The sequence below is a fragment of the Erithacus rubecula genome (assembly GCF_903797595.1).
Source record: "Erithacus rubecula genome assembly, chromosome: 1".
Lineage (NCBI taxonomy): Eukaryota > Metazoa > Chordata > Aves > Passeriformes > Muscicapidae > Erithacus > Erithacus rubecula.
This window is the reverse complement of record NC_136658.1, coordinates 77,450,886-77,714,709: the sequence shown is the minus strand read 5'-3', so window position 1 is coordinate 77,714,709 and position 263,824 is coordinate 77,450,886. Positions and strand designations below refer to the sequence as shown.

Here is a 263,824-nt window from a genome sequence, read left to right as displayed (position 1 = left end):
TCTGGCACTAAGTCTCTACATCTTCTCATGACCACCATACTTTTACTCCTGACATTCAGTTTGCAATCAGAATATTCACTCCTGAGAATCAGTTACTGATAATATAACAACGTTAAGAATTTATATCTGGTAAAGTATTCAGCCCATGTGCTGAAAATGGTACCATAGTTCTTTTGCTTTAATAAATATTCAGTATTAACATCCCTAAAGGTGTTATTGAAAACATTGTCACTCTAAGGCATTTCTAACTTGTTTGCATTTGAACAAATTCTACCTCTCCACATCATTTCAAATTTAGTAAGTTCTAATACCACCAGTAAAATTTTCACTTCTGACATTTTTCTACATTCTCCTTTCCTAATGTTATACTGAAGCAGTTCCCTCCTGTCACTTGTGGTCTTTATTTCTTAGTATCAAGATTTCCTTCTGTTTAATCCTGTCTGCCTCAACAGCCAAACTATGCAAATATTGCTGACATCCCTGCTTATTTCTGTTATTCTGTGCTGTTAAATTATCAGTTCAGCATTGCCTACAAGCCAGAGGTTACAGAACTTTTCACATGCCACTAATGCTGTATTTCCCAAACACTGCATTTCGTACAACACAATGTTGTTACCTCAACACCAAGTAATTGGCCTGATATTCCTCTTTTATCTCCATTCTTTGTGGGAACCAATCATCCAGTTAATTGCAATTTCAATCTTGTCATGAATTTTCACTCTTTTTTCCCTGGAGGATGTACCTGTTGTACAGAGAAGTTCGAGTTCTGTCATATCAGAAAAGAAACAACAAACCTACAAAAAAAAAAAAAAAAATCCTGATAATTTAATTTATTCACTAGCAAACACACCTTGTCTGGTGAATGACTAAGTTAATGATATAGCAGTATTTGCATTGTTAAAAATTTCCCAGTGTCTTAGGTCACAATAACTTCTGATGTGAGCAACTCATCAACTCCCTCCAGGAAAGTCATGAGGAAAGAGTGGGGATAATAGACCCAGAGATTTTTCATCACAATCAAAAAGACCAATAAACCATGCAATAAACCAGAAGTCCTTGGGTGGGGTAGGAGATTCCCATACTAATTTCATAAGCTAATTTTCTTGACAGATGACAGCACCTGGATCCCTCACTTATCAGCTTATCAGAAAAAACTGCAGGGAGGCCATGTGTCACCTTCACTTCTCAGAGGCAAGGCTTTTTCTTTCTCTACCCTCTCTTATAATCTTGAGTTTATACTTCAGATTTGGCCTTAATATCCATGTTTACCCAATGCTATACTAAAAATAAAGCTTAATTGGGATAATTAATTTACTCAGTACCTGCTCATTTTTCTTGCCTAAAAAATAAACCAGCCACTCACCAAGTCCAAGTCTACCCAGCTGCTCAAAATTACTTCTTATCAGAGGAGGACCTTCCCATTAAGCAGTACAGCCATATGTTCAATGAGCATTAGTCCTTATTTGCCTGGTCAAGTCCAACAGGGTAAGCTCCAGAGGAGCCTGCTGCCCTAGGCACAGTGCCCAGCCCAGCCAGCCTGCTGCTGAGTGCTCAGCCAGCCCTGCCAGCTCATGGAAAGTCTACCTGTGCAATTGTGCTGCCCCTGGCAGCCCCCTGTTCTCTCCCCAAGGGGAGTGCTTGCTCCCAGATCAAACATAAATTAGCACTTTTGTGAAAGTCTCTGGGTGAAAAAAAAAAAATGCATCTTCTCAGGGCTCATTAACTATTTTGAAAATGGAAAATACAACAAAAAAAGGACCAGCAAGCAATCACTGTATAACCTGTTTGTCCCAATAAATGTTTCCAGATAAAATTATATCCTATCAGATTCTCAAATGTCAATGCAGATGGGCACCAACATTAATTATATGACAGGCTGTGGAAAGGATTAGTCCTACAAAACATATCATGCTGGGAAACCAAAGGAACACAAAGAACAGTAATTTTTATCTAACCACAGAAATGTATGTGAACTAATGAGCCCTGTTTCAAAAAGACAAAACAAATCAATAGACACAACAACTGTGAAAATTAACTTTTATGTGAAGTTATAGAGGGACTTTCTGCACAGTCCACAGTATTTTTAATTAGTTTTTGTTTTCCTTCTGTTACATAAACTGGTTTCATCATCCTGATGTTACCATTTAAAGTACATTTCTTATTCATTTAAAGTACTTTCAGTGCTACAATTCTCAGTAGTTAGTGCTACTTATCAGACTTCTGTGTCTGACATAATTAGATGCTGTTGTCCTACAAATTATTTCTAGATATGTTCCAAGAGCTCCAATTATACTCAGTGCACTGAATTACAAGGAAAACCATTGTCACTTTAATGTCCAGGGTGCTGTCCTTGGATAAAATCACCTGCATTGAGGGTGTTTAACTGCAGATTCAAGAAAGTGACTGCACAACAAACTTTTCTAAGCTGAAACAGAGAAAATGAACTTTTTTTTTTTTTAATGTGTTATTACTGTTTTACAAGATAAAGAATTCAAATAAATAAGTGGCAATTATTTAACTGGTGGCTAAATTACTCTGGCCATTTTCTGATGCATGTCGTGTTCCAGACATTTTCAAGAGAAATGCCAAATTAGACCACTGCTCCATAGAAGTTTATTAAGGTGGTGTCACATCTCTCTGCCTCTCCTTTATTTGCACTGGAAAGGAAAAATACAATTTTAATATCAAACTGCTGAAAAATTGGTTGTGCATTTCCCATCATTGGAAGTGTTCAGGGTTGGGTTGCATAGGCATTTGAGCAACCTGTTCTAGTTAAAGATGCCCCTGCCTGTATGAATCTTTATGATCTTGTCCAGATGATCACAGAATTGCAGAGTGGTTTGGGCTGGAAGGGGCCTTGAAGATCATCTTGTTCAAACCCCCCTGCCATGAGCAGGGGCACCTCCCACCAGAACAGTTTGCTCAGCGCTTCATCCAACCTGGCCTTGAGCATTCTAGGGATGAAATAACCACAGCTCTGGGCTATCTATGTCAGTACCTCACTGCCATCACAGTAAAGAATTTCTTCCCAATATCTGATCTAAACCTGCATTCTTTCAGTTTGATGCCATTCCCCTTTGTTCTGTCACTACACATTCTCTCTGTAAATAGTCCCACTTCACCTTTCTTGTGGGCTCTCTCCAGATACCAGAAAGATCCAACCCCTAATCCATTCTATGTATCACATTCATGCCTCACTATTTTTTCCTATTAGTTACAATTTTGCTCATAAATCAGTATCTCAGCTCATATGTCTCCCAAACTTCTCTGACTATTCTACTAGTGAACAGTTACATTTTTATCCCATTTCTCTTACTGGTTGTCATGAATGGACAATAACAAAATTTCAGATACTTCAGGTGTCCTCACTTAGTGAGTGACAAAGTACTTGGCACCAGCTATTTTAATTCTTTTTACTCTCTCTATGGGGGGATTCTCATTTCTGTGTCCAAAGACTAGCAGTCTGGATTGAAACTAATCATGCTTTTTATAGCCAAACTAAAGAAAGAGGTACTTTCAGGGTAGTCTTTATCTTCTGCATCTAATCAAGTTCTTACTGCCACCAGTGACCTTGTTTTACTAATGCTTCTAACATTTATCTCCAAAGTAACAAGACTAGAAGTCCTGGAACAGATTGTTCAAATTTGGTCAAAGTAAATCTATGCAAAAGATCTTCAAAACCAGACCTGGGTCTATCAGGTTGAGCTTTCAATCCTGTGAGGTTTTGAAAATTTTATCTCTAACAAAATAGAACAAAAAGTTGAAATGTTGACATTTTACCTGACTCAACTATATTAAAAGAACAGTAAAGCTCAGCTGCAAAAAAGTCAGTCTTAATATACCTGAAAAATTCTTTCTTGCTTTCCCTCTACTTAAAAAAAACCCCTTCAAATCTTCAGGAAAGAATTGTATAAAATTTGGAAATGTATTGAAATTTTCATTTTAAAAGTTAAAAGGGCTTTCAATCATGTCAGTGTGGCATCAGAAGATTTCAAAGCCCATCCCGCTCTCCTACTGAGTTTTGCTTTTGACAGATAATTATTTTCTGACCTCAGAGCCTCACCTGAAAATTCGTGATGGATTGCAGGTTAAAAAAAATTAAATTAAAAGAAAAGTCTTAACATAGATCAAGGTAGTTAAGATCCACATTTCATATTAGTACTAACATGTCTGTATTTATTTCATACTCATTTTCACTTACTGTGGTACTGAGTAACCCATCTTGGTTAGAGTTACCACAGATGCTTTCAGATTGAGGTGTTATGAGCTTGGTTCAAAGCCAAAACTCTCTTCAAAGGCATGCTGGAGTAAAGCCATCTGTCTTTCTAAGGCCAGCACCTGTTCCAGGCAGCTTTCTAAACTTCACAAGATTGCCTAGATAAACATGCCCCTCAGAGACCCTAATGGCACAGGAACACTGTGCAGGACAAACTCTGCCTTTGGGTCTGCTGCTGGCTGGACACCCACAGACATCCCACATCTTGGAGGTGTCACAGTGTGTCTAGAAAGAGCCTACAACCCACATAGCAGATAACATGGTCTTGTGGCTGCAGTACCCAGCAGCGTTGGGATCTAATCTGATTTTATTCTGTCTAAAATGAGTTTAGAAATATAAAATTAGTTACTTCTGATTTCAGTCTGGAAAGAGTTAAATTTTTATTAATTTCAGCAGGACTCACCTGTCACCTGTATCTTCCTCAGCTTTCATTCTGGAGAAAAGGCTGGCCCTGAGCACAGACCCTGCTAAATCTAATTAATTCAAAGGATTGAAATGAGGGACTAGCAGGCCAACTTCTTCTGTTATTCCAGAAATTACAGCTCTTAAATTACTATGGAAGACTTCCCTATCAGAAAGTTAGTTCACCTGCTTCCCAGCATATCAGCATTTTCTTCACTGCTTTCAAAAGCAGGAGTATATATTTAGTGGTTCAAAAAAACCCATGTGGCCAACTTGGGTAAATACCTTTGTTCAGTCTGTGTTATAACTTTTCATTGTTGAATTAATTTCCTGATCCCATCAACTGCAGGGTGGCCAAATGTCTTTCTTTCAGTGCCAGCATTTCAAATTGAAAATTCCTTCCTGAATCAAAGCATCTTTAGGCTGAAGTTTCCCGTGTTTTTACTTGGCTCAAATAGCAGCTTTGAAATACCAATAAATTCCATTTGACTCCTTGAGATAGAAAAGTTAAAAAAAAATTCTCAAGTTTTCAGAACTTTCAGATGCTATACTTATACATGGTTACTTGCAAGTTAGCATTTTTACAAGCACAATTCTCTTTAACCATGAACTTCATCTTATTACTTTTGATTACAGTCCTTTATAAAAAGGAAGAATAAAAACCATAAGTGCCAAAATTCTATAGGCTTTGGTGTACGTATGCAACCACAAGTCTAAAAATAGTATTTGCTAACTGGGTTTTTTCTGTTCTTGATGCTGCAGTAGAAGCAGTTATTGCCTTCTTGTACTGATACTGGCATTCAAGATAAACAACTCTATCATTTCTGCAGTACGACAATGTTCACCTGAGAACTCCTTGCTGGCACTTAGATCAAGGCAAAGCCATAACTGCTGGTAGAAGCTGGGAGCTGCCTGCTGGATGTTCTGCCATGGTAAACTGGAGGAATTCCTCTCCCAGCCCAGGGATTTTTCAGCACAGAGCTGAAAGCTGTGGGCATGCTCAGGCTTACTGATTTGTGCACCTCAAACTGCTCCATGTGTGACAGTCCTCTGGTCAGGGTCACTACAGCAGGGCAAGACAAAGCCTTGCTTCATCACTTACCTGCTGTTTCTGCAGATATTTCTGTGCTCCAAAGGCCAGAGAAACGACAGAAGAAATTCACAGTCTTTTAAGATAATACATAACACAGTTGGGATGAATCACACCTAGGAGATATCTCCTGCAAACAGGACTGAGACAACCAGCTTATATTAAACACCCCGTGTCTAGACAGAGAGATAGACTTGATAAATGCCATGTCACGTGTCAAACACTTCAACCAAAATTACAGTAAAGCTGTGGAGAAACCTGTAGAAGTTTGGATCTAATGATGGCATGCCAGTGCTGCAATAATGGTGTTTGCTCTTCCCAAAACCTTACAGGTTTTGAGTGACTGTCAAACTCTACCAATTGCATACTAACTGTGACTTTATACATCCTTACAGCACTTTAAACAGGTCTCTATGTGTTAAAACAGAGAAAAGATAGGCTAAAAAGAAAGTACCAGCATGACCTCCAGTATGAGAAGAGAGAAAGAAAGAGGACAAAGCACCCAGCACAACTTGGAGGTACTTTGTCCCTAACACCATAGGTAGGAAATTTACCTGTTCTATAATGCAAAAGAAATAGTTCACATATCCAGGTGCAATGGCTAGGAAGTTATAACTTGTCTATATTCATGCATTTAGAGTTCATTCAGATCTTTACCTTTTTTTTTTTTTTTTTTTTTTTTTTTTTTTTTTTTTTTTTTAAGAGGCTGCAGAATAGGCAGGGACTGGAACAAAGTGAGAAATTGGTATTCTAATATTACAGTTAAGCCATATTCATGCATACTCCATATGTACATACACACAAAAATCCCCAAACCCTTTGCCAGTAAGGGCTAATCTATTAAACATCCAAAGGCTTTCCAGGCTTTTTGATAAATTGAATGTATCTCCTTCTTTTAAAGGAATGGCTTTTAATTAGCAATATTAAAGGGAAAAAAACACTGGAAACACTAAAATATCCTTACTTAAATTATTTCACTGTTTTTCAAGGGATGTGGAAAAGACTTTTAGTGGCTATTTATTGTTGAGAAAAAAAAAGAAACACTTGTCAAATGTATTTTTTTAACAGCAATATGTTTAAGAAAAAGATATAATTGGTCTTCTATTAATAGGGACATTTTTCAGTTATTAGCAACAATAAAGTACACTTCAAATTAAAAAGAAAGTCTAATATTAGATGTTTCTTTGAATTATTGGAATACCCTGGAAAAATCATGTCTGTGAAAGACTTCACTTTTGAATGATTTTATTATAAAAAAATAGGAAAAAAATATAGGGAGTGAAGCACTTAACATTTTTATTTTCATAGTTGGATCAATTGCTCCTACTAGAGGACTAAGAATGTTTTATTTATTCATGCTATACATTTATTCCATACAAACTTCTGAATTTGTTAATGATGTGGTAAAGATCCTGTTATTTTTGTGCTTGGATCACATTGCAGTGGAAGTCATATCACATGTTTAAGAAGCTCAAATCTTCTCCAGGATTGAGATTCACTTGCAAAAACTAGAGGACATTTCTTTCAAATAAATCATAAGAAGAAGAAGAAGAGAAAGAAGAGATCTTCTGAAGGATGTCATAAAACAGGCTTTGACAGTCAGCTGATAAACAGACCTGAAGAAAAGTGAAAACTAGGACAAAAGATAAAATGTATAAGGGCTTCAGAGGAATACTGATGCAAAATAGTGGATTGAGAAGTCACTAATACTGGAAGGAAACAGCATATGATGACAGAAACCATTAGAAAAGCCCTCAGGCATACAAAACATTTTCTGAAAAAGGAAATTAAATTTGCAAGTTATTGATGTTAAAGTCTAAAAGGACTCAGGAGCTGTCTTTGATTTTATATACTAAACCAACTGCTAAGGGTTATTTACAATATCTAACAGGGTACATTCTACTTTTTGTAACTTTTATGAAGAAAATTCTATATATCATTCCTCTAAGAAATGAGAAGATAATTCTAGAAATAGAAAACTTGCTAAAGCAATATGAAATTTGGAAAGGAGTAACACAAATGGAGATCTCTTGAGTAAGACTAAGTATTCCTGTAGCCCAGTTTCTTGTCCCTGGCAGTGACTAATGGTGAATTCTTAAGAAAGAGAAAAAAAAGAGGACAAGCAAGCAGTGATACATCCTGTATATATTCTTCTCACATCCAAAAATAATGGATTAGAGGTTTCCTGAGCCAAAGGTTTGACGCATTTTATTGCTGTTTTTATTTAATAGTCCTGTGCAATTTTTTCTTTACTCAGTGCAAGCCTCTGCAAGTTTTCTTGCACCAGAGGAGTTTCACAGCTTCACCATTGCTGTGTGAAAAAAACCCTTTTCTCTTGCAATAATGACCTTCTGATTTCACTTCAATTTTCTTCAAAATTGCAGCAAATGTTTTTATCTGTTTTTCTCATCTTTGCCATTCATAATTTGAAAGAACCTAATTGTATTTTAACTTGGCCAAACTTTTTCCAAGGGATAGAGTATTTTTCAGTGTTGTTCCCTCTGTGGAAGCTTCTCTGTAACTTTGATCATCCTTGTTTCCTCCCCTATGCTTTCACTAACAATAATTATTAACTTGAATCAAAGATGTCTTCACTATTGCTGAGCAGTGGGCTAACCAAGGAAACCTCAAGGGAGGATTTGATACAAACCCTGGCAAAATTCCAGAAACCTGTTTTTTTTTCCAAGTACATTTTTAGATATTTTAAGTAAAATTTAGTCCATAAGTGGGTTTAAGAGTATTACAATGGCCAAAACCAATTATTATGAGAATCTACAATTTTGGACCCCTCAAGCTACTGGGAAAAGTCTTTTAATTAATCTCTCTATTCAAAGACAAGGTGATATAATTTGGGGTAGGGGATTTTAGTGTGATCAATCATACCAAGTATACCAAACTATGTCATCTGGTCCTACTGTTGTTTGATTGCAAATGGTTCATGTAAAACAATTGGTTAGTCTGGAATTTCTCTCACCTGATTTAAAACATATTCTCAGAGTGTAGAAACCATGAATGAATCAAAATCATGAGAACCAGAAAAGATGAGATCATATTGAATAGTATTAGAAACTCGCAGAATGACAGACAACAGAAATAATATTTTGTTTAATAAATGAACAAGAAATTTTTTAAAAAAGGGTTTTGTCAAGGACATTTTCTACATTTACAGTCTCTTCACATTGTTCCAGATAAAGCAAAGGATGCCATTGGGCTGCTTAGAGGAGGACTGACACTGACTGAATAGAGAAACGGATTTAAATACTATCTGACATTATCAAATCAACCACTTTAAAGCAATAGTGAATTGAAAGTACTTTAATCCATCTCTTAAATTTACAAGAAGAGAAAGGTTATGTAAAACTTGTAATATGAATTTTATTTTTAAAAAATGGATTCTTCAAATGTGTCAACACATTATTAGACAAATGTTATCTTTTCAATGTCAGAAAGGAATAGAGAGAAGAGGTATTATTCCAAGTGGTTTACAACAAGCTATAATCCCAGTATTTTAAAATGAGAACAGGCCATTGAATAGCATGATTTTCTGAGCAGTGCCAGGAAGAATATTGGGAGCAAAACAATTAATTCTCCTGTGGTAGAGACTAGTCATTTTGCTATTGTTAGACATTTTTTGATGTTCCCTGTCCTTGTCTGAGTTTCTGAGGTCTGTCTCAGTAGTTAAACTTCTCTTGGCATGGCCAAAATAAGAAAAGAGAGAATAATCTCCCCTTGACTGATGCAGGACACCCAGGCATTCCCCTTCATCCTCACCCTGTATGATTAGGCAATTTTGCAATTAATGTAGCTGTACCTGGTAGAACTGAGTCTGTTCTGCTCTTGATGGCCTGTCCCACACCAAGGTCATCATTTCACCCTGTGTGCTTGGTCCTTCAGAGCCTCTTTCAACTAGTTCAGCAGGAAAAGAAACAAGTCATAGGAATAATGCAGGTGTTTCTCAGCTCACTATCCACCTGTTATGGGGCAAAATAATACAGCCTATTCATGTGATTGAATCACTGCTGTTTTTGAGGTTGAGGTCAATAATTTGCTGGGGCAGATAAGCACAACAACAATGAAAGAAGATGCACCTATCTGTGTCAGCAACAAATTTTGCTCACAATCTAGGGAGACAAAAGTGGATCCAGTAAATAAATGTTAAGAAATGAAGAGAAAAAGCTATTACCAGAACAACCAAGAAATTAGTATAGAGGAGTTGCATTACACTGCACCCTCTATTCAGCCTGATCCTTTATTATGCTGAGGTTCTCAATTATTATTCACTTCAATAAGAATCTTGTAGCACATTCACAGCTCACAAAATCAGGATTGTGGTACTGTGACTGGTATGCAAATTGGTAATATGTGAGTATATTAAATATAAATTTAACTTTAGGGGGTTTAATCTTTGATTTGGAAGTACAATGAGTGGGAGAAGTTATTAATAGAGGTATAATTCTTATCAGATACATACATGTATGCAAATATCTTTTTTTTCCTTGCCTTGAGCCAATATAAGATTATAAGATTCTATTAACCATTTCATTTTCCCAGAAGAGAGCTGGAGGAACAGATCTGTAACAGTTTTATCAAGTTTCCAGAGTGTTTCAGTAGGATGACATGCAGGACAATGGGCAATGCTTGTCTTGTAAGGAGTGGTGCTGCTGTTTCCCACATTCCTTGTGATGCTGTAATTCCCAGCCTTTTCAGTCAATGCTATTGCAACATTTCCAGACAAGAAGAAAATCTATGAATAATATTTTGGAATTAAGATAGATTTCAGAAAGGTTTTTTAAGGTTCACATGATTCAGAACATAAAGCGTTCATAAAATTCAAGTTGCTCTATTGCTCTTATGAGCTTCAGTGGACCTGTCATTTCAAGTTCTGAGATGAAGAAGAACTTTCTTGCTAGTTTTCAGTTTATTGAGCATAATGTGCTTTATTCCCTGGTATAACCATGTTGGTAGACACCCAAATGGGCTTGTTAGTTCAAATTCTGATGGGATGGAGATAACATTCATACAAATTCCAGTGAGATCAGACTTAAAGTGTTACAGCTAATTCAATTCAGATCCAGTTGACCACCTAAGGGTGTTCTTCTTCTTGTTCTTAAGGATTAGCAGCATGGACATAGGTGATTTTTCTGGTTATGAGAGTGCCCTGGATTCAGAATTCCCTAAGAAAACCCTGGAGAATGACTTGTCTCAAGGCCAGATCATCTTTCTATTCTTTCTTAGCCACCTGATGGCATTTACATATTACATACATACATACATACATAAGTACATACTTACTGATGCAAGTATCAGTACTGTACTCAGACCACATCACTTAATGGGACCTCCATATTTAACTGCAGTCACCCTCAGTTTTACATCTTTCTGCAGCACAAAACCCAAAAATTTTGGCTGTTCATTTATCTTGGTGCAAATGCGAACTTTATGGAAATAAATACACGCATCACTCAGAGCCTTACATTTTCTAGACCTTCAGTTACCAGCCAGCAAGGCTGTTCCTTAAGTTTACAATGAAAATATAGAGTAATACCAGCCTGTTCTACTAAGAGAGGGAAATACTGGAACAGCCATTTCTTTGAGTAGTCTTAGCTGTGTTACTGGTTTGCCATAAACATATTCAGTATTTAACTTCTACTGTATATTACATCAGTGTTTATACTATAAAGCAATGCTTTGAGGAATGGTGCTTATATTACCTCTGTACCCATATGTACAAGAAGAATAATCTTGACTTAAAGTTCCTCCAGAATTCTGACAGGCAAAAAGCAGAGTTACAAGCACTACAAGATTATTTACAAGGTATTACCTATTTTTTTTCTGTTGCCTTTTGAAAGTCACTAACAACCAAATACCCTCGTTTAGTGTTGAGAGAAAAATAGCCAGGCCTTAGATGAAGAAAGCAGCAGCAGCAGCAGGTGTGCTTCTCTCTCTCCTTACTGCCTGTCCTTTGGCTTTTGCAGACACCATGCCTGAGTCACCTCCTCTGCCTTTCCAGCACTGGAAATGACTCCAAGCCAGGTCTGCCTACAGCCCCTGGCATCAGAGCCCAGGGGTCATCTGACCTCCTTTTGTACTCAAGGCACTACCCTGTGCACTCACAGACTTCCACAGTACCTCCCATCACTGAGCACACACAGCTGCACAGAAATCAGGCACAGATGTGGCACTAGGGAAAAAATTCACCAAAACACTCCCCCTGTAAAGAAAAAGCATATACCTGAAGTCCTGGTAATGTGTCTGTGCTGAAATAAGAGATAAAAGTCAAATGCAAGAGAAAATCAGCTTAATGTGATGTCCCAAATATAGCACCTGTGTCCTCTGAAGTGACACAAAAAACCCCAGAGGTGTTCTCAGAGGAACCTGTTTCACCAACCTAAGAATGATTTTTCAGTATTAAGAAGAGATGGAGACATAGAAATCAAGAGAGAAAATACAGAAATATGCTGTAAATAATTTCAAAAGAAAGAAAAAGCGTTACGAATTGGTTTAGCTTTATCTCAAAGAAATGTGGAGGTTGTAAATATGTTGACTGGAAAAAATACCCTGAATACATCAATTTTTCCTGCTATTCTGGCTTGCTGAGAGTTACAGATTGCTTGACATAGCCTTCATTCAATTTCATACACCTTGAAGAACCTAATAAAATCTTTTAAGCAGAGGAGATGCTTTGAAACCTTTTCTGCAATTATAGGGGAGGATGCCCCTATTATGCTAAGAGATGAGCTGACCAAGTTTAATTTCCGTTTATGATTAAGAAGAGTACATGGATATGTTGCTGCACTGAGAGACTTAAAGTCAACTGTATATCACAATGGCATATTTATGAGCAACACAATTTGATGCTCTTGTTCTCACAAAGAGAATGACATACACAAGCCAGCAGCAATCCCAAAACTCAGTGGAATCACACGCTACTTCAGCTTCCAGTTTAGTGAAAATAAATTATTTTAATCTGCAACAAGTGCTGCAAAAATTTAAATAAGTCAACAATAAATACATAATAATAGGAATAACTATTCTTTTTCTCTGCCAATTCTTAGTTATGATAGAACTTGTATACTAAATACTTACTACCAAAAATTTCCTTGAAAAAATTAAAAAATAAAGAGGATTAAAGTCCATAGTGAAAATAAATGGGCTAGATACTTTCTTCTTTTCCAGCCCTTTATACAGTCTTGTCAGTGTATAATACCTGCCACCTGTGGAGGTGGGAGTCCTTGTTCCCACATGAATCAATTTTCTCTAAAGGTTTCCTCAACACTCCTTTCCTTAAACACCTCCAATCCCTGAGCTGTACATCCCATGCTCTCATTCTCATGAGAAGTAGCAGAGAATTTAATTCAACATTTCTCTCCTCCCTGACTCCTGATGAGAATAGGATTGATGACACAATCAGGACTTTGCCCACTTTCCCCCTACTGCCAACAATTCCATAAGTTACCCTCTGAACAAAGGTCAGAATTGGCAGAGATCCCACCCTAAGCTCAGCCCAGCCAGGTCTTGACTGTCTGGCCTGGTGGGAATTGCTGATGTGCAGCTCTTTAGGCTCTGTCACCCTGTGTTCCTGTCCTCAGACAAGTACAGCCCATACCTTGGGTAGTGTTAGTGTGGTTTCAGCTCACATACCACAATTTAAATTGTATAACATACATACAATACATAAATTTAAATGTATAACATACATTCTCAAAGTAATAGATTTTACAATGGAAATGTCACTTGTGTCCTAACAGAATGCTCTATTCTTGCTGTGATTGCTTTGAAGGACACCATTGGGTATGGGAAAGGGAAAGAAATACAGCCCTCAAAAAAGTTGTGAATTTCTGAAATCTTTTACATTCTCCTTAGAAATAAGTTTCTTTGGAAAACTTGTCAAGGCCACTGCTTTTTAAAACTCTTTTTCCATTTCTGTATCCTTGAAACACTTTAAAAATGTTTACTTGATTAAAAACTGACCACTCAACCTTGTCAAATGCTTTTCCTGCATGTAAAGACAAAGGAATGCATTGAGCTAGTAAATTATAATAATCCCATAATCCTAAGAGCATGTTTACAGAGTTTTCATATTGCTAATTGCCAAGGGAGTTGGCATTTAATTACTTTCTACAATCTTCACACAATATTTCTCTTTTGTCCTAGCTTTTTAGAATATGCTGTTACTTTTTTTCTCAAATTACCTGAAAGACCCTAAATAGCAAACAAATTTGTTTGTCCAGTGTGATGAAAGATTTTATTTATCTGTCATATCTGAAATTTAAATACAGTTTTAATTTATTTTACGTGTTGAGATTTCATATTATTTCACTCTTTGATAATCTTGGTATTTATTTTGTATTTATTTTGCATTTATTTTGCTTTCTTTCAAATTTATGCAAGATTAATAAATATATCTCTCACAGTATTGGCAGCTTTCCAGACAATTTTATTAATTTCTATTCTTACACTCCATAATTGCAGAAAGCTCACCTTTCCTTTCATCCTCCTTGGACCCTTGCCCAAATTCATATTCAAACCAAACCCACATTAAAGCTAAGAAAGAATTGCTGGAATAAGATTTTAAAGATTAGGTCAAACTCTTCAAGGGCATAAATAAGCTGCCTGCACCAATATTGCTTCTCTGTTTACACATTTATTTCAAAATTTATGGTATGAAATATCTTTTCACATAAAATATAAGAAATATGAGAAACTTTAAATGGCTGAAAGGGAAAATGAAGCCACAACACTATATGAAAAGGTGTTCCCTGCACCATTTTGGAATATTTTATTCAGAAAAGCTGGAATTTAAAAATAAGCAAAGTAACTTTGATGATGAAAAAGGATAGCATTTTATTTTTCAAATTAATGCCTGTGATATTTAATGAAACCCACCCCCACCCTCCCCCCCAAACCCACCATAACAAACAAACAAAAAAACCACAAAAAAACCCCAAACCACCTTTCAGTGAAGGATCATACCAAGGAAACAAATCTGCTTTGGAACTAATTCCTTAGAATCCTGTGCTTTGTGTAAAGATTTTATGATTTTACAAAATGCTCAACAGATCTCAGCAAAACATTTGTTTTAAGTACACAACTAATAATTATGTACAATTATACAAAGTGTAACCAAAGCTGCTCATGCTACAAATCGTATTTGTTTAATATTTTCAGATTTAAAAAAAAAAAAGAAGCATAGATTCTTTGCAAAGCTATTTTGTTTTGTATAATGTTTCTAATTTTGAATTCAGTCTAAGAAATTCTATAAAGACAGTAATTTCAGACTAAAGAATTTTTCTTCAATTCATAACACAAAATATTTTTTTATTATTGTTGTTGTCTGTTTGTTCATTTGTTTTTTTCTTTGGAGGGTTTTTTTTCTTTTGTGGCTTTTTGTTTTTTTGTTTGGTCACAGAGCAAATTCTATTGTCTGCAAAGCTCAACTGGCCCCATGTTGCCTAAACCAGTAGGGAAGCTTCAAGGAAAGCCAGCAGTACCTCAAATTCAAAATATTTTGGTTTGATCTGTAATGAATAAGGCACATTTTTGATAAAAAACCTGCATGCAGCAGGTTTTGAAGTTTTTTACTCTCTTTCCAGAAAGCCTTCAAAAACTGTCGAAGTTAAAATGAAATATTAAATTTTTATTCCACAACTTAATTCTCAATTAATTTCAATAAACCTTAGTGCATTCATGGTTTGGGAGTGAATGTTAAGAGTTAGTTATTAATCTAATTGTGAGGTTTGCATGTACAAACAGTTAACCCAGAATTTTAAATAGATCTTCTTTAAAATATTTTTTCCAAATGACTGGACAAAACTGGTAATCAAAATAATATCGCTTCTGTCTATTATATCATTTGGAAAAAAACCATTTATGCAACTGCCTCATCACTGAACACCGCAATGAACAATTCTCAGGCAAATTTGAATTAAAATTCCTTTTAAACTTTCCCCCCTTTCTTTAGTAAGAGCCTTCTCAGCACGCTGAGCTCCAGCTGGCCAGTTCCTCACTCCCCTGCAGCTCCTACCACCTTTACCCTGGAGCAAAGCACAATCATCGTGTGGGATGGCAGCACCTGTGGCACTGGGGTGACTCTTGTCTGCAGACATGAGGGATGAGGGCCCCTTCATGAGATAATGATTTTTGAGTGAGACATAACATTTTCATCAAGAGGAGATGAGGGCTTGAGGCTTCTTCTCCTGTGCATTTCTGCAGGGGTGGGATGCTGCTGGGGCAGTCCCTGCGTTCACTGCATCTCTCTTCACTGCAGGGATGGAAGAGAGGTGAAGCCATCATCTTCCAGTATTTCCTTAGAAGTTTGATTTATTGATCTCAGGAACACAGAGCTGGCAGCAATAACAGCTGTTGTTGTACCAGATCACCAGAGATTTAGGGAGTCCCTTATTTCCAAGGAGTACTGCTGCAGTGTGGAGGTCACGGTCCTGACAGAGAACGGGTGCACAATGTTATACGACTTTCACTGCTGTGAAACTCCAAATCCAAACAAATAAATGTGTCCAGTGCAATATACCTCTCTTTTATGTCCTAGGCAAGTCTGCAGTTCCCATGGTTACCAAGGGGCAGCCTAGTAGAGAAACAATCCACATTTTCTTTCAACTGATTTTTTGGGACGTTACTTTTGAAAAGTTGTACAGAATAAATCAGTTGTAGCACATATTCTTGTCTCTTGAATTTACTGATTATTTAGAAATTTATGCAAAAATCAATTGCACAATTTAAAATATATTAGACATATTAGAAACTTTGAATATTCCTCTTTCAAAACAAGCACGTCTTATAATGTGCATAGTCTTTATTTACATGGTTTACTGTGTTGTTCCTTCTAGAACTTTAAAAAAATTGGTGCTTGTTATTTCATATAATTTTAAAATTACTTAAATAAATCTATTAAAAAACTATACTTTTAGAAATATTTCTTTCCACTGGAATCTATCTTTCTCTGGAACACAAATGAAATTACAAGTGCCCCCCACTGATTTTTTTCTTAGTTTTTATTACTGGGCAAATGCATATGTTATGTAATATAGCTAAGTATTTTGAGTTCTAAGACTGGACTTTGGGCTCATATCCCATGACTGTTTAACAATCATGTTGAATCAGAATCTTACTATACCAATGCCAACAATAATGGTAACACTGATGATGCAGGATGTTCATTTTGCAAACACCAGGTATTGACATTATATGTTGATATCAAAGATTATCAACAGCATTCGAAAATATGATTTCAGAATGGCAACACTTTCACTGCTGCATCTGATCTCTCCAGATTGTTTGGAAATCTCAGACTGGGTTTTAGTCACATGGATATCCCAGTTTTGACTTCCCAATGGCCACATTCAGCTGTCCAGCTTGGGGAAACTACTGGCCGTGTCAGGTGCATGGAACTGGGAAAGGAATTAACACTGTGCAAGAACCCAAAGGTGTATTTTCCATATGCAGGTGTCTGTAACCCTTAAAAAGCCACATGCCCAGGTTCATGTCTTACAGAGACCACAGGTGGCTTTACTCTGCTGAGCCATGACATAACACAGCTCTGCAGACCCTGCCTCAGTAACCACTGGCCAGAAACAGCAGTGAGGTCTTTCAGCAGCTCCTGGTGTAACAGTCTTTCCTCACAGCTGTTTCTGAATTCTTTTTAACTTTTTTTACTTTATTCATTCAAAGAAAGCCTCTAAAATAAAGGCAGAGCTGCTCTGACAGAGCTGTGTAGCATGAGACCATCACCAGCTTACTGCAGGCTTAATGCAGCTGCACAGACAGTCTGCATCTATTTTCTTGCTGTATCATGTTACCAATTAACATATCATTTGATGTCCTCTATTTCCTCTGCTTTTCATGTTTCTCTCATATTGACTATCACAGACAATTTCCAAGCAGATCTGTCAGCTTGCTTCTCTCTAGTAAGAATTCTAAATTTTCATTTACTGAATATATTAATATTTCTGTATTCTCATGTCATTTTTGCTTTCTTCTCTAAAAGTAAGAAAAGCTCTGAGATTGGTATCATCTTCACATTTAATTAATGAGATTTCTATTCCCTGAATAAACTTCCCTGGCATATCTGCAATTGATTCTAGCAATATTCACATTGAGTAGACATTATCATTAATGTACTAAGTGACCATACACTATTTTAATAATAGTATTAATAATTATTACACTTGTTGCTGCCTGTACAAAAATATGTACACAGAAGAATGTATTCAATGTTCCTAAATACTTAATACTAACCAAAACATGTCTTCATCTTTGCTTCTCAGAATTATTAGCTTTGGCTGTTTTACCCCCATTATAATTGTCACTTTCAGCTCAACCAACATTTTTACTCAACACCTTTACTCAAATGCTCTGATAGCTACTTTTGGTCTGTGAATCCAATTAGGTGGAGAATATGAAGTTTGATTTTAAAGAAATCAAACTACTATTAAGCATTTGGTTGGGAGGACTTTATTGCTACTGTTTCACTTCATGGAAGTAAAACATTGATTTTTAAAATAATAATGGACATCTAGTAATGCAGTAAAAAATAAAATCAACCAATATGCTCATAGATTTAAATTCCAAAATTTCTATTACCTCATTTTGAGAGCTCAGGTATGTGAAACTGCTCTAAACCTTTTTCAGCCAGGTTGAAATATCACCATTCCCTTCTTCCTGCCAAGAAAGCAGCTGAATAACCTGCCAGGTAAACTCTCCAGCCAAAGGGTATTTCCAGCACGTCTGGCAGCATAACACATACTGCCTCATATTTCATCAGGATATTCACTTCTTTTTCTTTCTTGTGAAAACGCAGAATGCACACAGAATGTACACTGAGATCTGCAGAATATCAATTGCTTTCTGATCACTGGAGAAGGCTACTATACTTTCTTTTTTCCCCTGGAGTTTGTTGATTTTCAAATCAAGATTCATCTTAAGAGATAATGAACTACTTCTTATTAAAAGGGCCCCAAAAGGGCATCTTCTGTTGGTGTCCAAGGCACCTCCAAAATTATATAAGGGTTCAGGGATTTTGTGTCACATTTTTTTGGACATGATCACCATGCAACATTTTGAAGTAGAGGACACTTGACTGCACTTTGAGCCAGGTGCTAGGGGAATCCTAGGGATACAGGACCCTCTGGAGATGGCTGTGTGCTTGTGGACAGCCTCCCTCATTTCAGCTCTCCCATGAACCAGGAGCTGGCTTGGCTCAGGGCTCCACTGGGGAAATGGCCCCAGGGATGCAAGACACCTGCAAGGCTTGAAATGAGCTACATGTGTCACTTTCCAAGCAGTCATTTGAGGACAGAAATGTTAGAGTTTAGACATGGTACAACTCCCAATCTGTGATCCACAAAACAAACACACGTAAATTGCACCTTCAAATTATACAGGACAGCATCTATTTTCTCCTTCTAATGATTAATATTTAATATTGTTGGCAGAAATCTATTTAAAGACCAAGCTATGGCCTCTCTGGTATATTAGTTTATAAGTTCATTTATGTACAGCCGTATGTACTTAGATCTGTGTAAGGATTTCAAGGTAAAATGTTTCTCTGCTGACAGACACAGCACTAAAAAGAGACACTCTTTGGGATCCTCCCTTCAGCAAATAAAATCAACTCTTTTAAAGTTAACTATGTTCACAGCTTTTCATTAGCAATTTACTACAACTAAAGAGCTAAGAGCAGTCTCTCAAAGATTTCTCAAAATACACTGCAAAATCTGAGATGGGACAAACTGGCAATTCCAGTTGTAGCAAATATCTAGAACAGTGGGAGCACAATTTTCAAGCATTTTAACTCTGAAAATTTTGTGATATTTACCCAACATCCTCCTGAATTATAAAAATAATATTTTATTTCACTGAATTTAAGAGGAAACCTAGAGAAAAGAAGGCTAGGGGTGATCTAATCAATGTGTACTGATACCTGTTGGGAGGGAATTAAGATAACAGAGCTGGAATCTGCTCAGTATTGCCCAGTGCCATCTCCCTATGTGGAGATGCTCAAAACCCAATGAGGCACAGTCCTGGGCTGCCTAATCTAGCTGCCTCTGCTTGAGCAGGTGTGGATGGACTAGACAATCTCAGGGGGTCCCTTTCAATCTCTACCACTTTGTGATTTTTTTGAAACCAAACTTTGGAATAAGCATCTTCTCCTAAGTGAGTTCTCCTTATTTTCTGTTCTAAACACTGTTTTGAAGCAAACCCTAAAATCATGAAAGAAAACTGTGAGAGATTTAAGTAATTTAGTGAATTTTTTAATCAGTTTTTTAAACTTCTATTTTGGCAGACTATGATAACATCTTTATATCTGAGATATTCTGTATTAGAGAAAACACTTTATTAGCCCAATACCAATTTCAATATTTGCATTTGATTATCAAATATCTTTGCCTTAAGGCTTCTTTGATTCATGTCTTTTAATGGTGAGTTTATTTGATCTGCCAGCTCACATTTCATTATACTTACAATGAAAGTGTGAATTATAATTTTTTAAGATGATTTCTCTGTTTTGCAGGAAGATGGATTCCACAACCCTTTCTCATTTTATGACTAGGAGCTACTTACTCAATGAGATTTTTTTTTGTAGCTTCTAGCCATTAACATACAATGCATTTACTTTTCTTTAAACTAGGGAAGTTTCATTTTTTAATCTGTAATTCTATAAAGGAGAAAGTTTTTTTAACCTTAAGCCTTAAAAGGTTTGTATAACTGTTTATTTCCCAGTTGTCTTGTTTACTTGTCCATCTGATGCTGATGAATGTGCTATCCCTGGTCAGGTTGTTTCTGTTGCAATGATCTCTCTCTGTCTTTTGTACTGACAGTTGTAAAGTACTTCCAAATTATAACTTACTATACTGCTAACACAATTACTAATGTAACTTTAATGTTCCAAGATTTTGATTTATGGCTGCACATCACATTATCCTTGCCTCTCCTCATGACTGACATCTTTTGATCCTAAGATAACAGATGTTCACAGAGAAATTTATTTCTTTATTTGATTGCTTTAGTAAACATCATTTTGCCAGAATATGGGATGGTAATAGATACACATGTACCAGAACTGGCCTTAGCCTGGCTGAACTGTTATTAATCAGGTCCACATAAAATAACTGTTTTTAAAGACCAGTGATCTGAAGCTACTTATAGCCTTGAGTCAGTCCTTGAAGGAGAAAAGTTCTTGAATTGTTGCTCCTTGGAGTCATGTATTTGTGATGCTGATTTGATCTTTTTAAACTCAGGTCCCAAGTGTCATCTATCTGTACAGGAAACTGTTATTTGTGGGTTCATGAATACCTTTAAATGACTTTGATCTTTTCCTCTCAGTATTTCAGAACTTTTGAGATTAGCTTAAAATTAATCTGGTAGCTCTAATGTCACAAAAATACAGACACTCAGTTTATCTCAGAAGAGCAATGTTTGGGTGCAGTGGCAGATAGCACTTGTTTTGAAGAGCCTTGCCCTGAGGCTGCTCTGTATTCTGAGTGCTAAGAGGATGTGTCTAAATGGAATCAATCTTTGACACTTGAACTTGGGTCTTGTGCTCTGCTATAGCAGGAGTGCTCTGCAGCACTCAGATCTCCCTCTTTCTCTCTAACTTTGCAGCACATTGCTCACTGCACATCCCTGCAGCCCAGTGGGAGAATCTTATCCACCCACAGGAGGAGCCTGGGCAGCACATCCCACTGTGGAGCAGCAGGAGGCTGAGTACCCCAGCAGTGATCACACTTTGCCTGCAAAGAACACTCTGTCCTCATTAGTACCAAGGCTTTCAAGTGTTTCCAAATGTTTCTGTGATTTGAGATAGAGATATCCTAACACCTGATGATCTTTTCCAGATTTCAATGCTGCTTGCTGATGCCACATAAGAAAAAAATTGGTCAGTGCTTCTTTTAATAAATCAGGTAGATCAAATTCTTAATGTACTCATCTAGTGGAAGATGTCCAGAATTTGTTTATAGCTGGTTACTGCGCTGGATAAAAATAGACATAGAAAGAAACCCTGCTGGTGAACTTGATAAAATTTGCATTAAGTTTTGAATTAATTATTTTCCAGGAATACCTACAAGCAAACTAGCAGTTTGTCTGTAGTTGATTCATTGATGGATTAATTTATAACAACAGCATGAATGCTAATAGTCCAATGGCAGTTGCAGATTGTATTTTTTCATTATTTAGAAACATTTTGTGCATATTCACATTTCTTAATTTTAAAATAGAAGAAGGTGTAGTAGAAATTTATTGTGGTAGTGGAAAGGGGAATTAAACTGTTAACACTGGAGTTTTAAAAGCCCACAAAACCACACACCCTCCCCCTTCATTTGGCTTTGGCTGTGATTAGAAGCAAAATTTAGATGCAGTTCTGTGATACTTGCTCCATGCAAGCACAGAGCCTGAAATAACAACCTAGAGATATGTCCACGTGGGCAGAGACTAAGACTTCAGCTGAACTCAACTCAATTCTCAAGGCAGTGTGAACACTTGGATGTAAATGAGTTGTGTTGACTTCAATGGACAGGCACACAGCTAAAGCACCGTCCTGTACTTTGTAACCATGAAGTTTCAAATTGCTTTATCTTTCACTGCACAATTGTATCATTTTTCATTATATTTCTGTGCATTCCTTTCATGAGAATTATTACATTATCAAGCAGAGCAGAAAAATGAGACATAGGAGTTACAGTTTCCTGCAAAAGAAGTGCCAGATATAATAGTTTTCTCTTTATCTCATTCCCTTTCTCAGGCAGCCTGCCAGCTATTGTCTTTGAATGAACAAAGCTCTAGAAAGGCTTCAGAACCTGAATGTGTCTTTTTCAAGCAACTTTGTTCACTTAAACTCTTTCTGAAAATTATCTATTGCATTAACAATAATGGACTTTCAGATCTTCTGAGCATCCCATTAGGCTGTACCTAATAACGAGGTGCTTGGTAAATGATCTAATTTTCCCCATATTCATAAGTCTACTGATCCTTTAAGCATGATGCAAGACCTATATCACAGCTCTCCAGTAAAAAAAGTAACTTAAAACAGACCCCTTCTCATTGGCTGTTTCAATCTGCTTGGTTAGGGGAAATTATTACATCCACACACAACAGGCTACTTTTGCTCCACAGAAATATTTTTAGGAGGTGAGGTTCTCATTGCTAGCTCTCTGCATGGACTTTTTTTTTTTTATTATTAGATGTAGTAATGAATAAATTATCTGTACTTCCTTAATAGAATCATTTTTCATTTATTTATTTAATGGGAGGAAACGGGGCTCTAGTAACACAGTACAGCATCCTGTTAGACATTTAGATATCTGGTTCAGCAAAGCACACAGTGCACTAGGCAGGATGTTTTTTGGATTGATCAGACTGCAGATGACTACCAAAATATTCCCAAACACCTAAAATCCTTGGCCTCCCCACTTTTTGCTTTTCTGAGAGACATCTGGGTCTGCTCTTTGTCCACACAAAGCAGTTCTGAATACAGCAAGACATTTGTTATTAGTTGAAAACATCCCAGACCTTCAGCAGCTGAAGCCCTGGTGTGAATGACAAGGGGAATGCATGGCTCTCCACAGCAGGTGCAAAGATTTCCTGGAAAAGCAGCTGTATCGATCCTTCCCTTGATTGTGGAGCTAGAGAGATCTCTGCAGTTCCTGTGCTCATAGGCAGCCCAAGAGGGAGAGGATTGTGAGGGAAAAGAAGATCTATTTTTATGTATTTTTCCAGATGATTAACTAGCTTTAGCTGAATCTGATAAAGCTGCATACATTCACAGCTGTTTAGGAACACTTTACTGTGGAGTCTGAAAGACTCCTTAGATGAGGCTGGTCTGAAACTCACATAGGTTTTCCAGCCTACATTGTCAGATTCTTCTAAATTTTGGTTGGTCTATAGAGAGTCGTGTCACTTCCAAAGTGTGTTTTGAATTGTGAAAATTTTCCTATGCAGAAGAATTCTCCCTAAGAATATGTAAAGAAAAATTCAGCAATGATCGAAAAGAAGTCTTTACATAATAGCTTACATTGATTCATCTGCTTCAAAGATGCAGTGTATTTTATTTTACAGCAATTGCTAGGGATCATTTGGAGTAACAAGAAAATACTTAGTTCTTCTTTTGGAGCATGAGAGATATTATTTAAAATGCTTCTTCTGAGAAAATACTTCTTGGTGAGTAGAATTTAAAACAAGAACACTGAGAAAAGAAACGCTTGGTATTAGTATGGAATTACTTATCAGGTAGATGTTCAGAATCAGTCAGGCACAACCTGTTCCTCTATGAATGTTTTTCATGTGTCTACTAGGTTTGCATGGCAAGGTTTTGGTAGTGGGTGGTTACAGGGGTAGTTTCTGTGAGAAGTTGCCAGAAGCTTCTCCCATATCCTGCAGAGCCAATGCCAGCTGGCTCTGAGACAGAACCACCACAGCCCAAAAAAGCCCTCAGTGATCAGCACCTCTGAGATAGCAGGCTTGAGCAACAGGGGAGAAGGAGCAGCAGAAGCTGGAGAGAGAATATGTGAGAGAAACAGCCCTGCAGACATCCAGATCATGAATAAAGAGGGGCAGGAGGTGCTCCAGGCACTGGAGCTGAGGTTCCCCTGCAGCCCCTGGTGCAGCCTATGGTGAGACAACTGAGCCCCTGCAGCCCAGGGAGGACCATGGTGGGGCAGAAATCCACCTGCAGTCCATGAAGGATCCCATGCTGGAGCAAGGGGATGTCTGAAGGAATCTATGTCCCCATGGAAAGCCCACAGTGGAGCAGGCTCCTGGCACAATTTGTTAGCCTGTGGAAGAACCCACACTGGAGCAGCCTGTTCCTGGAGAACAGAAGAGGTGATGGAAAGATAGTGTAAGATTGGGTTTTATTTGTCATTATCCTACTCTGCCTTGATTGGTAATAAATCAAATTGATTTTTCCTCAGTTCTGTCCATCATGGTAATTGGTGAGTGATCTCTTCCTGCCCTTATCTCAACCCATGAGATTTTTATTTTATTTTCTCCCTCCTGTCCATCTGTGGAGGGGGGTGAGAGTGGCTTTTGGTCAGCACCAGGCGTCCTGTCAGGGTGAATCCACCAGAGTGTGACTTCACAGTGCAGCGATTTGAGTATCAGGCAAATGGATGTTTTATAGCCAGCATTGTGAAAGATCTTAACAGAATTTGTAGACCTAACACCATATTTTGGTAATTTCAGAGTTATATTGGCTCCTTGCATGTTTACATTTAAAAGCATTGTTTTTAATTAGTCATGGAAATAAAAATTAGATCATGTAGGTAAAAGTAATATTTCCACCCTTTAAGTGGACACTTTATCTTATACTTGAACCAAGTTTTTTAATAAGGAGAAAGCTTACATTAAAATAAATATTGGCAGAAAAAGCTATTTCATTATTATAAACCTTTTAAAGTTCTTTTTATTTTCATGTTGCTCTACTTTTGAGAGGTAATTTTATTTTCTCTACATCATCCCTGAGTTTGGAACCTTAGGCTGATACTTACCTTCAAAGCATGCTTACACTGCCACTGAGTGACATGATCAAGCATTTCATAATTATTTTCTCTTAACATGTTTATATACTTCACTACCCCCTTTTTTAATCCTTTCAGTTGATCATTCTTAGGACAAAGAACACTCAAGTGTTATGAAATATTTCCAGAAATTCAGGCTAAAAACACTTCAGTTATTCTGGTCTGAATAACAAAAAGTGTCATTTTCTTCACATATTGACTTCATATGGAGCAAAACAACATACCTGGACAGCAGGAGATGAGGCATCATTGGGAAATAAGTTCACTACAAGAAGCACAGATAAAATAAAATTGATTTTCTAAACATTATAATGTACACAGGGCAACTTTAACATTCATCTTGACCAAGGTAGGTCAGTATTAAGAAGAGCACAGGACTGTATTTTTAATGCTAAATATTTATTAGTATTTTTAAAGAATATTTTAGAATGCATCCTAAAAGTGCATTGGACATGTTCAAATGGCCAGCAGAACAATGTGCCTGTGATCACTGCAGAAGCAAACACTACCCAGTAATCTATCTGAAAGAATTGTTTCTGTCTTTGTGTAGTATTCACCTGAAAACTAGATCCATTAATGTGGAGGTTATTGTTGTCACACTTTTCCTCAGTGATTGGTAGTTACATGGCCATTTCTAGCAATTTCTAACAGGTAGAGGCTGCCTCTCTTAAGCAGGACTGCTAGTCAGCAAGATGCTGGGCTGCAGCCTCAGGAAAAGCAATGTCTCAATATGTGACCTTGGCAGGTTACTCAATTGCCACCCACTCAGCATCAATCAGACACCCTGGAAAATTGATTGAATAACAGTCTCATGGAAAATCACATTTTGTGAGTGCTGAATTTTCATGGATAAAATTACAGTATTTTTAGGAAGTAGAAAAAGACTTCATTTCAATTTTGCTGATAGAGTCCCTGTTCTTACAATCAGTATTTTATTTTTGTGTGTGTATAAATATATATAAGTGATGACTCCTCTAGGAAGAGAGGAATTTAGCTCTGAGACCCAGGATATGTCTATGCAAGTGCCTAATTTTGGATTAAAGGGGTGGATTAGTAGAACAAAAGAGGTAGTGCTGAGCCCCCTAATCCCACACAACCCATGGCTCATGAATGTTATCTGGTTAGATATAGTCTGGTCTCTGGATTGAACATGGTTATGAAACATGCAGCTTGAACCTGTTTGAAGAGTTTGAAACTTCTTGGTTTCATGTGCCTGTGTGCATTTGTGATTGCAGTGCATGGGATGTACCCTGGATGGGAGATTCCCACTGAGTTTCCACCAAAAGACATCCAGTTTCCACCCCCAGAACTGCTTTGTAAGTTCTGATATGTGGGAAATGAGGATCTATTCCTCACCCATGGCTTAAAACATGAGAGACAATATAAGATTATTCCTTTTGGACTGAGACTGAAAGGTTTTTTTAAAAGGAATCAATTATTTCCTTCTTTTTAAGATCTATTTTAAGGATTATATTAATGTTTACCATTGTTGCAGCTCCCACATAAGACTGCCAGGACAGTCATTATAACAAACAATGTGATATAATCTTAATGAAAATAGAGTTGTCAAAGGAAAAGGAGATTGGAACTGAAGGTTCAGGGGAAGTTTTCCTCATGTGTTTACAGAGCAGGATTGACTGCATACCTTATTCTCCCCCCAAGTCTACAATGCTCAAGGAAAATTACATATCTTTCCATTGTATATTACTATTCAGTGAGGTGAGACACTACAGCATTTTCCAGTGCTTCATATATTAGTTTTTCAGAGCAAAATACCAGAAGGAATGAAATGTTTATTCCATTGCTGCTTTTCTCTCTTTTCATGGTTATTTCATTAAAAAAAAAAAAAAAAAAAAAAAAAAAAAAAAAAAAAAAAAAAAAGTGATAGCCACATTCTTAAAGAGGAAAAAATGAGTAGGAAGGGTTTTTTATCCTTAAAAATGTTTGAATTAATTTGAATGAATAGCATAATAACATGAGGATATTGGAGGATGCTTCTATGGTACAACCAAGACAATAACATTTATTTACTTGTACATGTCTATGATTTTAGATCACGAAATAAAGAATAAGATGAAGTTATGCTGGTACCAAACTTCTTGTTCCTATGCAGACACAGGAAAGAGAGAGACACTACTTGAATTTAATTGTGTTTGTGAGGCTACTTGTAGATATCAGAATGTAAATTTTCAACCAGGATAAATCATCAGATCTTACTGACTTCACAGGCATTAGATTTGTCTCAGATTTGTCACTCTGAGTGTTTGAGTATCACATTCTTTACAGAGACTTCTCTTGCTCTTAAAAATCTAGATATTCATTACCATTAAGTACTGTTTTGTTGGCAAAAGGAGATTGGTTACCTCTGAGGAGATTTTGTTCCCCACTGGACTTGGACCATCTTTCTGTAGTGTCAGTAGCCAAATGTGATTCAGTGACAGGATAGTAATACTTGCTCAGATTTGTTGAGCATCCCAGCTATAAAACCTCTGAAACACAAGACATCACACTCCACGTGCCTAAGGCAAAAGATCAGGCCACCAGAAATAACTTTCCATTTAAAGCTGCTTTGCTATCAAGTTTTCCTGTCAGGGTATGTTGTGTCATTTGGAATTGCTGAGTCAAGAATTGTTCTTATTTGTGCAGATGACAAGTTAGCAGACTTAGCCTGTCTGTCAGCTATTGGTGGCTTGGCATGTCTGAGCATTTGAAGGTCAGATGAGCCACCCAGAGCTGACCTCTCCAATGCAGGAGATAGATACATGGGTCAGTGTTGCATTTTTCTTGTCATTCCCATTTCTCTGTAATAGTTGCTACAGACTGCTACATTCAGCATAACACTACAATTAGTTTTAAGAGAGAGTTTTGGGTTTGTACTTTGGCTGTATTTGAGTCGATGAGGGTTTTCCTCATCCTAATCTGAGTAAGTGAATCAATGGGAGTGGCTGTGCAGTGCAGGACCACAGTGACCTTGGCAAAGGAAATGGGACCTCAGAAGTTGTGCTGTACTGGTGCTGCTGGGCAATTGCTGAATATTTGCTGAATGTGCATCTGGGAATGTGGCCTCCTTAGAGTGAAGAGGATAGATTTTAATAAAAGGATGTGTCCTGTTGCCCTATACCTACAGAACAGCCCCTTGCAGCCCCCTGCCAAAGCTTCATCTGTGTGTGGGTAAAATGGAGTAGGACCACAGCCATGGCCTTGACTGACATCTGGGATTTTGGGGAGGATGAAGAGGAGCACACAGGTGGGACCCCCACACTTTACTTTTGAGAGCAGGATGAGGCCCCTGGCTCCAGGCTTGGGGCAGAAGCAAAAGCTGGGAGATGCAAAAGCTCCAAACAAGCCTGGTCCAAGCAAAGCCAGGCCCAGCCTTTGGGTGCAGCTGAGGCAGAAGGACATCAGAGAGGGGTGAGGGACTGGCTCACTGAGCCATCATGCAGCATGCCAGTGCCACCACAGAGTGTGATGCAGACCTCTCAGGGTCTGTTAAAAGCAGCCAGAGTTGTCATGACACAAGAACCACAGGACAGGCAGAGACACCCACTCCTGTCATGTCACACAAGCAGCTGTAGCTTCACCAAGCAGACTGAGGGTGTCAGCAGCGTAGACACACAGAGAACACATCCAATGGCCTGTGAGTGGTGGGACACCCCAAAGGCAGCATAGGGCAGTTTTCCCATATGTCATATTCACATAATGCCAGAAAACCCCCATAACTGCATATGAAACTTATACCTCTCCTTGTGCATAAATTATCAGTTTTTCATAAAATAACCATTTCAGTCCTGAGTTTGAGTCCCAGACAAGGTGGAAATTGTTGAATTAATGTCTTCTCTTCTGTGTCACTCTTATTCCAAGCCAGTGGATAGATGATCAGTAACCCAAACTGCAGAGGTTTGTTCCTGCCTTAAGGGTGTTAATTTAGTATCTTCTACATGTCTGCTGATCCTGGCAGAATAGTTAGCTGTGCTCTTCATCCCAACATATGCAGAGACAATAAGTCTTCCCTTTATGTACACAGTTTTGGTAGTTAATCACTTTGTCTTTATATAACCTTGAAAGTATGTCAGATTCTCACTTTCTAATTTTTATACAGTTATTGCATTTTAGCAAAAGTCTATTTGGTGTTTATCCAGCTGTCAGAACCATCAAGGTATATATGCTCTATGAGGAAAAACCCAGAAACTTCTTCTTAAAAAGCATTTTAAGTATTCAGTTTACTGCCAGTGTTTATATATGAAACAAACAGAAGTAAAAAATTTTGCCAGTATTAAAAGTGACAGGACATTTGCATCTGGTTCCCCAGAAATAATTCAAAATGTAGAATCATGAAGTAGTATCTTATTTTACTAGATGTCTCAAACTAGTTTGATGGACTAGTCTTATCATTGTTAGTGCAAACCCCCAACAATTTAATAGACAGCTCTGATCTTTCCATTTCTTGAGCCTAAAATATGATGATTTTTACTAAATTGTAATTTTAAAAATTAACTAATTTTACATAAACCAGCAAGTGAAAATGTTACAAGATGTTACACTGTAATTTTTGTATTAACACAAAAGTATAAAATTATAAATAAGGAACACGTGCAGTGAACTTATACCAATCATAAGTACATATGGAAAACTGCTTCTGAAAAAAAATTGACTTTTTTACTCTTGAAAATGCAGAAGATATAAATTAGTAGTTCTTCATTGTATACAAAATGAGCCAACTACAAAAGATTTGTGTTATGTGACTGACACTTTTTATAGCCTTGAAAAGAATTTCAAAAATATCTAAAGGACTTACATGAAGTCACTGGTAATTAACCTTCATCATTTCTTACATGCTTTTGAAAATACTTAAGGATTCAGGCTAGAATTTTTATGAGCTTAGAACTCATTCCTGGAGCTAGATTTTCTGAAGAGGTTAACATTCAACTCCCACTGAAATGCTGGAATAAACAACCATATATCAGGAGTTCAAGAGGACAGCAAGTCAAGCTCTGCTAAAGCTTTCAAAGGTTATTTGAAACAGTGGAAAATATTTCTCAAACCTTTTAATTAAAATGAAGCAAGGAAAAAGAAATTTGTTGGGAAGGTCAAGATTAAAGATAATCTTGAAAGGTCCTCAAAACTAAATGAACACTTGCTTCACTTGTCAATAAAATTAATGATATTGAATTTGGGAGCAAAGCAGAACCATAATGGGAATGGAAATAAGTGGAAACAAAACTCTAAGATACTAGTGAATTTTGACCAAAGCTTTATTAGAGCTGCCATATGAGCTTGCAGATTCTGCAGGCAGGTTTTTCTAACATTGCATTGCTCAGCTTGTTTAACAAATGTTTACTATGTTTGAAAAAAACCAAAAACAGGATATTGATACTTTCCTCTGACTTGTTTTGTTGCACTTGAAAAACACAAACTTTTTGCCTTTTAGGAGATCTTAACATTGTTATGCAGAATCATTCTGAGGAAGGGTGGTACAGATGGCATGGTCACATGTGGAGCAACTGTTCTTCATGTCCTTCTGAAATAAACATCTCCTGTGCTGCTAACCAAAATTAGAAATACTACTAGTGTTAACCATGTAGCCCAGTGTTTCATATCCATTGTTGGGAGAGTGATGTCCCAGATGTCTGGAGGGTAGTAAAGGTAACACTCAATTTTAAGAAGACAGACATATGTGACCTGGGTCACCACAGGATAAACGGGTGGAGGATATGAAGAGGATAGGTTAAGAAGAGGTAGCAGTAGCCAGCTGTTGAAAGTAAGTATAAAAACAGAATGCAGACATTGCTGTGGATTCAATCTCAGCCTTTTCATTTTTGTTTCTAAGAATCAAACTGAGTTGAACAAGACCAAGTGCTAGGTCCTACACTTTAGCCACAACAACCCCATGCAGCACTCCTGGTGGAAGGCAGAGTGGCTGGAAAGTGACCCAGCAGAAAAGGACCTGGGGATGCAATAGCTGCTGAACATGACCCAGAGTGTGCCCAGGTGGCCAAGAAGGCCTATGGCATCTTGGCCTGGATCAGCAGTGGTGTGGCCAGCAGCACTATAGAAGTGATTTTTCCCTTGTACTGGACACAGCTGAGGCCACACCTCAAGCATCTTGTTCAGTTCTGGGACCCTCAATGTAGGAAGGACATTGAGGAGCTGGAGCAGATCCAGAGAAGAGAAATGAAGTCTGGAGCACTAGCCTGATGAGGAGTGGATGAGAGAGCTTCTCCAGATTGTTTAGCCTGGAGAAAAGGAGGCTCAGGGGGGACCTCCTCACTCTACAGCTGCCTGAGAGTGTAGCCAGGTGGGGCTCAGCCTCTTCTCCCAGGCAACAAGTGACAGGATGAGAGGACACAGCCTTGAACTGCATCAGGGCAAGTTTAGGCTGGACATCAGGCAGAATTTCTTCACAGAAAGGGTAATTAGACATTGGAATGGATTGCCCAGGGAGGCAATGGAGTCATCATCCCTGGAGGTGTTTAAGACTGGATGTGGCACTCAGTGCTACAGGTTAGACTTGATGACCTCAGAGATCTTTTCCTACCTGACTGATTCTGTGATACTCTTAAAAGGATCACAGGAATGAACTAAGTGCAATGTACACAGATCTGTATTATCACCCTTAGCACACTTCAGTTAATTAGGAAGTCTTATTGCCCAGAAACCAATAAAAGGAGACAGAAAGGGGCTGTTTAGAGAGCAATTCTTTTCTGAACCATTGCTGGAACCACTTACTTATGTTGATGGATTACACAAGGAGCACACTGCCCTAAGAAAACTCTTTGAAGAGAGGTAAGAGGAACTTATGCTGTGAGTTAGAAGGTAATGAATGAAAATTATCATGAGGGGAGGTAACAATAGTTCATTTTTGTTTGTGAAACAGCAAAATATAACATTAGGAAGCATTAGCTGTACAGGTTGTGAAGCAGCATTCCTCTTGTAGAGAGTGCTCATGACACTTTAATAAAACACGAAACTTGTCACCAATGCTCAAGAAGAGTGACTTTGACTTGAAAAGAGTAAAGAATAGCATCATCCAGAGCATGAAAGGCTTTGCTCGCCTGGTTTGACAAAGTACAGGCTAATGAAATATATGGCTGCTGATAAATACATGTTGGGTTAAACACTAAGAGGAAATAAAACTGTATATGCTAAAGAATAACACTTGAACAAGAACAACTGGGGTAATAAACTGAACACAAGTATCCTTTAACTCTGACCCTACTGAAATAAACCTACACACTGACCTGTCTGGAAAAACTTTCCAGAAAGGATAACATGAGCAAAATTTTTTTTTCATGTTTAGAATTGAATTAAAGCACTTCATGAAGGGAATTTGTGTATCTTGTTTGCCTGCAAGAGCAGAGAACAGTCTACAATGACTAAGGAGATCATACCTTCAGTGCTAAGCTCTTCTGAATGTCAATGAACACGGAAATTAGGGTTTCTGGTTGCTGAAATATCTAGAAAATCTATTCCAGCTGAGCTGTTGAGCTGATTTTAAAAAGCAGCCTGCAATTTAAAAATGAAAGGCTGTATGTACTTTGGTACTGAAATAAGATCAGACAAAAATGACAGTAAAAATTATAAAACCTCCTGTGTATGAAGCTCAGGATTCCTGTCTGGATTTGCCATTCTAAGGGCTGCCTCTCATTCAAACTTGGCAACAGGAGCAGTTTGTCATGCCAGTGCTGAAATGTCACTATCAGGTGGCTAGACTGTGATCTGCTTGTGCAGAAGTGCATAGCAGGAGAAAACTTCAGATTCTTAGGTCTCTGGGAAATTAATCATACAATCTAGGGAAAACAAAAAAACATCAGGAGCAGCCTCTCTCTGCTTCCCATACCTATTGCCTCTCAAAAAATCCGTGTCCTTCATGGCATATGGCCACCATGTGAAGAAATTAGATTCATTAGAATTATTAGATAATAAAATATTTTCCATGTTCAGAAACAAAATTCATGTCATGGTCTCTCTCTGATGGCATTTTTTGGTTTTGCTTTTTTTATTCAAAAGCCAGGGCAATGTAAGGAAGATGGGAGTTAAGGGAATTGGAAAGCTGGGGATACATCTTGGAGAATAAGTCTGTGCTAGAAGTAGATGAGAGGTGCAGTCAAAATATTTAGGATACATAAAAATCCAGGAAAAACTGAGAATCTACAGAAGATACCATCATTGAAGACATGAACCATAGTGTTAATCACACAGAAACCTGTGTGCTTTGATCCTCTTTGTAGTGTTCTGCCTTTTAGACTATAAACTGTTCAGGGCAGGACTTTGTCTTTCTGGTGCTGCAGTCAAATTTTTTCAATCAGTGTAATTGAGTGTATACAAAATGGTGGGAAATAGCAGGAAAACTCTCATACTTGCCAAATAAATAGCATAGACAGCAATTCTTTATGATGTCATGATGTATGAGATCTCTCAATACTACTAAGGGACATACACTAATGACGTTTCTTTTAATATAACATTTAGTTTGACAACAAATTTTATTCCAATATTGATTCCATCTAGTAACCGGAGAGCATAAGACAATGGAGAGCCTTTGTTGCAGGAGTGAACAATTTAAAAAGACTAAATGAAATATTCTCCTGAAGTTTATTTTAAATAAAAGAATATAAATATCTATAATCCGTAAATTTGATAAATGTATTGCTGAAGTTTTGGCATTGAAGACTTTGGATCTATATCATGTTGTTATTTCATATTAGCAATCAAAACAAAAGCTCCCGTACTTATCTGGCCTTATGAGAAAACTTTGTGCTCTGCATGTTGATGTTTTTTCTGTATGAAACCCTGCCTAGGTCTGGTAGCTGAAGTGCTAAGCTAATCTCCCTTTTTCTGCAGAGATAATAACACGCTAATAGAAACTCCTGACAAGTGACTTGTATTATTTAGCAATTAGCAACTGCCACTGTAATAGAATTGAAACATCAACAAGGACAAAATGTGAAAAATGGTGCTTTTTTTCTCCCTGGGACCATTGTTCTGTTGGAGTGTTGTGCTCCTGTGAAGTAAAACCTTTGCAGGGTTGATTTAATGAAGACATTTTGAATAACACAAATGCATCCATTTTATTAATTTTTTTATGCATTTCCTTATCAGTAGCTTCAGATAGTCCAGGAACATGACTGAATTTCTCCAAATTCTTTGTTGTTTAAGAAATACAACAAAGACCATAAATATAACTTTGTGGCATAGAAAGCTCTATTTAATTGCAAACTGTCTTTGTTTTGCTCGGCATGAAAATTCAGCAGCTTTTTCCCTTTTGCAGGTGTGTTATTTTAAATTAACCAGTACAAATGAAAGGATGCACGAGCACAGCTCAAGAACACATTTCAAATAATGCATTTCCCTCACAAATTCATCTCATTTCCCAGAGCATTTTGTTTGTGCTGAAAGAAACAGGACACACCAGCAAGGACTTGACAAGAACAAAGGCATCACAGAGAAATCTTCTGCTTCAGCCAGTCACCAGAGTGGAGAAGCTGCTGCCTCCCATCAGCTTTGTGCTGTTTTGGGACTGGGTGTGAAGCACCAGATGCAAATGGCACCCAGCAGAACCACTGCACCAGAGTGCCCCAAGCCCAGCAGGACCACCAGGTCAGCCCAACATAATGTGATAACAGTCTTTCATCTCTTCTTTTAAAATTGTCCAGTCAAATAAATAATATGCCTTTTCTCAAATAACAATGCAGAATTTGGTCTCTATTGCTCAAGTCAGCAGATGGTTCAGGACAAATGGGATCTTTCTCCCTGTGACTGCTTAACAACAGTTAACAGTAAACAACAGTTCAACACCTCCCTTCAAAAGGATTTAACATTCTAATCATGAAAAGAAAAAAAATCCTATTACACTCTCAATGTGTTTTTATCCTGACCCATCTGATTTACACATTTTTGCAAACTCTGCCACTATTTATGCATCTTAACCTTACTTTAAATATTTAATAGCACAGTCAGACTAGACTTTCGGTGTCCAGTGTGTTTTAAACTGGTTGCAGACTTTTGCAAGTCAAAAAACATCTTGCTTTCTCCTACTTTTAAGCAGCTCCATGTATAAAACACACAAAATCACCTCCTTGTTCTCCAGCAAATCCTTCCTTTAGTGCAATGTTTACACACTGAAAGTGCCAGACATGAGTTAGACTGTCAATGCACTTTGAGCCCTGCTAAGGTCTACGATGAAGCAAGGGAGCCTCAATACTTCTGTACTTTGTGGGCAATCCTTTTGATTGCACTCATCTGCTGCCTTTCCTTCTATTCTCATGGAAATCTGGGGGAGGAGAGGATTTGGGTTTTTATAATCTGTATTTGTGGAGAGCTTAGTATGTACAGGTGTCTGCTTATGGATACAGATACTAAGTACTATAGAAAGAAAAGTAACATATAGGATTAAAAAAACACTTGATATGAAACCATTTTTTATCATTAATGGACAATTTTTCTCCTGAATTGCCAGTTTCACAAGCTAAAAAGGGAGTTCTATTGTGAGGAAGGTTGATCCTCTGTTCTCTCAATTCATAAACTAAAAGTATTATGTTCAGAGGCATAGGTTTTCAGATGCTTTCTGCACTGCTCTGGCTGAGAGAAAACACAGAGTAATTGCTAAAATGAAGCACATTTCCACATGTGAAATGTGAAATCATTGAATCACAGCCTCTCGAAGGATAGATTTTATATATATATACATATAAATAACCCAAATAAGAGGTATTTTATCAGGTTTCACTAACATCAGTTGGAACAAGCCTCTCCAAATAAAGCTTGTAAAAAGGAAAGGGGGTGACAAGACCTATGTGAACTGAGACATCACTGCTGCTTATGGGAGTACTTATAAAGAAAACTTCCAAACAGATGGACACCAGGGAAAACAAACTAAAACTCTTCTTAATTTCTTATCCAAGCAGGGACATTAAAAAAAAAAAAGAACCCCTGTGCTCTAATTTATGAGAAAGATATTCCTAGTTAGCAATAATTGCCAGAGTAATGGCAAAAATGGAGATAAACTACATGATATAAACTGATATGATATTAAAAACAGTGGATTACAAGTAGGCCAAAGAATATAGGACTAAAGAGATCTTAAAACAACTGGCTGTAATAGTTTGTAAACAGATATAAAAGAGAAACAAATTTAACAGGTTTATTATGTTGGCTCTTTTATTTTAAAACCAGTAAAAGTTCTGCAATAATTATAGCATATTTTTCTGTCACTCCCTAACAATTTTAATATTACTAATTGTTCCCAGTGGTTGAAACTGTATGATGGTAGGGACACTAAAAATTTTCTTTACTAATAAGATATAAAAAGATAATTGGAAAGGCAACAAGAAAGGAAAATAAGTTATGTGCAATGGTATATTTGGAATTTAAATTGGTCAGAATTAACTATCCATAGACTACTCACTTATAAATTGAAAATACATTTGCTGAGAAATATGAAACTTCTTCTGGCTTGTGGATAACCAAGGGGGAAATCTCAATATTTTCTTGAAATATTTCATATCTATATGATTTTTTTATTTAGAAAACTCTCAAATTTAAAATGGAGCTGCATATAGAGGATTTTTAGAAGTGACCAAGAAGGAGACAAAATTGTATTGCATACAGAAGTTCTTGGAGAAAAAAGATGGAGAATCTATTAATTAGAAAATGCCTCATCTATCTCAATGAACATAAATAGTTTTGATGACTAAGTTGTTTCAAAGGAGAAGGCTGTTAACTCCCATATGACAACTATAAAAACTGAAGGGTTTTGAGGGACTGTGCTGTCACAGCAATAGCCATCTGCTCAGAAAGTCTCAGATGCCCAGTTTTGTGGTGAGCAGACTGGAATTAAATGTAGGTGGGACAGAATGAGTGACATTCACATTGCTCAACTTTAAATTACTAAAACAAAAACATTTACTTTTGAACTACTTGTTTTCAGACCATTTAAAGTCATGAGGAAGAACTAAGGACATTTAAATCACCCCAGATCAGCCAAGTCCATGTTTCTTCTTTGACAGTGAAGAAGGACCTCTGTGGCCAGCTCTGCTAGAGCCATCTGCATTTCATCACAGGAATCTGTCTTGCTCTGTGCCACTTTTACTTCATTTTAAATCCATTTAAAAATCTGAGAGACACCTAAAGTTCAAGTCACATCCTTTGGCAAGTAAGTTTTTTCTCAGTTTTCAGAATTCAGTGCAGTGCTCCATAGCTCCTGGTAGGAAACCCATGGAGATGCTGATGTTAAGACTTTTAGGGCTACAACCAAGAAGACAAGACCAAAGTTTTTGCCTGGTCCGATGGTTTTCTGGATTTCTGTATCAACTGAAAGGGGTCTGCCCGGGGGCTGGAAAGGATCTGGAAAGGCAACTTCCCGTTAGGAGAAAAGCTCTGTTCACTTATGCAGCAGGAGAGATGGCACAGATGTCTCCTGGTGTATGAGTTTCCTTGCTAACAAAATTTCTGCCTTCCTCCTAGATGCCCAGTGAGCAGAGCAGAGCCACTGGGATGAATTAACAGTTTAGCTGCTGGTAGAGAGAGTGACTGCAGAACTTTCAAGCAGAGAAGTGAAAACAAGCACCAGACTGTGACATGAAGTCAGAATTCCTTACTTAGGAGTCTCAGGCTGGCCTCCATACAGTAAGGTTAAAACCAGCCATTTGTCTCATTTTAATATTTCATTATTGTATTTGTATTTGCTTTTTTTGTTGTATACATTAGAGTCTTATGAGTAGCATGACACATTGTTATCTTTTGAAAAGTTTCTTATAGATTTCAGTTGGGGTTTTTTGGGTTGTTTTTTTTTTGGACAGAAATACTGAAGTAGTGCAAAACACTTAACAATGCAGTGAAATAAAGGAGTTGATTTGTCACTGATCCCATTTCCAGGAGCAGGCAGCAGCCTGCTCACAGCTCTTGAGCAACCAGACTAATAATCAAAGCAAATGAATGCAGAGATAACTCCATAAACCATTTCCTCACCCTATACTGTCCACGAAAATCTTAGTATCGGGGGAAAAAAACACAATGAATCATCCTTTAGAAGCATCATCTTGTTTAGCAAATAGATCACAATACATAAAACTATCCTCTGCCACAGATGAGACAGCAAGTCTGGCAGAATTTCTCTGCTCCTGACTGTAATGTGACTGGGCGTTCACAGCTGCAGAGGCATTTTCACAGAGTAGATGGGGGAATTAACATATTGTCTAGGGCTACTCACGTTTAACACCTCACTGCCTTATTTCTCTACTATAAATAAAGGATGGCAAACACACACTGCAGCAGGTTATCATGTAAAAATACTGTCATATGTTTATAAAGTTTTTTGCCTGTAGAAAGATCCTAATTATCTGTTTCAAATTCCAGTCAGTGTCACAGAAAGAGCACCAAGTCACAAGGCAGAGGACTCTGACATCCAGGTTGCTTTCCTCCACTCAAGAAAATTTACACTGGCACAGGTTCCTCATTCCAGTAAGCCCAGAAAGAAACCAAGAAATACAGGAGCAGTAGGGGAAAATCTCCCTTTGTAGAGGTAGAAATATATTTTTTAAAAATCTTTTCCACATTAGTGCGATAATATTATTTAGCAGAGATTTGAATATAAACAGTCCAACTTTTCCAGGTGGTTTTTCTTTCTTGGTCAAGTACTCTGATTCGTTTTAGCCCCTCTATACTTATCTTTGACATTTGCCTTGATACTTTCTCCTTTCATTTTCCATTAAAAAAAAAAGAATTCCGCTTCCCTTTTGGATATTGTTGTGAGAATACAGAAGATGTGAGACACTTTGTGATACAGTAATAAAATAGGATGTTGCTCATTCACTTCAACATCAGAGTCTTTGAAAATAGCAATGATATCAAAGCAACATAGTGTAGAATTATAATTGGGATCAATTGATGACAATTCCAAACCTTCTTTTCTCTTCCTAAAGGAAGGAGATTTATATTGAGGCATTGATACCTTAAAATAGTTCATTGTACAAAATTTCATTCATATAAGAAGGACTGTGACAATAAGATAGATAAAGTATCTGGTTTTTGCCATTAAAACCTCTATGCAGTTTTTAATTTTATTTCTGATACCTGAAAATTTTTCTTTACTTGCCAGTTTGTCTACTTGTAATGCAAAATAATTTTCAGGTCTTCAGCTTTTCTTAATCTCTACATGAAAGAAGGGGTTTTATGATTGAGATTTTGTGGTGGTTGCTGTTGCCAGTTAAACTGCCTGATAAACTAATTCAGAGACCCATCCTGCAATTAATAATGTGTGGACAGACTGGTGCATCCTTACAGAGCTCCACAGATGTCTGCAGGACTTCTTGATGCTTTATCAATCTACAGCATGCTGTTAGATCAAGACCTTGAAAGGTTAAACTGGAGCCCAACCCACGTTACTTTGATAATGTGGACTACTTTAAAAACTGTGTTGAGAACCTGAAAAATGCTGAGTTTGGGTCAGTTGCTGTATTTAATTGTCCTTTGGAAGGGATTGTGTATCAGTTTTGATTTCTTGGGGTTTTGGTTTGGTTTGCGGGGTACTCTTGTTTTGTTTTGGTTTTTTTACTTTAAACATCGGAAGGAAGAAAAACATAATATGAATAACACCTTGAATATGAAAAGGACTAAACTAGGAATATAGAATGCTACATGTTTATATATTCACGGAAATCTTCCAAAAAATGGAAAATCTGCTACCAGGGCATTACAGTATTGCAGGAGTTAAGATTAAGAGATCCTTAAAAGTTACCAAGACTCCCTGGGTTTTGAAGTCGTGGGAAAAGCTATAGTGTATGAAAAAGAAACAGATTTTATTGTTTCACTGAAGTTATTAGTCATCACTGTATTTTAAATCAGCAGTAAACTATCTTTTTGCTAGCAAAATTGGCATATCTTTGATTTGTCTCTATGCTACAGATCTGGAAACTTTCTTGATTCATGTAAAGAACTGTTAAAACTTTCAGTTTTCATATGTTTAATTAAAGCAGTAAGTTTGGACTCATATCTGTTGCAAAAGTTGGAAGAGAAGATGACAAATTTTCTTTAGCAAAGGAAGAAAATTTAAAATCTATGACTAAAGAGATGTGAAGAAAAGGAAGATGACGTTAGCATTTTGTATATCTTTTATAATTAGTTAGTTCTAATTTGTTTACAAATATTTGGTATTTCTGGCAGTATTTTCCTTGTCCAAGTGGCATTCCTCTCTTTATTACTGAGCAAACTACCAGCTCTTTAAAAAAACCTCTTTCTCTCTTCATGAAACTGTCATTTGCTAACTGTAAATATAAATTCACATTATATGTAGCTATGTTATTACAAGCTGGCAATATTCTCTGGAGATCATTTTCCCATATCTTGAACTTTGGAACACATATCAAATATCTGTAATTTTACAGAAAGTAGAAATTACCAGAAGTGCAGAAAAAGTATAATTTTGACTTGCTTTGGATTTTTTTCGTCACACATGACCAAAGCCTGAAATACTGACTGCAGACTTGGTTCCTCTGTTATCAAACCTGAAGATAATTAACAAGTCTGAAGAGGTCTTCTTATTGGTGGTTCTGTTACTTGGAGATTGAGGCTGGTGATCTCTCTGGAAGGGATCTGCTTCCAGTGAGAAGTTATCAGTTTGAAGCAGAACTTGAGGTATAGCTTCAGAACTAAATGATGTGGGTTGGGCAATCAGATCAGTGGAAAATGTTTTCTCATTTGCCATTAGAATCTTTGGGCAAAAACCCAAACTTTATTTTAAAAAATCAAGACTTGTATACTATCTGCTTAGTTTACTAAATCAGACAATTTAAAGTATTTGAAAATTCCCTATAAAAGTTTTTTTAACTATTTGTACATCTCAATAATATTTAAGTTGCTCTACTTTCAGCATATGGTATTATCAATATCAGAATGTGTCATCTGAGTTACAAGCTTAGCCACATTCTGCTTTGTTTTGCAATGCTCTGTGGAAGTCAGTTCTGACTCAGGTTATTTCATATGACATCAAGAAATTTAAGTCACAACTTCCTGCAGAAAGAATTATCTCTTTCTCCTTGAGAACAAGGGCATGCGATGCTTGATTTCTCCTGTTTTTATTCACGCTCTATCTCTTGAGGAGCAGCAAAAACTATTTATTCTTCCAGCCCCTATGCAAGCAGCATGATGACTCAAGTGTGGCATCAGCTCAAGAAAAACAGGGAGAAAGAGAGGTGACAGGCCAGGTTTGAGGAAATATTCTCTTCTCTTGTATTTGTATTCTACTGATCCATCAACAGACAACAACACTACATTTCTTTGTGTGGGCTTGAGACAGTACAGCTGGCACCAATAAATGTTGTACTTCTAGCAGCAAATAGAGCAGGAGATATGTAAAGGTGAGAAAATATGTTTCATCTGCAGAAGCAGAACCAGAGACCCTTGGGAGAGGCTAAGCCAAACACTATTTAAATTGTGAGGGATCCAAATAACTTCATGTAACTTTCTCATGCTAAACATGCACTTTCTGTTCTTTTCTATTCTGAGCAAGATTCCTGGGTTTGCTCTTGGTCAATATAAAGGGCAGTACAAGGGCCAGTCCTTATATTCCAGCAACGACAGCTGCCTAAAACATGTAGAGGGGATTCCCATTGCAGCCTTCCTACTCTACAGAAGGAGGCAGGACAGCTATTTTAGGGAAGAATTGCAGGGTTAAAGAACTGGTCTCAGAACTACCTGCTCCTAAGCATAGCTACATCTCAGAATGTTACTCCCTAGCCATGATTAATATAAATCTCACAGATGAAATTATAAAGAATCAGTAGAAACTGCAGTGAGAATAACTAAGCTATTTGAAAGCTTTGAAAGAGTTTCACTTCATCTTTGAAGTCTAAGGAAGCAAGACTGTGTGAAGTCCTGCTTTTTAATTTAATTTTCTTTTTCTTCAATGAGTCATCTTTTCATAAGCCTTTACCATCATCCTGTGGCAAAAAATAACGTATCAGACATCAATGGATGAGGTCAAATATGAGCTTTGATGACATTTGAAGTTTTAAAGCAGTCTTCAGTAATTACAGTTTCCATTTGGATTAGCAGTTTATTATATAATGATTCACATTTCAGAAAAAAATACACTTGATTATTATTTAATTTGTTATATTTAGTGACAGCATTTCAGAGAACTTTTAGCAAATTTTTCAAGCACGTTTGTAGCTTTCAAGTTTAAATCTCACAGATCAATAATAGTTTTAATGTACTAAATTAGAGATAATTAGTTTGAATTCCTCATGCTTATTCCAATAGAAACTGAAAAACACAACTGGTTTTAGGTGACCAAAGATTCATTCATATATAGGGTATTTTGGTAATTTATGTTTATATAAGATACCCTTTCTACATACAAAGGTCCTTTCTGTTGAAGGCCAGCTAAGGCCTATGCACCTTGTCGAAAAACTCAAATTAGGATTGCTTTGGTAAAAGTATGACTTTCACCCAGAAATATTTTAGCATTTATTAGTTAGGATTTAGTATTAATAGAAGCAGCATACAAAAATGTAGTAGGTCTAATCAAAAAGGAAAAAAATCCCAATTATAACCTATTATTTTCCTACAGTCACATACATCAGGCAATGTACAGACATACAGCATGAAAGCAAAAGGCCAGTTCTGTCAGAAATGTGTTGGTAATTTGATAAATCAGGCCACAAATGGGAGTAAAAGCAACTTCCCTGGGACTATGATAGAGGTAGTTTTGGTGAGGGATGAATGTTTCATAAGCTAAAACAAAAATCAACACTCGAGTTTCTAAACAGAAGTAAATTTCCTTAGTAGACCTGTCAAGGATGACTGTCTGGAATAAGAGTGGACTGGCCCCAGTTTAGTGGGTTTCTCCCACCTCCTAACTCAGCAATGTACTAGCAATGATTCTTGCAGTTTTTCAACCAGGTTCTCAGACCATCCCTACTGGCAATACAGTCTCCCACTGTAGTTTATTGTGATGATACTGTGAAATACTACTCCTCTATTGCTTGAGACTACAGCTCAGGATCTCAAACCACCTTTTTTTACATGCTCAAAAGAAAACCTACTATTTTTACAGCTGTTTAGTTACACAATAATATCACAATTACCTTTTCTCCATTTTCAGTCCCCTAGACCATCATACCTAAAGCCTCCAAGCAACAGACCTATTGATTCAAAATGGAACCAAAACTCCATAATTAAGCTAATTTTCCCTTCAGAGAGTATTTTCAGACAAAGGCATTCTTTTTCATTTTAAATTATACAGACTACAGTGAAGTCATTATGTAAAATTTCAGTACACTGCACTAAGAAAAAGAATAATTTTCAGGAGAAAAGCCATGACATTGTTCTGATGATTTTGAATACTTCAGAGAAAGCCTTTGTACAAACTTACAGTCAGATAGTCAGAAAATTATTGAAAAAAATATTAATAAAACAAAAAACCAAATTGGAGTATTTTAAGAAATAACTGATTAACAGGTTTACAGGATTATCTTGTTATCTGGAAATATTTAGGGCCTGAAGAACCTGACCAGCACAGGTAGACAAGGTCAACAAGCAAGAAGCAGTAATTTTTCTCATTCAGTTCTTTGTACAGAGTTGGGAACTGTTCCACTGAGGCTGAAGAGATCTGGGTGACCATCCTATCTGACCTCCTGGTAGCAGAACGATGACTCTGACAGATATCATCAACAAAGTCAGAAATCTTCCCCTGATTTCCCACCATACTTCTGCCCCCATGATACTCAGAAACTAGAACAGCCTCTATTTATTTCTATGTGTTTCTTTTCGATTGCCAAATTAGCACTTTGTACTCAAATATTTACATAATATTAAGATCAGGCAGAATACTTTCTGAAGTAAAACAGCGGTTTTTTTTTTGGTTGCCAACTTTTCTGTTTTGGACTCTATCCCTATAAAATCTTATTATAAACAAAAAAGCTGTGACTGCTTTCCTTGTGGAATGTTGACCATTTAATGGAAGTGAAACAATTTTTAGATGAGATCCACTTTACCCTTTTCATCTGTTAGATAAAAGGGTCATATTTAAAGTCAGAGAGTGAGATTCAGTGCTTCCTTACAACTGATGAGGCAGCTGTATTGAGTTTGCACGGCCAAACTTTGGTAGTGGGGAGCTACAGGAGTGGGTTCTGTGAGAAGCTGCCAGGAGCTTCCCCCATGTCCAGTGGAGCCAATGCCGGGCAGATCCAAGTGCTGCTGATTCAGGCTGGACCTATTAGAAAGGGTGGTAACACCTCTGAGATAACGTGTTTAAGAACAATGTTTTAAGAGTTACTGCACAAGTCCAATTGGCCAGAGAAGGGCAGGATGAGAACACGTGAGAGGGACAGCCCTGTAAATCCCAAGGACAGTGCAGAAGCAGGGCCTGGAAGTGCTCCAGGCATTGGAGCTGAGATTCCCCTGCAGCCCTGGTGCAGACTGTGGTGGAGCAGCTGTGTCCCTGCAGCCCATGGAGATCCACAGGGACACAGAGATCCACCTGGAGCCCGTGGAGGAGCCCAGGCTGGAGCAGGTGGATGCTGAGGCAGCTGTGACCCCGTGGGAGGCTCAGGGAGAAGAGCCTGTCCTTGTGGGACTGCACTCCAGGGAAGAGTGACCCATGCCCAGCAGTGTGACGGGGACTGCTGCTCATGAGATGGACTCACAGTGCAGAAGTTCATGGAGAACTGTCTGCCATGGGAGGGACCCCACGGTGCAGCAGGGGAACAACTCCTCTCCCTGAGCAGTGGCACACACCACAGGTGATGAACTGACAATAACCCTGTGCACTGAGCCACTGGGGAGGATGAGCTGGGAAGGAGGGAGCAGTGGGGGAAAGATGTTTTAAAGGTTTATTTTACATCTCATTATACTGCCCTGATTTTGTTAGCAATAATTTAAATTAATATCTCTAATTCAAGTCTGTTTTGCCCATGACAGAATTAGGTGAGTGAACACTCCTGATCCTTAATTAATGAACCCTTTGTTATATTTTCTCCACCCTGTCCAGCTGTGGACAGAAGAGTTAGAAAGGCTTTGGGGGGTGCCTGGCATCCAGCCAGGGTCAAGCCACTACAGCAGTTTATAATTTCCTGCTACATACACCTAGGACACTTAATAAATTGCTTGTGTTTGGAGTTCTTCCAAAGTTCAGAAGTCTGGACATTCTCGATGTCATTTAAGTTCTCACTCTATTTGTCTCTTCCCAGAACCACATCTTTTGTTTCCTTTCAAAATAAAGGTGAAGTAACCTAGATCCTGTAAAAAGTCTTGCAGGTTTTCCAAGGATACCAGTAAGAGAATTCTTAGCAATAAGATCAAATTGGAATTATCCAAGAAACTTCTGTATTACAATAATTAAATAACCTATTTAGTCCTACTTAGATGCACATTAATGAAATAAAAATTTATTTGCAAATAGTTTTCCTGAAAAAATAGAAAGTATTTTATAAATGTGCCTATATACATACATATATTACTCAAAAAGCCATGAACTTTTGAAAGTTTTTTTCCTGAACTCTCTGAGTTTTAAACGGAAAACTGTACACTCTGTAACCATGTATTTTGAAGCGTGAGGCACTTTCTTTGCTTCCTGCTAAAAACATTCAAATTTGAAGCATTGGTTAAAAAAAAAAAATCAAAAGAACAATATTTTAAATAGTCAATGTATAATGCAAAGTTTAGGAAGACACTATAATCTAGTTTTTATATTTCTATTCTGTTTAGATCTGAACTCTTTCAAGAAGAGTATGAAATTTCATTTTTCACCCAGGTGTGGTCTTCCATGTCTGAACTAAGCAGAAGGTTGAAGACCTGGTCATCACACTGATTTCTAATGCTTTGATTTCAGACAAAAGGGCACTCTCTACTGGGCCTTTAATATCGTCCCATTTGGAAACAGAAGTTTTCTATGACAGATACAAACAAGAGATTATTATAATTTATGATTAAAAAAAAAAAAAGAAAAATACGAAAATAATTTATTTTCTCTTCCTTATACTGCACCATTGATCTCATCCAGAATTGTGTTTCTTAGCCCTCCTGTGAGGTACCTGTAGGGTGGATGGGAGGACAATTGGACAATGCACTCCAGCTCTGGTGTGGGCAAAACTGACCATGTAGGCAAGCAAGGAGTATTATATATTCAGAAATTTGCTGCTTTTTGTATTTGCTTTGTATTTATGACTCTTCAACAGTAGTCAAGCCCCATCACCAGGTTGTAAATTACTTTATTACAATATTAACAAAGGCACTAGCTTGTGGCAAATCCAGAGGTTTGTTTTCATTGCATGCTGTAATCAAATGAGAACTTTGAACAAAGCAGACAAGAAAATTCTGAGACCTTGAACAACTATGTTAGGTGAGTTTTATAATGCAGGTAGCCAACAATTTAAAACTCTTTGACTACAGTATGGATTTAGGGATAGCTATTATTTCATTGTCTCAAATTGTAAAGATTTAACCTCTTATTCTAGAGCAAGATAATAGGAGTGAAAACATTGAAAGACAAAAAGCTATTTTTATCAATTACTTCTTTTCCTCTGAGTATGTAATCCTCATTTGAAAGAAACTCATAAGTGGAAAATAAATCCTTCAAAACAATTTTCATAGCTACTCTCACTAGAATAATTTAGACTAAATACCTCATTATATTAATGCAAATGAGTTTTTATTATACAATGGATACCTTTAAATAAATGCTTGTCATTTAAATAAATTCAGGAACTATCAGAACACTTCAGGAATGTATGAGTACCCTACATACAGGAAAGGAAAAATTAACTTCATAAATTGTTGGAACTGAACAAAAATACATGCATAAGTGTAATCTACATTTTGAATGTGGGTTGTATGTAGATATCAGTGCAGGGAAATGGCTATGGAGCTTCCAAGATTTTCCTCAGCTCATGCTGTAACATGGATGTTTAATATTAATTACCAGCAGAATTTTAAGTTTCTGTTTGATCATTAAAATATTCAAGGTCTGCTGTCAGCTTAAATATATGTACAGTCCTGTTCTGAAGAGCTTACTACAGAAGAGGTCTAGTTTGTTGTACATGCATTTTACCCCTAAATGAAATGCATTTGAAATGTTGATTTTTGTTCCAAGGGATTCTCATTTGTCTTCTATTAAGGACTGATATCCGTAAGAAACAAATTAACCTTCTCTGTCTTCCTTGAACTCCCCAGGAATTTTCTTCTTGTAATGCACATGGGGATAACATGAATAGCTTAAAGACATTGCAATTATAATGTTTAATCCCAACACCATATCTATTCCCATTGTTTATTTTTAATTCAGTATTCCTGTTATACGATTTAATCTCAAGACATTTATTACTTACCCAAACTACAATATAAGTACTAACTATATTGTATTGTCTGTCTTCAAGAATAAACATCTTTTAATACAGTTAACATTCTTCCAATACTTTACAAATAATTACAAGCATAGTTGAACTTGAGGAGCCATATAACACAATTCTTTAAAAAGATACAAACCAGCAAAGGAATTTTTTTATTGTTGCTTTAATTGAAGGCTTTTTGCCTCCTGAAGAGGAAAATAGACAATTAAAAGGACCACAGTCCTGGACTTCAGAAAAGCAGATTTTAATCTGTTCAGGGGTTTTCTTGGAAGGATCCTATGTGAGGCCATCCTGGAAAGTTGAGGGGTCCTGAATTGCTGATTGAGTTTCAAGGATCACCTCTTCCATGCTCAGACATGGTCCATACATGCACAAAATCTCACACAACTGTGGCAGGAGCAACCTGATTTCTTTGAAGATGTCCCTGCTCACTGAAAGAACATTGTGCTAAGTGGTTCCTTCCAATGCAAACTGGTTGGTTCTATGATTCCATGGTTCTGTGCAAAGCCAATCATGATCTTAGAGGAGGCTCATGATACCTGTAAGAAAGGAAAAGTCATCCCTGTCTTTGAAAAAGCCCTCAAATCCCTAGAAAAGTGATAGAATCAAATACTCCTGGAAGCCAGTTCCTGACATGTGAAAAGCAAGATCACGACTGGGAGTAGTCAGCATGAATTTATGAAGGAAAAACCTGGTTAACCAATATGAGACCATTCTAACATAAAACATATTGCATACTTTTTGCCTTGGCTTTACAAGCATTTTGTTGCTGCATCTTACAACATCCTCATGGATAATGAAGTGCAGGATAAGTAAGTAGACAATGAGCTGGACTGAAAACTTGCTCAACTGACACTCTACAAAGCTTGTGATCAGTGACAGAAAATCCATCTGGATGCCAGCCACTTACAGAGTACCCCAGGGTCAGTGCTGAGCTAATGTTGTTTAACAATTTCATTAATGAGCTGGACTACAGGACAGAGTGCACTCTCAGGTATAAAACTGGGAGAAAATGTCGAGACACTAGATGGTTGTGCTGCTATTCAGAGGGACCTCAACAGGCAGGAAAAAAGGGCCACTGGTGCTTCCTTTCATCTGAGAAGATGAGAAGCATCCTTGCTGTCATTAGGGAGAATGCTGCCAGCAAGCTGACCACTGGTGAGGCCACCTCTGGAGTGCTGTATCCACCTCTGGGGTCTCCAAGGAAGACATGGCCATACTGGAGTGAGTCCATTGACTGACCATGAAGACAGTTAAAGGGATTTTCAGAGACTGAAGCATCTAACATACAAGTGACTGAGAAAGGATGCTTAATTTCTGGAAGAGGATGTTCATTGGCAATCTTATCCACGTTTATAAGGACTTGATGGAGAACAGTAAAAAAGGCAGAGCCAGATTCTGATCCAGTGACAGGACAAAAACCAATGGGCATAAATTAAATTTAGTAAAGTCTACTTTCACTTATGAAGAACCTTTTAAATTATGAAAGTGATCAAGTACTGGCACAGGTTGTCTGGAAAGATTTTGGAGTTCACATCCTTAGAGAAACTAAAAATCTGACTGGAGATGGCCCTGCCCTTGCTGACCCCTTTTGGACTAGATGTTCTCCAGAGGTCCCTTGCAACCTCAGCTGTTCTGTGACTCAGTAACCTTTACACACACTGAGCCTCCTTTCAAAAGCAATCACAAGTGTGAAAGAAAGCCAAACTACATGGTCTATCTGAATATTTCATGCACTAAAACAAAGGGGTATGATTATTCTCCTTTGTGAAAAGGAATGAAGTTCATCTAAAGTAAACTTGCAGACAAAACTTCACAGAGACTATTTGTTCTATTCTTCTCAGTCTTGTTCTACCATTAAAAGGCAACAAAGCTGACTGCTCAGATTTCAAATGTGATGTTCCTTTTGCTATTCAAGAGCAACGCCTGGCAAAGACAGTTTAGGGCTCAGTGAACATCAGGCAATATATATCACAGCTGTGAACCCTGGAAGACTATTGATCCAGTAGCCTCTTCGAGTTGTTAGTGGAGGTATGGTTATCCTAACTGACATGACACTAAAAGGCTAATGGCACTAATGGCTCCACGCACCTGCAGAAACCTCACAGATTTCCACTTTAACTGTAGACTCAGAAATTTTATCACAAGCAGGGGAGAAAATCAAATCTGCGATAAAAGTACTTAAAAACAGAAAGTGGCACTTGATTAACATACATATTATTATTTGTGGGACTTGCAGGTGCCTTTGAGAACCTAGAGAGTGCTCTTCTTCGATAACACTTTACATTTTTCCATAATACTTTACAATCATAGACAATGGGGATATTTCTGGATTAAAGAAAAATCAATTAGAAACACAGTCCTTGGTTGTCCAGATTTTCCCCCAAGGTCTTCATGCTACAATGGTTACTATGAGGATTAAAGATCAAGATTTCAAACTAATTTGGTTTGGGGGTTTTTTGATAGATGATTGATGAAAAACACTAAAATCTGGAGAGTTAATATATTGAGTCAACATTGTAAAGTACCTAAGTTAATTGGAATACTAAGCCATGACTTTCTCAAAAGCGATTTAAGGCCAGATTTGCAAAGACATTTAGATAAAAACAGAGGCAGCCATAAGTGATTCAAATACATCAAATAACACAAATAGTATTAAATCCTCATTTATCATCTGTAAATATTTTAGGAAATTATACAACTATTAAAATATGCTCTCCAGACATTTTGAAATAGAGATTTGGATATGATATCCAGACACATGTAAGGGATTCAAGAGCCTTAACTCCAGCAGCAGTCTCCAGGACTATGATTTTAAATCACTAAGTCACGTTGTAAAAATGGGACAGGCTTCAAAGTTACTTACATGTTTTGAAAAGGCCACCCTTTTAGAAAATGAGTTAACATTTACCCAGCCTGGTCACAGTAGCTTGAAGAACATTAGATTTCAGAACCACAAGGATAGTAGGATCTTATCTTAAAAATATATTTAGATATAAAAATTAATTATTATATATAGGGCTCAATCTGAACTCAATCATACAATTTAAAAGCAATGCTAAAAAATTAAAACATTTAGTCTACAAAATTAACTATGCAGAGATTAGAAAATGTTAGATTTAATATTTTCCTGTGTAATTTTACATTTGCTTTCATGTGCTCAGTTGCCTTATTTAACTGTATGGTCATAAAATATTTTTCTCTGAGGATCTACTTCATTGAGGGAATCACAGTACCCACAAAACTAATCAAACTTCTGTACTTAATGAATCTATAGCATGATAGCATGCAAATTTATATGCAAATGGCAAGTTGTGCATCTAAGTGGCTACTTGTATATGTCATTATCTGATTTGCATGTATAATCACTGTAATTAGACACAGATTTAAAATGCGAGATCATAGTGTTTGCTGCTGAAAAATATTACTTAATTCATGTATTAGTCATGCCTATTAATCAATCATTTCCTTACAATATGTTTGCATTAATCAGCTGCTCTTTGCATAACTTACATTGCCTCCATTCCTACAAGATTTATCCTGTTCCTTTTACCTAATCACCCTGTCTGTTATTCAGGAGGCAGACACTACAGGCACCTCTGCCAAATAGCAACCTCCCTCTTTTACAGCTGCAATCTGGCATCTATGGTCTCTGTACCTCATACAAACTGAGAACAATCTTAAACTAGGACAGATCTGTGCATCAGAATTAGGTAATATCCCCCTTTCCAAGTAGCATGGGGTTCTGTTCCTCCCACTGACATTTAAGGAAATTTTTAAAAACTCTGTATCAGTTCTGAGTTTTTGCCCCTAATTTGCTCTTCCCCAGTGCAATTCAAGATTGAAACCATAAATTCCATAGGCCAGAGGCAGAAGAGTGCAAGGCAAGCATGAAGACATGCTACCCTTTATCAAGCAAACACGTTGCATTCAATTTGCACAACCCACTAACCTCATATTTTCCATTCCCTACATTCTAAATTCACCATATAGGCTGATCTATCTTCACTTCTATGTGAAGTATTAATGGGAGGACCAGATGACCTCTATATTCTGCAGGGAACAGGCCACTACTCTTTTGTGATCCATATGGCAGCCTGTTCTGCTATATAATGCACCATTATCTGTATAAACACCTATGGATAAAGGAGAAGATATCAGCAAAGCATTCCATGCACGTGATGTTCCTTAAGTCTAGGGAAGCAAATAAAGTCTGTTACATGGAGATCTTCACCATAATATAATTATTAATCTGAGAAAAACTGAAATGGAATAAAGATGTCAGCAGCAGTTGGCAGTATTTCAAGATCTCTGAAGGCAGAAGAGTGTTCAGTGTTCCTTAAGGAGTCTTACAAAAGAAGAGCTGTGCATTAAAAGGGTTCCCTGAGGCCATGAAGCTCAGTAATCAATAATAAGTACTAGTAAGGTACTAGTTTTCATAATAACTTAATTTTAAAATTAATCTGTCTCATATCAATAGCCAGGTGACAGCATGCCTCTTTGAGGACCTTTGGTGAGACAAATCAGTGATAGCACCAGACTGAAACACTAAGAGAAAGACAAGGTGGTCTGAGAGCACAGGAGGCAGCTGCACCAAGCACCACTGCTCCACAGCTCTCATAATTAAACTGAGCCAACTCCAAAAAAGAGACTGTAGAGAGGAGAGAGTTGCTATGTGACCATTTGACTGTCACTATGCTTTCAGTGCATGTGTTTAATTAGATTGTTACAATTAATGGCATGCAGCATCTGTCGGAATAATCCTCAAGATAAACCTTCTTCAGGATAACTGTATGAAGCTGAAACAGAGTATTCTCCCTGTTCTTTTCAACCATTACTCAGAATGCCCAAACTACCTGACAATGCATATGTGGAAAAAATTCATCTGACTGAGAGCTTTCCTATTTGACCATGGGAAAATAAAACTAGTGGGGTTGCAACATGTCTCTTGAGCCATATGGTAACATACATGCAAACTTCATCCAGCATAAAAAGATCTTGCTTTTTCAAATATTACAAATATTAATCTATCCTTATTCAAGACCTTCATATAATCCAAGCCCTCTCTCTAATCAATGGAGAGAGATATTAATTTACAATTCTGCCAGTTTAAGAAAAATGAACTATTGTGTATGATTACACTTGGGCTAAATAACAGCAAAATTTCAAACTAAAACCATAGCAAAAACCTGTAATTTCTGAATGATGACTATTTCCTTCTCACCCTGAAATGACTAACTACATTACACATCTACAAATTCTCCTGTATGATGTTTTCTACCCCTTTTATTTTTATTTCCTTTCATCTGAGTCATAAAGGAAATACAAACATTATCTTTCTTCCCTTCTCAAATTAATTTCCATTTCCATTATTCTATCAGAAACCTGCTAAAAACACTCATTTAACTTGTGAAAAAGCAGAAAGAAATAATAAATATTTTTGAAATTTAAAGACAAACTGAAATATGCACATGGCAACTTCCAGGATTGATTCATAAGGAAGTGATCGAGGGAATGCCTAGCTCCTAATATCTATTACTTGAAACTAATTTTTTTTTTCATTTTTTTACAAAGATATTCACTTATCCTGCAATGCAGAGAAACATCATGAATATACGTGAGCTGGGAGGCAGGTAGATCAAGAAATGCTTTCTGTGTGTGTGGTACAGCACTGCTGCTACCTTTAAAAGGAGATGGAAAACAGGGTGTAAGCATTGAAAGCAAGGTGTCTTTGCTTGTCTCAACTATAAGAAGTGTGTTCTCTAACCACTTGTTCTGTAACCATCTATACTTGGATAAAAGCTTTTTTAAATGTTTGCTAAACGCTTCTTGAAAACAAGCATTTCTTTCCTCTCCCAAAGGTTAGAAGTTTCCCAATGGATTTTGAGAACAAAATTCTAAAATACTACAGAATCCTTCTAACAAGTCTAATACATCTTGCAAACACAGCCTCCCCAAAAATCATTAATAAATCTAGCTGGTTTATTTTGCATATATGTTTGATTAAATTTATTATGTTTTCTATAGATGTTTTTTATCTTGTAAACAACTTGAGGTACCACTTGTATGTTTTACTTCTCCACTAAACCAGGCATCCTGGACAGACCCTTCTTACAAGAAAGTTTACATCTTCAATTTGATTATGCTCCTAAAATATTGATCATAAAGCAAAATTAAAGGACCTTTTTCACTCTTAGAATAAATATGGTTTGATTTGTGAATACCACAGTGTTACTGAAGACATCACTGGCTGAATGTTTTGCACTGAATGTTTTATAATTGTATGAATGTTTCCTCATGACAGTAAGAACTGTATTCATAATTATGCAGACTGAGGTGTGGCAGATTCCATTCTTTGCTGAAATGAAGTAACAAACCTGTGAATGCTATCCACAGGCAATCAAGTTACAGTCAATCAACTAATGAATACTTTTCCTGTGAGCCTATTAAGTGCATCCCTGCATGAATGAGTATGAATAATGTCATTTACTGTATCTGAAGCAGATGACAGTTGAAGCAAAGGGAAAAAGTGAAGGCAATTTCCAAAAAAAAAAAATATTTTCAGCTTCACAGTATGTGCTTTTAAAAATAAACCAAGGGTGGCTGACAAACCTTGGTGAATTAAAACGCAAGGTTCTCTACTGTTCCACAAATCATGCAACAATGATAAGAATTTTACTTGGAGACCTTAAGGTGTGTTATGTCAGCTGAAGGTTTTTATTTAAATTAAGTATCCCTGAAGTGCTTGGTGGCCATACATGAAAGGAAAGGTTTTCCTTCCTGATTTAAAGTTCTATGTGTAAAGTTTATGGCTCACATTCTGAGCAGCACCACCTACAATAAGAGGAAAGGATCCATCACAGTTTATACCATGTGATGATCTACTTCCTTCTCCCAAAATGGTATTGGGTATATGATATTTAGAAACATCCACTCCATTCTTCTCCAAATAGATGTATTGCACAACAATAATGGTTTTAAATATCTCAATGTACATATATAAAAGAAATTGGTGGAGGTCACACAAGGAATGTATTAGACTGCGTCCCTTTATCTCATTGAAATACTATAGATTTATCTATTACTGTAGTGCCTAAAGATTCAGCTTACCTTCCTTTAATAGTTAATATAAGTAACCATATTCTAGAACTTTATGTTCATTTGCTAAAATTAATTTGTTCTGTCAGCAGGCTTTGGGACTGTCAGAAGGTAATTTTTCACTACATTCACAGTGGTTCACATCATTCTTGAAGGTTTGCCTCACATGCAGACCCTGATGAGAGGCACATAAAACCTTAATGCTCAATTAGTAAGTTGTTGCTAGTTGTAAACCAAAATCTCAGATCAGGGAAGGGTAAAGAAGAGAGGCCTGCTTGGAGGACAAGCAAGAGACAAACTAAGGCAGCACAAACTACAAGTATGTAAGGGAATCCAAGCTCAGCCTTTCAGAAAGAATGGGGTGCCTGTAATTTGGTTGAAGGAAACTGGATGGGAAACAGCTTCAGACCAACTCCTCTCTGATTTAAGTCACATATTTTATCCTCATTCTACCTCTAAAGAAATCACTTTATCCACAGTTAAATTACAGGTTAGGATCAAGAGCCATCAGTTCACAGACTAAAAATGTCAGAATCTTTATTATTTCCTGCCATATGAGATACAGAACTTTTCAATAACACTGTGTTGATCACAGCCACAGAAAACACAAAAAATTTTAGCTAGCCTTGGGAAATTGAAAACAGGAAGGTTCAACCAAAAATGAAATCCCCATAATGAGCTTAATACACGATCCCAACCTAGGGAGTTTGCTGCAGACAGTACTTGTTTTACTTGTATTCCTATTCTGTGATTATTCTCTTGCAAATTATTACATTTTGTGTGAAACCTTACATGTTAATTAGTGCAGAAGCTGACAGGGAATACTGCCAAACTCCAGGCAGTTGTGTGCATGCTGGAAGCACACTGTGTACAGACGTCAGCTGGAGTTTTCTCTGCAAACTCAGAAAGTGGTAGAGGAAAAAGAATTCTCTTAACACCAGTTTTCCCTACATGTTTAAAGACAGCCCTAAGGGCCTTCCTATATTTGTAGCTTTTGCCTTTGTGGTTTTCAAAGTGGAATGCAGATTCAGTAATGGCTTCATTCTCTTGCTCATCATGGTTGCTCTTTTTATCATATCACAGAAGGTTGGGTGTGGAGCACTTGAAGTAAGCTTAATGTCCCTTCTGCCAACATTTTTAAAAATTCTCTATATCATGGTTATTATACATTACATACAAATATGCATTGCTGCAAGCAAGTAGTTAGTTTTCATTTTCTGTTACTATGTTTTTATTATTCATAATTGTCTTGCTAATTCATGATGCTGTCTAATTGTTATTGTATAACTGGAATGATAATGTAAAATCCAACATGCATGAAATTTCAATGTTATAAAAATCTCACATAAAAAAAGCAAAACCCAGATGTTAATTCAAAAATGGACGTAGATTTCAGATATTTGGCATTTGCATTGTTTTTATTCCCTGAGCATATGGCTGAAACTTATTTTAATATACTCTGTTTCCCATACAAATTTTAGAAACTTAAAAACAGCTATGATTAATAAAAGCAATTTTGAGTGAAATTATGATGCCTGCTGAATGTCTTCTTGGGCATGCAGGCAATGACAAATCAATTTCTAGTATGCTTTGTGACAGCTGAAAGTAGCTGTGCAACCCTTAAGCTGAAGCAGTTTAATTAAACCTTGGCATTTTAACAGAATAAAAGAAAATTAACTATCCTATTTCATTTCCCTATAGTGTAAACAGAGTGTATGACAGGCATCTGTGTGATATATAATTAATCCCACCAGTCAAAAAATTCTTTCAAGAACTGTTATGAAGAGTTCAGCTCATGTATACAATAAAGTTTATATCCCAAAGTTGCTCATTATGTATTCCTCAAATTACTTAATGAGATGATTTATTGTTTTACACACTGTGAAAGAGAAAATATGGTTATATACAAAAGTAGATGCATTATGCATTCATATTTGTAACTGCATTTGTAGCTAAAGAAAGATAACTAGAAGCAACTGCACCTAACAGAACTAGAGAAAAAGGTCTGCAAAGTACATTTCATGTGGTACAAAAACTGTAAGGAAGAAGTACTTTTCCCTAAATTTAAAAAATATATTTAATAAAATATTTATTCATTAGTTTGAAATAAGCATCAATGAAAAAAGCATAGCATCTTTACTAATAACATTGAATGACATCAAAGTATATTATTGAACAGTAATTTATGTTTGAATTGATTTTAATAAGCATGCAATTCATAATCAAGTCAATTTTCAATTAAGTGATAATTGAACAGTGACAGCAGGCTGACATACTGCTGCACAGTGGAGCAGAAGGAGAAGAAAGGTAAAAAAGTTTCCACACATATCCTGAAGGGAAGAAAGAAATAAGCATATAACAAGTTCTCAGCTAGACAGGAAAGGTTTACTGCAATTTCAGGTTCTATAGCATGTTTTAACTGGCTTCCAGTGGCTGCCCCACAAGGACAGTGTCTCCCACAAACCCCATCTCACAGTGCTTTGATCCCATGGCTGTCTTGGATATCCTAGAGCACACTTTGCCCCCTTGGTTGTGTAAGCAGGTCAGTCAAAGCCCAGGTCCCCACTGATAATGATGACAATAACTAAACCCTTAGTTTACAGTTCAATATAGAAGTGCAGTTGCATGAAGGTTTCTAAATCTCAAACTGAATCTCATCCTTAGAGCAGGAGCAAAAAAGCACAGAATGGGATAAGCATATATCCACATACAAGTGTCTAATGTCATTTGAGTTGTCTTACCTTGTCCAAGAAACCATTATGGGACAAAAGACAAGGAGGGAAGGTGCACACTGCAGAGTGCCAAGAAGGATAACTCTAGGGCATATCAAAGAGCACTAGACCCTACAGATGGCCAATTGACATGAGTTTTATAGCATTTACATGGCTGGAAGACAACTCTGGCTCAGTGGTGCACCTAATTTACAGGGTTCCTGATGTGATGGAAAGCCCTCTGTTAACAAGCAATCCTGAAGCTACACATACAACAATTTGGCTTCCACACCTCAGTGCCATGATCCCACCTGATCTGAAGTGAGACAGATCAAACAGCTCAAAGGACTCAATATGCAAGCTCTGCACAGAGAACTACAAATGCTTCTATTAGAGACACACAGCAAAAGTGGTGGCTTTCTTTCTCCCAGTAGCCTGTAGAAATAAATGGACTTCTGTCTCCCTCATCACTTAGGAATATATCCACTAATGTGTTTATGCAAGTCAAGTTGAATTGACCAGCAGGTACTGCAAACAGGGGGACATGCTCTTCTTGGAGGTGAACTGGGGTGGGAGGAGAGGAAACAGACACAGATGGGAACACAGAGAATTCTGAGCAGATATTAAGAGGCTAAAATTACCTTGAGGATTATCCAAATTATGAACAGCGAGGTTGTCTATGGACTCTGAGATGTTTAAGGCTCAGTTGACATGGCCCAGAGCAACCTGACCTAATTACACTTGCTTTGAGAAAGCAATGAATGAAGATGACCTCCAGTGCTCCTGTTAGAACAGAACTACCCTATGAAGTAATAATTAATTAATTTAATTACTTAATTAAAAAATAATGAAGTAATTACTCTGTGAAGGCAATTTTAAGCATATGGCTTCAGATATGCACATAGTACATTGACACTAGACTGCATCAGATTTCTGTTAATCTTCATAGCTAATGGAGACTCTACTCCTTGGTCTGAAATACAGGAACATACTTCAGGTTCCATAAGGCAAACACAATGTGCAATCAAAGATAGGATTGTCATAATGAAAACCAAAATAACACAGAGGTTAAGCAGAGAGCTAAGAAACACTGCCCACAAAAGGATATTTAGCCTTTCATTCCTACACTCTTCAGAACTTCTAAAGAATTAAACCAACGTGCTCACAAACTCAGCAGTGGAAATACTGATCCTAGATATAACAAGTTATTCAGGAATTACATTTATACCTATAATAACACTGAGGGTTGAAAAGTTGAACCAGAATTGGGAGTAGTGGGAGGTTATAGGAGATTTTAACACATTTCTCCTAGATTATGTCTGTATAAGCAACTCTCACCTCTATTACATTTATCCTAAATGAATTTACATTTTGCAAAGAAAATTTATATCCTGCACTAGTTACACAGAAGCAGGATCTGTTTGGTCATCCTTTTCAAAGCCATAACTGTATTTCGCTTAAGAAAAAATATATGTTTAATATAAAATAAAGCCTGAGATACTTTTTTTTTTCTTTTTTAACTGAGAAAATAAGCTAAAGAACTATGTGATTTAATACTGCATTTCTTCTTGGCTATTTCATTTCAATTACTGTTCCTGAAAATTCTTGTATTTTCATGGAACTGGGCTTCAATTTTGCAAAGGTAGCCACAACTCTGAAGTAGCTATTTTATTCTGGCTGCCATTTGCTATAATTCCCTTCTTTTCAGTGGGAAATTATGTGTCTCTTCATGTTTCAGAATGGCAGAAACACAGGACTGAGGGCTCTCAGAAGATCCTGTATTCTTTTAGAAGTCTTAGGTGATTTTCCACACTGGAATCTAACTTCAGAATCTTTCTGAACTTCTGAAAGAACATAGAGTAGAAATTCTTCTAAAAGCAGATAGGGGACAATTTGGGGTGCACCCTGCCACTAATGTTTCATAGATGAATTCAGTTTCAAATATAGCCTCAAGACTGAAGGATGGAAGTTGCTTTAATTAGAAATAAGCAATTCTGAAAGACTCTAAACTGGGGATTTCATAACAGTCCAAATGTTTCTTTTTTGAGTCGGGACAGAATCAATGGCACAGCAAACAGGGCACATCATTATTCCATGTGTGAGACTGTGGGATAAGACCTGAGCACTGATTCCCATGGATAATTCTAAATGGTTTTATCTATGGATACTACTAAAGGACTTCTCTATGCATTACAGTACATAAAGTAAGGGCCCATGTTATAAATATTCAGCCACATATATGATTGAATATACCCAGTACAACAGCTGAAGTGAGTAGTATACATTCCTAACAGCCTACAAATAGGATAGAATTCCTGGCCTGTTCATGATTGTACTACTATGTATTAATTAGTCTCTATATGGATGGTTGTAATCCACAATATTTTATATCTTTATTGCTATTTACTTTCCTTATGCTTCTCATTGGGACATGCGTTATCCATATTCTTAAAAGGAGCAAGTGAAACAAAGATATACATACTAATATAAACTAAACTTAAAATTTTATGATAGATATAAGATGCAATGGCTGAGGTAATTCCAGCATAGCTATTGCACACTAAAAGAATGATGTGAAATAACATTTCAGTGTAGTAACATAGCTGAAGCACCATATTTATTATTACTATTACTTAGTACATTTAAAAGATGTACAGTGAGCATGAATTCATCCAGCTGACACAAGAACTAGTGGCTCAACAAAATTATTCTTCTTCAGGGCTGTAAGACATTCTTGCTAAACTGAATAACAGCACAAAAGAAACTTCTAAAGTACTGATTACTATTACAAAGCCTCCAAGGAATTCACATTTCCACAGATAGTGTCATGAAAAGACATTATTCAGCTGACAGTAAAGATTTGAAAATAAAATTGTTATGCCACATGCATGTTGATAGCAATTTGGCAAGAGACACAGTATAATTTAGATAGAAAAAGTAAAACCAGAACCAAAGCAAAGCAGAAAAACCCTGTTAACAATAGTCTAAACCTTTTTTTTTTTTTTTCAGAAGAACATTAAAGGGTTTGTTTATAACCACTGCTAGAATACCAACAACAGAGATCCATCTTTGTACGACTTCAGAAAGAGATCCTAATAATTTTAGGAATTAATTCAATTTTTTGAAAAAAAGAAAAAGACAAGTCTCACTTGCCATATTTGACCAGGTTAAATATAATATGCTATTTTACCATTTATCATTGTGAGACAATAACTTTTCAAGCAATTGCCTCCTTACTACAAATACTTTACAATAAGTTTCATGCTTATGAACCACCTTTATCAAGACACTACCAAAACACTTATCCAACTACATTGTATCAATGACTGATTTGGTTTAAGCAGGTAGAACTAAAAAAGAAATTTTATAAATTTTGTTAACAATTTTATATAGGGACAACACATGACCTACAAGAAATTTTGTGACAAAATAGATCATAATAAAAGGTTATTTTTAATGAGTAATACTTTATTTAGAACTGCAATATGGCATTTAAAATCTAATTAGTTCATCCCTTTCCCAACAGACAGAGGGGGGAAGAAAGAGGTAAACTAGCAACTGAGAAGAAAACAATACAATATAAATTGGTACAGAACTGGTAGAAATGAGAACTGTGTTCATTCTGCTAACAGTGCACTCATATCAGTCAGATCTAAAGGGTACAAAAGACAAGCAAAATGTGTAGTCTGAATTAATTACAGCAAAATTGCATTGCAGCAAGAAATCTTTCAAACTGTGCATTGAAATTAAGAGGAAAGAAACTTAAGAGGGGTGAATGAAAAAAAAAGGAGGCAAGGAAGGTATACAAAAAGCTGCCTGCCAGTAACAACCAGGGAAACTATCTGGTCTGTGTTTCCTCTTGGTTGGATGTAGCAGGAATTGCACTGAAAGGAGCCTTGGACTCAACCAATATCTACACTCTGGGCCCCCTCAATAGAAAAGGTGCCAGAAAAGGCTGCAGACCTCAGTTTACAAATAAATCCTGATATTATTGCCTAAGTGGCTGTGGCATTAATAGGAGTAACCAGAAATCTTCAAAACCTGTCTCCAAAATGCTCAGGATGCACTTAGCTTTTTGTTGGCTACATAAAGAGCATAAATGACTTTGAGGCACAATCATGGATTCCAGATGTAGTATGAGGAATTAAACAGGCACAGAAAAGCTGAAGAGGAACGTGTATGAGCATTGCAAGAGCTCAGGGTTATATGAAGCACAGTGTACTTCCCAATGGAAGGTTGCCCTTGGGCTCCAGTCCTCTGGAACTTACACCTAGTCTGGGGTCTTATCATGGACACTGAGTCTGAATGTGAAGAAACACCTTGTCATTCTATCCTTGGATTTCAAGAGGGAAGCTATTACCAGTACCTACCATGGAACCCAGATGAAGCCCTGCCTTTCTTGAAGGGGCAAATATGCTGTCAAGGGCTTGCTTTATGTTTTGTATAGGTGGTCACAGAAAAAGCAGGCCATATGACACATAGCCACAGAAAAGCTGTTGGATCCTTTAGCCCTGAGATAGACCACCTTGTGTTTTTCAGACTTCAATTTACACAGTTGGATGGTGCCCAGGGAGATGGCCTCATAAAACAACCTAAGAATTTTTTCTCAGAAGGAAGCTGACCACTCAGGCATAATCCCTGAAAATATTAAGAACTCTGGGGTTGTTTTTTTGTTTTGTTATAAAGTTTTTTGATCGGGTTTTTTTTTTTTTTGGGGGGGGGGGGGGGCAACGGGTGTCATTGCTCTTTTTTTTTAAGTGCTCAAACAACAGTATCACATTTGTAGCATGAACCACAGAAATTTCCCAGAGACAACCTGGCTATTTCACAGTCCAGTATACAATTTTTGAAGGGTAGGGCTACGCTGGCAGATTAACGTTTACATGGCACATGACAGCACTGTGAGAAGCCATAGTGTAACCCAAAGATTGTGTCTTTGGAGAGCTGAGCCAGCTGAGTACAGATGGATCCATGCCGTCACTATGAGCTGTTCCCAACTTGGACCTTGAGCTTCTTTATTGGGAAAGCTATTTAACTTCTGTCACAGCTGAGTAGGAATCTAAAAAAAGACATAAGCAACATAGCCAGTGAGGAGTGGATGGGTGGTGGGGACAGGTGAGGCAGCAGAAGGTGAACTGAAATGTTCACATGGATATGGATACCACAAACCTGAACTGATTAACACGTTAGCCAGTTCATTACAAACCCAAACATTTTTATTTCACTCACTGCTTACTCCTCTGTACAAGAAATCTGTCTTCAAAAGGAAAACAGAGAGTCAATCAAAGTAAATGTGTTTTCTTCATGGAGTTTATAGCTGGTATCCATAATACAATATTTAATTTTCTATGGAACAGATTCTTACACACAAGTTATTAATACTATTGAATCTAAGTGACCAACATATTGAATTCTAATGCTGTCCCAGTGATTAAAGCATACTGCTAGAATTTTACCCAACCAATAATTTTTAAACTATACTTTGGATTTACAAATCCATGTGCATTATGGATGATATTAACAAGTATAGAATTTGTTAACAAGTACATATTTTTAAGAAAATGACTGAATTTTCCACTGATTTTTATTAAACTCACTAGTGTATCCAGGACAATAATATGCAGTACATTATCTCAAAATCAGACACATAACAGTTAAAGGAATTAGAAGAGCTTTGTTACACACAATACAAACTAGTAACAAACAGCACCTCTGAGAGCAGCCTTTCACAAAAAGTTTCCTGATTAGCTACAGATCTTCAAGAAGACCACCTAAGAAAAAACTGAAAGCTCAGAAATAACTTGAAAACGCTGATCTCACCTTGTTTCATACATACAAGATTTTCACCAGTCCTGAGCAGCAGCTCCCCAGGTAACTGTCAGAGAACTTTCGACTCCTATGAACAACCAGCTAAACATTTATTTCAAAACATCATTATTTTCTCCAATACTACAACAGCACCTGGAAGTCCAGACTGGCACACCATTTTTATGCAAGAGATGGCTACTGAAGTATCATTCGCTAGATCTCTGGTAATAACTCTCATAAAAATTTCTATATACATAAAATATGCAAAATTAGTTTTAGACATTAGCACAGTGATAGGATTGATGAGACACAAGAAGAAGGAAGATTCTGCACAATAAAGGGCAGGAAGAAAAATGAAGAGAGAAAACCAACGGGAAAGATACAGATTACATAGTCTTACCTCAAAGCAGGCCAGGAGAACCTTTTCTTAAATCCAAGCTATACCCTGGCTAGCCTGTGCCTACAATATTCTGCTTATTGTAAATCACTCATACAAGACAAGCCTTGTGCAGGACATAAATTTACTATAGTTCACTATAGTTCCTCTCATTTCTGCAGTAAATACTTCAAAGACACATTTCAGTGTACACACAGTAATTTCTACTCCAGTTTCATGTATCCAGTTTGTATCCCATCGTATCTCAAGTTATTTCCGACAAAGGACAACAGACATTCCTGGGTAGTTCAGTTCAGCAGCATGAACTTCCAATCAGTAAATACTAAAAGCAATTAATCTGCATGCACATACATTCTTAGATTGGATTGGCTAAAAGCTAAAGCTCAATTCAGTTCTCCAAGGACTAGAATGATATCAAGTCTGTAGGGAATATTGCTTTTACTGCTACTCCTACTGCTACTCCTGCTACTCAGGGTACACTTTGCTACACAGGTTGTAAAGGTGAGTTCAGTTTGGAGAGCTTGAATCCAACTTTCCACTACCCATGCAGTGTGCTCTTCTGGCACAGTTTGACAGAAAATAGTAAGATATACTGCACAATTCTTACAGAAGTAGTTTCTGGACAGGGTGATTTCTATCTCATATTGAAGCAACACTCCCACTCCTTCCAACCAAGAGCCTAGTGTGTTCTGCTCAGATGCACTAGCTCTTTCAGCCTGGAAATTGTTCTTTTAATATCAGAGTTCCTTCTTGCCCAGCAATTCCTGTAGTGCTTATTTCCTACTTTTCCAATGCTTCCACTAGGGCATATTTCCTCTAATTAAAATCCCTTCTTAGTTAAAATCACTTCCTCAGTGACTCATTTTTCTAACCTCTAGGATAAGGTCGCTTAACTTCTCCATACCCCTCATCTAAGTTTCACATGTATTTCCTGCCAAGCCCAGTAAAGTTTTGGATTCTCCAGAATCCTTATCTCCTTAGTCTCGTCACCTTCCCAAAACCTGCCTTTGCTGACAGACAGGACACATTTTTCCCTTTGCTGCCCAACAATCCTTTCTGCTCTTCAGTTATCCCATCAGTATTCACTCCTCCCTGCCTTTCTGAACAACCTTCCTGCAAAAATTATCAGGAAAAAATGTATTTATCATTCCTCATCCTAATCTGGACGTCACCCTTCTCTGTCTCGGTCAGTTTCCTTCTTTTCCTCCCTAATTCCTTTTTCTTCTCCTGAACCGTGCAAACCTTCTCACAATCTCCTCCGGCATCCACCCCCAGCTCCTTTCGAGCTCTCCACCACATCTGTCCTGTCCCGCTCCCACCACACATCCCGAACCTTCCCTGCCCGTCAGTCCCACCCTGAGGCCGGCCCAGAACTCCATCTCTGGCAGCGAGCGAGGCGCTGCGGAGCCTGTCCTGTCCTCTCCAGCCCAGCCCTGCCCTGCCCTGTCCAGCCCTGCCCAACCCTGCCGGGCCGCTCCGAGGAAGCGCGGAGCTTTGGGATCGGGGCGCCCTCCAGAGGCACCGCCGAGCCCAGCCCAGCCCTGCCCAGCCCAGCCCAGCCCAGCCCAGCCCTGCCAGCCGGAGCCGGGGACATCGGGCACGGACCCGGTGCAGCCGAGGCCGGGGCAGCCCTGGCGCTGCCCGCGCCCTGGGAGCGCGGCCCGTCCGCCGCCGCTCTGTGTCCGCTCAGCGGCTGGGGCGGAGACAGGGAGGGCGCAGCTCCCTCCCGCCTCCTGCTCGCCTTCTCCTCCTCCCTCCCTTCCTTCTCCTCCTGGCGCCCGCCCCGGTTCCTCCTTCCCTCCCTGCCGCGCCGGCGAGACCGCGAGAGCGGCGCCCGCCCCGCCAGGGCGAGGGAAGGCGGCGCAGCCCGCGGGCAGGAAGGTGGATGAGGACGCGTGTGCGGGCGAGGCAGCCCCTCGGGCATGAAGGGGACCGCGGGGACGCTGCTCTGCCCTGCAGCCGAGCGGGGACCTCAGGTAAGCGCCCCGCAGCCTGCCCGGCCCCAGCCGACCCACACGCTTCCAGAGCTGCGAGAGGGCAAGCGTCCCCTGGAAAGTTGTCCCGCCGCCGGCCGGGGACAGCCCGCGGGGTGGGGCGGCGCGTCGGTGTGTCGGCTGGAGCCGCTCGGTGCCCCGGGCTGTGCCTCCCGGCTGTGCCTCCCGGCGGGAGCAATGGGAGCGCGGCCCCGACATCCCGCGGCTCGACTCTGCTGCCAGCGGAAAGTTTCCAGCGGGGTAAGGGGCGGAGGGAAGCGGCAGGGGATCAGCCGGGACGGGAGCATGGCCAGGGAGAAGCAGCCTGTCTGTGTTGTAGTGGGTGCTGAGCTTCCCCCCGGGTGGCAGCAGCGGTGCTGCCAGCAGTTCGCTCAACTTGTCTCGTTGTGTTCACTCTGGTTTGTTAGAGGAGTAGGATCAAGTATCCCTGCAAGTGTAATGTCGGCATCTTTAATGGCCACATCCTGCTCTTGTGTGAAATTGACCTACCTGCTTGTGTCAGTTTAGGTATGTTTAGGGAAAACAAACTGCGAAGTCTTGCGAGAAAGAGACGCGCAGCAGTACGCCCGAGAGTTCGGTAGGTTTGTTGTGTTGTGTGACGTAACAGCAAATGCAAACGCTGTTCTTTTTGATTCACATTTCGCTGGGGCTTTGTAACTGAACATTTGTGGATTAAGCAGAAACTGTTAGTAAAATGTGTGAATCATCATAACTCTGCTGGACATCAAATCCCAGTTGAAATGTTTTGCAATTATTTTCTTCCCCCTTTGCTCCTAAGTTATATAAAGAACAGACTCAAGTAGTTTGCTTAGTTCTTCTGAAGTAGCTTAAGGAATCAAAAGTGAGCAGAGTTCCACACAGAGGTTCTAGGCACCTTGGCTGGAAAGCAAAAAACCAGCATTGAACCACTTTAAAGAAAAATAACTCATCAAACAATCTGTACCTTAGGAAGCCTCCTTCCCTCCCAGACTGAGCTAAGATGTGAACATTGCAAATTGCACTGAGAGTGGAAAGATTCAAGCCATTTCAAATGAGGCAGTTTCCCCTTACAGAGAATGTTCTGTGGTAACTCAGTTAATCAGAGATAGTCTACCTTAACTATCAGCTGTGGTTCTGTTTTACTTACAGACTTTCAAATACCAAGGCAATTCCACAATATTTGTTGCAAAATCTGAAGGAAAAACTTAAGTGCAACGAACCTAATTTCATTTGATCAAACAAGTATGAGTAGCTTTTTGGGTTTGGGGGTTTATTTGCTTGGTTTTTAAAAGAACAAATTTGAAACCAGATTTAGGGGAGCATTCAAAAAGAGAATGGATTTTGCAATATACATCTGTTGCTGCAGGTAATGCCTGATTGTTATATATTGATAAGGCACTATACTTAAGGTGATTTTCAGTTTGGGACTTTTCTTACTATGCATATGGATATATCCCTTGAGAAGGTCTACCACAGTTAATGACCCAATGCTGCTCAAAGACTTCTTTACGTGTGCTCAAGTTTTTATTAATGGACTTTTATATTACATTAAGCTGAGAGAGAGCTGAGGAAATAGAAGAATAAACACATGTAAAATTTAAAATGTTTCCCACTTTTCTGCATTTTGTTCCCTGGTTGGTTTTTTTTATTTTTTTCTTTTTCATTGTCAGCTTCAAATACAACATCTTTCTAGGCTTTCATACAAGCAGCAGGTTTTATTAAACATATGATTCAATTTTCTATTGTAAAATGTTCTGTAGTTCTTCCTTGCAGAGATAAGATATGACTAGGGAATTATCATTTTTCTTGACAGTGTGACAGTTAAAACTTGGTTCGCATAGGAGTGAGCATCTGTAGTGTATTAAAAGGAGATGTCATTCTGAACTGTCTGACAAACTTTTCAATGTGTTGTTTGTTTTTTTTTTATGGAGGTGAATATTTGGCTTGTAAAATCATTTCTAGGATGCAACTAAGATGTAAGGATGAATTGAAGTAGGGTCTAATTTAGGATTTTTAATATAGTTTTAATATTTAGAAGCCTGTGGATTTAGTGCTCAGTTCTGTAACCAGATATCTGAATTAATTCTATTCATATCAGCGTCTTAGTCGAATTCACAAAAGTGCTGGTACTTAAGCTATGCAGAGGTACAATATGGGTAGAATATACTGAGGCAAAATGCTTTGTTTGCTAATAAGATATCTGTTCTGATAACATATCCAAATTGTATATAGGAATTGCTGTCAAAAGCTGAGCTCATGTTGGAAGTCAGGAGCTTAAACGTGGCTGGGTGTCCAGCAAATGTTTTTACAGTGGGTGAAATCTTAAGCAATGAAAAAGGCCAGGTGAAGAAAGGGGGGCATGTAAAATGACATTAAGGTATAGAAGTGTGGGAAGTTAAGTAAAGGGGGAAAAAGGAGGAGGAATTTAGGAACTGAGGGTTTGGGATTTTATTTGCTATGATGTTTTTTGTTTGAGGGGGAGCTTGTTTGGTTGGTTTTTTAACATGAACATTTGCTCTAAAAATAAAGTTTCTGCTTTTGAAGGTAATGTGCAGCTTGAGGATTTTGGGTCAAGGTGTTCCTGAAGAAACAGGTGAAGTATTTGCTTTTACCTGAAAACTGTGGTTGCATATACAGCTTTTTTTTTTTAATAGTTCTATTTGCAGACCTTGTACTGCTGTGTTTAAAGACATCTCTTGAACCACAATATAAAACTTTTTACTTCATTGTTAAAACCATCTGGTGTGGTTGGAGTAGATAAAATCGTTGTGAAACCAGTTCCCTGTGTTTAATGGTTTTACAGATGCAAGGAACTGATAAAAAGTAGAATATACTGGCTAAAGAAAATTACATTTTAGTTACAAGTTCAGTTCCCAGGCACTGAGAAGTACATATGATAATCTGTAAAAAGACAGGGCTAGATTTAGGGAAAGGATTCCTTTTGGTCACCACAAACAAGTAATATTCCTGCAGAATGACCTTTCTCTTTGCATGCACATTCTAGGTGTTGGTTTCCTCTCAACTGAAAGACTCCTGATTATTTAATTTTTGCTTTCTTTGTCACCTTTTTTAGACCTCTGGTAGTTAATATTTTCTGCTGAATTCCTCTAATTTCTCCCTTTATTCCATAGGTAGAGAGTGTTCTGTAAGGAAATTACAGCTGTAGACTTACCAACAAATAATCTGTAAAGATTAGCTTCAGTTCAAGGTAGTGTGTTGTCTTTTATGCAAGAATATAGTATTGCTGATCATTTTTGCTCATGGTAACTCTAACCACCAGAATACCAGAGAAGCTACACACTGGGTGTCTTCATCCAGTATTTTCTCAGTTGAGTTTTTTTACTTAAACTATTTACATTCTTTAATTGCATCTTAATTTTCTCCTAGATCATGTTTTCAGTTTAACGTCATTATTCTGAATTTTAGTCCTGTATTCCAAGATTTCTAGTCCTGGCTTCTAGATCTCCTTAGCCTAATGTCATGCTTATATGTAAAAACTATACTCTGTCACTTCTCTTAATAATAAAGAGATTAATATCTATCAGGAAAGACTTGGGGAGCCTTCTCTTAATATGGTAATGCAACCTGTTTTCTTGATTAACCAGTCTAATGGGTTTCAGTCTATAGGTGTTATAAGAGTGTATAAATGTGTATATTATTGTCTTTTAGAAACTATTATGAAGTCCAAGTCAGGAGTAGTATGTATGTGTTTAAGAAAGGTCTTGTTGCAAAACATCATTGCTTTAAAGGAAAGAAAGTGCCTTTTAATTTAGAAATTATTTTTAATATAATAGTTTTACTGAGCAACCAAATACCTTTTCTTGAATGTGTGTGAGGTCAAAATACTCCTGGGCAGTGTCCCTTGCAATTGTATCATGTGTACTATTTGTAATTAAAATGCTGTACACAAACCTCATGAAAATTAATAAGGTAATAGAAGTGCTAGTTTTACTTTTCAGTTTCTGACAATTATTTGTAGTAACTTTAGTCACCAAGTAATGAGGAATAATATGTGAAATTACTGAGCTGTTTGAGCTACTATGCTTTAGATAATTTCTAAAGGTCACTAAAGTTTCACTTTTGTACACATTTATGGAAACATTAGAGGAAAAACTAAAATAGTGTTTGAAAAATGATTTTCTGTTAGGTGTGTGTGGCACTGAAAACATTAACAGTCTTTTATGAAATTGCCATAATATAAAATTTGATGCTATATTTACCTGCTTTCTACAAATATGTAGAGTCTTAGGTTTAACAGAATGATTCTGAACATCTAATTACTTTTTTTCCACTTCACTGAATTGATTCACTGTGATGTTCCAAATTAATATATTTGTCAATATTGCTGTCAAGTCACTTTACATATATCAGCCTCTGAAATTGAAGAATTACTTTTGGAAACTTGGATATATATGAGTCATACAAAAGGACCTAAATAAATTCCTTGCTTGTGGTTGTGCATTAAGCATTCTGTACTTCTGAAGATGTATTTATTATAAATAATTCTGAAAACTTCATAATATCATGTTTGTATAACCTGGAGAGATAGATTCTATTTGTTTTCTAAGAATTGAACTATGGAATTTGAATTTTATATATTGAACATAGTTGCTGTTATCAAGGATACTGTAAAAACATGGTTTTCTATGATGCAGAAAAGTAGATTGCTTTTTGAATAGGAACTTCGAGGGAAAAGTTCCAAAATTCAAGAAATTGCATAATGTACACTGAAAACCCTGTTCATTAATCTAAAAATGACATAATAGCATATATAAGTTGATTCTAAACAAGCAATTTATTTGATTTCAGAAACAAGAAATTTTTGTCCATAACTACCTGTCAGTTTTCCCAGCTTATTTATTTGCTAATGAGGAATTGTAAACTAATATGCAACATTGAGAAAAATTTTGTATGTGAAAAATCATAGCATGATACTGGTTCCCTCACTTGATTTTCTTGGATGCAGCACTTTCCCAGGCTATGAAGACTTTTGCTCAGAGATTTGAAGACAGCAATATTTTTTACATATAGAGGTACATATGCACGTAAATAAAAAGGACTCAGACGTCTCCTGGTGCTGACTTCAAAACTTGTAAGTAGTTAAACAACCAAGGAGAGAGAAACAAAATGGAAAGATCTGGCTGATTAAATAAATTTCACTGGAACCTCTCAATCCATTCTCAAAACCAAACTTTCCCGGATAATTTGAGAAAAAAGTCCTAAAAAGACTGCAATAGCAGCCATTGTGGAAGTCCAGAGACATCCTGCCTCCTCCTTGTTGTTGGAACCATCACTGGATTCTGAAGCCTTTTATTATTTAGAAGGAAGGTTCAGTTTTTAATAAACCATTTACTGTGTCTTGGCAGTGGTCAGAGTTGCTTTTTTGTCTGATGTGCAAGGTCATATTATTTCTCTCAGGACATTTCGTTGCTGGATGAGCTGTGTTCTTCATGGATGTAGAAGGAAGTCAAGGGTGTTCTCAGGATCTTTTAAGGAATGTGATGAGCTTACCAAACTTCTAGGCAATGTGATCTTCTGGATGGGATGGGATGGGATGGGATGGGATGGGATGGGATGGGATGGGATGGGATGGGATGGGATGGGATGGGATGGGATGGGATGGGATGGGATGGGATGGGATGGTGATCTGGCTCAAACATATCTCACCCCATTGATCGCCAGGGTTAAATTTTAATTTTTTTTTTTTTTTTGTGGTGCTTGGTGCCTTGGTCTAGTTGAAGTGTTAGGACATGGGTTGGATTTGATGATCTCGGAGGTCTCTTCTGACCTAGTTATTCTGTGATTCTGTGATTCTTCCCTTAGTCACTGACTAGCTAATGCAAGGTGCTCCCAGAAGACATAGAATTGTAGAATGGCTTGAGTTGGAATGGACCTCAAAGATCATCCCATTCCAAACCCCCTGCCATGGGCAGGAACCCCTTTTACTGCACCAGGCTGTACAAAGCCCAATCCAAGTGGGCACTAGAATGCCCCAAAAGAGTAAGGGATTGCACAGAAGTCTCTATACTATTGGAGGTAATAATACTCATAATTAGGGATTGTAATCTGTGTAGAGGAATGCACAGGAATATAGACAGGAATCTGAGTTCCAGCAATAATGTGGAAATGGCTGTGACTGTGCTGCCAATATGATTGTTAGATGCAGCAAGCACAGTGCTGTGGGAAGATGTGTGCACTGTCTTTACTTATTGTTGCTTACATAGTTTTAGTGAGTGACACCAGGACAGGTAGCCTTCAGAGAGCCTTCTACTGTAGTCTAATTAAATGATCTTGTCAGTTATGGTGTTTTAATTCCAGAACATTTAATGCTTTCTTCTTGTTCAGTCTGTGTAGAGAAAGTTACCCTATAAAATTTAGATGGCCTGAATCACTTATTACACCTTTGAATTTAATAGTCACGTTAAATTCTGATACTACTTGGCTTAAATACCACTTTAAAAGGAAAAAAAAGGTTGTGCTTTGGGGGATAAGTACACTTGTTCATCATGGCTTTTTCTAGGGTGGAATTATCATGAAATTTCTGTGAAGTTTTGCCACAATTGACCCGAGGTATCACTAAGGGCTTTCTCTGTTCCAAAAGATTATTTCAGGTTAAACATTGCAGATGTGCTGCAGTTCTTGATGCAAGTGAACATAGCTTTGAAAGCTACAGCAATATTAGTGCTGCACAGGTCTTTATTCATTCTAATGAAAGGAACTACATTAAGAAATTGAAAATCCAACTAAAAATATTGCATTTTGAGGAGTACAGTTGGTTTCATGCTACATTTGAGCATTGCATGTTTAGGATACACTAGACTTGAGGCGACTGAAATTTTGAATTCTAACATCTCTATGGAAAAGCAGTCAACTTTACTAAGATTGGTAGTGAAAATTTGTGCCTGTCCTCCAACCAAATTAACAGAGAAAACCATATGCATTTATAGGAAAAAAAAAAATCTTCTTTAATAATACTCTTTTGTTAGCATATGCTGTCTTCTTAACAGCACATTTCACTGATGGCTTAGAGCAATATAAGAGTCTCATCAGGCCTTCCTTTTTAGGGGAAGTCATTATGGTACTTCTGAAATGTCTGCAGTAACCCATCGACATGGGTTATTGGGTTCTTAATACTGTATAATTAGGATATGTGTATGATTCTGCTCTTTGTCCAGCTTGTATCTTCTCTTCCTAATTCCTATTTAGACATTTTCCAAGAATAGGTATTGCTTATATATTTTTAAACACTAGCATTTGAGAATAAAGAAAGTAAGGATGATTGTAAGGAAATTTTCACTGTCGTTGCTTTCTTATTCCCATAAGTGAAGGTCTGTCTTAAATCTGAGACAAATGAAATACCTATGCTAAAAGGAAGCATCCCTCCCTATTAAGTATGGGGCTATGTATCTCTCTTATCTACTAGTTAAACCCTAATGATTGCCAAACTGTTCTCAGGTTTGGGAGTGTTTTGTGGTAATCTCTCTAAGTCATGTCTTAAAATTTCTTGGGATTTTTACTGTCGTACAATGTCTCATACACTACATGTACTGAATCCCTGAGAATATTTTGAAATTATGTGTTAATTATGACTTTTTTTTTTCAGGAGCTGTATTCAGATATTTTTGGGTTGTTTTATTTTGTTTGGTGTTTAAATGGTGGGCTAACTTGCAGCCAGTTGAATCAGTAACCCAAACTAAGCATCCATTGTTATTATTTGCTCAGCTGAGTCCAAAAACATGCTGATAACAAATCCATTCAGTCCTCCATTCCAACAAAAAATGCAAGTGTGCCTAAGCATGCCAGTGAATTCTTGTCTCAGGTTGCTTGTATAGTTGGCACCTATGTCTGCACATATGTCTTTGAGCATGCCAGACCTTTATCTGCAATGAATGCAACACTGACTGAAGACATTTCACTGGCAGATAATAATTTTTGGACATGCATGCTAATTCATGTGTTTTTTTTAGTCCTATCATCAGTCTGGTGAGCAAGTACAGAAATTTTTGCCATTTTTCCAGCTCACATTTCCAGCAGATATTTGCTGCATCCACTCTTGGCTGACAGGCTTACTTCAAGGTCCATGCCTATCAAGAAATCAGCACCTCATGCAAATATCCAGGAGTTGAGGCCATCTGTGAAATCTGCTTCTCATCTATCTATCATTAGGGTTTATTGATTGTCCTGTCATTTTTAGGTATAATCTCTGATCGGGGTCAGTCTCTTTCCCATGAGTACTGCAGCTTTCAGCCCACTATGTAAGTGATGAGCATGGACTCAAGGAGTCTTTTTGCAGAGTGTGCAGAAAATTATAATTAACAGCAGAAGTGACTAGACTAAAATAATTTTTATGGCTGCATGTGAAATCCTGTTTTTATTTTAATTGAAGCTCCATGAGGGGTTGGAAAATTTAGTTGAGCTATGGGAATACACTTTTGGTTGAGTTCACTTCACACATACTTTACAGCTATGTCACAATTCACTTATTTTTTAGGCAATTTTTTCTTATTCATGTGACAAAATATTCTAAAAAAGTTAATATAGATTTACTAGTTAGCACAAGATTTCTTGGTGCTTGAATTTGCCGTGGCAGGCTGAACTACTATGTGATTTTTCCATCTTTTTCTAATGAGCTGTGGCAGTATTCTGCAAATACAATACCTTCATGGAAGTAGTAAGTTAACTAAAACTATAGCAATCATACTTTTTTTACTTCATTGGCAATTGGGAAAAAATGAGAAAATGCATGCCTGACAATAAATAGCTTGACTGAAGTTGGTTGTAGTAACAAGCTGTCTCTGCAATTAAGCAGAGACATTCAATCAGCTCTGCAAGCTGCAACAGACATCACCTAGAAGTAAAATGATGCAAATCTCCTGATAGTTGACTTTTCTAAAGTCTTGAAAATGAATTTGTTCTTTCTGTTCATCCTTTTGAATAGCTTATTATTGCAGATATAAAAGGATATAAAGGAGATGCTGGCATGTCTTTTCTTCCTGTTAGTTTTAGATGTAAACTCAATTGGTATTAAATACAGGAGTTATGGTTTTTCACAATCTAGGTCTTTGGTGGGGAAAAAAACCATGAGATAAAATAGACATGCTCCAGGCCTTTGTCCCAAAAAACCAGTTGGTACTGCATGAGGAACAGGAACAACTGGTGAGGTCTTCAATAGTCACAATAGATTGTGGAAACGGTGATTTGAGTGGAAAGAAAATATTTTCTCTTTTTTTTCCTGTAAAAAGCGTTACACTAGATCATTATTCTTTAGATTCAAGTCACAGGAACACATGAGAGTCTTTAACTGAAATGATACATCAATGATAGCATGAAAACAAATGTAAAGATCTCTCAAAGGTACTCAAAGCAGTTTCATTTGTGTCCTTTAATGGGTATTAGAATCATAGTAATTTTCTGGTAACAGTTCTAGAAAATGGTGTACTCTTGCAGTATGTGAAGTAAGTCTCCTGCAACAAGGGAGGAGGTGTTTATATCATAAAAGAGAATCATAAAATTGTTTGTGTTGGAAGGAATCATAAAGAGCATCCAGTTCCAACCCCTGCCACAGGCAGGGACACCAGCCACTACAGGATGTTTCTCAAAGCCCCATCCAGCCTGGCTTTGGGCACCAGCACATCCCAAAAGAGTTGGATCATACAGTAGCCAAATGGAGATAATCATATTGGTAGTTAGGGGCTGCTGTCTGTGTAGGGGAATTTGCAGATACATTCAGGAATCTGAGTTTCTGCAACTAATGTGGAAATGGCTGTGATATACTGGCAATGTAACTGTTGGATGCAGGAAGCACAGTGCTGTTGGAAGATAGCTGTAAGATTGTTACCTACATAGTTTTACCAGTGACATCACTAATATACATTACTTTATTTGAAGAGAAATCTTCAAAGAGTTTATGGAGTCATAAGAACTAATTAGACAACTGATACAAAATTCTCTATTTGTGAGCATATGTATTTTTCAATATAGTTTAAAATTTCATCTGATATGTTCTGTATTCTGATAAGAACCTCCTTGGGCTGAGAAATGCTTGCTTTACTGTGAAAAGTTTAATAAGAGTTTCTAAAACTGGATTTTGAATTCTTAGTAGAGCAGCTAAAAATGGAAGAGTTTAACTTTCTTTTTCCTGCATTGTTTAGTATTTCATTATAAGTAATGTTTAAAATAATCTATGAGAATCAAATGTTTGAGTTATTATGATTCTGTATGAAAATAACATTTATGATACTTACGAACATTGCAAAGTTCTGAGATCCTAATCCAACAGAAAATGTTAAAGTAGAAGTTGTTGAAATGCTCTTATCTCTAGGGAATAGCAGGATTCCATTTCCTGTAGGTAGACACAAGTTAGATTACTGCTACAAAGTTAGCAAAAATAATAACTTTTTTTTCACAGTATTTGAGTCTTACAATATACACTGTTCACTTGAGAAAAAAGTTTGGTGGTACTTCAGGCTAGTACTTAAGTGCTAACTCACTTGTTATAAGCAAGACAATTTTCATTACTTTCATTACATTAGATTTCAAGTAGTACTATTGAATTTTGCTAAGCAGTGTTGAAATTTCAGTATTTTTTGTCTACTCATTATAAAATTGTGTAAATAAACTAGCTTCTGTTCCAGAAGCTAGCTTCTCTTCAGTTCTTAAGGAAAATGGAAATTTCTCTAAGCTTACAACAATTGGTAGTAGCAAGTACTTTCCATCTGTCCTGTGAAATATGAGACATCAGGCTATTTTTTGATGGCACACTGCTGTTGCTCTTTGTTCTGTGGTTTACTGCTGCAGATTGTTTTTGTTGTCTCCACCCTTTCTCAGTCCCTTTTATTTTGTTTGCTTTTCTCATCGTATTTCTTGGTTTCTTTTTTGCATGTTGGTCCTATGCCTTCAAGTCTTTTACCTCCTACACAGCAATCTTATCACTTCTCTTTAGTGTAGATGACTCTTCCTTTCTTCCTGAACATAAACCAGCTGAATTTTGGAAGTCTAGTGAAAAGCTGTCTGACCTCATTGCATAGCAAAATTCAATAGTGAGCTCTGGGAACTGAAAGGAAAGAAAAAAAAAAAAGTTTTGATTAATCTAGTGAAAGATTTGTCTGTAAGCAGTTCCAGGAGATCATGACATTAGTTTTAAGTAAAATACAGGGGAAACATTATTGATAGGAGTTTTCTTGAGCTTCAGCTTCCTGAGGAGTCATTGGTGTTGTTACTCTACACTGTCTTTCTCATCCCATTTGTCAGAAGAAACCATGAGGTTTGTTTTAATGAGTTTGATAGTTCTAATTTTTGTGCAAATGTTCTCCATCATAGTAATTGAATGGTTGTCTGTCCCATTAAGAGATCTTTGGATTTTTACCATTACAGAAGTGTCTGAAGAAAGAGAACATTTTACTCACTTGTGCTTCTTCACAGAATTAAACAAATATAATTAAAGCTGTGGTACTGGTGATTTACTGTTCTCGAATGGCTCAGTTTTGACTCTGGAAGTAACAACGTTTTGTGCCATTAGGAGTGCCTCAGGATATTTGCCTTACATTTTAATAGCAAATTTAATACATACTTTATGTAGCTAGAGTACTGTGTTAGTGACTTGTGATACTCCTCTTATTTGTCTAATTTTATAATAAAATAATAATGTTACAGCTTCTGTAAATAACAGACTAAATAGGACCCAATTTTTCCAAGTGAATAGATCTCATAGCTTATTTAGTTGCAGGTGACACATCCAATGCCAGGTAACCTTTTGTGGCAGAAGGTATAGACTTACTTAGAGGTGTCAGACTATACTGAAATCATGTAAGAATCCAATTATCTTTTTTTAACTATTCCTACTTTTTTCTTTTTTAATGACCATCCATGCTGAAATTTTAATGAGAATTCTCTGGCTTACCTCAGCAGATAGATGGCAGAATGAACATTTTTATAACTGGAATAAAAGCTGTTATGTTTTATCACCAGTCCTTCCTATTGTCTTGTTTCACTTTTTTAAGATAAGTTTCTTCTGAGGTAATGTTTACTTCAAGGAACACCCCTAATTTTGTTATGTGTATACATAACAATCCATACACATACAGGGGTTTTTTTTTGTATTTTATCTGCATATTTACTTCTCAGACTTGCTGATACATTTTGATAATGTAATATTTCCTGGCTACACAAATCACTTTTTCACTTTTTCATTAAGCCTGAGTTCACAGTAACATTGAGGTCATCATGTTTTTGTAACACAACCATGGGAGCACCTTATCAAAACTCCTTGTTGCTAAAGCAGCTTGACCTTGCATTTAATTTACTAATCAAAAGCAATCCTAGCAGGCAGTTCAAACAAAAATACCATAACTTTGTTTTCCTTTGCAAGTAGCAGACAAGGTCACAGTGACTGGACAAGGGGAGAGCATTTACCAAACTGCTTGGGCCTAAATTTCCCCCTTTCATTGCTGAAAATAAAATCTTGAAAGTAATTTTTTAAAAACACTTTTTTCACCAAGCTAGAAATATTAGGCTTACTCTGTGTTCCCTGTAGACTTTGTGTGCTACTCCAAGTAGTTTGGAGTGAGCTACTGCTCTCAAAAACAAGTGATTAGCCCTATTCCTGAACTCTTCCTAAAGAGACCCTATTGTGGGCCAATAGGGAAAGGCTGTGGATCATTCTGTTGTGGCTATCCAGTGCCAGTCACTGGGTTTTTTTTTCCTGAAGATTTATGGATTCTGCTTTGGCATGAGATTGCATTTGCCACTGTGACAGGAAGTAGGCTGTTTGGTTCTTTGGAAGTCAGCTCACTGGAAATGTGCCACCATCAGAAAAGCTTCTCCAGTATAGCCCTTGCTCCTTGGTTTTTGTTCCAAGGATCCTGAAAAATAAAGTACCAGAAGTGGATTGACCTGCTATTGCTGTTAAAGTTAGTTAATCCAATAGCCTGGCACTGAAAATTCTCTGTAAAAGGGGGTAGCTGAGAGAAGGGTAAATCTGAAGTGAATTGTTGTCATGTGCTGCCAGTGGACTCTGCAAGAAATTGTAAAAGCAGATATGTAACACATGTTGCATAGGCAAAAAGGTAAATTCTGTTTTGGAGCTCATTGAAAGTCAATCTTATTACAAATCCTATGGATTTGTAGATACTGGATGTTTGGAATGTTGCTATTCTTAAAGTGTATCCCACCTGTTTAAAGTATTATCAGTACAGGATACATACATAGGTAATAATGGAGATCATAAATATTAGCAGATGTCAAGGACAGGTGAAATGCTAAATCCTAAGAGGGGAATTTGTGATCTTTGAAAATACCTCACATGCCCAAGCTGTCATCCTGAAAAATTATAGGTCACAACCAAATGAATCTACATTTCTTCATAGTGATGTGTTTTGACAGATTGCATTCAGGATTTTATGTTAAGAATTTACATTGTTTATATAGGCTGTGTTTCTTCAAGTTCTTGAAAGATTTAAAAAGAATTGTAATTTACCTGCTGCATGCTGAGTAAAAACAATTCTTAATTCTTCTTAGATTATAAAAAAGAAACACTGTAACATTGAACTTTTTGTATACAAACTTATAAAATGCATAAGACCCAATACAGTCTCATATGGAGGGCTTTCATTTTCACAACTAGTAAAGTATTCCTTTTCTAAAGGATTCTTCTTATTGAGAATATTTTGGGAAGCATTTACCTGTATTGAATATGATCTACTATGCAATAGGTCTTTAAAATAATTTATGACTTGGTGTATAGTGCACATACAGTTAATGTAAAATAGTGAAGTGACTATAAATTTTACAAGTCCAAAATTCTGTCTCCAGAGCAAAAGCAAAGGAGTGGCTTTACACAGGAGAGTCCTGAATTTAATTTAATGTAACTTGGAAAAAGCTATAGATGACCTAGCCACATCTTTGATTACAGACTAAAAAAGAGACAGGGAAGTAGGAAACCAAATTCAGAAAGTTATTAGCTATGGAAGCATAATACTTCACCTTACAAGAGAATGCCTTAACAGCCAGACTGTAGATTAGTATTAGATTCAGTCTCAAGCCAGTCTGTTTCATGTTGGATCATTGTGCAGCAAAAAATAATAGATTTAGATATAAGAGTGAATAATAACAGGGATTGTAGTATAATCAGAAAAATACTTCAGAGGAAATATGTCCACTGCCTACATCTGCTCCTTGAGATGATCAGTGGATACTGGCTCATGTCTGTTCTTCCCAAGCCTGAGACTCTTCAGAATGTTAAGTAGCATCTCTGCTTCATGTAAGCAGGAGTGTAAATGGTGTAAGCAGCTACTTCAGAAGATTTGGGCTTTTTACAGCATAGACTTCCTTGTTCTTGAGCTGCTTTATCTCTATAATATTTTGTGCTATTTATACAAACTATTAGTTTGTGGTAATTGCCCAGATTTGATATTGCTGTAACTTCACCATTGGTGAAGCTGTGATCCCAGAGTGCTCCTGTAGGGTTATCCTGGTTTATGGAATACAACTTCATGAGCTAACATGAAAAGTAACTTGGCATACGTGATCCTATTAAACAAAGAAGTTTGAAAGAAACCACTGTGTTATGAAGGATTCTTTGTGTGTTTGCTTTCATCAAGTGTTAGTCCTCACTACACAGAATGTTGGTTGAGAAAATTGTACTCAGTTGTCCTATTGAGCTGAGATCAGGATTGGGTCTGGAATTTTTCTGTCTAGAGCCCAGGATATCCGACACCTGCTCTTCTGTTTTCTGGGCTCTTGTCCTTACTGAGTAGGAGAAAGATACTTTTCTTTAAAGTGTGCCAATCCCCAGTTCATACCTGAGGAATGACTTCAGCCTAAAATCTAGAAAATATAACTTCATATTGTAATGTAGAAAATGTAAATGTAGAAAATATAACTTCAAATCATCCATATTGAGAACAAACGAGTTTATAGGAGATACATTCAAGTGGAGTTCCCATTTGTCTTGGGGTAGTAGATGGGGTCTGTTCATGTGATTTTCTCTACATAATGTTTATAACTGGTAATTGCAGCACGTAGATGTCTACAGAGATTTGTGGGCAGCCAGGAAAGATTTCTGGATGCCTTGACTGGTTCTGACAGGTAAATGTGTACTGTGTAGGTCAGACTTGTTCTAATGATGTGTATAACATTCTTTACCTCTCTTGAGCTGCCATCTGTATCAATCTCAGTGTTAGTCCACATTGTGATGGTACCACCGAAAGAAACCCTGCTCCTCACTGCAAGGGACAACTATTCTTTAATAACAGAAGCCAGTACAGAGACAACAGCTCAGTCTTGAACTCTTGCAGGTAGAAATTAATTATACTTTTTCTCCCCTTAACATAAAAAAAGAAGACTTCAGAGCTGTTTGAGGTGCTGTTATCTCCAGTACTGAATTTGAGATAAATTTTTGGAAATATCTCTGCTCCATCTTGCCCGAAAGTCTGTCTTTGACAGTAGCTCACAACAAATGCCTAGGAAAGAATATAAGGACAGGAAACATCATCTTTTAGTCATATTTCCCAAAATATTCTCCTACTCTCTTTGAGCATTTCAAGACTTAGCAGAGCCTGTTGTCATGCCTTCGTATATGAGTTTTAGACAGATTTCCAGGAATATGTCTACCTTTCCTTTTCAATCTGGCTAAATTCTTAGCATGTGGGCTGTCTAGAGGCATCATTGCATTTGTTCTGTTTACTCTTTGCCCTGAAATAATTCTGTACTGTGACATGTTTTCAGTAGTTTCATATTCTAGGAAGTCCCTATGAAAATGAAAGGAAGTCAGGCCCAGTCCTTTTCTTCCTCCTTGCTCTGGACCTGGAGTTTAGTCAAAGAATCCTTCTTAGGCCTGGTACATTTCCACCATCCCCTGGAAGTCAAACTGTAATTCAGTGTGAAGTCATTGGCCAAGTATCTTCCCATTAGATGGACAAGCATGTGGACAGCCATGGTCTGAAATGTGATCAGAGTTGGTGAAGGCAATAATATCAAACATTTTGTTTCCCAGGCTTGAAGCACACATAGTGAAATAAAAATTGCAGTTTTATATGAGGATATTTAGGCTGGAGTCATTCCATCTCAGATCACATATATAAATAAGATAGCCTGCATACCAGCTAGTGGTAAATGACAGTCTGTATTCCCAGTGTTGATGGCAGGAGCTATATTTTGGTGGTTAGGAGGAGAAGGTTTGGGATTGGGTTTTTGTTTTCATTAGGTTTTTTTTGTTGTTTTTTTTCTGAAACTGTGTATGAATGAGGAAAAGAGAAGGAAAGAACTGGTTTTGGTCTTCTGCCTAAGAGGTACTGGTCTAGCAGCTGTCTGTGTTTTTTGTAGTTTACCCTGAGTAAATCAAAAAGTTGTATTGGTGTAGATGGTGGATGTAGAAGGTGCCTAAAAGAAAGAAATGGAAAGATCTCCTCTATATGCATGTATTCACTTGTCTTTTCTTTACCTCTCCTAAATAATTTATTCTTAAGAAGACATTGGTTTAGAAGGAATTGAGAATATGATGAAAATCACTGCCCCCTTTTTTTTTTTTCATCATTTTTTTATTGTGCTTTGATCACCAAGCATAGGTTGCCAAAAGAGATTTCAGAATTCTTTGCATTGGTTCATTAAATAGATAAATTATCCTTACCTGATTTAAGTAGCATGTTCCTTTGCATTAATAATTCTAATTATATGATTTTTCAATTCTATGAAATTTTGTTTGGTATGACAGCCTCTTCTGCCTTTCTGTAACCTGCAAGCTGCTTTTTCTTAAAAACTTTTCTCTTTGTATTCTAGTGTGCATCTATCCCTTGTAAACCTGAACATTTAAGCTGTTAATGTGCTCTTATTTGACTTAGAAACATCTGACTAGTTTCTAACACTTTAAAAGTAATCTTTCTATCAAAAGTTGACAGTTTTCAACCTTCATTTTAATGCTGCTACCCCTTTGGTAGTTGTACTTTAATTTTCAGGAAATTGGATCCTAACTAAAAGCTTCTTTGCATTCTGTCAGTCTTTAACATTATTGCTTGTAATTTTGCTTCTTTGATGCTTCTGAAAGTTTTAGATGCAGCTTTTTGACATTCATTTTGTTGTTCTTGTATCATGAGAAGTTAAAAATTAGATGAATTTTTAAGCTTCTGAAGTATGTGTCATGAAGGCAAAGCAGCTATGAAAAGAACCAGGTGAAGCAAATTATTTTGATGTGGCTAGATATTTTTTGCTTTCAAATTTTTGATTAGCCTGTTGAGAAATTCCAGTCTTAAATTTCATTCTAGCTGTATGACATCATGTGTCCCTGCACATAGAAAATAACATCAGTAAAAATTCTCTTGTTTATTCCTCAGATTTCCTCAGGAAGCTTTCAGATATTCCCTAACCAGAAATTTAAGAAGCTAACCAGCTGTGGCACAATAGTAGGGTTACGAAAGGATAAGCAGATGGCTAAAACTTGGAAAACAGAGAGTAAAAATATGTGCTAAATTTTTGCAGCAGAGAAACATTGCCTTTGTAGGTATGCAGCAGTTTATGCTGAGACCTGTCTACATAACACAGATTTTGCACAATGCACATCACATTTCTTTTCTATGACAGTACTTATCCAAAGGGCTGTGTTGGGGTTTGGAGCTCTGATGTTTGAAAAGAAGTTAGAAATAGGATCAATTGAAAAGCTTCAGAAGGACCTTCTGATTCTGGGTGATGAGACAGTAGAATGGCAAATCCAGGTGATGGAAATGTAAGGTATGCTAGAATAGACTAGAACAGAATCCTTCTGTCAGAAGGGACCTTCTATGGGTCATGTAGTCCAGCTGCCACTTTATTCTTTTGAAACATGGCAAATCCCTCAGTATGTTTCCTTGCTTTCCTTACTGCATCAAAATACCATTGAAGTTGATTTAGGGAGAGTCACCTTTGGTGTTCTTTGTTGGCCTTAAGCTTCTGAAGCTAGCTCTGTATTGTTATGTGATCAACATAAAAAAGGATGTTCTTTCTTTAGTTTTGCATGTGTAAACCTTACAGAAAACATCCCAAACTCTTCAGTCTCACAGGGGGAAGTGGGTTCTGTTGATTCAGCATAGCAATTTGTCCTCACATGTGTTGTTGTGTTTAGAACCAGTTCTGATACCAGTATATGTTACCAGCCCATGGTGGAATCTACATGATTTTTACGGTCCTTTCCAAACCAGACCAACCCATTGTTGGGTTTTACTGATACTTAGTGACCACAGTACCTGTGTTCTTTAACATCTCACATCAGACATCTTGCTGGAAAGCCACTTATCAAGCACATCACCATTTTCAAAGTCTACAGCTGTGTTTTCAAGTCAGCATTGTTTAATTGGAGGTTGGCTGTTGTTAGAGTACAAGTGTGAGGTCATCAAAGAAAGTGGGGTAGAAAAAGCTGCATATTTTCTATATATTTCTGTATATTTTCTGTGTATTCTCTACATCTAAGGCACTGATTGAAGGTATCAGTGGTACAAAAATGACAGTGAGTATGTTCTGTCTTGTGCAGTGTTAGTGGGCCAGGGCTTAGAGAATTCCTCCCATGGACACTGCAAGGGAAAACTTCATTATTTTGTGATTAGGATAAATTCACCCTTTGTTAAAATGCACTTGGGAATTACCCAAGGAAGGAACACCATTACTGATCAGGATAATTTCCTCCCTTGGTTTTGAAAGCTACATTCATGAGAAGGGACTTCAAAATGCAGCTAAGCAAGAATATCAGGATAAAAGGGGGTTTGGAGATTTAACAGCCCTTTCAGTTGGGAAGCTGTGGAAGATGTTGGATGGTGTTAACAAAACCATCAGAGATAAGCTTTGTTTCTCTTCTTAGCTGCAATGTGTGGTGTTTATGAATGCTGATAGGAGAATTCCCATATGTAATGCTGAATTAGAGTTTCACAGACAGGAGCTTGATGAAAAGAGAGTTTATTTTTGTGGCTTGAATTAAGTTTTGTGGCAAACAGCCGTGCAGTCATCCACTTTAGTGACAGGTGCAGAGTAGATAGTGAGTATTTTGGTTTTATGCTACACTTTTTCCATTTTTTTGTAAATTAGTTGAAGCAACTGGAAAGTAGGTACGATATAAGAAAATTTTATCTCAAATGGAGTTCAATAGCTACTCATCAAATCAAATTCTAACATGGAAAGTGAAATATTTATAGATAGTGGAAGACAATTTCTTATTACAATCTGGGAAATTTCAATGAACTCACTTCTTAAAGAAAGCTTTCCTAGGAAGTTAAATCCTTTTCTAAAGGGATTTTTTGTTTTCTGGTTATTAAAAAAAAATTAAGATAATGTCATATTGTAACTATGTATAGGCCTGCTGTTTCTTTAATTGCTCTGGTATTGGGACTTAGATTCTAATCCCATGCTGAGTAGCTAATAAGACAGTAAGAGAACTCTGGCAGGGGTGTTGATGTGGTACACCAGGATGTCATTTATTTCCCCTCAGTTTTTCTGGACCTTCTGTAGATACCTTCTTTTACTTTATAGGTTAACTTCAGTTCCTTTGTCCAGGCACATACACAATTTTCTCTGTTGGGCCCTCTTGAAGTCTGTTGGAGTGAGATTCTATGATTGTCTCACATCTTCTTCTTTCACATTGTTTTCATATTGCTATCGAGAAAATGGGAAATGCAGCAAAACTTCTATAGCTGCAGAATTCCCTGCATTGCTGTAGTTTGAGTCATTTATGAAAAATCTTCATTTCCAAAAATGTTTCAAAGCATCTAATTTGTAAAACTTCCTTTTGGAGATTATTTTAGTGTACATTTTCAGTGCCTCCATAAATGCCCCTCTTTATAAAATCAATATCCTCCTTTTAAATATTATGTAATTTAGTAAGTGAGAAATTGAGATTTGCATGGAGTTTATTCAAAAAAGGCTATTGTTTTTGATCATTAGCCCAGATTAACACAAATGTATAGGCAGACCTTTGTTAATTTCCCTCTCAAAATTAAACTTTACATTTTCATTATTAAAGCTGTTCTTGGTAAGAATTATCTCAACAGTTCTGTAGAAGTCAGGATTTTCTAATGACTGCAAGCACTGTCATCCTCCTAGGACTGAATCTTTGTTTCACAGTGCCTAAAAAGAGGCAAGATGACAAAAGCATCCATCTTTAAGAAAAGTTACAGATATCTCCAAAGGCACATCACTGGGTCTAGCTGAAGTGGACTCAACTCCCCAAAAATGTTAAACTATTCATAATCAGAAAAGCATTAATTTGTGGAATTCTATGTTCTCTCATAAGGATGCTATTTATGGATCCTTCTTAAAGCAGATGAAAACAAGGACTGTAATGAATTGAATGGGATTGGCTTAGGCATGAGGAGTGAGAATTGTTAGTACTCGACATTGTTAGAGATGCTGCATTGCAATCTACAGAAAATTGGGAAGCATCCTTCAGAGATAGCCAGTTATCAGCAGTGCTGCTTCTGCACCAAGCACATTACATATGTATCTCAAAGTTTGAAATTGTTGGTAATTCTGAGAAAGTAAAACAGAACCTTCTCTGAATTGCTGATTATAATTACTCTTTCAGTACGGGGAAAAAAAAAAAAAAAAACAAACCCCAAAGCTCATTTGTGCTTAGTTATCTTCTGGGAACGCAAAGTAAGTATAAGGTCACTTTAGTTCATAAGAACTTAACACACTATTAGTTACCATGTTTCCATCTGTTAGTCTTGCTATTTTGTACCTCATCTTGCTAATCAGGACCTTTGCCCTCCTCTGGATCTGTTCCCTGGGTCTACACAGAACAAGTAGTTGATTTTATGTGGAATTTACAGTAAAAACTTTTGAAAAAAAATATTTTAAGGTAGTTATGCTTTTCATAGAGGAATATAAGTAAGCATGTAAATTTTACTGTTTATTAAGTGCAGAAGTAGGACTATGAATCTGTCTTTTCTTGTCATATTTAATTTTGTAGTTTCTGAACATGCCATTTAAAAAGTTCTATACAGCCCAAAATATTTTCTGTTATTTATGTTGTTGGGTTTTTTAATTATAAATGAGTGCGTAAAATTCATATAAATATGAATTAGGTTGATTTTTTTTCTCAATTTTTTAACCATATAGTCATTAACAAATGCAAATACCTGGTTATCTGTATTGCTATAAGAAGAAATTTTAAACTGGGGCTATTTGACAGTGTATTTGTACACGTACAAATTGTGTTTCAAATGCTGATTGCTTGAAAAGAAAGCAAGCTACATTAGTTTAAGCTTATTATAAGAGTATGCTGCATGTAGAAATAATGGTCTAAAACAAAGCCCAGTTTCTTTTGCAGTGAAAGACAAGTGAAGACTTCTCTTGCAGTGAAGATCCTTGCAATACATGAGGATGTAAAATGCTACTTGTGCCAAGAGATACAATTTAATGTCTAAGAATCTCTTGGTCTTTTGTCCCAGTTTGTAGAAGTTACACTGTCTGATTCAAAGGGTATTCTAATTTCCTGTATCATCTTGGGGAAATTGCTGCTGGAAGGTGTTCTTTTGCTCACAGAGATAGTCTTTTACTTCATAAGGGCCATTCTCCTCAACCTGTGACTTGGACATTAAGCATCAAGAGCAGAAGTGGTATTTTTTTCTGTTGCAGATTAGGTACTGAGCCAACAGCCTCAAAATGCTCCTTCTTTGTTAGGGTCTGTCTTCTGTGGGATTTCCTCCATTAGTTTCTCTCAGAGTAAGGTCAGACTTTCCTGCAGTATTTTAGCAGCTGCTCATCTGGGTCTCTCAATGCATGGCCTTTGTATGAAGCATTATTACTATCTGCTCCAAGGATTTAACAACTTCTCTAGCAACAGTGCAAGCACATTTTCATTCAACTCCTTCCAGTTTTCAATGTGTAACCTGAAGGTGAGTCATTGTCTTCAGTTTTTCACAGTCACTTGGGTATCCATATCACTGCAGGATATGAAGGGTATTCCTGTGTGCTGTTGCATGCTAAATATCACAAATGCAACACTCAGTGTCTGTCTTCTCTGACTTTCCAGTCTTCAGCTAACAACATACCCAGGAAAACTGTCATGAAAATCAGTATGGCTGGAGGCAACTTCTCTTCTAGCCTCAGGTGTCAGAGTGCCAATCCCTTCTTGATTCAGTCTTAAAAATGTAAGGAGAAAACAAATATCCAAAAATATTTCTTCCCTTCCTGTGCCATTTTCAGAAATAAATCTAAATATAGTCTTGACCAGACCCTTTCTCCCCAGAATATTTCAGTAGCAAACAAAACTTCCATCCTTTCCATTTGTCAGTCCTGTGGCAAGCAGTAGAGAATTGTGGGGAAATTTTGAGAGATACCTGCAAGTATTTTCACATGCACCTATGAATGTGTTAGGCTATATATCCGGTTTTAAAATGAATCTTCAATAATTTCTTTCTTCTTTTGGGGATATTATATAGAAGACAGACATGGAGCACTAAATTGTATTAGAAATAAGAACTGCTAGCTATTGATAGTAAAGCAAGATGCCCTTAAGATAAAGCTTAAAATCTAAGCACATCAAGCAAAGTTAATGAGGAAAGAGACGTACATCAAGTGTCTACTAGAACTTGCTTGAGAATATAAAAAATAAAGTGCTCTGATATTGATGGTTTTGCCAAGCCCAGAATCAGATTCTAAGGTTCCTATGAGGCAAGTAAAATAAGTTAATTATAAAGTCTAGCAATGAAAATTAAGGAGAAAGAGCCCCAAAGATATGTGCACATTCTGAAAATATGAAAGGCTTGGCACTGAATACTTCTTTGTTGGTGGTTACCCTTTAAGACATCTTTCTATCAATATTCTAGGAAATATCAAGGATACTTCCTTAGAAAGTGCTAAAAAAAGTAGAGATGGCTCTAAGTCATGGTTAAACTGGATATACAGCTAGTTATATTGTGCATAAAAGGATTCATTCAATTTTGTACCAGAACTGACTAGAACAATGCACTTTTAGACTGGTTTTGGTGCTTATCTGCTGGATTAATACACCATAACAGAGTGGGTGTGACAACCCACCCTTAAGGGGAAGTGTGGAACATCACAGTAGGTTGAGATGGTCAGACACCTCTATCTTAGGAAATGGGCAGTAAATTTCTGGAAGTTGTTTTCTGCTGGAGGGGCTGATCTGTGCCTTGTCTTTTTGTTTAGCCTTGCAACCATTTTCTGCCAGTCAATGGGCAGGGTATTTGACTGCAGAGCTGAAAATGAAGCAGCCTGTTTGTGTGGTTATCCAGACAGTAAATGACATGATCATACCAACTAGGATGCAGCTGTTCTCACTTCAGCTGATGCAAAGCCAATGAAGTGTGAGAAGTAAAAATGTGACATTAAACGTTTTGAGTAAATAACAGGAAAAAAGACCTTTAATCATATATTCTGATTATGGTTAAAATGAATGTATCCCCTACTAGTCAGTACTTTGACTAGTATGGTGAAACTATGAGGAATCACAAGTTCACAAGAGGAGAAACTTGGGCATTTGGTGATAATGTTTCTTATTAAAATCAAGCAAATTGTCTTCGGTTTTGCACAACTAGAGCAGCCTAGCAGAACCTACTTCATTTTGTTGTCCATTTCCATACTACTTTTCTCTATTGTTTATTATTTTTCAAAAGAGCCTGTTAGAATGGGATGCCAAATTATAATAAACATTGTTCCAGATAGCACTACTGTTTCTTGTGTAAACTGATACAACACTTTTTATTTTGCAAGTATATTCAAACTCTGCTCAGTATGTTGGGATGTCATATTCTTAAAGACTGCCAAAATTTATCAGTTTACATCTGTCAATTTTAAGTCAACATTTCCACTATGGTTACTCTGCTTGCTGTGCTTGCCTACAGCTCAGCCTCAAGGATAACCCTTCAAAATCCTAGATAATTATACTATTCCCATAGTTAATTTAAGCATTTCAATCAAGCAGGAAATAGCTTATAGTCTATTCCCTGGTTGATTATAGTTTCTTCTATATTAAAAGGGCGCCACTTAACATTTGCTTGCTTATGCCAGATGGCAAGTTCCTAATTAAATTCACTTCTCATGTGCCTTATTTTTCTCCTTGCATTTTGGCAAAGCTAAAATCTCAGTAGGGCAAACAGATAGTTGGCGTATACTAACAACATTATTATTGTTATTTTTACAGTCTTTCTTATGAATGGTAGCTCAAAAAGTGAATCAAGAGCTGTGACTTAACCTTTGGTACTAAGGCTCTGCTTCAGTACAAGTTCATAATGTCAAACCAGATTTTTAAAAATTATTTTCTCAACACTTCAACTGTTGCTCTTTAAGGGCTGTTTGGTTCTTGGTTTTTTTGTGGGTTTTTTTTTTTTTTCACAGCAGGAGCATAAATTGCTATTTTATTATAGTGGTTGATAAGAAGAATTGCTTGTCCATTTTCTACTTCCTTTGCATTGGCCTTCTTTTTTTCTTCTTAAAAATATTAGAAGAGATAAAAACTCCTGAGCTAAGTGCTGAGCTTCCTTTGTCTGCCTGATGAGGACAATCATCTTGATCCAGAAAAGTGGCTCTGAATTAAGTACTTCAGTCTTGCATTTTTAAATATGGTTCAGTAGATTCTTCATGGAGGGATCTTGGGAAATCATCAATTAAATTATACTTTTAAGTGTGTAGTGGGTGCTGGATCCCCAGCACCCACCAAAGCTGCTCTATCTCTCCCCAGCTGGATAGGGGGAGAGAAAATATAATGAAGGTTTCATGGGTTGAGATAAGAAGCAGGAAAGATCACTCACCAAATACAGTCATGGAGAAAACAGACTTTATTTGGGGGTATTACTGAATTTATTACTAACAAAATCAGAGCAGGATAATGAGAAGTTAAAACAAATGTTCAAAACACCTTCTCCTACCTTTCCCTCCTCTTATCTCTATCTCCCTCCTCCTTCCCAGCAGTGCAGGAAGGCAGGGAATGGGGGTTACAGTCAGTTCATCCCATGTTGTTGTTGCCATTTCTTAGAGAGAAGAGTCGTGTTAGTTATTTCTTGGGAATTTAGAAGCGAGGGACTGCGTTTCACAGTCAAAAATAGAAATGCTATAAAATACTGTATGCTTCTTAGTTTCCAGAAAAATAGCTAATATATCTGTGGTTTAGGCTGTTTTACTCTGTAGCATGACAAATGCCTTTTATTGTGCTTTTACTCACCCTCCACCCCATTTTTGGCATTTTAAAATACTAGGGCTTTTTTTTCCCTGGCATTCTTTTAGTGAGTCACAGGGTGTAGTATGATTTTGATTGCAAAATTAATAGTAATCTACTTCAGAACAGCTTTACAATGGGAGCTTGTAAAAGGAAATATCATTAATCATTCTGTGTTTTATAGCATAGTTTTAAAAGAAAAGTAAAATGCTTTGGGAACATTGCTTTTTCTTGGCTACCAAAAAAACGACAGGAATAATCAGTATTGGATAAAAGCTTTTCTACACTGACTGCAAGACATGAATTCATTCAGTGGCAGTGAAAATATGTCTGATTTCAGAGAGCACATCATTAGGTTATATTATGGTGTATGTATACTGTGCAGATTATTGAAGAACAGTGTGTTCTTTTGTCCATTAGCAAATTCATTCTACAACACAGGGAGGCATGACCTAACCTGGGGACTCTTGTTTTCTTCTTACTTGATGTGTTCTATTTATAAGACTGACTGTATCAGTTAAGACTTCAGAAGGAATTAGAGAAGATTGTCATTCCTTAGGGGCATACTCTAAAAAAGACATTTTCAGAAATCACAAGTTTATCAAGGAGTAAAAAAGCAGGAGGAAGCACAGTAGGAGTCTAAGAACCTGCAGCTCCAGAGGAACAGTTAGGAGGAGAAATTGCTGCAGAGCGATCAGAGCTGCAAGTCAAATTTCACAGGTGATAAAATGGAAGCCTCCTTGATACTGGGGGGAACTTCAGTTTTTTGCAGTAAAATTACTGATGGGACAGACATCAGGTCTGAAAGGAAGGGTTCTGTGAGCAAAGAAAAATTACTTGTTTATAAGCTTTCTTCTGTTTACATTCTGTCTTATCTGGCTGCTTCCAGGTTCTCTATTTAAAAAATTCTAAAAAAAAATAGTATAATCTTGAGACTTATTTTGAGGAGCTCACCATAAAGGAAACTTTGAAACAGATCCACTTTAAACTTTTGCTTTATATGTGTACATATAAACACAAATTGTCTAGAAATAGCTTGTGTAAACTCATGTAACTTTATTATACAGCTGAAGCCTTCATTACTCCCAATTCCCTTTTACACCAAATATTTACCAGAATGCATGAACAGAAGCAGTCATGTAAAATGAAAAACAATTATTACTTCTTTGTCTACATTAGTGCTAAATAAAATTTAGAATATCGATTCTTTATATTCTTGTTTTGCTCATTGACTGATTTATACTAACACCCTCATTTTACTTGTATCAAGATATAACTGGGTAAATGACTGCATTTTACATATTAGATAAAGCATACCTTTAGATTAACTCCCTTTTCAATTCTATGTATTTTCTTCTGTTAGCTTTTAAATGTTAATTTTATGTTTTGGTTTATTTTTTTTGCAAGTGCTTTTGGTACTTTGTAATCTGAACCTGTGCAACAGAAGAATTTAAGGAAGTTCTCTTTAGGTCTCATAACAAATCATTAAAAATGTGTTCATTTGTTTATACTTAACAGCCAGTCTGACTTATTCTCTTTCTTTGAACATACATGCTGGTCTGTAGTATGACCATCCTAAAATAACATTTCCTTCTTGATTAACAAGGAAGAAGCACAGTTTTAATATTAAAATATTAAGCAGTTTTTCATTTTTTTATCACTTTTACTGAAGACTGAAATTTTAAGGAAATTAAACTAATGGAGATTCCTTCCATAATTTACTAGTCAGTTGCTCCAAATATAGAAATAGAATCCACTAAATTCTGAGCATGAGTCTGTGGCAAGGGCATGAGTTCTGGAACAATGGTTTCTGTTGTAGGGTTCTGGCCAGAACACTGTAATTTCCATGGTTTCACTTCTCTTCTTCTAAATCTTTTGAAACTGGAGACATTTTTCTTCTGTGCCTTAACTTTCTTTTTTTTCTTTCTGGGAAGATGCATGGTGGTACTGAATGAGAAAACTGTTTTAGCTGAAGAAGTAGACACTGAATAACTGGATTTATGTGTTTTATATGCTTATGTTTCAAATTCAAATCAGTTAAAAGCTTTCTTTCTCAGGATTAAATATATACTGTGTTACTGAAATATAACATTTAATAATAAAATGGCAGACTTTTTTATCTCTTGATCACCAGTACTTCTGCTCTGTCAGTGAGTAGGGAAAGAAGCAAGAAAAAATAAAAAAGATAAAAGAAATAGGAAGAAAGTAAAAGAAAATCATATTCTTCAGTGTTTATGTCTGTGCAAGCCATTATGCAATATGAAAATATGGGTACAGAGGCAGTGCTTCCAAGACCTGAAAAATCTGTTTTACCATGGAGGAATATTCATTCCATTTCCTGTTTCATATGGCCACGGGTGCTGGGTGACAGCCATGTGTTCCACTTCCATGCCTCAGAATTCAGATATCCCAAGGCAGACTACACCATCCTGCTCTGGACATTCAGTGCATTTCAGACTTTGTTTTTGTTTTTAGTAAGGGCCAGGTGAAGTAAGAGGAAATGTTATGACCAGAGAACATGAAATGTGGTTCTCTGTTGCTTTTCAGTGCTGTTGACATCTGTTGTAGAAGTGATTTGACATACTGTACGAAATAGAATTGTAAATACACTATTCTGCCTGTCACAGAGTGCTTGCTGATGGAGCTGTGAGTAGGTGCACAATGAATCATGTCCTAAAATAACAATCCCAATGCACAAAATAGCACACCTATTAAAAAGTGCTTTGCTCCACCCTCCTGTCCAGAGAGTTTCATATATACCAGAGTATACAGAAATATATATATATTTCTGTATACTTTGGTAACTATACCAAAGAAAGAAACATTTCTGATTTGGTTCCCAAGAAAAAGCTTATCAGTTACCTTCCTCAGGCTAACAGTATTTGCACTTCATGGTTAGGAGAATTGCTTGAATTATGCCAACAATGCGACAGGACAAAATCATTACAAATCTTCTTGGACATTTACTGTTTGGTGGGTTTTTTCCTCCTTGACACTTAGTTAGGCAACTTTTTCTGCTTTGAAGGTAGTGCCTCTATTCCCTCTATTGTGTCTCCCAGTCTGCATAAGCTGCAGACTCCAAACTAATCTTTTTAGCTGAACTTTTTGGAAGGGTCTACAAACATGGGCTTTCTTGTTTGGTCTTAGAAGATAAATTTATCCTGATTTATCTATACTCCAAGGCAGCTGTCAGGCTCATCTTTGCACAGAGTACAGTGGTGAGCACAGAGTACACATGCAGCTTTTCACTTGTTGCTTCACTACTTAATCTCTTTAATAGTTCATGCAGAATTATACTCACAGAAATGAGTATGTCTTTTAAAATCAGATTGTGAAGATGCAATCCAAACAGAAGATACCATTTAATACATCCATCCCACTCTCCCCCCCAAAAAAAACTTAACTAGCCCTCTGTGACAGTTTGAAACAGTTCTATATAAATTAATTTGTGTCTCTGTGAATTTGAGAAGAGATTGAGTAGAGCTGGTGAACAATAAGTGAAAAAGATTCTTCTTCTGGACCCACTGAGTGTATTTGGGAGGAAGGGTGACAGAATGCAGCAAAAAGTGGCATAGAGAAAAGGGGTGTGGCAGCAAGGAGCCACAGCCTAACAGCTGAAGCAGTAACACGGTGAGGGTTATCAGGCCATACACCCATAGCCAGCTTTTCCTGCTCACAGATGAAAAATGTTCCCGTAAACCAGACCTGCCATGCCCTGACGTACAGAGCATTTGGATACTTACAAGTTCTTAATTTTCATATTGTCTTGCATAGTACTTTTCAGTTTTCTTTTGGAGTTTATTTTTGTTCATTCTCTAACAAAACAGAGATATTCCAAGTTTCAAAGCTGTTTTGAATGTCCTGATAGATATATGTAATGGAAAGGTCTAAGATCTCCCTTAAAGCCTTATATTTGTGGGTCATACATTTATATTTTAAAAGATTCCTATTGGAGTATTTTCCACTTTACAACACTTTAAAACAATTGCATTTTTATAGATTTAATTGCTCTAAGAGTAACTTTTGAATGTTTCTCTCTGTTTATATGGGAAAGATATAAGGCTCTTTTGGCTCACTCTTTTGGTCAGGTTTAGAAGATTACATCCCATTTTAAATATTCACCATATCCCTTACCTTAGGAGGAGGCAAGGTCTCAATATATCAATAAATGACCAGCTGTCCTATCTCTTAAAAATTTAAAAAGAACATTAAAAATAGCCAATTCAAAATGTTCTGGAGGGAAACACTAGAAAAATTCTTTCCAACACTTCCTGCTTGATACCACAGTGGAGCCTCTTAATATAGTGGGAAATCAGAACTAGAAAACATCAATTTTGAAAAGGTGATTTTCATGTGGCATTATTATTCAAACTTATGAGTAAATAAAATGCCCAAGAACAAGAACAGAGGATACTTGGACATTTCCCCTCTGTTACTGGCAGTCCAGAGGTGTCTGGTAAATAATTACTTTTTATATATTCTGGCCATTATTAACATTATCCCACACTTCTGGAATTTTTTTAGAATTCTAAAAAAGAATTGTTTAGGATTGTTTTAGCATTTGGTCAATATTTGGTTCTGCATTCATGCTTTTTTCCCCAAGGCTTCTGCCATTTTATCTTTAAATTTGCTTTAGCTACAGTACTTGACCTTTCTCAACCTTTACCAAAGTATCTTTACATATTTCATATGTCAAAACTTGTGTTTCATAGATTCTTTTAGATTGAAAAAGATCTCTGCTGTCATAAATAGTACAACCTAATTTTAGTAATTTTTAATATTTTCATCATAATCACAGTATTTCAGATAAATTCAGTTTCCTATACAGGCTAGAATATTCTTGTTTCCTAAATACCCTTTGCTTACCAAACCCTTATCACAGTCTTTATAAATCTCACAGACTTGAAAAATATCTGACAGGACCAAATATCCTCTATGTGCTTTTTTGTTAGATAAATTACTTACACTGATACCTGATAGTGTCTTCTCCACCACTGTGTTGTTTTGTTCTTTGAGGAATAAGCAGATGTTCTTTAAGTCTTACAGGCATACACTGAACTTTTGTTAAAATGAAAAGAAAAAAAGAGGGGAAAAAACATAGAATCAGTTAAAACAGCAGAATATTGAAACCATAATATCTGTTGGGGTTTTTTCCCTTAGGTAAGTTTGGAAGTGCTTCTAGTTAGTCAGGTGCTGATATGGGTGGACTCTGACAATGTGGACAATTACTATGTCTGCTTAGTTACCTTTCCAGGACTAAGTCACCAGCCATTGACTTTCACAATCCAATTGAAAAGGGGGTTGGCAGTTTTGGGGTGAGGAATAGGATACCTGCATTCTTGAACTATGCCAAAAATTACTTGAGGGAGAGAAATATTTAGATTTTGTACAAAGGTAGTGTAACCCCGTAACTGAAGTTATTGTTCGTTATACTAATGGATTCCAATCTTACAGTTGCAACAGGAATATTTTTATTATTTTGTATAGATTCTTGATTAATGTTTATTTCTCATTTATTGTAAACTCTTCAGTTATGAGTGTTTGCAGTCCAAACAGCTGATGGGTGTCCAGTGTTTCATTTGTTTATGTCACAGTTTTAAGCTGAGGGAAGTTTGGCCTATCACTTGTAAAATAATGTCAGTTAAAGTAGAGAGGAGGGCAGTTAATGAATATATCTTATTTTTTCTTCATACTCAAGCAAAATTTTGCTTTCTCTTTCCTTTCTTTGCATTTAAATAGGAAGACAGCTGCCTTCAGATGGTACAGAACTCACTGACAGTTGCTCTTGCTTCAGTCCTACTTCATGAGAACTTCAGAAGTTACTAACTGAGGTATTTATTTGTTCTTTTCATTTTTTCAAGTTTTAACTTTGCAGAAATTAGTTGCGTGGAAGAGCAAGATAAAGGAGATATCTAGACCAATGAAGAGAAATCATATATGGAAAATAGCACGAAGTTCTGTCCTAAAGAGAACTAATAGGATCTAATCTTTCAATATCTTGGCACTATGTTAGTCCATCTTTTTTATATGTTGAGAAATCAAATAATTACAAATATGTCAAAAGAAAACAAGCTAAAATGCAGTTATGAACATTGGGATTTTGATAGTCATGCATCCAGTCTTATCTGATCCTCTGATTTCCTCCAAGAATGGGCAGAAGATTTTGCAGAAAATCCCTAGATATAAATGCTCCATTACCTAAATAATGACTAAATAATGAACCTTTCAAAACTGTCCATCATTTATTGGTCTCTTCCTGTAATACTTAAAAGAAATTTCAGTTAAAGAAAAGCTTTGGTATTAACACAACATACAAATGCTTTCCTCACACTTTATCTTTCATACCACCCTGAGATTAAATATAAAACCTGTTTTAAAAATATTGATATATATTTTTATTGCAAATATTTGTCATTTTTGGCAGATACTGGTGAATTAATTTCTTTACAGAGAAAAGAACACCGTTTGTATATGTAAATAGAGTCTAATAAAGGATTTATGGCCACAGAATTCATGAAGGGAAAGAAGTATCTTATAAGCCTGTGATCAGCTGGATTTGTGTCAGTCCTAAATTTATGATCTGCAGCTGTTAAATGTGTGATAGGAGCTTCATCTTCCAAAGCATGATGACAGTGTGAGCACAAGGCTGAGAAAAGGAAACACAGTGCTTTGGGAAATGAAATTGTCCAAACGTGGGTGATGATTGCAATGCTTCACATAGCATAAACCTTTTGTTCTGTAAATCTTACAAATGCAGGTTTTAATGCTTTTTAAATTGTGGAAAGCTGGTGGCACAGATTCTAACATGTCTGAGGTTGAACAAGAAGTCTGCTGGACAATGTTTCTGTAGGCAGTCTAATGTAAGCAGTGCCAGATGCCAGACTGGAATTCTTTTTCTGCATTTGAGAGCTCCAAGCTTTAATGGTACTGAAAAAAGTAAGGAAAAAAAGAAAAAAGGACATCTTATAACTTCTATAATGTCTGAAATCTGAAAGTATGTAATATATGCAACTTTATACAGCTCCTAGTACTTATGTATGTCTGTGCATATATATGCATCTGTGTTTTTGTGTTTTAGATACCAAGACAGGCTTAACTTCTTGGAAAGATTGGTAATTGTTAGTATGGATCTCATATAAAATTTATATATATTATAGGTATATTACAATATCTGTATTTCCTTTTTTTAAAGAGACTTTTTATATGCCAGCCAGTGTATATTATAGCTAAAATAATGTTAGCATTAAAATGAAAAGTTTTCAGAAAATGAACTCTTAAAATTCAGTTTAGGTGTTCCATACAGATTCAGAAAAGAAAGCAGAAGTCTTTTTTGTTTTTAATTTCACATTGTATGCTGCTAGCAGCCAGCTCTGCTAATGGTTTTTGTGTGCAGGTTCTGTGGAGTGCTCACATTTTCAGATTTTAATAAAGAAGTTGGTGTTATGTGACAGGCTGAATAATTCCAGGGGATGTTATGGATTGGTTGTGTCTTGCAGCAGGGCAGTTCATTTCTGGAGCCAGTACACAACTGTTTTAGCAGTAGAATTAACCGCTTATGTCACAGATTATAATTAGCTGTGTCTGTGGGCCAGAGCAACAGGATGGAATGCAAAACACAGCCAAACATGTCAACGAATTTTCTTCCAGTGATATTTGGCCAGACCTAAAATATCTTCCAATACAGATCTGAAAGTACTGGAAAAGTTAAATTCTCTCTTGGAAAGGGATCGGTTGTAGTTTATTCACAAGTTCACATTGTTTCAAATCTCCAAGGTAAGGAACAATTTTTACAATTTATTTTTATATCTGTGTTAAAACATCAGCATGTTAACAAATTAGTTCTTTTTATTTGTTCTTTACTTGCTACATGGTTATGTTGAGCTTCTCCCCTGTCTAAGTTTCTGTGCAACATTTCAGACTGATTCTGTCCTTACTGAAGGATAATTTTGATCCTTGATCTAAATTGTGTTCATTTTTAACTACAATTATTATTTTAGATTCAGTTTATTTATACTTGTTTTTACAATTTAATGTAGTGTTAACTTACACAGTTTAAACCTACACTTCTGTAATATTAAGAAGCTAAATTATAAATTAAGTTTAGCTTTTTTTAAATCTTTTACAGTATCATGTTACTGTACTTATATAAATATCTGATTTGCAGTAGTAAACCTCTGACGCTTGTAGCTATAGGTTTCTCTCAGTTTATTTATCACATACCAGAAGTTAAATTTAGTCAAGAACAGATCCATGTTTCCACTTCTTTTTGGCTTGATTGCGTGATAAAAAACTTCCACCTGTAGAATTGTTACCAAAATTGTTTCTAACTTCCATGAAGAATATTTGAATTATTATAGGGCATATAATTGTGTGTGCACAGAACTCCTTTTGCAAGTTTGGAATCTCCTTGAATTCAGATACATTTTCTCTTGGATAATTTAACTGCCTGAAAGAAAATTCCCAACTAGGTATCAGTGGATTACTGACTCATTATCAAATGATCTATTGGATGATACTTGGTGTCTTGCCACCAACAGGTGCTTGCACTGCATACTTAATCATGAATCTGAATGAGATTAAAAAAACCCAGGATATTGCCAAAGTGTAGGAATGTGATTTTAGTGCATCAGCACCAGTCAACTAGGCTCCTTTTACTGAGGTGTTTTGGCTGTATCTGTCTTAAATCTCTTCCTACTTAAGGAGGAGGTGAGTCATGTCCTAGAAGTGTCTGTCTGTCTCCATTTTCTGTGGAGGGGGCCTAGGTAAGTGTGGCTGATATTGTCTGTGTTTGGAGAGTTGAATTTTGGCCTGCACAGTCGCTTCCAAGTGAGTAATGCATTTGAGTGAACTATAGGAGCTTTGTACCATAAAGTTCTGGAAGTTTGCTGTTAATTAGGATTTTGGAAGTTTTGCTTGTGATACAGTCACAAATTATGCCACTTTGGCTGAGATGGATTTCTGTTTATCTTCCAAACAAATGTTCTATTAGATACACCCCTCCTTTTTATTATGTAATGAAGAAAAAATGGTCCTAGAATACCACCAAAGAATAAGAACAACTGCATTGGGTTAAATTAAAAATAAAAGGGTCTAAATTAAGCCCAGCATTAGAAGGAACCACTTAAAATTTCTTTTCTAAAGCTTTACACTTTTGCTAACAGCATACAGCTCTTTCCTGGTTGATAAATCAGTGGTTTAAAGCTTGTTATATTTTGAGTTTTATTCATAATGATAAGGTACATGAAGTTATGTGTACAAAGACCCTCTTGCCTGAGTATCCTCATGGGATTTTTTTCCTTCCTGTGGAAAGTAATGCCTTCTACATGAAATAGAAATCCCTGGTCCTAACCTCTTACTGTTTTTAATCATTTTCATGACTTGGAATTAAGTAAGCTGGATTTCTTGTGGACTTATTTCTCAGAGCTGATTGTCTTACACATTTAACAAGCAGTGACTGAAGGTTTTTTGGAACAGAGACACTTACAAGGTCTTCTTCTCACGTCAATTTTCTGATATTTTATAAGGTTTTCATGCCCATTATGATCCCTCAGTAAAGACATAAACAAGGGTTCTTATTTTCTCTGTTATCTCATTTTCAGAAAGGTTGCAGGAATGTAGTATTTGAGGCATCTGCTTGTTGAATTTTGTTGAAATTGGCCAAGAAACTCAAAAGTTATTGAAGGAGGTAGGGAAAATAATGGGAGACAGATGATTTAGAAACTGACATAAGGATTGGTTGCTTTTTTACTTTATAAACCAGGCTAAAAGCATCATGGCAGTTTGGATAACAGGTTAATTCAATATCCTGATCAAATTTTCAGCTCGGGTAATAGTATTCTCACTATTTAATTCATCTTAGCTTTGGCTACCTGGGCCATCTTCTCATTAAACCTTTCTGTATATCTGCCAAAAGCTGTTAAACAGCTGCTGCATTTCATGCCATGGTTGGTTATATTTCTGTGGTGGATGAACTCTGTGTGAGACCATGAAGAGAAAAATAAACTAGAATACATCAATATTTTTTTAATGGAGTCTGGTATGTACTGAAGTGTTGGATAATGCTGGTGGCAATCAGAAAACACATGCTTTTCAGTAAGGTGTATGTTTGTTTATGTTTGTGGATACGGGTATCCTGAGTGTTGCCTGTAAAAATCACATATATATGTATTTTCAATAAAGGGATGTAGAGATGAAATCATCTTGTAGTAATGACTGTTAAAACTCTTCAGTTCCTCCTTTTTTATTTGCTGTGCTGTCAGTGCCCTGAGGAACAGAAGCTTTAGTACCTTTGCTTCACCTTAACTTTTTGCATTGCACCAAGTGCCATATACTAAGTTTTATACAGACTTTTTGCATCCTTGCCTTGTTAGTTGTGGATACTAGTGGCTTTCAGAAAAGGCTGTGTCAAGTACAACAGCCTGTTTCATGTTAAAGTTTCACGTAGGTCCTACCTTGAATTTCCAAGCTGTTAGACCTTTCTGTGAGAAGCATGCAGGCTCCTGATGGAAGTAGACAAAGTCTGCAAAGTTCCACTGCACCCGATTTCCTCAGTTTTGAGGGAAAGGATTTTAAGTGAGAGGCAGTAATAATTAAATAAAAACCATGTTCTGGTGACTCCAGACTGCTGAAAACAGAATAAAATGAAGAGTTTCTTTGAAAATAAATGCTCTGGAATGGTGTTGAATCAGTAGAGCACAGCTGTGTAATGAACCCTAACCACAGACCAGACTACATTAGCAATGCTGGAGATACCAAGCTCCTTCCAAAGGCCTCATCCAATCTGGCTTTAAACTGGAATAGGTGATCTCCAGAGATCCATTACAGCCCAATTTTTTCTAGGGTTCTCAGAATTTGTTCAGATTTTCCTGCCTATTCACTTTATTGCTAATATTAATTACCTCCTGGTTTTGTTTAGTCACCTGTCTTACTAGCTGGTCCAATCTTCAATGTTTCAGAGTTCGTGGAAGGGGGCATCACAATTTAATAAATGTGAGATTGGTAGCTATCAGTATTCTCAAGCCACACAGAGTTGCTGTAAATTAATGAGAATTAACTATAATATTTGACTTGGAAATACAAGAAAGGAAGGACTTAAAGCTTAAAAACTGACAGTATAACTTTAATATCAGCATTCCCTATGAGCTGGAAAGCCACGGGAAGGTATTTGTACACCTGGCAGAAAAGGTTGTTGTTATTGATTGCCTGAGTGAAAGTTTTCACAGTAGGGATAATAAAATGATAAGCCAGATTTCAGTGTGTGAAGGAAGAAGAGGTTGATCTGAGTTTGGCCTGAGTGCCAGACAGGAAAGTGAGTGTGGTGAGCAATCCCAAGAGCCAGCATGGCTGAGGCAGAGAAGGCAGTGTGGGGTTTGCTCCCTCCTCATTCCCGTGGCAGTGTCCTGACATACACCTTCACAGGACACCCCTGGACTTCTAGCATGCATTCTGGTGCTGTGAAAAGTCTTATTTCAGGGCTGAAGTGCTCAGAGTTTACCCAAAGGGTGCCCAGAGCCATGTTTTATGTAGTATTAGATGGGTGTGGCATAGGATTTTACAGAGGTTGAGCCAAACCTTTTGTGGGGTGGGCAGCAAGACCAAGATAAAACCTGGTAGTCCTATATTGCCCATGCTACTTTTCAGGCTACTTTTCTAATCTCAAATTCTCAAACAGACCTGATACACCAAAAAACTTGCTTAATTTTCAGCCCCGCTCTTTGGTGTAAGAAAAGTTGTTGGTTTTTTTTTTTATTCTACTTCTAGTTTCATTCTGCTATGGTAAGTATTTCCCATTAATGAAAATACTGATGACATCTGCTGAAAACTGTTGTCTTGCTTCAACATTGAACTTCATTGCAAAATATTTTATATCATTTTCAATTATTTCAATAGTCATTTAATAATTCTGTTTGGTATGTGTGTGAAGATAATGCTTCCAAAAATAGAAATACAGTTCTTATATTGACAAGGTTGTATAAGACTATTAATGTATTGTCATAACAGAGAAAAAAGCATTTCTAAGCTATATTTGGCAAAACCACTGTATTTATTTGGGTACCCTCCATTCTTTCTGATTTGAGTATTTTGTTGAAACTGTTAGTAACATCTTTCACAATCCATGAAATATATATATATATATATAAATATATATATATATACACAAAATATATATTCTTATTTTAATAATTTTGCTTTTAGCTAAACATCTGTTGGACAGATAGTATTGTAATTCACACTTAGTGATAGTTTTAACTGATTTTAGTCACATTTATGGAAGAAAAAACTGCATCCCTTTAGTCATATAGAAAATAGCCTTCAAAAAATTATGTAGAAATAAGCTTTGACTTAGGATTATTTACTAATCAAAGCATATAAATGCCTAGAATGTAAAATAAGGAAATGAAAGGCAGCAGAAAGAAAAATGATTCTATATTCCTTTACATTATCAAAAAATTCCATCTTTTGGTACCTTTTCCTTTTGTTTTCTTTTTTTTTAACTTTCTTCAGCATCCTTAAGTACTTCATCTTTCTCCCCATATTTTACTATCTCCACTTACAAATCTCATGTTAGTTTCCTGAGTGTACTCACTACTTAACCTTTTTCTCTTATCCTCAAGTGTCTACTCACAGTGTTTATTTTACTGTAATTAAAATGTGGAGACTTTTTTACATATCTGATCTCATATTTTGTAAATTCATGGCTAAAAACAAAAAAAAAAATCATTTTTAAGACAATTTTCCCCTACCAAAAGAGATCTCCACCTTGTGGTAGATGATTTTAAATTTCAGTTGCATTTATCCAGCATTTTCTTTAAACTGAAATAATAGATTCTAAAGCTTTGGGGGCACTCTCCTTATGCAAACCAGAGGCTCTCAGTTGTCCTTATGTTGAACTAAAGCTTTTCTGAAAATTTATTACCTTCCAGAAATGTGTGTGACATTGTTCTTCCACTGCCAAGTAGGAAATCAATTCTAGGAAGAGTTTAGGACAATTTAGTTGCCCAGTTGGTAGAGAACAGTCCAAATCACTGCAAATCTGGACTTGGTGAACCTGCAGACACTAAGATATAGTGTCATTTATCTTTATTTTGCCATTAGAAACTTGCATATTTTTCCAGAATTTGTTTTTAGAAAAATCTGATTTGCAGCTCTTGGTTCTCTGATAATGTCTCCAGCTACAAAAACTGATGAATGGGTCAAGCACTGCTGTCCAAATCTGAAAAATAAACAACATCTGACTGAAGTTTAAAAAGACAGGTTATACTTGTGATCTGTGAATGTCTTTTTTCTATGTATGCCTAAAGAATAACTTTAGGAACTTTAGACATACTTTCTAGAGAAGGTAATGTCCCTGTTATTTGATCCAAATAGAAATTGTTTTCCAATTACTCAAATTAGAATCATTAAAATGAAGAAATCATTAAAATGAAGAAAAATAAATCCTACATTTCAGATTATACTATTTGATTTACATCAGAAAATCAACTTTCTACTGAAGGGTTTTAGTAATACTTGCTGATTTCCATTTTGGATTGAATACTTTGTATGGAAAATTCCACTTTGAAATATGGGGAGTATATGTTATGTCTAATAAGAGATTTTCCTTTTCATTTATTTTGGAATGCCTACATACGTAACAGGTTATTTAGGTTTTGTTGGTGCTTCATTTGTTTTTACAGCTAACTGAAAGATCAGCTAGGTCTTTCTTAAAGGTTTTAATTCAATAACTGGTATACTGATTAAAGCCAGTATTTATACACTTTCCCATGTTCTTCATTTTCTGTGTTTCTTGCATTGTACTATTGCTTTGTCACAGCTGCTTAGAAAAAAAACTTGGAGATGGTTGCTGCCTAAACAGTTGGAGTCAACATCACCAAAAAAGGCTTCTGCAGTACAAGTCTTTTGATGATGTCCTTATGTGTCTAATACACGTTTAAAATAATTGGGTTTTCCCCTGTGTGAGTAAAAATGAGTAATAAAGTTGTTATGACCAGGACTGCAAAGCAACAGGAACATATCATTTTGTAGTCATTGACATTTAAAATTCATCAGAAAAGGGCAGAGGTTTAAAGGATGTAATGAGACACAGTATACATAGGAAAGTATTTTGCTTCCCCTGCTACTGAAAAGTGAATTTTGAATCTTTAGTTTAGCTACATGTGACTTGTCAAAAAAGGTACAGTTGTTACTTAACAGATGCAAGGTCAAATTATTCTATCGTGTTTTTTTAAGTATGTAGGTGATGAATCACTTGAATTAGGGAGGAAAGACTTTAGCATTAATTTTTATCTCTAGCTTCTACATCTAGTTCTATTCCTTCTTTGGTGTATTTTTATATAAAAAAACAAAAATAAAAACTTCACAGAATAGCAGTATAATTCCATTTTCTATATTAAATCATTTATCAAGGCGAAATAAGCTGCTTTTCAAGGTCCACAACCAACAGAGGAAAGCACCACAAAAGGGAGTTATTTCAAAATTGTGCTAAAGTCTACTAAATGAACTGGAAGTGTACTTCTCAAGAGTTAACAGCATTCTACCTGGAAGTAGCACTTTCATAAAAGCAGCAGCAAGACAAGGAAAAAGAGGGAAAAGTTATGCCAGTGTGTATGTCTTTATGTACTTAAATAGGGCTATTTGTTTTCACTCTCACTCTTCCCAGCTCTGACAATATGAAATACTTTTCCTGCAAACATTGAGAATAGTGTTAAAGGGCTTTGGCTAAAAGCCCTCTAAAAACAGGACCTGCTTTAGGAACACTATTTCTGTAAGATACATTTTGGCCTTGCTGCTGGTAATCACTGTGGTATGATAGACACACATAGAAAATGAAAAAATATTTTTAAAGTACTTTTAAAGACATACACAATTGCTTTTAAAAAAAGTAACTAAATTTATTTCTGTCTGATAAACATACATACAAGATTATGACAGCAGAGATTCTTTCATCATTTGCCTCCATCAGAGGGATTGCTTCCATTTTCTTCACATTTATTTGGAATTTCAGGTCTTTTGATGTGTTTTCAATGACCCCAACAAAGATTATTTTCCCATTCCCTCCCACATTAGCTTTGCAATTTTGGCCATTGTGTCACGCTTCTAAGTGCTACAGATTACCAGAAAAAGCATGACAAATGACAGCAAAATATTTTTTTAAATGTATGCCTACAAGTGGTCTGAGATTTCTGGTGTTGTCTCCAGTGAAAGAAAATGGAGGGCCACAAAACAATTCTTATTTACATTTAATGGTGCTTAAGAAATGAAATTTTGTACACAGATTTTCCTGATTTTTGCTGCAGTTCAAACTGACTAGCTACCACATCCTGTCTGCAAAGTTTAACTTCAGTGAATGTAAAGTATAACTTAATGATTTTTTCTTTTTTCCTTTTTCTTCTTCTTTTTTCTTTTGATACTGTACGCTGATGATAAAAGAATTAAAAGTGTCTGAGAGCATCCAAGTTGTACAGTAACAGTATAGAACAAAGAAACCTAATTTAGAACAATTTAAATGGCAATACAAAGAGCATGGGATGTATCCATTTTGTCAGATACTCCAATAAACTTCTTCTCTTAATGTCCACGACACCCACACACATGAAAAACACTCTGAGATAGTTAGAATTCTGTTTAATCACTAAGGTTAAGAGTAGTGCTGCTGACCTGATATAATAAAAGTTTGAATGTGATGACTTAAGGGGAGTTCTTAGATGTTATTTACAAATAAGTAGTATGCTAAATTAGTGTACTCCAATTTATCAGTTTTTTTCTCACTTGCAAGAAAAAAAATATTTTAAAATTTAATTTGTTTATGGAAGCTATGTAAATTATTACTCTACAAATTGTTGCTCTCTATTGATATTTCATTCTGGTTTAATTTTCTTCTTCTTTTTTTTTTTTCCTAGTTAAACTCACAGAATTCAGCTTACTATTCACCTCAAAGTTTCCCACCCCAGTCCCCCCACTATCCTTTTTGACTTTTCAGTCAAATTTGAGTATGATAAAATAATGGCATAGTGGTTTTCAAGGTAATTAAGTTTTTTCAAGTCTAATGAAAGTGTCTTGTGAGATAATGCCCTCATCATAGAAAAACTCTGTCGTGGTACATTCTCTTGGCATGTGAATAATATCTACTGGATCAGAATACACCCATGAAGCTAGCTAGTACTGGTGTGTGATAGATTTGGCTCATGAAATTTTTATAAAGCACATGGATAGAGCAAAAGTAACAAGATTACTGCATTGATGTGAGTACTTGACCAGACATTCAGATCTGTACAGAACTAGGCCTTATCACTGCTTCTGGTTATAGTACAAATTGTTAATTAAGCTACTACTCTTTCTTTGCTGCTTTTAAAGGATTTTTAGACACAATGGAAAACAACAGCAAACATACATGGGTCCTGTACCCTAGTCTCTTTTTATTCCCTCTGTACTTTGCTACTAACTTTAGTTTTATAGATTTATATTTTGAGTGCCTGAACAGAGATGTCAAAAAGAAAATTCTAAAGGAGTTAATGTCACTGTTCCCCACTAAGGAGGTCTGGGAAATTTCTGTATATGCCCTTCATTCTGGAGGATAGCTCTGAAGAAATGTCACAAATGAGAAAAAATCGTTAGAAAATATTTTTGGACAAATCAATAAAATTTATAATAGTAATTTTTCTGTCATCAGGACCAGATGTTACTTATTTATGTTCAAAAGGTATAAAGTTCTTCATGTGCCTTTCTGGTAAAAGAAGCAAGATAGCACCAGTCATGGCTTCATCTTAATTTTCAGCCCCAAGAACTTCTGATATATTTAGGTATTGCTAACTGCACGATTTTAGCTTTACTACCACAATATATCTCCACTGTCCATTCTTCTGAGAGCTTGAGTACAGAGCAGAATTGTGATGAGAAACACAAATAAATCTTCAAATATTATGCAATTCCTATTAATTTTTATAAGCAAACAGGAAGAATTTTACCATTATCAGAGAATACCCCCAGGCAGATTATCCATATCTTCATATTTTGAATAAACAAAGGAGCACAATAATGTCAGTTTAAGCCAAAATGTAACTTCTGTTGTGTTTAGAAATGGTTTTCAAGGGATTGTGAAGGAAAAGTCACTTATAAATAAGTAAAATGTAGAATAAGCAAACAGAGACTATCAGATGTTTGCAAGCAATTTGGAAAGACTGTTTTAAGTTACAGCCATTGAACAGAATTATTTCCAATAAGCTTAGAACTTCCAAAAGTATTGTGGACATCTCCATAATCCATTGCAATGCAATGTGAAAAACAGTTTTTCTCGAAGAACAAAGGCAATGTCCTAAAAACATGTATTTTCTGTAGCTGTCTCTCAAGTGCTGTAATTTTCTGGACTTGCCAATGATATTGTAAATCTAAGTGAAAGAGTTTCTCTCTGGAGGACAGTGGGGAGTTTAATGTACAATTGAGAATACAGGAATACTTCTGTAGAGCAGTCCTGGAAATAACAGCAGACTCAGATGTCATTTTCTGTCCAGCACTTTCTAGCAGGTCTGGATATATTGTTTTGGCAGGCACTGCAGCTTGTGGTGTAAAAATATGGTTTATGCATCCTCATTTACCAGTCTTCAAATTTCTAAAACAAAGCAGAAATCTCTAAAGAGCGCAGTATATTTTATCTTTGCACAAAATTTCAAATAATTTACCATTTGAAGTTGTTAATGAAAAGGCTATAGCAGGGATTAAGAAAAATTAATCTGTAAATATCAGAGCACATTCCAAATTTTTTTCCTTTATAATGATGTCTTTTGTGCCCTAGATGCAAATATAAGTAAAAACATACATTTTAGTTATATAGCTCTATAGAGCTACTATGTGATGCAAAACAGTTCACTTCCTCTGTACAAGCTGATAAAACATTTTTCAAATGAGGAAGTATCCCCTTTTATAAAACCAGTAAATTTTCTCTAAGATTTGAAATTACATAACACATAGCATTCTTGTTCTCCACAGAGGGATTTTATAATCTTAGAATTTCCTCAAGTATTATTGACTTCCTTGGGTAGGTAGATACACAGCAAAATTTTGCTGAGTATTGATCTGATTAAATATATGTTTTTAATTGTGATGTTTAACTTCTGATTGCAACTGACTTCTGTCTTGCCTGACTTAAATATTTTAAGTAATAATAAAAAATTGGATTGTCTGGGATAAATCACATAAAATAATACATACAATTTATGTACTGTCGTCTGTAGTCATCATATCCTTGTTTGGCATTAGATTTATTTTATATTAAATTTTACAAAATTCTATATTTTGATGTTTTATTCAGAATTTTGGTCACCAAGTTACTTGCTAATGACCTTCAGAATTTGATGCCAGGCTTTTGCAGTAATTAAAACTGTAAGAGGGACTGAATGGAAAGGCTTTATCTGCATACAGTGTAATGTGCACATCTCTTCTGAATAAGGAAATCATTTAGCTGTCACAGAATGAAAGAACTAAAATTCTAGTGAACAAAAACTACCTGTGGTAGAATATAGTGAAAGTTCCATACATTTGACAGCCACCTTCTCTTCATTTCTCTCCTTGAAGTGTCAGATTATGCATAAATTGCTTTGTAAACCTTTATTACTTGCAAGGAATGACAATCCCAAGGGAAACCTTCCACTTTCACCTGAAGAACAGCCCTTTGACACCTGGAAGGATCAAATGAACAGAATAAGAGAGTGTTAAGTAATTTTATAATTCTAAATTTATAATTATTTCAAACTATTATTTTATAAATTGGAATTGGAAAATTTCTTAAATCCTCAGGACATCCCTGTGTGTTTCATTTTATTTTGTCCTTCTTAGTGAGAAAGCCCTTTATACAGGAGACTAAATGCACACCATTCTTGTTTTTCATAAAGACAGGATTTTTATTAAACTGTGAGACAAAGAAGGGTGATTCTCCTAGTCTTTCCATAAGGCTCTCAGCATTCCTTACACATTAGCATTTTCCTTTCTTCTACCCCTCTCAAGGCAAGCGATACAGATCTCATGCTAGTTGTTTTTAAAAAACATACAAACCCAAGCATTTAAATTTCATACCTCACTTAGTTTTAAACACTTTCTTAAATGCACAATTAAAGAAAAAGAGGAATCTAGGGGCATGAATCTACTCTGGCTTGTGCTTTGGAGAGAGAAATCTCACAGCCAGAAGACTACAATGATTTCTGTTCTGATATTCATGGCAGTACATGATGTATCTGGTGTACTTGCAGTTCTTCAAGGAAAAAATGAATCATGTTGAGGAGCAGCTACTATGGGGGGAAAGTGTATTGAACTTTAGAGAGCAAAATTTATTTCACAATCAGGTTCATTAAAGCAAATTGTTCATATTGCATTTTTATCCTCTACTCAAGGCCGTGAGATAGATATCTTCTTCTCAAAGGGGTTGGAGAATAAAAACTGTAATAGTAAGAAGAGATTTAGTTACCTGTTGTAGGTTTGATTTTAAAATGTCTTTGTGTAGTAAACACCGTTGAAAAGCACTGAATGACATTCAAAAGGACAAGACAGTGTTTTGCACACTGAAACTCTGAAAGTTCATTATAGAAAGAACAGTAAATAAGGAAACACTTAAATGATCTGAACACCATTAATGGGCCTCAGTCTTTAATTTTTGATGAAAACAATGGCTGTGCAGACAACTCTTTTCTCTCTTCTTAAAGGATTATTTCTAAAACCTGTAATAGTAATGAGAGCTCCCCAGAGTTTGAACAGTAGCCTCACCTGCATCATCCTTCAATCATTTCTGCATCAGTTATTCTAAGTTCTTTGTGGTTTTGTTTGTCTACCAAGACATATATGTTGGCATATATGTCTTGGTCGTAACATATATGTTAAAAAACCCAGAAAAGTAATTTAAAAAATTGTGAGATTTTAATTTTCCTTTCATGTTATGATAATAAATGTAACTGAGCTTTAATAGTAGCTGAATTTCAGAGGGACAAGGTTCGCTTTTTTTTTTTTTTTTTTTTTTAATTAAAACAGTTTCCGGCATTTTACATAAAAGACGGGAAATTTCTCATCCCACAAATTAGCTACTTCTTCAAATGCTCATAAAGTACATAAAAAATTAAAATAATTTACAAAAAGTCTAATATTTTTGTGTGGTCTTTTAATTCTGGGGGAAGTAGCATGACTTTTTTTTCTTATCTGATCCATGTTTTTGGAATTTTGAAAGAAGGAAAACAAATCATGTTGAGAAATAGAAAACAAAGTTTTAAAATAATTTACTGTCAATGAGATTCAGGACTAGACATTAGACAAAGAATATTTTATATAGCATATTGTATTAATACTATTAATATGTTCTAATTGCAGTTTGGCATATATTTGTGTAATATTAATGCTTATGTAATTCATATTTGTATAATATTGTGCTGTCAGACTGCCTTTCAGGTCTACTTAAAATGTGCAAAGCTGTTAATTGTGACCATGTCATAGTTGTTATGCCAATGTGCCCTGCAGGGTATGCAAACAGTTAACAAGACCATATAAATGTCTTCTGCTGATTTCCACAAATCACACTGCAGGGGTCCAGCTCTTTTCAGCTGATGGCACTAGTTTGCATTTCAAACTGTAGCATGCTATATAATACAAAAATTTCCATAAAGCAAGGTTGGCTAAGATTAAATACAATATGGTGGAAAGGCTCAAAGTAATTATAACATTTTCACCTAATCATGAGAGTCTGATTTTTCCCTGCCTTTCTGCTTGCTTTTCTGAAAGCTTTTCCATATGGATTCCAAAGGTTTCTCATCATTTTCTCTGAACAGCAGGATTGCCTCAACTGTCTTTCATCTTTCAGGAAAACACTCCTATGTCACCTCTTTCCTGTTGGTTAATCATTGGAATGCTTCTGTGTTCACAAAGACAAAAGTGTGTGTGCCTGAATGCACTTAAGTGTGAATTATTGGTGTGCTTCTGATGTTCCTACTATAATACCCATCTAGCCCAATACAACATACATAAAAAATGAACATAATATTCCATGAAGACACTGAATGCAGATCATAAACGTAGTTCTCACTTGCCTCGGTTTTCAGGTTGTTTAATTTCAATTTACAGTTTGTATACAATGGAGCAAGAATTTAATTTGAAAGGTTAAAATGGTCTTTTCACTGTACTGGTTTGATTTAGCACTGTCACCTCTTTCATGCTCACACATATTGTGAATTTTCCTGCATGTGAATGAATATAGTTCTTGTAAAGAGATGTTGTGATTTAGGGCTGGTGTTCTCCAGTTCAGTATTCCTATTAAAACCATGCTGCCACTTGCTTCCCCTCCCCTCCAATTGGAAGCACAAAAGGCAAGGATCATGGGTTGAGATAAGAACAGTTTGCTGAAAGCAGCAGTGAGATAAGGAAACAGTAACAGCAACAATATTAACAAGAGAAGGTATAGCACAAAGAAATGACTTGCACAGAAGGCCTGTGACAATAAAAAAATACCAATCAGTTCTTCCCAAACAAGTTTTCTTCCACTGAAAGGAATGCCCTTTTCCTCAGAAGCCAGTCCCTTCTCCCTCACCTCTGACAATAGCCTGCTGGGCTATAGAAAAACATCAGGACACACTCCTGCAGCATCTCCTTGCAGCTGCTGCAAAAAATCAACTTTGTCCTGGCCAAAACCAGAACAAGAGGGAAGAATAGATGCACTGATGTCTGTTTATGAGAGAGAACATGCATAATATGAGCACCAGTGGTACAAATTTCATTGTGAAACCCCACCAGTTCTTCTGAACTCTGATTTGAAAAGGTTTTATTGAATGCTAAGCTTTTTGTCTCTTTGTTGAAAATATAAAATGCTGATAATTGCATAATTATTATTGAAATTACAGCTGGTTATTAGTATTAACCAACTAAGTAGTTCTGTACTTAAATTATGTTTCTAATTGTATGTTATTATCAGTTGCTTTATGACAGCATGACAAAATACTTGAGTAGCAGTTCTTAACTGTGTAAAAAGGGGAATTTTATTTACGTGAAAATAGTAGCCTTTTATTAACAAAAATAGTGAAAACATATTTTTACAGTTGAAATACACTGAGATTACTTATTTTAATTGAATTAGTATTCCGTCTTCAGTATTTCCTAGAGATAAGTCATTCCTGAAAATAGTAAGAATAACATGCTTTTACTCAGGTTTGCTTTCCAAAGCAGACTAAAGGATAAGTTTTCAAATTGCTTTTAAAAAATATAGCTGTCTTAAGTGAATATTTCAGAGGTGTCAGAATAACTTTTTGAACTTGATGCCCAAACTAACCTCAGTCAAATAGTAACATTAGTGGTAGACAGTTTTTCAATGTCTTTCATTAATCAATATTAATATAAAAATCTCCTGGACCTCCGTCACTCAAATGACAGAGACCAGTTTCTAAGTCTTACATGGAAAAAGGTGCACTAGAGGTAGGGGAATGTTCTGTCATGGTTGTGTATTTTTAGAGGACAATTGTAAGTGTGAAGAACATGCAGGTCTTTCATGAGCAGCTCATGTGTGTTAATACAGGCATGAATTTTGTGCCTTACATGCAACACATACAGTGTCTGAACACATGGGAAATCTCACAAGGTCAAAAATCTGCAGTGTTACTGGTTGTTCATGAGTTCGATCTGTCATTTAAAATCTGTGAGAAATCTTTTGGCAGTTAATTAGCACTCAGTATCTGGTTTAAACCAGCAAAGAGGCAAGAAGTAATTTGATTTAAATGGACTCCAGTAAAATAGATTATGGCAATTAGAAAATACTTCTAAATAAAAAACTATCATGATAGATATCAATCCCATGAATTACGGCTAAATCTACAAAATTCCATAAGGAATGTACTGATTGTGTTGGCCCTTGAATAGGAACACCAAGAAATTTCACTTCCAATTAAGTAGTTTATTTGTAGTAGCTTGTTTATTATGGTACTGCTGACCTGATGCAAATAAGACATTTTCATGGCCCATTTAAAAGATGTAAGAATTTTCATTCTGAAACTCAATTCCCATTTTATCTGCGCTGTAGGTTGCCAGTATTTCTTACTGTTAGTCACTGTCTGCTGCTTCCTTGTAGAATAATACAAAGATAACATTTACTGAAGTCATTGTGCATTGCAAGTTTTTTCTTCTTCTAATACAACTAACTTGTGTACATCCAAGTTAGTGTACATTCCTTCTTAGAGTGCTCCTACACAACCAGTTTCATGGTCATTCCACTGACAAACCACAGTTCTCATCATAGTACTAAATACTTCTTGTTCTTCTTCTGTGAGTTTATCTTGAATCTTGGCAGTCTTCACAACATTTCACAACTATGAGGTCTGCCTATCTAAGGCTTTCCTTTCAGCCCACCTTCCTAAAACATCCCAGACTTATAAAAAGATTTCTCTCTGACTTCTCCAGATAAGTCTGAGATTATTTTTCTATGTGATTTCAGCTTGAGAACATAAAAATAAGTCATATGGAAAGTTGATTCTCCCAAAAGAAACAGTCCAACAGTATCAGTTCTGAAAGGATTTCTGCTGTAATAGTGGGACACTAATTCTCTTAAAAATCATGAAATATTATGTTAGGGAGAAAAACTTAATCCTTATCAAATCATTCAGTTGTCTAGGCCAGCACTGCCTATTTACTATGACCAAAGCAATTTTTGGCAGTATTAATAATGCTCAGAAACAACAGAACTGTTTTCTGTCAGGAAAAAATAATTCATGCAGGGAACAATGCTGTGCTGGGAGATGTCCCCTGTGGAATTTCTGCAGGGCTGAAAACAATCACAAAACTCATAGGCTTTTTGCTGAAATGCATAATGGATTTTGACCTCACCTCATTAAACAGCAGTACATAATACATTATGTATAAAACCCTCAACTCACAAAATAAACATTTTACAAGGGAAAAATGGAACAGAGAAGAACAGGAATCAGAAAAATCCTGTCTTGTTGTTAAATTACATGCTTTTGGAAGTCATTCTAATTGAAATGTCTACAACATATAGGCATACACATATGAGAAAGTCATCCCAGGCTCTCTTTCTTTCTCTTTTGATGGAGATAAAGTAAGCAGTTCATTGGATGTCTAAAGTTCACATCTAACATAAGTCAGATAAATAATTGCCAGCAGGGAGACCTATCTCCATTAACCATAAAGGGACTCAGATATTGGCTCAGATATTCAGGGCTTGACTGGCTCAGATATTCAGGGCTAAATTGTTCGTATCTAACGTTGTGAGATGAGTTCCAACCTCAGAGAGCACTGTAATGAGGCTGCATATGAACATGAAGATGTGACAATTAATTAACTGTGTGGCAAATGGTCTCTACTGCAGCATTTACCTTGCAGGTGTAGGAACAGTAACACAAGCAGAGGCAAAGCAGTCTGCCTGGTGAAGGGGGTGTGGAATAGGTGCAGGCAAATTCTCGTGTGAGTGCTCAGCACACAGAAGCCAGCAGCACCCCGACTGCTCACCTGTGTCCAGCAGGAACAGAAGGGATCCCCTCTCCCCCACCATCCCCTGCACCCCCTGAGGTTGTAGGATAACCTCAGAGTCCTGTCCATGCCCCTTCTGGCTACTGCAAATATTAACCATGTCCTGACCAGGGCCAGGACATAGCTGTAGTACTCATGGGCAAGAATGGCACAGCTTATTTCTCAAAGTTTGTCTCTGGTTGTTACCAGATAAGAGTTACTGCATCCTGTTCTGTAAGTTATGTCTGGAGAAGAAATCTGTGTGGAAGGGTAAAGGTTTGTCTAAGCATCTTATGGAACCTGTTGTATGTATAAATGTCCAAATATCTCATGGCAGCACACAGTAACAGAGGTTTTAGATAACGGGGAACCTCTATGGTTTACTATAAAATAATTAGGTAGAAAACAGAAAAAAATAGTATCAACTTGTATTTAAACAGCGTTCTGTAATCAGTACTATGTGCTTGAGTCATACACAGAACTAAAATACATAATCTGATATTTTTAAACAAGCACAGTTCATGTGGTGAATATTAAGTAACTTCTTGTAAATATATTTAATAATTTTCACTAGTAATAAGCCAAGTTATTTCAGAGTCTGTTAATTCCTCAGTAATAAATTGTTATACTATTCTCAGCAATGAAAATATTTATATACGTAGTGTAAGAGCAAATAAGACTGATAGTTGAAAAAAAGTTATAATGTTATACCATAATGTCTGTAAGCAAAGTTACATTATGAACTGACAATTATTTGGTCTAATTTTTGAATATAAATAAACAAGTTGTTTTTTTTTTTGTTTTGTGGAAGTGTAGAAATGAGTACTGCATATATACAAGGATATGGGCTTCTGTTCATGTGTAAACGATATGGCTTTCTCTGTCCTGCTAGGAAGCCACAGGAACAAAAGATGACATCTTTCTAAAGATGAGGGTTAGAACTGAGAGCCACAAGCATGTTATAGACACAGGATGGCTCTGCAGGAAACTTGAACAGAGGCAAGGATGTCATTTGATCATGTTTTGAAAGCTGTGTGAGCAGGGCATGGTGATAGGAAATTCAGAATTGAGAGTAGACCTTGTGTGAAACCTTTCTGAGGGCACTCTCATTTGGGAGCATTATATTATAGGAAAGTGGATACATTTTTAGATATAAGATGCCTATGGACATACCTGGCTCATGGTTTGAATTTACAATAACTATTTTGTTTCTCACACCCATGATTGGGGTTTTTTTGCTTTATCTCAGTGTTTATGAGACAGATATTGCTCACTGTTGTTCTTGATAAGCAGCTTCAGCTACTGAGTTTTTATTCTTTTAGCCAAAATTGCAAGCTTTAATGAATAGTTTGAATTGTTGGTGATTTCTGTGCTGTAAAAATGGAAGTTAGTGAATATTCTCATGCTTTAAGGAGGTGCAACCTTGTAAGATTCCTTTAAATTCAATCAATGCTTCTTTAAGAACTTAGTATAAACTGAAGTTGTTTAAACCCAGTAGGCGATGTTTTTAATGTTGATATATCTTTAAATATGAATATCTGATGTATTGTGAATTCATTATTTCCTGTACATCATAAAGAATACTTTCATTTATTTGCATACTTATTCTGAAGCCTAATATATATATTGTCATTCCAATAGATACACACTTGTGAGCTGTAGATTATGATATGGTCCCATGAAATATTTTATGATGGGTGAATTAGAATATTATGGCAAATGGGAGGAAAGTTTTGCCACTCTTTATAGGCTGAAATAAATTTAAGCTCCCTGAAAACAGCAGTTAATGCACTTCATATATTAAAAGGTCATGTTGCATGTATCAAAAACTAAGATGTAAGTTGAACAGGGCATGATGAAAATGCTTTCCAGGTAAAACTTTATAATAGTTTCTGGTTCCTAGCTATTGTAATTATATCTTCATATTTTCTTTGGAATTTTATATAAATATTGTCACTTAAATTAGGCAGCTAAGCAGTTCCCTTTCTTTTTTTCCTCTACATAGCAGATGGTACGTGAACAATACACGACAACGACACCAGGCACAAGCCTAGAAAGGCCGAAGAATGAATATGTCTACAAAATTGGAATTTATGGCTGGAGAAAGCGATGTCTCTACCTGTTTGTTCTCCTCCTGCTTATCATCCTGGTTGTGAATTTTTCTTTGACGATTTGGATTCTTAAAGTGATGTGGTTTTCCCCAGTAAGTGTCCTTTTTATTTTTCCATTCTTGTCTTCCCTGCTGCAGCAGTTCACTTATTTTTTATGTACACCAGCTTCTCTGTAGGTAGTGCATGGTTCTTTTTTCTTTCTTCTCAATTTGTACTTTGGCTGAAAGTATGTTAGAAAAATCTCTTTGAATGTACTTCCTCATATGTAATTTCTGTATTAGTAATAGTTTTTGAAATACTGAGGTTGTTGATGCTTTAAATTGCAGTGAATTCTAACCATTCTATGAGAACGTATTTTACCGTTGTCTCATAATCTCTACTTAGTTGATATTTTATAGATGTGTTTGTTGTAGTTTTATCTCATACAGAATTCCTTAGTTAAAATATTGCTGACATTTACTGTGGGTTTTTAGCTTCTTTCTCCTATTTGTCAGCATCTAGAATTTAACAATTTATTTGCCCAATTAATTACAGCTCAGGGGTAATTATCACTACTTCATGCTTGAGGCTAAGCAGCTATATAATTCAGAAGTAAATTTAATAACTTTCCACTGCCATATATATTTTAATATTTATAATGTAATTTTGCATGTAGTAGATTAAAGGGTAAATTTCAGAAGTCTGCAAGATACGACTTTAGTCAAAATGCAATCAAATGCATCAGTGAATATTGAAGCTAAGCTAATTTGCTCCTAACATGCAGTTGTGATACACAGATGATTTGAATAGTCTTGTTGCAAGGAAAACGATAATAATAAATTTCTAAAACTCTTCCCTGACTACTGAAGAAAGTTTCTGTTATCTATTGTTATTATGCCTCTATCACTAAGTGAAGAACTCTGTATCTTAATATAAATATTTCTATACTCACTAAAAAGATGGTGTGTTAATTTTATGTCCTACTTGCTTATACAGACTTTTGTGCTTGAATTCCTGTGAAGTCTTCCCCTACATGAATTCTTTGCAGCACTGTTACTGTCATACAGATTACAGTGCAAAACATCTTAGCTCACATATAATTTTTCTCTTATGCAGCTCACATGGAAGATAGTGCCTGCATGTCATAAATTACAGAGAATGTGAAAAATGTATAATTGTTTTCTGTGTGGCTCAGGGTTCTATTTTAAGGAGTTTTAAAAAGTATTTTATGTTGATTTGATTTCTACATATGAGCCTGGTATTTCTTGTCTGGTAGCAGTGAGGACTAAAAAAGTAACACTAGAAAGTCTACTTATAGGAATGCCTATCTCCTTGTAGTTCCTGTGTGGAAGACACCAAGTGCCTTGATCTGCTGAGGGACAGTGTCCTCCTGCTTTTGCAACAAAAGCAGTGGAGGAACTGCTCTAGCAGTGCAGGTTTACATCCTTTCACAGAGTGGGCTGTGAATTCCTAATTCTGTGTTAAAGAATCTGTGTGCCTGACACACTCAATTGGATAGTGATTTACTTGTAATATTTTCATTGATTTGGGATAATTTTAGGGAAATACTGAAATTCAAAAAATAGCAGCTGTAAATACATTTGTGCAGAGTGCACATGGATGTCACAATCCTCAGCAAAAGGACATGTGATGTCATTAAGAACAGAGAACTTTTTTACTGGGTGTTGTTTTAATAGACTGCAGCTCTCAAGAAGTAACTCTGAGGAATACCAGAAATACCCAGAGATTCACAGAGAAGGTCTGTTAGCCACTGAGTATAAGAAAGATGTTTAGTGTATGTTCAAATCTAAAAGTATAGTTGAGGCATCACAGTGCTTTCCTGTGTCTAAGGAAACACCAACTGTGAAGCACTAACACTCATAAGAAATTATTCATATTATCATAAAACATAAAGCATTTATGACTCCAAGTATTTTGTTGCTATTTGAAAAGAGAGGTATCAATATAGTGTCAGAATTAGATTTTTATGATTCATGAGTTCCAAGGCTGATAAGTGTTTGTTGTTTAGGAAATGAGTTACTTCATGTATATCACACTTACCAGTTAAGCATTCCCGTGACTGGGATGAGTTTAAAAGTAATTGTGACATATTATCCTATGCAATCATCAGTTATTTAGCAAATATTAATATGTCAACTATGATAACACTTATATTTATTAATTGTATTCTAGGTCTATTGTGTAGAGATTATAGTCACAATAGATATTGTATTTTTAGATAATACTTAAAAAACATTTTAAAAGACATTTAAAAACTAAATAAATTAATTAAGATTATTCTTAAAAACACCACTCAACAATATTGAAATATTGATAGCTAATAAGATATTAACAGGCTTTTTTCTCTGTAAAATAATACAGGAAACAAGTTGTATTCTCACTAAGGTTGCTAAACATATTTAGAAAAAAATGTTACAAATATTTTAAAATTTATTTTTATGGTAGAAGAGAGACTACAGTATATAATTTCTTAGGAAAACAGTTTTTCAGTAGTAGGGACATTGGTGTTTTAGTGACTGATTGATTGATATGGTTCTGTAGCACAGCCCTTTCATAAGCCCACTCAGAGCTGACAAACTGGTTATTTAGACATCAAAGTTTCTTTTGTTGCATAAAAAGCATCCTCTTTTTCTATAAAGCATCCTTGACTCTTTCATTAAGTAATAACTTGCAGAATACAAAAATTACGTGCTGCCTCTATTCAGAGATCCAGATTAAAATAATAATTAAATTAGGAACAGAGCTTGAAGAAGCTCTGGCATTGAATTAATCCATGCACACGTGTCCTGCCTTAACCCCCATAAAACCAGACAGTGTGATAAGTGCTAGCAAAGAAGCTAAGCTGATAAAGGAGAACATGAGCCAGATGTAGATATGCTGCAAGATTAATGGATTTTGATCTCCTTGTAAGAATTTGGAATGGTGAAAGACAGAAACTTTTCTAAGCTCTATTGTTTGAGAGGCCTTCGGCATCAAATATAGATTACTAAATTGAACAGAATTTCATTATTTCATTTCATTTCAGCTATACTGAAAGAGAACAAACTGAAAAGAGAATATATATCCCTTTTCTCATGCTGCCCCAATTAAAAAACACATGGGCATCTCCAAATTGTGCACATTAATTCAAAGGTATCAGCTGTGCCTCATTCTTTTTTATTTCCTTTCTCTCTTGGAGTTCAGAGGGACAGGGTCTCAAGTATTTTTGTGGGAATGAGTAAAGAAACCTATGAATTCATTATATTCAGCTGTTTCAGAGAAGGCATTCAAATAATCATGTCTTTAGCTTGGTGAACAAGGTGAAATAGAGTAATTTAAAAACTAGCATTATTTTTGCACGAAAATTAGTTTGGTTGGATTTTTTTCCCTGGACGACATACCACATTTGGCATATAATGCAAATTTCATGTTCTCTTTTTAACATAATGAGGCTTTCTGAGCACTAAAGAGGACTGCTAGTTTTAAGAGTTTCGAAAACTAAGAGCCTTAAGGGTTTTAGGGCTGCAAGGATGTCAGAAGTCCTTTGGGCAATTCTGAAAGGTCCAGTAGGTCTGAAAGAGGGACAATTTGATGCCTCTGGTATGTGCTGGAAGACAACTGTGGCAGGGTGGAAGCAGTGAAGATTTCTAGAAGGTGTCAGCAACAGCTTCTGGAAGGGACAATTAAAGTGGCACACAGCTGGATTTGCTACTCACAGGATCCCATGGGAGCCAGATCTGAAGGGTGAAGTTGCCCAGAAAAGCTTGATCAAGTTTAAGGACTGATCCTCCAAATGTAGGAATGATCAGTCCTGATACTCAGGAAGATAAATATCCTGGTTTAGCTGGGTAGGGTACTTGTGATGGAGCTTCAATGAAAAAGCAATATAGAAGAGTTGGAAGCAGATAAAGGCTACAAAGAAGAAATTTTGAAATCTCTGGGCCCAATCTCTGGCCCAATCTCTGGGCCAGGAAATGTGTCAGGAACGTCAAAGCTCAGCTTGAGTTAGGAATTACAGAGAGCAAATGGCAAAAAGATGGTGTGCATGCATTGGTGCAGAGAGAATTGATTCTCTTGCAGAGTCACCCTCTGCAATGTTTGAAAGGCTTTAGAGACTGGGGGCATCCTTGGTAACTGGGGAAATGCAAGTGTTGCACTTGTCTTTAAAAAAGGGGGGCCATGGGTTTATTTACCAAGGGTGAATGATGCCTGACAAGTCTTATTGCCATTTTATGATAAAATGTCTGGAATTATAGATGATGGGAGGACACAAAATGTCATTTATCTTGACTTCAGCAAGGCTTCTGACCCTCTCCCACAATAATCCTGTACCTGTAAATTATATTGGATATTACAGCCTGGATATTACAGCCAGTATTACAGGAGTGGGCAAGCAGGGAAGTATAAAAAGTAAACTGCCTGGGTAGTCAGGCTCAGAAGGTAGATGCTAATGTGTTGTGGTCTGCATGGAGGGCAGAAATAAGCATTGCAGTTGACTTGTCCTGGTCTTGTCCTTTTCAAAAACTAAATCAATGGCTTGGAGGAGGTGACAGAATCCTTGCTTACTAAATTAGCAGATGATACCAGTTGGAGGGTACCATTCAATACTTCCAAGACCCTGGCTGGAGGTCACACTACCTCTAGTCCAGAACTGTCATGCTAAAACTGAGGTGTGAAAAATGTACCTGATCAGGTGATTGCCATTCCTGATTTAGAGAATAATTTTCAGAAACTCCTCATTAATTCAGTTGTTGTATTATTTCGTTTCTGCCACATTGCCATAACACTAGGAACAGTTGTATGCCAAAGATAATTTCTAATTTTTTTTAGCTTCTGATGGAGAAATCCATGTTTTCCATGGATTTTAGTGGATTCCCCAGCTATTATGGTCTCCTGGAATAAGAAGAGAAATTGCACTGTATTTCATTTTGGTAAGGACAGATAGTAATGCAGCTACAGTGTTCACCAGGATAACTAGTTCCCTCTCTTCATTGTGGAGTTTCCTCTGACAAAAATTTTAAGCACAGTGTAAGAAAAGTAGACTGGTCTTTATGGTTTTAGATGTACTGTTAGTCAAACATAATTCATATCTGCACTCAATCTCAAGATCTCCTTCCATCCATATCAAACCTTACTTGGGTTTGAGTCTAACAAGAGGAAAGTCAAGTCCTAATAGTAAGCCTTGGAAAAACCTGCAGGTCACCTGATCATGACAGGGAATAACTTGGTCTGTGGAGGGAGTGTCCAATGTCCAGTCCAACAATGCATATCCTAAACGTGGTTCTTCCCAAGAACAGGACAAATGTTTAGCCTCCTCTTGTCCCTGCACATGTCAGCTGGACATGGAGACAAAGGCCATGAGAACCAGGAGGATTTCTGCACATTTAGGATAGATTGTGGGCTTTTACTTTCTCTGTTATTCACATAAATTTCTGGCAGTGAGATAAACAGGGAAATTGCCGCAGTTGTACAAAAACATACAAAGTTTTCTAGATGTCATTGACGGGTGTTTTCTTCTTTTGGCCTACTTTTAATAAGGGTGTACTCTTCCCATGTAGCCATTCCTGGAAACTTTTAGCACAGATATAGGTCCCTTCTAAACTTCTGGGGTTCTTATTAAAAAGTAATACAAACTTATTATTTAAAGTTTTCTGTAAGGCAATAGTAATTTCTTGGTAGTTCATTTAATAAGATATGTTGGAAAGCAAATTATATATAATTGTGCTATATATACATATTAGCTGGCTAATAATGGTTCTGCTCTAAATCTATAAATACAATATGTATTTTGAAATTTAAAAACTGATTTTGTAATAAAATAGTTGTGTAAACAGCTATTTAAGCACTTGATAAACTCAGGCACTGAAGATGGAGGGACTTACTTAAGGAAATATAGAGATATGAAACTTGGAATGTAATGAATTAAGAAAGGAAAATTTTAACAGAAAATCAGTTAACACTTTCTGACAGTGAGGCTTAATAGACTGTGTAATAGCATGCTTTATTAAATTGGAGATGCTCAGTCATTTGAAACAGCTAAAACCAGAGCAGACAGCGATGAAAATGTACAGAAAAGAGCACTTACAGCAAGTTCTCCTTCACTAAAGACATCCATTAATGAAGTTGTGCAGGCTTTCCATGCATTTTGTGATTAACAGTGGGTGCTCCATGAAATTAGTTGCCATTTTGAGAATATCGCATTGCCTTAATACTCAAATTTAATAAATTATTGAATTTTCAAATTCTCATCCAAGTTTTCATGTCAGAACATAAACATTCCATAGTTTATATTGTGAATAATCCAAAATAGCAGTATTTTGCAACTTTGCTATTAGGTTAAATACAATTTGCCTCCAATCAGGCTACAGTCATTCCCATTGTCTCTATCAGGCAAATATTTAAATATTTTATGCAGAGTAATAATTGAATAGAAAGATATTGAAATACTTACTGCAGAAAGCTGTTGCCAAAGAAGGACTTTTCAGTAGTGATACATATTTTCATTTAAATATTTTTTTTAAGCATTTGATTATTCTGAATTATTCTGAATATATTATTAATTAAATCATGTGTATGTAAAATGGTGTGGAGGAACATTTGTTTTAAGTGGACTGTTGTAATAATCTATAATATTAATAATATTATTAATATTATTAATCTATAATATTAATAAAGAATTACAAAAAATCAGAGTACAGTGAGATTAGAGTGCACATGCGAATTTAAGAATTGGATTTAAGAAAACCCTTTTGACAACCTTTACAAATCAAAAGAAAATAATTAATTCCATTTCTTTAGCTAAATTGCAAATGACAATTAATTATGTTAATATAACAAAATTAAAAACCCTACTTAGAAAAACCTAGTTCCTGAAGAAGTACATGTAGCAGTGGGAGTAGCAGTCTATTTCTTCCCAGTCTGTTTTTTCTAACACAGGAGTTACAATGCCAGATATAATGGCATTTTTTAATATCTGTGCAGTACAGAACCAGACAGAACTTGGTCCTGGCTGAACAAGGAAATGAAGCTAAAACTGAATCTCTTTTGAGAAGATATTCTTTTCTCCTGAGTAACACCTGTTTTAATTAATTATTTAAGTAAAGAAGTTTCTTACTCTGTATATCAGGACAAAGAAAAGAGAAACTGAAAATATCTTGAAAGTATGCATCTTAAATATGAAACCTGTTTTATGAAAGAAATGTCATAAAAATAATCAGGGGTTTGATAATTTGTGTAATTCATAGCTGTTTTCTTACAAATCTGTTGAAGTCAAAGTGGCCATCTACTTTTCTAAATCTCAAAATAATATCTACCCAATTTTCAGTCTTATGTGCAAATGGTGTTTTGGTTTATATCCAGCCCTAAGCCAGGTGTGACTAACTTCTATACCAGGAGTGCTTGCTGTTGCCAAAGGCTCTGATTTGACCAATGTCTTTGGCTGAGATGACTCCACTGTCATCTAGCAGATGAGTCAGATACCCTCTGCCTGAGCCCAGCAAACAGAGTCCTTGCAACTGAAAATGAGATGAGGCTTCAGTAATGTTATCATACCAAGCACGTACTTAGCTCCAGAATTGATATTGTAAGTCAAACAGAGAGTTTCATCAGATTCATTACCAATCCTGTTTTGCTGATTGCTCTTTAACAATCTCTACCCACAGTCCTATTATCTCAATGAAACAGTACACTCTTGTTTGCAAAGCAAGTTCTCTAAATAGTAATTGCTGCAAGAAGTGCTGCAGTGCAAGCTGGATCTATAAATCCATTAATTGAACGAGCTTTGGGGCACAACAAGTGATGTCTTGGTCTGAACTTGCCAAGGTCTTTCTCTGATCTGGCCTAGAAGGAGGGTGTAAGGATCCTACAAGAAAGAAAAGGATTTAACTGAGTGGAAGTGCTGCATTCTTTCCACTCTGAAGTTAATACCATTAATGGTTTCATTCAGCCACTACAGCATGTGTGGACGTTTTAATATATGAAAAAGTTGAATATTCAGGGAGCAAATACTGCAAATCAGACATGCTTTTAACTCCTGAGATGGAAGCTACTTGATTTGAACTGAATTTGTGTTAAAACTTATGTTGGAATCAACTTTGAGAATTTTTTTGGTGTAAACATGCTAACACATGGGTCAGCCTGTCTTTCCAATATTTGATCTCTCCAAAAGGAGAAAATACACATCTTCCCTTGCAGCTATTAGCTGATGCACAGAGCAGAAGTTCTATTTCTCTTATTCAAAGGAGTCTGAGGACTGCATTTGAGTCTAATACTGAGAAGGTGCAGAAACAGTGGTGATGTGCTGTGATATGATATGACATCTGATTGACCAAATACAGTGAGCCAATGTGTATCAGTTTCAGTGTTGGTAGGAAAATAAAGCTATAGTTATTGATTGAATTTAGGTGGCTAGAAATACTCTTTTTTAAACTGAATGATTGTTCCCCATGCCTCATGCTTATTTCTAAGGGCTGCATGCCTACAGCAGCAGACCTGCATTGTCATATTCCTGGGAGGTAAATCCCAGATAAATCACCTGATGCTCTTTTGCTTCCATATGCCATGGGCAGCATGAGGCTCAGCTACCAGAGAGCAACTCACTGTGAGTGCAAGAGCCCTAGAGCAGCACCTGCTTGTTTTATACCCCTAGTGGTCTGGAGTCTGTGTTTAGAGTCTAAGAGAATGGTAGCACATCCAAGACAGTCCTCCCATCCAGATGTTCCACAACACAATGTGTCTTACCTTAGGATTCTGCAGTGGTGGCTACTCATTTCAGCTGTTTTGGAGTATCCCTATGTAGATAATTCATTGAAAAGCTAGATGTCAAATGTCTTTTAGAATAGAACTTCTCAATCAAGGAATCTTTTGATGAGCTTTTACGAGGACTCACAGATTGAATTTTTTTGGTAGAAGGTTTTGTCTCTGTTTCTCCAAGCACTTACCTGCTTGGGAGCATTTTTCAAATTAGGAAAGAATGCTTCTACTGTAGTTGAAGACATCCTGTTGCTGCAGTTAGAGTAAGTCAAGCAGTTCTGAAATGAAAACTGGTCACACCTTTGTGAACACTAATGCTAAGTTGCATCTTTGGTGCGTCAGTTTGGCAGCTGTCAGCAGTTTCCACGCTAGTCAACTCCTTGTGGCAATAAAACCTGTTTGCTGTCTACAGAGATGCCATTTCCTCCTCCCCTGCTGTACATCTGCCTCCCTGCCTCACTGAGGGCTTTGAGTAATTACAAAATGTGAGTCTCAGCTGCATCTGTATGTGCGACAGTGTGCTACAGCTCAGGGCCAGCAAACTCAACCAGTGACAGTCACCAGCATCAGGATAACCAGAATCCTGACTTGCCAGACATCTCCTGTGTTTAATGAAGCACTTTTGTTTCCCCATCCTAAGCAATAGCTTGTTGTACAACTGATCAAAGTCCACATCTAACTGGTATCAAGTCCCTTTTCTCAATTCAGTAGAAATATTTTTATTCAGTTATTTGAATAGGAACAGAATCAAATCCATGAAACAGAAAGCATCAAGTTTGTTCATCACTGAGGAAGCTGCAATACTCAGTAAACAGCAATTGGTAATGAAAGAAGCAGAGTGGTTGTAGAGAGAACATTATGTGTAACTATTATGCCTTTTCATGGAACTTAGCATTGGATCTCAGTGCATGGGGGTGGTTGTTTATTCCAAATCCCTCTCTTTTATATTCCATGTAACTTCAATTTGCCAGTTTTAAAAGGGGCATAATAGAATTCCCCTGTCTCACTGTACTGCATAACTCAGTACTTTTACAATCTTAAGATGCTCATATATTGTGGTACTAAGATCATAGTCATTGTTTGTAGTCACAAGGGTAATAGAAGTAAGGGTCATTATATAAAATTCACATTTTTATTGTATGATTGCATGCATGTTACAAAGTTTGTTAGTCCTCACAGAGAGTCATTTGTGCACATAACCCAAATCTAAATTTCCCTGGGTTTACCCTTTCCAAGTGGTCAATGAGAATGGATAATGAGGCTGTTAGGCAAATATGTGAGAATGTGAGCTTTGTGTCAATGCTTAAATTAAATATCTTATGAAGAAAATATGGTGTACTGGAGGACATACTTAGACAAAGTAATCCTGAGGGATATAACTGGATTTACTGAAAAAATAGAAATTTTTCGATAAGTTGAAAGTGCTGACTTTTGTGATGTGACATTCTTTATGTCAAAGATATTTCTTTGTCTATATAGCATTTTCCAAATAATCATTGCTAGGAAACCTGAATCCTTTAGAAAGAGTGTGCTGAGTAAATTGATTACTTTTTTTCCACATCAACTTTTTTTTTTCTCTCTACTAAAAATTTCTTCCTGACAAAGGCACGACAGAGATTGCCACCCAGGAGTTTGTTAATTTTCCCCAGTCTGCTTCAGAGCAAGAATTAATTGCTACTTCTTCCTCTGCCTTCTTAAATTTCAGATTTGTCAATATCATTTTTGTACTTATTCTATAATATACTATTTATGTATTTATTTATATTCCATAAAAATATGCAATCTCTGTTTAAACCTGATAGCTAATATAAACTACTTTCACCTGATGGGAAAAGGTATGAGCTTAAGCCAATTATCAGACCCTACATTTGATTTAAAAAAGAGGAGATACTTGTTGGTATTTCTTTAGACTGTCCTGATATTTCACATCAGACTTTTCAAAAGTATTTTTATTAAAACCTGTGTGTCTTGATAATGTTGGAGTGTTGCAGGTGAGAAAAAACTGTCCATAGTCTTCACTAGAAAACCATATTTCAAAATTAATCAGTGCTGGCTAGGGACTGTCATTATAAAAGCTCATCTTAGGTATTATTTCAGTTTTGTCTTATGGGATGTATCAGTATATACTGGGTACTTCTTAGAAGCTTTGTAAAGGTCTAGCATTTGGAAACCATATCTGTTTTCACTGAGAAGTCACTACATTATATATTTCAAAACAGTAAAATATTTGACCCTGAAAAACAGGTTCCATAAATAGCTGTTCTAAAAGCTTCTTTCTGAAGCAAATCTAGCTGAGGAAGAATCATGGTTGTACTCTCCAGTGGAGTGAATGAACATTTCCCACCTTATGGAGTTTAAACAAAACTTGTTTCTCTGTCTCGTTTTGGGCCTGCTAGAAAAATAGCTATGATTTCTCATGGAAGGCTGGTTTGATATGTTACTTAGCATAACATATATACATGTATAATCTGATTAGTCAGAACATATATTTGAAAGCAATTACCATCTCTTTGATTATAACTTTTAGCAGTGGCAAGCATAATTCATTAGATGAACAATTTATTGATGTATAATTGGTGGCCTGTTTTGTATCAATTCTGCTTATATAGAGAACTACCTAAAAACTGTTTGGAGTGGAAATACTTTACTGGGTTTATTGTTTTTTATTTAGCCATTCCATCTGCTTCTTGTAGTTTGCAGCAGTTGTCTTGAAATATTTCCATGTGGCCAGGCTGTAAGGCTGCTTTTTTTGCTTGTTTTTTTTTGCATTTTTTTTGGAGGCAAGTTTTCTGTCACTCTTTATGTCAGAGAAAGGGGTGAATCCTTTACAAATTAGCTAAATACCTGTGCAGTACCTTGCAACTGAAGCCTGCAAACCCTCAGATGTACTTACTGAAGTAATTCCTCACTCATTTCTCACATTATCAATTCTATGATAATGATGAAAGGAAGTGAAAAGAAAGAAAGGAATTATCAGCTGGAAAGAATAATTCGGCTGAAAGAAGGAGGGAATGATGAAGAAAGGATGAGAAAACTGAGAAGCAGGTCATAGAGAAAAAGGTACATGATAATGAGATATAGAGCCTTGACCTAAGGAGAAGAAATCTAAATCAATGAATTAAAACTTAATTAAAAAGAAGAAATTGCTGAAAATAAAAGCAAATAAAAATCCCTCTTTGCCTGTTTTGTAGGCTTACATTATTGATAGAATGAACCCTGAGATGTTAATGGAAGGTTTTTTATGTGAGTACTCATATGTAAAAGTTTATTGTTCATTACATTTTTAGAAGGCAAGTACAAAATCTGTTTTAGCACAGCCAATACAAATGCACTTCTTTTTCGTTTAATGACTATAAAACTGTATTTCCACTCCACACCCTCCCCCCCCACCATAAAAAAACCAAACACCAAGTTTAATAACTTCATGAAACCTGCAATTTCTCTGAGAATATTACTCCTGGAAAGAAATAAGGAATTCTCAAAGTTTTAAATGCATTCCTATTTGTATATTTATCAGTAGACTCGAGGCAGGCAGCTCTGAAAGTGTTTAATTCATGAAAAGAACACAAATTAAATACAGCAACAATAGTAAATTTTGCATAATTCTCCCATCTTCTCCTCAGACTGGAATGGGACACCTGCGTGTTACAAAAGAAGGCCTCAGACTGGAAGGGGAATCTGAATTCCTGTTCCCTCTTTATGCCAAAGAAATCCATTCAAGAGTGGTGAGTGGGTGATCTTGCAATAATGCTAAACAGAATAAATGCACTTCTGAATAATTGAACTTTCCATTATTTCTGTCATTAAATATATATATATATATATACACACATGTATGTCTGTATACACAAAGATTCTGCACACTTTACAAGGTCAGTGTTATGAAGCTTTGTCAGAATTTATCTCTTAGGCATGTGATAAGCAGCTCAAACAGGAATTATAATTTTTATCTTATGTAAGTCATGCTAAAACTTGAGAAGTGTGTAGAAAGGTTTTTTATTATTTTTACTGAGATTATTTTTTAATGTAGGCTTCCCTAGGAAAATGTTTGTTTTGTTTATTCAACCACTATACAATACTTTCATCATCTCTAAAATCAGTGGATCCCAATGGAAAGTTTTGATTTCTCTAAAACATACAATTTTTTTCACTTCAAAGGCAATGCCATGAAATGTCTGGTATGTTTGTATATTTATGTACATAAAATTTACAAGTATAAATGGCAAGACTTATTATTTAATCTAATTTACCTAGATAGAAAAGTTTTTTGTTGTTATTACTAGTGAGGTAAAAAAGGAATACCATACTTGGTCAAATATTTATCAAAATGATTAACTTTAAAATGTCACCAAGAATGGGAAAAGTATGGAAGTTGTGGGTTTAGAAAAAAGAAGCATGAATATGATCTGGAGTTTATTCATGAGGACTCTGAAACTTGTTCCAGTGATTTTTTTGTAGAGAAATGTCTGCTTTTGGCTAGTAAAAGAAATACTTTTCTGAACTATTATCCATAGTCCAATGTCTCACAAAATAAAGTTCTATGTTTTCTAAAAATTATCATCAACCAATGGGACATTTCATTGAATTCAGTGACAGTAAAAGCCAAATATTGCTCTTTCATGGGATGAAATAGCCAGCCATGAGATTTTTCTGAACCTAGGTAAAAAGTTAGTGTTTATATTGCTATGCCAAGAGAAAATGTACATAAATCTATCAGAATGAGGTTGTTAACATGCTTGATTACTAAAATTTAAGCAACGGCAGCATATTTTACTTTTCTTGAGCTTTTCTTTTTCTCTCTTTTTGCAACAAGTATTTCCAGTTCCAGGAACAGCTCTTAATTAAGACAGTGAAACTCCATTGCTATATCTGTATTTCCATTTAGCTTCTTATGTTGTATTCTTTTCTGCCTCACAGGCAGTGAGAAAACTATTTATGGGCTTTGGTGAATTTCCCTTGAGGTTGTTTATCCAATAAGATATGTAACTTTTTAAGACCAGCGCAGCTAATGTTTAAGAACTCCCTCTAGTCCCAAAGATCATTATGCAGTGTTAAGCTACCATTTGTGCTTTCTTAATATTCCTTTCAGCTCTTGGTACATTTAATACAATATAGGAAAAAGAGGTGTGGCAGCATCTAATATAAACTTAGTTGTCCAATGACCCATCATGGTCATTAGTAGCATTCATTAATTAGAGCCTTCAGGCTACTGCTTCTCTCTGCCTACTGACAATTCATCAGTTTTTTGTTTGTATCCTTGCTTTTTTAAATATTTGAACTCTCTAAAGGCTTAATTGCCTGCAGCTTGGTCTCCTGAGTTGGCATTTATGTATTTATTCTCATAACGTTACTTATTTTTTAAGCTTTCTTTTTCTAAGTTTATCTTGGAGAACCAGGCCCCCCTCAGCTTCCAAAGCAGCTTTCTCCCTGGCCTTAATAGTTTTCTCCTTGCAGTCTCCTAACAGATTTTCTCACCTAATGAGGTCTCCAAAGTGCTAAGAAAATATGTAGCAGAAAATCTACTTGCTGTGCATTGTCTCTGGAGCCTATTACAAGTTTATGCCTTCATTATGAGTCCAGAGCAGAGCTGTGGGAAAGACCATTGCACCTTTGCTAAGGCATCTTCATGGATAGATAAAATACAAGCACTTTTAAATATGTGGCTAGATTTGAATTAGTCAAAACCACATATGTGGCAGCAGCAGGGCTAGGGTACAGTTTATTCACACTTTCATTTGATATCACAAATCAATTTTTTTTTTTTAATCAACCAGTGGCAATCAAATGTCAATAAGGATGCTCAGATTTGTGGGGTTTTTAGCAGATTTGCTTAAATGTACTATATTTACCCAATCCCCAATCTTTGTTGACCTTCCTTTTTCACTTCATACTAACTTATTACCATCACTATTCATTCTAACACATGGATTACTTTTTTCCTAAGACTTTTCATTATTTGTGTTAATCCTGTGAGCTTTCATGTTTTCCTGATATAATTTTAAAAGTGAGATTACTTTATTTTGCTCATTTAATGACTTCTTTTGAGAGAGTCTTTCTATCTACTTGTAAGATACCTTTTGTTTCCTTTTAAAAAAATGTGTAAGTTTGAGTCCAAATTGTGTGTTGCTTCTATTATAATACTTTTTAATCAGGTTTGTGGTTCTGTTACTAAATAAGTGTTTGTAGTAAAATTCATCATGTAAAAATTGTTTCAAACTCTCAGGTTGTCTTATGCTCTAAGCATTAAATTGAGATGAGAACATGCCTTGGGGTTATTTTCAGGGTTTAGCCCTTCAAGATACTGCGTGGTCTCTGGTGAGTCAGAAAAATAACTGGAAACCATTGCTGTGGAAGAGGCTGATCTTTTAACAGTATTCCAGTGGTTAGAAACTTGTTTATTTAGGAATGGGTATCTCCACTGAGGTCTCAATCAGGCAGCTGGCTGATACCCTCTTCATATCATGTATTCCCTGATACTTTGGCAACTGAGATCTGCATAGGCACTTCTCTCACTTACCGAGTTCTTGTCCTTTAGAACAGAGTATGCTTTAGTATGAAAGCACCTGTACTGCAGAAAACTTGCTCTTCTTTTCTTGAAGTCTACCAGTGTATTCACAGTTTACTGATCCAAATGAGTGAGTAGGATTTTGTGTCCTCAGATAATTTCCCAATACTTAATGTCAGGTAAAGACAGTGGCCACTATGATTGCCCTGAAAATCACCTGTACTGTCATCTGTTAAAGTCAGCACTGATCTAGTCAGCCTGCCCCTCTCTCCATCACTCACTGTGGCAGCATCCTTGCCTGCAGTCAATGCCAGGTGCCAGAATTGGGCCACAGCCTAGAGACTGCATGGACTATTGAAGAAGCAGAATGCACATGCATGTTTCTCACCAAGTTAATTCTCAAAGTGGAGTGCTCACACTCAATTAAATGGCTGTCTTCTAGGAGTCTCAGTTATGTACTGGAAGGTAGTAAATCTAGTACTAAAGCATTTTTTCCAAAAGATAAAATCTTAGCAGCCATGTTCATTGGTCCAGTAACAGAGATTTTGTTCACCTGATGTATTCCCTTTAATTATTTTTCTTACTTTAAATCTGATGTAGTAATCAGAAATATCTGCCCACATTATTTGATGAGATCTGTGGATAGTTTTGTAGCTGCAGGGACCTTTCAGTGACTGAGTTGATACCAACAGCAGACTAAATTTTGAAAATTGTTCAGAATTCTAACTGTTCTCCAACATACTTTTTTTCTTTCTCCATATTTCAGGACTCATCACTGCTTCTCCAGTCTACTCACAATGTGACTGTGAATGCTCGCAATTCAAACGGGGAAGTCACAGGCAGATTAAATGTGGGTAAGTCTGACTGATTATTCCTTGTCCACTGCTTTGGAAACATTGCAGTGAATTTTTGTATAGAGATTTGAGAATATAAAGCACTAAACACGTGATTATTTATTACTATTATGGTCATATTCAAATAATGCACCTTGCACTCAGTGAAAAGCAGCAGTGTGTTTTCAATTTCTCAGTTAAGCATTAATCCTTTAAATATTTGAAGCACTTCTTTATTGCAGAGTTATGCAAGAAAGGTCTCTCTAAGATCTCTTGTGTAAATATCTATTGGTAGTTGCAAATCAATTTCTGAGAAAATGCAGCAAGAAAACATAGCTAGAGTCTCTCTTTATTTCCTAGTATTCTAGAAACTAATACATTTAGACATCCTAAAAAAATTCATGTTCAAAACTCAGACATATCTTTTTCAATCTGTGGTAACATAAAATACATTGGTTTACTAAGTGAAATCAATAGATCTAGACAGATGTAAGTGAGAGATTTTGGCAGGAAAAATAAGCAGACGTTACTCTTTAAATCATATTTTTATGGCAAGAATGACAACAATATGTGTGAGCTATGACAGATGTTTTCTTAGCTTTGTTACTATTTTTCAACCTTTATTTGACATTGGAGAAAAATGTAACAATTTATTAACTCATTTTTTACAAGGTCTCAGGCAGCAAAGCATAAATTCCTCCCCATTTAACTGTAGCCTAACCTGGTATGTTGAAGTAGTTTACTAAATAGGGACCCAGCAGAGCATTGATGAGCAACTTTTCCATGCTGTTCAGACTGTGTAACTTCTGTGACAACTACTGTTTGAAGAATTACCATTTCAATACATAGAATGTTTTGCAAGCTTCACTGTTTTCCAAAAAAAGGATAAAAAATTAAAATATATAAAGGAACCTGTTTTTCCCCTTAAAAATGTATAATTATACACTTAATCACAAGTCAGCCTTTAAATTCTTTCAAATTCCCTTTATTTTAATTCAGTCAATCATAAAGATCTGAATTACTTGTCTTAAGAAAATACTCCTAAATATTTGTAATAAGGAGTGTGATAAATAGGTGTGTGGCATGTTTACTTTATATTCCACAAGCTTTTGCTAACAGTTAATACCTTCCACAATTGCCAACTTGCTGGAATTATGTTTCAAAACTCAATAGTAATCTTATAAATAGGACTAGTTGCAATTGTGTAGGAGTCATATAGATAAGCTTGGAATTGTTCCAGAGATGACAGTATAATATAGCATCTCTCACAAGATTATAACAAAAATACCTTTTAACTCATGGGAGTTGTGATTCAAATGATCTGTTAAAAGAATTTAATAAGTAACTAAGAATGATTTAAATACCCAGTCTTCAACAGAAGTAATTCACAAGAGAGATGTGAAATAAACCTTTACTTGAGTTTCTGTGAAATTCCCCTTGTGAAGATAACAGGCACACATTATACATTCCCTCATGAATCACAGATATACTAAAAAGACATAAAATGTGAGCAACTTCCAACATGATCACTCTGACTTTAAAGCTTCTACATGCCCCTCAGTTCATCTGTATGAAATACCCCTTGGAGGAGTTGTGTGGACATTGTTTTTTAAAACAAAGTGCTGTAGATATTGAGTTTTGTGCTGTGGCCCATAATCACCCTGTTTTCAGAAATCTTACTAAATGCAAATACTTTAAAAACTGTTTGCCAGGAAAATAATACTTTAGAAACAATAGGGATCATAATTTAAAAAACCCCAAGCAATTACATTCTTTACAGTTTTTACTTCCGTGGCCCCTGGATGACAAAAATACTCATTTTGTTTTAATTACTTTTTACAAATAAACAAAGAAGAACAAAACAACAAGGCATAAAAGGATATAAGAGCTTTATTTAAGGGAAATAATTGCATTGTTAATATTTGTAGGAGAAATGGGACTTGAAAGAATGTTGGCCAACAGACAGCAAGGAAGGAATCTAAGCAAAGCAGTGTTCTGGGAATGTACAGGGCTGATAGTCTTAGGGAATTCAGAAAGTTGTTGAGAGTTGTTTATAGGCAAGGCAACAATGTGTACAGAACAGATGGTAAATATTTTCATTAGAATAGCTCCTCTCCTTCAAATAATGAATAAGATTCTGATGTCATTGTCACAGCTTGCTTATCAACTTTCAAAACTGAAATATCTGGAACTTTCTTTGGTAATCCAAGAAAGCTGCTAATTATGATCTCCAAGATTCTTGTTCTTAACCACTTCAAAGCTGTATTCAATCCTAGAATAAAAAAACAGTGCAGAACTTTTGCTTTATATCCTGATGAATAATAAATCAACTTAGTGCAAAAAACTTGTCAAACTTTTTCAATAATGAGGGGTAATAAATGTATTATGTATAAAAGAAACATAGGGACTATATAGTCAATTACCAAATCAGTGAAAGCAACATTGATATCAAACAGTAAATGATGTTTTACATAAGTAAACATAGGCTTCTAAGCACGGGTTATCAGCAGATGAAAATTATACAGTCAGTTTTTCCAGTTGTGTTCCAGTCATGGATAATAATAAGTCAGCAAAGAGCAGCAGGTTTTCAGCTGTCACTGCTGAAAAGTAGGACCAGATTTTTAAGATATCTGTCTTTCAAGGACCATGTAAGGAGGCTTCAGCCTACAGAAGACCCTAAATTCTCCTTGTAGTATGTCTTTTTCAGGACAAGAATTTTTTTAAAAAATTAAAACTTTAAAAGAAAAAAAGATGTTCCCAAAGTCATGAAAGGCCTGTGAGAACAGATTCCAGTACAATGGATTGCTGATCCTTGACCTAGTTCAATTTTTTACACCAAGGAATAGTAACATCAGTAGCTTCAGGTCAGGGGTTCAGTTTAAAGTGTATAAAGCTTGTAGGAATTTATTTAGATAGTTGGATTATGAAGCTGTTCTGCATTGTTAAGCATGAAATCAGCTTCACTCAGAAATCATGGGAATATGGTGAAAGTCAAAATGGCTTATGCAGTGTGAAAACAGAATTACAGTCAAAATTCTGCTTTGAGACTATTTTCATGTCTGTAACATTAATCTGAACAGCTGTTACAATGAGAGTATTTGTGCTATCTCTGTTTTCAGACTGGAACAACATTCTGAGGAAAGGGATGAGTGTCAATACCTCATACATTGCTTTAGCACTAATAATTGCCATTTGGAAAACTACTGCTTTCCAAAGTCACATCATGTACGGTTTTCTTATCAGCATTTCGATTTTTCATTTTCAAATGATGGTATTTCTTCATAAGAGCCATAGGAAGAAGAAAACAGTGCTAAAAATGCATGATGACTCTAAGAAGAGTTTGATCTTGTTTTCACAGGAAGACCCTGAAGCCAGTTTCATAAACTTAATGACATTGTAAAATCATTTAGCTTTTCCTTCTTTATTTTTTCCCAGAAGTCTTTCATTAAAAACCCCATTCTTGTCCAAATAAATTCCTTCTTATCTTTAAGATAAAAGGCAGAATGTATTTCTTGAACATCTTTGCCTGCAAGAAGATGATTATTTGCATAACTTTAATTGCTGCCCAGCTGGGCTATAGAAAGGAAGATACACCATAGGAGCAATTAATAGAAAGATAAATCTGAAAATTCACGGAAGTATTTTTGAGGTGGTTTAGTCTTCCTATGATTATGAATTTACACTATATATTCCTAAGAGATTAAAGTAGGAATGTTTACTTCCTCAAGTATAAAAATTTAAGCTATCAGTGAATCTGAACATATCAATACATACATGCTAGTTTATTTTAAAGTAAAAATTGGTTAGATGTATAAGATTTAGAGAATGACAGGTGGCTGCTAAAACATCCTACAGATGTTTTAACCAATTCTGCTTTTTTAAGAGAATATACATTAAATGCACATACTTTCTAATATTCATTAAATGCAAATGCATTTAGTATTTTGTGAGACCGTTGTTTGTTTAAATGTGTATCATGTTGAAAAGCCTTAAAACAAAAAGCAGAAAACAGTGATAAATATTCAGCATATATTTAAATGAGAGCTAGCTAAGCAAATCAAAGTGCAGTTTAATCTATAGACTCAAATGATAAGTATCTTCTGAACAAAAATACCATTGATGGTCTATGCACCATGTAGAGTAAGGTGCTTACCATAGCAAGATATGCACACCCTATCCCAAAATATAATAATCTTTATGAATAAATACATGATGATGTTCACAGTCAGACAGGCTGACTTAAGCCAGAATTAAGACATCCTCTATGAGTTAATCAGATAGTTACTGTGAGGGTGGAGGGGCACTGGAACAATGTACACAGAGAAACTGTAGCTGCCCCATCCCTGGAAGTGTTCAAGACCAGGCTTGGATGGAGCTTTGAGAAGCCTGATCAAGTGGAAGGTGCCCCTTCCCATTTCAGGGGGTTGAAACTACGCATTCTTTGAAGTCCCTTCCAACCCAGACCATTCTATGATTCTGTGATAACGTGCATTGCCGACTTGTTAAATATGACAGCATCACATTAAGGGGAAATTTCATCTGAATCCTACACTGTCACTTTTCTTCGCACTGAGTGCAGAAGAGGAGATAGGTCTACAGAGTTTGGCTCTGAAAAATTACCACTAATATTTGGGAAACCATTTTTTGTTTGGAAAATAACCATTTGGGGGATACCTGTCTGTCATCAGAGAGCAATTACTTATCTAAGTAGCTTCTTTGTCTCTTTATTCCAATGGGAGGAAGTAATTAAATTAGTGAAAAATGGGGAATTATTTAAGATTTTACAACCTTCTCAGCTTTGTTCCATTAAACTTGCAATCCCAATGTATTGGTTTCAGTAATCATTAACATAAATAATTGGGTGGTAATTAGAAGGTAATAGTTACTGCCAAAGGTGAGGACTAAAAAATAATTGAATTTTTAGCACTGGTTAATACTAGATGAATTTGCAAAGGCTAGCTTAAAGTAGCAGAAATTTACTGAGACTATAATTTAAGATAAAATTTGGATAATTGAGTATATCTAAAATCCTAGTCACTGCACATGCAACAGTGGTTTTGAACCCTGATGGCTGCTACTGCCCAGAAAAGGAGCCACACCCCTCTCTTTGTGCAGCAGGTCTGCAGAAGACACCCCCAGTCCTGATGGACAGCCTGAACATGTGCCTGCAGTGTAGCCTTGTGGCAGTGAGCACTAAGAGCACACTGGGCTGCATCATCCCTCTCCTGGGAGGCTGTGGCTGGAATACTGTGGAGCCCTGGAGCCAGAGGAGGATGTGCCCACAGGGAGCTGCACAGATAGCCAGGGAGTGGAAGCACATGACATATAAGAGTCCATAGAGGTTGTGTTTGTTTAACCTGCCAGAAAAGAAAGCTTAAGGAAGAGCTTCCAACTTGTGCCTAATACTGGGAGGCCTAGAGACAAAATAAATCGCAAAATCATTAAAATTGAAAAAGACCTCCAAGATCAAATCCAGCCTCTATATGAATGACAACTTTAGTGTATCACAAAGTGCCACACCTACCCATTTTTTGACTCATCTACTCATTTTTTGACTTTTGGACCCACTTCCCTGGGTAATCTGTTCCAAGGTTTAACCACTCTTTTAGTGGAGAAATTTTTCCTATTATCAAACCTGAACCTCCCTTGGCTGTGGCCATTTCCCACTGTCCAATCCATACCAGACTCAGGCTGCACAGCAAGAGGGCAAAAGGCAATGGTCATGGGTTGCAGAGAGGCAAAATGTAACTGGATAGAAGGGTCAGGGGAGAATTACCACTGTTAGAATGGTTAACTGCAGGAACAGATTGCTCAGGAAGGCTGCTAAATCCCCTTCCTCAGCGGTATTAAAATTTCACCTGGACAAGACCCTGAGCACCTTCATCTAACTTCCAACCAAGTTGGTCCTGATGTGGTTAGGAGGTGGGACATACAGAGGTGACCTCTGGCTTGCATTCCTCTGTGATTCCTTCTTGCCCTGCCTTCAGCTGACATGCTGGAAAGGCACACATTGCTTACAGACCCCATGTCAGACTTTCTGGTCTGATATAGACATCCTGGATACTCTAGGACATTTGAAATAAGCTGAAGGCTGGGCAGAGAGCACAAAAGAATGTATTATGATACTAGACAGTGATGCTGTGAACTGAATCATGCCCCATCTGTTCAGCTGATCCTCTCACACTGTCCTCTGCCCACATCCAGAAGGTAAGCTTAGAATACTGCTGAAATACAGTGCAGGAGTTGACCTTATGAAAGTGTACTCATGGCTTTCTGTTTTTTTTAAAAAAGGGGAAAAGAGGAAGAAGAATATCCATTGTACAGATGATAAAGTAGTTGAAGTACTTGCTTAGGAATGAGAGACTCAGATCAGCTATCCTCTCTGCATACAAGGTTTCAAATTACCATGACTCATCTCCTTTAGTATTTTCCTTTTCACCTTATCTCTCTGAGAACTGTGTGTATCAGCTTTTCCTGTTCTTCATTTTGCAATAAAATTTTGATTCATTAAGCATGTGAGAAAAGGTGACCAATTTTTTGAGATCTCTAGACCTGCTTTCAATCACAGATAACAACAAAGCATAAACAGTGGTGACAGTAAGGCCCTCTTACTTTGATCTGAGAGGACATAATTGTTTCATCCATTACATAAAGGAGAACTGAGAGAAAAAGAGGAAGCAGGAGCAGCAAGTGTTCTATTAATATATTAGAGTTGTTCAAAGTTATAGAGATGTATGATATGGACATAAAATGTGTATATGTAATGTGCTGTATATTTTTTGTAATAATGCCTTTGTTCTAATGAAATATCATACCTGGAAGTAAGGACTTTATTGTATTCTATCATTCATGGAATGAGAACTAAATCTGTAGGAGTATTACATTTTTAAAACACCTTTAATGAGATGTTATTTTAAGTAAGGTGCTTTAGTTCAATAAAAATTAACTAAAAAAGGAAATGGCGTAGGAATACCAAAGAGCAGTCAGGATTTTGGTTTATACCCAATTCTTCAATGATTCTAGGTGGAAGGAGAAGAGCAAAGCATACAGAGTAGCTGACAGCCATAGGTTAATTGGAAATGGCAGATAAGAAAAGAGACTAAGAAAAAAAAGATATGAAATTACTTAATGATAGAAGTAAATCCAGTATTGGAAAGCCTTTACTTCTCAAAGATCTAAAGACACACTAAAAATACTTCATATTTGGCAGAACTAACTATTTGAAGAGTCATCCTGCTGGTAACTTATAGGCAGATTCTTCAAATTTCAGGCTCCTCAAATTTCATTGGCATTAAGCATTTGTGGATATTTATTTTATGGCAGGCCCTGGTTTTGACAGAAGATCCTTTGCTGTCTGGTACATCTATATTTGTGTTGGCCCGGAATTCAAACCTTGTATAGCAGTGGAAGGCAGTTTATTAAAATGCTTTTCAACTGAAATGGAGTCCCTAAACAAAAGAGCTTCCTTCCCTGGAAAATCTCCAGGGAAGTAAAGAGTGAGGAGGACAAATGAAAATATAGACTGTTTAGCAGTGTGTCAGTTTCTTTTTGGATAAAAAAGTTCGTCATTTAAAGCACATCCTCAGTGTCGAGAGGTATGTGATGTGAAGATCAATTATGAGGTCTGCCTCAGGGCTGCACATTAAAGGAGGAAACACACAGAAACAATGGGCAATAATCAGCCTTATCAGCAAGAATAACCCATTGACCTGGAAATCCGTGTGACAGTAAGCAGAAAACAAATACTTTCTGGAACCCACATTCAGTCAGGTTGATTTTTAATCATAGGATTTTATCAGCAAATGTGATTATTCAGTATTAGTTGACTTACATGTAGTTAATATACTAGGATGGTAAACAAAACACATTCAGGCATTAGGAAATTACACTTTCAGATGCTGAGTTTGGCTGCTGTTTGTGAGCTGAAAATTAATCTCACTGGGATTACAATTAGTGTTATTGCAGTATATCTAGTTTATGTCTATAGTGGAATACCATTAAGAGAAATTAATGGTTACTTTTCATTGCATAAAATTATTCCCATTTATGTAAAAGCCTATTATATCTTTCTGAAACCCTGAGATGTCTCATCTCTAGCATGAGTAAAACATATGTTTGGATTTTGTTTACCCTAGCATTTCCTCTTAAGATTTAAAATACATCACTTATTATCCATACCATTCTCTGCTAACAAAGATTATCTGTAGGACAATCCTTGTCTCACATTAGTGGGACACTTGTATTAAGAAAATTTTGGACCTAAAGATTCTTGTTAAGGATATATTCAGTTGTGCAGGGTCCAGGATCAAACAGTCTGAGTGCAAATCCAGCATGGGCAAGGCCATGAGTTGGAGTTTCAAAGAGAGTCAAGTGTCTGGAATGTATAAAATGTTCAGTGAGTGCTCTCACAGTACCTGCAGAGTTTTTCCTTAATTAAGCTAGTTTTAAAAATCATGAGGTTGGATGAATGGGAAGGATGAGGGACCAGCCCCAGCAGCACCAGTAAAGTTGATAGCATCCATTTTACTCAGGCCTTTGATTTGTTTGAATACACAAGGATCTAGCTACACTACATAAATGGCCAGTTTAATTATTATTGCTGGGCACAAACAGGGACAATCAATCACTGGACCATAAAATGGCTCGGATTGGAAGGGACCTTAAATAAAACCTTAACTAACATTCTCTAGGAAACCATTGACAGGGATCCATCCCTGCCTCACTTACCCAGAACTGTTTCTTTTGCTGTAATTTTTTTTTTTAAATACTTAAGGCTTTTCACACCATGAAGATATTTTCTGATCTCACTTTTAGCAACATACTTCTCAGAAATAAAGTCGTGGGCTTCAGAATAGCTTTAGAGAAGAGCCAAATTTGTCTCCATAAAGCTGTGCTTGGGTGCACATGTGCAGCAGAGCATAACATAATGCAGAGCTCAGCCCTCTATCCTGACCATTTTCAGGTAGAATCAGTACTGGGTTCTATGCCTTAAAATCATTGCCCTAGTTTAGGACATTATGGCTTCTCTAACTCTCTGTGTTTAGTGGGCAATTAAAATCAATGCTTTGCATCTGCTGAGTGAAGCAGTAAGCAATTTGTACAGAGCCTCATGGTGCTTCCCTCATACCAGCTGCCAACCAGATTTTGTGAAATATCTCCATGTATTTCATAGCAGTCCTGATCCTCTGTCATCTAACATAACATAACATCTAACATCTAACATCTAACATCAACAGCTCCTTTAATGTCATATTAAAAAAAAAAAAAAATCCTATTTCTTTTGAGAATTACTGCCTGGAATATATTTCACATTTATGGGAGCAGACATGGGAAAACAGGTTCTTAATGGGAAGGAAGCAGTTCAGTGCCTCTCGGTCCTGTGGATGGTCTGTGAAATACGTTTATTAAAGATTGCTGAAAAGGAGACTTAACTACTATGGCCATTCTCTGTAATTTTAATTTTGAATATAGATTTATGATGACAACTCTGTGTAATAGATATTCAGGCTTGATGTGGTGTGAATTCTAATGGATCAGATTGTTAGAAGAGGGAATATTAAGGGTTTGATTTTGATCTACTTACCAAGCCAATACTGTAGAACAGGATGTTTTAGTGAATTTATGATCTGGAAGTACCCACAGACTCTCTTATTCATATTATTTTCATTTTTGGAGTACCAGAGTCAATTGCAAATATTCTCATGGCTTCTTGAAACCCTTACATGATCAGGGACATTTGTTAGATATGTGGAGCCATACTGGCATCTCTTACAAAGAGCTGAAGTCCTGCTCTTGCATGGGATATTTGTAATTTTAAAGCATTTGAGGTCCCTAGTGAGAAGAGATGGTGCTGCAAAGACTTTAATAATTAGTTTCTGTTTAAAAAAAAAAAAGAAAAAGATAGATTCATTCTGATCAAAGCAGTTTCAACACGAAGAACATGAATGTTTGTCTGGATCAATTTGTTTAGGATTTTCTAGGTTCCCTGGAAACCCAACTATAAAGAAAGACTTCAGGCATGGTTTTGAACAACAAGTTAGGTCACGTAAATGGACTTAACCAATTTCAAAACTTACAAGGCCACTATCCATAGAATATATGTGTACTTCAGTGTACTTGAATGAGTCTCTACATTATTACCACACCAATTAAAATTATTAATAATTTATATAGAAAATTGAATAAAGATGATTAAATTATTCCATTATTTTGTGTTTTGCAGGTCCTAAAATGGTAGAATTCCACAGTCAGCAATTTCAGATCAACTCAAGGGATGGAAAGCCACTTTTTACAGTGGATGAAAATGAAGTTGTAATTGGCACAGATAAGCTTCGAGTCACAGGTTTGTAATGGTTTAAGAAATGCTCAGATAATACCCATATGAAAAGCACAATAAAAATGGCATTTTTAAATATGTTATTATGCATGAATGCAAGTTCTGCTTTTATTTCGTTAGGAAACAGAAATATGAAGATAATCTGACCTTTTTCAATAATCAGTAAGAATTTTTAAAACAAATTTATATATATATATATATAAAAATTATATATATATATATATCTATAAATTTATATATATATGTATGTCTGTTTTATTTCAAAGCTATTAGTGACTGGAACTGTGGTGATGCATCTTTTTATGAATTATTTAATGTTTCCAGTGTGTGCTGTCTGAGGCTGAAAAAGTTCTAGATATTCCACTCTGGATAGTAACAGGTCTGATCTTTGAAAACTTTAAGGAGATAAGAAAATGAGAAATAAGAGAATATCTCTGATATTTTTATGTCGTTTTATCTTTCAAAGTGAAAGCTACTATTTTTCTGTTCTGTGAGTAGCACATATGCCACAGGAAGATATTTGTAGTATATCTTAAATGTCACCTGTCAAGAGAAAAGTTTGTCATAGGCTGTTTCTTCAAATCACTGAAGTACTCATTTACAAAGTTATATGTCAAAGTTATCACATGAAAAGCTGTTTCTTTCATACAACCTGATAAAGTCAACCTTCCTTTTCTAGGTGTAAAGTTGCATTAAATAGATACATCAAGTGTGATTTCTTTTTGAGCAGAAAAATCCATCAAAGAAAGTATTGAAATTATTCTGCAATTTCTTTTCAATTTTTTATATTTTTTGCCTGATTTCAGCTATCATGTTTGGCTAATTACTGGTCCTCTGAAATGTTGAAGTCTTCATTTTAATGAATGGATTCATATTATTTCACTGTCAAAGCTATAAATATGGTAGTAACTATACAATTAGTGTTTCAAAGCCAAAGTTAAGTTATAATAATTGTGTTAATACATTTTGTTTATGCCTGAGGGTCTTATCTTAAGGTTTTTTACTTTTTAACCTAATTGAAATTACAACTTTGTTTAACCAGGAAACCATATCAAATAATTATTGTTTGCCCAAGGGATGTTAAACTTTAATAGAAAAGCATGTTTAACAAAGATATGAAAAACTGCATAATTGTTAACTGATTTGGAAAAGGTCTGTCTCTGCTCAAAGTAAGTAAAAATCATTCATACACGAGTTGAAATTGTTATGCTAATATTAATGACTCACTCATCCAATATTAATCTTTACAGTGCATTGATAATTATTTACTGCAGCAGATAGTGTACTAAGACACATTGCCTGTTTCTTTTTTTACCCTGTAGTAAAAATTCAAAAGTAAATACATTAAAGTCAGTGAGGTTATTTCAGTGTAAAATTAATGTAAGTGAGAGGAGATTCATGCCTACTTTGCTTCAAATTAATTTATTAAAATCGTGATTTAAATGATACTATTAGCATGAAGGATAAATTATTGTGATTTAAATGATACTATTAGCATGAAGGATAAATTAGTAATACTTTGCATACCGAGATTATTTTTAAACATTTTAGATAGAGAGCAAGATCAATGTGAAATAAATTTTGAAAAGCTCATACCATAAAAATCAGATGATCATGGGCTTAAAATACACAAAGAATATTTTACAGTTTTTTATGCACAGTGTAGTGAACTATTTGATTGTACTTCTCCTTATTTATGTGAATTATGAAAAGTTCAGTAATGATTTTTAAGAAAACCTGACAGTTTTCAACTAAAATATAATATAGCAGAGAGCAAATGTGTATGATTTATGGTATTCCAAGACATTTTCCTACAATTAATATGTTTCAGCTCATGCTATTTCCGTCAGACGTTCTCTGGCCCCTGTGTAGAATAGAACAGTGCACACCAAAGAAGAGCAAACACCTGGGCAAAGCCTGACCAGGAGTGTGCCTCCCACAGCCCACAGGGTCACTGGCAGCTCTGGTGGCCAATTCCCCTGGAGCACAGAGAGATGCAGCAGCTGCCCAGGCAGGGCTCTTGTGCCCACCAAATGCTGCTCTCTGCTTTGGGGAGGGCTCCAGGCTTGTCCTCTCCCTTGGATGTCGTGGCTAGAGGCTGAGCTGATGTGCTCAAACATCAACATCCAGCTGTGTGTGCAGCACCTGGGGTGTGTGAGTCACCACATGGTGCCACTTTACCTGCCAGAGATGCTTCTGTGATCCTGGCAGCTGGAGGCCAGGCAGGATGCACAGGGGTGTTCCAGATGACAGTAAGTACATACAGCTAGGCAAAGAAACACTGCCTCTGGCTCATCTGTGACACATGCACATGCATTTCAGTGTATGTGAAACTGAAGCTCAGCTGAACCCTTCATGACAATTACTGCTCCTGAAGGAGCACGTACTCAAACTGCATCCTCTTTAATATTATTTCAGTAAGGACTGCATTTTGCAGGCATTCATTATGTTGCTGTGGCAGTACTGAACATCCATGTTTTGTTCTGGGAGGGTTTTGTGCATTCAGCTGGCATTGGTGACAGTGAAACCACCTTGTAACTGTATTGGCTGGCAAAGAGCCAATTCCTTTGGAATATCCTCATGTCAGGCTTGCAGAAACACTGAATTGTAAAGATTAGAGAAGATATCTAAGGTAACATCCAACCATTAACCTAACACTTCTATGTTCACCATTAACCACATCTCCAAATGTCACATCTACACTTTTTTTTTCCTAAAAGTAATGTTAGCAAGGCAAAGAGGATCAGTATTTTTAAGGATAAGCAAATTTGTATCACCCTTTCTCCAGTTGATTACTTCCATTCTGCTTTCCTTCTTTAAAAATCCCCTGAAGTATTTGCAGAGTATTGTCTGATTTTCTAGTGCTCTGTTCTGTGCAAAGGTTTTCAGTTTGCATAGCTAATGCTGAACGTGCAATGTGACAGTGTGCTTAATTTAAACACTTCTGCTCAGAAGGTGAGTTCAGTAGGAGGCAATTTGGGGGTATGAGTAAACATTCTCTTAGACTTTGAGGAGGCAAATGGTCCTTGCCTGATAGAGTGTGTGGGGTGTTAATGAATATTGCTGACTTCAGCCCACTCATTGAGAAAATTAATACCTTGTTCTTGTGTATTTTAGGAATAAATTATAATATCTTAATAAACAGTAGTCTATAAAATAGTAAATATAGTAATAGTCATATTGCAGTTAAAAAGATAAAGTAGGAAATGAAGACAGGAAATCAATTTAGGGCTATTTTCCAAAAAAAGTTGCCCTGAGATTTTTTTCCTATTAGTAGCATACTGTTAAAACTTAATGCTGTTTGATGAAGAAGTTTTAGTCACATTAAAGGCAAGGTTTTGGCCTTGCTTAGAGGTGACAGCTCTAGAATATAGAAATAAACCTTTTCATTCCATTTTGCACCATCTGCCTACTGCCCAGAACATTAGCACTGATGTTTCCTGTTCTCTTCCTTCCATTAGCCCCTATTTCCATGGAACTGATACTACCTCTGTAACCACTTACTTCTCTTTACAGGATCACAGGATCATAGAATCACTTAGGTTGGAAAAGAATTATTAAGATCACCAAGCTGAACCATTAACCCAGCACTGCAAAGTCTATCACTAAATCATGTCCCCAAGTGCCACATCTGCACTTTTGACATATCAGGATATCCCTGCAAAATATCTTAGTTGTACCAAATCTGCATTTCCTGATAAACATTTTTAATTCTTTAAGGTGCAGAATAATCTTAATCATAATGAAATGAAATGTGAATGAAGCAGGGTTAAAGCTCTGTCTGAATTAATAAATTTTAAGTTTTCCAGTATTATATTCATGCCCATTTGTAATTTACAGAAAGATTAATCTGTTTAAATTGATGAGGAGGGTATCAACAGCTAAATAAAAATTAAATTCAAGCTTGGTAAATCAACGAATCCTCAAAGAGCTGAAGTGATTTAATATGGTAGTTCTTCTATCTCGTGTACTTTTCTTCAGTCCAAGCCAAGAATATTTAATTCTAAGGAATCTTGATTTCTTCTCAAAAAGCAGCACATTTCTTGCCCTCTCAGGACATCCTGAGAATTTTTCTGCAATCCTCATGAAGTGACAGCCTTCCTATCTGTTGTCTCAGCAATGTATTCATTTTTAATGTTTTTTCTTGATTTCACTTCTTTTCCTTTTACCATGTTCTCTGAGATTGCCCCAACTCATTTTTAATTCTCTTTTTCCCTTTATACCACATTTAATACAATCCAATACCACATTCATACAGTCTACACCATGCTTTTTAATCATCCATTTCCATTCTTTGTCTAGACAGAGGCCAAATCACTAATGTAGGGATTTTTACAGCCCAGAATTCTTTCCAGAGTGTAATGGCATAAAGAGCTACCAGACAAGCCACCTTGACTAATATCCTAACTATTAAAATATATTGCCTTGCCACATATATTCACCTGGGAAGTGCTCAGGTGTGTGAATCCTCAAAGCCAGAAGATGTCTCAACCTAAGACCTCTCCAAGTTTTGATGAGTATGTTCACAAAGCCAAGGAACAGAAGTTCAGAGGCTCCATTCTTGCTGTAGAGAGTGGTGTTCAGATGCTTTTTTGAGCTGCTTCTGTTGCTGGGGGGCTTTTGTCATACATCAGCCAATTTCCTGATCCTAGTGAAGCTTAGGTGGAAGGTGGTCACTGGGCTGGTGATACTGAAATAATGCTAATACTCAGGAGAGTGGAAATGCAGATCCTCACAAGATTTTTCAGGTCCAACAAGGAGGTTGGGTGCTTATTGTTTCTTCCCCTTTTGAATGGAACTAGTCGTACACCAAGAGGTAAACTATCTGATCCCATAGTCATTAACATTTTGCATGCAGAAACACCATTTCATATTGAGCAAGTCTGCCTATAAATAGGGGAAAATATTTGATAGAGCTACATGACAGAAGTTGTGGTATCCATGGAGCAGTCTAAAATAAATATGATTATTTGAGAATTTAGTATTTGCAAAGGTTTTGTGGGTTTTTAATTATCTCTATTAACTATAATGAAAGTTACATTGTGTATAAATCTTATTTATTTATTTTATTGTTGCAAGTAGTTGAAAATTTCTGTCTTCAACCTTTTTGTATTTCATTTTAAAAATTTACAGCTGTACATTGATATCACTTCTATATTGTATTATTACAATGGTAATAATGTAGCTATATTTCAATTGTCTTATAATTCTTAACATGTGTTCTCATACACTGATTTCCAACATCAAAGTGGCCATATTAAAAATTTTAAAAAACCCTCTTGCTATTTTTGTATTGTATTTGAACTATTACATTACAATATTTTTCATCTTTTATTCTTTTTTATTTTTGCAGGGCCTGAAGGAGCACTTTTTGAACATTCTGTAGAAACACCACTTGTGAAAGCAGAAGCTTTTAAACAGCTTAGGTAAGAATTTATACATAAATCTAATAAGTAAATGTTATTTTCTGTAAGTATTAACTTTTTTTTGAATGTGTGATTTTCAACACAGGATTACTAATAACTTTTTTTCTGGTTTATGTGACAAGCTGTTATTTCAAAGGAAAATCATATACATTGTTCTGCAATTTTAAAATACATTATAAATTACTTGTTGCTGATGGTGAATATATTTAAAATCCCTCTGGAAGGATTTTCTGTCATCTTCTATTTTTCAGTTTTGAAACACTTTGAAATATGATTTTTTCTACTATGTTACAATATAAGTTGCTTGTCTGCAGTAAGTCCTCAACCTGTAATTAGTCAAGGTTTTTAAAAACTGGTATGTGAGGAAGCAGACTAAGAAGAAAAATTTGGAAATGTATGAGGAGAATTAAAAATTATTTGGGGCAACCCTCAGAGAACACACTGAAGTGAAATCAAGAAAAAACATTAAAAATGGCTAAAAAGCAGTTTGGGCTGAGAAAATCATTATTAAGTACTTTGTATGTTTCAGAGCTCCTTAATTCTGGGGTAGCATTTCTTTGTGCAGTATTCTATTTAATTTTGAGTATCCCAAATTAGTTTATAATATGCTGGTTATGGTGAGGTAATAAACTCAAATTATATTCTCTTCATGAATATATTATCTTTCATTTTACAAGCCAGTTCAAAGAAAGATCTGAAATGAAAGAGGATCTCTTTAACAATTTTATTTCTATTCTTTCATTCCTTGGCCATTTTCTACTTTTTGTCATAATTTCTCTTCTCAGTTTTCCTGCCTAATAGGTATAGCTACTAGAGAGTAGTGAAAGCTTTCAAAAACACTATCTGTATCTTGCTGATTGAATTTTCAAATTGAGAATGACAAATGAGAGAGGGAATGTTATGATAATTATTTTTATTTTCTCATTTATATTTAAGATTTACTTTATGTTGTGCTTGCATTTGAAGACTGTGAGCTCAAGGCAGTATTTTTAACATACTGATGTCCACTTTCAAAAATGTGTTTCTTCTGTTATGGAAGAATTTGGATGTGAGAGACTTTGACCAATATTCTGCATCATAAGTGTACATTGTTTGGTTTTGTAGGGAGTGGATTCATATGTTGTAAATTTGACATTTTCTGTGATTATCTCGACTTCAGTGAAGTAGGAAATCGAATTTCTTAATTGCGAAGTCAAGAAGCTCCCTGCAAATTTTGATTGGATACATATCTATTATTTTCTGTGGTTGTTATGCTGCTTCAAATGCATGATCAATTAATATTTCAATAGACCTAACATAGTTTTATTCTACATATTATGTGCCGTTACATTTTAAGTTCTTAATTGCACTTTTGCATAACAACAGTTACAGTGTTCCTGATTGCATACAACTATTTTAAGTATAATTTTTCTGCCTCTTTTTTAAATAGGGTAGCAGTAGGAAGGAAAACACTGAGCTTAATTCAAAATGTTCCTAAAGTTCTCCTACATGGATGAGTTTACCCCACAGCTTGCCTCCAGTGATTTTTCCCATGCCTGCTATAAACACACATTTTCATCTAGAATGCTGCTATTTATTAGCAGAGCTTAAATGCAATAGATAAAATCCCACTCATTTCCATTTTTGATTAACTTAAAATAATGGGAATTACAGATCTTTCCAGAATTATCAGAAATTCTCTTGTAATTATTGTGATGTCAGGGAACTAGTGACACAGCCACTGACATTTGTGACTGTATTTGACATGAATCCAGAGCTGCTAAACATCTGTGCTAGAAACTGGGTTAGCTTAACCCTAAGAAAACTGATTTTCTGGGCATGGTGCTGTGCAATGTATGCACCACTCACTTGTGCCAGCATAGAATAGCTTGGGCTGGAAGGGACCTTAAAGATCATCAAGTTCCAGCCCATCCTGACATGGGCACCTCCCACCAGACCAGGTTACTCAGAATCCCACCCAGCCTGGCCTTGGACCCCTCCAACATCCACAGCTTCTCTGGGCATCCTGTTCCAGTGCCCTACTATCCTCACAGTAAGGAATTGTTTCCCAATATCTAAATCCTTGCTCTCTCACTAGATGTCCTTGTAAACATCCCTCTCATCTCTCCTGTCCTGGTAGTAACCATAGCAGTTTAGGTTACCTCAGTCCTTTAATTTATTTTCTTTTTCTGTCACAATCAGTGTCAAGTTTGAAAGCAGAGATGGCAATGATTTCATTTTTTCATTAAGGGCTTCTAGGTAGGTTTAAGAAGGAAATGCACTGGTCTGCAGTGCAGGTGGTAAATGAAGGTGTAGGCAGAGAAGACCATTTTGTCAAGCTACAAAAAGGTTACTTTCAAGGGTAATCTTAAATGTCAGCATAAACAAATTTCATGTGTTCTATTGTGAAAGAGCTCAGACAAGCTTACCAAGAAATTGATATTTTGTAATGCTTCATAAATATTCAGTTTCATTCCACACTGTTAAGTACAGGACTTTCCCACTGAAAAGGACTTCAATATGAACATTTAAAATGCATTGTTAAGTATGACCTTCCCATTTTAGATTTGAACATACTTCTTTTCCAGAGCAGGGTAGTGAGTACAGAGTTATAGTTAATATAACATATTTGCTTACCTTGAGCCTTATCTCTACTCTTTCACCATCTATTATTCTTCTACTATTTTTCCTTTATTTTTCCTTCAGTGGTTGTGCTGTGCCATGTGGATGTGATATGCTGGATGAATGTGTTATAAGGTGCTGTGGTCTGCAGCATTAAATGTGGGGAATAGTGTCTTGAGAAGCCCCATCCACTACAAGTGCAGTTGCAGGTTTCAAGGAGCTGACTGGAGAGCTGTTAATGCTCATAATTTTTCAGCTTGTGTCATATGAACAGGGGCCACATTCTTTCTCTGACATTCAGATTTAGAGCAGGATTTCAAACAAAGCTGACACAAATGGCCTCTGAATTAGACATTCTGCTGGCTTTCTTGTCCAAATGCCAAATTTCAAGATAGACTGCTTTTCTGAAAACAAAGAGATATGTGTGGTAGAATGTGCCTTTTTATGGCTAACTTACTGAGACAGAGCAATGCAATTATACTGCGGTCAGTGACTGTCTTTTCATTGGTAATTTCAAGGAAAATTATAGAGTCCTTTTCAATCTAAAAGATCAAATTTTTGACTCGCTCATAAAGAAAAGGAAATGTGCTTGCACTTGCTTCCAGTTGGTAGGAAGAATTAAAACAACAACATTTCAAGATTGTAGTTTTCCCAAGTTTAAAATGACATTGCCTACTTTTAATACCAGTAATGGACTTCTTATTTCTAAATAAGATGCATAGTTTTCATTTACAAAATTTGTTAAGACTTTAGGACCAGGTGGACATCTAAAAATGGGGCCTTGCATGTAATAAGTGTCTGAGAGACATCTCAATGACATATTTACAGTCAACAGGGAGGTTTGGATACATCCAAGAAATAGCCCTCCCAGGCAAATACCACTGAGGAGGCACCTGGTTGAAAACAGCCAATTGTCATTAGTGAGAACAGAAATATGACAGTGATTGCCACAATCCAACTCTTTATTCCTACCAAGCTGTTCTGTAGTCTTTTCCATGGCTCTTCATGAGGCCTTGGACTTTAGTGTGTATTTGGCACCTTGAGAACTTGCCTCAGTCAGACCTCCTGAGGCTTTCCAAGAATTTATTTAGCTGACACCTATGGAACTGGATCACAGTAAAGTTTTAATAGAAAACAGGTGTCTTGCTTCCCAGAAAAATCCAAATTTAAACAGAATTAGGAAATCTCATGTTTAGATACATACTTTGTGACCCAAAATGTGGGTCCAAAATCTGTAACAGCAACTACTGGATGTAGATGATGTAGACAGACATTTGTAACAGTTCCCTAAAAGTCATCTTTTCCCCAGGCTCCAAGTTAAGTACTGGAATTATCCTCTTCTGATGTTTATGTCATTGTGGTGCCATTCACTTCTTGTGATCTACGTGACTTGTGTTTTTTTAAGGCAAAACAGTGGATCAGCAAAACTTTAAATCTCAAAACAATGTTTCTGAGCTGAGCACTTGCATTTCCTGAATTTACAAAAATGTGCCTACGAATGTGGCATTTTTCCATTTATCAACTAACTGTGTACTATGAATAGTGAATATAATGCTTATGAATTAGTACTCTCTTTGTTCTCATATTTGCCATGTATGGCTGTCTGACAGCAGCAACTGTGCCTTCTGAGCACAGATTCTGTGGGAAATCACTTTTAGTACATTCAGCCTGTGGCATTCTGACAGACCTTTAGCTGAAGGTTTACATCCAAGTTCAGAATGATCTGCATCATTCCACCACTCTTGATTTTGCAGAGCACTATAGCAGGAATGATATCACTGTTTCAGAGAGTCAGGTTTTGTCAGAGTATGATTATAAATATATAGAGAGATATGTGTTATCAGAATATGGGTATATTTAATGCTTTATGCGTATATACTGAAAATACTTCAATATTCCCCAGGGAAACTAATGTATTCTAAACAAATGTATAATATTGGCATTAAATAAAACTTTCAATGTGTAATTTAAGAAGCACTGTTTTATATCTAAGTGAAATACCTGTCCAACACTTAAAAGCATAGAAGTATATATTTACTGGTATATAACTGACATGGTACAGAATACTGATAATTTGAAGGCCAATTTTATGGCTTCTAGTTATCTGGTTAGGGTAAATTACTTTACTGATGGTAGACTTTACCCTGTCTACATATTCATAGTTGACATATATCCTTACATCTCTTCTGTGGCATCCAATACCTCTACTGATGGAGTTATGGCTTCTACTTTTCTTGGATTTTTTCTGAAGTTTTATTTTTTATCCTTTCCAGTCCCCATATTATTTTTCCCTTTTGCACTTGAAGCATTTGCTATGATTAATAAGACCAAGAGAAAGCTGGCAACTGAATTTGTGGAGTTTTATGGTTGTATGGGTAAGAATTATGAAGGAAATCTAGAGAAATGCATAGAAGCCAATCAGGGGAAAAACATTTGCTAAATAAATGTTTAAGCATATTTGTAATACTAATGCTTGCATGCTAATTGCCCAAAAATACCATCTAACCAATTGAAGTACAGTCATTTTGATTTGCATTCATTATGTAAATCAAAAGCCCAGTCAGTCAGAAGAGAATGAATTACATAATAGAAAGTAAGACTAAGGTTATGATTCAGTGTTTGCAAGGCACCTCTGCTCCCTGACTAGTGAGATATTTCTACTGCACTGTAATATTATGAGCCCTGGCCTTAATTTACTAGATATAAATTTGCATTCATATACATATAATCAGGTTAACTTAGAACACCATCAAATACATCTTTTGGAAGCTTTAAAGAATTTCTTTCCATTCATCTGATGGACTCAAATGTTTAAAAATGTTTAAAAAGGTGTAGTTTAGAAGGATTAGATAGTACAGGACATCATGTTGATCATCTTTTCAGATACATTTCTGACTTGGATTTTTTTTAAAAAACTTTTTTAGCAAAGTCTTTTGTATCACATCATATCTGGTTGTCTTGTAAGCTGTGATTTTACCTATAAATGTAAGTCTTAAAGTGAAAAGAATTTTGCAAGAACTGTCAGAAATGATTTTTACTTGCTCCAGTCATATGGCTGATGTTCTTCCTAAAGCCTCAATTTTTCAGATATGTCACTTAACACATTAAAACCAATAAAAGTTGTTTCTGCTGCTTGTATGGGGCAGTCATTTAAGTATTTTCCATGGCTGCTTATGTCAATAGCACAAAGAGCAAAGCTGTAATGATTAATGCACCTGTTGATCTGGGTCCCTGACAATGTCAGACTGCTCAGTGAGTTTGCTAAAGTGAACTTGTCATCAGTGATTGCAGCATATTCCACCAGAGCACAAGCCACTGTGAAAACGTTGTTGGTGATTGTCACAGTTTCAGACACCACCTTGCAGGTGACCACCTGGAGCCCTGTCTGTGGGGCTGCTGGTGCTGTCACTGATCCAAGTTGTAATACTGAGCTGAACAAATCATCCCTTACATTGTCTTTCACCTATCATACCTATATATCAAAAGAAGTGAGGAGGAGGAGACATGAAACAGGAGACACCCACCATAAGGATGTGGGTGTGACAAGCACTGGAAAAAGGAAAAAGAAGCATTTCCTGGTAAGAGAAACTTCTCCAAGATGCATTGCACATGTACACCATCACTGCTCTCTCTTTCCCCTCTCCCTCAGACTGTGTGCACAGTTGTGATAATGCAGTTGTGAGGAATCTGGTGATAGTGTGGCACATTCAGCCCCTGTACTGACACAAGAAGGAAAGGGTATGACCTGCTTTTCAGCAAAGCCTCTTCCCCTGAGTGCTTGTTTTCATGGAGAGCATGTGGATACTATGAGCAGCATATACTGAAGAACTCCAGTTACTTGAAATCTTGCTGTGTTTCAGCATATTAAATAAAAAATTGCTTGAGATATGTATTAAAGAAAGGCCTGGCAAATTTCAACCTGGAAGATAATTTTATGAAACTACTCATAAGGAAAATGCTAACCCTATTTTTTACAACAATGATGCAAGTGCTGTTATGAGATTAAAATTTTATAATACAAGTCATTATTATATAATATTATTAAAGTAATTTGAAAAAGATAGCTATGCTGGAAACATCTGTGATGTGCCAGATTTAATCACATTCACTAAGGCCTTGGTCATTTTTAATTACCTGGAGAGTCAGCACATCATAAAATTGGGGTCATCACAGAGACCTCTTTTGAATTAGCTCTTACCACTCTTCATCACAACTGTCAGCCTTGAGAGAAGCTTCTATTTTAATCATGTCTCAGTCTTATCTGTAGTCTTCATTCCTTCAGCAACTTCAGTGGGCAAACAGGAAAAAACACCTCAATATTTAAAATGGATAGAGAACTAGTAAACAAATAAGTACTCCATGATAATTATATCACAGTTTTGGAATCATATGTTTTGGAATACATTATAAATGTTGTTTTAAATTGCTTTTAGAGCCTTTTCAAAGTGCCATTAAAACTGGGAACTGTTTTATTCTTTTTTTAAGAGAACACATAAATTAATTTGTCCTAGAACTTTGAACACTTCTTTTGTGTGGCTCACATTAAAAAAAAATTCTGTTAGCCAAAACCTTGGGAGCTAGAAACATCTGTTATTCAAATTTGGCTTTGTAATTGTGCTTGTGCACAGAGATCCCCCCTAAGCCATAAGCAGTGTTAGTGCCTGCTGTGCTTGTGCTGAACAATTCCCTTGAATCCAGAATCTCATAACTGAGCTTTACTGGAATCATCTGCTGCCACGCATTTCAGAGTTACAACATAAATACAGAACTAACTTGGAACACAGACTATTTCAAGAAATAAAATTATGATAAGAATTTTTTATTTTAATTAAAGGAAAGGAAAGTATGCTGAAGAAAAGACCAGATGATATCTTCAAGAGCAGCAGATACTTCCAGTATTTAAGAATGGCACCCAAAAGGAATGCAATGCCTTGGGGTTTTGCCCTTTATCATTACCCTTGATCATTTTAGCAAAAGGCAAAATGAGCTTTAAAAATCCCAGTAGATTTATTTATTTAAAGATCAACTGTGGTTCCTATGCATATGGAGTAGGATTAAAATCTAAAAATGTACAGAAACCCCTTCATCTGCATGTGCCTAAAATTTTGCTGATTCTAAATGATTTCTTCATTGTTCATGTATGTGATTTAGCTGATGGTTCAGCACACACTCCTGGTTGTCATTCATCTGTTATGTATTTAGGCTGCATTCAAACAACAGAGTCCAAAGCTAGGGGACTTCTGTGTACCCAGAATAAGCAGATGCATCTCAGATGTCCATCCAGGTTTAGAATACTCCTCTCCCTGCAAGCAAAATCAAACATTTGTTCATTCATTCATTCATTCATTCATTCATTCATTCATTCATTCATTCATTCATTCATTCACTGGAGTGGAAAGGGATCATCTAGGTGCAGATACCTGCACCTCATCTCATCACTTTTGGAGGAAGACAACAGGTATTGTGAGGGCATTTTACAGAGATGTATAAAACAGAGCAGATTAATTATGCTCTAGCACTAGTTTTTTCTTTCTATTAATTTTGAAGGACGCACAGGGGATCAATGGCATTTATTTAGGTATTGTGCAGATTGCCAATTACACCATATTGGTGTAGGTCTGAAGAAATGAAAATTCATCATAAGAAATGAGACACTGCTAGGAAATATTCAAATTGCAGAGTAAAGGCTTTCCACTTGGAACCTGCTATTTCATAAATTCATCTAAATTGCTAATCATAGTTTATATAACTGTGTGACTAGGATTAGAAAAATGCTGCCAATTTCTGCTTCTTGTTTGATATCAGCCATGAGGTAATGAGTCCTTTCAAGCTAATAATTAGCTCAGAGGCCCCAGCCATGCTCTGACTTTTTCTTTTCAGGAAAGTCATGACACCATCATATTTACCTAAAAGAAGTGTCCTTTCTTAGTGGATAAAAATCCATGGTTGTTTTATACTCACTTAAGTCTTAGAGAATTTCAAATTCAGTCTAAGTGTTTTCATTGCTATCAAGTTTCTGAATCTCTTCTTCCTTGAAAACTTTCTCTGTATCTTCTGCATCAAATTCAGACTTCTTTCATATACTGATCTTGATAATTATGCATCCCATGTATTTGCATTTATATTATCTTTTACAATTGTTCCCTTGGCTCCTAAAATTCTTGTTATCAACGTTTTTCTGGTTTTCTATCCTACCCTGCACACTCATCTCCAATATCCTCCTGTAACTGACTTGTTTCTTAAAGCTTATGAATACTCAAATATGTACCAGGAAAACAGCACAATCTCTCTTTTCTTGTAATCTGGAGTCATCAGATTGCCCACAGCCTGAAGCACAACAGAGGATGAAAACCCTGTAGTGTTAGTGCTTTTCTTTCATAGAGTCCTTAGCACAGACATCACTAGAGGAGCACAATCCAGGTGGGTTTCCTGGGTCCTGCACTCTAATGTTGGAATATGTAAAACACCCTGATGCACCAGTAGGGCATGTAACAGATTTGACTCCATATCCAAAATGTTTGACCTATAAGCTTGTAATAAGTCTGTGGATCAAATCATTTAAATACAGGAATAAATAAGGATAAATGGATTGATTTATCTATGAAAAATTAAACTTACAATAGAATCTGATTATTATTTTATTTTCATACAATGATTGTCTTAACATAAAAAGCATAAAGTCTAAGATCAATTACTGCAGTAGCTCAATATTCCAAAAGGTCATTACAAGATTGTTTTAGCTTTAGAAAATGCATTCCCTATAGGTTGCTTGTTTGAGCCTAGTGAGTATTTGTGATCTGATTTCTTGGTTTTCACTGTGACTCCCCTTCATTCCAGCCAAGATCAATAAGCCCAGCTGTGTTGTGTATGATGAAAACTCCTTCCCAAGAGTAAGAAGGAAAGGAAATATGGAAGTGGTTAAGTGAGGTTCTTTTACCCTCCTGAAATGAGAACTGAGCCCTGAAATGGTTGAGTAATGAAGTGTTCCTGTGCTTACCAACACTCTGGGAGGGGAGTCTAATAAAGATGAAGGAAAGGATCCTGCAGCAGTGTTGTACCTGCCATACACAAATCCTGTGCTGCTATTAGTAATGACTTGCTTGTGTTTCACACTTTAGGACTGACTGTATGTGCACAAACATGATTGTCCTGACAAAGAAGACTACCAGAAAAAGCAGAGCCTACTACAGCATTGCGTAGTTATTTCAGGGTAGTTCTGCTGTTATGAAAGTACTTGGGATGTTTCAGTGAATTACAAGGTACATTTCTGTCTGTTTTCAGAGGTCAGAGGTGTTACAAGCTGTCAGCAAAGCACAGCACATTTTGAGACTTCCCCAAGTGGTTGTAGGCAAAATGATGGACCTTCCAAAATGACATTTTCATTAATGCATTTAAGAAATAAGCAGAAGAATCAAGAAAAAAAAGGTTTCTTTTAGAATCAAATTAGAACAGATTGCTCTATCATTTTATAGTCTTTAAGTGACAGCATAGAGTCAATGAAGATTTTGTTTTTAAAGCTTCAGAATTTCTGGGAAAATTAGGTGCTTTATGAACAGCTGCTTATATTCCAGACAAATAAATTTCTCTAATGGAGTTCCTGTGTACATACATTTGCCTCTAAACAGATATTTTCATAGTATGTTTCTCTGAATTCTCTGAAACTTGTACCCTATGTGTTTTCTTACAGCATTATCAGACAACTTTTCTGTATTTTCACAAGGGACTGGTGATCTTTTTTATTACTGGCATGAAAATTTTATTTGAGTTAATAATTTTGGTATAGTTAAGTTAAAGCACAGTTAATATTAAGCTGTATCTCATGCTACTCTTCAGTTTTCCTATAAATTTTGCTACAACAGGAGAGCCAGATTCATTTGGTAGAAAAGTTATTAAATGTTCTTTTTATAAAATTTAAGATAACTGCTGTTAAATTTTGTTTCATTAAAAACATACTGGTTTGCATATTACATTTTACTGTGGCGTAAATAATAAATTAACTTAGTGTTCAGTGTATAGGAGCTGTAGATATTGACATTAGTCATACTGAAACAGAAGGTTCCTTCTAATTCAGACAAGTCCCAGAGGCAACCATCCTTGGAAAATTATTCTTTTGAACTAAGCTACAAAAAATTGGGCAATAGATTATAACCATTGACCAACTAATGGGCTTGACAAGGAAAAATGGATGCAGTTTTTCAGTCAATTCTTCTCATTATGTTTCATTTAGTTTAGCTCAGTGAAGTTCAGACTTAGAATATCAAAATGAACGAAGGCAATATGGAAGACAATATCATCTAGGTGGGAAGTAATTATTCCACCTCTAAATGAAGGAATTCAATAGGTGTGAATCAAAATGGGACATTTTAGAAAGAAAAATCAGTCAGCATTTGAAAGATTTATAGAAGTTATGTCAAATCAGAATTTTGTGCTGAGGCTTGGCTAAGTAACTGTTATATTTCCATTACACAGAAACTGATCAGGAAAGAGGATTTAATGAGTCATTAGTATTTTCTATTCTTTGACATTCAGTAAGAGCTACCACAGTTTACTGTTGAATACTGATACTTCCGTGTCCTTAAGATAGACACAGTCACTGGAATATGCTGTGAAACTCATTTTTCCTCTTTGCAAGGAGATGTAATTTTAGGAGCTGTTCCAAGAAAAATACTTTCACAAAATACAGAAATGAGGCATATATTGAGACAGATCTCAGTCCTGTTGTTTTGTCCTTCTTTGCCTTTGGACCTTCTGGCAAGCAAACAAAAGCCACAAGGCAGAACACCAAGATCCTCAAGCTTGGGTAATCATGTTCTTCTTGCTACATCCTGATCACCCTCCCCACTCACCTGACCTCAAATCAGCAAGCTGCTGGGAGAGAAGTGAATATGGGTGAGGATTGGCAGCAGACATTGTTCTATGCCTGCTGCTCACTCACCACCTCTAGGTCCAGCCCAGTTTTGCTCAGCTCATGTCAACAGGAATCCAGCTTCCTCATAAAGAAAGGCTACAGTTTGAAATTGTGGATACTGCACCATAAATAAATGCTGACAATCTCTTTTTCCTGTGTGACTGCTGCATGCTCTGCCTATGGTTTACTCTCTTACAATGTCTCGCTGAATGGCTGAGGAATTAGACTGCTTTCAGACTAATCAAAAAGTCAATATACTGCTATTGCCTTTTAAAGGTTAACATGAATTCAAAAAGCAGGGCTCAAAGCAGACATCTACAGAGAGCCAAGGCCAATTAGGCCCACAGAATCCTCTAGGTTGCTATTTTGCCTTTCAAAACATTAGTTCTTTGGCAGGTTAAAGATTTTCCTTGTTCCCCTTTTCCCCCCATGTGTTTTCTTTTTTCCCTCTTCATTTCTAGCCTTTTCTGTTCATCCTTTGCTCCAGGACCTCTAGTCATTGCATAATTTAATTTCTATTCCCCTTTGACCTTTACAAAGTCAGATAACTCTGGGGCACGTGTTCATGGCAGGATTTCTTTTTGCACACCAAAGGGGTGTAAGGGTCTCTTCCTTACCTGATGATGTGAAAAAGATGTTTTGATTATAGAGTCACAAAATGGTTTGGGTTCCAAGGGTCCTTAAATATCATCTGGTTCCAACCCCCACTCATGAGCAGGTACACCTTCCACTAGACCAGGTTGCTCAAGACCCTGTCCAGCCTGAGCTTGAATACTTACAGGGATGCAATTTTTGAGTGCACCACAGTATTAGAGGTGGTGTTGATTCCAGACCTGCTCAGTCCTGTTACAGTAACCCTGATCTTCCTTAGATAGGTGCTGGGAAGAATGCATACAGATGGGCAACTTCTGTCTAAGGTCATACCTTGGAATTCTCTTCCCATTGAATTCAAGAGAGATGATGACTCACAAGCTGGAAAGGTCAAAAAGGCCAGAAGGAAAGGATAAACAATTACCCACGAGCAAGGTGGATCCTCTGTCCTGCTCTAAGGGTCAAGCAACCCCATCTACGGTAGGAAACTTGTGGTACTCTTTCTTCAGTCCTAGAACCAGCTTTCTAGTGCCTTGTGGTACTTACAAGATCTGTAAGGTATCCTTCTGACTCCTGCCAGGCCATGATGAAAAAATAGATCAATATTCCTGCAGCATGCACAGGCAGTGCCATCTGCTTCCTTACCAGAACTGCTGCAGGCTGTCACTGCCCTCACATCCTCCCTAGCAGCCAGAGCAATTTCTGGTGATCTGGCACGAGTTAGCAACATGCTCATAGGAAAAGGGAAATCTCCAACCCTTTAGGTTGTTGGGATGGTTTCAGAGCCTGGATGCTGTCGAAGTTCCCTCCGAATATTTTTTACACAGTCCTCCATGAATTATTTAGCACAGCTCAGCACCAGATTTCTTTGGCAGCCAGACAAGACAGTATCGTCGACTCCTGGAACTCTTACCAACAAGTAAGAAGACAGCAATGAAAATATTATCTTTGCTGTAATCAATTGCTTTAGTTGCAATGGACTATGAAGAACCAATATCCAGCAAATGACAGCAGTAAAATATTACCAAGGATCACCTATTCCCTCACTCTTCTCTGCCTTTCATAAGCTGACATGGTGCAGCTTCTCACGCTGCAGGGGTTGGAGTGAAGGGGAGCAAGGCAGAGTAACTATTCTGCAGGTGAGCCCAGGTGAGGCTTGTATTGCCTTACAATCTGTGGGTGTGTCTACTTGAGTGTCTTTAGCAACATGCTGCTGAGGGAAATCTCCCAATGGCCTGAGCTCTCCACATCTGGATTTTCATTGTGGAACTGTTTGGGGTGACATTTGTGTTAAACTGATTTGACTGTGATCTCTTAGAGAACACCTAATGTGGTCCAACTTTTCTGGGCATCCAGTTGGCAATAGCTATAGTCCAGAGAACTCCTCAGGACACACATAATGGGCTGTCAGGTTCTTGGCATCAAATGTTGTGCTGCCCAGATCAATTTCTCTTGCACCATACCCGTTGCTAATTGACCCTGGCAGCTACCACAGTACCTAGAAGCTACTTGTAAGTATAGAATCCATCTTCCCAAGTGAGATAGAGGCTGTGACAGATGTCACATTTAGGACAGCAGATTACATAGATTAATTCCCCTAGATAGTAAAGATCATTCACTTCATCCTCTTAAATGCAATTTATGTGTCTGTAAGTTAAAAAAAAAAAAAAAAGATAAAGTGACTGGTAACAATATATTCCCTCATCATTCTAATGCACAAATTCAAACACTATAAAGTGACCAGAAACTCTAAGACAATTAATTTCTTCCCTCTTACTCTCCAAGCACCCTCCATCATTTGCAAACAAACTGAATTCTTGTTGTGCCAGGACACCTGAGGGATGCATGTCAATGTGGGCACTGAGAAGGGACATTCAAAGTCAAAGTTCAACTCAGGCTGTTTCTATACCAGGTCCCCATTTCCCTTTGAGTACATCTGGACTTCAGACACTGAACCTTTGAATACTGTAGGAAGAAATGCATCATTAGTGTTATTGACTCTTGCCTTTGCTACAGTCTCACATATTACAGTTCACATCACTGAGTCACGACAGTTTGCATTGCCAGGAAGCTTCAATGACGTGCTTAATTAGGCAAATCCAGGCTGAGTTAATCTAGAAATAGGACCTGTATAAACAGCAGAAATTTAGCTTTGTGATTAATATAGCCAATGTAATTTAAATTATGTCTATGTCATATCATAAATCTAAGTGCTTCCGAAGTCTGTAGGCTTCATGCCAGCATTAATTTCTGTAAAAAGTAAGAAATATTTCTCTTGTGTTTGATTGCTTTTTAAACTCTAGGTCTGATATACTCTCAGAAATTTGTCCAAGTCGGCTGTCTTGTGATATTTGATGGAGTTTAAAAATAAAAATTTATGCCTACATATAGTTTGCTTATGTAGGTGAAATACTTTATAAAAGAACATGAGCTATTTCAGAGTTTAAAGATTTTCGTCAAGACAAACTATGGCAAAGTTAGAATTAACTACTTGACACTAACTTATGAAAATACGTTACATTTGAAAGATTGAAAATAGAAGCTTTGTTTAATTTTTCAGTATATGATACATACTAATGTGCACTGAAAAATATTCCAGTGAAGCAGACCTCTCACATTAATCACTCAAGGAAGAACTGATTTTCTATTTCATAGAGTTATAAATCTAAAGATTTAAAGCAAAAATTTATGCAAAAGTTGTTAAATACCAAACACTGCTTAATAAAGATTACTAATACTATATTGGTTATCTGATGCAGAACGAACTCATACTCATGCCCTGGTACACAGCATGATCCTGACAGAAGTTTGTGCTAGCTCAGATTCATGGATTGAAACATCAAATTTTTTTTGTGGATATGGTCTCAATATGGGGCCATGATGCATTTACTCACTGTTAGTATTTTATTTGTTTATCAGTCTGGAGTTTAAACTAATTGAAGGTGATAAACCCAGGAGGTGTCAGGGAGAGGCAGATCATAGAAACATGAAGTCATAGAATGGTTTGGGTTGGAAGGGACCTTTGAAGATCAGAGAAGATAGAATCTTCTGCTAACTCTGGCCAGCAGTGATAAGCCAATATTGCTTGAGCTATTTTCAGATTTGTGGATAAAAAAATGAAGTTTCGGTGACTGTGCTGAGATATCATGGATTTAGGTTTTAAGTTATCAGCTGGGTTTAGCTTCTTCAGAATTCCAAGATACAATGGAGCTTTCTCACATGCCCAAATTTTCTTGTTTTACCTTCTGGTTTTGATGAAGGAACAGGAAAACAAAAAGAAAAGGAAGAAGTGAAAGAGTCTCAGTAAATTAGACACTTAATTCCTGCCAATGATTGGCAGTCAGAGCCTGTACTCACTGCACAAAGCATTCCCAGTAAAGGACCTGCTTGGGCACAGCTTCCACTGCCACAGCACTCCACAGCCACGGAGCACCAGTGGAGCCAGCACAGCATCTGCTGGGGGTGCCTGCACACACAGCCCTCTGCATTTCTAGAAAACAGTGGGAACATGCAGGCCTGGGAGCCAGTGTGACTGTGTTCTGCAGTGTGGATGCAGCCCACGTTCTGTGGTATGTGTCCAGGGAATAGGAAACTAGCACAACTCTAAACAGGGACCAGCAGCTGTGTCACTTTCTCCAGCCTCCATATTCACCTGCTTAGTGTTGGCTGGTGTCATCAGGAAGCATGAGTGAATATTCATGATCAAAACCTAATAGGTAACAATTCTGATCCTGCAGTGCCTCCAGATGCAGCAGTTCTAGGTAATGGTCAAAAGAAGCAACATAATCCCCAGTTTGTTGCTAGGACTGGGCTTCTTCTTTCCTTCTCCTGATTTTTAATTATACTTCTACCCTGCTACTTTATATGGAAATGATACCAAAATTCTGAAGAAACAAGGTCTTATCTCTTTGAAAAATAAAAATCATTATTCCTGCACAGCTGATCCAACGAGGTGATTACTCAGATAATACAGTGCCTTCCTGCCATCTTGTGGCACTGCAGAGTTTGCAACTCCCTGTTTGTTATACTGTATAATTTTTATTTCAAATTCACAGTTTTTAAGTTTCAGATGTCATCTAGTTAAACAACACACACACACACACACACACCCTGAGTGAAATCTTGGTCCAACTAATTGTAGTGTCAAAAATCTTATTGATTAAAAAAAGTTCCAGGTTGTATTATTTGTATTTATTTCAATGTCTTATTATGTCAGAAATGAAAAGAAATTGAAACTAACTAATGTAAAACTGAGTTTCAGGTTAATAGATTAAGTTACTGTTATACTGAAATAATTTGCAGTTGTGTATGAAATAATACCTTGCATTTGTATTATTAATTGATCTATAATTTTCATTTGGGATGCTTTGTTGGTTTTTGAGATAGCTGCCTCCTTTTTCAAGTCTGCCTGAAGAAAAGGGAGGCTGCATCTTTTATATGACTTTAGGCAAGAGCCTGCAAGGCTTGTTCAATGTTCACTTATTTTTCTAAGATAAAGGAATGTTTGAGATTATGCTACTGTCCGATTTCCTGCTCCTGCTTTTAGGCTGGAATCACCAACTCGATCTTTGAGCATGGATGCACCAAGAGGAATTAATATCAAAGCACAAGCTGGGAATATTGAAGCCCTTTCCCAGATGGATATCAAACTACACAGCAGTGATGGCGTGGTGAGTACAAGCCTTCCTTTCCATAACTGTGGTTGATCTTCTGTGTGACTATAACCTCAAGTCTTTTTTTCAAGTTCTGTTAATTTAATTCCTCAGGTTTTAGGTGGCAGGATATTAAAATTATTAGTGCCAACAAAATTTTATGTACATAATACTACCAACAGACATGATGTCGTATAAGCTTAGAGAGATGATTTCTAATAAAACTTGGATACTGCTTAACTCCCCACTAGCACAGTAATTCCCAAGCACCTTGACTCAGAGCAGACACAACCCCAGAATGGCAAAATTTAGGAATGAAGCTCTGCAGGCATCATTAACAGGAGGCAACATGCAGCAGCCTATTTATCCCCTCTGCAAGGCTGTACTGTGCCACTTTTACAACAGAGGAAGTACAGACCAGCCCACATCCATCCTTAACCAGCTGGCTCTGCAGTGAGCCTCAGCACTCAGGCCAGGACAGACCTGGGTCCAGCAGCAGTGCTTGTGTCCTGCTGTTCTGTGTGTGGGCAGGGACCCTGCCACTTACCTTAGAATCATAGGGTGAATTGTGCTGGAAGAGACCTCAGAGATCATCCTGCTCCAACTTCCCCTGCCATGGGCAGGGACACTTCAACTAGACCAGTCTGCTCAGAGCTCAGTCCAGTCTTTCCAGGGATGGGTCATCCACAGTTTCTCTGGGCAATCTGTTCCTGTACATCTCCACTGAAAGAAATTATTTTTTAAATCTAATCTAAGTCTATCTTCTTTCAACTTAAAACCAGTATCCCTGATGAAGGGTCCCTCCTCAGCTTTCTTGTAGGCCCCCTGTAAGTACTGGAAGGTTGCATTGAGGTCTCCTCAGAGCCTTCTCTTCTCCAGGCTGAACAATCCTAATTCTCTCAGCCTTTCCTCATAGGAGAGATGTTCCATCCCTCTGAGCATATTCGTGTCCCTCCTCTGGACTCACTTCAACAGGCCCATGTCTTTCTTATGTGGGGGGCCCCAGAGCTGGTGCAGCACTGCAGGTGGGGCCTCAGCAGAGCAGAGGGGCAGAATCCCCTCCCTTGCCCCTGACCACGCTGCTCCTGTTGCATCCCAGGATGTGGTTGATTTTCTGGCCTGTGAGTGTGCATTGCTGGCTCATATATAGGTTTTCACTTGTTAATACCCCCACATCTTTCTCCTCAGGCCTTCTCTCAATGCTTGTATCCATTCTGGGGATTGCCCCAACACAGGTGCAGGACATTGCACTTGGCCTTGTTGAATTTCACCAATTCTCTGCTAAGAAGAGAATGAGCACCAGCTTATTCCTGTCCTGTTTCTGTCTGCCAAGAGCCTAGGGCTCAGGGAAGCTTTCTATGCAACAAGTCCTGTGTAAAAGGCCGTTCTTAAGCCATTCTTTGTCCATTTGCCTGGACAAATTCAGCTTGCCTTATGGCACACTATTACTTTATTATCTCTAACAACCCGTTTGTCCTGCTTGTTCCCCACACAGCTCTTGCTGGATGCCGAAACCGTGCGGCTGCCCAAGCTGCCCGAGGGTGCGAGGGGCGGGTCCGGGATCTCCCAGGGGCTCTACGAAATCTGCGTGTGCCCAGATGGAAAACTCTACTTGTCCGTGGCCGGCGTGGGCTCCACCTGCCAGGAATACAGCCGGGTCTGCCAGTGAGGCACCCCGCCCCTGGGCTCTGTATTGCTCCCAAAGGGCTTTACTGACAGCCTACTCCTCGGCATTTTGAAAACAAAGTACTCGCAATTTAGGAAACAAATCTGCATCTACAGGTCTGGAATACAGGGTGTAAGGGGAAGAAGAGCACAATCAACATTTTCACTTCGGAAGAATGACTTGAATCTAATTAAGTTTTGTCAGTAACACTTGGAAAACAGCCTTACAGAGAGCATATAAAAATAAAACAAATATGTTTCCTTGCTGAACTGTTATTTGGATGATTATGTCATCGTTCATATTTTTGAGATCCGTGGGTTTTTCCTCTCACTACATGTAAAACACTTACTGTGTTAGTGGGTGAAATTAAATTGAGGGAACTACTTGAATTATTTGTAAGACAAAGCATTATTTGGAGAATTCAGAAAGTGCCAGCAAATGGTCTATGCAATTTTGTTCTTGCAATAACACAAGATAAAAAAACGTGGTATTTGTATAAGTTCTGTGTAAGATATGTTAATTTGCTAATAGCTTTCTATTTTAATTTGGCAACACATATGCTGATTTGCTTCTTATTTGGTTTCATATAAAAATAACTAATGCAAAATGCTCCAGAAGTCATGAAGGCCTCTCTGTGTCTCAAATCCCTTCACTGTACAACAGTGAAATATGTTATTATGTTTTATAATAGCAATTGTTTGTTCTACTGCCTGTACTATCATATTCCTTTTAATCCTTTTTTATTTTGGGACATGCTAATTCAACAAGGCAATCTGTTGTGCCAGCTGGACTAGTAAAAAGAAAAAACAAACAAGTGTCTTCAGATTGTCTGGCACAAGGAACTATTTGGGCAGTGGGAAAAAATCCTTTTATGCAGCCCACAGATTTCAATTAAGAGGAATATTTCATTTCTATCTGCACCTGTTGACTGCTATTTCTGATCCTGTCAGAGTGGGACTGCATCACAAACAGAGAGTAAAACTGTTATTACTTTTTACATTAGGACTTTGTATACAAAATAAATGCTCACCAGAGCTGACAAACCATTTATTGGTCTTGTAAAGAAACACAGCTGCAGACCTGTTCCCCTGTATGGTGTTGCACTGAACATGAATAAATTGTTTGCACACCTCTGGGTAGCAAGATTTGTATTTAGTAGTCTGTTGTTTAAGCCTCATGGGTTTTTAATTCCTTTGATGCCATTTTGCATTTACTTTATGATTTTACTATCCAGGAAGGAGCTATCACACAGTGCCTTGGTGTCTATTTACAGAAGGATTTTAGCCCATAGTGTTAGTAAACCACAAATACCCACCTTTGGAAAAAAAATACTTATCCTTAAAACAGAAGAATCAGGACAAAATAACTACTAACTTTTTTAAAACTTGCTACTTTGGCTCTGGTGAACATAGAAAGAAAACCAACACTCAGATGAGATCTCCAGGTACACACAAAAACCTGAGCTGAGAAAGAGTCCCAGTTAACATTTTCCACTAATATTGTGGTAAAGCCCAGGGCAGTCCCTGCTTCAAGGGCTGCCTTTGCCATTTCTCCTGGAGTCTGATGTACAGAACTGACACTGCCCTTCAGCAGCAGGACACAGCCCTCAGTAATTAATGCTCAAAGAGCTTCAGTAGTGCAAGTAGGAAACACTCGAGGTGAGCTTAAGCCAGTGAAGCAAGGTTTCACATTACCTGCAGAGTGCTCCAGTTGCTGTCACACTGCCTAAAGGAGATACAGGAAGACACACATCTTCCCTATCTGAAATCCCTTTTCTTGGGCTTAGAATCACTCACTCACTCCAGTCTTCAGGAGTGAGTCCAAGGCTGTTGGCCATAAAGAAAAAAAATGTTTATTTCCACAGCTGTCTCTTGACTATCTGTCTGTACAGCTAAGCTCTCAGCTGAGGCACATTTTAAATATTAGCCAGATACTGCAAAATAGTTAAAATCTGCTTGTTCTGCTGACAATAGAAGCACAGCACTTTTAAGTTACAAGTTTTAAACTTTTGTTTTGGAGTCACATTTTCAAATGGGATTTGCCAATTAATTCAGAGCAAGGGATTGAAGTGAGGCTTTCCAGGCAAGAATAACCTGACCCTACAGAGCTAGGAAAATCAGGGTGCACTCCCCTGGCTGATAACACTATTAAGTAGGATGGCACTTCATTTAAATACTGCAGTAACTACCACTTTTCTTCAGGAGATAAATCTTCTGGACTTGCTTCATTTCACAGATTTCTGAGTAGTACCAAAACCTAAAGAGGTCTGCTGTACCCTCAGCACTGCTATCACCCAAATCACCAATGTGATCCTTTTCATTGCTTAAATATCATTCTTCTTTTCATTATGCTACAACACTGACATCAGAAGTATTGTTCCAGTATAGAAGTTGTGCACATTTTTTAAAGTATCACTGGCAACATCTTGTCCTTTTTTTTTTTTCTTTTAGGTGTGGTAGTAGAGAAACAAAATTTATGCTAAAATTACCAGAGTGTAATCAGCTGATGCTACAATTTGAATTAATCTCAATAATCTCAACATAGTTTGTTCAAAATGACTGTTTTACTTGAATCAAAGTTCAGTAAGTAGTTACAGAGTAACAGAAAATTATGGCACAGGGAAGTGAGAGTATGCAGTTCTCTAGTTTATTTCCAAAAGTATTATCCAAACAAAGAGAAAAAAAGCACTACCAGTATAGTGAACTGATTTGTTTGCATAATTACTCCCTCAAAAAGAATTATTTACAGCAGTTCTGGCAACTGGCTGCAATTGTTACACAATGGAAAAATTATAGAAAAACTTCACTGGTGATTGCCCAAACATGAGCTTTTTTTTTCCATTTCACAGTTCTTTAGTATTTGCATTTGTCTATCTTTATATAGCTTTATGCAAAAGGAAATTGCAAGAATTGGAAATTGAGTTCTTGAATAAACTTTATACATTTTGAACAGTCTGCTTCTGCTTTTGTATTCAAATGAAAAACAGGGTAAATCAATGCTTTCATTTTTAAAACAAACTTATTTTTCCAAGACTAAGAAGGTGAAATGTACTTTATTTAAAATATTAACATAAGTCTTGGTCCCACTTAAAAATGTACTTTGAAGAATTTACAAAATGCTTTACAATTATGTTTCATTAGACATCTAGAATTCCTTTATCTTCATCAGTAGTAGGTAAAAGTAAACAAATTTTGGCCATGCCACTGAATTAATAATCCAAAAAACAAACCAAAGAAAATATAAACAGTTTTGATTAAAAATTCATAGACAATTCCCTTCATGTGAAATTTAAAAAAAAAGCATGTCTTCTTCAAATGAAAACATTTACATTGGCTGCCAATTTTACTTATTTTTTAAATATTCCTTCTGCCTTTGTTCCCCAAGACCAATCCAGCCTTTTTCAGAGTTTAGATCCAGCAACAGAAAATCTCAGAGGTGGTACTACCCTCCTCTACTTTAATTGGAGAAATCACAATAGATTTAATTCCAGCCTTGTTTAAAGCAACCCAAGTATACCAGTACCAACTGAATGGAATCCTTATAGTAAATTTTATATCCTGTCTTATAAATTATTACAGTAACTTCACTGATAATGATTTGAGTACAAATATTGCAAAATTGCATGTTTTTACATTATTAAAACATTTATTTTTATTTTGATAGTCAGCTACACAAAAATCTATTCCCTAAAAAAAAAAAAAAAACCCAAGAAAAAACATAACTACAAACAAAAGGTATTTTTCTTGTCACTAATTGCTGAGGGAAGTGTCCCGTGCTCTTTAGAATAGCTGTGTATGCTATTGTTTGAGAGAAAAGCTTTTAAAGCACAAGATAGTCACAAGCCTATCAAGGCTTATTTCAACTGCAGTTCCTTAGATTTAAGCTGCCCAATGTATGGTTGAATCAGCTTCCTGTACCACTGACTTTTTGTTAACTGTAATCAGCTGTAATTTTGGGAGACAAGAACTGAAGCTGCTTTTCCTAGATAAACTGCTGGTACCTGTGGAAGGTAGGAGATAGACATGAATGAAAAGACATTTTCTGCAATGAGAACACATTTAATGTGCAGAACTACTTGTTAAATGCATTTTCGTGGAATGTACATGCTAACATTTTCTTCTACAGACCCTTACTACAGAACCATCACATCCTAACTGTTCTAGGCTTCCACACCTGACTTAGACACATTGCCAAATCTCCCAGCTGAGCCAAAAGGAAGAATCAATTAAGTGTTTTATTTGTTTGTTGTTATTTTTAATCGGAAATTAAATGTCACTTTAAAAATCATGTTTTGTCAGAATATGATTTCCTAGTCTCACAAAGTCTCTTTATTTAGGCTAGCTGTTACAGTGAGTTAAATGAATAAGAAACTAAGAGACTTCCAACTGAGATGCCACTCTTGCCTGTCTCTCTGCAGCCAAATGTAAATTTTATAGTGAGTTTATTAGTTTTTCAGTGTTACTCAAGTTTTCTTTTTCAGCTTGGCTCCGTATTTAAAATTGCTTCAGACCATTAGCTTTCTAAGAACTGGGACCCTTTTCTTGCTCAGAGTCAGTGCTCAACAGTGCAGACAAAAATTAGAATAGTTCAGTGGTTCTACACAGCCATTTTAGCAGTTCATAATAATAATACTGGTAAGGCAACATAAGTTGCTTATAAAACACAGTTATACACTTTGAAGATTTTATTCCTCGAGAACTCACGTAGAAACAGGAAAGTGTTCATGTTACACTTTGTGCATGCTTCCATGAGATCTTATGTTTTAGCTCCATTTAAAATGAAAAGCATGAGAACTGTTTCCTTTTCAAGTATTTTGCTTACCCTGAATACTGACTTAATGCACAAAGTGAAAAAACCACAAGGGAATCTATTTTAAAAACATAGGGAATTAACTAAATTGATTTATTTCATGGCACACCAGGATTTGTGTTTTATTTACATGCTATTTATTGCAAAACATCAGCAAAATGTACAATTTGAGAAAACTGCAAACATTTGTCATTGCAAAAAAAAAAAAAAACTAGTTTCCTTTTCAATAGTATTTTAATATTTGTACAATTATTTAGAATTAATTTTAAAAAAAAGATTGTTTATTTACCTATACAAAAGCTTCAAATAATAGGTGAAGTTAGCTTACATTATAAAACCAAAACACATCGGACTGAAATATATTTTTGCATTTTTCTTTATTAAATTTATGGCACTTAATTTAATAGCAGAAATAATAATAATAATAGGGCTCACAATCAGATGCAATATCACTTTCCAACTGTCACATTTCTTGAACAAGGCCTTTATCATTTACTCAAAACTGAGGCAGACCTCATCATGATTTTTTATTTTGTATTACAACACTATCACAGATGTATCAGCCCTGTAAGCTTGCTGTTACTTTCCTTTGTATTCAGTAAGTTAAATTGCAGTTTCACTGTGCTGTCAAGTAGACAAGTGTAACAGCATGCCGCTGGAAAATGTCTGACATTTATGTTTAATGTGGTTGATCCAGCAAAGAAAAATCCTTCCATTTAGCATTATCCTTCCATTTTTTATTTTTAATTTTTTTTACAAAAAGCTAATGTTGAACATACTGCATGACATTACCAAAAGTATTACAAACTATAAAAGAAAAAGTGTGAACTAATAATCACATTTCTCAAGAGCTGTAGGGAATAACAAAATAAAATAAAACTAGCATTACATTGCAGCACCTTTAAACATGTAACAAAAAACAGTGCTTTGTGTACACCAAAAATTACTTACTGAATTTTACTATTACCAATGTTTGTGGAAAAATACATATATATGTACACACACAAAGGCACACACGCAGGGGGGGAAAAAAGGAACTCAAGCATTTAGGCATCTGAAAACTGAGTTTCGGTGTTCCAAAAAAATCATAAAACACCATGTAACAATGTTCACAGATTTTACATCATCCACATGCTTTATCACTAAACAAAAAATGACAGGCTCTAAAAAAAAGTAAATTAAATACTTCATTGCTTTATAATAAAGTAAATGCAATCAATGCATGACATGACGTGGCATGTTAAATCAAGTATCATTATTCAGCATTAAAATAACTGTACCAGTTTACAGGTACTAATCTATCCTTTAAATGTTTACAGTGTGATGCTGCAGCAAATTTATAATCAGATCCAGCTGATAAGAGTATTACTATGAGTGACATGAATATCCACAGAATGCAAAAGAATACAGATATGCTTTGGAGCAATATCTCCAAAGTTAACTTCCACCCCATTTCCCATTTCCTTGTATGTCCAGTCTTAAGATAAGTACATTTGAAACTTGACATTACCCTTTCAGAAACATTACATTAAATGAAATAAATTTAATAAGGAGTCATAATTACAGGCTTCATCTAACAGAAAGCTAAGCTTTGGTTATATAAAGTGCAGTTCAATAATATGCCAATTAATCACAATATTGTTGATACATCTAATTTGTGCATCTCAATTTCCTTGCAAATTCTAAAAATATTCAGGTTTTACAGTTTGCTTAACAGCAGGCTCAGTTAAGAAAAAAAATTCCTTTTAAGTAAATTTCAGTTCTAAGTACCTCTGTACCATCCACCTTTGTGTACTACACTTCTAAACTGCCTGGCACCATTTAACCCCTTGGACGTTCCATAATTTGCACAATTGCATTTGTATCCCACTACTTGAAATGCCTAAACTCTTGACAAAACAGTCCCCTGACCTCTTCAAATCTCTTATACTTTTTGTTGTATGAAGTTTTCAAGTTTTATTATGATACAAGCAGTACATTCCATCACTCTCATAGCAACTTCTGAAGTAAACCTATCATTGGGAATCTGTGGAAAAGGAAGTAAGTCAGGATACCTAGTTTTTAAGCTGTCTACTCCATAAGCCTCCAACGTCTGAACATCATTTGAAAGTCCTTCAAGTTGCTGACTGTATTCCTCTATTTTTTGTGCAAGAGCTGCTGGTTTTATGTCTTTGTCTGACTTGCCCTTCACAGCGTAGTCAGCTGCAATCAAGGCTAGCTTAGTAGAAAGGTAGCACTTAAAGCACACCCATTCATTGGCATTTTTATGGAGGTCATTTCGTGCAGCTGAAAAGTTGGCTCGGGCCTGCCTAAGCCATCGACGTGCCTCCACAGGATTGCCAACAGACCTGAATGTAGGCGGGACGAAAAAGCGCTGGGAGTAGGACGGCCCTGTGGAGGAGGGACACTTCTCTTTGTACTGCTGCCTTTCAGATTTGTGGCTTGTGGCTTCCTGATTCCATGAAGTGTAAAATCTCTGAAATGAAAATTTATCTGACTGGAATCGCGAGGCAGAAGATGAAAACGGTCTCCTTGAGGCTCTGTCCATATTTTGATCCATAAAGGCCTGTTTTTCCATCCTGTTAATCTCATTCTGTAAATGTTTGAAAACCTCATTAGCTATATCAAGATTCTCTGCATTTTTATCTGGATGCCATTTAAGATACAGCCTCCTAATAATCTTTTTTCTTTCAGATTCTGGAAGCTTCCAAGCCTGTTCAATCACAGATGTCACTTCTCTTAATATTTCTGGCAATGAGTTTGACTTTATCTTTTTTGGAGAGTGGTGTTTTGAAGACATTGTTTTGTGGCTCTCTCTACCAGTGAAGATAGGTGGAATTGCCCTTGGTCCATGTGCTGGAAATTCTGTAGGACTGGTTGGGGTCGAAGGTGTGCTATCCCTGCCTTGAGAACTTTCCTCTGGTCTGGAAAATTTGTACAAGTCAAGGGAGCTCACTATTTTGTATTCACTATATCCAATATCAATCTGGTAAATCTTCCCTAGAAAACTGTGGCTTTCATCATCTTCTCTTTCTACTTCTTGCACAATGATTGCATAGGTGTAAGTAGGCTGATATGATCCATATATATCACCACCTTCAGAGTCAACAAGGTAACCAACGTATTCACCAGGATAAAATACGTTCATCGGATCCATTAGAAGTGTATAGTGAATTTCAGCTGGTATAGGAGTGCCAGGTGTTGGTAGTTCAAGTTTTGATGGCTCAGAAGAGTCGTACTTCACTCCTAAGCTGTCAAGCTTCTCACTGATGCGATAAATATCGTTGCAACCCAGCATGGCAATTAAATATGAGGTATCAGAAATCAGGTTGTCAGTTGCAGATTTTAAGGTCATGGCTAATGCTAATAGGAAATTTATGTCCTTGCTGTCAGAATGCTGTATGTAAAGCAATATTACTGCATTTCCATATCTCTTCAAGAAAGCAAATGTTTCACTTTTGCTGTGGGGAATAGGAGCAAACCCTTTAACTCTTAATGTTGTTTGCAACTTCTCGAAACAGGAAACTTTCAAACCTTCTCGCAAAGCTTTGCAAAGTCTTATTGCTTTTTCTTCATTAGCCAGAAATGCATTGTCATTTTCATGCTTCATAATCCTAATGAGTCCTGTGATGAACTGCTCAGACGACAACAGTAACTGTAACCTTCCCTGCAAAGAACATAATGCTCCAAACTGACAAATTTTGGGAGACTCCTCATCTAACTGTTCTTCAAGTATACTGCTAAGTAAGCGAGGCCTCAGTTTCTGGGGGAATAACATGATCAATTTAGTGTGAAAGCCATGGTCTTTGCCTAAGTAACACTGGCTAAGATCAACAAGCATCTGCACACCAATGTTACCTTGGATTCTGCTTTTGTAGTGGGGTGCATCATCAAAAACTAAGATACTAGACTTTACCAACCTACCATCTTGACTGGGAAGGTAAAGGGCAAAATCTCTCATATTCTCAAGGTCATTCCTAACCTTTACAGAATCATTTTGGAGACTTTTGAACAGGCCTGAAACTACTCTTTTAACTGTGCGCATTTCATTAGGATCCAATTGCTTTCCTTCAGAGCTCTTATATATGCGACCTAGAACTTCAACATACTGCTTTGTTGAAATAATGTCTTCAGTACCCAAATGTTTAAATAGCTGGTGGAAAGTACCAAGTTCTAAAGGAAGTTTGTAAAGATAGGGTTTAAAGTCAGATTCATACTCAAGGTTTATCACGACCTCCTCAGGCTTAAGGAGCTTCCAACCTTCTTCCACCATTATAAAAGAAACTCCTCGAAGCTGAAAGCGGAATTCCCTCTTCTCGGTACTAAGAAACTCATAAATGCTTCTTAGGACCTTGGCCCGAGTTTTCACCATGTCCTCATCCAAAGTTGTTATGTTGCATATGTTCCTGCAGTTATTGATCACTTTGTCCAGAGGAGGGTCCAAATTAACATTCAGCATGGCTAACACTTGCTCAAGCTGTTCTTGTGCACCAAGACTACTCCCCTCTTGCTCTTTGATGCTTAAAGGTGTTGCTTTCTCAGGAAGAATAGGACATGACGTCCACAGCAACTGCAACACATCTGTCTGCTTGAATTTAGGGTTCACCTGTGCCCCATTGAATCGTATAAGAGGAAGAGTTCCATTAACCTCTTGATACTGAGGGTGAAATCTCACAAATTCTGCTGGAGCTCGTTCAGGGCAAAGAAAAGGAATTAAAGACAATTCTTTCAGAAAATTTCCTGAAAAAAGGTCAGTTCTTTCTTGAAATATATGATGAAGGAGAACATCGACAGTATTCTGTAGTGTTTCTTTAGACCAGTTTTCTGTATTTGCTCGCATGCTGATTTCCTTAGCAAACTGCAGTAATTGCTGCTGTGAAATGATGAATTTCAAACCAATATGTCGCAGAAAAGTTACCCATGATGGAAGGAACACAGCTTGATTTTTTGGTTTTGTAAGTTGCTCTAGCTTCTTAAAAAAATCTTGAGGTATAAAGAATTTTTCAGGCAGCATAACTTCAAAGACCTTTACAGTCCTGTCATAAAAGTATTTCGCAGGTTTTAACCTATTGCTTGCATCATGAATTATCAAAATGCTTTCAAGCTTTTCAAACAGCTGTTCTTTCATTTCTGAAGTTTCTTCAATGCTAGTTAGCCTATTCTTTAAGTAGATCAAATGTTCTAATTTTGCATCATAAGATAGAGTTTCAATTTTTGGCAAAAGATGTTTCAAGTACACTTCAAGATCATCCACAGAGACACAGCCAAGCAAAGTATACAAATCTTTCAAATGAACCTTCTCCTCAAGGAAAGCCGATGAAGTCGACTGTGTCCATCTGTCCACTTCTACTGATGGGATGCTTTTCGTGAGGACATAACAGGTCCCGTATTTTGCAATGCTGATGTATCGGCCACTGATTGATTTGTAACATGGAAGAGACTTTAAAATTTTAATGTCATCCTGAGATGTCAGATGACATAAGTTGCAATTGAAGTACATTAGGAGAGCCTCAAAGTCACTTTCTGCCAACTTTTCAGTCTTAAAGGTTGATGTCTGTACCATATATTGTATGGCTTTCAGAATGCTGGAGGGATTATCTATGTTTGCTGTACGTCCCGACAACAAAGGCACTAAAGCACTGTCTTTGGAGCAGATTTTGTTCAATGCCAGCTGAATACAGCCTGTTTTCATTAAAGCATGGAAGACTTTATCACTCTGAGCATTTGGAAAGACAGCTATGTGCATGATGCTGAGTGGCAGCAAAACATCACACTCTGGCACAACCAGATGATTGGCTGAGACTGTAAACTTTACACCTGGAAGCAAAGTCCAGTCCTTCAAAGTTTCAATAACACCATCGAATTTTGCTTGTGTATCTTCTTGCTCTTCCTTAATATTTAGAGATTCAGTGATAAAATGCCAAGCACTTTTAAGCCAAGATTCACTTGCAAAATTTTCCTTCCATTTCATACAATTCCTAGTTTTATATTCTCTAGGCAGCACAGATGATAACAATTCAGCAAAACTTTTGATATCGAAGACTTTAGCTACTTCACTGCTGAGCAGAATATTGTTGTATCTCAAATACAATGTGTTCATAAAGAGATCCTTGCGAGATGGAATCAGTTCATGGTATGTTGTCAAGAACTTTGGTCGCTTTGAATCAAAAACTTGCAAAACATTGTCAAGAGTAATGAGGAGTGGCAAACCCTCAATTTGGATTTCATTTTCTTCTGCATCTTTGAAACAGTAGTCAACCAGGAGTTTGAGGCTATGGAACAGTTTCAAATTTGTCTGCTGAAGACGACAGGGTAATTTTCCAATGTGGCAGTTAGAGTCTGGAAAAGAAAATGTCATCAAAAACAATCGGACATCAGCAGGTGTCACATAGGTGACAGGAATATCTGCATCCACCAAACAGTGGTAGAGATTTGCAGTCTCATCACAGTTATATACCAAATTAAATCCAATTTCTAAGAGCAAATGCTTCAGTCTGTAAACATTTTCAGCCACTGTCTTCCGTGTCGTGATGTTGTATTCTGTATTTTTGAGGTGCTGCAGTTCATCTTGCAACAAATTGTCAAAGAATGGTCTGCCTTTGTTCACAGTAGACATATTAACCCATGTGATGATAACAGCAGAATGCAAATCAGAACCATCAACATTTGGAGCTCTCATAACAGGTAAAAGACGCTTCAAATCTTCATAAATGCAACTGTAAACTGCTTTCACTAAGCAATACCAGTCTGGTTGAATATCAAGTCTATTAACTGGGAAAAAGGATAAAAACTTTTTCAAAGTGTCTTTCACAGCGTGAATAGGTGTGTTTTGCAGCACTGATACTGTAGGGTCAGTTCCTGGAAAATACCTCTTCTTCAGCTGAATGAGCAGCTCAACATAGGCTGGTGCTATCAGCGCTGTCATTAGACTACTGTTCCAGTCACTTCTTACTCCAACACCGTTATCGTCGCGCCACAGATTTCTTCTTGCAGAGTCCAGAGCAAAGTGCCCATTCACATGGAAAGGTAATCCAGTTTCTAATGATAAGGGTAAGAAACAGAATGCTCTGTGGGGCTTTTTGTAATTATGAGTAATGCAAGCTGCTACTCCACCACGAGGGAAAAGAGTAATGTCCTCATTCTTGTGGGCTGAAACCACACTTTTGGATACCTTTTCCATGGCAGAAAATCCGGACCTGTTACAAATTAACCAAGTGGTGAGATTTCCTTCAGAGTCTTCAGTATCCATTGTGTAAGTAATCTGCTGTACAGGTATTTCACTTAGCTGCCTCTTTTTAGTTACGCTGTCAATCACAGATGCATGGAATTGCTTTCGTTTCAGTCTGTCTCCATCAGTGATTTTGCCTTGTACAGAATACAGGACATTCAGTGCTCCTGTTGTTTTTTCTATCTCACAAATAGAAATCTTTTCCATATGGTTCAAAAACATTAGGAGTTCTGCCCCATCTGTACGCAGCTTATCCAAAAGATTTTGGACCATTCTATCTGAGCACGGAACTGATGAAATTTCTGATACTTTTGCCATTTCTCCATTTCGAAGAGGAAACCTAAACATCGTACAATTATCCAGTTTAAAGTGATTTCCTAAGTAGAGATCTAGTACATCTGAGAACTGTGTTCTGAAATCTGCATCTAAATCTCTAAACATGCGGCCAGGACTTGTTGATGTTGAACCTGGTGCATATCTTGCATGAGGATCAAAAATGCAAAGTATATCATTGCCAGACAGGAAAGAAGGGCAATCAGTAATGTGATAAACAGAATTGAAACCTATACCATACTGTCCAGTTTTACAGGGATTTCCTACTTTTGTACCTTTTCCAAGGTTCTGGATTCCCCGAATATCATCTTCTGTAAAAGGCTGATTGTTGTAAACACACAGTGCTGGTCCTTGAAGTGGTGCCCATTTCTCATCAAATATTCTATCAGCTGGATGCTGTCTAGGATCAAACACAAAGCAGATCTCTGTAGCTTTTGCATCATCTGCATTCTGAAGGAGCTCTTTCAGCATTTCCTTTTCTGAAGGGTAAGCATTCAAAATACTTTTAATTCTACTAGTCAATTTTTCTTTCTGACCAAATTCTGTTCCAAGGGTAGTAAAACAGATATTTGATGCATATCTTTCTAAAGCTTTATGGCGTTTTGGTATTGCTCCAAGCTTCACTGCAACTTCTCTTGGAATATCACCATGACAATATTTAACAGTTGTGTCTTTGACTTTTATCCACGGGCAGTCATTGTAACACAAAGATTTTGCAGGTAGAAGTGCAAGACGAGTATCTGGCAACAAAATCTCACCATACTTTTTCTCACAAAATTCCTGCTTCTTTTCTCTAATGAGGCCCCATATTCCTTCACTAATTATTCTCCTGCAGAGCTGAAAGTTGTCTTCTGTTAGTTGTTTGGTCCCTCTCTCCTGATTTATTAATTCCAGAACTACAGCGAAGTCTTCAACTGTGAAAGCCTGTCTTACACCCACACTTTCAAACAGCTCACGGAAACTATTTTTGTATTTGTTAGGCAACTGATAGAGATAGGGAGCTGCTTCAAAATTCAAATGAAAAGACACTTTTGATGGATCAGCATACACATTCTCAACCAAAATAAAACTACAGTTTGTTAGCTGTTCAATTATCATGGCTTTTGTTGATTCACTCTCTAACATCGCTTCATGCAGATACTTGTAACAAGCATTAGTGATATTTTCTTGATACAACGTGATTCCATCAAATGACTTTGCAACTTCTTCTAACTGATTTATGACTAAATTAACAGCTGGCTTCTTAAGTAAACCCAAAAATTCTTTGACGGCTAATGACAAAGTACCACAACCTTTAAATGAGTGGGAGTTTTCATTAAGAATTGGTTGTGTGAGGCAAACTATATCTTGATGATCAGCAGTGAAAAGATCATTTGCTGAAAACATCGCTTCAGGCTGAAAATCAGTGCCTTTCCAGTGCAGTGAGAAGCCTGCTGGTTTGCTAAGGAAAGGAAGGAAAGGGATGTTTTGACATTTTCCAGCAAATTCTTTAGCTCTTGGATCTATACATTTTAATTTTTCATCAATAAGACTCAATATAATGCTGCTCCTGAGACAAGCTGCAGCATGATCAGTCTTGTTAATTTCAGCTACTGACTCTGCACGTTCAATCAGATCTTCCCATAAAATATCATCTTTAGCCATTCCCAACTGCACAAGTTTAACCAAAATAACAGGGTTAAGATAATCCTGAGTGGTACCATAAGGAAATCTTCCATCCTTAGCATCATACAACTTTGCAACTCTTCCTTCAGGGTGGATGAGTCTTGATGGTGTAACTAATGAATGTCCATCCAATGAACAGGGAATACATGGAGTAGCACGAAGAATTCCTGAGAACTCCTCAAGTTTTTCATTGAGAACATAACGCATCAAAGGATCACGTAGTTCTGCATCAATCTCCTGAATGTTAGGAAAAAATACCTCAGAAAAGAACTGTTTCTCAGAGAAAGTGTTCTCCAATAATATGTATTTGCATCCTGCTTCTTCAAAACCTGTCTTTACCCAGGATGGAAGATCTACAGCACACAGATTTTTGGAACCAGTTTTTTTAAGGTACTTCAGAAAGATCTTGAAGGCTGACGGCCCAACATCTGGCCGTTTCAGTATGGAGTCATCTAAAAACCTGACATTCTTCATGGAAACCCAAGATGACCCATCAGAAAACACTTTGATCCCTTCTTTGCTTTTCATATGAGCTATGTCCTCATAAAACCCCTGACAAATAACAGAAAAATCATCGTGAACTGAATCAGGATCTGGCCACACTGCACAGTAACTGTAGTCAACTAGCTCGCCATTGATTGCCATGTCACGTAAAACACAAAGGGCTTCTATGTAGGCTTTTACAATAACATGCCTCATGAATACTGTATTCCATCTTCCTTTTGTGTCTGTTTTCCAGATCTCTTTCCGATTTGAAGTAACTGCAAAGCAGCCATTTATGTGGAGAGGTAAGCCTGTTTTTATTCGCAGAGGTAAATAGCAGAATACTTCACCTATGTTGTTGCAATTGGGTTTCACAATCCATTTTTGATCCTGGGTTTCAGACAGCAACACTCCTACACCACCACAGGGAACTAGGCCTAGTCTTCGTCCACTTTCATGCAAAGAAAATTTCAAAGCATCACCAACATCCATGCAAGAACATATAAGCCATGTTGTTGAATCTACTGTTTTCTGTGGCAATTCATCACCTGATCTTTTCGTCTGTCCTGATTTAGCCATTTCAAAGAAAGCAGCTGGATCCTCTTCAGTACCTCTGAAAAGTGGAGACTGTAAATCAGCAATCCGCCTAAACACATGGTGAAATTCTTCTACTACTATCTGCAGGATGCACGATGACTTTGGTGTTTCAGTGGGAAGCTTTTTAGTACTGCTGCTGCAAACCTTCATAACTTTAGCTGCTTCCTTTAAAACACTTACATTTGGTGCAGTCAAGGCTTTGGAAGTACAGAGATTTTTTCTGATAGTGACGACATCTTGTGCCATGCCAGGATCATCTGCTTCAATTTTCAAGTATTTCAAAACCATTGAATTTACACTCTGAGCAAATATTATCAGTCTATGACCACAAATGCTAAATTCATCCACAAGAGAGTAAATGTCTGCTGTATTGTAAGATGCACTGCTGACTTCACTCACTTTAGCTTCCTGCTGAGTCCTAAAGGACAGCCTGAAAAGTGTTCCTTTGTAGCTATAGGGAGATTCTACTGTGGCAGCTGTCAGTGGCAGCTGGCAACCAAAAACTCCTATAAACGGCTTAAACTGATTTGGAAATTTTCGCAGTCTCTTCTGTTGCTTACTCCAGTTGATTTTGATGCCAGGGTTAGATTTATCTCTGATATGCTTACTTATATGGTTGACATTTGGATCAAACATGATCATGAACTCCCGGCTCAAAATAATAGGAACATCAGTGATATGATAAACAGAATTGAATCCCAGTCCAAATTTTCCTACTTTGTCAACTTCACTCCTTTTTAGAGACTCTCCTAATCGAGTTATATTTAGGAAATCAGAGTCGGAAAACTCAGAATTATTGAATGACCACAAAGCTGGACCATGACATGCTGCCATTCCTGGATCCAGAAGGTTCTCTCTTATATCCATGTTTCTCCTCATGTCAATCAGAAAATTGCATTCTGTTGCATTAGCATCATCAGCATTTTGAAGAAGCTCCTTAAAGATATCTGAAATGGAAGGGTATTCTTCCAATATGTTTTTAATTCTCACAGTCAGAGGCTCTCTTTGCCCAGATTGCTCAAACCCCATATTTTCTGGATTAATCAGTCTTGTGCTAAGGCACGGGACATTTAACCACTCAGCGGTTTTCATTGGTATGTCTTCATGCACCAAAATTATGGGTTCAACAGAATCCTCAAGCAAATCGTTTAAGTCATCAACTTTGATGTCACAGTAACAGCACTCATGAATTGGCTTCATTGCAAGTTTGTAAGGAAGTTTGCCACTGTACAGCGGCATGGGCGTATGCAGACTCGCAGGGATCTGATTGCTGTACAGCCATCTTATGATGCTCAACATGATGTGAAGGCTTTGCTTGCTCTCTTGTTCCGAGAGAGACTGCTCACTCTTCAGATATATCTTCTGAATGACCATGGAAACATGGTCTGGAGTTAACTCCTCAATTGAACCACAACCTTTAAACAACTGGTGAAATTTTGCCATAGTTTTTGGAACATAATGTAGATAAGGTTGGAGATCAAGATCAGGAACTGATTTTATAACTGCTTGTGTTAGGGAACAAAATGTTTTACCTGTCCAAACCCAGGGAAATTTCAGAGCTTTAAAAGCTTCTTTGCCTTCTTCTAGATGATCATGCATAAATCCATAAATCTCAAGCAAGATATGCTGAAATTGATAGTAGTCCTCATCACTGAAGGTTTTAGAACTATGCCAATCAACTACCACCTTGAAATGTTTCAAGACTGCTTTTATGCTGGGCTTGGTGGGGATGCCGAGTGCTTTTTCTATATCCAACAGTACATTTTCCACAAGAGGAACTGAGGAACCAACTAAAATTGCATGTGATATATCACACATTTCTGGTGGTGAACACAGATTACAGTGATCTCCTTTCCAAACTAAGGACCCTGGATAATTTGGGGGCCTCTCCTTACTTGCAGGAATCCATTTTATCTTTTTCATTACAGCTTTTGTTTCAGATGATTGAAGCAGCATATGGTTTTTGTTCAAAATCGTCAAGAGAGTTCTAGCTTTTCTTAACAGCAAATCATGATTGGTGTTAGAGTCAGCATGCAAACTTTCAATTTTTTTTGCCACTCTCAAGATATCACCTTCCTCAAGATGGGCTTCATTTTTTAAGCCTATCTGTCTCAGGGAATGAAGAATATCTGAGGATGTAAAAATAACAGGGGGGAAGCAGCTTTCCCCCTCAGCATAAAACAAATGTTGCAGAAGTTCTACCTCAGGATCAAAGAGTTCATTTGCTGACATTATCTTTTCTGGTGAGATCTGAATAAATTTCAGTGGTGTCAGCCAATCTATCACATCTGTATTCTCATTTTTCAGAAAAGTGAGATTTTCAAGAACCCATTGCATTATTTGTGCTGTTTCATCATATGAATAAAAATCATTTCTTATGTCTTCTATGACAAACTTCAAGCAGTCTGTGCTCTTCAGCTGTTCTATTTTCAGCAAATTAGCTAAGCGAATAGTTGCTTCATCACTGCTGTCAATTATTGGAACAGAAAACCTTAGACCAGGAGGAATTTTGGCAGTGTGGTGTAATACCTTACTCCCTTTTAGCCCAGTAAAAACAGGGACACTTTCATCAGATGATTTTTCAATTTTTTTAAATATTAGCAATTCCTGAATAATTCTCTTCTCTTTTTCATTTGCATCTGTTAAACTAGCTAAGAATGCCCTAAGAGCATCTTTATGTGTTGGTGGGAATGACGCGACCTGATTGCATAGTTTCTGTAAAGACATTTTTTCCATTATTTGTAAAACAGCACTTGGCAATGGTGGATGCACATATTTTTTTATAAGTGGATGTTGGATAGAAATATCCAGCTTCTTAAGTACAACTCCACCAATTCTCTGAATAATATCAGCTAAATATTCTGGGAGCTGAGTCTCAGATTCATCTTCCAGAATGATGGGTGATGGATTCCTAAATCTAACCAGTTCCACTGATGTTTGATTTTCCTCCAGCAGCGTCTTGGGGATAAGAGGCATTTCATCAAACACACTCAAGTCATCAGAAAAATGTATATATAGATTCTTCCAGACCATCTTCAGCCAGGAAACTGATGGGTGATTTTTTTCTTCCAAGCCTGGATACCACTGTACAACCACATCTCTCCCAGGCCACACGCTGTTCATAACTTCTTTAATGAGCCGGGCAAATCTTTCTGGGTTCAGAAGCTGCAGCTGAGTGCATGGCCTCCCTGAAATTACAGCAAAAGGGAAAAGCTGTGAGAATCACAGAGCAGAGTTACTTGCAAATGGCTTCAGGGGGCAAAGCAAAAGGAAAACAAGGAAAAAAAAGTCTAATCTGTGCCCTGTCTTTTGTGGAAAAAAAAAAAATTTGTTAAATAGGAGTGCAGATACCAGCTTCCTTTGCTTTCAGGAGTTAATAAAAAGCAAATACATTCCATATTAGTATGAAAATATAAACAAATTGAAAATTACCAGTATGTTATTACATTTGTTAGTTTAGCACAAAAGTTCTCAGGCATACATAGCAACTAGAGATTCATAACTGAACTACAAACATTTTTTTTGTTTAGTTGATTTTTTACCCTACTTATGTACCTAGTGGTAAATAAAAACCTAATCCTTTATTTTTCTATAATTGCAAATGTTCAAATAGATTTGAAATATTTTTTATTAGATATAACAAAGTTGTTCAGGTGCAGCTGATCTTACAAGTAAAACTGACAAACTAGACTCAGGCAGGAAGTGCTGAAACTACGTCTATATGTTTTTATTCTTATTGAAGTTCTCACTAAAAGAAATATGTATTTACACTCATGTCTTAATTATCATTAGGAAAGTTTATACTTAAAAACTACAGAACTTCTGGGGGTAAAATAGCACAGAATAAAAAAATACCACTACCTCCCAACACATCAGAAATAATGACAGAAGTGAAAGAAAGACATCTATTTGTGTTTCAGATCTCTCATCACACATCTAGATAACATTGCCTTTTTCTTGAAGGCAAAATAAAGATTAAGAGCAGTTATAGGCATCCTTCAGAAAAAACATTTTTTCTTTCACCTCATGCCTAGAGAGCTTCAGATTGTGATTGCTCTATTGAAAACAGGTAAATACATGAGCTGTGTGCAAGTCAGGAAAACTTGCAAAGGGGCCTAAAAAAGAATCTACTTAAAAGCTAAATATAAATCCCGTTTTTTTAATTTGAGAAAAGAAGTTTAAAATACTGGTTTTAAAAATATACAGGTAATCTTAAAATAATGGAAATCTTCCTGCATGTAAAATTATTAAATATATATAAATAAACCAATGAAAATACTGATATGTCCATGTAACATAATTAGATCAAAATGCATTTTTCCCTCAGATGTATTTAGAAATCTCTTTATAATTACGTTAGGTTACTATCTCTTGGCAGCACTATTTGGCAAGGTTTTTTTACAAGAAAACTGGGGTAATAAGAAAAGCTAACCATCAAATTCACACAGATGTCAAGCTTCAATCCAAACCAGTACATTTTCAGTTAATAACCATACCTGAAAATCCCCAGAGAAGCTGTTGGGCTAGAATGTAATCAAATCCATTTTTAGAAAACATCCTGTGAGCTGCTTATTAATACACTAAGTATAGAAACAGTTACTAACTAGACAAATACAGTTCACATTTTAGGAGAGTAAAAGTCAGATGTTTGTCTTTGAACAACACAACAAAAACAACAGCACCCCATCTCAAAGAAATAATATTAAAAGTTTCTATTTCTGCAACTGTATCAGAAATCTCTCTGATGTGATTTCTACAGCTATATAAATAAAATTCTTGACTGATTAAGATTTCTAAACCTGTCAAAACCCCCTCTAATATTTATTATTTATAGTAACATACAATTTTTATGGTAGTGCAGTTGTACAGTTATGCAAAATCACTCAATGAAGAATAATTTAGGAAGAGGAAGAATGAAAAGTAGGACACCTGAATCTTGTGAAGGATTATCTAATAGTATTTACTAATTTCAAGAACATTTAGAAGAATACTCGCTATATTTATTTACAAAAATATGTTTTAATGAATGAGAGGCATACTACAAAGAATAAGTGCCTAGAAAAATATCATCCAAGGAATCTACCAGAATAAAAGAGAAACAAAAGGAAGACTTAAGTATGACCTAAAAATCTCCCCAATAACTAAAACGACTAGAAATACTTCATTGCAGTTCTGTGACCAAGCCTGCAAGGAAAGGAAAGGACTCAGCAAGGGACTAGTTTAATAATTTAAGGGGGTTTTGCTGTTTATGTCACATCTGCATTTTCTGTTTAAGATGTTTTCAAGCATATACTGTATTTTGTTTTGGTTGTTCTGCTCTGTGTTTTAATTTAAGCCTGCTTTTAGATTGCTTTGTGACATTCACTTGGAGGAAATTGTCTAGGAAAGAACATCTCAAAAATCCATTCAAGTTTTCACCACACAGAATATGCATTTTTCAATACTAACATTGCTGTCTTACATAAAATCTTCATCCATCTAATCTCACTGTGGTTGTCTTGATACCTATATATACCCATTCCTTAAAAGGTACTATTAAACAATAGCTCCTTATAGTTCTATCCTAGATCATCAGTATTCCCTGTTTGAATACACAATTTAAAGTAGCCATTACTTTCAACACTTTACATTCTGTTTTCAAACAGTACTGAGGGAAATTAACAGTAGACAAAAAAAATTAAACCAAGCATATTCTACTGCATTAACAGACACAATATCCATAATCTAATATACTGATAGGACTTTAAAAATTCTCCTTTTTAAAATAAAGGTTTTGTTCATAATAATTTCAAACTTGATGTTCTTCATATTCAATTAAAGTCACAGATTTTATATATTCAATACATTTTATATTAAATATTTACACTATGCAAAAAGTCACTCAATTATTCTTATTTTTTCATAAATGCTTAGCCATACTTCAAAAATGTATCACCTTGCCTCAGGACTATGTTACTTTTCTTTTGTTTTTGATAATGAAGCAATGATCAAAACATGGAGACAGGAACTTTAGAACTCAACAAAAATAATAATAAAGAGGAAAGATTTAAGGGATTGAAGGGGAAAAAAGGTCAAAACACAGAAGAAGTGGAGACTAAATGACTGAAGACCATGAGGATATAAAGGATATAAAGAAAAGCAAATCAAGACTGTGAGTAATAGTGTTCTACACTTGGTTTAAACATCTTCAGTCCAAGAAAGAATTTGATGAATTAAGTAATTTTAAAAAAGAGGCAAGAATCTGTTCTTGAAAAGTACATTTTCTAGACACTGAAGAACAGCTTATGTTTAAGTATTATATGGTAAGTTAACAAATGACTTGGTTTCTGAATTGTGTTTAAGTGAAAATACTTCTGCGATTTAGGCTTCAAATTTATCAATCAAATGGTAAACACAAGGGTGAAAAGTTAAGTGCAGACAAACTCTGAGAAGAAACAAACTCCTTCACCATGTCTTTTGATCATGATTGGGAGTATTTCAGTAGGACCACAATGACATAACCATAAACCATGAATTAAGAGTCAGGAAATACATGATGAAATTATTTGATCTACAGCATGCTTGAGGCTAGCTACTCAAACTGATTTAATCTGTTTTAAAACAAATGTATTAGAAGTGATCACCTGCAATTGTGAATTAAAAGATGATCCACAATACTAAAACCACAACACAGCTATTGCATATGCAAATACTATAAATACAAAACAGAAATAAGACAGTCTTAGGTGGAAGAATACTATTTGAACAAAATTCTTCACCCTTGAATACATTTTACTAAACTAGTATCTATTATTTTAACACAAATTTTGATCCTTCTTCCTTTGCCTTTTTGTTCGTTTCAAATTTTCATTTGTGCCATTTCCAATTCAGACAAGTCTACCACACCTTAATGGGTTTTTTTAAGATGACTGTCTTATTTATGGGAACTCAACTTCAAGAGACATTACTTTAAACTTGGGTTTAGCCAAGTCTGTTTGAACCATTAGATGTTCTATAAGAGAATACAAAAGACATTACCTCGACTTTTGGCAGCTTCTTTCAAAGCAGCAAGGACCTCAGGCTTCAGGTCATCAGAGAGTAACCTTCCCTCCAGGCCAGGAAAGAGTGATCTAGCACACCATGAAAAAAAGAGAAAAAGAAAAAAAAAAAGGCCCCCACACTTTAGCAAAGCCTCATTTACTTATGCAACTCTATAGACATTACTAGCATGGTAAGCATCATTACATCAGTAGCATGCAATTATGTGTATATGCAGAGCAGGGTTTCCAGTGGGCATTTTCTAACAAATAAAAAAGCTTTATATTTAGAAGTAGAGAGTAATAAGAAGGTAATTTTTCCAACTACTCTTCTTTTCAAAACAAATCTAAGCAAGATTCTTTGATAGAAAAACTGGGATTAGAAAAACTATTTTCACCTATTTTTACTCTAACAAAAAAAAAGTTAAAATAGCAACTATCATTTTATGTCTCTTAGAATTGTATTTGAAGAGTTTACATAAAATACAACACATAATTCTAGAATGTCACACAGATCTGTGGATCTGAAAATATCTACGGATTTCAGAAGATCTGCAGTCAATACTTAAAATTATTGTGCCAAGAGTCAGTCTCATCCTCCCCTTCTCTTACTTTGGCACTTAAAATTAAATCAGTTTTCAGGGCTTTGGTCTTTGTGAAATAAAAAATAAATATCCAGTTTAATTCTAATCGCAGCTATGTTCATTAGACATAAACTAACACAAAATCTTGTTCTTCCACAGTTAGCAGAAAGAAAATTTCTAAAAGTTTATTTTACCTTCTTAGCAGGCTCCAATTTTGAATAAGAGCCAATCTCCTAAATTGAAAGGGTTTTGAAACACTTAGAATACATAATTAATCATACTTAAAACATTAAAGATACTTGATGGAGGCAAGAATAGAGGCAAAGAAAGAATTACTATTTCAAATTTGTTTCATCACAGCTAGCAAGAAGATCTATGCCTGTTATAATATGCAATTGTATGAGTTTTGCAAACTAATCAAAAGGCCCATTACCAATGGAACATGAACTGAATAAGAAATACTGGTATCCTTAAGTTTCAAAATAAGTATCTTGTGACTAGTCTGAAGCAGGGCTCTAATTTGTTAGTCTCATCATGGGAATGTTTTCTCTTAGTATATTGGCTTAACTTCTGGAAGGATTAACAAAGTTAAAGAACAACAGAAGATAAACCATCTCAAAATAATGCTAAAACGCTTTTTTTTTTTTTTTTAAAGACAACAGAATCATAGGCTCTGAGTAGCTTTAATCCTGTGATAAATAACCTGAATTGTTTAGAGCAAGAAAAGATCATGGGTTTATGATTATGGGCTAAAATTTATGGAGTTCCTGGAGTGGGTCAAGCAGAGGGCTACAAAGATGATTAAGGCATTGGAACATCTCTCTTATGAGGAAAGGCTGAGGGAGCTGAAATGGAACCTACTTCATCCACGTCTAAATGATCTGAAGGGAGGGTATCAAGAGGGTGGAGCCAGGCTCTTTTTTGTGCTGCTAAGGGTTCAGGCAATAGGACAAGAGCCAAGGGGCAGAGACAGATGCACAGGAAGTTCCAGCTGAACATGAGGAAAAACTTCTTTACTGTGCAATGACCTAGTACTGGAATGAGTACTGATTGCTCACTAGAGATACTCAAGAATCATCTGGACATGATCTTATGCCATGTGCTCTGGGACAGCCCTGCTTGATCAGGGAGGTTGGACCAGATAAACCCCTGTGGTACCTTTCAACCTGACCCATTCTGTGATTCTGAATTGATTTAGAATATAGCAGAAAAAGAACACCAGCAGGCTTGAAGATATGCAAATTGTTTTCAAGAAACATGGAAAGAAAAGTTACTTGCATCCAACTGCTTTTCTTTAAGACTGGCTGTCTATATGAATAATCAAAACAATTTACATAAGGACCTCACTTTAAGCACTTTTTACCTTAATACCTATATGGGCACACTCCAACCCACCTCTCCTTCCCTTTACAGAGCAGTAAAAGCAACAAAATATACGCCAAGTGTCACAGTCTCTCAGGTTGAGGGTCTGAAAATTAGTGGAATTCTGAGGCAAAATAAAAGGAGGGCTCATTGTAATCATACATAGAGGTAGAACTTTGTAAGGGGAAGCATTAAGACATCTGGTGTGTCTGAGTGATTTCAAGCCTTATGTCTTTAGTCATTGTGTGCAGAATGGTCCAGATTTAACAAGTATTTAATCCATGCATAATCCAGTACAGACATAAAAGGCAGTAGTCATGCTTTCTCCCCAGTGACCCCAAGCCCATTTATTCCAGCTAGCCTGCTCTTTGCTATCCCCTCCCCAGTGTCAGTGCAAGCTCTTTTGGCTGATGAAATGAGAACCAAACTGGAGCACTGATGCAGCTGGGAAATAAGCAAGAAAAAAACTAATCGGAGAGGGACTGGAAAGAACAAAGGGAGAGCAGATGTAAAAGACAGATCATCATTGTAATATCTGCTTATTTCCTGAAATCAGATTTTAGTACTACCTCACTGAATGAAGGTGTTGTGATAAAAAAAGACAATCTCAAGCCTTAAGTTTAATAAAAGCTCTTATCATTACCTAATTTAATGAACTTCCTAGTATGTATGTTTCTAATCACCTTGTATTTGTAATTCTAAGAAGAAAATTAACTGGAAATGTACCCTGAGATATTCTCTTAAAGTACAGATCACACAATTCTTTTATAAAGGGTTAATGGCAAATGGGTGTCAAACTCATCAAATGAGATATATGCACACAGACATACACATATATACATAAAATTGAGTTCTATCTATGCCTTATTTCATCTCAATACAAGCTGCTACATACCTTGTTCATTGACAAGCAAAGAACAGTCTGAAACTCTGTTTTAACACATAAATTTTAAAAAGAGAAAAAACCTAACAAAAAACCTTCCCACAGTATTACAAATATTAAGCATACCTGGGATATTCTTCTGAGGTAATGTAAACGACATCCTGTTCTGACACAGATGAGGAAAAAGGAATAAAATTCCCATTCTGTAAAGGCAAAAGCTCCAATCCAATCAGTTCACTGTAGACTCCATCAGAAAGCACAAATTCTAAAAGATGAAGCTTTTCTTCAGCAGGTCCACTGTGTCCAGATTTCCTTAGCACTTGCCGCACTACAGCAGGAGTCACTTTTTTCACAGCTTTAGCAGCAGAAATAGTAAGATGCACTGCACTAGCAATATTTGCTGGTACCTTGGCAATCTGCTTCCCTGAATTCTGGAGGTAGTTGAGAACAGACTGTGTGTACTCCAAACTCTCATCCATTTCAGAAAAGTGCACCTGCTCCACCTTTATCCACTGATTACTCACTGAGTAAATAACTGTATGCTGGAGCAGGTCTTTAAAGAGAGGTACTACAACTGGTTTCCAGGGTACCCTGATTTTGTTCTCATCAGGCCATAGCCTATAAATTCTTTCAGGTGACAATGGAAAATCGGAATTCTTCTCAGTCTCCATTCGTTTGATAGCTTCCAAAATAAGGGTGGAATATGCCTTAGGCACTATATTTGCCACAAGAAGATCATTCCACAAAGCTGCTGGATCTCTCCACTGATCCAACTCTCGCCATTTGATACTCCTCCTGTTGTCTGTGAGACCAAAGAAACCACTAACATGAACTGGAAGTCCAGTTTTGCTTTCTTCGCCTGGAGGCAAAGGCAGAAAACAAAATGCTCTTCCTGAAAAGTCTGCCACAGCTCCATTTTCCTCCTCATTAGTTGCTAAAGACATTGCTATTCCAATAGTAGGAACAAATTTCAAGTCATCAGCTAAACAATCCAGTTCTGTACACATTCCTCGACCACCCACACAATTACACACTAACCAAGATGTTTTCTGTGCGTCCTTAACACTCTCATCTTCCACAACTATATTTACATGGTATGTCACACATGTTATGCTATTGCTTGGAACTCCCTTACAATACTGATTTATTGCAGTTCCCAGGATTTTGATAGAATTGGGTCTTTCATGTTTCAAGGCCTTGTTCTCACTGGCAGTTACTCTAAAAACCAGCCTCTCTGTTCCATCAGCTTCCCGAACCTGCAATGAAACATCCTGAACGCTCTTCAGGAAAAGCAACACTGTGTCTGCATCTGCTCTGAAGGATTCAAACAGTTCCAAAACCTTCTGCTTGTCATAAACATTGCTGCTCAGTTGGGAAGGCTGCAGACGAAGTGGGAAACGAAAAAATGTACCAGGAAAGTTTCCATTCTTAAAGGTTTCCTTTGTGCTGCCAAATACACCAATGAAAGGTGCAAATTGGTCTGTAAGTTCATTTATTTCCTTGCTATCTTCTTTTAGATTCCAACACTGGCCCGACTCATGAGGTCCAAAGAGGGTTTGATGGGGATCAAGCATTCCAATCTGGTCACCACTGAAGATGCTAGGGACATCTGTATACATAAAAACCAATAATTATTAATAATTCTAAAACAACATACTTTAAAAATATAGTGGTAGGGAACAAATTTTAAAAAGGCAAGAATAAAATATTCTAAAACTGTGATGAGCTGAGTACAATCCCCAGGGAAATGGCTGAGTCACCATCTCTGGAGGTATTTAAAAGACATGCAGACGTGACCCTTGGGGACTAGTGGACTTGGTACCATTAGGATAATGGTTGAACTCAATGCTCTTAAAGGTCTTTTCTAACCTACATGATTCTGATAACATAATAATTCTAATAACATAATAATAATTCAGTGCTTACTAACAGGGAACAAACAAACACACACCTATTCTACTGAATATATAAATACTCATTCAACCATTTGAATTCTAGCAAGTACAACAGCAAGTGCAATTTCTTTCAACTACATGCTTTTATGTTTCCAGTATTTTCAAGAAACAAAACCAACGAATGGATTTACTACATGTGTGTTCTTCTAGATTCAAACTTTGCAGAACTTGAAGGCTGGCAAACAGTAATTCTGTACATTTAAAAGCACAAATTCACAGAATTATCAAATAACTGAATGTATTGATTTAATTCATGCTCAGCTAGGTAAAATATTGTTAAAAATATCATGTGTTTTACAAATACACAGGGTAAAAATTTTTATTTGATCAAAAATTTACCTCTTATCCTGCACTGTTATAACTGTGGAGACTGTAAGCATTACTCATGTTTCTTCCACAATAAAGAATTCTAGAATAATAGGTTTCAAGACTGAATATTATAAGCTCACAAAACAGTATGCACTATCTCTTTCAAGTGTAAATGTGCATATACTTCTATTACTTAGTATCTTTTCTAGCAATAAATAAAAATCACTACTTATTATACAAAGAACCTGCAGAAGACTTTGAGTCTAGTGAGTAGAACTTTCACATTTACTTGGACATCTACCCTATATTATGAGCCTCTATAAAATGAATAACAGTGTATAATTGAAATATCAGTGTAAAGGAATGTTCATTTCAGTATAAAGGACTAAGTACATAATGATGCTAATAGAACAATCTTCTTCAAAAGTCTTCCAAATCAAATAGATACCTCATATGATTACAGAAAAACAGGAATGCTTCATAAAAATATCTAGCCATGAACTAATTTTAAAATACACTATAGAGAAAATATTAAATGCGTGTGAACATCTAAAGTCATTTAACTATTTAAAATTTCAAGTTTTTTCTTTTTTTTTTAATAACTACTAAGATTACCTGTTATATGATAAACTGAATTAAAGCCAATTCCAAATCTTCCAACTTTCAGGGGATCATCCTTCTTCCTGCTTCTTGCAATTTCCTGTATACCATGCCAGTCCTCAGGGGTGAAAATTGCATCATTGTATGCATAAAATGCTGGCCCTATAATAAACAGGCAAGAGTTAAAAAGGTAACAGAAGAAGAAAACTATTTAATGTTTAAAATTTCTAGTAAATGAACTCACAGACCTGAGAAAGTATTTCTTTGAAGTATATGTATGTGCAAATTTAATGGGGAAACTATGACTCTACGTTTACATCAAATTATGCCTGGTAATGAAAAAAAAAACCAAAATGCAAAAGAAAAAGCAATGAGATGAATTTACTTCTGCAAATGGTACTTTAGATTCTGATGTGTTATTTAATTCTTGCATCCACATTTTAAAAGAATGATTCTGAAAAACTGAACAAAAAGCAGAAAACAACGAGACTTCTGAAAGAAGTCGTGTGGCACGATGCTTAAACCCAATCTGTTCAGACTATCAAAAAGATGTTTGAAAAATGTACTAGTCACAGTCTAATGACACCTCCATTGGAAGGGAATATAAGGCAAGATAAACAATAACCTGTGTCTAAAAAGTAAGACAGACAAATTCACATTAGAAGACATAATAAGGCTGATTAACAACTGGAAAAAAGTCGGAAGAAAGAAGTAGTGGATCATCCATCACTGAAACTTCAAATCACAACTGAATGCCTTTTGAGAAGACTATGCAAGCTAATTTTAAAAATAATATAATAACTTTAAAATACATAATTGTCCTTTATCTCACAAAGCCGCAGTAAGTGATGGAAAAGCCTTAAAGTTTCAAGAAATTGGATTTGCAGCATACAGACAACATGGAGCAAAGTCGGGTGTAAGGTCAAGAGAAAAAGGGATGGGGAAGAAAACTGAACTGCCTGGAGAATGCTGAAATGTAAAGGGCAAAGGTCATCTTCACATTAAAAACTAGTGTGCTGCCTTGGGCTTCATGGTAGCTGGGGGATATGTTTTGGATTTGTGCTGGAAACAGTGGCAATAACACAGGGCTTTTTTAGTTACCATTGAGCAGAGCTTATGCAGAGCCAAGACCTTTTCTACTTCTCATGTGGCCCAAACATTCACATGGGGAGTGGACTGGGGCTGCTAAGCAGCTGAGAGGGGACATAGCCAGGACAGCTAACCCCAAACAACATGCATATTGAAGAATAATGGCCAAATTTAATAAAACTTATACTTACCCTGATATTGTGCCATGTCCTTTGACCATAACGTTTCTGTTCCATACTGAGTTTCATCATATAGAAACCTAACCTCTGTGGCACCAGCATCTTCTGCATTCTGTATCAGTTCCTGAGGCAGACAAAATAAATCAAAACAAAGTATAATGCAGCAATACATATTTTAGCAATGGCTTTTGAACTTACACAGTAGAAAATAACAAGTGTCTCAAGTGTAATTGTTTTCATCCATTTCAACCAAAATGGTTTTATGCAGTTTACATGCATGAGAAAAGTTATCCTTATAAAACATTCAGAAAAACACTATAAATATGATTTGAATTTGGAGCTCAAAAACCATACAAAAGCAGTCACAAAGTTGAGAAATAAGTTACTAAACTGTTACCACTATATAATCCTGACTCAAAGGTATAAAATTCTTGAAACAAGGCAAATGTGAGAAAAAAAAAAAATTTAATTTATCAAAATGTATTAGGTAAGTCATTACAAACAGTTGTACAACAGAGAGGCAACCATTCACAAAAGGGTAATGCACTCTTCTTTACATCAATTGAATTAGGTTCAAGCTAGCAATTCACAATATGAACCAACCATTCCTGGGTGCCCATGTTTATCTGACCCCTCTGGCAAAGGGCTGCAAAACAGTTCTGACCAGGAGCTCCCTAAGTCATGAACCAACGGAGCAGCAACCCTGTTGAATGAAACCCACAGACTGGACAGAGGCTTATATTAAGATTATTTGTTAAACAGTAGTAGCAGAGGTGAGAGCTACAGAAAACTGAAATGTCAGTAAAGTAGTTCTGTAAACATGACCATTAATAAAATACGCCTATCCAGTCCTGTTTTCACCAACAGTGGACACGTAAGCGTGATTATAAATACCTACGGGATTACAGCCTCACACAATGGTCTATTTACACTGAATCATCACTGGGCATCAGGGCTCCAGACACATAAACACGTGTGTATGTTTATGTGAGGGTGTGCAAGCTTGGCATAAGCAAGTATTTCAGCTGAATTGAAAAGCTACGTAGATATATCACATGCAATGTATTAATACACTTGAATTTCACTCAATTATACATAAAAGACTTGATAGCAAGATAAACTTGTACTTTAAAAATGCATCAACTAGCAGCAAGTGTTTCAGATTAGGTTGTGTTCAGGTATACTGTTGAGACTAAAATAAGCTCACTGTTATCTAATATCTGGTTCCAAAATTATAACCCTTTTATTTTGCAGTTTTTGACAGTATGTTCAGTCTATAATGTATATTACATTGTTACTTCTACATAGTTTTGAAGTATTATGAGATAGCAAGAAATATACCTACAGTTAAGCATAAATAAATGTTTAAAGAAACTTCACAAGATATTTATATGCAGTTCTTCTTCTAAAAGAACAATCATGGCAGTCCTTCATGAAGACACAGTAAGACAATCCTAAGTTTCCAGAAACACTAAACACTAAGCATGGCAATCACCATGAGGTTAGACTTGCATTCATGCTGTGGCACATGGGGTAACTGCTACATTCAGCTGTAACAGCATTGTAGCTGAAGAATCAAAACACTGAAATAAATTTTAAGGTATCAGCAAAATTCCTGTTAGTAATCTCTCTCTAACAATCTGTTAACCCTAAATTGTCAACTATGAAAATATCATCATTTCTACTTTTAGATTTACCTATCTGATTTCTAAGTACATTACCTCATTTCTTCATGTTGGAATGAAAATTTGGTTTTAAAATGTTGAGGAGGTCTGAACCCCTGTTAATTCAGATGCATTCACAGATGAATTTAGTACTGAGAAATAATAAAAATGTAAGTACTCCTCCTAGGTACAGACAATGCTCAGAACATACCCAGGAGGCACTTTGCCAAAACAGTTGAAGATATGCTTATCTGGGGCATTCCCACTAAGCATAATCAGCTTCTAGTTCCATGGTTGCAAACAAAACAACAGACATAAGGAACTGTCATCATCTGTCAACTTTTGTATTTGTGTGTTTTGTATGTATGCATGTAGAGGTAGATAAGATATATCTGTATCAAATCCCATTAGTTAGAACCCAGCATTCCCACACACTAAGAAAATTAAGTTCCTACCACCCATGTGATGAAGTATTGAAGCATGCTGGAGAAGTTTAACATCCAACTAATCACCCCAGATGCTCTTAAAAAAACAACAACAAAAAAAAAAGATCAAATTGCTGTTTTCAGACATTAGCATAGGAAGCTATAATAAATCACGCAATTCCTCTTCTACTGAGCAAATTCAGAAACGTTTAAAGAAAACAAAAAAACACCAAAAAAAACCCACAAAGCACACAGCTCACTTTGTCTTGTCCACAGAAATGGAAACATGTATCTTCTGTAGTACAGTGAATATAGGACAAAACAACCTCAAGATCTGCTGGGAAGTGTTAAACTTTGGCATTATGTCATGCATATTAAATGACGGTTAAAATACTATTTATTGTCTACCTTAAGAATCTGTCCTCCCTCTGGGTATCTTCTTAATATATCCTTTAGAAAATCAACAAGTGGTGGAGTTGTTTGTCCAAAACGACCTAAAAAACCCAAATAAATAAAAAATGGTACTATGCACTTAATTTCAGATTTTAAAAAATACTAAACAATTACTGGAAACAATAATTTCTTAACTCAAGGCCTATTATTGTAAAATTTTGTCTTTCCAGAAACAATTGTGAAAATCCTACATTATAAATATTTTAATTTAAAAAGGTGAAACAGCAGTCCTGATGTTGAAGTCATGGAGTTGTTTGGTATCTAGATGAAATAAATTTGTGGGCTAAGTCTTTGCAACAGTTACACCAAAATTTCAAGGACTGGATGTTCAAAAGTAGCAATTTCTAAAGCACTACTAGTTTTTAAGTAGCAGAACAGTATTCCAGGGCAGCAGTGGCTCTAACACTTTAACAGCCAGGGATGATTCCTCCTGACACACACAGGCACAGAAGGTTTTGGCTTTAGTGTAACTTCCTGTTCTGACATACTCTGGGCATGAACCTGGTACCAGCCTTGGTGTTGTCAGGGCCTAATGCTGGAGGGAAAAGAGTCCTAGCATTATGAACATCTGCTCCAAGAGAAAACGTCTATCACAGAATGAAAGGTTCAATACTCTTCATTTCAAACTCCAGTCTGAGACTAAAGGGCAGCTCCCTAAACCAAACCTCTAAAACATGCTTCAAAAAAATGTCAATGATGCAATCCTCACAAGGAAAACAGATCCTAATGATGCCCCATCTAAAGGTTCCTTTTAAAATTATTAACAAGTGATAATTCTGTCCCTCTCTTTTGCATATATACATGTGTTTATGAAGCACACAAACTCACATATTACATATATTATGGAATAAAACACTAGGATAAAAAAGCAAAGTGGAAAAAAGGGGACAAATAAGAGTTCTATTTGTGAAGAAATCATAAAGCAAAAATATCAAATATTTTGCCTTTAAACTTTTCTTGTGTCACTAAGATAACTTAATAGCATCAATGGAAAAATAATCAAGAAATTGCAACCGACAGCTGAATTTGTGAAGTACTTTATAATTTCTGTTATTTTTGCAGTATACAGAAGTATATGAAAGCCAATATGCAATATGCATACCTCCAAAATAAGGTGAACTGATCAACAGAAATTATCTAAAAATCAAGAAACTGATCTTCTCTAAGTTGGCAGGTGGAAGTGTTTAAACAACACATTTCATTCACCATGGGAACCATCACAAAAACAGACAAATAGCTTTTAAGTGACAGGAATGAAATAGCTTTTAAGTGACAGGAAAGAGAACTTTATTCTCTTTAAGAGCAGAGCTCTATGCATGTCACAACAATTACTTTGGCTAGAGGTCATTATTTACTGCAACTTATTAAAGGCTAAACTGATTTTTCTTGAGTATTACAGCTGTTCATATTTAACACAAACTGGACCACAGTTTTTAAGGAGAAACTTGTTCTACCATAAGGGCAGTCAAGCACACAGGAGCCCAGAAAATCTGTGCAGTCTCCATCCTCTTTCCAAGCTCAACCAGACCAACCCTCAAGTGACCTAGTCTGACCTCAGAGCTGCCCAAACTCTGAGCAGCAGAGTAAAAACCTCCTGATGTCTCTTCCAACATGAATTATTCTGGGATCATATGAAAAGATCATGCATTATGTTAGACACCAACAATGAATGAATACAAAGGGGACATTGATAATCAGAGTTCTTCAGCAATCCACGTGCTTGGTCCTACTGACCATGCACTTCCAAGCTAGAAATTCAGGGCATGTCTTGATTCACCTGCTATATGGAAAAATATCTGAACTGGAAGACCCCAGAATGAACACAAAAGGCTGATACTGAAGCCTTCAGATGTTTTAGATTGACTTACATCAGAACTGTGGGCCAGGAAAGGTTAAGCACTTTATCTAGACATAGATTGCTTACAGTGACATCTCTAAGAAAATCTACAACCCTAGGCACAAAAATACAGCAACTGCTTTTCTTTCCCATGACAGATTTTTTAGGGCCACTACAATTTACTCTCTATATACTGACATAGTGGAAAATAAAATTCTTTTTATTTAGTCTACCATAGCCTACACACAGCAAAACATCAGAGCAAGCAGTCAAGAATTACAAAAACGAAAAATGTTTGATGTAGAAACAAGAGATCTATTTTCATAGGTGTTTTTTAATCACTTCAGATTCTAGAGAGTGTGAACATGAACTTCTGGCTAATATACAAACCTCCCTCTGTCACTAAAATCTGCAATCCAGTACATATATGCCTTGAACAAGCTAAAAAATACACTGTTTTGTTAGATCAAATAAAATATCTGTATGAAAGGAAGTGTTCCCTTCTTCATCATACCATCTGATTAGCATTTAGTTCATTGCCTATAATAAAATTATTGTGAGAATATTAATGCTAGCAATCAAATAAAATAATCAGGATAGATTTTAATTAGAGCATTTCTTAAGATACTCAGTTATAAAGATACCATATGAAAAGATACACCTTCAAGATTTTTTTAAAATAAAAATGTAAATAACAGACAGAATCAAAAGAAAACCAAGCTATCAGAGAAAAAACCCTAAAGCAACTGGAATTTTTACCAGCATCATAATATTTTACATGGTGGTTACTGAAAAGATACCTTTTCAGTATCTGAATTGTTTTCAAGTATCCAGATTATTTTATATGAGACAAGGCAGCTACAACACTAGTGAAAGGCATGTCTTACTGATTCCAAAGGACAGCAATAACCTAAATTCTATACATTATATCGCAAGAAAGAAATAAACCAAGGCACTTAAAAAGAGAAGTTTAATTTTTCTAGAGCAGAATGAAAAGAACAAGTGACAAACCTAGGACTCACATGAAAAATAATTTCCTCCCATTTAAAGAAGATAAAAATTCAATTAACTCCATATTGCATCAGAAAATGTTTTGATCTTCCAGTTTTAAACAGAGACAAATATTTTCCGTACCTCCTCCTTTCAACCCTTTTGACTGAAGCTCTAGAAAAACTTGATTTTCAGATTTCTGAAGATCCGCAATCTTGATACTATCAGATAACTGAAGGGAAAAAAAAAAAAAGACAGATTTTGGTCAGAAGTTTCAGTTTTATATTAACAGGACCAAAACAAATCAGGTGGAAAAAATGCCTGTAGAAGCATACTAAGAGCAAGTCATGGCCTCTTGTTTCTACAACTGAAAAAGTTTTGTATTCAGGGAAGTTCTGGAAACATAAAACTAAAGCAGTTATTGTTTTAAGGTGTATGCCCACAAAAAAAATTAACATATACAGGAAGTATATAGTCTGTATACTCCACAAGTACATCTGGGTATCCAATTTCATAGGGGGCTTAAACTCAGCAATATCAGCTCAAAGCAGCTGGCAAGACACTGTGTAGAGACAAAAGGGTGTCAGAGAAACACCCCTGAAGAATTTAACAGCCTCATCCCCCATTACCTCTACATGCAGACTCACCACAGCATGATCAAGGTTGAAGGGACCACTGAAAGTCACCTAATCCAGCCTCCAGTGCCCCACCAGGAACATCACAGAGAAACTGAGGCAAACTAAGCAACACATTCCAAAGCAGACATCGGGAAAACTATTAAGTAATCATAGCACATAAAGATTTTGTTGCAATTCTAGTTTCAAAGATGTATCTCATTCATATGCAAAGTGTTGCTAGAAGACTCATATAAGACATATGTTACCCTACACACAACAAATGCAAAATTAGATGGCCACTGTATTAATTAGAAACTACATTAAAATATTATTTTGTGAAATCCTGTTATTATATTAGTGTCAGTTTATAGTAGATTTTGGGAATACTTCCTCACTTTGATGGGTAAAAAAAAAATCACTTGACAGCACTAGGTGTTTACACCTAGTAAATGCTTACAATCTAACTACATTTAATAAAAGACAGCCCTAGTCCAGAGCATGTAATCATTATTTAACAACATTAGTAAGAAAAAAAACTTACATTTTTTTACTTCCACCGGTTTTAAATAGTGATTAAAACAACAGTGGGTTTATCGTAAAACTGCAGAAATATTGCACTTGAGATGAACTTTCTCAAGACATAAAATTGAGTACAACCACTCTGAAATCACTAAAATATAAAGCAATTCACAGAATGCTGGAACCTATCACCAAGCATTAAAAGGACAGCCTAACCAAATATTCTAAGGTAAAATTTTTGTACCAAGACACCACTAGAAAGTTGGGCATTGAATAGATCCAAATCAATAGTTTAATATGGTAAGGGACTACGAGATGAAAAGATACTAGACTTTACTTAACATCTGTAAATTGCATGTAAGAGTTCTCATGGAAAAAAAAATTATGAATGAATATTCTCCTTACCCAGAAAATTTAAAAATCAGTAAACATGAGTTCAAAAGTTTATAGAAGATTTTCAAATTTGCTACAGTACAGAATAGCTATTCCCATATATATTCTAGTTTATTATTTAAAAAACACCAAATAAACAGAATAGAAATTACAATCTGCTTGCTGACTGTTCCCTGCAAAAGATAAGTTTTCTGTGCCAGTCAGACTTTTGCTTCCAGGCAAATTTTAGAAAGTGATATAGAGTCTGTCCTCCAAAACAGGAAGGCCAGGCGAGAACAAAATCAAGGACACAAAACAGGCAAGAAACAAAATACAAACTACACAGGCACATTCAAACCTGAGCTCTTACAGACTCCTTGTGTTGCCCAGACTCTTAAAAGCTTCCTGAGCAGTACAACCAACATGTATCATTCCCTGTATCATAAAATGGTTTGGGTTGGCACGGGACATTTGAAGAACATGTAGTTTCACTCTCTTCCTACCATTGCCATGAAAAGGAAGTAGAGCAGATCTCTCAATGCTCCATCCAGCCTGATCATCAACACATCCAGTCATGGGGAATCCACAACTCCTCTGGGAAACTTGTTTCAGTGTCTTATCACCCTCATCCTAGAAAAATTTCTTCCTTGTGCCCAATCTAAACTTATCCTCTTCTGGTTTAAAGCCATCGTCCCTTGTCCTTTCAGGCCTTGGCAGAAGTACCTTTCCATCTTTCTTATAACTCCCCATATTACATATATATAATGTACATATATATACATATATATTCTATATTACATATAGAAAGGCACAGTAAGGTTTCCCTGGAGCCCTCTCTTCTCTACACCTTTGCAAATCCCCTTGTCCTATTTAACACTAATTTCCAACCTCCTCTCTTTTCCCTCCTTGCCTCTGCTCATCCCATCCCATCAGGTCTCCAGGCTCCCATTACCCAAGAGCACAGCTAGCAGCTCACAAAACAGTACTGAAAGACTGACACCAGGCTGATGCCTTCAACAGAACAAGGTCATTCATTCATTCATTCGACTCTCTCCTGTGCCCAGACCTCAATTTTTAACTTGTCACTTTCATCTCACCGTGATGTCAGCTCTGCTCTTGAAACTGGCCACAATGGCAGGAGGGCAGAACAAACACATCATACATCAGCACTCCCCGGTCAATTTCTGCTCTCTCCAACAACTCCCCAAAGACATCAGGGTGAAACACACGAAGAACTTCAGGGAAATAAATAAATAAATAAACACAAAATCTCGGATGATAGAAGCTGGCATCACCAAGAGCGGTATGAGGTTTGTCCAAACGACCTCCGCGCTTCCCACGAGGGGAACAACACCGAGGGAGGCGCTGCCCACGCAGGGCCCAAGTCCCCGGGTGGGATCCCGGGGGGGCTCCCCGCAGCCGGCCCGCCGCCCCTCACCTCTCTGCCGCGGTGCCACAGGCGCTGCTCGCCGCGGGGCGGCCCGGCCTCCGCCTCGATCCGCCTCTTCACGTCCCGCACGGCCGCGGACGGCGGCAGCTCGAAGGTCCTGCAGCCCAAGCAGTCATGGAGGACGGTCACCCGGGCCAGCCTGCGGCAACACGACAGACACCAGATGAGAAAAGGCTCGCAGCTTCGCCGCCCGCTCGCTTCCCCCTCGGGCACCGCGGAGGCCCGAGTCGGGCGCCGGAGCCCGCAGGCTGCAGCGATGGGCGGGCGGGCGGGCGCCGGCCCCGCTGTCGGAGGGGAGGCGGCGAAGCCGATCCCGCAGCCTCCCGGCCCGGCCCGCACTCACATCCCGCCGCCGCACACAAAGGACCGCTACCCGGCAGCGGCGGCGCTCCCCGCGCGGGGAAGGGGTGGGGCCGGCCGCCGGAGGCCCGTGCCGCGCAGGAGGCGGAGGGGAGGCGGGCGCGGGGAGTGCCGCCCTGGGAGCGCGGCCGGGCTGCGGAGTGCGGCAGCGCCCGGCGGCTCCTCGGCCTGGCGCTTCACGGCTCCCCGGGGCCCTCGGGACAGAGAGCTCGGCCGCCGGAGCCAGGCAGAGGCTGCAGCTTCGCATGTACGGCGTGGGCCGTGACTGAGGGTGGGATCCAGAGATGGTACCGCAGGCACATCCCTCCTTCGGCAGGGAAGCACGCTGGTGTTTCACGTAGTTCACAACATTCAGGCACCACCGTATGGAGCACACATAGTTACAGCTAAAAAACTTAATTCTTTCTCAAGGATGCAAAACAGAGAAAGAAGTACACCTTTTCTGCTCTCTGTCGGAGACCCTGTCAAAGGTGCTACATCCTGCCCTATCTCACAGGATGTATATCAAATCTTCATACCATTCAAGACCTAAGGAAAGTGCTTTCTCTCCTGAAAGGTTAGCCCTAGACTGCCTGTGATCCCAATGAGTTGAGGGGGCACTTTGAGAAACTTACGGAGGGGGCCAGCAGAAAGGCGAGTGTTCATCCTGTACGAGTTCTGTGCCCGGGGCCGTGGGCTGTGCAGCATGAGGGGCTGAACAGCAGCCCTGCTCCGAGGCAGCTGGGGAATACCAGGCTCTCCAGAGCAAGGAAAGCGAGTGCCTGCCCGGTGCTGAGAGGCTGGGTCTGTGATACTGTGACTAGAACACAGTGATGTTTTGGGATTGCTTCGTTCCCAGGCAGAGGGTTACTGACATGGTCAAAGTACGTGACCTACAAGGGGCGTATGAGACAAGCTGGGGGGGTTTAGTCTGAGGATGAGGAGACCATAGGGTGCAGTGTGGTACCATCCTACTTATCCTACTTTCAAGCCCATGGAGCTGAGCTCTGCTTAGTAGTGCAAGACTTAATATGGGGCAATGGCAGCAAGCTGTAGCTTGGTAGGTTCTCAGGGAAAATCCTGTCACTAAGGGAGGAGCTGTCTAGAGGTACATGAACCAATACTCATTCTTCTGCTTTGAGGAAAAATATGAACTACAGGCCTCCAGCCAACAGTTCCACTTCATTCCAACAGGTCCTCAATTCAAATCCATGACTAAACTAAAAACATTTAAGAGCTTACTCAGTGACAAGGAGCTAAAATTGATGCTTGACAGCCAAAGGCAACAGTTTCTGTGGAAGAGGAAAAAGACCCAATGAACCTTTGCAGAAAATGTATTGAGCTAAGAAAACAAACAAACAAACACACAAACAAAAACACTAAAATTGATAAAAGGCTAAAAAACCCACGAAGATCTGGCAGATCAGGATCCAACATGGTATCTAAGTAGGTAGATACCAGTGCTGCAACCAGATTACCAAAGCCACAACAACTGATTTTATTCATTCATAATTGAGAAAAATAAAATTAAGAAAAATAATACAGGATTATAAGAAAATGTTGACAATATTGCGGATCTGATCATGCTTTCACCAGAAAAAATACAAAAACTATTTTAACATAAACAAGATGTCTGTCTTTGCTTTGGTTTAGGACTTTGTTCATTTTTCTTTCATTTTGTCCTTTCAACTTTCCAATTTTTTTGCATGCCTGTGATGATTTTACATTAATATTAGAGGAAAAACACTTTGTGTACCACAGATTCTGTCTAGTATGTTATCTCTTCGTAGAAAGGAAAAGTTGGGAAGAACTGCTAATACAGAAGGGGAAACTTTCAACTGTCCAAACTTCCAGTTCTGGACAAAGGAGTTGGACTCTTGAGCTACGCCATGCCTGTTCTCACAAATCTGATTCCCTTGCTTTTTCTTCATATCTAAATAAAAATATCCTAGAAATTGATGATACAGAAATCACACTGACTGACTGGGAAAAAAAGAGAGTTCATGTCCCAGCTTGCAGATTTTTGCAACAACAAATTTTAAAATCTCACTTATCCATTCAAAAACAGAACTTGGAAGCTGAGTAATCCTAGTTCAAGGTATCATGTACAAATTTGTTATGCAGAACTACTAAAAATTATTTCATATGACAATGTTAAAAAAAAATCTTTTGATCTTACCAGCTAGGAATTTTTTGACTACCCAAGGTAATTAAAAAAAAAAACAAACAAAAAAATCAACTTTTAAATATAAAAGGGTTGGGTCTGATTTGAGAGTTTTTAAGTATTATATATAGAATTTCCTATGCTAACAATTTTATAACCACTTTTCCAAGCAAAAAAACATTTAGATTTAAAAATACATATGGAAAATTCTTCTGTGGCTATGAATAAATTCTATTTGGTTCAGAATTAGGTCATATAACCCATACAAAAAGAAACATGCATCAAAAACTAATTCAAAATTTTAACAGCCTCTGCAACATTAAATTATTTTTGTAAAATGAAAGCCATTTTCAAGGTAACATTCCCTTGAAGACAGAAAATTCTGCATTGCAGAATCACATCATATTTCCAGTTACTTAAAATAAGACTGCAGTAGCAGAAAAAAGATGGCTGTAAGTCCCTTCCATCCTGTCAGTGTGATTAGAAAGATGGAATGGAGTCTACAAAAAGAGTGTATGCTGTGATAAGGTGCAGACATGACTAGGTCACTCCTGCCAGAGGAAAACCGCTGCAGCACAGCGAGTAACATTCTGCAGCGCTGGCAGGCGAGGGGCAGTGACTCAACAGCTTCAGCTGGGTTTGAGACTGCACACCAAACTTACAGCAACGCTTTCTGTGACACAGCAGGCACTGACCTTCATGCTTAAATCAACTCCTTAAATGTTACCAGCAGATGTTTTAAATATTGCACTGCAGGTATTTTCCAGCAGTCAGAGATTGCAGATTGCATTGGTCTGTAGTCACTGCCAGGAGCTTGCTTTACCCTTGCTTACTAATGCCTTTTCAAGAAGTTTGAAAATAAGCCTTCCATTTGTTGATGACACATGTGCTAGTCATTAGTAAGTCACCCCTTACTGTACAGTTTCTGTTTCATTTGAATAGCTTCATTATATTTTTTCTAGCTAGAGTTCTATCCAGTACAAATGGACAAAAAAAACCACCAACCTATGGCATGTGAAGTGTTTGATTCAAACAAATGTCTTATTTTTCCTCAGATCTATTACACAAATTGGATATTTTGATGAAACTATTTGTTTTAGATTTTAAACAAATACTCCTACTTTGCACCCCTCATGTGAAACCATTATTAGCAGTTTTTAAGCAAAATATCTGCATGGTCATAGCTTAGCCAAACCTTGAAAAACTCAAGTATTATCATATTCCTTTCTCAAGCTGACATGTTTCTAGTCATCAAATATCAACAGAACAGGATACTTTTTAATACTACTAAAAATGAGGAAGAACCTTTAAGGGTACGGAGACGAGGAACAGACATTTATTTTCTGTTATATTAATGATATTTGATAATATAACATTATCTAATGATTTTGATCTGTCTGTGATTTGTTTTACTGTTCAAGTGAGTTCCTTGATGGCACTAAGCAAATTCTATGGAAAATATTTAAAAGACCTATGAAAATTGTTTCAGTTTATTCTTTGCAAATAAAGAGCAAAGCAAGAAGGCAGAAATAAATTACAAGATTTCAAAATCTCAAGTGCTGTAGTAAAATTTCCTCTTTGATCCACCTTTAAGGAAGTACTACTTTGAGCTAAGTCCTTGAAGGGACAACTGAACTATAGAGCAGTAACCATTACTCCACAAATTTGAATTGCTGAGAATCACAGTGTTCAATTCCAGATGGTACAAATAACAAAATACCAGTACATAATGTTTGGCATTTCAAATTATGCAAAAGATTAAACCAAATTATAAAAATAAACTCGTCAGCTGCTCTTTAGGGATTGCAATCGGAGGGGCTACAGTGTTGCAAGAGCTGCTGTTGGCATACATTTTTTAATAAGCAATATGTTAAATTACTGTTGGTATTTTCTTTTGGCCTTTGGTGCCAATAAAAATGACAGATTTAGAACATCCACTCTAACCTTGAAACATCAAAAGAGCAGAGCATAAATTTTCAAATTTAATTCAGAGCCTAATGTAGGCTCCTAAACACATTCATTAATTCAGGCCTAAGTTTTTTTCCTATCTTTAGGACACAGATTCATCAGGTTATCAAAGCTAGGGTTTTTCTATGCTATCTTAAGACAATTTTCCTATTTAATTCCAGAGTTAATGAAGCTACTATCATTCCACTGAAGTAAGTCAACTCAGTAACTAAAATGGCCCAGATTACACATGCATTAAACATTTTAAGTAGTTTAAAATGTAGCTGATCCCTATTTTTTCTGAATAATGCATCTAATCATGCTCTAAAGTTTCATAACATTTTCTAGGCATCAGTGAACAGAGTCCTTTGTATTTAGACAAAACTAAAATATCAAATAGAAGGAAATACAAGGCAAATAGTTTTGATGATTGTGGGAAAACACAACTTCAAGTACTTCTGCAACTCTCTTCATCAGATAGCGGATGATATCCAGGAATATCCTTCCAGATAATCCCAGGTCTTTCCCCCCTCTGTATTAGTCCTGTCTCACTCATAACATAGTTCCATACAGAAATACAAGCTACAATTTGTCCTTCAGGAAACAGAAGGACAGGTGGCACACAAGAAGAAAAATTACTCACATGTAAGGTCTAGTAAGAGGAAAGGAAGAAAGCACACAGCTCATTCTCTTCTGGGTAAACACAGGGAAGTGAAAAAATACCCAGAGATGCCCAGATGTATAAGATTTGCATTAAAAAGGACTAGTTAACTAACCTACAAAAAAAGTGAGAGATTCAAAACCCCAAATTTTCTATCCCACCATCAGCCGGTAAAGGAAAGATATAACTGCCATGAATTTTCACAGAGCTACCCAGGGAGCCAGTGGAACAGACCCTGAAAGAGTAGTCAGCTGTTGCTAACAACCACTGTCTAACACAATGCTAAACTCACCTTCTTACCACACAGGAAAAAGCAGAAGTTGTACATTAAAGAACTGCACATCAAGGGAGATTCTGCAGATTGTAAGGCAGAAGATTGAAGTCTTCCTGCAGGCCCACTGACAGCAAATCAAAACACTTCTAGTTATAACTTAATGTTTTGTAACTTACAACAAAAAAACACTTATCTCATAAAATTTGTTTAGACACTGTTCATACAAAGAACTTGCTTTGCATTTTAGCTGTTGGCAAGAATATACATTCATCCTATACCATATGTTGAATTCAGAGTTAGGCAAGCACAGGAAGGAATCTTTCACTTGTTTACAAAAAGTGCTATAGTGGATGGAGACCGTAAATTGAAAGTTAGACTGTGAGCCCTTTAATCACAGGAGTTCTTTCAAGTAGTTCTCATTCATTTCATGGAGATAATTTGTAAGTAAATGCAGCAGAACCTGGCACCTGTATAATATTTTGTAATTTGAAAAATTAATTTCACCATTTAAAATAGCAATTCTGTACAAACACTGGGCAGGTTTCATATTTCTTTAAACTAGTAACCATTGATGTTTGAGCAGGAACAACAGTAAATTTTTTTCAGGAGATTTTTTTTTTGTTTGCTTGGTGTTTTTTTACCTGTTCTCATCCTTGATCTCCATTGTCTCTTTTTCTTTGATATCTTCTTGATAGGAACATGAAGCAGATATTGGATTTATAAATTAGAAAGTTATTTTTTTAATCCTTTATGCTTATCATCTCTTCAGTGGACACCAGAAAGCCCAAGCATATGAAAGTCAACTCAGTATTCACTCCATGGCTTTTCTACCCAAGATGTCTCTGTGCATCGCCATCTGCTACTTCTCCAGTTTTCTTTTAAAGCCACTTGCTAAATTGTTCACAAAAGTTCATTCTCTTATAAACAAGAATGGATGTAACAGGACAGATCTAAGAAAGCAGAGGTCTTGTTCAGTTTCTTTAATAAAGCCTGAATTCAGGCTATATACTTGTGCAATTGATTTATATTTATCTTCTTGAAAAGAAGCAGGATTCTGGAAGTGTAGGATTCTGCAAGCTGCTGTTTCTGCTTTGTCTTCCTTTTTTTCTGGAAGCAGGCACAGTTGGAAGAGTATTAGTGAGGCCTAAAGTCTATCATGTCTTCTTCATCACACCTGCTAGAAGATACTTCTTAACATCAGCTCGGGAGCTCTAGAAGAGACACAAGGGAAAAGGGGAGGGCCATTAATACAAAACGGAGTTGAACCAAAGGATATGAAAAAGTCATTTCCTTTGAGGGCATAGTTGCAGTTACCAGGATTGAGTGAGTCATGATACTAATTATAAACTGCCTTGTGCATTGCTTGTAGGCACACGGAGGGAGAGCTGACACAGAGCAGTGAGGTTTCCTGCTTCTCCTCCACTTTAATACCATACAATCAGCATAGGGACAAACATGCAGGGCATTAAGTATGCTGACTGAATGGGTGTCATGGTTTAATGCCAGCTGGCAACTAAGCACCCAGCAACTGCTCCCTCGCTCCCTCCTAGTGGGATGGAGAGCAGGACCAGGGAAAAAGGTAAAATCTGTGGGTTGAGATAAGAACAGCTCAACAATTGAAATTATCATTAATATTAGTAAGAATGAAATAATGGCAATACAAAGAAATATAACAAAAAGACAGACAGAAATAAAACCCAAGAAGGAAAAGTGATTAACAGAACAATTGCTTACCACCCGCTGACCAATGCCCAGCCCACCCCTGAGCAGAGATCCATCCCTCATGGCCAATACATCCCAGTTTATATAGTCAGCCTGACATTCTATGGTCTGAAACATCCTTCAGCCCCTTGGGCTCAGCTGTCCTGGCCCTGTTCCCTCCCAGTTTCTTGTGCAGCTCCTTGATGCCAAAGCACAGAAAACTGAAAAACCTTGATTTAGACTAAGCACCACTGTGCAACAATGACAACACCAGTTAGTTATCAACATTATTCTCATACTAAATTCAAAACCACAGTTCTGTACCAGGACAAGAATTAACTCTATCCCAGCCTAAACCAGTACAACTGGTAACTGTTCAAGGATATGTATTTCTCTACACTAAATATTACAGTCTGGATATAATATTATGCCATCAAGGAAAATAACAGGCTGGTCAAAACATAAATGGAGAAGGATTTTGCCCTTCTATTCCAATGGCTTTCAGCTAGGGGAAGAGATTAACTAGCCTGCAATGGCTTTCCACTGGGAAGATTCAAACTCTTCCCAAGTAATCCCCAGTCCCAAGCTATATAGGTCAATATTTACCCTTTGCTAGCTTTGGGAACTACTTTCGCTGAATTTCTGCAGCATCAGAACAGTGTACAAGTGAAGAAAGACATTCTGTCAAGCTGTAGAAAACAGCATATTCAATGTTAAGTTGTTACAAGGAAGATATGTTTAAAAGAGCTGGGTTATGTTGTAAAGATGTTAGAGGCTATGTTATGTTATGTTATGTTATGTTATGTTATGTTATGTTATGTTATGTTATGTTATGAGATATGCTTAAGAGAACTGCACTGACAGTGGTGTTCCATTATTGCTCTGCATCTGTGCAAATGGAAATCCTCCTCTGAGCCTCTGACAGTTTTGGCAAGTCTTTTCATAATGTGCAGTTGTGTATGTCCCTCTTCAAACAGCAATGCACAGACATTCTTTCCTGATCCAAAAAGGAAAACAGCTGTGGCTAAATCACAAAAAATTAATTAGATGCAAGCATGATATTGAAATACAAATGATAGGAAAGAAAGGGAAGTAGAATTTGTGGCTTGAATTCTCTCTCTTTTTTTTAATACTTAGGGATTTTACCTGTCAGTAAATAAAATGTCAAAATGTATGAATTCTGAATGTGTATTTACTGTGACAAGCATCATGAATAATTTAAGTCAGCATAATGTGGTATTAAGTGGCTTCAATATAATTTTTTTCTTTCTGTGGATGCTGTAAAGTTTATCTACCTTATAATCCAAAGAAAAGTCCACATTTATGTCATACTTCAACAGTAAAGACTGAAGCAAAGGGCCTTGCAATTCCAGCCCCATTTTCCCAGACATGAATTATTTCAAAGAGAGCAAAACTATTGCAGCCCAGCTGCATAATGGGTTGCAGTTGGGAGGGGAGTGCTAAGGAAAGATATTTTGGCTGCAGTGGAAAGCCAGGTTCAAGAGGCCCAGGGACTGTGTGTGGACCCATGGCTGGAAAACAAGGGTAGCTTATACCAGTTCCCCTAAAATGTCATTAGAAAAATCACATGTGAAAACTGTTTCAAGTTATTTGAGCAGCTTCAATTGCCTTGAGGAACAATAAAGGAAAAATACATTATAATAAAAAGTAATAGAAAGCTAATTATGACTTTAGGAGGCAGGCTCTCCATAATTAGTGAGTGACACACTTTCTCAGACTCCATTCTATTTCTAGACTTGGTCTCTCAAAGATTGTCCTTTATTTTGTCACCCCCTTGATATCTTACTTTTCATGGTACTGATACATGCTAGGAAAACAAAAATATCTTCTAGGATTTTTGACAATGACACCTTGTTCAGAAAATTGAGAGGTACAAATTACCTAAAAACAGCCTAAAATTATTGATACAACAAATAGTCTGCTTAGCATAAAAGCATGTTATAGCACAGTGTGAAGTGACATCCCTACACCAGCAAATAATTCCAGTAGTCCTCGAAGGTGCTTGGTCTTGCCAGCACAGATGTGACCAAAAGGTGGTGTCAACTTGGTACCAGATCACATTACAATCCTAGAAAGATTTCAACACAGTCATGTCTATGTTGTCTCCCATGGTAAGAAACAGAGCCAACTTGGCTGTCAGATACCAGATACAGATTTATCCTGGCACACTTAACTTGCTGACCTTACACTTCCTCAGTGCCTGAGCTGGTCATACAGGTTACCTCATACTTTTAAATGATACTGAGGTGCAGATTCTGAGAAGATTCTCTAATTGAATTTATTGCTATAGCCAACCATAAATCTCTCCAGGAGGGAGAAAACCCAGTTGCAAACAATGCCTATACCAATTTTCTGCTGTGAAATTTATTACTTTTTAGGATAAAACACCTATCCTGGAGAATTTTATGTGTGTCTTTAATTGAATTTTAGTGGAGGAGGTTTAGCAATCAAAGTGCAAAAACAATCCATGGAGTTGAGGAAATTTGTCTCAGATATAAAAGAATAAGTTAAGTGAAACCAAAAATAGGTCCCATATCACCTTTATCTGTTTCTTTCTTAGAGGAACAAAAGCAACACAATTCTTAAAACACAAATGTGCTTAACACAAGACTTGCCATGCTTTGCTTATGGAAAAGGTGACTCAAGAAATATGATCACATGCAACAGTAGAAAGAATCTAAAAATTACTTGTAATAGTATGAATAAGTTTGATTCTATGGTTTTCAAATGACCTCACAGTAACCATTTGGGACTATGTGGTTGAATTATGCATAAAGAATCCTTTCATCAAATTCTGATGAAGTAAACTCAAATACCAAATGACAATGTCTCAAAGTGATCTCTCAACAATGCATAGCAGCAGGAGAAAAAGTCTTAAAAAACCCATAAAACTGAGAGAAGGAGCCATGTGGTTAAGACCTCACTGCTGTTCTCCAGAAATGTGGAGCTTTAAAGACCTTTGCTCTGAAATTTAAAGCAATGGTTGCCATAAAAAAGGACAAGCAGAAGGAGAGCCATTTGTGCTTAGTGTTGGTTCTGAATCTTTTAATGGGCTTTCCAATGGAATGAGAGACTGACACTGTCTATGAACCATAATACAGAATCCTAAGGAGCACTGCAGTCACAGAGATATGAACAATGGGCTACTAAGCTGAGGAAAAAAATAGCGTATGAGTTATGACTTGACTGCATAATATGATGCCTTTAGAGATACACAGCTTAATTGATAAGCTCTTCTTGCTCTAAAGCAGGGTGCACCAAGACTGAGCTGAACACCAATTTCTAGCATCTGTAACAGCCTGGACCATCCACCACAGCAGCACACTGTTCTGTGCAGACTTGCCAATCAATGCAAGAGTTTATGAATTATCTAACAGCGGGGTGTCAGTCTCACAAATCCCTGATGAGAAACCAGATGAAGGACAAAATAGGAACAGAACCCTTATACAGAAAATACAAAAATTTCTGAATAATTACATCATTTTGATTGAACTCAGTCTCTGTAAGTTATACTGTGCTGGAAGGAAAAGGGGTTGGTCAAGTGCTCTGAATATACAATTCCACAGGAAGGAAGGGAACTGAGTACTTTTACAGATTTCCTTCTCTTTCTCTCTTTTTTTTCTTCCTTTTAAATAAATTTTGTTGGATCTAACTAAAAAACATCTTCTTCAAGCACCTTTCTTCAAAAGTTACCTGGAAACTCAAACCTCTAATTATTGTTTTGCAACATTACTGGTGGCTGAAATATCTGGAAACCCAGTCACCCTTCTTGTTTATGTAAGGGCACTGTACTGTGCTGTACAGAGAAAACCATTATAACAGATACATGAAGTCTCAGAGTGCACCAGAAGTACATTTTGCAGATAAGCACTTCAATTGAAACAGTAACTGAACTTATTCCAAAGATTAACTTAGAACAGTTATATACTGTAAGGTCAGTTATGACCTAAATACTGAATACCTATTCTTGGTATCTAAATTCCTTATGCATTGCCTCCTGCACTGTAAGCTAACAGGCAGTTCAGGCTTAGGTATACTGAACTATACTAAATAAGAATACTTAATTTACTTGGTTTTGGTGTACACAAATAAGTCTTTGTCTACATTCAAATGTTTAAAGCAGAAAAAAATGTACTTAAGAAATTTTCTTACCTACTAAGTAAATCAAACTTCAAGTAATTTTAACAAGAAATACTCATATATACCAAGTTATCGTTTCACACATTATTTTTGCTTTTACCAATAAGTGAAGAGTTTAGCTATGTCCAAATGTTATTATTGAGCTAACTTCAGTGTTTCAAAGAAAAGTAGATGGGTTCTGTTCTTTAAAAAAATTATCTTCAATGAGTTAAATGAATTGATGTTGGATTTAGGCATTACTATTCCTGTATATTACTGTACTGAATGCTGTCAGTATGGTAGGGGGCCTCACTACTCTCTCTGGCCTAGCATCTTCCCCTTTGGTCACTTTGAAGCACAGATGGCCAGGAAGGAAGGATGCCTGATGAGAAAAATAGTTGTGTTTTTAGTTGGACTTTCTGTCTTCCAAGGGTAATAATAATAATAATAATAATAATAATAGTAATAATTATAATTATTATTATTAAAATTGGAAATAATTGCTTATCACAGTAATTTGAAAGTCCTGAAAAGCAAAGCTGTTTCAAGTGTGGAAATATTTTTTCCTGCTTTTGCTAAATGAGTATCTATTATTATATGGAAGTTCCCCCTTTTGTTTACAGTTATTTTAATTCAGGAAAATTTATAGCCAAAAACCACTAACCTGTATAAGATATACATGCAAGTGATTGATTGATTGATTGATTGATTGATTGATTGATTGCATGAATGTGTTTTGCAGTATCTCATTTGTTAAAATTTGAGATAGATTGAAATTCTTGGACTGCAACTCAGAAATCTGCATTTGACTGACAAAAGCCTGATGAGAGAATTTCAAATCTACAGTTACAGTATATTCCCAATACTTTCATGGAGGGGAAAATATTAACAATTCTCAAAGGAGCATTTATGAAGGCAAACCTTCTCCTAATACTTCTCTTGGCCTCAATTATTCTTGTGAAGAACCTTTCTTCACGTTGGGTTACTGGAAAGCTTATGGTGAGGTAATCTTGATGATATCATGAGGCTGACAAGTCATTCTGTCCTTTGGGAGGGATGAGAAATGCAGACAGCCCCAGTTTGAGGGATCTCCAGGTGAGACAAAGTGTATTGCTGACATAAATACATCTGATGAAACTGAGCTCTGATTCATCTTGTCAGGACAGCAGTTTTGGACTGCAGGCTGTGTGCAGTGCGCTTCTTCACTGAATGATGCATCTCCTACCCTGCAATGGCTTACAGATGATTTCTGGGTACAATTTGAGATATGGCCTTTCTGCTTGGAAAGCTTAATTTACAAACTATTATAGAGCAAGTAGCAAAGGCAAGTAGCTTTCCTCTTTTTTTTAACATTCAACATGGGAAGCAAGATGACATGGCTATTAGGAAAAGAAGTGCAGAAACTGAAATTCTTTAGCTGAGGTAGGAATTACAGTTAATTCACTCTGATTGGAAATACTTAGATTATCTCTGAATTTTTGTAGGAAATATTGTTAATGAATCAGAGATTAGTACTACATACTGGGGAAAAGTGTAGGCAACTACAGATCCTTTGTGCACCATGAGTAGCACACTTATGGATCTCAGATTTGCTAAATGTAGGCTATAAACCAGAAATTAATGGATACATTAAGAAAAACTGCCTTAGTGTGCCCTCCTGAAACATAAACTCACTGTTATTCAGTCAGCTGGCAGAGAATTTCGATGTTGATGTTGGTGACTTTGTTCTGTTTGCTTGCACCCAAGCATACCACAAGACTGTTCAACTAAGGGTAGAAGAGCAAAACAAATCAATTTTGCCTTGCACCCAGACACACCACAAGACTGTGTGACTCAGGCCAGGGAATGAAATATTTTGCAATAACTGTTTGTTTCATATAGTAGCACTGTTGTGTCAAATCTAGAATAAAGGCACCCAATCTGCAGCTATTAGAAGGAATTATGTAATTCAGAACCTACAGATCCATCACAGCCACCTGAACAAATAGGCCAGACCTGTGTGGGGAGGAGAGAAGACAAAACACTGCATTGGATCAGGCTGATCCTGACCTATGGAAAAGTGTATTAATACTCTCTCTTTTGCCCAGCTGGTGATGCTGTTTGATGCATCCTGGCATGGGGTTTGCCTACCTGGCTTGCTGCTGACTCCCACTGAGCTGCTGCCCACCATGAACCCCAGATCCCTCTCTGCTGCACTGCTCTCCAGCTGCTCCTTTCAGGGCTTGCATATGTGCCTGGTATTACTTGGTCCTGGGTGCAGAAACTGGAATATCAGATACACACTGACTCACCATACTCAAGCTCAGAACCAAGCTAGATCTGGACCATGCATCCAGTGAGTCTCTGTGCCCCCTATGACATCCCAGTGATCTTGAGAGATTTGCAGGAACTTTGAAGAAACAGAGATCATTTTAGGTCAAAATACCTGAAATTATGATGGTTAGATTGTGTAAAAATGGTACTTCTTTAGCACAAAGTGACTAGCACAGACTCAACTCTGCATGTCTCCATGACTGCTGTTAAGGAGAGAGCCAGGTCCATGAGTCAGAAGTGGGGAATATTTTGCAGGCTATCTTCTTTCTGCAAAACAATCCCATATAGTAACCAGCCAAATTTACCTGCAAAGGACAGGGGGCTGTGTCAGAAACAGACACAAGAATGAGATCAGCTCTAATGAGTGCTGTTCATATACCTAGCAAAGGGTATTCAGACCAAAAGATAAGTACTTCTGTAGTTTTTGTTGCATGGCTAATATTTCTTTTTTTTTTTTTTTTTTTTTTTTCAGCTCCTGATGTTGATAAACAAACTCTTTTTTTCTTTTTTTCTTCATTTCCTCCATTTTTTAAATTAAAATATCAGGAAGATATTTTTATCATCACTACCTACTTGTACAAGTATGGATAGGATTTGACAGACATGACCAGAAGTGGTTTTTTCTCTCTGTAATTTGTCAGCCACAATTGATGACAAATGGTATGGCATTTTCTGTCTATGATTAGTATGCTTTTAAGCAGGGAATTCATCTGTGTTAAATTCTACTTCATAAGTGGGGGGAGTTTGTCTCTAAAGTGGGACACATTATGCTGAAAACTTTCAACTAGGAATGCCAAACATTGCAGAAGGAAGGGAGATTAACACAGATCTGTCTTGATACAGCATACCAAGACAATATAGAGGAAATATTTTAAAAGCTGAAACTCCCCAAGTCTTTTACAGATGCTGCCAAGTGTGAAAAGCACTGAAATGTCACCTGTTTATGTAGCAGGTGCAATTCATGACAGCACCTGTTGTTGGAAAACATCCTTAAAACTCTGCCAAGATTTGCCATGCCCATGACTTGACACCACATCCTTCTCTTCCATTGCTTCACAACACACTAAATTCTACATAGTACTTTCTAGAGTACTATGACTTTTCTTTCCACCAATCAAAAATATTAAAAAGGTGGCCTAACACTGAAAGAAAATGACAGAGGGTCTGAACATGGACCTTTCAACACATGAAACAGCCGTAATATTATTCATAGAGAGCTATACTAAGCATCAGGTGCTGCATATATAAATAAAGCTGCATTCATGAGTACATGCAGAGTGTTTTGAACTACTTGATTAAACTACACCTTATTAGTGAAAATGATGATTAATGATGAGCTTGTAACAACAAACCTCTCTCAGCAAGCACTACAATAAAAAGAAAGAAATGAGAAGTACACTTTAGGTTGCAGCTGCTATGCTTATAATTAATAAATGAAGCCATGCTGAAAGGGTATGGGGTAAACTTTTATATTATAGAGTTTAGGTTGGTCAAAAAGCAGTGTAATTTGTTCTATTATTTCTTGGGGTTTTTTAGAAAACAGTAGGAATCCATTGTTACTTGAATTTTGCAATGTGATGAGAGAGTGCCAAAGATCAAGATAAAAGGGCAGGCAAGAGGCCCTGGTATAAATACACTTAAGGGAGTCTAAGCAGATTTGCTGCTCCATTATGTTCCATAAATTAAGCTGGTGGCTTTTCCACCCAGCTATAGTACTAATCCATTAGCTGAAGAGGAGACAGGGTCCTTCTCATTTATTATTTATAGGACAGGACATGCACAACTTGTCTGACATCATCCTTGCCATGGCTAATGAGAAACTGCAATAAATCCACCCATATGGGTCTCTCACAGATGTTAAAAATCTCAGATCTAATGATCCATTTTTCTGCAGCAGGGAAGGGCTTGCTAACCTACACAACTAGACAGATTATTGTTTATCATTGTGCATGTCCCAAAGGGATGAGCTTTCCACACCACTACTGCTGTCTGAGGGATGTCCCTGTGTATATATACGTACATTGTATAAATATCAAACAACCAGCATGAGTCAAAGAGATGTTTTTACCATTGACAGGTGTAACTAAAACTAACCAGAAAGCAATTTGAACAATTTAAATTCCTCAGCTCTTATATCCACTTTACTATGGTGGATCAACAATGTTAGGCTGAGATCCTGACTGGCACAGGATGGGATAACACAAGCCAATGACAAGATCCAAGGAAGCATTTCCAATACTGGTCCCATATGAGCATGGAGGTTGTGAGCTGAAATATGCTGACACCTGGAATGAGGCTCTACATCACTCTATAGTGTAAAAAATCATCCTCCAGTGCACATCTTGCTTTCTCTCTTACCCATGGACTGCCTTAGACTGAGACCCTGGCATAGAACATACAGGCAGGATTTTGGCTGCACCTCTGAGCACAGAGAGCTGAGGACTTGAGCAGTATTTAGTTCTCTACGTTTTATTTAGCAGTACATCTGTGGCCTGGAGAGTAGGAGAAATGCAAGACACTGTTGGAGGATTGGGACAGGCTGGGGACACTGCTGTTACAGAAAAACCTCACAGGAGTTGGTCAAAAGTGGTGATTTATGTAAGAATTGTCCTGGTTTGGAGACAAAGAGCAATATGGAGGGAGAAATTTGAGAAGGAAGAGAAGGTATACAGAAGACATTTTATGGGGAAAGTACAGGCAGCACAAACAAGGATCATGGGCACAATCCTGCAATTCCCCTTCTCTCCCAGCAGGTCTCCAGCCATCTGACATTAGCAAATTCTTTCATAGTGTAAATGATTTTATAGGACAGGATTTGGCAACAGCTGGTGTTTTCTTGTAAAGCACATCAGACCACTCACATTCCCCAGGATCTCAGCTTACATCATTTAAAATCTGACAGTAATTTTGCTGTTACCTCTGCAGACCTCCACATTGCACCATATATAACAAAGAGAGGGAAATCAGCCTGTCCTAAAATGAAAAAGTACAGGCAGTTCCTTTTGCTTCAGTGGTGCCTTATCTAAAACTCTATTGTGGTTTAATCACAGACAGCAACTAAATACCACACAGATGCTTTGCTCCCCCATCTTCCCCCCTCAGTGGGATGAGGAGGAGAATCAGAAAGGTGAAACCCATTTGTTGAAATGAGGATAGGTTAAGAAATTTAATTAAACAACAATAACAATAGCAATAACAATAATTTTGATGCAGAGGAATACAACCAAGAAACAAAACCCAAGCAAAACAAGTGATATACAGAACAGATGCTGACCAATGCCCAGCCCATCCCTGGGCAGTAGCCAGCCTCTCCCACCAGCTTATACACTGCACATGACATTCTATGGTATGGAATATCCTTGTGGCTAATTTGGCTCAGCTGTCCTAGCTGTGCTGCCTCCCAGCTTCCAGTGTGCCTCTTGTTGGCAGAGCATGGGAAACTGAAATGTCCTTGATTTAGAGCAGGCACTACTTAGCAACAACTACAACATCAGTGTATTATCAACATAATTCTCATACTAAATCCAAAACACAGCACTGTGCCAGCTACCAGGAAGAAAATTAACCCTATCCCAGATGAAACAGCAATTTAAACACTAACATTGTTATTTCCTTCCTCATGGGAGACCAGAGTGCTAAAGCTCTGACCTTTGCTATTTTCCACCAGCTGTCATATCTGAAATAGGTGGTGATTGGTATATGCAGCCAGCTGTAACATTCTCCTGTAAGAAAAGAGAAACCAAACCTTATAACAGAGAGGGGCCTGAAGAGATCAAAACACCTGGCCCATCATCTCATGAGTGTAATCATCACCTATCAGAAATAATGCCTTATTTTGGTCCCACCCGGATGGAAAAAGTTTCTGTAGGTAATTTTAGGGAAGACAACTGAGCCTCATTTATTTCTACTCTAACCTTTATGGCTGTACACTTTTTTGCACATAAACACATGTAGGTCCTCACAGACATATGAAACCTTCCCTTCTCACACCTCTGGTGTACCTCCATCACAACCAATAGCTTGCTAAAGGTTCCAAACAATGACCATCTTCTGCTAAGCTGATCAAAAAGAAGACAAAAAATGCTAATGAAATAGATCACCCCATTTAAAGATTTAGCTCAAGACTGCTAAAGTACAAATGTGTCCATTAAATACACACTTAGAAGAAAAATGTCAACCTACTGTACCAAATAATTGTGTGAGTTGTTATATTTCTTAGCTGAGGCAGAAATAATTGCTGAATAATTGTGTGTATAACAAGAAATAATGCTGAGTGAATTAACACTTTTTTCAAAGAAGACTAAATCTTCCAAAAGATCAAATATTTCAAAATCTGACATGTATGTTTTAAATTCTGTGTGTTATTCCAAGAGCCCATACTAACTAAGCAACTTGATACCATTTAAACTCTTCAACAAAATGTTATTTTGCCTTATAAAGCCTATACTTTCATATATTTTAACATAGAAATGAAACTGACAGAGTATTTTAGAAACTCTGCTTTTCAGAGTAAAGTCTAAGGGCACCCAAAATTGTGAAGTTCAATGACCATGGGCTAGATATGTGATATATCAATTTTTTCTGGAAGTGTTGCTGTACCTTCATTATCAGAAAGAAAATATGGGTCAAACCTGAGCTTCTTAGGTCCTCTTTATTATACTTTATAAATCTGTGCCTGTTGCCTTGGAAGTCATTAAAAATCACATCTAAGTAAAAGGAAAAGAATCAAGAAAGAAGGACAGAGAAACAAAAGGTTTTTGAGTTGGCCCCCAAAATGCCAAATTCATCCCAGTGTAATTCTGCTGAAAACAATGGAAGGACACAGGACCTGAACTTTTCCCACTGTCTTTACACAACAACCTGTAAAATTATTTTATCCATAGTCCTGCACATTTTCAGTAGGTAAACAGAACCTTGCTATGTGGAACTGAGGAGATTTTTATTCCTTTGTATTCTTGCCAATTATTTCTTTCTTAATGTTTGGAAATCCTGTTCCTAGCCAGAGTTTCTTTGTGATGTTGAGAGGGTGACAATCCTGACACAGGAGAGGAAGAGATAAGAATAAACACTAACAATACCAAGCCTCAGCATTCACAATCACTACCACAGCACTCCCTAGGTAACAGTAATTTGCTATAAGCTCATTAAGGGATAAAATTGGCTTCTTATAATTCAGTTTCTGATAGCAAACAATAAGAAGTTTTTTTTTGAATAGACAGCTGATGGAGCTCTTATACCTCTGGGAAAACAAGGTGAGGGCAACTTCCAAAGCAATGATGGCAGAACTTCCCTGTGAGTTCCTTGCAGTGAGGGAGGCTCTGCCTTACATCCCCCTACCCAGATTGTGATGGGGCAGAAGTGCATTACCTTGCAGTCCTCAGCATCAGGAGCTGCAGTTCTGCCAAAAGACATGCACAAAAGAAGTCTCCTCCTTGCAGCAACTCCCCACCCTCCTTAACTGGCCCACACAGGCTGCTTGTCACCATTACCCTGCTGTCACCTCCCCGACACTGGAGTGAGATCTCTGGGCTGTTTCTGCAGCAGCTGCGTGAAGCACCAAGGTGCAGCCGCAGAGGACATCAAATAGGTGATGTTCTCTGGCTTAGAGCAAATCACCACTGCTTTAGGCAGAAAGCAAAATTGATACTCCCATGAAATAACAAGAAAATACTCACTCTTTGCATTTTTCACTCTGCTGATATGTGTAGTTTTAGCTACAATAAAAAATTTGCTGAGAAATGCAGTGCAGTAAACTTGCTCTAGCTCTGCTTTTTCTCTTGCTTTTCGATCATTAGAGCATATGCAGAATAAAAAGCAGCAAATAATTTGACAAAGAGAAAAACATTGGATTTACGTAAAAAGAAGGCTTACATTTAAAAACATATACATCTACTTCAGCTAGCAACAGACCAAAGATAGGAAAGTATACATTCCTCTGAGTAATAAATCATACTTGGCACTCTCCTTGGGAGGGCTATGTTAAGAACAAGTCTCCCAATAGTAACACACAAAGCTATTGAAATGTCATAAACTTTCTACAGCTGCATACATGAGAAAAAACAAAATTAAAGCAGTAGGCAAGAAGTAAGTTTGTATAAGAAATAATTCTGCGGGGTATGAAAAAATGTATCGTACATCCCTGTACTTGAAGGCAGAGTTAAAATTCAGTGAGAGGCCTTTGCACAGGGAGGGTGGTGCTGCAGCAATCTGTTAACACATCTATAGAGCAGAGCCCAGATAAGCCATCAGGAAAGGAGAATAAGCTCATGTGCACAGTCCTACTCCTCACCCACCCTACCAACACACTGCAGCCTGTGAGTCACTCAAAAATCCTGTAGAGACACAGACAATACAGTTATTTGCTTAGATACACTAGGAAGAATGTCGAAGTTAATGCTTTCCCCACCTGCTAAAAGCATCAGGATACCCATTAACATCTCCCACAAACAACTGCAGCGACCACGGGATCTGTTGTTGAGCTCTACTTACATTACGGCATCAGCCGGGACAAAGCTCGGCGTTTAACTATTTCTTCGTAAGCTGCTCCCACATGCTTGTCTGCTCATTGTCTGCCATTCCTTCCATTGATTGCTTGTGTTTGACAGCATCTGGACTGCAAAATGATCCTTTGCCCCTTCTTTTGCAAAATCAGCAGGCTGCGGAGGGATGCGTGACCACTGCTGCAGCCGATGTATCCAAACAGCCCAATGCAGCAGAGGCTTTAGCTCCCCCTTCCTAGCCTGGGTTTTTTCTTTCTTTGTCTGTGTGGGGAATTTTTTAAAGAGATATGGTCCTGACTAACCTCAGGTTTCAGGAGCACAGTACAAGCTCCGGGCATGGGGTGGTCAAACAGATGTGGAAGGATACCAAGACAGAAGGACAAAATAACACAATTTGAAGAGATGTTACTCAAGGTGTAACATGTATTTGAGCTGTTTCCTGTAACAGATCAAATTTTATGGTTGGTTCAGTTTAATTCAATTTTTTCTTGGTATTTTGCTGCTTTGTTTTTTCACTTTTTGCATTTCTTTCAGCTTACACAATACAAATAATAGGTTTTCTGCTTATTTATTTCACTCTTCAACTCTCCTGTGTCAAAGACTGTTTGCATTTTAGACATTCACAATTTGAAGAAGTCCTCTGTTAAAACTTCTGTCTATATAGCAGTTTTAACAAATATCTTTACTGTTCTACATCTGTTTTGCCAACATAGTATGCTCACACTCTTCTTTAGTACTTCTGTGAATTAATTTTGTTGGTGCTGCTTACATCAAGAGTCAGAAGTCTGTGGGCTACCAGTAGCATCCCAAGCTTGGTTTAGCTTTTCCAAGCTGGCACAGGTAGCGGTTAGCACTTCCACATTTTCAAATTCCTCTCCTTATAGACTTCACATTCATATTCCTATCCATGTGATCAACTGTATAAAGCAGACTTCAGAATTTAAGATGTTTCTAAGATTTTCCATTCTTTCCCCTTGGTCACTCATGCTAATCTGTCAGGTTTTCCTCCAGGAAAATCAAGAAACCTTTGGGAGCCCTGCCCTTCTAATCTTGCCAGTTGTGTTTCTTTGAATTCCACATAGCAGTGTAGAATGCTACCCCTTGATCCAGTAACTTACTGCCAGAAGCACATCATTCCAACCTGTCAGTCTTCATTTAAAATGCTGGACCAACACAACTTCACAGGAGCTTCAAGATTGTCTCCAAGGATGAGGTTAGGGATTTCTGGGGAGTCTGGAGCTCTCTTTTCCCTCTGCAGTCCTGAACTGCACAGGTGAGGTGTGGGAGTCCAGGGTTTTTCCCTGGCTCCTTTGGGGGTGCAAAAACCTCCCTGGCAGACCCCTCAGAGACCCCTGAGTGCTGCCCAGGAGCTGCAGGGGCTGGATTTGGCTCCTTGGGAGAACCTGCCCACATTGAGAGAAGAGACACAGAAAATAATGATGAGTAGAGTGCAAATTAAAATGTTAGAACGTAGATAAATAGGTTTCCTTGAATGTTTATGATAAGGGACACGTGGCCAAGATGGAGAATTTGGGGGGTGGACACCTTTTCCTCCTTCTTCTCCATGTCATCCATGTTGAGTGACACGTTGGCACTCTTGGATTGGTTGGGGTCAGGGCTGGACCATTTAATAAAATTGTATTGTATTGGTAAAATTTTGTAAACATGTAATACGTAGTACTAACTATATAAGATAAGCCCTGCCTTGACCAGGCAGATTCCACCATAGATGCCAGGCTGAGCAGACCGCTGCTGGCCAGGCAAAGTGTCCCAAAGATAAGAAACAATAAACTGTCCTTGGAAAAAGAGAAAACTGTCTCCGGCAGTCTCTCTCCAGTCTCTTCGGGGAAAACCAGGTTTTGAACCACCTTCGTGTCCCTCTGGGGTAATCTCGGGGCAGAAGAGGAACCCCAGACTGGGACAGTGAGGCACTAGAAATCACTTCTCCATAGGGTAATGACAGCAGAGGCAGAGAAAACAAACACAAAGTGCTAATGCAGATTTGTACAGACAAAGGACTCCTCCTCAGACAACTCCTAGACTTTGCTTCAACTCTGCTGCTTACTGCAACTCTCTTTTGGTTAGAAAAAACCCCTTTTCCTGCCAAGGAGCTGAGGCTGACTTCTCTCATGTTGATGGTTAAAGTAACACTTCAAACACTAAGAGGCTACTGCTGCATTGTATAAAAGAAAGTATTATGCTTCCAAGGAAAATAAGTCTGTTCAATACTAAAAGTACTTCTGATAGTAAGTGAAATTATTTGTGTTATCATAAGCAATTTACCAGAGGAGGACAACATCCTTATATTTGGAGCTCTGATCATGTAAGGTCAAGAGGAACTGAGCATAAGTAAACAGCAACACTGTCCCTGCAATATGGCTTTTTGTTGCATAGAGATCAAGGAAAACACATTTTTCTGGTCATCACATCTCAGCTTTAACCCCAGAAACAGTAAGAGATCCTCTCTGAGTTTGAGTAAACAAAAGGACATTGTAACCAGGCAGAGCAGACTGTTTAGCCAGGAAAACATGCAGTGCCAGTCTCCAAAACATTGCCCTGCTGGATAAGCTCTTGCAGCACAGTGATCTGACACAGCTGTCGTGTTGCTCCTAAATTTCACTGCTGAAAGGATTGGCCCCAGTGCGGTGGCACGCTGAGAATGACCTTCCTGAGCAGGGCACACGTGTCAGCTGCAACTGCCCGTGGCCATGCTGGCCACACAGGCCAGTGGCATGGCATCAGCCCTGTTTATCAATGTCACATCCTGAAAGCAGAAAGAAAATCCATATAGGATTACCCCATTGAAATCCATATGGATTGCTCCATATAGGAGCATGGGAGTGAAGCCACAGAGGACACATGAAGCATCTCAAGGATAGGAGACAATAGGGGACTGGACATTGAGATAAAAATGCTTTAAAAGCACTCTGACATAAAGTGCTCAGATCCTTTTTAAGCAGCAGGCTAAAGAGCCCTCATTTGAAATTCTACTCCTACAGTGAAAATAGAATGTGAACGACTAGCGTTATTAGCAATCTTCTTATAGAAGAATGTCAGCTGAGGGCAGCTCTGTGTCTGAAAACAGCCTGAAAAAGCAGCTGGGCTTCCCACATAGAATGCAGGTGAAGGGTAAATTTCCCCTCCAGGGACATTTTAAAACAAAGGCAAAAATAAGTATTTGATTGATGCATTCAGCATCCCAGCTGTGAAAATCAAATAAAATTAGAAGGCTCATTGTTGCTGCTGCTGAGTTTGGTATGACTTTTATTGGTGCTGACGTGGGTGAAGTGCAGTCAGCTACTCAAATTGGTGGCCTGCAAAGCTTATACCTTGTAAAGTTCACCTGCCTCCTCTTTCAGTCAGAAACATTTTTCTTATTTCTCTTCCTCTTTAGTTTAACTTCCCTCCTCCTCAAAGGGATACCTCCTCTCACATGGCATCCTCAGCATTAACAGCCTCTCTGTGTTGTCCATGAAGGAAGAGGCACAAGATGACATCCCCAATGCTTCCTGGGCACTCACTGTGGCAGTGGCAGAATGGGCAGAGCTGGGTTCCCACTGGGCAGCACTGGGCTGGAGGCAGCCAAAAACACTTCACTCACCCTGCCACATACAGAGCCACTGTCACATGCCAGTAAAAAGAAATGGTTTCATCATCCAGAGGCAGCCCCCAGCCACCCCCATAATGGGGAGAGCTGAAATCTTCCTTAAGTGGCAGTGTATTGCACCCAGGTAACAAACCCAGCTCAGAAGGTACAAGAGAGCTCTGACTGCTTTAACTATGGAAAATCTCATATGACCTGACCCAAACACTCTGAGAAATATGAATCAAAAAGCAAAATCTTAATCAACATTAATTTTTATAGTGAGCTGTATTTCCTCCACAATTTTATTGGATTTTTCCCAGGCATTGCAAGATCACACCCCTCAGCAATAGGAGGAGGACTGGCAATTTTTTGTTTAATTCTTCTCTTCAGCCCCCAGCACAGCCAGACTCAAATTAAAGGGGATAAGAATGGAATCTAGCCAAAAAGCCGTCCTACAAAATCCATATGTAAGAGACCTGCACTATGTAACAGCAGAGATTAAACGTGGTCTTTGAAGCTGGTGAATGTATAACATAATTCATCAATGACATTTGAAGACAAGCTGAATTGTTGACAACCTGAAATAATTTTTTTAAATATCAACAATAGTGACAGGGTTTTAATCCTCTGAGGTTAAATATATGGAACTGCATTAGCTGGACCTTGTAGCAATATCACTGTAATATCTGGAGCAGCAAACTCTTTAGCACAACCTTCTTCAGCTGTCTCAAATGACTCACATGTGGTTTAAAGCTGCTGCAAGGAAAAAGTTTTAAAAAAAGATGAAATATGAGGAAGAGGTGACCTAACTGAAAATTCTCTGGTACTACAAGTGACAAGACACTTGATTTTCTTCTGCTTTAAGCTGAAATCATGATTTCTGCATTTTTAAATTGATCATATCTATGGTAGACATCTTGTTAGCCTAGATAAAAGGACAAAAATGTTATAAATTAACATTTCTAGGCTGTGATCCAGGATGATTAAAATGCCGTCTTGCCCAGGCTATTAGTGCCATAACAATTTTAATGCCAGCAAGGCCAGGCAATTAGTGTTTGTGTGATTAAAATACCAGCCCGATCTTCTAGAGCCAGAGTGATTAGTATATTGCCAGTCCTAGCTGTTAGTGTTAGCACCATCAATGGTGTGGAATTTTATAATCCTTTGAGAATTAATTTAGGCTCATATTAGCTTGACATGATGCTTTTTCTTTACCTATTCTTTACCTCATTGAAATATACATATGCATATTTCAAATATTTACATAATTATAAGGAAAAAAATATTTTTGTTTGTTTGTACCACCATGATAATGGGAGATTTAAAATATTGTTTATGTAGAGGTAGTCATGAAAGGACTAGATTAACAAGCAGGAATTCCAAGCAGGGAAATTAAAACAATGATGAAATTTGTTCACCCTCAGACTAAGACTTAAATGGGAGCTCAGTCAGTCCATGGCATGCAGCCAGAGCTGTGCAGCCTGACTGACCCCATTTGCCCAGGGCAGTGGATGCATTAACCACTGCAGTGCAGAGCAGCCCTCTCTGCATCCCAAGTGATGGGTCCATGGGCAGAGTTGTCTTTGACACCAAGTACTCAAATTCAGGAGATGGGCCTTTTATATGATAAATACTGGCAACACCAATGAGAGGCAAAATTCAACATGAAGGGCAAAAAGTCATGGCAGAGATCTTGGCTAAGTCTGTCCAGGAAAAGTGGGGCCATGAAGAATCATCTTTGTAGGAACAGATACCTACAGAAGGCTGAAGCTATGTCACAGCAGATTGTTGGGCTGTAGCACTCAGACCATCAGTGTTCAACTCAGAGTTGCACCTACACTCCATCTGAGGACCTGTGTGGCATTTGTATCTATGTATATCTATATGCACATTCTGTACTCTCTATATAATCATATATGCATATTGACCATTTACTGCAACTTTCAATTTTCTATTATTTAATCAACTCTCCAGATATCAATTCAGTCTGTTATGTGACCACTCTGAATTCCTAAAAAAACCTTCATCAGTGGGCTCAAATGCCTTTGGAACTCCAGGTAGACAGGATTTCCTGTATCCTCTTATGCTGTTCCTCTCTTTTTAAGTGGATAATGAGGTGTGATTTGCCCTCACAAAATTCACGTTGGCTTTCTCACAGAGTCATAGTTATCCATGTGTCCTCTAATTTTATTCTTCGTTATAAATCTTGTGGAAGTGTCCTGTAGAGATAATGAACATAACAGTCTGTAGTTCCTCAGATCCCTGTTGGAACCCTTTTTGAAAAGTGGTCCTATCAGTTGCTTTCCAGTGCTGTGAGAAGCAAAGGGTTTTGAAGGAAAAGTTGCAAGCATGGACAGCCATTCAGGTATTTCTTTTAAAAGTTGTTAAATAAGTTGATTTTTGAAAATGCCTAGGTCCTGGCAATTTGCTATTCTTCATTTTCTCTGCTATATTCTACGTATATTTCACTCCAAGGCAACAACTCTGTGTAGTTTCTGTCTGGAAGGATGCCAGCATGGAGATTGTCCTGTGCTTTATTGTGGTGAACAAAGATACAAATAACTGAATCAGCTTTTCCTGTGATGGGTTTATTTGTTTTGTTTACCATGAAAGAGTTTGAAAAACTATTTTGCACTTTTTGCCAGCTGTTCATCAGCAATCAGCTCAGAACTGTGTTGCTTCCAGTCTCTGTTTATTTATTAATTCATCTCTCCTACATGAGAAGATGCTTCACCTGAGCACTGGTAGCTAATACCTTCTTCAACATGATGTCACAGGGAATGTAAGGTAGGCATGAGCTAGCAGGGACCACTGTGTTCAACAATCAGGAAGAACCATGTTTAACATATTATTTTCCACAATTTAAATATCAAAGAAATTTACTCAAGAGAAAAAGATGAAGTTCCATACATAATCATTTGCAGAGCCCCAGTGGATATAAGTAAAGTTTTGGAAAACATTTTAGGGATCTCTCATGTTTCTCTCTTGTAACTGCTCACCAGACATCATGACAGGACAGAAGAGCAGGCTGTGTGAAATGAGGGGTAGCATGAGTCAGATTGCAGTGTCAACATTCTGCACTATGCCTCTATCCAGGAGTCAGAGAAAATATTATTAACTATTGCAGTAAATAATAGTAAAAATACTATACAAAATACAGATGTGTTATATTTTTATATATATTCAATAGATAAATAAATACAGTGGAATTTTATGTATTATTTATAAATATCTTTCAAAAAACTACAAACCAATTTGATAATCTTAAAAATTATTATTAAAGTGTTGATAACTGCTATCTGCTGGCATAATACAGACATGAAGAAGAAAAGTGTGATTTACAGGGGACAGAAAAAGGTATGTTACTGATGAGTGAGAGCTAACTACAAGATTCTATCTGATTCTGATTTAGCCACAGTTAAGTAGGATACCAAGAAGACATCTAGAACAGGTTCACAGAAGCCCTAGCAATACAGTTAGAGAAACAATATTCATCTTAAAGGAAAGATATTAAACCTGCTTAATTGGTTTATCAAAAGGAGGTGAAAAAAAAATACAACTAATCACCAGCAAAAGCCATGGATAGCCAAGAAGCAGAATGTATTTTGAACCTACTGGGCAGTATTAATTTCTTATTTACAAATTCTCACCTCATTTTTTCATACATATTTTTCCCTTTTCTGTGTGTCTATTCCACATTTCACAATTTTTTAAGCAAAACTTATCCTTGAGTGTAAAGTCAAGAAGTATTTCCCTCCCAAACAACCTTCCTTAATCAGCTTTCACAATCTTTTTGATAAGCAGCTTTGCCTTTTACCTTCCAAGGCCATGTTAGTGACAGGACAAGGGGCAGTAGCTTTAAACTGAAAGAGGGCAGGTTTGGATTAGACACTGTGGAGAAATTCTTTGCTGTGACAGTGGTGAGACACTGGAACAGGTCACCCAGAGAAGTTGTGGATGCCCTGCCCTCAGAAGTGTTCTTCAAGAAGGGCTAGATAGAGGCTTGTGAGTAAGCTGGTCTAGTGGAATGTGTCCCTGCCCACAGCAGAGGTGTTGGAACTGAATGATCTTTAAGGCCCCTCCCAACCCAAACCATTCTGTGATTCTGTGAGAATTGTTCCAGTGAGTCATACCAAGCTCATGAGCCACAAGGTCAGCACTGTCAGTGAGGGACATTTGGTCAGAGCTCTAGGTTACACTCCTGGCTCTCTCAGGTGCAGTCCCTGAAAGGTGGGCACCTCTGTCGTGAGCATGGAGACATTAGGTCCTCTGCACCATTCAGTGCAGTGGCACCAAGTGTCTGCTGGCAAGAGAAACTGAGCCACTCTAACAGTGCTATTGCTCACAAGACTTTTAGTTACCTGCAAGAAGAATGGGGCAGCTTGCCCCTCTCTGAACCACCTTGAGTCTGTGAGCTCAGGAAACCCCCCTATAACATTGGCACAATAGTTCAGAGTTTTTTCCCTGGTCTCTTTGTCAAAACAAATTTTATTTGCTTTTTTGTGTTTTCTGAGAGAATTGTTTGACAATGACAGCTGGCTAGCACGTCTTTAAATGATGTGTAGGATCTTAGGGGGCAAAACTGGAGACTATAGCAAATGAATCACATCACTGCATCAATCAATTCAGAGTCTTCAAGGTAGAGTTATGTCTTCTGAGAATCCAGGACACTAAAACAGAGCAAATACTGACTATTTAGCTGTGATTAGCATAAACTTGATCCCAAGCTATTAAACTCTGCTGAGAGGTAATGTATATTATCTTGGGCTGGATGCCACATAAATACTTGGAGTAGAAATAGAGCAGGTGCTGGTCTACAAACAATCATGTAGCCATATCATTTGCCTGCATGCATGGATGTACTTCTAATAAAATTCTGCAGATGACACCAGTTTGGGGACTTGAGTATAGGCCATTCAGAAGGATGGAAGAATGGTTCAGCCATGGGAAATTCAAGAACAAATGCAGTCTTGCTTCTGGAAAGGAAGAGCCTCTGGCACCTGCGCAAGCTGATCCTGCCTGGCTAATGACAGCTCTGTGGAGAAGCAAGTGAGCAGCAAGATGAGTGTGAGCCAGCAGTGCCCTGGCCCCAAAGAAAGCTAACAGATATTGTGCTGGGGCAGAGCCAAAGGAAGAGATTATCCCCCTGCACCCTGCACTTACTATCTTACTGCCAGGCCCCAAATACAAGAGAAGCATTGGCTGTAACTGGGTCAAGCTCAGCAGAGGCACCACTTTGGTGGGGGCTGGAACAATGGTCCTGTAAGGAAAAGCTGGAGGAGTGGGATTGCTCAGCCTGAGCCCAGATGGCTTCAGGAGACCCAACAGCTCCTAGAGCCGACAGTGGGAGTTGGGTTCTTCACAGCAGTGAAGGATAGGAAGATGGGAACCAGCAGGAATACTTCAAAGGAATAGCAGTTTTAAATGTTGTGCTGGTTTGGCCTGGAATAGAGTTAATTTTCTTCACAGTAGCTGGTAGGAGTTGTGTTTTGGACTGATACTGCAAACAGAGTTGATAGCACAGAGATATTTTTCTTACTGCTGAGCAGGGCTTGCACAGGGTCAAGACCTTTTCTGCCTCTCACCCCACCATCAAGGAGGCTGAGGGTGCACAAGGAGTTGGGAAGGGACACAACAGAATATCTAACTTCAGTTGGCCAAAGGAATATTCCAGACCCCGTGACATTACGCTCAGCAATAAAACTGTGAGTGAAGGTTGGCAGGGAGGCAGCTGCTCAGGGACTTGACTGTGCATTAGTCAGTGGGTGATGAGCAACTCTTTTCATTTTCATACACAATTTTTTTATGTGTGTGTTTTCTTTTGCTCTCTCTTTGATGTTTGGTGTTTGGGTTTGGTTTTTTTTTTTCCTTTAGAATTAAAAAACCAAAACAACTTTTTAAATATTGAACTGGTTTTATCTGAACACATTAGCTTCTTTCTCACTTTTTTTCTTCAGATTCTTTCCCCCATCCCACAGTGGGGGAGTGAGCAAGTAACTGTGCAGTGCTTTACTGCTGGCTTGGGTTAAACCACAACAACTGGATAGATGTTTGTCCCTGTGAGGACACCCAAGCAGAGACACAGGTTGTGCAGAGAGGTGATGCACTCTCCATCTTTGAGGGTTTTCAAGCCCTGACTGAATGAAACCCTTATGAGCCTTGTCTGTTCTAAGACCTGACTGCTGGGAGAAAAAGTTGGACCAGAGGCCTCCTGTGGTACCCACTGCTTTTACTACACTCCTATAATCCCATGATCCTTGGAATCCATCCTCTTGAAAATGTGTTCCTCCAATCCATTAAAATTCTGGGTAGACATCACAGCAACAGCTCCACTTCTGTCCTGGAAGCACATGCAAAGTCACCTCTGCTGTACTTTACCTTGTACTTGCCTGAGGGTCAGTCTCAGCAGTGCAGCTGCACTTCAGCAGGTTGGCTGAAATAGATTTCTTTGGACACTGAATGGGAGAAGCTTATTCATCCCTCCTTACAGTAGCTCTTGTTTTAAAAAAAAAACCTGAAGAAATAAATAAATGAACAAGACACTGCACCTTAATTTCATATATGCAAACAGGTAAAAAATGATGGATGATAGCCCGTTTATCTCTTCATTAGGAAGCTTAAATGGGAATCTGGGCTATCTGACTTGAAGGCACTCATGAAGGTACATTTCCATTCAATACCCCAGATGGTAATAAAAAAAAACATTTGTGAGCAGTATGTGAGTTTACATTTGTATCTGATTCTGTTCTCAGTTTGTCTCATGCATAGTTCTGGTCATAGCTAAAGAGTTTTATTCCCAGACCAAATGCATTGTTCATAACTTTTTATGAAACTAGAATCTTCAAATTTCTTCAAACTCATAGTTTAGGTATCTTTTATTTTTAAAAAAATCCAGAATGCATTAAAAAAACCCAAGAAATATTGAATTATGTAAGCGTAGACTGACATTTCTTTAACTCCACAAAACTAATGCTACAGGAATAGATAAAAATTACAACATTAGTGCCAGAGGAAGGATGAAAGCATGTCCCTCAAAGTGGGAGGAAAAAACTCCTCTGTTGGGACTGTGTGTCACTGAAAGGACTGAAAATTACATCTGCATAATGAATATAGGCACTAATTACTCAGAAAACTGTGGATTTTCATGCTGTATATTTCTTAAATATAGGCAGGTGCTCCTGTTATACCCAGCACAGGTATTGAGTAATAGTCCTAAAATCATAGACATAGAATCATAGTCATAGAAAGCCAATCACACCCTGGGCTGCATCAGAAGTGTGGCCAGCAGATTAAGGGAGAAGATTTTGCTCCTCTACTCCTCTCTCATAAGATCCCACCTTAAGTGCTGCATCCAGGTCTGTGGCTCCCAATATGAGAAGGACATGGACCTGTCAGAGCAAGTCCAGAGGAGGGCCTCAAAGATGATTAAAGGGCTGGAGCACTTCTCCTGTGAAAACAGGCTGAGAGAGTTGGACTTGTTCAGTCTAGAGAAGAGAAGCCTCTGGGTAGATCTTAGAGCAACATTGAAGTAGAGGGAGCCTACAGCAAAGTCAGGGAGGGACTGATTATCAGGGAGTGTAGTGATAAACAAAAGTGAATAGTTTTAAATTGAAAAGGAGTTGATCTAGATTAGAATTGGGGAGAAATTCTTCCACTGGTGAGGCAGAGAAATCATTGCCCATCCCTGGAAGTGTTCAAGACTAGGTTGGATGAGGCTTTGACCAGCCTGTCTTTCCTCATGACAGAAGGTTTGGAATTAGATGAAGTTAAGGTACCTTCCAACCCAAACCATTCTACCATTCTATGGTTCTATGATAATTGTAGAATCATGAAATTGTTAGATTGGAAGCAATCATTACATCCAAACTTAAGCCAGGCATTGCCAAGTCCACCAAAAAAAAGCTGTTCCTAAGTGCCACATCCACAAAATTTTTGAACACTTCTGGGGAAGTTGATTTCACCACATCTCTAGTCTCTTCCAATGCACCACCACCCTTTCAGTGATGACATTTTTCCTAATATCTAAGTTAAACCTTCCCTGACCAACTTGAGGCCATTTCCTCTCATCCTGTCACTTCTTACTTTGGGGAAGAGATCAACCCTCACCTGGCTACACCTTTTTTTCAGGCATCTGTAGAGAAGGACAAGGTTCCCTGAGTCTCCCTTTCTGCAGGTAAGGAACTCAGCTCCATCAGCTGCTCCTCATGAGAGCTGTGCTTCAGACTGCACACTCCAACACCTCAGCACCTCGCTGTCACAGCGCTGTTTAACTTCTTGTTAATTTGCACTTGCATTCCCTTTTTCACTTCCACCCGGCTTCCCTGGGGAGCGCAGGAGCCGAGGAGCAGAGGGCTGCTCCCTGCATTGCCACCACGAGAGGTCCCCCCAGCCCCACCAGCTGGAGCCTGGCAGCATCCTGAGAAACACACCTCATCAAACTCGGCAGCTAAATGAAGCACCTGGCTATGACATTTACTTATGTAAATATCCCCCCAGTGGATATATCTGTATTGGGAATAGTGGTAAACGGGAAAAGAAGAGGGAAAAGAAGGTGTTTTAAATAATGGTATTAACGAATTCCTGCCTCATAGTCTCATCTTTGCACTTATATGTGCCTGTGTTTGGAAGACTGCAGTTACATGTGGTAATACAATAAGTTAGAATAATTAATTAATTAATTAATTAATTAATAATTTAATAATAATTAAATTTTAATACAATAAGTTAGAAAAAAAGCACAAAACAAAATAATAAAAGTAGAACTAAAAGGGGGAAAAATTATATTGACTAAATATTCTGAATAATTTAGAGAAATATTCCATCTCTGGTAAGCCCTCAAATAAACCCAATTATTTTCTCTTCTCTCCAAAGCTACTTTGAAAATTATAATGGGTGTGCAAACATTTTGCTGCCAAGCACGGGCCCCTAGTGAATGGATGTGCATTAAACTTTCTCACACAGCCCTTGTCACTGAATCATATTTGGAGCTGCATTTTGGTAGGCATCAAGATGACTTCAGGCAGGGGTGTGCTCCAGCTGAATTATGAATGTGCATAAAGGTCTCTGGTACTGAAAGTGACACATACCTCTGCAATATTCATCAACATGAAAGGCAGGTGCAGGCAGCAGCAAATTAGCCATCCTGTTAGGTTTGGTCAATGGCACATCTCAATGGTTGTCACTCATTTTTTTAAAAAAATAATCTAAAATTTTGTGAGAGACCAACTCATTGTGAATTAATTGCTATTGCGAAAGGTAATGGGAGAGGAAGGGATTGGCCTACTTGTGCAAATAGAAAAAACAGGGGCTAAATTTGGTGAGATTCTGCCCTAGACTTAATCCAACAAAGCATGCATTTAATTTTAAGTTTGTAAGCAATTCACTGACATCAGTACTATTATTCTCATGTTTGAAACTATGCACCTGTAAAAATGCCATACAGGATTGGACCTCTCCCTTCAATACCCTCAGAGTGTTCACACAATAGTGCTCTTTGTAGTGTCTGAAAATCTGGTTCCTCAACTTCCTTTGCCTGCAGTGATACTGCCTCATATGAGAAACAGGTCATTTTGGGCCCAGTCCTACCATGAGCTCCCCTTAGGCAGATATTAAAGTCATGGAGACTTTCTATAGCCCAAACCTCTTAAAATCTCATCACACTAACTGCTGTGATGAATCCAGGTGCCTGTTGCATTCTTGCTCCATCAAACTGAATTTGGAAATATGGCAAAATGACTTCAGGTCATTCAAGAGCATTGCTGCATCAGAGGAATTGCTTTAGCTTGCATGAAAATTAGGCAGTGCCTTGTCTTGACAATATACTCTGTTCACTTACAGCCTCAAAATTCTCTAAGTGACTTATGATTAGGACACTGTAAGAATACAGTCCAGCAGACTTAAATGTTTGCTTACCTAAGCTGCCTAAAACTCTTGCTTAATTCCCAGATAAAAATGTTCAGTAAGTATAGAGCACTGTTACCAAGCGAAACTGGGGAATGAGGCTGTGCCAGGATGTGCAGTGCCTCAGTAACAAACCTCAGAGGTATTGCAACACTCAGAGCACAGTGCCTGTGTTTGCATGCACTGCCCAGAAACACTTCAGCTTTAGCACTGGATGACCCAGGGGGAAATGAAGTAACCTTGTAAGTGGCTGATCAGAAGGGGAAAATATTGCCCTGTCATTAAAGAGTGACTGAAGAGAGGAATAAATTTGCAATCTGAAGACATGAGCTGAAAGAATTTGAATTCCTTTCTGATGCTAAGTATATCAGGCATTTGGACCGTGGCCATGGCTGCAAAGCTCCTGTGTGGTGAGCCAGGAGCCAAGTTCACCACGAAGCTGTCACCAGGGAGCAGCGGGTGAGGAGTGCCCTTCCCAAAAGGCAGCGGCACACCGGCAGGGACTTGTGCTGGAGCTCTGTCACACAGGGAGTTAGAAAGTGCCTTCAGCCACAGCACCAGTTTTTTGTCTGGATATCAAAGAGACAGGAAAAATATCTGTGTGTGTGTGTATTCCTACAGGCATTACATTCCTCTCAGAGAAAATAGACCCTGACCTTTAAAAGGGGCTGCTGCAGAGATTAGAGCACAATTTTCAGAAGTGGTTGCCTTCAGTCTGCCAGCTTTGTACTTTAACAATTTAAAGTTCTGAAATTTGTGTTTAGTGAATATTTCTAATGCGAATGGAAACTGCAAGAGAGGGCTTTTTACAACACCAGACTGGGATTTTGAAAGCCAACTGTCTCTAAAAATCTTAACAATTGTGTAGAAAGAATTTGAACAAACCCATATGTTTGCACCAGTTTTGAAGAAAGAAAGCATATGAAAACCTTCTTCTTAGGGCACATATTTCTATGTGTTATTAAACCATTTATGAATCACATGTATTTGCATATAAGGACTTTTTTTTTTTTTTAATATTTCAGTGTCTTACTTTATGATGGTTGGTAACAGAATTACTATAGAAATTGAGAAACTATATAATATAAAATGTATATATCAGCAAAAATTTGTGCATGGAAGCACATGACATATGTAATTAGCTATACAGGGCATGAGTAGTCTCCGTAGAAAGTGTGTGCTATACAGTTATCATCACTGCAGCTGCTCCTGGGTGTCATGTTTTTCCCCATCATTCCTCTTTTTTTTTTTTTTTTCATTCTCATCCATAACATGGAAGCAGTGGTTCCAAGATGTGGTTGCTGCTATTGGGTGCAGAAAGGTGCATTCTGTCTTTCTCTTCACCTTCTACCCAACTTTGACTTTACATTAGGGAGTAACCCTCCTGCTGCTTTATGAGCTGAAGAATAGGTCTGACTTCTCCAAAACAGATGTTTCTAGAAATGCCCCATTATCTGCAAAAACCCCCAAGTCCCTGAATATGTTTCTTCATGTCATTGATATTAATTCAACTCTCATCACTGCAGTACAAATTACAGCTGAATTTGGCCTTTGCTGGCTTTGAAGCAATAAGGGAAAACATGTGTGTAATCATTACCATCTGTGAATTTGCACATTTTGAAGTTGGTTTTTAAATTAAATGAATGTGCTCTGAAGATCTTATTAGTTGAGCAGGCATAAATCCTACAGCTATATTGAAGTCTGAGGTGCAAATAACAGTAAAGCTTTGTCTTCAAATGCTCCCAGGACTTTTTCATAAAAGTATTCTACATTGGGCAGCAACTTCATCATAAAAACTTTCAGAAAAAACTCAGACCATTGTCCTAAAAGTAAGACAGATCAGAAATAAATACATAAAGACAGTGTTATTTAGGAAAAGGTAATAAAGACCATATTTGGATAATATAGACCATAATACCTCTATTCATATTCTTCATCTTGTTTATGCTTAAATGGTCACTGCTACTGTAGCACTAGACACTGAGTTTAAAGTGCCCCTTCATTTTCTTTCTTTAATGCACTCAAAAAGTTTTAACACATCTAGGAGCTCACCAGTAACCCACCTGTGATGTAGCAGACATTTTATTTTCAAATAATCATCATCCATTTGAAAATGCCTAATCAATCTGCTCTGTGCCTCTGGTCATTGAAAAGTGCAGAGAAGTGTCCACATTCCCAGAATCCAGTAAGTGGCTCCACACAACAGTGGAAATATTCCAACCATTTCCCCACCACCCTGTTTAAAACTGAACCCACACTCTGAGAACCATTTAAACATTTTAATCCTTTTAAGTGTTTGGGCTCATAGAGGACAAATTTGCACCTAAGCACTGGAGTTACCTTTGTGAAGTTTAGAGGGGTTTATCTTTATTTTTTGTGGCTCTGCCTGAAGCACAACTAGTTAACAAGGTGCTCCATCTTCTGCATCCAGCTCCCTGACTGGCTAGGCATCTCTTGGAGTTCACTGTAGCTTTAGCCTGGCTAGGACACCCCCAGATGTCCTTCCTATGAAAAGCAGGTATCTGAGGTGAGATGGCTGGCATGCACATGGGTTTATCTCAAAATGTGATCCAGACATGGCCTTTGTGCACATTCTGAATCAGAAACTCAGATGTTTCCTGGGTTATAGTGTCTAGACATAGGCTTAATGCTTCTGGGACAATAATTTCCATTTTCCTGCACATAGGTTTCTCATCTGTATAGTGGAGGCAAAATGGTTCTGTCCATGTTGCTTGCTGTCAGGGGTAAGAACCATCTCCTGAGTTTCTTGTTGAGAGTTAAGACATGCACACTCTAATTTCTGTTTAGGTCTCTAGCCAGTACTGTAATTAACACATGCCCAATAATTACAAAGTGTCATAGCATCTATATGGAGCATATCATACTTCATACTATGAGAAATCAAATGGGCAGGTTAAACTGAAGTTTGATCTCTCAAGGATATGTAACCTGACTGTGGTGTTGACTGTGGTGATGCCACATACCACATAAATGCAGAATGCTTATAAAAAAGGGTATGACACACCACCTGTTCTCATCCAGCTTTTCTTTTTTTAACTAGAGCAACTGCAAGTGAAATGCAGACTTTCAAGCCAAAGAAACACTTCAGCCAGCATCCAATTTCAAAGGGCTCATATTAAAATTGTATGAAGAGAAATCCAACAGGAATAACTCTGGGAATTCAAAAGCAGAAAAACTTGCAGTTTCAAATTCCATTCTGGTAGATGACCTATTTTTAGAGACAAATGAAAAGTTCTGCTTCACTTTAGAGCTGTTCTATTTCTGCAGCTCCAGCCAGCTGCCTTCTCAATAAAAATGAGTAATAATAATAACTACCAACACGCCAACACTGGCCTTCTCACAGGGCTTGCAACTTTTAAAAAAAGCATTGCTGACAGTCACTGCAGCAATTGCATCCATGGCCACACTCACCATAAGTGAAGGCAACTTAAACTTTTGGAAGGAAATTTTGTCAGGAATTATTCTAGGTATATGAATGCAATGCAAGGTGTCAGGGAAAATGTGCATCTGGACACCTGTTTTTCATTTATAATGTTGGATTAAGTTTGTCTCATCCTGGAGGCAGGAAAAGCATCCTCTGAATCCATCTGTGAGAAACTGAATAAATGATAACTTACGCAAGAATGCAGAAATTCCCTTTCAAGTAGAAGTAAACAAAATGGGTCACTGGTAATTACATTATTAATTAACTTGGCCCACCACCCATTCCACAATGCTAACTGATGTTTATGCATTTAGACAACACAGCACACTTTGAAAACACAGGAGCCCTGACCATTTGACAGGTAGTTACATCCCAGTTAATATATGAATATTGTTTTTAAAGCTCAGTATTTTCTGGGCCAGAAGGAAAAAGAATAAAAAAGGGTGAGTTTCAGTTGTGTAAACAGAGGGGCCCTGTGTCTATCTAAAGTCTTTTCTACCAGCAAATTTTCTAACCAAACTCCTTTGGCTCCTCATTCAGAAGGGCTTTACTGCAGTTGTATCAGTGATGTGCACAAAAAACAAGATGCAAGTGTGGGGACCAGGCTGCTACACACACATGTGCATCACACACTCATATACACACACAAAGCTGTGTGACAATTTTTCATCCTTCTCTATATGAGCATGCCACAGCTGTTGCCTTCAGCCAACATGTAGTACCCATATTATGCTGATGTCCCTAAATCATTGGCTGATGAATGTGCCTTCAACCAGTGAGTTTGGCAAAGTAAGTAAACGCACACATAAATGCTTCCAAATTAGTATCAGCTTTGCCCAGAAGTTAATAAATTACATTTTTACAGCAGTGAAGAAATATAATATCACAATTGCTGCATTACTCAAATGATTTTTTCAACAAAGGGTTACAAGTCTCAAGTAAAGAAGTCATTGTTGTGAAAGATTACACAATTGTCTCAAAAAAAAAGGCAGATCCATATTTATGCAATTAAATATGTATTTCCTTAAACGGTTGCATTTGTGAAGAAGACACCAATTCTGTTTGTGGACAGAAATAGTGTCAAATAAACAAAAAGGACTGAATCTGAAATCAGCCAAAATCAGGATGGCCTCTGTTTCAGTGTGTTTGCACCTAAACTAGTTCTTTTTTTCCTTACTAGTTCCTGTATTGTTAGTTGCCAGTACAGCAACTCATTTTCATTGCAGAAATCTAAACTGTGAAACAAGAGCAATATAATAGTTAATCAAATGCTATACAAATAGAAGCATTTGTACCATGGCCTTAGGGCATTGGCTGATTTGAGATTGAGTTTTATCTTGCACATCATATCATCTAGTGTAAAATTTGAATATAAATGTGAGTGAAGATATTTAGGTAAGCAATACCAAAGCAACATCACCAGCATCTCCAGTGTCTTGGTTTTGCAAAACAGCTGCATATAACACTACTTTCTTTCTTATTTTCTTTATTCGTTATACCCTAATGTTACCTGGGCTTACCTATTTTGAGCTGCTTGTTCCAATTCCTTTTTTGGGAGCATATCAAGGTGAGAAGTCAAATACAGCTTCTGACAGAAATAATTCAGCAAGACTGTTCTCAGAGAGAGACCCTTAGATGGGTTCATTATTTCATCCTAAGCAAAATTTGCAGCTGTTAGGTGTTGACTGAAGACCTTCCAAATTTTTCCTTTTTGTTGTGGATCTTTAGATATCATTAGTTTTGTATATGTCTGCCCAACATGTCTTGACAGCTACTTGATCTCTTATTATCTGATAAGAAAATGTAGAATAATTTACTGCTATTAATTATAAACTCTCTTAAGTGCTACTTTGCAAATGCAGAAGCAGCAAAGTGTACTCACATAAAATGAGCAACATGTGAGTATGCCCTGACAAGTTTTGCCTTTATTCCCAGCAAAACCTCTTTTCCTTACGCCTTCACTCCAGCTGGTTCTGGGGAAGGAAAGATGAAAGGGTGCTGGGCTCTGCTGCACATGCTCTGCTCAGCCATGGGCACCTCTGAGCTCCCTCAAACCATGCAGGCAGCCCAGCTGTCAGATGCTGAAGGCACTCTGCCTCCTGGTGTCACACTTCCCAGCACCCACAGGACTGGGAGCATCCTGGTCTAGGAATACAGCTGTAATAATAAAAGGGGTGGGATAAAATTTAAAATAAAAGTAACTATGTGAAAAATCAAAAGAAAGCCAAGTTTGCCACTCTTTCTACAGCTGCAGGGTGGCTTGTGGGCATGTCTCTGTACTTTGCTACCAATGGTTGCACACCTGCCAAACCCATCTCCCAAGCCTGGCAGACCTTCAAGGCATCTGTATTAACAGAGTCCTGAGTTTAACTTTAAGGAGTAAGTTTTTCTGAGAAGTAGTAAGTATCTCTTACTACACTAGCATGTTTGCATGGATGTCAGTCCTCAGCTGGCCCTTGTCTGGCAGGTTCAAAATGCAAGTACCCACATCTGCCTATACAGACACATCACAAGTGTCTGTATTTTTCTCCTCATATATATTTTTTTCTGCTCTCCATATGTACATATATATATATGCAGATACATCCCTTCCCAGTCCCTCAGAACTATTTTTCCAATGAATTTAACATCACTAGCTCTAAGATAAAGCCTTTGCTTTTTTCTTTTTCATTAAACCAAATTCTCTCATGATGAATATGGATATAAACCTGCAAGCCATTATTTCTTTCTCTAGTCTTTATAGATGAAATTCAGCTCTGGCACAGATGGGTGTATATATCATCTTGTCCTAGATGAAAAGATTGCAGAAAAAGGGACTGCAGGATTTTCTATCCAAAGTAGCTCAAACTCTTGGGAGAAAGGTCTCAGCTCTACTGCTTAGGTTGCTGCTACAGCCCCCAGCAGTGACTCTGGGGATGTGCTGCTGTGAAGTCAGGGATGCCCACAGCTATGCAGCTTGCCTGGCAGTAAGACATGGAGGTCTAAGTCTGCAAATGCTAAACCACAGGCTGCTCCCTCCTAAAATCTCTGTGCTATACTTCTATTACTGCTGCAGGAATATTTGTGACCTGCTCCTGGCACACTGTTCCTTAGACTTCAGTAACAGGGCTCACAGGAGCCTGTGAGCCTACAAAACAAAAAAACCCCACCAGTTATCAGAACTTTATGATATAATACTTCAATCTCATAACGGATTAAGCTAACTAAATGGAACTAAAAAGTGATTTCGCTGCCATGCCAGTTTAGCTATGAGGTTCCTGCAATTCAGCATGAAGGAGGTTTATAAAATCCCCTGTCAATGCACTACAGTACTGAGTCCCAAGCTAAGAATGATGGAATGAAATAGCTTTTGATTATGGAGCAGGCTTTCAAATGAAGCCATAAGTGCCTAATTCTTTGCCTTGAGATTATATCTGAACATTTTTTACAGATCTCAATCCCTCTGAACTTTAAAACTTTACAATAGAATAATTGATTTTAATCTTTCCTAAGCACTTATCTGATATATGAAACTAGATACTTTATATTATGATTCAGCCCTCAGGCTTTAAAATTTGTTGATACAGTTACTGTGAAAAATAAAATGCAAAATCAAAATTTATATATCTAATGACAGGGTTAGGTTTCTCAGTTTATGGTTTTAGTACTGTGATTAGGATACAGCCCCTGTGCTTGATGTAAAAGGAGCCCACAATTGTGAAATCTTTTGTCCAGTGTAGCACAAACCAATATTAATAATTGACTTCACTGAAACATATTGTCAAGGACACTAACTCAGCTTTTGCAGGAGCATTTAGAATATAGGATTTGCAAGATAATATTTAGGATCTTCAGCACTTCTGCCATGACTAGGTCATTTTAATGCCCAGTAATGTCAAACTCCACAGACAAGTTAAATACTTGGAGCACTGTGATGGAGTGAGGCCACATGAACATCTAGGTGATGGAGCAAAAATCAAATTCATAACCAAAATTAGATATTGAAGTGTTCACACTACCTGGTGGAGTCTGAACATCTACAAATGGGATATTTACAGGAGAGCACACTGACTGGGTAGCCAAATACATGAACCAGTAGAAAATGGGGAGAGAAGGGTAGGTCCCAGTGTCTTCCTGTGGGCCTGAGGATGCAGCCCCTGCTTCCAGATCTGGTAGCCAGCTCCAACCAAAAATGTGTACGGATGCCTTTTGATTAAAATATAGTTGATTGCATAGTAGGATTGCATAAAAATTTTGGACTAGATTATCCTATCTTTCAAGCAGACAGATTACAAGATGGATTGTTTGTATTCAGCCAGACTCAGTTTCATCTACCATCAGTGAAGCAGAGCGGGACTTTGGGAAACTACTTGCAGCTTCTGGATTGTCTATCTAAATTTAGCCTGCTTAGACTTGTCCTCACCAGAGATCAACCATCACTCATGTCAGGGATGGCTATGATGAGGGCAGAAGATGGGTGAAAAGCAAGAGGCTTAGCCCTTTCAAGAGTCCTTATGCAGTGGAGGAATATTAAGGAGCTTTCACCAAAAACAGCTGCTCCACTCATTCAGAAATTGTGAAGGCAGTTGGGGCAGTCAGGTGAATCCCTGCAGGGCTCACTTGGCCAATGCTGGCACAAGTAGATGTAATTTCCATCTCACAGGTCAGCAGATGTGAAGTGGTGAATGGGTGTCTCTCCTGCTCTTAGGGCAGGAAAATCATAAATTATAAACTGAATGTAATGTGTACAAAAAGCTAGCTCAGGTATCTTCATGAAGTGGGACCTGCCCACCCCGACTCTGGGATGGTGTTGGCAAAGTGCCTAAATAAATAATAAAGGGATAGGAATGACTAAAGGGCTAGAAACCGAAAGCTTTAATATAAGGAGAAATGAAAGGAGGAGCACAAGGGTGCAACATGATACATAACCTGAAACATCTGCTCACAACTACCTCTAAGAAATAAAGTCCTTGCTCCCTAGGAGTACAATGCTCACAGCTCCTTTAGAAGACCTCAAAATGGGGTTGAGCCCACACTTATATAGACTATGAAGGAATGTTCTAGAAAGTTTCCAGCCAATCACAGCTTGTTGGATAGTCTCTATTTGCATGGTCAGTCCCAGTTGTTCCCATAAACCTTTTCTTCTCCTTTGTTCTCACTGTAACTTGATGAATGTTATCTATCTTGGCATCCCAGTGTCCAGGCTCCAATCTTGTTACCTGCTGTGTGGCTGGTTCACAGTCTGTCCCTTCCAGGATGGACTGCTACATCTTCACATGATTTACATATTTCAGACCTTTAAGTTCTGCCTTAATACTGGCTGGAAGTGGGGATGATTCATGTTTCATAAGAAAGCAATGGAAGCCAAACCTAGAAAATGCACCAGAACATTTATTTGTTTTCTCCATGTTTTCCTTTTTTCCTAAATTACTCACTTTATGGCTACACCACCAGGTGCCAGTCAAGAGTGGGATGAAAGGATAGAAAAATAAAGCTGCAGTTTGTGCTTTTGAGAACCCATGTGCTTCTCTAACACAAGCAGTTGTATTCTGACTACAAAGCATCTCACAGGGTTTAGTACACAGAAAATAAACAAACCAAGCACAAACACTACAAAGACTACAAATTTTAGCCCTTAGTCCCTTATTTCACTCTCTTGAACTGCAACAGAAACTGCATTAAAAAATTCCTGAGAGCTAAATCTCCATCTTGGATACATGGATATTTTTCTATGTTATATGATACTGTCCAACATGTCATGTTCTGCTGTCACTCAAAACCATTTATAAGTTGTTAACAAGGTGGTGAAAGGGAGATGAATATTTTCCCAGAATGGTATACACACATTTTAATCAAGATAAATATCTTGATCATTTTAAGGCTATATAGAATAGTGCAGAAAAGTAGCCTTCATTGACAACTGGAAGCAAGTTCATTTGCTAGAATTTCATGCATAAATTACTTTAACCAACATTAGGCTGACCATTGACAGGAACAAAACACATGCCACAGATTTCTTGATAACTTCATAACTATTATTAATATATTAGTACTGATATTGTAGGACAAACTCTGTGAAAGCTAGAGAAAACTCTGGCTGGAGAAGAATGAGCTATTGTGGCCTTAATTCAGATTTCTTAAAGAAACATGCATTGATGAAATTCTGAAGGGAAATGAATTTATTATTTTTACAATACTCACATATTTTCATCATGCTTTTGGGAAGCTGCCTCAAATTATGTATTAAATTTTTAAATATATATAATGTGAGTGACTGAAGAAGGTAAATTTGGTATGTCTTGGTGAATTAATGAAGATTTAAATCCTGCCACTATGTATAAAAAACTTAAGAAAGATGTAATTAATACAAAATCTGTGAAATATAGTGAGAAAAATACAAAGTTTAATGAAAAAAATATAATGAATGTTAACTTCATCTCTGCAGTCCAGGTAAGAAAACATAATCCTCCTTAAGAACTTAACAATTCATGTATAACAGACTCAATTCTGAAGTCCTGAATTACAAGAAACTGTGCATCTGTGCCAGCTTTTGCTGAATCAAAGTTCACATTTAAATGAGTTTTCCTTCTTTCAAATTTTCAGTTTTCTTTGTTTCTCTCAGGCCTCCTTTCCCTGAACCCACCATCACACAGTGTCTTTTTTCTTTGTTTGTTGCCAGAATGCAGAAAAGCATTTAAACATTTTTCCCAGCCCCATCTGAGGAAAAACATCAAACTAAGTGAGATGCAAATAAAAATGCCATCTGTTTTCACATCTTTTAAAGTGCCTGACTTTTTTGTTTATAATTTTATAAATTACTTAATTTTAAAACCTCAGACTTTAAATGATATCTCCATTAGGCCATGAAAATTAGTAAAAGAGCAAAGAATGAAGAAAACAGGTTTTCAAATGAACATTTTCTTTTTCCCTGACAAGCTTTAACAGAAGCAGCTGCAAGGGTGAAATAGTTAATTACCTGTATGATATTTAACCCTTTGGATGTCAACTTGAATCTACATTTTTAAGAGGAATCAACATGTTTTGTGCACTTGCCCTACTTGCCTTCCAAGTTAAGCTTTTGGGATAAGTGCATTCTCCTCTCCTTAGCTGACCACCAAGATGAAAGCTCCATGCTGTACTTTTACATGTGTTTTGCTACTCTTTACACTGACTGAGAGAAGTTATGACCATTGAGTCACTAGCACTCCTGTGCCCAAAAATGCAATCTCTGTGAGAAAATGAATTGCTGAGATACTACCTGCAGGCACAACTGAGCACTATGGTAAAGAAAGAAAGAAAAAAATTACAAACAAACAAACAAACAAAACCCCACAAGGTTTTGTGGGTTGTGTCTATAACATTCCCTGAAGTCAAATCTTGAGATAATGTGTATCTGGCAGTGTCATCACATTTGATGGAGAGGAGATACAAGTGCAGGAAACAAATACCAGCCACTTTTCCATTCCTTTTATCCCAGGTTTCTTGATGGCCAAACCAACCCCTAATATCACACGTGAGTAATTCTGCAGAGTTAGAGCAAAACCACAATGGGAAGTACTGCTCAGGCTGTCCCATGTTCTTGGGATCCCTGTCCCAATGGGCACACATTTCTTCATGCTATGGAGGTCCCCAGACAGTTTTTCTTTGAGTAGCACGTGCAGCTTGCTAACACACAAAGGCTGAAGCAAAGACAGGAGGAATTGACCTGATTTGGGTGTACATCACTCAGGCTCCCATCTGGTTTCTTTAGGAGAAGGAAACTGCAGGTGACTGGAGGCAGAGCAGGGCTGGGGCACAAAGAAAGTGGCAGTGACAAGCAGCCACAAACCTCCCCGGGTGCCACCTCCTCACAGAGAAGCCACAGCTGCAGGAGCCACAGGCTGCTCTCAGAGCTCCTGTCATGAGAGCATGGGGCTCTCATGACAAAAAAAGAAGAGCCACCCTTAGTTAAGAGGCATCCTGGTCCCATCCTGGGGCTATGCTTCCCACTGCAGGGCTGCCTGTCATGAAGAGGCATAATTTGCTCCTCTTTGCAAAGCAGAAGTGCCTTTGATCCACAGCCTGGATTAAAGTTCCACTTTTAAGGTTGTCTAAGTGGTGCTGCATTTAAAATTTTCCTATATTTCAAGATCTAACGATTATCTTAGGAAAAGGATCTTCACACAGCTGTGTTGCTGTGACCTTTCACAGAAGCTTGGATTGGAGTAGGATATCTTTTCTAAACTCCAAATATAACATCCCTCAATCCACATTTTACCTTGGGACACCTCAGGTAGGTCCCAAGACACAAGCTGACAGTTATTTCCCCAGATGAATCTACCCCCCTCAGAAGAAGCAGGGTGAGATGGAAATATGGATGGCAGCATCAGTTCCAGCACTCAAGCTTGGTGCCAATGAGATGGGCTAATCCCACTCCTCCATAAGCATCAGGGTCCCACACTGCTCTTTTACAGAACAAAGAATAAGCCAATTGTATAAGAAATTTTACCCTTTGCACTACTTTAGAGTACTGTTTTTTGGGGTGCTTTTGGCAGTCTGTTTGGTTAAAAACACTAAAACAAGATTAGGCTGCCTGATTTCATTACTGTGCTAGCACTGTGTATCCTTGTTGGCTGAATACTGTTACATTAATGGTGATCACTGGGAAGCAACCTGCCAAATTAGAGTAAGGTCATTGCAATTTGCACCCAATAAAAAAGAAAATGTATTAAAATACGTTCCCAGGAAAACACATCATCAAATGGATGGCACACAAAATAATCCAAGGGTTGCATAACTTTACAATCTAGCCAAGTACATATGCATTAAAAAGGTATTTGCTGATCCTCTAAGGAACCATTTGGGAATTTTAGCAGCTTTTTAAAGCATGTGGCTGTTACCTGTTAGTCCTCTGTAAACACCATTTGCAACACTTTATGCACATCAGTAGCTTGTGCCAAGCAAAAGATCGCTGCTGCTCCAATATGTGTCGTTTAGTACTTTATGTGTTACAACACTAGTGCAACTAATTTTCACTTTATTCAGACAGGAACCGTGACTCAGATTAGTATGCTGATTTCTACCCCGCTGACACATAACATAAGCAATCTCTGATGGTGCTATCTTTCTGTGTCTTCTATGTCCATTTATCCTTTTCCTTCCACTCATTTCATATAATCATGTAGGAAAACATGTTAGATGTTTTGGTGTTTCTTTTCTTGTTTGTTTGTGTTTGGATTTGGGTTTTTTTTTTGGGGGGGGTGGGGCTGGCTTGTTTGTTTGTTTGTTTGGGGTTTTTTTGTTGTTGTTATTGGGATTTTTTCCTTTTACCCAGAAGATAAATGCTTTTTATTGTTTTCCATTTCCATGATACTTGTTTGGCTTTTTTTTACTACTCTGGTTCCTTTTACATCTTTAGCTGTTTGTCTTCCAAGATTCATATCCATGTGCCCAACTCATGCTCCATCTCTGAGGCTACCTTTTTTCTGAACTAGTTTTTTGATGCTCTATTTGTTTCAGATTATAGCTAATTCTCCTCATTTTATGTAGATGGAGTGGGGTTTTTTAGATTAAGATTTAACCAGGCCAGTAACAACTGAGATCATCTAACCTAATTCTCTGAATAATACTGGCCACAGAACTGCCTTGAATTAACTTCCCTCTCAACTGGAGGAGACCTCTAGAAACACATATGAACTTGATTTAAGTCATTCCAGTGATGGTAAATTCATCACAGCCTGTGATAAACTGTTCCAGAGTTTAATTAACATCTCTATTAAAAATGTGTGCTTTATTTGTAGTTTACATTTATCTGCTTCATCTTGCACCAACTGGAGGCTATTAAACCCTAGTTTGTTTTAGAGTTCAAAAAGTCTTTTCATAGGGAGTTTCTGGTTTTGATATAGGTACTTGAGTATTCATTGAATCTCACCCCAAGGCAAGTTTTTTAAGACTCTGGTCATTACTACAGCCCTTCACCTTCTTGACATGCAGGCATAAGACCCTGGCACTACATTTTTTCTTTAAGTTCTGTGACCATCTAAAGCCACAAACAGTATTTCAAGAATTTTCAGTTTATATTCCACAAACATAGACATATGTACACATTTAAATAAAGAAAATTTATTTTTCAAGAAAGTATTGTGTTCTAATAATAATTTTCTTGAAAATTTGCTGCATAGGAGACTGAGGGAGGGAAGCATCACAGCCAACATCTATCAGGACACCATTTATGAATTGAAGTGTTACTACTGGTAGCATCAAGGTATTCTTATTAATGGCAGGTAATGGTACACTCAAGTACTGAGACACAGATGATCTTGCATTTACAATCTGTCTTTTTCATCATTCACTTCTTCCCAGAGCATCTCAACATCAGAACAAAGTTTCATATAAGAGCACTGAGAATAATTTTACATTTTCTTTCACGCAGATCATCTTGACAAGCATATTAAAATATGTACGTGGGTTTCAGTATTTAAAGAGAATTCTTTTATTTCAAATGTTCTTCCTTTCCCCAAAAGAATTTGGAGTGATCTTTACGTATTCTGAGTCCATTACAGATATTTAATCACCATATATCTTCATCTACTAAGATAATAATGAGTGGAAAATAAACCACATTTTTCTACAGATCTTTGGAACTTCTAGAAACTTTGACATTTGAAATATATCAAATCTGTCTTTAAACAGTATATCACGGGTTTCTGAACTGAAAAATATCACTTGCTCATAATGTAAAAGTGCTCTGTAAAATATTTTAGATTTTATTCTTTCATAACTGTACATCAAAGCAATATTAAATTTAGAAACAAGAACATAAATATCCCCAGCCACAACTTTCAGCTATTTCCATTAATTGTAAACATTTTAGACAGGAACAAGTTAAGACAAAACCAGTTAAGTTAAATCACAGATCCTCAAAGTCTGCTGAAATCAGCAATAGAACCACCCCTGACTTCAATGTCTATGAGCCAGTCCCTTAACACTAGGACTGGAATGTTTCATTCATATGTTTTGAAAAAAAAAATAAAAGTATTGGAAAAAAAAATTCACTGTTATACAAAATTGCTAGTTTTCCTGATAGTCAAAATTTATTTGTTTTAAAAAATAATTAAGTAAACTAAAACAAAACCCAAAACAGAACAGCTGAGCTTGGGAAATAGAGAATATGGGTACTCTTCTTAGAGAGTGCAGACTCCCTAACCCACAGATCAGAATTGACTCTACTAGTAAATCTGAACTGCTCACCTTAATACACAAAACTTTTTTAATATAACTTCTCCCATATGTGCACATGTTTAAAATCAAACTATTTACTTCGCTGAGGTGGAAGAACATTCATTAGTATTTCTGGAGCTATGTGATGCCAGTATAACACAAATTCTACATCCTGAGGCACTCTGTTGAGCTGAGCAATGTTTTTTCTGATTGCCCCTGTAGGACTGAGTCACCTTTACCAAGAGAGGTTCCCATGTGAGTGTTTGTAGGGCATAAGGTTCTCATACAGAGCTGTAGCAGTTTGAAAGTGAGTGTAGTTTTATCCAGTAAGACAATCTTCCTAGCAAGACCTCAAGCATGATGTGCAGCTTATTTTGGAGTTTTAGTGTGCTCTGCAGAAAGCAGGGTATTTTTTTTCCAGAAAAGATCCCAAATTTTGCAGTACATGAGGGAAAATATCCAAAAGTCTATGACTTCAAGGACCCTTCAAATTTTTAAAATTTTCCAGCATTTTCAAGTTTTAGTCTGATGATGAAACATTCATTCTATAAGCCTGCTTCTGTGCTATCTGATAGTGAGTTGTTTTTATTTCATCTTTCAATCTACATTTCATCTTTACTACACTGTGGACTTGCCTTTTTAAGTTGAAACAAGCCTGGTACAGGGCAGATCCCATCTCTCAACTCTATTATTTCTGGCTTTCTCTGTGACTTCAGGAAGACAATTCTATTTCCATACAACCATACAAATAAACTCACATACTTTCTCAAACTTCAGGGCCAGAACATTTTAAAACTAGGGCTGGGAGTTTCTCTGGAAATTTACCAATTTATTCTAGAATAATTACTTCAATAAATTCCAGTAGCTTCACAAGTGTGGACACACCCTCGAAATGGAGACAACTATTCTGCAGTAAGGGGTAAATTCCACAGCAAATCCTTTCCATAAATTACTACCTCAGCAAGGATATAACAATTCCTCTAAATCTGCACATCTGGTCTTGTTTTTAATACCTGCCAAAAGATTTTGAAAGGATATTTTTGATATGAGTTGATTTTGTCCTCTTTTGTTGTTGTTATGGTAATAATTCTGACCTGCTCCTTTTTAAAACAATTTGAGAATCTTTACCTAGAAGGGTTCACCAGTTCAATACATAATTATCATAATTACTCTTCTATTAATTGAAAATTTTATTTGCTGTTTTCATGACAGTAAGAACAAACTGGCTCTCTTTGCTATTTTCACATCACTAGTGTACCCTTGTTCTACAGTAATTATTTTGTTTTTCAACACTTCCATTACTTTGGAAATTGTTTAGCTGTCTTTTGTGTAACTGGTTGTGTTCCACTCCCAGGATGTTCACCCATCATAGCATTAATTTTTGGACTACCTCTTGTTAGTTTTCTAAGCCTTTTCAACAGATAAATGATATTGAAAAATACACATCTCTTTTATTCCTGAAATTGCTGTAAAGGTGTTTAAACATGACAATGTGACAAGTATGCAAGGAAATAAATTATAACAAAATGTTGTCACATAGTATCTGTCTGCAAGCATGCACATATCTGTATGTGCACTTGTATTTGCCAGTGTAAACACTGGCAATTTTAATATTTTACCATCCCAAAGTCACAAATATTAGTTTTAGGTAAATTGCACACAGAATGTCTCAAGAACACTTTTCTTGGATCAAAGTTGATATTTCAGTTAAACATTGAACCAAATGAAAATCATTTACACAGGGGATGACTTGGAGCAGTGAAAAAAAGTGAAAGATATTGTTATTCAAATATGACTGAAAGGAAGAAGTAGTGCATTTAAAGAAGACAAGGTGAGAGAGATTTTCATTTCTTTCCCTAAAAGTATTTTACAGAATTGCCATTAGGGTGCCCATTCTTCTCCTGTAAGCATTTAAAATCTTCACAGGAGCAAAGTTAAATGTCACACACTATGTACCCTGAGAAGGACACAGGAAACTCCAGGAATATTTCAGAGGATGGGTGTGACAGCAGTGCAGTGGGAATTCCTCTATCCTGCTGTAATTTGGGGAAGAGCAGAGCACAGAACTTGGTGTTACATTCGCTGCTGATTTTGGGTCCCCCCACCTCCTGCTTGTTCTCCTCCTCCTGCAGCCAGAAGCTGCAGCACTGCTGGCAGCCTTCTGCTGAAGCCTTATCATGAGAACTGCATCTGAATCACTTGCAAGTCACAGCTGAAAGGCTACAAGCTTCCTCACCCCAGGCTATGAGATATGTGGAAGTGTTTAAACAAAGCTGATTTCAAAGGCCAGGGTAATTTTTGGTCCTGATCCTTTTGGCCTTAGTGCAAATCCAGAGAGCTGAGTAGTCATAAAGCACAAGTGGTATATAATGCATTTTGTATATCTTATCCTGTTTTACCACTTAAAGCGGTAGAATTAAAAAGCAATCAACCAAAAAGTAGTTCTTAATCACTGCTCCTTGGTAGGGTGGGAAAGAGCAAGAGGAATGAAACCACTGTGAATATCAAACTAGCCAAGATCTCATTAAGTGAATATGATCTATGATGCTTAAACTACTGGCCCACCTCAGTGCCTTCAGGGAGCTCCTCACATGTGGCCTCATCACACCCCCAAATCATTCACTGCCTCCCCTGGAAAAACAGACATTGGAGGGTGTATCTGCCACTAACCCCTCTCTCAGGCACCCCCAGGAGAGCCTGTCACAGGTGGCAGAAGGCAGGGCTTGCACAGCAAAACTCAGGGCTGTGAGTCATGTAGGGCTTCCTCCACACCCCATTCCCCAAAAAAGACACAGAGCTGCAGGTCACTGTCCTTTGCACAGAGCTGGGATGTCCTCAGAGGACAGTACACCACCAGACCACAGACTGACCTGTGACATGGAGATAACCTGTCTTGCTTACAGATAAATTCTTTGGACACCAATAGAAACATAGGATGGTCGTGCTAAGTCCAGGACAATTTGTTCTTCATTCAAACTGCTTCTCACCCTTGAATTAGCTACACATTTCTGCAGTTACCTTAGGATGAGCACTCCAGGCTGGACCCTGGAATAAGCACAAGTGGTAGGGACTGACATAATTCCCAATGAACCAAGGAGGATATGGGATATCTGCCCAGCTTGAGAGGCCTCTGGGCTTCAGGAATGGCAAACAAAGTATTATTTCCCTTAAAAGACCTTTAGGAGATTTTCACACACATTTCCTAATCAAAAGTGTATCATGTAAGTTTTACCATGGGAAGGGGAAACCTGGGGCATTCTGATAACCCAGAAAAACCTGTTTGAAACTTCTGAGCTTAGGGCATCTGCATGTAAAATAAGGTGGGTGTATGCATGGAACAACTACATCAGATTACACACACTTCCACCTCCTACAAAATTACATATGCAAAAGAGGGAGGCTACATGTAAAAGAGAGAACTACAATTGTCTGCATCAAAATAGACACAAGTTTCAGGAAATTATTTTGGCACGAGACATGGAATACTAAATTGAAATATAATGATAAAGCATAGAACCATGACACATCTTCAGTTTAGATAAGACTACACAGCATAAAACCATAGAATGTGTTTTTACACCATGGCAGGTGGCTACAGATTCCTGCCAGACAAATGACAGCCAAGAGACAGCAGCACTTAGAGAACATAAATCACACTAACCAGTTGTAATATTCAGAAATTCTAACTAGTAAGAGCTCAAGTTACTCTATGGGTGGGCAGAATGAAATAGGCTTTGAAACCCATCAGGAAGTACTAGACTTAAAATATGGGAACAGGGCTGATTTTTCATACTAATTGAAGAGCCCTCTAATTCTGCTCATGGTATCTTCTATCTCGCCCTCCTACTGAAAGGAGCATCTGCTTACTGGGAAACATGTGAAAATGTGCTTCAGCATACTGTACACATGATACTTTGAAGTTAAAATTTACATTAGGAAGTCTTCAATTTAAAGCAGATAAATTAAAAGTTTCTTTCTAGTAAAGTTACTTCAATGGGCAGATGTGGCAAGCAAAAAAAAAAAAAAACAATCCAAATGTTTTCCACCTTTTGTAACTTAAATATTTTCAAATGTCTGATGTCATTAAATTTAGAACACTTACATATTTTATTTCCAGCATCTGTGTTGCTTGTTCAGTGATAACATTTTGCCACCCATGTCATAAACATAAGCATATTCATTTTGTTTTGTTGTCAGTCTATGTCCCTCACACACAAAGAGAAGCTTATAAACCAAATAAGAATTTAATACATTTTTAATAATTTTAATACATTTTCTGGAGAAAGAAAAAGAGAATACTAAATTAAATAGAGGAATCACAATTAACTCAGAATTTACAGCATACTGTATCTTTCTCTTGAGCAAGCACATTTTTACAAAAGAAGTCCCAGACATAATCCCTGCATTTAATGAAAATATGTAGAGATTCTATCTTAGACAGAACCCACTTCTTTATCTATGGACTATGAACCATTAGGACATCAAGCACAAGTCAACTTGTGGCTTTCAGGAATTTTTGTCAGGATTGTGTGTGCTGGGATTTTTTCCACTAAGATCTGTTACAGGAATTCACTTTTCTTTTGAAGCATCTTTTAAGGCTTTGGCCTTAAAGGACTTGGTAGGACTTTGTATAACATCAGGGCATATGAAGAGCAATTCAATGAGAAAGGACTACTAAAGTCATATGGCTAAATATTTGGGCTTGCTCTAGTTATCCCTACTTTATACTCCCTGAATAGTGAGAATTCAGAGAAAGGAGCTCTTGGAAGAAAACTCAACAATGCTATCACTGTGAGGATGGTGGGAGACCTAACAGTGTGATTTGTAGGAAATGTGGGAGGAGTAAGACCTCCAGCAATATCAAACAAGTGCAGGCTTGTCAAAACTTGTCTTTATTTTTGCAAATAATGGAATTTTCAAGTAAAAAGGTCAAAAAGGACTGTGGAACAAATTTAAGAAGTATTTTTTGAAGTTAATTATCCTTTATATAACTCCTAATGTCTCCACCATCTGTGCTCTTTGTAAAAAATACCAAATCCTTACCATGCAGGGAGACTCCTTTGTTCCTTTTCTTCCTATTACACTGAAAATAATTTCCAGATATCAAGAAAGGAATATACTTCATATTAGTATGAACATAAAATTCTTACATATTTCCATACCTACTAGCTAGTTTTGACAGTTGCACATTTTGGGGGGCTACAGGATTTATTAAGTGAAACTAGATATTTCCTTGACACAAAATATGGGCAAGGCCTCAGTTCCCTGGTACAGCATAGTTCAAGCAATGGGAAGTAGAGCTGCAAACTCTGCACCAGTTAGCCCTTAACCCAAAAGCTTTTTTACCACATCTTTTTCTGCAGTGCTGGACCACAGTAGCCTTTATTCTGTTCTGACTTTCTGCTGCCTATTTTAGATTTTCTTCAGTATTTCTGCTGTAGTGCTCATCAGAACAACACCCTCCTGTGCATCCCCAGTGTTCATACTGACAAACATCTGTAAAATGTTTCTGATTCTTTCTGATTCTTTCAGACAGCTAACTCAAAGAAGTTTATTTTTCTCTTCTGTTTACCTTGAAAGAAGGATCTCATTGCACTAGGGGCTGATAAAGGAGAGAAGCTGCTATGTCTCAGCTAAGCTATGGTAGCTGCTTATGCCTATTCTAAATTCAAACTTCAACAGAACAAAATAATCTAAGTCAAAGTATGCAATAATTTCTCATTATTTGTATTCAACAAGTTTAAAGAATGCAGGGAATTATGACTAATAGCCCCACTTCCCCTGCCTGAAAGCATTCACAAAGGACCAGGCACAACTGTCATAAATGTTTAAAAATCAAGCCAGACAATATTAATTTAAATGTGATCTCAACTGTAAATTTTATTGCCTTCTAAAATAGCTGTAGATAAAACATTACTGTAACACAGTTTTTAAAGTTTCTCAATGTTTCACAAAGCATATTTTACAATTTTTTTTCAAAATAAGCAATCAAATCTTCCAAACTCAATAAAAGTTATCCAGACTTCAGTCCATCCTACAAGTTCTGCAAGCAACTTTTAACCCACACAGTCAGAGCAGGGTGATTTACGTCCATTTTTTACAGCTGAGTTAAAGACCTTCTTTCCTTTCATTCTTGTGCTGTCTCCTACATATATCAGCATACTTCACATATAAAAACAACTCCTTTGAGATGGATTAACTCCCAATGGGATTATCACTAATATATACACATATGAAGCATGAAAGAGATGAGATAGCAGCAAACTAAAAAATACCGGTTCAGATTTATCCTCCTCAAACTAAGTAGGAAATGAAAGTCATCCCCCATAAAGTGTTTTATGGGTTGGAGTTTAAAACCTCCAGAGGTACATCAAGTAAATACATTGCTGAGCATTCATAGTTTGAAACAACAGGAATGGCCAGGGCAGTTTTTCCATTTATATGATAGGAGGATGTATTGAATTTTCAAATTGTGATACTTAGCTGTGAGAGTGGCCCTCACTCTCACTTCCCTTTTATAAGGACACAATTAGCAAAGATGCAGGAAATTTTCATTATGCCTGAATATCAGATATAAAAGAGTCTTTCCAATATTCATCTTTGACAAAACAGCACAATTTCACATATACATGTTTGCCTATAGTAGATATTGGTTTTAATCATGAGGTTGCAAAGATGTCATTCACCAGCACTCCATTCTGCTCAAGAGTGCTGACAAAGCACTTCTATTGCTCATTGCCGTGGTGGCTCAGCAAAGCTAGGGGCTCCAACTGTCTGTTCCATTTCTTTGAAAGAGGAGTCCCTCAAGGGGAATCTAAAACAAGGTCTCTGCCACTTTTGTGCCAAGTTTAGCATTTTGATAACCCCATTTTATGCACAGCTTAAATCTAGTGAAAGAAACTGTGTCAGGAGAGTTTAGGTTGGATATTAGACAAAAGCTCTTCACCCAGAGGGTGTTTGGGCACTGGAATAGCTCCCCAGGGAAGTGGCCACAGCACCAGCCTGGCAGAGCTCAAGAAGAGTTTGCACAATGTTCTCAGGCACATGGCTCTTGAGCTGTCCAGGGCAGGGCCAGGAGTTGGGCTCAGTGATCCCTGTAGGTCCCTTTCCACTCAGGATGTTCTATGATTCTGTGTTTCTATGTGGTAGGTCTGGACAGAAGCCCCTGACGTGCTGTTCCTGCTGTCTCCATTGGGGGAACACAAGCAGTTATCTGGAAATGGTGTAGTGACCTCTTGGAGGCGGGTCTCAAAAACTGTGTGAGCTCATCTCTGTGGTTTTCAGTGCTACCTCTCTTCCCTTGCATCCAGTGAGTCTTCAGCTTTTACCAACTTGCTGCATTTTTGTTTACATACCGAATTTCCTAGGGGTTATTACCTTTGTTCTCCATGCCAGGAGAGAGAGGTAAAAAAAGGACCTTTGGCTATTTTTGCTGCCCTCCTTTCTAGAACTCCTTAGTCATGAAATATTTAAACTTTTTTCCCACAAGGTATCAGACAACATTATCATTATCTTTAATTACAAACTAACCTGGTGTGTTTTATAATTAAAGGGAAGTAAATAACATTTAAAGTTTAACTGTGAGCTTCTGAGGAAGGCAGTGCTTAAGTTAAATCACTTATTGGAAATACAAAATGCTATTCACAAAAGATGAAGGAGAAATGGACATAACGACAGACAAACATGAATCATATCCACAGTGCCTTCTATTTCAACAGAAGTTTCTGTATGGTTTTAGCTTGAAGAGGAAGAGCCTAGCTCTAAAAAGTATTTGGGGCAACCGTATCATGACACTAAAATATAGCTTTGAACAGAACTACATTTCTTGTGAAATAGGGATGAAAACTACTGTTGGCACATCCTTAATTAAAAGGTAGCTATCAAAGCCTTTTAAACCAGACAGATTACCAGTTCCCAAATGTAAAGCTTACATTCTCCTCCTTCTATACAGTCTTCTAAAGTGCATTTCTGTTTTCTAAGTATGTATGCTGAGGTAGACACATGAAAGCTGTGGATATCAAAATGGCAAGACACATATAGCATTAACACGATTTTGAAAGGATTAAAAATCCAGCAAGTAGTACAATTGTTTATACTGATTCTGTCCATGTCGGAGTGGTGTGACGTGGTGCTCCCTACGTGTCAGGCAGAAGGGATCAAGCAGCACACTGTGCTGCACACTGCCTTTCCCACGGAATGGCAGGAGCACCTGCTCCCCGGCTCAGAGTGGATCCCTGCCCCAGCAGACAGCCCGAGCCAAAGGCAGCCAGGGCTCACTGACAGAGACCCAGGGCAGCCTCTGTCCATGCAGGCAGGCAGCCTGCCCAGGCTGAACAGAATACACAGGCAAGCTGTTTTTCAGCAATGGAGTCAGCACCCCCACAAACCTTTGTGTGATCTGACAGGCAGCAGTGAGCTTTGGCCAGGCTGAAGCAGCAGGGCTGCAGGAAGGGCAGATGTGCAGAGCTGATCCACGCAGCGTGTTGGTACAGCCCCAAACTGCTGGCAATTAAGTCACTTTGAAAGCTTTTAACAATGTGAAAATATTGTAGTAAATCATAGTGCCAATAACACACACAAACAAATTTACAGCACTAAGGATCATAAAAGGTTCTTACATCAGAACCTTTCATTTTATGTAGCAAAAGATAGGGTCTTTCTTATAGCACTGGCCATTTGTAATTCTTTGAGTTACTGTAACATTATGCAAGGTCCAGTACTTTCCAAAGTTGCTCTGTTGTAAATCTTGCATGAAAATGTAGCACTAATCTGTAAATCTCTGCGCATTTTCATAAATACTGCAGCAAACCTCTTAATTGCTGGTTATCATGTTAATGCAAATTTTAACACATTTTCATCTGTATTCACCTGCCACTTTGCCTGCTGACTTTGTCTGTGCTAGAGATCTTTTCCAGTGATTTAGCATCTTGCACTGGCATTCATTCTTAAACCAATGTGTGGGCCATCATCAGGAAAAGGCAGATTTCATGAAGCTAAACTCTCTGTGTAATGGGATTTGGCCAGTGTCTGCACACTCCTATCAACATAATGAGTCTTAGAAATAAGAGTAGTTGAAATCACACAACAATGCCTCAAATGACTAGTATTTGATCCATCTGGATAGCAGTGGTGTTCTGAGGGTTCCTGAAGCCACACCTGTCATCAAGTATATCCTGAACCCACTGCTGGCTGAAGTTTTTTCCCGGCAGCATTAATAGCATGAACAGTACTGGACGCTTCACTCTTCAGACAGGTTTACAGAACAAAAGTCTCTTGTTTTCAATCAGCCAGAATTCTAACACCACCAAGCACCAAGTCTTTGGGTAATTATATCTTCCACCAGGTACAGTGCACGGCTTTGTGATGCAGGGCACTAGAAACAGGTTGGGCTCTCTGCATGAACAATGAGCAGTTGTCCTGTACATTTTATTAGGAGGCAGTAAGATCCCCCCTTGTCCCTTAGATATTTGAGTCTCAGAAATATCAGATGTCCCATCATTGCCTCCTTACCAGTGTTTGTTCATTCTTTTTTCTGCATCTAATGAAGAGGTATAAAATGAAATAATACTTTTTCTTTATTTATGAATTATTTATGTATATCCACCCAGTAGAGATAGGAAGTGGAATAAAGAGCACACATATAAAATGGGTTATTCTAGTTGTTTCCTTATCCCAGTAAGGTGCTTATTCATCAACACTGATCATGTAGGTTGGATAAATCACAGGAATAATTCCCTCACAAATGTCCAGCAAGACAAATTTTCTTTCTCCAAGCAGAATATCTCCAGGTAGCACTTGACAAAAGTGCTTGCTGTTGGGCATGACAGAACTGAATGGCAGCCTGCACGTAGCCTGACAATGCAGTATCAGCCAATCTGCTACCTGTCACTGTTTAGCCCAGAAGATGACACAGCCATTAAAATCAGCACCTGGTGTCAATATAATGCCAACCTCGTAGGCAAATCCAAATTTTCTCCCACCAGCCCCTCAGTGAATCCTCCAGAGGGTAAGCCAAAACTCTTGACTTTGGTGGCCTTTCTGCCTCCTACAGGAAGAGACACTGCAAGAAAAGTGCTGCTCTTTGGCTCTGGCTGTAACTCAGGTCATAGAGTGAAGTAAGACCGGGCATTGCCTTATGTGCTGTATTGAAATTAAGTTGCTGACATGTTGCAAACAATTTCCAGCATGTGAAAGGGAAGGTCAAACAAGTTCTTCCATTAGACTCTCTGTAAAGAAATTTGAATACTGGCACAATTTTGTTTGGCACAAAAGATCCCTCTTAGGAAGCCCAGTGATTAACCAAGGCTGGAGAAGTCAGTGTAGCTGCAGTTTACCAGAATGTGAGTACAGCATAGCTGTACAGAACAGTGTTTACAGCTGATTGGAATCATTTATTTTTCCTTGTCTGAACAAATAGTATACTGGGGACAGAGATACAGAAGCTGATGAATAACAAGTTTTGTTCATTTTAAGTAAGCAAATACAGCAATCATCAAAGATCAGGAAATAAGAGCAAACCATTCTCAGAAATCCTTTCATACGTGTTTTTCCCGTAGTAGAGATGAGTGATGCTCTGTGAACCTTTCACTGATACCAACACCAAACAAGTATTATGAAGTGTTTTAGTTTTGCTGCAATCTTTCATAGAAACTGTCAGTGCCATTCCAG

The 263,824-nt window shown here is 37.2% G+C and overlaps 2 protein-coding genes across 10 annotated transcripts; one reads left to right on the top strand and one right to left on the bottom strand.

Annotated features, from left to right (window-relative positions):
- Positions 1-65,250: 65,250 nt before the first annotated feature.
- On the top strand, positions 65,251-168,379 carry SGCG (sarcoglycan gamma). 6 transcript variants are annotated; one of them, XM_079298844.1, is made up of 10 exons: positions 65,441-65,630; positions 96,496-96,587; positions 98,404-98,529; positions 117,236-117,433; positions 129,695-129,796; positions 133,343-133,430; positions 143,632-143,751; positions 149,099-149,171; positions 165,818-165,941; positions 167,419-168,379. In XM_079298844.1, the coding sequence occupies exons 4-10, from the start codon at positions 117,239-117,241 to the stop codon at positions 167,590-167,592; spliced, it is 876 nt and encodes a 291-aa protein (XP_079154970.1). In that variant the 5' UTR covers positions 65,441-65,630; positions 96,496-96,587; positions 98,404-98,529; positions 117,236-117,238; the 3' UTR covers positions 167,593-168,379. The 6 variants fall into 6 exon arrangements, with proteins under 6 accessions (XP_079154969.1, XP_079154971.1, XP_079154970.1 ...); XM_079298843.1 differs by lacking the exon at positions 98,404-98,529 and having other exon boundaries at positions 65,251-65,630; XM_079298845.1 differs by lacking the exon at positions 98,404-98,529 and having other exon boundaries at positions 65,432-65,630; positions 117,239-117,433.
- Positions 168,380-172,470: 4,091 nt separating this feature from the next.
- On the bottom strand, positions 172,471-225,263 carry SACS (sacsin molecular chaperone). Of its 4 annotated transcripts, XM_079298484.1 has the most exons (11): positions 225,037-225,263; positions 222,196-222,269; positions 211,035-211,604; positions 204,997-205,147; positions 202,195-202,282; positions 199,179-199,264; positions 196,694-196,805; positions 195,429-195,575; positions 192,676-194,158; positions 189,722-189,813; positions 172,471-185,892 (listed from the first exon to the last, which is right to left on the bottom strand). In XM_079298484.1, exons 3-11 carry the CDS (start codon positions 211,055-211,057, stop codon positions 174,323-174,325), a joined length of 13,752 nt encoding a protein of 4,583 aa, XP_079154610.1. In that variant the 5' UTR covers positions 211,058-211,604; positions 222,196-222,269; positions 225,037-225,263; the 3' UTR covers positions 172,471-174,322. The 4 variants fall into 4 exon arrangements, with proteins under 4 accessions (XP_079154610.1, XP_079154609.1, XP_079154611.1 ...); XM_079298483.1 differs by lacking the exon at positions 222,196-222,269; XM_079298485.1 differs by lacking the exons at positions 211,035-211,604; positions 222,196-222,269; positions 225,037-225,263 and adding an exon at positions 205,352-205,430.
- Positions 225,264-263,824: the final 38,561 nt, after the last annotated feature.

Excerpts from the sequence above, each read along its gene's own strand:
- SACS (XM_079298484.1), bottom strand. The coding sequence starts at position 211,057 with ATGGAGATCAAGGATGAGAACAG. Across the intron at positions 196,806-199,178 it reads AGGGAGGACAGATTCTTAAG|GAACTGATACAGAATGCAGA; the intron begins GTAGACAATAAA and ends TGTCTGCCTCAG. Across the intron at positions 189,814-192,675 it reads ACCTCAGAAGAATATCCCAG|ATCACTCTTTCCTGGCCTGG; the intron begins GTATGCTTAATA and ends ATGGTGTGCTAG.
- SGCG (XM_079298843.1), top strand. The coding sequence starts at position 117,239 with ATGGTACGTGAACAATACACGACAACGACACCAGGCACAAGCCTAGAA. Across the intron at positions 129,797-133,342 it reads AAGAAATCCATTCAAGAGTG|GACTCATCACTGCTTCTCCA; the intron begins GTGAGTGGGTGA and ends TCCATATTTCAG. Across the intron at positions 143,752-149,098 it reads AGATAAGCTTCGAGTCACAG|GGCCTGAAGGAGCACTTTTT; the intron begins GTTTGTAATGGT and ends TTATTTTTGCAG.